This window comes from Martes martes (genome assembly GCF_963455335.1).
Source record: "Martes martes genome assembly, chromosome: 7".
Classification (NCBI taxonomy): Eukaryota; Metazoa; Chordata; class Mammalia; order Carnivora; family Mustelidae; genus Martes; species Martes martes.
The window spans coordinates 57,833,697-58,122,054 of NC_137894.1; the positions used below are offsets into that span (position 1 = coordinate 57,833,697).

General features: G+C 42.5%; 2 protein-coding genes across 2 annotated transcripts; one reads left to right on the top strand and one right to left on the bottom strand.

The window, feature by feature from the left end:
* Window positions 1-11,563: 11,563 nt before the first annotated feature.
* On the top strand, window positions 11,564-49,323 carry FAM98B (family with sequence similarity 98 member B). The gene is made up of 8 exons (XM_080809224.1): window positions 11,564-11,678; window positions 19,019-19,164; window positions 20,472-20,606; window positions 27,621-27,799; window positions 31,104-31,184; window positions 31,755-31,871; window positions 44,870-45,037; window positions 47,294-49,323. Exons 1-8 carry the CDS (start codon window positions 11,608-11,610, stop codon window positions 47,702-47,704), a joined length of 1,308 nt encoding a protein of 435 aa, XP_080665350.1. The 5' UTR covers window positions 11,564-11,607; the 3' UTR covers window positions 47,705-49,323.
* A 1,662-nt stretch (window positions 49,324-50,985) lies between these two features.
* On the bottom strand, window positions 50,986-132,268 carry RASGRP1 (RAS guanyl releasing protein 1). Its single transcript, XM_080809223.1, has 17 exons — window positions 132,144-132,268; window positions 127,525-127,709; window positions 85,667-85,772; window positions 79,875-79,937; window positions 78,772-78,903; window positions 76,772-76,925; window positions 73,312-73,485; window positions 72,090-72,206; window positions 69,600-69,875; window positions 67,982-68,062; window positions 66,558-66,662; window positions 65,624-65,733; window positions 64,827-64,971; window positions 64,055-64,091; window positions 62,995-63,147; window positions 61,244-61,629; window positions 50,986-53,495 (listed from the first exon to the last, which is right to left on the bottom strand). Exons 1-17 carry the CDS (start codon window positions 132,176-132,178, stop codon window positions 53,361-53,363), a joined length of 2,394 nt encoding a protein of 797 aa, XP_080665349.1. The 5' UTR covers window positions 132,179-132,268; the 3' UTR covers window positions 50,986-53,360.
* Window positions 132,269-288,358: the final 156,090 nt, after the last annotated feature.

Here is a 288,358-nt window from a genome sequence, read left to right on the forward strand (position 1 = left end):
TGGAAGGCAGACACTTAACCAAATGAGCCACCCATGTGCCCCTCCACCATATTTTATTGATTGAGGTAGCCACCAGGCCTGCCTTGATTCAATGGAGAAGTAAACCCTACCTCTTGATGGGGGAGTGGCAAAGTTACTTTGCCAAAGAGAATATGGTATTTATTGGTGACATTGTCATGACCATCCTTGGAAATGTAATATGCCATACCCTCCCACCAAATGCTTCACTGGACTATGACATGAAAAAGACATAAACTTATCTTAATTCACTGAGATTTTGAGGTTATTAGTTCACCCTATCATACATCACATTGAAAATGTTTTTTAGTATAATTGAGACATAATGTTACATTAGTTTCAGGTATACAACATAGTGATTCATCATCTCTGTACATTATGCTGACTACAAGCGTAGCTACAATTTGTCACCATACACTTCTACTATTGAATCATTGACTATATTCCCTATGCTGTATCTTTTATTCCCATAACTCACTCATTCCATAACTGGAAACCAGTAACAGACATAACATTGTGTTAACGGGGAACCACCTTTTTCCCCCTCTGGGATTCACAATAATACCTCTTCCCCACTTGGGCAAAGAACCTTCCACTACAAATGAAGATACTATAATTTAAAAGAGAATATTCAGTCCTAGGTGCAAGGAGGAACCTGCTACCTCCACTTGCAAAGCCATTGGTTGTACCAAGTTCCAGGTGCCACATTGAATGTCTGGCTTGAGTTGCACTGGAAAATAATCACCATTGATGTCATGGAACAAGCAGAACTTCCCACCTCTAGACATCCGGTTAGTTCAAGTCAGGCATCCATCTCAAATCCTAGGTTCTATCATGCAAATTCAAGATCTTATTTCAAATGTCAGTGTGTTTTCCAAATATGTTCCCCCCTCACCTAATTTCCAGGATAGCAAATGTCCAAATAAATTTTATATTTGCATTACTTTTAAATATCCCTCAAGAGATTCTTGGAGCCCCTGTGTAGAGCTCTTTATGTAGGTATACTTCAAATCCACCTCAAATTCTTTGCATGGTAGGTAGATACTGGTCAAGAGTATAGTCTCACATTTCTACTTTCTTAGAGTCTTCTTTCTGTAGTTTAGGAGCCTACAGAGCTGGTATCAAGGAGGGTTAATGGCTACTGTTGTTTTCTCTAGTTTGTATGATGCTCTGTAGAAACTCTCCTTGGATTTTCCATACATATAGTCTAGGAGAGCCCACCCATTCTTGACAACTAGTAAGGTAGAGGTAGTTTCCTTGGTCCAGAAGATAAGTTTGAACATAGATCATTTTTCTGAATATATCAGTCTGTATTAAGATCAGTCAGATAAGTTCCCTGGGTTGATGCAAAAAAAGGGAGGGGGTAGTTCTTGCTGTAAAGCCTTCAGTGTTTCAAGGTTGGAATTCATACACTACTTTTGGACTTTTGATGGGTACAAGGAGGCCAGCTTAAAGGGCATGACCTGTGCAGTTGCACTGAACCTGCTCTTACCAGAACTCCATGCTTGATTTAATAGTCTGCTGTTGGCTTTCTTGAAATTCTTAATAATTTTTTAGCTTTTTCATTTTGCACCGGGACTGGAACGTGATATAATCAGTCCTGAGTACAGGGACTTTCATTTCCTCTCTCTAATCAAACCCATCAGTAGCTGTCTAATCACATCCTAGGGTACTACTGATGTCTTTGGGATAAAATTCATCTGAATGTAATCTAGGAATTGCCAGAGAAGGTAATATCTTCTGATAATAGGTGATACCAAGGCCAGAACTTTTAGAATATTCACAGAATCAAAAACAGAGTATCTCTGGATACTGTGGTTCTATTCTATTCCATTCCATTCATTCCACAAATTGTTATTGAACCCTCTCTAGGAATGAGGACATAGTTCAACAGAGAAACTCATCAGGGACCAGTGTAGTGAATGCTGTGGAGACGAGTTTGGAGAGGTTTGCAAGTCAAATCCGGCATGTTGTATTAGGCCACGTGCTAGTTTTTCACAGATTTTATGTGCCTCATTGGATTTCTCTCTGGACCGTCAGCTGCTTGTTTCACCCAAAAACCCGAGTTTCCTTTCATTAAGTCTGATGAATTCCATACTCATTCACATATATGCTTTGTTTTCAATTCCTTTAAAAAATTTTACTTTAAAAATGAGTAAATCATGGGGTGCCTGGGGGGCTCAGTTGGTGAAGCATCTGTCTTCAGCTCAGGTCATAATCCCAGAGTCTCAGGATCGAGCCCCCATTGGGTTGTCCGCTCGCATGTGTGGGCGCTTGCGCGCGCGCTCTCTCTCTCTCCAATAAATAAATAAATGTTTAAAAAAATGAGTACATCAGGTGAAGTGTTTTAAAGTGTCAGTACATAGTAAACACTTAATGCTATCAATTCTCTGAGCTCGGATTCCTTAAAAAAAAGAGTTTGAGGCGAAAGCTTAAGTCCTAACATTTTATTGGTCCGTCTAATTCTAGGGAAGCGAGGATGATGGAAGACGGACATGGGGCAGGCCAGGAGAGCACACAGATGGCAGTGCATTACCGCACTACTGAAGGTGAACATGCTGCCAGCAGAGACCTGACTAGGGCTTTCTCCTAAGGGGTAATAGCTGGCTGCCTGGTAGAAGGTTGGTTATCTTCTATTTTGGAGAGGGTTGTGATTCTGGATTGGGGCTTGCCTTTTTTGCTCCGTTTCTCTGCTTGCATCGCCAACTGAAGGTTCACAGAAAGTCCCACCGATGACAAGACTGCCTTGATAAGAGGCATGTTTTATGGCAGAGATGGTGAGACAGTTGGTGAAACATGGAAGTATTTATAGGTGCTACCTACCCTGTACCTTACAAGAAGCAGATGTCCTGAGAGAATGGCAAAGTGGTCTACTGAGCACTCATGAGCTTAGGCTCAACATCCTGGAGGCTGAGGTGCTGATTTCCAGTAAAAGGTATATGGGGTTGAACCAACAGCTGATCTGTAGTGCTGTACCCATTAGTTAGAGTACATGGGCTCAGGAACTAAGGGGAGAAAGTAGGATTGGCTCCCTGCCCATCACTCCCAAAGACACTTTTGGCATTTTTACTTAGTGTTTTCTCAACTGTAGGCTCTTAGAGACCCTGGCTTCCAGGGTGGGAGGCTGTTGACTGAGTTAGTAGCAACTAACTCATTCAGATTTGGGCTCCTCATGCCTGTGAACTTGGAGGCAAAGAATAGTTATGTTAGGGCAACCCTGTTGGGACCTCTCTCACTCTTGAGACCTTTTTCTGTGTCTTCACTTAATTAACTTTTCTATCGCTTTACTCACATTCCGTTGTCTGCAAGATTCATTCTTCCACTAGAACCTAGCTCTCTTGCTTCATTTTGGTGCTGAGATCCAGGATCACTTCCACCAAAGGGTGAGTTAAAGTGAACTTTTTTCTTTTCTTTCCAGGGAGACATATCTCCCTTAGATGACCTCTTCTCATAAACAGCAAAACCAGGCACTTGTGGGTCAGTTAAAGGGGAATAGTGTAGTCGGTGGTTTTAAGTTTCAGGTGACAGGCTTCTGGACAAAGGTTTGGTCAAGCCCCCCTCCTCAAAAGAAGGGAATGTTGGCCTACACTTACCCAGTTCTGCTTTCTGTTAATTGGCTTTTCTTAAATGGCTTTCTGCTACCTCAGGGACTGCCTATAGTGGGGCCTTTGTAGTCTCCTGTGATCACTATGCCTGTTTAATCATAGACTCATTTCAGGAAGAGCTTTGTCTATGTAGATAGAAGGTTTTTTACATTTAAGATGTCTTTTGTGAGAACTTAGGTTAGGAGAATCTTTGCCTCATTTTTGCTTCCTGCTAAGACATATGTTTTCTGTTAGGTACAGTTTAGGTTCAGTCAGGGCCAGGGATCAAAACCCAAGTTATTGGCAAATAGGATTAGAGCTATCTCTTTATATGTAAAGTTGGAGGGAGCCGAAGATTTCCTGCGCATACTCCCCTTGGAATCTTTTGGGCATTAAGGAGGGAATTACAAACTCCCAGCCATTTCCTCGATTGGTTGCATTAGCAACTGGGACTTTAATGAGTCATATAATTGAGGCTTTCTTGTTCTAATGATAAAAATGTGCAATTATGACGATGCTAAATCTTGATGTCTGTACTCGTCAACAGGGCCGTGCTTGTAAATGGGACCTCAGGTATGTGTACAGAAAAAGCGCCCAGGGGTAAGGTGAGGCAATATAATTGAATCAAAGTTTAAGCTATCAGTCCTGCTTAGCCTTTATGATTGGGCGAGATTTGGGGGAGAGGGGATGGGGGGAGGGGTGTGAAATCTAGAGGAGAAAAGGAGGATCAAGTGACGCATGGGTAAGAGTGGCTACTCCCTCAGGGCCTGAGCCCTGCTCAACCTAAGATATTAGACCATTTTTTCACCTTGGATAGGAAACCACAGGATGCCTTGGTTCCCAGGGGAGAGCTGCTATGTAGGGATGCCTCCATAGTCCCCTCTCTATAACAGGTACAGGGTAACTCCTATCGGGATCGCAAGATGGGAAACAAACCATTCTCCGAGGGGACTCCTCTGGATTGTGTAATGCAAATTTGGATAATTTCCCCTTATAAAACGTTCTAGTGTTTTCCATGGGTTGGTTAAACACGACAGGGTCTTCAACGCAGGGTAAAAGAAGGTGTGGCCTTTGCAACAAGGCATGGTCTCTTTAGTTCCCAAGGACTCTCCTTTGGGGTGCCTTTTAACCCACTGGAAAAAAACTGGATTGCAAGTTGAGGAAAGGATTGAGCTCCTCTAACACTCACTGCATGGCCACAGTGGGATCAGGTCTCTCCTGCAGGAAACAGGGCAGATAGACCGACGTACCCTAGATCCATCCAGGCTCTCAGGGTTCTAAATCAGGACCCTGACATAAATGCCTCTTGCAGAATGCATTTGTCCAAATGTGTTGGCTAGTAAACTCCTTCCTGGCATATTGGATAATTGTCTACATAGGCCTCCTCCAAATAAACCCAGGTTGCTGGAGGAGACACAGGCCACCCCCAGCAAAGGGGATGCTGACTCTCTCTCTCACTGTTCCTCTTAATAGATGTGAAGGCTTGTCCCTCGTTCATTTCCCAGGTTAATGGCTGTAATTGGGGCCAATTGTGGTTAGTCTACCTCAGGACAGGGACTTTAAGGAATATACCCAAGCAGCTGTCAAAACTCCCTTTGTTTCAGGAAAACAACATCTCTGCATCTATGTTGAGATTAAGTATCTCTCCAGACACGAATCTGCTGTTTGATTCTTTATTACATTGCTCTTAAACTACTGCAGAGTTATTTTTCCTTCTCTATCCTAAAACTAGAAAAACTTACGTAGAACCACTACGTCAAATTTTTCCTCATCCTCTTATCCATTAATTTGTTCTTTGGTTACGTGCCGGTTTTAAAGTATGTCCACAAATTCTTTGACACAATCCCTTGGGAAAGTGGAGAGTCTAAGTCTCAGCCACTTACATGTGGGCCGCAACAGAATGTGGCAGAAGTCATAATTTGGGACTTCAAGGCTAGATCATGAAAAAAAAATATTACCATTTCCATTTGCTCTCTCTTGGGTGGTCCACTCTGGGGAGGTTAGTTGTCATGATGTGAGAATATCCAAGTAACCTTGCAAGAGGCCCCCATGGGGAAGGACAAAGCCCACCTATTCCCAGCCAGCATGAACTTGCCAGCCACGGGAGAGGTCCACCATGGAAGTGCATTCTCCTGCCCCACCCAAGCCTTCGGATAGCTGTGGCCCTGGCTGATGTCTTGACCGTGATCTCATGAGTGACCCCCAACCAGACCACTCAGCTAGGCCACTCCCAAATTCCTGACCCATAGAAATTGTGATAGATAATACATGAGTATTGTTGTCTTTAAGGCACCAAGTTCAGGGGCACTTTGTTAAGTAGCAGTGATACAGTTGTCTTGCCAAGACAAATGAGACTGAGCATTTTTGAAATTTAAAATCAATTAATTAACGTATAATGTATTATTTGTTTCAGAGGTAATGGGTCTGTGATTCAGCAGTCTTTTTTTTTTTTAAGATTTTATTTATTTATTTGAGAGACAGAGATTACAAGTAGGCAGAGAGGCAGGCAGAGAGAACGGAGGAAGCAGGCTGCCTGCTGAGCAGAGAGCACGATGCGGGGCTCGATCCCAAGACCCTGAGACCATGACCTGAGCTGAAGGCAGAGACTTTAACCCACTGAGCCACCCAGGTGCCCCAGTGTGATTCATCAGTCTTACACAATTCACAGCACTCACCATAGCACATACTCTCCCCAATGTCTCTCACCCAGCCACTACATCCCCCCCACCCCTTGCAACCCTCAGTTTGTTTCCTGAGATTAAGAGTCTGTTATGGTTTGTCTCCCTCTCTGGTTTGGTCTCATTTCATTTTTTCCTCTCTTCCCTTATGATCCTCTGTCTTTTTTTCTTAAATTCTACATATCAGTGAGAGCATATGATAATTGTCTTTCTCTGACTTATTTTGCTTAGCATAATATCCCTTAGTTCCATTCACATCTACATTTCATTTTCTGATGGCTGTGTAATATTCCATTGTATATACATACCACATCTTCTTTATCCATTCATCTGTTGATGGACATCTGGGCTCTTTCCATAGTTTGGCTATTGTGGACATTGCTGCTATAAACATTGGGGTGCGGGTGCCCCTTGGGATCACTACTTTTGTGTCTTTGGGGTAAATACCCAGTAGTGCAATTGCTGGGTCCTAGGGTAGTTCTATTTTCACCTTTTTGAGGAATCTTCAAACTGTTTTCCAGAGTGGCTGCACCAGCTTGCATTCCCACCAGCAGTGTAAGAGGGTTCCCCTTTCATATTCGTCCTTTTGCATCTGCTAAGCATGTATGTTTGCTGCCCATGATGATCCCGTGGAGCTTTACCACAAGCCCCTGGACTGACCCTTGGTTAGATTCTAACTGCCACACAGAGCGCCACCCTATTTCAGTAGGAAGCAGGCATAGCGGTCATCATTCCATTCCCTATTGGCAGTTAGGGTTACTATACCGGGGGGTGGGGGATGAGTGAGGGATGGGGGTGGGGGGTGCTAGATAGGGAGAGATAGATAGGGGGCTACGTGACCAGGCTCACAGCAATCCCCAAAATGTGGAGGTGTGTGGAAACCAGAAATCAGGGGACAAATCAGACCACCCTGCCCTAGGCCTTTGGGGTGGATTGTGTGAGTTGGGTTGTGTCGGGTAGGTGTCTTTATTGGTACTGTGACCAACAAAGAATAACCAGCCTCTACAAAGGAAGTAAGCCATTGAAGGTGTTAACAATAGAGATGTTAAAAGGATTTAAATTCCTAGTGAGGCCTCTGGGTGGCTCAGTCCCTCAGCTCAGGTCATGATCTCAGGGTCCTGGGACTGAGTCCCAGATGGGTATTGGCGTGGAGACTGCTTCTCTGTCTCCCACGCTCCCTGCTTGTGTTCCCTCTCTCACTGTCTCACTCTGTCAAATAAATAAATAAAATCTAAAAAAAAAAAACAACACATCAAGGATTTAAGTTCCCTAGTTAGCTGGTTGACCAACCATGAAGGCCCTCATTGGCAACCCTGTCACAACCCTACCAGGACCCCCTCACTTTTGAGAGCTTTTCTGTATCTTCACTTTATAAACTTCTATCATTTTACTAAAAAAAAAAAAAAAGAAAAAAGTTACTTTATTGCCAGATATTCACCATGAGCAGCTCAGGTTGCTGCTCCACAGCGGAGGCAGGAATTTATCTGAAACACAGGATCTTTACTGGACCGTCTCTTGTTGCTCTTTTCCCTTTTATGACTGCAGATGGTGAATTTCAGCAAACATGGCTGCCAACCTACATGAACAGAAATGCCCCCCCCAAGAGTGCAGGAAACCAGTATGGAGGAGCAGGATGGTGGGTATCCATCACAGCTTGACCAGCTGTACCATCAAGGACTCCAGCTTGGTTTCCTAACCATTTTAAAGTCTTTTGAGGAGGTTACAGTGTCCACCACCACAGTTATCTTATATCTCTCCTGTCAGAAAAGAAGGGAGAGATTTAGCCTCAGGTATAAGATGGTGCAAGTTGGCTCCAAATGAAGCAAGGGCTCAAGTGACAGGCTTTCGTTGATGCAGCATCTAGAGCTCCGGCACATGCATTGGGTTCTGGCCAGAGTGGCCCCTCGCCATAGCTTGTGCTTTTCAGTGGTTGGGGAGACCACAGTTGCTGCTGCTTTCATTGCTCCCCCAGACTGCGGGCTTGTGGGTATATTCCAAAGTTATGGCCGTGCCACATACCTGGTGTTTCCTGCCCTGGGGACTGCGTGGAGCTGCTGAGGTGTACAAGTAACCTGGAAGTGTGAGGGAGTCCTTCTCCACATGGAGGGACTTTGACAGATGGAGACAGGAGCTAGTTCTTAAATTCTTCCTTCCTCACCTAGAGAGATGTTTGAGAAATATGTTCACTTCGTAAGACATCAGTGCAGAGATAGCAAACCAATTATTGTTCTAAGCTGTGGCCACCTTGGTAATACACTTCATATATTGGCTTTCCTTTCCTGTCCCACTCCCTTCTCCCAGTGGTTCTTTCTAGGATTGAATTTTCTAGGATTGAATTTCTAGGTCTTAGTGCTTAAGTTTTTTGCCTCAAACTCAGCTTTTTATGAGACCCAGGCAAAGATTGTTGATACAATTTATGAAGACACTGTTGCAAGCACTTTACAGTAATTTTTTTTTTGCAAAATATATATAACATGAAATTTGCCATTTTAACCATTTTTAGGTATAGAACATTATTTTTAAAAGTAACTTAAAAGTTAAGGTGAAACATAAATAGAGACAAGTAAAGAATTATGTGTATAGCTCAATGGATTTCTGTAAATTAAACATCTGTTCAAAGATTTATTTACTTGAGAGAGAGCTCAAGTGAGCCCACAGGGTTGGGGGAAGGGCAGAAGGAAGGGGAGAAAAAGAGAATCTGATGCGGGGCTCAGTCTCATGACCTGAGCCCAAATCAAGGGTTGTGGGTTGCTTAATTGACAGAGCCACCCAGTCTCCTCAGATTTTCTTTTTAGTGATGTCCTTATGATGTCTGTGTTAAGGTAATTTTGTCCTCATAAAAAACATTGCAAAATGCTCTATGTTCTAGTCTCTGTAAAAGTTTGTGTAAGACGGATGTTCTTTCTTTCTTTCTTAAATGTTTGGAGACATTCATCAGGAAAGCAATCCTGGCTTGAAGTGTTCTTCACAGGTGAATTTTAATTAATAACTTGATTTCTTTGATATGAAATTATTCATATTTAAGTTTTCCTTATTTCTGTTAAATTGTCTCTCAAGGAATTTGTCAGTTTCATCTAAATTTTCAAATTTATTGTATAAGGTTTTTCCTAACATCCTCTTATTAACTGTCTAATGTCTCATGTCTAATGTCCTCTTTTTCATTTTGGATATTGATTATTTGTGTCATCTTTTATTTTCTTGATCAACTTGACTGAAGGTTTGTTATTATTAGTTTTTATAAAAAAGATGCAAATTTGACTTAATTTTCTCCCATTTCTTTTTATTTATTTATTTGTGAGAGACAGAGAGAAAGAGAGAGAGAGAGAGGCAGAGGGAGAGAGGCTGATGTGGGACTCAATCCCAGGACTCCAGGATCATGAGCTGAGCCAAAGGCAGATGTTTAACAGACTGAGCCACCCAGGTTCTCTTTTCTCCCATTTCAATGATGTCTGTTATTGATGTCTCTTTATTATTTCTATTTGTTTTTCTGGGATTTAATTTGCTTTTTTTTCAGCTTATCTGGATTCACATTTAGATAATTAATTTTCAGTCTTTTAAAAATTTCTAATATTTACATTTAATGCTATCTCTTTTCTTCAAAAAAAAAAAATCTAGAATCTCTTCTAGCATCTGGCCTTTTTTCTTTCCCACGTACCTGTCATGCTTTTTTTTTTCCTTGTATTTTTAGTTTTTCTTTTTTTCTGTGCTTCAGTTAGTAAAAATTGCCGAACACTCGAGATCAACATTAATAAAGAATAGTTACCTCATTTCTACTTGATATTTGTAGAGACTTTTTAAAAGATTTTATTTATTTATTTATTTATTTATTTATTTGTCAGAGAAAGAGAGAGAGAGAGAGCACACACAAAAGCAGGCAGAGTGGCAGGCAGGGGCCAAGAGAGAAGCAGGCTCCCTGCAGACCCTGGGATCATGGCCTGAGCTGAAGGCAGCAGCTTAACTGAGCCACCCAGGCGTCCCTTGTAGAGACTTTTTTGCCAAGATTACTAAAAATAGTGTTTTTTATGACTCTGCAACTGTTTGAAGGAGGCAACAACCATTCAAAACATACATTCTCTCTTTGGTTTGGGGATAAATTCAGATACATTAAACTGCAAATAATTTTATATTTAAAGCCTGGGTTATATGGTAGAGTAGTCATTACTGAAATGGATTCACATTTAGAGTTTTACAGTTTTATGGGTAAGCTTTTTATTTGTAGCAATAATAGAGATGCGAGGGCATTACTTTTAGTGAACTGGGTCAAAGGATGCTATCTTCCACAAGGGAGGGGACAGTACATTACAAGGGCCATTGGTTATGTGTCTGCACAACTCTCCGAAGACCCATTGGATGTTCATGTAGGTGATATAACTGGTTCTTGTTTTGTTTAGAGAGGGAGAGAGAGAGGGAAGAGGGGCAGAGAGACAGGTAGAGAGAATCTTAAGCAAGCTCCATGCCCAGCACACAGCCCCACACAAGTTCGGATTTCAGGACCCTGAGATCATGACCTGAGCCCAAATCAAGAGTCCCACCCCTCACTGACTGAGCCACCCAGGTGCCTGGTGATAAAACTGTTAGTAATGATTTTACCTTAAATCCGGACTCTTTTGCATATGAACGATTAAGTATTTTTTTTTTTTGCATGGCTTAGAGAGTCTGAATTCTCCATGACTAGTACACGGAAGGAATAGTGTTTTGTTTGGAACTTTATGAAGAGTTAGTCACAATTTTGGAAAATCACATCAACCACCCTACTCTGCCCATGGTATTTTTGTTTCCTATACCGCTCGCGTATACTGTGTCAGCAGTACAACACCTTGTCTGTGTGTTTAAGAGGATTCCACACAGACGGAAGCACCCCATCATCCCGCTGATCCACGTTTCACAGCCTAACAATATTGTCATACATTACTTTTCCTTTATTCTTTTAAGCTGGAGCATTGCTGTGCATACTGATTTAAAAATAAGTGTCTCTATACGGCATTATGTGCCAATTTTAGCCCAAGATAACGATTCCGTTTTGGGACTTTCGTTATTAAAAGAGAGATCCCGAGCCTGATAGGTTGAGAACAACTTGGGTAGAATCGCGGTGTTTGCTAGGATTGAGTTCAACACACAGAAGAGACCCAGCACAATAAACACGCCTCACTGCTCTCTCGGGCGGCTTTCCTCACGGCCAGCGGATCGCCGGCGGCCGGAACGGTTACGCCCCCAGTTGGAGGCGCTCCTCGGCAGTCCTGACTGAGACTCCACCCGGAACCTTGGCGCCGTGACGCAGGTTTCCGGCGGGCTTCTTAGGGCGCCGAACAGCTTTGGGCCGAAGGACCATGAGAGGGCCGGAGTTGGGTCCCGAACCTACGATGGAGGGGGACGTTCTGGACACCCTGGAGGCGCTGGGGTGAGTATTCCCGGGGATGCCCTTCCCCTGAAAACGTAAGCTCTCCCTCCACGTGGCTGCTGCGGTCTCCTGCCCGTGGGCCTCCGCTGGGCTCCGGCATCTTGGTGGAGGCCTCCTTCCCCGCCGTGCTCCCGCCGGCGCCGACGGAGTTAAGAGGGAGGCGGGAGAGAAATCCGTTTGGGGGGTGGAGCAGGGCTGGAGAGCTGGGGCGCGTGGCCCCCTCTTCCAAACTCTTGGCCCCGAAACTCCGTAGCCGCGAGCCACGGCGTTGGTGTGGAGCAGCAGGGCTCGCACCAGCCCGTCCGAGGAGCGCGTGTCCCTGCCCCACGGGTGCTGTTTGTGTTGACGTAGTTGTCCCGCCTGGGGCTGTGGGGTGCTGGAACCCCGACTGCGGCTGGGGGCTGTTGTCTCCTGCCAGGTACAACCTGTGGCTTAATTAGGGCTGGGGAGCGAATCTCTTGCTTCCTTGACCGGAGCAAGTGCCCAAGTTAATTGTGGGTCCATTCATTCAACCGTTTCATCCATTTGTTAATTGCATATTACTGTGGCGTTAATATGCGTTAACTAATGCATATTTATGTGCTAGGCAGAGGAAGGAGACAGTTTGCAGATTACCAGTAGCTCACATAGTTGTTGAGGGCTACAAAGAGTCTACCGGAATTTACAATTCAGAATACTAAGTGCGCTGAGAACTCCTGGAATGATGTTAAATACTTCGAAGCACTGGGATCAATGCATGCAAAGTAGTCTCCCTCCCTATGTTGTCATCCCAAACTATCTTGTCCTCTGTATTTATTTAGCCTCTCTGGTACTGCCACCTCCTTATCCCCCGCCCCCACGCTCCAGGAAATCAGGTGCCTTTACCTGTCTTGTTCCAGCTACCTCCTACAGTGTGGTCTGGGAGAATAAATAGTGGTTGAATAAATGGGTAAATGAAGAGAAGTTCAAAGAAGAGAGTGCATAGAGATAGACATAGGGACACATAGTTTAGGATCAAAAAATACACCTTACTTAAAGAGATTGGAGCCATCTGCACAATCGTTTGCCATGCCAAATGCTGGAATTTCTTGAATGGGAAAGGCTGTGCCTTTGCACTGTACGGTTCTGTATTGAAGTTTGAAAACCTCACCCCCACCCCCTTTATTTTTTCTAAAACTGCACTTGCCTGTTCTATCAGTTGCTTCTTGTAGACTGCAGGGATTATCTACTTTGTGATGTAACAAAGTCTTGCACTTAGTAGATAAGTCCAGGATAAATGTTTGTCAACTGAAAGAACTGAGACAGTGATCATTTAAGGGGCATTTTTATTCTGTGAAATCTCTTGGGAATTTTCACCTGACTTGGTTAAGGAAGTAAAGCAAAACAAGTTAAAATACTTACTAGAAGTGTGTAGCCCCCAAATAGTTTCAGATTCCAGGGCCTCCAGATAAAAATAGTATGATTCTGTAAGTAGTTTATGACAAAGAGAAAGTCAGTGCTTTTTTCTCTTATTTCATTCCTTGAATTTGTTTCTTTCCTTTTTTTTTTTTTTTTTTAAGATTTATTTATTTATTTTAGAGGGGCTGGGTGGAGAAGCAGAGGGAGAGGGAGACAGAACCTTAAGCAGACAATACCCTGAGCACAGATCCTCATGAGGGGCTCAATCTCATGACCCTGAGATCAGGACCTGAGCCAAAACCAAGAGTCAGATGCTTAACCAACTATGCCACCCAAGTGCCCCGAATTTGTTTCTTTTGTAAGCATTTTGAAAAATGAACTTTGCTATAATCTTGACTTTTACCAAGGAAAATTAGTTTCAGATTATTCCATATGGAAAGTAAAACAGTTTATATACTTTAGAATTGATTTTCCTGGAATAGCTGGGGACAAAATTTTGAAGTTGATTTTTCTTACAATGAAAATGAAATGTGGAAAGTGGTATTTACTTACAATATGTGTTGTATTTGAACACTGTTGTAAAATACCCATTTAGTTTGTGAATAATGCATTTTCTGTTGTAACTGGACATTTAGCCTATTAGTGAAAGTTCTTTAGTTTATAAGGTAAAATTGGAAATTAAAGGGAGGAGTTAAAAGGGAAAATGTATGTGAAAAAAGAGTTCAGTGATACACATGAAAACTGGGTGGAGATAACTTTGTTTCCTCATCTGAGAGGAGGAGGCTGAAGCACATGATTTCAAAAGTCTTTTTTTAGTTCTGACCATCTATGATTTTGTAGAGGGGATCTCAGCCCTGGTTGTGCATCAGAATCATGTATGGAGCTTGTGAAATAAAAGGTTCCAGTCTGTTCTGTACGATATTGACTGGATCATGATCTTAAGGGGTACAGTACGGCATGCGTATTTTAAAAAATCTTCACATCTTAGTTTGGAATCAGCATTATGGAAGGAAGTTTATTTCAGTTATTTATTGAACACAACTGTATGTTGAAAACTGTTCTGAGAAGTCATTTGTGTGCAGGACAGAATTGATCTCTGTCCCCGTGGAGCTTACAGTCCAGTGGAAAAACGGATGTGATCACACAAATACTATAAACCTTAATAAGCTCTTCAAAGGAAAAGAGCAGGGTGACATGACATGACAGGAGGTGGACAGGAGTAAACTAGGTGAGATTCATAGGAAAAGAGGACAAGGGTGTTCTTAAATTGGGAACAGAAGATGAAAGCTCTTGACGTGGAAAGGAATTTGCTGTATTAGAATAACTGGAAGGAGGCCCATGCACCTGGAGAGCAGAGAGCAGTGGCCAAGATGGTGGAAGATCTGATTGAAAAGTTAGGGGAGGATGAAGGCATGCAGCACTTTTTAGGCTGTGTTGTGGATTTTGTTCTTTGTTTTAACAGCAGTGGGGCATGTTTGAAGGATTTTAAATAAAAAGGGGAGAGATCAGATATCTAGTTTGAAAAGTTACTTCAGTAAGATGGAGGTGCTTAGAGAATTTAGTAGTCAGGGCAAGAAGTGATGACTGCTCAGTGGAGGTGGATATGGAAAAAAGTACGCACTGTAGAACTTAGTGATTGATTGGATATTAGAGCTGAAGGGGATGACGGTATCAAGGATTCATTTCTTCAGTGAGTATTGAGAACCAAAATGAAATGATACACCTTGGAATCTAATTTGGAAAGGGAAGAAAATGAAGATAGCAGGGAGGTAGGAAATACAGAGAATATGGAGTGATCAGTGGAATGGAGGTAGAAATGAGATCCAAGGAGAGTTGAGTGGTCAAAAGAGCAAGCTAAAAGAATAGGTAGTAGGTTGTGGTCAGGGAGTGACGGGTTTGATTTAGTGATTTCGGAGGTAGAGTAGTTCCTGGTGATGGCAAGGTCTAAGGGGTGCCTCACGACATCTCATGGCAAAGGTCTGAGAAGATGAATTTCAGGAATTGAGAGCTCAGGATATTGCATAGGGTATGCATACAGGCAAACAGCAGAAATGGGATTGGAGAGAAAAACAGCACAAGGAATTTGGGGGAGTGTCCAAGCTATTAATAGGTGAAAACCACAAAAGGGAGAGTGGCAAGTCTGACTGGCCTGCGCCTAAAGAGAGAAGGAGGTATTTATAAGATGGTGGGGGACCAATAATATGGATACTGTTTTGGGAATCAAGGAGGGCAAAAGCCCTACCATCTGTCCTTTAAGAACTTTCAGAGAGTAAAATCACCAAAGCTAGAGGTGGTAGGGATAATCTTTCTGACTATCAATCTAGAACAGTTGTTTGTAGATGAAACATAGTGGAAGAGTTTGGGTCAGTAAGTGGAGAGCTGGATCAGAGGCAAGCCAGTAGGGCATACAAATGACAGAGCAAAGGAAAGGGTCTCATATTTTATATGTTGGCTGATGGAAATGGGAAAGAGAAAGTAAATTAGTCATCGCCTGTGTCTTTGTGGGGGTTTGCCAGTGGCCCTAATGGATTGAAGATTGGATCACCAGAGCTCAAAGCAACTGTGTTTCCCATATAGGTGGCTCTGGGGGAGTCTAGGCCTAGGGGAGGTGTCCCCAGAGTAGCGCTTTCCTACTTAAATAAAAATACGTTGAATGAACTAAGAACATAATAGTAATCCCTATCTTATTAGATACGGCAGTTAAGTGAGGTGATATACATAAAGCACACAGCACTGGCCTAGTGTAAAAGCAGTTTTTGGTGTTAGTTGCCATATAATTGTGATTATTATCAGATGTTTGGTTTTGTTAAATGCATTTTTTCTTCTTTTTATTTTTACCTGATTTGGTGAGCTGAGGCATTAAGATTTGTAGGGGTTTTTCCCCTTCTAAATTCAGTATTTTTGGTGATTTGAAAAATTTTATTGAATTTTATAATCGGCATTTCAGTTAAAAATAACCTCACCAATGATAAGAATTAAATTTATTCAAGAGTTTATGATTATTTCTTTTTTTTTAAAGATTTTATTTATTTATTTTTATTTTTTTTTAAGATTTTATTTATTTATTTGACAGATCACAAGTAGGCAGAGAGGCAGGCAGAGAGAGAAGGGAGGAAGCAAGCTCCCTGCTGAGCAGAGAGCCCGATGCGGGGCTCGATCCCAGGACGCTGAGATCATGACCTGAGCCGAAGGCAGCGGCTTTAACCCACTGAGCCACCCAGGCGCCCTAGATTTTATTTATTTGACAGAGATCACAAGTAGGCAGAGAGGCAGGCAGAGAGAGAGGAAGGGAAGCAGGCTCCCCGCTGAGCAGAGAGCCCGATGTGGGGCTCGATCCCAGGACCCTGAGATCATGACCCGAGCCGAAGGCAGAGGCTTTACCCCCACTGAGCCACCCAGGCGTCCCTGATTATTTCTTTATTGTAGAGATGAAAGTAAGAGGGGGAAAGAAGATGTTTACTATTAAATCTCAGTAAGAGGCACTGTGAGATATGGAGGAAAGGTAACGTATAGAAGAACCAGTCTTGCCTGTAGGAGCAGAGACAGTGGTCTAGTCCCAGCTCTCTCTCTACCTGGCTGTGTCAACTGGCCAGGTTATTTCATTAACTTTCCTTATTAGCATAGACAGAAGTTTGAGTTCATAGGGAGTGTTTGGGTTCAACTCTGGATTTAAATCCTAGTGTCGTCACCTAGCTATTATCTTCTGATCCTACAGCATTAATATCATGCCGACTTCACAGCATTGCTCTGAAGACCAAGTGAATTATAAATAAATATAATTATCAGTATCTATGGCTTTATTTCTATTTGTGCATGCCTGTTACTGTGCCTAGCCTGCTACTTAAGGCAGGTATCTTAACCTTATTAAGCCTTAATTTCTTACCTGTCAAATGAGGATTTGAAAATACTCACCCTTCATGAACTATGACCAGAGATTCAGAGAAAAAGAAACGCAAATGGTCTTTAAACGTATGAAAAGATGTACGGCCTTGCTCTTAAGAGAAATGTAAATTAAAACTATACTGAGATACCAGATGGTCAAAAATCTAAATGTTTGGCAACTTTGGTGAGTTACAGAGGAATGAGTACTCTTACACCTGATGGTACAATCCCTGTAGAGGAGTATTTAATAATATCTAGCAAAGTTACATATTCATTTACCTTTTGACCTATCAGTCTCACCTCTAGAAATCTATCCCAGGTATAACCAGCCAAAAAGTTGCCAGTTTTTTTGTAAGAGCAAAACACTGCAAATAACCCAAATACTCCAGACATTGGAGTACTGTACACCTATAAAATAGTTGAGTAGTGGGGCGCCTGGGTGGCTCATTGGGTTAAGCCTCTGCCTTCAGCTCAGGTCATGATCTCAGAGTCCTGGGATCTAGCCCTGCATCTGCATCTGACTCTCTGCTTAGCAGGGAGTCTGCTTCCCCTTTTCTCTCTGCCTGCTGCTCTGCCTGCTTGTGATCTCTCTCGCTCTCTCTCTGTCTAATAAATTAAATAAATAAATAAATAAATAAATAAATAAATAAATAAAAAGGTAATTGAGTAGTGTCTCTGCTGTTCTCCAGTATAGTTGACAATATGAATTTGAACCATGTGAGTCCATTTGTATGTGGACTTTTTTCAGTAAGATATGTACACTGTGAAACTATTGATAATTTTCTTTACCGTACAAAGAAAATATATAGTATGTATGCAAAGTATGTGTTAATTGGCTGTTATACAAAGAAAGTATATAGCACGTATACAAAGTGTGTGTTAATTGGCTGTTTATATAATCAGTAAAGCTTCCAGTCAAATGTAGGGTAGTAGTAGGTAAGTGTTTTAGGAGTCAAAAGTTACTACATGGGGATTGACACCCCTAACCCCACTGTTGTTCAGGGATTGGCTGTATATGTAAATGTATGTGTGTGTATTGTTTAAAGCAAGGAATAGAAGAGTGTATAGTAGACTACCTTTACCTAAAAAAGAAGTATGTATATGTTTATATTTAAAAACATGGAATGACAAACCCAAACTAATAAACATAGTTACCTATAGGGGTGAGGGAGAACAGAGTAGAGGGAACAAGATTAAGATTGCAAGCTACTTATAAAAAAATAAAAAAATTAAGGAAAAAAAAGATTGCAAGCTTAATTTGAATGTACCTTGTTTTGTAAATTATACTTTGAAACAATGTAAATGTTTTACATAATTATAAAGCTAAATTAAATAAATGAAGTCAAAACAGAGAGACAGCAAATTGTTGAGTTGAAAGCAAAATGAAAGAAATGTTTATCAGTATATTGAGTAGGTAGTTTCATCACATGGAAAGGAATTTTTTTTTTTTTTTTTAAGATTTTCTTTATTTGTCAGAGAGGGAGCGCACACAAGTAGGGGGAGGAGCAGGCAGAGGGAGAAGCAGGCTCACTGCCGAGCAAGGAACCTGATGCTGTACTTGATCCCAGTACTCTGGGATCATGACCTGAGCCTAAGGTAGATGCTTAACTGACTGAGCCACCCAGGTGCCCCTCAGCTTTAATTTTTTAATTTAAAATTTGCATGTATTTTTTTTCACTAAATTTTCTTTTTTCTGGTTTTTGTTACTAGTATATGGTTATTAGACTCTGTTCTATTTGACTTTGTGTTAGTTGTAATATTTATGTTAAAATTGGTTGATAATTTTACTAAGCAATGATAAAATAAAGGGAAAAAAGCCAAATGTCAATTAAATAGGGCAGAAATTGGCAAACTATGTCTGTAACAGACCCAATAATAAAAATCATAGGCTTTGCTGACCATATTAACAACTCTGCAGTTGCATTGTGAAAGCAGCCAGAGACAGTCTGTGAATGGATATCTTTATTGGCTGTGTTCTGCTAAAACTTTATTTACAAAAATACGCAGCAGGCCTTGGTATAGATTACTATCAAGTTTTTTTGTTTTTTTGTTTTTTAAACCTTTTATGTCTTCCTTTCTAGGTATAAGGGACCACTGTTAGAAGAGCAAGCCCTTACCAAAGCAGCAGAGGGTGGACTGTCTTCACCTGAATTTTCAGAGCTCTGTGTTTGGTTAGGCTCTCAAATAAAATCATTGTGCAACTTGGAAGAAAGTATCACTTCAGCTGGTATTGTCATTGTGTTTTATTTACTTTTGTATAATAGTAAAGTGAAATGATAGCTTATGATTTATAGTTTTGCCTGTGGTTTGTCTACAAAGAAAAAGCATTAATATTATGAAGGACTACAGTATATAATATTAAATATACTTAGATTAAATTATATATTAATTCAAAGTTTGTTCTTAAATTTATATAAGATTATAAACAATAACTGTTTACAGTCTTTTTTTTTTTAAAGATTTTATTTATTTATTCGACAGACAGAGATCACAAGTAGGCAGAGAGACAGACAGAGAGAGGAGGAAGCAGGCTCCCTGCGGAGCAGAGAGCCCGATGCGGGGCTCGATCCCAGGACCCTGGGATCATGACCCGAGCTGAAAGCAGAGGCCTTAACCCACTGAGCCACCCAGGCGCCCCTAACTGTTTACAGTCTTACGTATTCTTTAGAAAAAGTAAAGTCTGAATTTGATTATTTAAACAGTTTAATTTTTGAATACTGCTTATTTTAAATTAAGGTTTTGTTTTTGTTTCGTTAAAGTAATTTGAGTTGCATTAGCAAGCCTATAACTCAGGACATGGATTTACATAGGAATACTATAAAAAAACTCCTGTGCTACCTCAGAAAAGTTTAATTCATTTACTGTCTTGGTAATTGGAGTCCTTGTGGGTCTTCAATTCGTAGAATTTCAGTGAGAGAACTAAAATGAAAAATTTTTTATGATTGAGCATTTGATGGGGTACAAAGTAGTCTTCCCTTCTGAAGCTATCCTTACTTTAAAATTTTCTTTTCTTGCCACATCCAATAGAATTCAAAGTAGCAAAGTAAAATTAGCTGAATTTAAAACATGTGGCACAAATTTCTACATAATTAGATTGTGAAAGAAAGATAAGCAATGAGGCTTAATTAGATGATTGCATTTGTTATCTGAATCTGTAGAAATACAGTAGAAGTCATTTGCTCTGAAGCCAATTAATAATTATAGCCATAGTAATGCTTTTAATATTTCAGTTACTGACATAAAATATTCCCAGTTTATCTGCTTTTGTGGAAAGTCTGTTGGAAAATACTCATCAGGGATTGAAATACAAAAATACATATCTCATGATTAGATACTTAAGTTCTTAAATTTAAGTATTACTTTCTGTAGAAGTTGTTTGATTACCTGAGCATTGGGGTCACATGTGTAAGGATTTAATTTCAGTTGAAAATTTATAATTGAATGTAAAATTGAAATCATTTAGAGGTAGATTTTATAGTTTCAGATTAGATTGTAAATATTTAGTAAGTGTTTTATGATTTTTCTTCTTTAAAGGAAGAGATGATCTAGAAAGCTTCCAGCTTGAGATAAGTGGGTTTTTAAAAGAAATGGCATGCCCATATTCTGTACTCATATCAGGAGATATTAAGGACCGTTTAAAAAAGAAGGATGACTGTTTGAAGCTTCTACGTAAGTTACCTTTCTTTGAACATTTCAACTCGTGTGTTTTTTGTGGTTTTGTTATTTTCAGTATTCATGAAATTTCATTAGTGAAGCTTTAGAAATTTTGTTAGAAAGGTTTTAATCTGAAGCTGACGTAGAGATACTTATATAAATGTGGTATAAATTCTAAAGTGCTAAGATTTCAACTACTTACGGTTGATTTGGCCAATATAGAATGCCCTGTGTTTGTGATTTATATATTATTTTAGTTATTTTTCTTTCATTAATTCATCTCTGAGCATGCATGACTAAATGACTAAAGTTGGTCGTTTAGAGTCCTATTTATTCTTAAAACTCTGAAACTAGGCAGCTAAGTAGATTATTAGATCTTGTTTGTAGTGATAGATGTTGAATGACAGTTCAAAAATATTTACTGATCACCAATTACTGTACTAGAAACTGCTCTAGGCACGAGGGTTTTTTAAAAAAATTGTGTTCTCTGGACATTTGAATTCTAGTGAGTGTGGCCTATTTTTTTCAGGGGTGAGTTTGGAGTATTGATTACCCTACATCCAGATAGTTACCATAAATAATATGTCTATTTGTATTGGGGTCCTTTAAATTTTTTTTTAATTCAGTTAAATTTCATGTTGTTTTGAAAGTTCTACAGTGGCCATTTGAGAGAATTTTTCTAGCGTCCTTATTACTGAAGATTTCTGTTATTTTGGGTTGCACCATTTATAAAGCGATCCATGCGCTATATTCCTAATAGACTCTAGTGTTAGTAATGTTTGTTTCATTGGTGCAGAAATGATAAATGTTGAGTGGTACTGATAGTAGTGTTGACATTTGAATTACTTTGTGTGTGTTGGGGGGATAAAAAATTATGTGCTCTCTGCCCCTATCTCTTGCACTGTTTTCCCATCTTCCATTTAGTATGAATCACTGATTTAATGAACCATTGTTAGTAATGATAGGTTGTATAGTAACCCTTAGATATATTGGGACAGAAAGGAAGCTAAGAAGCAATGGCCTAGAGGAACTTTTATGCCCTTTCAGTCAGTGAGAACTGTGTACTCAATTGTGTTTCCCTTTTTGCATTATCTGCTAAAAATCTGAGTAATAATAGCAATACAGATTTATGGTACAAGTAAAAGTGAAGAAGAGATGTAAGAGAAATTGGTATAGCTTTTTCTGATTATGAAAATGCATGCCTGCAAGGTGGGGCAAAACAGGGAATTAGTGCTAAATGGGTATAGTATTTGTTGGGGAAGATAAAAATGTTCTGGAGTTGGATGGTGGTGATGGTTGCACAACAGTGTGAATGTATTTGATGCTGCTATGTGCTTGAAAATAGAATGGAAAATTTTATATGTTAAAAAATTATATAATCATCCTAGAAATCTTAAAAAGTAGGAAGAATTGTAAGGAAAAAAATCATTGATAATCTCACTCCCCAGAGAGAATCATTAATAACTTCTTGGTATATTTTCTTTTCCAGCTCTTTTCCTTTACACACATACATTTAAATAAGATTGGAGTCTATCATAGATACAGTTCCTTCTCTTTCTTCTTTTCATTTAATGTGTTGTGAGCATTTTTTCATCACTTAAAATTTTTTTTGGAAAAAATAATTAAAATTGGCTACATAACATTCTATGCTATGGGCATAACATTTTTACATAATGGTATTTAGATTCTTTTCTGTTTTTAATTTGTTCATATTTTTTAATTTGCTCATTCATATTTGTTGTTACTTTTACTTAGATATATTGCCATATTTTGCTTCAGGGATATACCAGTTCACAGTCTTACCACCATCTCTTCCATCTTGAGTTTGAGTGTCTTTAGAACATACTGATTAATAAGCCTCTTCATATTTTTCTTGGGTGTGTTTGCAACATGTAAAAGATAAAAAGGTCCTTACTATGTGAAGAGCTTTTATAAATCAAGAAGAAAAAGATAAAAACTCCCTGGAAAAATGTGTAAATTACAAAAGACATGAACTGGCACTCTACAGAAAAAAGTTTTTAAAAAATTGCTTCTGAGGGGCGCCTGGGTGGCTCAGTGGGTTAAGCCTCTGCCTTTGGCTCAGGTCATGATCTCAGGGTCCTGGGATTGAGCCCCACATGGGGCTCTCTGCTCAGCAGGGAGCCTGCTTCCCCCTCTCTCTGCTTGCTGCTCTGCCTACTTCTGATTTCTCTCTCTGTCAAATAAATAAATAAAATCTTTAAAAAAAAGTTGCTTCTGAACGTAAAAAGATGCAACAGTATTTCTCAGAGTTAAAGAGTTACAAAAGTAAAATGACAGGATACCATTTTTCACTTAATAGGCGAGTAAATACCAAAAAAAAAAAAGTCGTTGTATTAGGCGGGACTAAGCATTCTTATATACGATAGGCATGAAAATGTGGGAGAATAATTGTATAACCTTTTAGAAGGGCAAATTCTCAGTATCACTGTTAAAATTCACCTGCCTTTTTTTTTTTCCACCTACCTTTTGACTTGGAAATTCCATGACTAGGAATACATACCTATTTCCCTAAGTGTACAAAGATATATAAAAATGATGTTTATTATGGCATTATTCATAGTAGTTAAATAGAAATGATATATCCTGGGTGCCTGGGTGGCTCAGTGGGTTGGGCCTCTGCCTTTGGCTCAGGTCGTGATCTTGGGGTCCTAGGATCGAGTCCCACGTTGGGCTCTCTTCTCGGCGGAGAGCCTGCTTCCCCCCCAACCCCGCTCTGCCTGCCTCTCTGCCTACTTGTGATATCTCTCTCTCTCTCTCTCTCTCTGTCAAATTAAAAAAAAAAAAAAAAGAAAGAAAAAAAAGAAATGGTATATCCTTCCAGTGATACCATCATATAGCCATTAGAATGAAAATAGATCAAATGTACTGATATGGACTGGTTTCTGCTGTATTGGTAAATTATAAAAAATATACAGAACATGTGCAGTATGCTCTTATTTGTATAAAAGAAAAGTGTGTAGATGGTAGATGTGCATTCTCCGTATACATACACATATGCCTAAAAAGATACCCAAGAAATTAATATTGATTGCCTCTAGGGACGGGAAATCTGAAGATCTGTGGTGGGAAGACTTTTTACTATATTGTTTGCCGTCTGAATGGATTAGCACTTTAAATATTAGACTGAACTCTTGTTTGTAGAATTACATGGAACACGTTTCCCAGAACAAAGGCAGACCAGCTTAGGTTCTGTCCAAAATACAGATTTTTGAAGAACTGGTGATCTGTTTAAATGAAGTTTTGAAATCAGAAGGATTTTGGCATAGTCCTCATAAACACGGCTTGATACATATTGGTCTTAGCTTTTTGTGGGGTCTTTTGACTGTCATGTGTAAACTTTGTGGAAAAGTCTTTAAGTCAGTGACTCTCAATCCTGCCTGCCCATGAGAATTACCTTAGGTCTAATAGCATATAGAAGCTCATCCTGCTTCAGATCTGCTGGTCCAGAATCTTTGAGGGTGGGACCCTGGCAACTCTACAGGCATATCTCAGAGAATACTGTTAGTTGATTTCCAGACTACTGCAATAAAGTGAATATCACAGTGAAGCAAGTCAAATGAATTTTTTGGTTTTCTAGTGCATAAAAAAGTCATATTTACAATATACTATAGTTTATTAAGTGTGTAATCATAGCATTATGTCTAAAAAATGTACACAGCTTAATTAAAAAATGCCTTATTGCTAAAAAATACTAGGTGTCATTGAGCTTTCATTTTTTTAATTATCTTTTATTATTTTTAAAGATTTTATTTATTTATTTGACAGAGAGGTCACAGGCAGGCAGAGAGAGAGGGGGAGGCAGGGTCTCTGCTGAGCAGAGAGCCCGACGCGGGGCTCGATCCCAGGATCCTGAGATCACGACCTGAGCCGAAGGCAGAGGCCCAACCCACTGAGCCACCCAGGTGCCCCTGTCATTGAGCTTTTAGTAGGTTGTAATCTTTTCTGGTAGAGGGTCCTGCCTCTGTCCTAACGGCCACTGGCTGTTCAGGGTGATGGTTGCTGAAGGTTAGTTGGCTGTGGCAGTTGCTTAAAATAAGGCAGCAGTGAAGTTTGCCACATCATTCGACTCTTTTATAAACAATTTCTCTGTAGCATCTGTGATGCTCTTTGATGGCATTTCACTTCTTTCAAAACTGCAGTTTATCTCCCCAAACCCTATTGCTGCTTTATCAACTAAGTTGATGGAATATTATAAATCCTTTGTTGTCATTTCAACAGTCTTCACAATATTTTACCATGAGTAGGTTCCATCTCAAGAAACTATTTTCTTATCCATAAGAAGCAACTCCTCATCTGTTAAGTTTGGCATGAGACTGTAGCAGTTCGGCCACATCTTCAGCTCTACTTCTAGTTCTCTTCCTATTCCCACCACATCTGCAGTTACTTCCTCTACTGAAGTCTTAGACCCCTCGAAGGCATCCACGAGGATGAGGCATCCCCGAGCTTCTTCCAAATTCCTGTTAGTATTTTGATCTCTAGCCATGAATCATGGATGTTCTTAATGGCATCTAGAATGGTGAATTCTCTTCAGAGGGATTTCAATTGACTTTGCCCAGATCCACCAGAGGATTCATGACCTATGGCAGTGATAGCCTTAGGGATTATATTTCTCAGATAATAAGACTTGAAAGTCAAAATTACTCCTTGATCCATGGGCTGCAGAATGGCTATTGTGTTGGCAGGCACGAAAGCAACATTAATCTCATTGTAGAGTTCTGTGAGAGCCCTTGGGTGCGTTGTCAGTGAGCAGTTCTGTTTTGAAAGGAATCTTTTTTTCTGAGTAGTGGGTCTCAGCAGTAGGTTTAAAATAGTCAATAAATCATGCTGTCACCCAGGCTTTGTTGTTCCATTTACAGAGCACATGCAGAGTAGATGTAGTGTAGCAGAATTTTTAAGGGCCCCAGGATTTTTACAATGGTGAATGAACACTGGCTTCAACTTAAAGTTCCCACCTGCATTAGCCCCTAACAAGAGGTCAGCCTGCCCTTTGAAGCTTGGAAGCTAGGCATTGGTTTGTCTCTGCGAGAAGTCCTAGATGGCCTCATCTTCCAATAGTAGGCTGTTTAATCTGCACTGGAAATCTGTTGTTCAGTATAGCCACCTTCATTACTTAGCTGGCTCTTCTGGATAACTTGCTACAACTTCTGTATCACACTTGTTGCTTCACCTTGTACTTTGATGCTATGGAGACAGCTTCTTCTTCTTCTTTTTTTTTTTTTTAAAGATTTTATTCATTTACTTGACAGACAGATCACAAGTAGGCAGAGGCAGGCAGAGAGAGAGAAGGGGAAGCAGGCTCCCTGCTGAGCAGAGAGCCCGATGTGGGGCTCGATCCCAGGACCCCGGGATCACGACCTGAGCCAGAGGCAGAGGCTTTAACCCACTGAGCCACCCAGGCGCCCCTGGAGACAGCTTCTTAAACCTCATGAACCAACCTCTGCTAGCTTCAAACTTTCCTTCTGCAGATTCCTCACCTTTGTCAGCCTTCATAGAATTGAAGAGAGGTAGAGCCTTGCTCTGGATTAGATTGGTTTAAGGAATGTGGCTGGTCTGGTCTTTTACTCAGACCACTCAGACTTTCTCCATATCCGCAGTAAGGCTGTTTCACTTTCTTATTTGTGTGTTCCCTGGAATAGCTCTTTTAATCCCCTTCAAGAATTACCAAAATGTGACACACAGACAGGATGTGAGCAAATGTTGGGGAAATGGCGCTGATAGACTTGCTCGACACAGACTTGCCACACTTTCCAATCTGTAAAAAATGGAATTGTCTGTGAAGTGTAGTTGAGTGAAGTGCAATTAAATCAGGTATGTCTGTACTTTAAACAGTTTTCTCAGATAGTTCTCAGCTGGAGTTGAAACTGCTGTGTTGTAGAGTGTGTTTGTAGTGTGTATATAATTTTAAACAAAAACACGATCCAGTATTTTAACTACTACAGTGAGAGTTAATTTAAAACAAAACTGTAGCCATATAAGAGTATTGAGTAATTTTCTTCTATATGGCTATTGAAAGGAGTAAATGAAAGGATGGTAAAGGGGCTTATGAACAGCCTGGGGTGGTCTGTCCTGAAGGCCATGGTTATTCAGATTGCTCTGTCAGCTTATAGATAGTTAAAGCTGTGCATTCTCCCCTAAGTTGAGCACTCTGCATATGAGAGAGCATGTTTTTAGTTTTACACATTCTACATTCTTACATTATTGATTTACTGGTGGGTCTCTCCTACTAGACTTTAAATTCTGCATGCCTACTTTTAAAAAAGTTTCCTCCTGCCCTCTTTATATTTGTTTTTGTGATAAGAACACTTAACATAATGATCTACCCCTTAGCAAATATTTTTTAAAGATTTAATTTATTTTCAGAGAGAGAGAAAGGGAACGCAGAAAGAGGGGTAGAGGGAGAGGAGGAGGGGGAGAAGCAGACTCCCTGCTAAGTGGGGAGCCTGACTCGGGGCTTGACCTCAAGACCCTGAGATCACTGACCAGAATGTATCAGACTTTGCTTATGAGTACTGTGCCACGGTCCCTCTGATTTTAAAACCTTATTAAAACAGATCACCTGTTTCGTAAAAATTTGTTTGATAACTTCTAGTTTCCCCCCTCCCCCAGCCCCTGGCAACCACCATTCTACTCTCTGCTTTATGAGTTGGACTGTGTTAGGTTCCTGATAAAAGTGATATCACATTATATTTGTCCTTCTGTGTTTGGCTTATTTCACTTCGCATACTGTCCTCCAGGTTCATCCATGTGGTCGCAAGTGGCTGGATTTCCTTTTTTTTAAGGCTGAATATTCCATTCTGTGTATTATACCTCATTTTCTTTATTCATCTACTGAAGGGCACTTAAGTTGTTTCTTTCTCTTGGCTATTGTGAACAGTACTGCAGGGGACATGGCAGTGTAAATCTCTTTGAGATGTTGATTTCAGTTCTTTTGTATATATACCTAGAAATGGGATTTTTAAGTGGCTCTTGTATATTTTAACATTATGTTTTTCCCTTTTTTTATTACAGTATTTCTAAGTACAGAGCTTCAAGCTTTACAGATACTGCAGAACAAGAAACATAAAAATTCTCAGTTAGATAAAAACAGTGAAATTTATCAGGAAGTTCAAGCTATCTGTGATACTCTTGGTGTACCCAAGTCAGCAACTTCTGACATTCCGCTTATGCTAAACCAAGTGGAATCAAAGGTACTGTATTTGTTTTATTTTTCATTTCCCAAAAATGGAATTAAATGCTTACATGTAAATGTTGCATTAAAAATGAAAATATTTCCTTTAAGATACATTCTATTTCTGGAGAAGTGTATCTTCCTGTAAACCAAATTTTGGATTTTGAATTAATATGCATGTGATTTAATTTACCTATAGCTAATATTCAGGAATCAGATTTTGTTTTTTAAAGATTTTATTTATTTATTTGACAGACAGAGATCGCAAGTAGGCAGAGAGAGAGAGAGAGGGGGAAATAGGCTCCCTGCTGAGCAGAGAGCCCGATGCGGGGCTCGATCCCAGGACCCTGAGATCATGACCTGAGCGGAAGGCAGAGGCTTTAACTCACTGAGCCACCCGGGTACCCCAGGAATCAGATCTTAATGAGTGAGGGACCTTAGGCCTTTCCAGAGTTTTCTGTGCTAGAAATCACTTTGCAAGTTAAAGGATCCCTTTCCTAAATAAAGTTGTGTCGTAGTATAATGAAAGAAATAGAGTAATCCTCCAAAGTCAAAGGCAAACTACATTTAAAAAAATATTGATGCAGAATTGTAACATGGTTGTCTTTGGCAGTGAGCAAGCAGTTTCTGGTGGATAGGTGTTTAGTAAGTGTTTGTTGTATAGAGAATGAGTGAATGAGTTACCTGATATAGTTAAAAACAACTACAAACTGTATACCTTAAACTTTTTGAAAATTTCTTTTCAGTTATTAAACTACCTGCCCTTCTTCCCTCTTGAGCCACATATTAGAGAGAATGCTACTCTTGCACACCCAATTCCAGCCTAGTTTCTAGGCGTCCTCTAGGGGAATAATACAGGATTTATTTTAAAGGAAAAGAACACTTGCACTCTCAAGAATAGGTACTAGGTAAACTCCATTTTTAGACACACTATGTTATACTAAATCCGTGAATAAAATAGCTTTGCTTTGATAACTTTTGAACTGAAAAATAGATTTGTCTTCATTGAACATAAGATAATTTTGGTATCATTAAGATGAAAACCCCATTTTAAAAACATTTTTTTCTTTTTTGTGAAACCTGCAGACCAAAGAATAACACTGTGAATCGTTCAAAAACATTTTAGAATTAACAAGTTACTCTTCAATGTTTATTTTCTCTTTTCATCTGGATTAAGAATGATATGGAATTGGCTAAAATGTCTAGGATAATTTCAGATTGAGACAGATTTCTAGGCTCTTTCTAATCTTCCCATGCCTCTACATGTTGATCCCAAAGAGGCTTTTCCCTTTTATGGGTCTCAGTATTAAAAATATCCCCAAACCTTTTGTTTCCCTACTTGAAGTAGGCTATAATACCTGTGTTCAGATGCTGGCAGGTTAATTATAAGGTAGTTGTTACTTGGCCATTGTGGCCGAATATTTACTTAAAAAGATTTTTTTCTCCATTCGGTTCCTATCAAAAGCAAAAATTTCCTTATTATACGTGTGATGTGTCCAGAATACTCTTTGTCACCATTGGGAAAGAAAATTATTATTTTCTAACTTGAAGCTGCTCAGATGTGAATCTAATGTAATTATAGTAATATAATGACAGACCTACAGCATTTACTGTTCTAAATGTTTATATATAATAACTCACTTATTTTTCACATTATAATGAGGTAGTTACTATTATTCTCTATAATAGTCATATGAGGAAAGATTTAATAAATGGGACAAGTGTGTTTCTGAGCGGTAGTGGTAGACCTGAGGTTTGAACACAGGCAACTTCCAGAGTCTGTGCTCTTAACTCCCTCTCTATTTGGGTTTAATTCTGAAACTTAACTAAAACAGTTGTCCAGTGTTCAAATCCTGAGAGTGGAGCTGAATGTGATTATGTGTAAGAAGTTGTAAGTATGCATTCAGAATCCTACATGAGTGAGGAGTTACAAATCATACTTTTAGTAATACATAGAATGATTAAAGTTGGAGTTATATACAATATTTGGGAAATCTACAGAAGTTGGCTATCTTAAGAAAATTCTTGGGGTGCCTGGCTGACTCAGTCATTAAGCATCTGCCTTTGGCTCAGGTCATGATCCCAGGATGCTGGGATCGAACCCCACATCAGGCTCCCTGCTCGGCGGGAAGCCTGTTTCTTCCTCTCCCACTACCCCGCTTGTATTCCTTCTCTCACTGTCTCTCTCTCTCTCCCCCCATTAATTAAATAAATAAATAAAATCTTTTTAAAAAAATAATTCTTAATGATATGTAAGAATTGAATCATTGTACAGGCATATTTGCTGTGAGGCTAAGAAAGCTTAAGCTTTGGGGCTCCTCATTTGCACAAGTTCTTTCTAAGCTAATTTTTAAAGAATAGCTTTCTGAAGATACAGTTTACATATCAAATCTACTTGTTTAAAGTAGGTCAATTTTAGTATTTTTAAGTTATGTTTAGTGTATTTAGAGGCACAACCATCATCCGAATAGAATTTTAGGACATTTCCATCACCCTCAAAAAAACCTTATGCCCATTTACAGTCACTCGCCATCACCACTATGTTTCTAAACTAATTTTGTGTTCAAAATTTTTAACTCTTTTTCTGAAGAGTGCCCCGGACATTAAATAAGCTTCATATTCCTCAAAATCTCTTGATTATTTTCCCTAGTTACCTTATAACTAAGAAACTGTAGATAGACCACTTGGTTTTGAAATTGTTTCTTTAGATAAAGTTACGTAAGATAGGAGCATGAGCCCAACTCAGGCTATTATTTTTCAGTCATTTTCTTAGGGATAAATTACTATTATTGGAATGGGTGATATTGCTAAAGTAAAAACAAATGTCTGATATTTTGTTCACTAAAATAAAAGTGTTTTTTGTAAAAGTAACCAAGTGTGTATGTGGTCACTATAATTTGGAGGGATTGCTCTCCTAGGTTGTCTTGCTGAACTGTGAAACCAGAATGCTTAGAATTGTACCTTGTATAAGAGTGTGCATAAGAATGTGCCATTTCAAGGAGAAATTCCGAAAATTATTTCACATAAGACCATACAGAGTCTCATAGTATAACCTTTCAGCAGCTACTTCTGTAGTCATCTGTGTATATTATTTCTTACTCTGGAGGAGAGCTGTGCTATAGTTTGAATTAGTATAATTAATGCATCTTTGAAAAAGATAATCTGCATTGTGGTGATATTCTTTCTTGGTATGTGAAGGGGAATTTCAGTTACTTCACTTTAACATTTCACTTATTTTTTGGCATTCAAAACATTTTAAGAAAGAATAAGATTGTTTTAAATTGGGGATATACATTTTCACAATCTTCTATATTTACTTTTAGGTGAAAGATATACTCTCAAAAGTCCAGAAAAATCATGTGGGAAAACCACTGCTGAAAATTGACTTAAATCTGCAACAAGCGGTAAATTCCCTCCCTTTAAAAGAGTAGTGAACATGGCTTAATTTTATTAGTGGACACCTAATTTTATAATGGGTAGCATGTGTTTATTATTTTGGAGAATTGATATCCTAGAGTAATAGGTCATAACATTTCTTTAGTCAGATTGTAAATTAGTTTTAATAATGCTTGGCCAAGAGTATATATAGTACCCAATATGTTAGCATAGTTGTGATTTGAAAAGGTTAGTAGCTCAGAGTCAACAAGGTAGAAATTTGGGGTATTTTCTTTCTTTATTGGTCGACCACTTTGCAAGTAGATATTTTACTTAACATGCTTGAAGGTGAGGTAAAATTTCCCAATGTAAGAGTTTAATTCTTATGTTTACTATCTTCTGAATATCATAAATGTTCTATCAGATACTCTTTATTATGTAAAAAATTTTACCATAAAGTCTCATGGGAACAGAAAATAGTCACCATGTACAATATCTTTTGAATCAGTAGGAAGTATTGAGTACAATTTTTCAATTTTCTTTCTGGGCTATGCCAGAAAGAGTGTAAAGTTTATGATTTTTGTTTCTGAATTCTTTAGGAACAACTGGAAAGAATCAATGATGCGCTTTCTTGTGAATATGAGTGTCGCCGGCGGATGCTAATGAAACGGTTAGATGTGACTGTGCAGTCCTTTGGTTGGTCTGATAGAGCAAAGGTAAGACTGTTTTCCCATTTGTGTCCTGTAGGTGGTACTCTGTGACAGCTCTTCAGGCTGTCTTGTCTCTTGTTGTATAACTTGCCACATTTGCACTGACCATTCTGTCTGAAGCACATGCCCAGGCCAACTGCTGGTCTTATATAATGATCCTAGTCTTTTGTGAATTCTCTCTGCAGATATCTTAATTTCTCTCCAAATCTCTCACATTTATTTTAAACTCCTAGATGTGATTTATGCGATGATATTCATAAAGAAAAGGACCTTATATGAGACAGTGACATAGAATGAGCAACTGGTCAAGAAAGCAGAATATTGGAATAAGTACAGGTAGTACAGATAACAGAACAAGTCTTCTTAAAAGTGTCTTAAGGCTGTGAACTGTGTTCTAGTTGAAGAGGACGTTGGAGGGCAGATAACGAATATATTCACATAGTCCTGGAATGCTGTTTCCCATCACTCCCATTTTATGCCTTTAATCTGTACCCAGGCTTCATCTGGGCACTCTGCTCCACGCTGCATCATAGTTTAAAAACTCTCCAAACAGTTAGCTGGGACATTTATAGGGCTTACCACATTTGCTTCTCCTGTTTCAGGGATTACTGTTCCGTGTTCCTCTATGTCTAGGGTCTGAAAACCACTGGTTTGTGTAGGTTGTCCACTTTGCTAGTTGTTTGAGGTAGGAGGGTAAATCTGGTGTCTCTTATAATCACATCATCATCATCATCATTATTACATTTTTTGTATTGACTTGGCTGTTCCTCTGCCCCACGTTGTATCAGCTGGGGTCACTTACGGAGCTTCGTTAAGCTGGTGCTTTGACTAGGCTGGAATGTTCAAGGTGGTTGTCTCATACATCTGGCTTCTGCTGAGTGCTAGGGTGCTTTTGTTATCTTCTTGGTTCTTATGTGGTCTCTGTCTCCATGTGGTGTCTTGTATTGGTTTCCTATGGCTGCTGTAACAAATCAGCATACACTTAGTGGCTTAAATAATAAACATTAATTCTCTTACAGTTCTGGAGATCAGAAGTCCTAAAATGAAGGTAATAACCAGGTTAACTTCAGCAAGATTAAATTAGCATTCCTCCCAGATGCTTCAGGGGCGAATCTGTTTACTTTGTATTACCTAGCTCCCAAATGCTACCTGGGTACCTTTCTCTTGACTTCATCCTCTTATCTTCAAAACCAGTAGTGTGAGATCTTCCATTCTCTCTCTCTCTGCTTCTTTTGTCACATCACCTTTTGTTTCTTTCTTATAAGTATTCCTATGATTATACTGGGCCCACCTGGATAATACAGGATAATCTCTCCATCTGGAAATCCTTGAGTTAATGACATCTATGTCTGCAAAGTAACATATTCACAGGTTCCAGGGATTAGGATATGGACATCTTTGGGTGTCATCTTCCTTCTACTGGATTTTGTTTTTTCTTGCATTGTATTTTTTTTTTTCTTAAAGATTCCACCCATTTATTTGACAAACAGAGATTACAAGTAGGCAGAAGCAGACAGAGAGAGAGAGGCGGGGGAAGCTGGCTCCCCTCTGAGCAGAGAGCCTGATGCAGGGCTCGATCCCAAAACCTCAGGATCATGACCGAGCTGAAGGCAGAGGCTTTAACCCACTGAGCCACCCAGGCGCCCCTGTGTTTCTTTATTATATGCTGCTGCTGCTTTTTTCTTTTTGAATATACTTTTAAAAATCAAGTATTCTAATGAGTTCTCCATTTTCTGTATACTTTCCCTCCCAAAAGATAGTATTATCCTGTTGCAATCATGGGCTTTTTGCATGGCTATCCTTGGTACTCCACTAATTCCTGGTTGCTGTGGCCACCTTTGTCATTGTTTATTCTCTCATTTTCCTATAGTAAGTCCATATATAACTTCCTAACAAAAGGTGCATAGGTGGTGATTTTTCTGAATCCTTGCGTTCTGAAAATGTTTATTCATCTGTCACATTTGATTGATAGTGTGAGTAAATATAAAAATCTAGGTTGAAATATTTTCCCCTAGGAATACTAAAGGCATTGCTTCATTGTTTCCTAGTGTTTGGTGCTGCTGGTGAGAAACCTGATGTCGTCCTATGTCCTTTTGGATGACTTTATTTTTCTTTGGAAGCTTTTGGGCTCTTTTCTCTAGACTTGGAGTTCTGAAATTTCATAGTAAGCATTCATATGGGTCTTTTTCCATATTATGCTAAACACTAAGTGGACCTTTGAACATGTAGACTCTTAGCCTTTATATTTTTCTTCATTAATTTCTTCCTTTTGTTTTCTTTGTTTTCTCTTTCTGAAAATCTTCTTAGTCAGATTTTGGACATCCAGGGTAGATCAGATTCACTTGAATTGCTTTATTTTTTCTCTCATTTTCCATCTCTTTTCCTTTTTTGATGCACTTTCTTAGAAATGTCCTCAATTTTATTTTGTTCTTAGCATTGAGTTTTCTTTTTTAAAGATTTTATTTATTTATTTGACAGACAGAGATCATAAGTAGGCAGAGAGGCAGGCAGAGAGAGAAGAATGGAAGCAGGCTCCCCGCTGAGCAGAGAGTACATGCGGGGCTCCATCACAGGACCCCAAGATCATGACCTGAGCCAAAGACAGAGGCTCAACCCACTGAGCCACCCAGGTGCCCCTTAGCATTGAATTTTTGTTTCTGCCATCTTTGTTTAATTTCCAGGGAGTCTTTTTGGCTTTTGAGTTTTCTTTTTTTCATATTTTTTATTCATTTTATGGATGTATTATCTTCTTAAAGATGAAAATGTTATTTATTTATTTATAGATTTTATTTATTTATTTGACAGAGAGATGGTGAGAGAGGGAACATAAGCAGGGGGAGTGGGAGAGGGGGAAGCAGGCTTTCTGATGAGCAGGGAGCCCCATGCAGGGCTCGATCCCAGGACCATGGGATCATGACCTGTGCCGAAGGGAGACGCTTAACGACTATGCCACCCAGGCACCCCAAGATGAAAAATTTAAAAAAAAGTTTTTGTCTCAAATTATCTCTGTTTCCTCCAGGGTAATTTTTTGTTGGTTTTTCTTAGTTTCTTTCTTTCTTCCTTTTTTTTTTTTTTTTAAAGATTTTATTTATTTATTTGACAGGCAGAGATCACAAGTAGGCAGAGAGGCAGGCAGAGAGAGAGGGGGAAGCAGGCTCCCTGTTGAGCAGAGAGCCTGGTGCGGGGCTTGATCCCAGGACCCTGGGACCATGACCTGAGCTGAAGGCAGAGGCTTTAACCCACTTAACCACCCAGGTGCCCCTCTTAGTTTCTTTCTTTCTTAAGAGCAAGGCACTGAAAAACTCTGTGTGTTTGCTTTTTAGATTTCATATATGTGAAATCACACATATATGTGATTTCACATTTATGTGATTTCACATATGTGTTATATATATTTCATATAAGTGAAATCATAGTGTGTTTCTCTTGGTGTGGCTTAATTCACTTAGCATTATACCCTCTAGATCCATCTAGGTTGTTACAAATGACAAGACTTTTTTCTTTTTTATAGCTGAATAATAATCCATTATTCGTGTATATGTGTATATATATATATACACAGATAGCCTCTGCACATCTTTTGTATCCATTCATCTGTCAGTGTCCACTGAGATGTTAGGTTGCTTCCATATCTTAGCTATTGTAAATAATGCTACAGTGAACATAGGAGTGCGTATATCTTTTCAAATTAGTGTTTTTTTTTTTCTTTGGGTAAGTACCCAGAAGTGGTATTGCTGGATCAGTCCTATTTTTAGTTTTTTAAGGACCCTGAATACTGTTTTCCACAGTGCCTACACAATTTATGTTTCAAACAATAGTGCATGGGGGTTCCCTCTTCTCCATATCCTTGCCAACACTTTTTGTTTCTTGTGTTTTTGATAATAGCCATTCTGACAGTTGTGAGGTGATATCTCATGGTGGTGATTTGTATTTCCCTGATGATGAGTGATGTTGAGCGTGTTTTCATGTGTCTCTTGGCTGTTTGTATGTCTTTCAGGTCCTCTGCCCATTTTTTAATCTAACTTTTTTTGATACTGAGTTGTATGAGTACTTTATATCTTTATATCTAACATTTTTTGGATGTTAAACCTTTATTGGTAACATCATTTGCATATTAACTTCTCATATTCAGTAGGTTGCGGTTTAGTTTTATTGTTTTTCTTTGCTGTGCATAAGCTTTCTTTTTTTTTTTTAAGCTTTCTTATTTGATGTTGTCTCATTTTATTTTTTTTGCTTTTACTGTCTCTGCCTGAGGAGACAGATTAAAAAACAAAAACAAAAAAACCCCCAAACCTGCTAAAACTGATCCCAAATAGCTTACTGTTTTCTTTTAGGAATTTTATAGGTTCAGTTCTTATTTTAGATCTTTAATCCATTTTGAGTTTATTTTTATGGATGATGTAGGAAGGTAGTCCAGGTTCATTCTTATGCATGTAGCTGTCCAGTTTTCCTAGCACCATTTATTGAAGAGACCATCCAGGCACCCCAGATAATACGATTTATATCCTTCATTTCACTAATGTGGTGTATCACGTTTGATTTGCAGATGTTAAACCATCTTGTATCTATAGAATAAATCCCACTTGATTATGTATTTTTAGTGTATTGCTGAATTCCTTTTGTGAATCGTCTGTTGAGAAGTCTTGATTCTATGTTTATCAGGGATATAGGCCTGTAATTTATTTTTGTTAGTGTCCTTGTCTGGTTTCAGGTTAACGGTGGCCTTTAAAAATGAGTATGGAAGCATTCTGTCCTCTTCAATTTTATGGGATAGTTGGAGAAGGATATTAATTCTTCTTTAAGTGTTTGGTAGAACTTAGCTGTGACATTCTCTGGTCCTGGACTTTTTTTTTTTTGTTGGGAGTTTTTTGATGACTGACTCAGTTTCATTGCTAATAATCAGTGTATTCATATTTTCTATTTCTTTATGGCTTAGTCTTGGAAGATTGTATGTTTCTAGGAATTTATTAGTTTCTTTAAGTTGTCCAATTTATTGGCATGTAATTGTTCAATAATAGTCTGTTATGACACTTTGTATTTTGGCACTATTGATTATAACTTCTGTTTCATTTCTAATTCCGTTTGGGCTCTATCTTTTTTCCTGGATGAGTCTGGCTAAAGGTTTGTCAATTTTGTTTATCTTCAGAGAATCAGTTCATTGTTTCATTGGTCTTTTCTTTCTTTCTTTCTTTTTTTTTTAAAGTCTGTAGTGCATTTATTTCTGTTCTGATCTATAGTATTTTCTTCTGCTAGCTTTGGGCTTTGCTGTTGTTCTTTTTCTAGTTCCTTTAGGTGTAGTATATTTGAGGTTTCTTTTGTTTTTTCAGGTAAGCCTGTATGCCATGGACTTCCCTCTCTGGACAGCTTTTTTGCATCTCATAGATTTTGGAATGTTCCATTTTCATCATCTCAGTACTTTTAAATTTTCTCTTTGATTTCTTCATTGACTCTTTGGTTGTTTAATACATGTTGCTTGGTTTCCACATGTTTGTTTTTTCTAGTTTACTTCTTGTAATTGATTTCTAGTTTGGTACAGTTGTGGCTGGAAGAGATGGATGGTATGATTTCAGTCTTAATTTTATTGATACTTGTTTTGTGGCTTAGTATCTGTTCTGTCCTGAGGAATGTTCCACAGACCTTTGAAAAGAATATGTATTCTGATTTTGTATGGAATGTTCTATGTATATTTTTTAAGACCATTTGGTCTAATGTGTTTTTTAAGGCCAATGTTTCCTTGTTGATTTTTCTGTTTGGATGATCTATCCATAGTTGTAAGTGGGGTGTTGAAGCCCCCACTATTACTGTATTGGTCTCAACTTCTCCTTTTATGTCTGTTAATTTGCTTTATATATCTAGGTGCTCCTGTGTTGGGTTCATAAATATTTACAAATGTTATGTCCTGTTGTTGGATATCCCCCCTTTTCATTATGTAATACCCCGGTTTATCTTTCATTATGGTCTTTGTTTTTGTTTTGTTTTTAAGATTTTTTATTTATGTATTTGAGAGAGAGAGAGCGGCAGAGGGAGAAGCAGGCTCCTTGCTGAGCAGGGAGCCCTATGTGGGACTCAGTCCCAGGATCCCGTGATCATGACCCGAGCTGAAGGCAGATGCTTACCTGGCTGAGCCAACCAGGTGTCCCTGTTCTTTGTTTTAAAGTCTGTTTTGTCTGATACAAGTATGGGTATCCAGCTTTCTTTCCTTTTCCATTTGAATGTAATACCTTTTTTTATTCTATTACTTTTAGTCCCTGTGTATCTTTAGATCTGAAGTAAGTCTCTTATAGGCAGCATATAAATGGATCTTGTTCTTTTATCTGTTCAGCCATCCTAGTGTGTTTTGACTGGAGTTTATTTTATTAACATTTTAAGTATTATTGATAGGTATGTACTTAATTGCCATTTTGTTAATTGTTTTCTGGTTATTTTTGTAGTTCTTCACTGTCTTTTCTTCTTGCCTTGCTCTCTTTCCTTGTAGTTTGATGCCCTTCTGTAGTCTTATGTTTGGCTTCTCTTTGCTTTATTTTTTGTGTATTGTAGGTTTTTGGTTTTGGATACCATGAGTTTTATATATAACAACCTGTGTGTATAATGGTCTGTTTTAAGTTGATGGTCACTTGGAATGAGTTGATGAATGCATACTAAAAGCATTACATTTTTTACTTCCCATCCCCACCAACATTGTATGTTTTTGGCATCGTACATTATATCATTTTATTTTATGTATCCTTAACTAATTACTGTAGTTATAGTTGATTTTACTACTTTCGTCTTTTAGCCTTCATGCTAGCTTTATAAATGGTTGATCCACTACCTTAATTATATAATTGCCTTTACCAGTGAGGTTTTTTTCTTTTATATATTATTTCTAGTCATGGCTTTTCATTTCTGCTTTAAGAATCCTTTTAACATTGGGGCACCTGGGTGGCTCAGTGGGTTAAAGCCGCTGCCTTCGGCTCAGGTCATGATCCCAGCGTCCTGGGATCGAGCCCCGCATCGGGCTCTCTGCTCAGCAGGGAGCCTGCTTCCTCCCTTCTCTCTCTGCCTGCCTCTCTGCCTACTTGTGATCTGTCTGTCAAATAAATAAAATCTTTAAAAAAAAAAAAAAAAGAATCCTTGTAACATTTCTTATAAGATCTGTGTAGTGTTGATGAACTCTGTTGGCTTTTGTTTGTCTGGGAAATTCTTACCTCCCTGCTAATTCTGAATGATAACCCTGCTGGATATTCTTGGTTTTAAGTTTTCCTTTCAACACATCGAATAGATCATGTCACTCCTTTTTGGCCTGCAAGAATTTTGCTGAAAAAAAATCAGCTAATATACTTATGAATATACTTATGGGAGTTTCCTTTTATATAACTAGTTGTTTTTTCTCTTGTCTTTAAAGTTCTCTCCTTGTCTTTAGCTTTTGATATTTTACTTACATGTCGTAGTATGGATCTCTTTGTTTGGGACTCTTATTGCTTCTTGGACCTGGATGTCCCTTTCATTCCCAGGTTAGGGAAGTTTACAGCCATTATTGTTTCAAATAAGTTTTTTGCCTCTCTTTTTTTTTCTTTTCTCCTTCTGGGACCCCTGTAATGCAAATATTGGTACTTTTGATGTCTTGGAGTTCCCTTAATCCTCATTTTTAAAAATTCTTTTTGCTTTTTGTGTTGTGAGCAGGTGATTTCCACTACCTTATCTTCCAGGTCACTCTCTGTTCTCATCATTAAATATGCTTTCCCTCCTATCTTCTTTATTTCATTTATTGAGTGTTTCAGCTGTGATTGGTACAGTCTTACACTGTTGAAATTCTCCCTTCACCCATTTTTCTCCTGAGTTTGATGAGCATCTTTATGCCCATTACTTTGAACTGTTTCAGATAGATAACTTCTGTTTCATTAAGATCTTTTACTGGGTTTTGTTTTTTATTTCATATGGACTGTATTTCTCTGTTTCCTCATTTTGTCTGACTCTCTCTGTATGTATTAGGCAAATCGGCTGCCTCTCCCAGTCTTAAAGGACTTTGTGGCTTTGTGTAGGGGATGTCCTGTGGGGTCCAGAAGTGCACTCCCTCCCGATCACCAGTGCCACCTGCTCAAGGGGGCTTTGTCTGTGTGAGCTGTGTATGGGACTCCATTATTTATGGGACTCTGCCCATGAATGAGGCTCTCAGTGGAGCACTGCCAGCATTAGCATGTTAGATTGAGAGTTCCAAGATGGCGCCTGCAAGCATCAACACTAGCAAAGTAGAATGTGATCTCAAAACTGTCACATAACAGTGTTTCCATCCCTAGAGTATATCTCAACAGTGCCTCCCAGGCACCCCCAGGACTAGAGAGTGGACACGTTTACCCATGGTCTGGGTTCTTTTCCAACCTGTATTTTATCTTTGGGTTCTGGGTTCAGTGAGCCCTTTAAGAACAAATTTTCTCTTCTGTGTAGCTCAGTGGTTTTCCTGGTTGTAATCTTTGTTTCCAAAGTCTGACTTTGGGGGGCTTATCTCTCTTGTGCAGGATATCATTCTTGGAGTGCCTCTGTTGAGCTCTAACCCTTCATTCCTCAGGGAGACATACCATGTTTTTGAGATTCTTTCCCAGCTGTGGATGGCTGTGCCTGGTGTGGGTTTTTTGTTTTTTTTTTCCCCCTTGGTGAAAGGAGGTCTCTGCCACTCCTACTTCTCTTGATGCTGCCTCTTAGTTCCTCTTTGTGGAGGCTCTTTTCATTCAGTTTTCAGAGCTTTTTCTGAGGGAATTATTCCTCATGTATCTGTGTATCTGTGTATTTGTTTTGACCAGGGGAGGAGGTGAGTTTCAGGATCCTCTTATGCCACTGTCTGAACCCTCCTCTGAGAAGAAAATTTTAGCATGGTAATCGAATAGCTATAAGGCAAAGTTGTAGACTGTCATTCATGTCTTTTCTCTCAATAAACATTTATTCAGCACCTCATATGTGTCAGGCATTATGATGTACCTGGTTCTGGATGAGCATTTCAGTATCCTATATGATCAGGTATAGAACATTTTTAGAAGATCTCTGTATCCACCATACCTAATCAGCTTCTCAGATGGGGTAAGCCTGTTTGTATTCTCCATGTGCACCAGGATAAACTCCAGAAATGTGTATGTGTGTGTGTCCATGTCACTGGAGTGACTGTTGTATGCAAGATACCCAGATACTCTAAGAGCTGTGAGTTAACAAAGAAGTAGATGACATGATTGGGGACCTCAAGAAATGGAATAAAGTTCAGATGTTTGGGAGATACCAATTTTATTGACCTCTGGTAACTTTAAATGGAGTTGCTTTATGTATTGGGTCTCCAGTTTAATATGATAGAATTTTCTTTTTTTAAAGATTATTTATTTGAGAGAGAGAAAAAGAAAGACAGTGTGCCCGTGCCTGAGTGTGGAGGGGGTGGAAGAGCAGAGGCAGAGGGAGAAGCAGACTCCTTGCTGAGCTGGGAGCCTGATGCAGGCCTTGATCCCAGGACCCTGAGACCATGACCTGAGCCAGAGGCAGGCACTTAAGTGGTTGAGCCACCCAGGTACCCCTTAACCTGATAGAATTTTAATGGGAAAAAGGAATTTGAGAACATAAGGAAAATTGTGAAATGTAGTGCATTAAAGGTGTCTTAACATGCTAATTTCGGATGTTTTCACTATTGTCCTTAAATTTACCCAGAAATCCAAAATGAGTTTTGGTATGTTGTTTTAACATTAGGAGGGACAATTCATTCCAACGCCATTTAAAACACTGTAGACATGTTGACTCTTTCCTAGCCTTAAACTTGGGGACTTTGAGAAAATATGCCTTTAGGCAATACCTTGATAATTATCTTCTCATCTTGGTCTTTTTTTCATCATGTTTAGGTCAAAAATTGTCTTTTTGTTCTTTATTCCTTAGTCTGGATGATTTCTCAAAATTCTTCTTCTTAGGCTATTTTAGGTCAGTTTTGTCCTTTCAGTTGATCCTTTCCAATTAATTATATGAATACATGCAATTGTACACGAGTTTTCTTGTTAAATTTAAAATATCGTTGTCATTTCACCCCATTTCATGTGTCTGAGATTGTTGAATGACTCATAAAATACTGTTCTACAGCATTTAAACTCTTTGTAGAATATTTTATCATATAAGTATACTGTATTGTTACTGAGGTTTTCTTTAATTTTGTCTGACCCTCTAATGATATGCTCAGCAGTTAAATTTTTGTTCATGTTCATGATGTATTCCTAAAATGGAATTTTTTGATGAAACAGTATGTATAAATAGATTTTAATGTTTTGATGCATACTCTAGAATTGCTCTTTGGAAAGATTATATATGTTTATTAGTCTGATTAATCTGATTTCTTCATTATTTTGCTAGTATTGAGATAAGACTGAGTATAATTATATAGTTTACTTTTTTCCCCACTGTATTATGATCATTGTCCCATACCTCTAAAGGTTTTAATACTCTTTTTAAAGTTAATTTTTAGGGAGCGCCTGGCAGGCTCAGTCAGTTAAGCATCTGATTTCAGCTCAGGCCATGATCCCGGGGTCCTGGGATCGAGTCCCATGTCCGGCTCCATGGTCAGCTGGGAGCCTGCTTCTCCCTCTTCCTCTGCCTGCCTCTCCTCCACTTGTGTGTGTGCTCTCTCGCTCTTTCTCTCTCTCAAATAAATAGAAAATCTTTTAAAAAATTAATTTTTAAATTTTTTTTGCAATAAAATTTGCCATCTTAAAGTGCACAGTTGGGTGGTTTTTGGTAAATTCACTGTATTTTTGTGACCATTACTATTGTCTAGTTCCAAAACATTTCCATCACCCTAGAAAGAAACATGTACTCATTAGCAGTGATTCCTAATACTCCCTATCTCCCTTCCCTGACAACAACCACTGTGATCTGCTTCTTTCTTTCTTTCTTTCTTTCTTTCTTTCTTTCTTTCTTTCTTTCTTCTTTCTTTCTGACAGTTCATGTAAGTGGAATTATATAGTATGTGGCATTTTATGTCTGATAGCTTAGCATAATGCTTTCAAGGTTTATCCATTGTTATTGAATGTAGCAGTACTTCCTTTCAGTATCCTGTTTATGACTGCATTATATTTTATCATATAATGATGCCATAATTTCTTATTTTAGACATTTTTCCTGTATTAACTACTACTAGGAATATTAATGCATGTAACTTTTATTTGTAAATTGTAAGCTATATTCTTTTTTTTTTTTTAAAGATTTTATTTATTTATTTGACAGAGATCACAAGTAGGCAGAGAGGCAGGCAGAGAGAGAGGAGGAAGCAGGCTCCCTGCTGAGCAGAGAGCCCGATGCGGGGCTCGATCCCAGAACCCTGGGATCATGACCTGAGCCGAAGGCAGAGGCTTTAACCCACTGAGCCACCCAGGTGCCCCTATAAGCTATATTCTTACAGTGGATTCCTAAGTGGAAATTTACTGTGTCAAAGGTTATGACTCTTAATGGTCTTGTTTCCCATGGCCAAATTGTTTTCTGGAAGTTTTTATAAATTTAAACTTCTACCAATAGGGTAAATAAAGTTTTGTCCTTACTTTAGCTTCTTTAATATTTAGAATATTAAACAGTTTGATTGCTAACTTGATGGTTAAAAAAAGACTAAATTGTTTTAATTAAAATTCAACCTTTTTTCATAAGATTATTAGTCATTTGAGTTTCCTCTTGTTTTGAAATTTCTTTTTGCGTCTTTTCTTTTTATTCCCTTAGGATCTTCCTATTTTCCTTTTGACTGAGCTTTTTATATATTAAGGAAGTTAGCTGGTTGCTTTATTTGTTTAAAATATTTTTACCAGTTTTTTTGTTTTATGTTTTTGATGTATAGAAATTTTAATCTTTGTAATGTAGTTAAGTGTTTCAATTTAAAATTAAACCTTAAACAATGAACTCTTTATTATATTTGGAATTCTCTTTGCTATATGGTGTGCCTCATTGTTCCTTTTTTTTTTTAAATAAATAGCAGCTCATTCCATCCAACACCACTTAAAAATTAGTCCATCCCTTTTCTCACTGATTTTTTTTTTTTTTTACATCCTACCCATTTCTCACTGATGTTTGATGTCTCTTGTGTCATTTATTGCATTCATATATTTATGAAGCTCTGGATTTTAATCGCCTGTTTTTTTTTCATCTGTTTATTTTTTCTGCCAAGTTCCATTTAATTAGACTGAGGTAGGATATTATATTGTTATCTATACCTTCGCCTGGGAGTCAGCTAGAACCTCTATTAGTAGACAAAACTGGGACTCTGTGTGTTTTGGGGAAATTGTTTAAGCTTTCCAGGTCTCATTTCTTTTTCTCTCTGCAAAAGGGGATAATAAAAGCAACCACTCTAAAAGGATGTTTTAAGGATTAAGAAAATGACTATTAAGTAGACAGTATCCTGGCATATTTAATAAGTACTCAAGGAATGTTAACTGTTAAGACAGTGATGATGATTTCATATTACATATTAGTATCTGGTAGAACTCTTCTTTTCCAAAATTCTTTTAGTTATAATTACATATTTAGCTTCTGATAACTTTAGATTCCTTTTTTTACCCCCTCCATCCTCTCAAAAAAAATTCCATTAGTATTACAGTAAATCTATAAGTTAATTTGGGGGGAAAATGACAATACTCAATGTCCCTATCCAGAAACTTGGCATTTCTCTCAATTCATTCAAGTTTTCTTTTTGTTTTTAAAAGCCTTACTAATGTTTCCTTCTTAAAGGTCCTATATGTGTTTTTGGTTAAAACTATTTTAAAGTATTTTTTTGTTAGCTAGTATTGATGGAATCTTTTTTTGTGTGTGTTATTTTTTAATGACTTGTTATGGTAATTATGTATTTTTTGGCATCTGTTGGTCTGTTTTTTTCATTCTGCGTACAAATGATGAGATTTAAATGTTTTACTCTTTTCTGTTTCTTCTTGCATTATCTCTTTATTCTTTCTTCTTTCTGAAGATGATGATTGCCATTGTTCTTTTATTGAAATGTTCTTTGGCTCTTTTTTCCTCTATCTTTGGTTATTTAGGTAAAAACAGATGACATAGCAAGAATTTACCAGCCTAAGCGTTATGCTTTATCACCTAAGACAACGATTACACTGGCACATCTGCTTGCTGCTCGTGAAGATCTGTCCAAGATCATTAGAACAAGTAGTGGCTCCAGCCGAGAGAAGACGGCATGTGCCATTAATAAGGTTGGTTTTTCTTTCAGTATGGTGGAGAATGAATTTATATCTTCATTTGATGTTTTTACCGATTTCAATCCATTTTTCTCTTACACCCTGGTAAACTTCTAGAACAGAAAGTGGCAAAATTATTTCAGTTCATCCAGGCTTAGTTATGTTTTGCTTGTGCATGTTCATTTGAATCTCCGTATTCATAAATCAAACCACAGTTTTATTTGAATTAGAGTAATTAAGAATTGATTTTATCAGTAACTTTAGCAGGAATTATTTGCCTTTTTTTCAAGAATGTATTTATTTTTTGTCAGTAAAAATCTGCAGTAGTTGTTTCAGGTAATGACAGGTTCCTTATATCCTTGGTGTAAAGGAAGAGTACATGCTTTGGAGACCTATAGGTCCGGATTCATATCCCAGTTCTGTTATTTACATAGACCTTGGGTAGGTTCCTGAATCTTTTGGAGTTTCCATTTTCTGAAGAAGAGTATAGATCCATTTCTCCAACATTGCTTTAAAACAAGCTCAAAGAGATTGAATCTTTTACAACAGCAGCGATGGCGATAATCTAGATATGTCAGTTTGACTGGCATGTACTCTGTATTTAGAGCACTTTATGTATTTAGAGCAAAAAGAAGGGATTTGGGTAATTTTGAAACATTGTTACTCAGCAAAAAAAGTGTTTTTGATACAGTATATCTTGCTATTGGGGTGGTTGTAATTAAAGTCAACTTGTTGATTATTGCTAAGTTAGTCACCAGTGTTTGTTCCTTCCTCTTCTATTTTAGATCAACCTCCTCTGCCTTTTGAAACTATTCTGTCTTTAAATATGTTACTTAGTATCTTATATCAGGTCATGATCTAGTCTGACGGGATTAAGAGTTCTACTTTAAGAGACATTGCCCATCTCTTTTACAAATTTATAATTTGTAGTCTATTTGAAGGCAATTTTATCAGTTCTTGGAGCAGTGTCCCCATGTGGTCACCAACATAGCACCTTTGTTTTGTGGAGACACCAATGAAAATAACCACCAACAAAAGCTGTTTTTTGCATTTAGTAATTAGGACATTATTGGTGATTTGAAGAGAATGTTTGCATTCTTCCAACATTGCCCCACAGTAAGGATGTTGTACTTTTTGTCTTTCATTTATGACACAAATTACTAAAACATGGTTTTGATTAGAGGATAAGTGGAAGTAGAACCAAACTGATTTGTAGGTCATTTTGGTTGAGGCAGTTAACCATTTTACCTTCTTTCCTGAAAGAGATGAGCAGGAAGTTAGTCTCCTAGCTTTCTTTGTTAGCACTGTCTGCCTGTATTTATGGGCATAATAAAGTAGCCCCTTTCTACAGAAGGCTGGGGACTTAAAATCAAACTCTTCCTGGCTTATCCTTCAAGTATTGTGAAGCATGGTTAAGAGAGCCTATCAAGACTTTATTTTCTCTATGATAATATAGTAACTAGTATCATCATTGAAAATTAGCTTAAGCTTCATAAGAAAGGAATAGTTCATTGAGAATCCCTGTATCTTTAGAGGGATACCTTGGATTATAGTCATATTCATCTCTAACATCTCATTAAATTCACATGTTACCATATATACTTAATACTTTTAAAATAACATGTGCTTGGGAATAGAGTTTTTTATTGGATATTCCATGACCAAATGAATGGCAGTGGAAAGTCCAGAGTTGTGTATAAATCGATACGAAGTTAATGAATATAGGGTATATAATTTATGTATATTGAAATTATTTTGCTAAAAATGTTTTAGTATGGTGGGTACTGCATTTGTTACAGAATTTGGAAACAAATTTGAACAAGAGAAAATTAACAAGCCCTTAAGTTTCAGCAATATTCCCCAGATTTTTTTTTTAAATTTAAAAAAAAATTTATTTGTCAGAGAAAGCACAAGAAGGGGAACAGCAGGCAGAGGGAGAAGCAGGCTCCCCACTGAGCAAGGAGGCCGATATCGGAATCAATCCCAGGACCCTGGGATCATGACCTGAGCCGAAGGCAGATGCTTAACTGACTTGAGCCACCCAGGCTTCCCTTCCCTGGCTTGTTTGAAAGTAGTCCACACTGTGAGGAATTTGTCAAACATTACATTTCTATTTTCAGTATTCATTCTGCATGTCAGATGCTTTCATGTCTTTAAATATTTGGCTTCTGTTTCTTTATTAGAACAGTAAGTTCAATATCACTTGAATCCTTTATATAAATTGTAAGTTCTAAAGTATTAGAAACTGAAAGACAGTGTTTCTTCACACAGGTGTTGATGGGAAGGGTGCCTGACAGAGGAGGACGGCCGAATGAAATTGAACCACCACCCCCTGAAATGCCCCCTTGGCAAAAGAGACAAGATGGCGGCGGAAGGGGTGGTTGGGGTGGCGGAGGTGGTGGGGGTGGTCGAGGAGGTGGTGGGGGTGGAAGAGGTGGTTGGGGAGGTGGGGGAGGTTGGGGAGGTGGTGGAGGAGGAGGTGGAGGAGGAGGAGGAGGAGGAGGGTGGGGAGGAAGTGGGGGAGGGGGTGGTAGAGGAGGAGGTTTCCAAGGCAGAGGAGATTATGGGGGGAGGGGAGATTATGGTGGAAGAGGAGGGGGCTATGGTGGAAGAGGTGGCTATGGTGGAAGAGGTTATGGAGATCCATATGGAGGAGGTGGCGGTGGATACAGAAGATATTAAAATCTACCAAAATTAGATAGCAGTGCTTACTTCTTGGCAGAGACATTAGCTGTAGTGTTCTAAATAACATACTTGAATGTCATTTTTGAAGTAAACACCATGTTAGATTCCCTATACCATTCTTGAATTGGGTTAATCTGTAAGAGCATTGTTTTATACTACCATTTGATCTCTTAGAGGATGATTTTTCCATATTCTGTGTACCCTTGAGCATGTCTTTTTAAAAAACAAAAAATGAGCAAAAATTATTTTTAAAAATGTAAATATTTATTACCATCAAACTTGGAAAATGGAAAGTATTTTATTGTCATGATTGAATTTAGATTGTTACCTGTATTTTATTCAGGTTTGAAACATAAATTACCCAACTTGTAATGGAAAGGAATATAGACTATTGCCTCATCTGTATTCCTGTGGCTGTGTTTTGTATTTGATTATTATACTTTATGAAATAGGGAAAGGGACTGATCTACTAGTTCAGTTCAATAGATAGTTGTCATGACTTGTTTGCTCTTTTATAGGCAGCAATTCCTCTGACCAGGGTTTCTGTTAAAGGTCCATTAACTGAAGCTCAAGACACTTTTTGCTATGCATATTTGATTTATTTTCCAAGTGGATTTGAAATCTGTGATTTTGTTTAAGAAAGCAAAGACTGAGGTCGGAATTACTCTAAAGGGATGAGGACAAGTAATAATTTTACATGGTGATGTAAAAAATACTCATCATATAAACCCATCTCTTCATCATTTGTGCCATCACCTTAGGTGTTTGAATATTAAAAGCAGGTGAGTTGCATTGCTCAGGATTAGGGCAGTAATTGCCAGTGTCAGTCCATCAGAGGTAGGTTCTCGGCATCCCTTGGAAATTCTGATTCATAGCTCAACTTGGGAAACAGAGTCAGGGAATGGTTACATGTGATTTGGTGGTTGGAGCAGGTTTGGAGATCAAGAGTTGTGAATTTGAATCATGGCACTAGCCCAGGGGGTATTGTGGGCTGAAATGACCATAGTTCTCAAGGATTGATTTGTCCTCATTTGTCAAATGAGGAATGGTGACACTTGCACTCTTCTCAGATCGTTTTATAAAGACCTAAGTAAGTACAAGTACCATTTATTGAAGGCGTGTTGTGAAGTGGGCCAAGGAACGCATTTTTCTCTTAGTATAGAGAGTTAGATAAGATAGTTACACACACTTTTTCATTCCTACTGTAAAATGTGTATCCCATGTGGGCTCTTGGTTGACCTGTGGGTAACAACTTTTTGTGATCTAGCAAACTCAACAAATAGAAAGCTGTTTACCAGTGGACACATGGTATTTGATATTTGGCAGTTTCATTGTTGTTGTTTTGTTTTGCTTTATAGTAAACCCTGTAGTGAAATCTAAAATAATGTTAAAACTTTAAATATTGTGTATATACTGCAGTCTTTGCCATGTATTTTTCAAGCTAACTCTTTAAAGGAATATGTTCAGGATAGGAAAACTAACTTTAGGTTATTTGTAAAGTAGATTTTAAAAATGTGTTTATATTTAATGAAGATACTTAATTTCATTTGTGATAGCTGGGGAAAAAAGATTCTCTTCAATAGCTACGAACTCTGAAAAATAAATAATTTTTAAAAGTATGTAATCAAAGACTACTGGAGTATAGTTGCTGATATAGAAGGGGTTTACAACTGCTTTCATCACTAAAGGTTTGTGGTAAACAATGGCAGAAACATTAATATATCCATTTCTGTAAGATTTCCTTATAACTTCATAGGAGTGCTGTTGAGTTACCCACTATACTCACTGTAAATCTTACCTGATTTTATCATCCCTGGAATCCAATTGGAGCTGGAATCACTCCTATTTGCATATTCTTATAAACTTCACTCAAATAAAAAACAGGGTGATCTAGACCCTAATATCTTATTCTTCCCTGGAAGGTAGGATTTTCATGATATTCTTTTTTAAGAAAAATTTGTTTTGTAGAAGAGTGTGCTGAGCAGTTATCTAGACTAGCAGTAGGCAGTTTGGGGCTTTGATATCAACAGCCATAATGTGAAAATGTTTTATAAATTGAGTGCAGTACAAATGCAGAGTATGATGAATGGTACTTTACTGTTTCCTACAATCTAAACCTTTTTATGGGCCTCCTCTTCATTCCTTTTTGCCTGGATCTCAGTTTCATTTTCCCCTATTACCTTATTTACCCCCCCCCCCCACTTTTTTTTCCTCCCTGCCTTAGTCTAGCCTTTGGTATCTTAATAGCACCTACAGACATGACTTTACTGAGAGATTCTGGATTAAAGTAAGTAACCTCTTACCTGCACCTTATAAAGAATATGTGTCCCCATCCATTTTACACATAGCTCTCAGTAGAAGAAGGGACCAGGTGTTTTCTTTGAACCTATGGCCTGTGTTCTGCAGATCAGGGAAAGCTTGCTTCACTAAAGAGAAAAAAACCTTTCAAACAAGAACACTTAATTACCTATATTTATGTCAAGAGAAGGTATAATGACCCAAAAAAGATTTGTGACCAGGGAATGTTCTGAGCAATGAGATAACTTATAAGGAGCACAGGACAGATTAATTTTGGGATGGAATCTGGGGATGGAAGAAAGGCAGTTTAATCTCTCCTTCAGTGTCAGGTTGTCAGTGTGACTTACTTTGTATGAAGTGTTAGGAATTGCCAAAATGATAAATACACCTACATCTGAATGTACCAGAATGCATTCCATAGTGGAATTTGAATGATTGAATTTACCCCCATTTGAATGATTGAATTTACCCACACTGGTCTGGTTAAACAAAAGTTGGCTGGGGATTAAGAGGAAGTCATAGCTCTCTTAATCACTCTAAATAGTCATGAATACAAATGAATTGCCCTGGGTGGTCTGCATTGGACTGAACTATATTTCAGTGAACCAATTTCACGTACAACTTCAAAGTTGTAAACTTGCTAGTTTTCTCAGAACTGTTGAATTAAAGACAAAAGCCACAGAAAGACAACCTTACATTTGTCTCCATTCTTAAGTATTTATAGGCTTAATATTTGGGGATTGCTGTAAGTCCTTATGCAGTAAGAAAGGAAAAGGTTGAATATTTCTGTACTATTACTTCATGTTCTAAAAAGATTTAGAATAACTTAAATGAATAATTAGTTGCTTTGCTTTTCCTTCCAGGAAAACCCAGTTTGGTTAATAGAAATAGGGAAGTGGTGTCAGCTTGGATTTTAGTAAAAATTCTAGAGAAGCTTCTATATATTCATGAACTAGAAGAAACACAAGACAGCTATGTGGTAGGGATCCTAATGTCTTTTATCATATAAATATTACACAAAGAAAGCTTACATTATGTATAAAAAAAAAACCCTTTACAATCTGTACACTTGTTTTTTCCTTGCATTTCTTTTACATTATAATCCTTAGACAGAAATTCACAAATGGTCAGTAAAAAGGCAAGTCAGTTACCAAAGAAAATGAGAAGTGATGTTGCTGTTGACAAAACAAGATTTATCCTTGTTTTGATGGATAAATATATGCACAAACTTATTTCAAGTCAAGTCCGTATAAGACAGAAAAAAGTGTATCCTAGGCTTGACAAACCAAAAATTTTTTCCAGATTATTTCTGTGGATACCACTAATCCCATGTAGCTCAGCGCAAATATTAACTTACATGCTATTCGTCTTTCGCCTTGCTGGACTGCAAAAAGTTGCGATAAAACTATTGCTTTCTATCCATTTCAGTGGTAAATTCTGGAGTGCTTGAGACCCTCTAGCCGTATTAATTTAACTGATTAAGGGAGCTCTGACCTTTGGAATTCTAGAATTATAGATTATGTGCACAGGAATTAACCTGGGGTCTGTATTTTGGATGGAAGATAAGGAGAATGAAAAAATTTGTGTCACATGTCTATGTTTATAAAGAAATTGTGCTGTACCACCTTTGGTCTGTATCAGAGGGAAAGAATAATAATGAAGAACATGAATTTTAATGATTATCATAAATTCACATTTGCTACTTATATGGACAAAGTACTTCTTATATACCAGGTGATGGACCTAAAGCAGTCTGCTATGGGGATTTCTGAGTTTGGAATTAGGAAAGGGTAAATTTGTGTGTAAAGTAATTCTTTAAAACACTAACTGAAAGCTACTCACTAGTTTTGTCACTAAAGCTCGGTACAAGGAAGTATGCAAATGGAAACTGGTCTTTCATCAAAGAAACTTCTCAAATGATCTGACTCCTCCAAGGAAGTTACACTGTATATATACTCTGTATTCTGAATAAGATTTGGTGTTGCTGGCGTTAGATTTCAACCTTTTAATTATTGAGATTATGTTCTTGGCAGTTGGTCAGCTTGCGTATGAATTTCAAGTCTGTTTGGTACCAAGTTTTCCAAGTATGGAAGGTAAGTTCCCCTTAAAAAGAAAATGATTATATGAACTTTTTAGAGAAATCAAGAGTGTGATAAATTTTATAGATCAGGAGTTTGTAAACAGTTGTCCAGACAACTAATTGAGCCCGTTTATCCTTAACCTTCATTAATAAAAAACTCCTAGGACTCTTAATTGTAATTTTGCTAAACAGTACATTTTACATTGTGAGCAATTTATGTATCCTGTAACAAACTAACTTTATATTTGTGGATTTGTGTAAATGACAAAGTTGTTTAATGCATTTCCATATTTTATAAAGGAAGAAACAAAATTCCAAGTCACATGCATGCTTGATATTGTATATACATAATATATACACATATACACGCTCTCAGGTCTTATTGAAGCCTCTCACCCAACTAGCTTATTTCTAAATAATATTAATAGTGAAGACAGTACAGCACAAAATCAGTTCAAAATAATTACTTCAAAGAAAAAAAGATAAAGATGGCACATGAAAAGTTAAACGGACTCTTTCAAAAAGCCATAAATTTCTAATTCTATCCAGTGTAGATATACAAGGACAAATACCATGTTGGCAGTAAAAATAGCTACCTGGCCAGTCATGTATTAGGTGGTATTAGCTATGTTTCCAGGTTTTTAGTTTGCCTACTTATGACTATGAGACTAAAACTGTGAGATATCCTCATGTGAGTATGAGCCTAGTGAGGAAGGAGTGGGAGAAGGCTAATTGATAAGATATCTGAGGTAGTGAAGTGGGAACCAGATTCGAAAAGAATGCTGGAATACAGAGGAAGTGAATCTGTTTTTGGAATGTGAGTATCTTCCCATTGTAAGCAAGCTTTGGATGGAACAAAATAAATCCCTCAGTTCAAAGAAAACCCACAGAAGGAAGCAAATTGATTTTCCAGGGATTTTAGTTCTGAGGAAGTAGTAGTAGCTGCACAGGCCACGTAGGAGAAGCAACCTTGTCAGAAATCTTGGTCATGTATTTATCAAGCTGTTGGTATTAGTCCCAGGGGAAAAAAAAGTTTATGGTGTGAATGGCAAAAATTCTGCATTCTTCAGCTTTCCTACCCATTGATTCACTGACTGAAGACAGTTCCACTTATTAGGAGTCTTCTAAGTAAAAAAAGATAACTTGCTTTATGTTTTAAAGTACCCTTTTTATATAACTGGTTGATCTAAGGTTCCCCAGGTGTTTGTGTTACTCATTTTACTTAAGAGATCTCTGATACATTCCTCTACACATTGTGATCCTTCAGTTTCCGGGCTAAGAACAGTCACTGTGATCCATTTGAGTTAAGACATGATTTTTGCTTGCAAGTTGGAGGGTTTCTATTTTCTTCTGTGCATATTTCAGTTGGATCTTTAGAGCATCATTATCTGCTTTCAGGGTATTTATTTCCTAAAGGGAAGGAGATGAGGTATGTTAATAAAGCAGCAATGAATAGCAAATCAGTTACAATATTGGAAGTACTACACTTGATTGGCATTTTCTGTTCACTGTGGCTGAGAATTAAAAACTATTTTCAAGACCTTTATTTTGCTCTGAATAGAAAATAACAAGTTAAATATCAAGTGAGCATGTGCAAACAGCAGTTAGGTTTTGTTATCATATCAAAGATGGCTAGCAGGCAGAATAAACCATAAGAGGGGGACATGAAACCTTTGAATGCTGTATAGCGAGAGACCTAAACTTGGCAGAAATGGAGTCTCTGGTCAGTTCTGAGGTTTGAAAACAGTGACTCAGAATACTGTCATATGAAATATTATAGTTCTTTTAGTCTTCAGCCTTCCCCCCACCCCCCGCCCAAATCACTGAAAACTAATGGACTCCTCTGATAAAGAATTTTATCCACCCCCTAAACTGGGATTTAATTATCTAATCTTCTTTTTTTTTTTTTTTAAAGATTTTATTTATTTATTTGACAGACAGAGATCACAAGTAGGCAGAGAGGCAGGCAGAGAGATAGGAGGAAGCAGGCACCCTGCTGAGCAGAGAGCCCGATGTGGGGCTCGATCCCAGGACCCTGAGATCATGACCTGAGCCGAAGGCAGAGGCTTCAACCCACTGAGCCACCCAGGCGCCCCTAATTATCTAATCTTCTGAGGCAGTTGACTTCCAGGCTATTGCGGTTTTTAAACTGAATTATGTCTGACCTATGACATAGTATAAATTTAAGATGTACAGCATGTTACTGTGATATGTTGTAATACTGCCATTGTAAAGACAATCAACACCTTTCATTGTTATATTATCCTTTTTAATAATTGGAATAATTTAAGTTCTGGACTCAGCAGGTTTAAGGATGATAATACAGTATTATCTACATTCATTGTACCATGCATCATATCTTTCAGGCTTATTTACCACTTGTAAGTTGGTACCGTTAAACAATGTCTGTACTTCCTGTCTTTCCCCTGGTAACCACCATTTTATTTTCTATTTTCATTTTTTAAAGATTTTTTTTTTTTTTTTGAGAGAAAGAGAATGAGTGAGAGAGAACACAAGCTGGGGGAAAGGGCAGAGAGAGAGAGGGAGAAGCAGCCTCCCTGCCAAGCAGGGAGCCTGATGCAGGACTCCATCCCAGGATTTGGGGATCATGACTTGAGCTGAAGGCAGAGGCTTAACCAACTGAGCCACCCAGGTGCCCTGTAACCACCATTTTAATCTGTTTTTGTAAGTTTGGCTTTTTAAATTCCATATATAAGTGATGTCATACAGTACCTGTCTTGCTCTGCGTTGTCTCACTTAGCATAATGTGTTTGAGGTCCATCCATGTTGTTGCAAATTCCCTTCTCATGGCTGAATGATACTCCATTGTGTGTATGTGTGTGTATATATACATTTTCGTTGTCCATTCATCGATGAGGTATGGACACTTGGGTTGTTCCCATATATTGGCTATTGTAAATAATGCAGTGAACATGGGAGTGTGTCTGTCTTTTTGACTATTTTTATGTTCTTCAGCTAACTACCCAGAAGTGGAACTGCTGGATAATATGATAGTTCTGCTTTTAATATTTGAGGAACCTCCATGCTGTGTCCCATAGTGGCTGCACCAGTTTGCATTTTCACCAACAGGGCACAGAGGTTCCCTTTTCAGCACATCCTAGCAAGCACTTGCTCTCTTGTTTTCTTGATGCTAACGATTCTGACACGTGTGAGTTGATAGCTCATTGCATTTTGATTTGCATTTCCTTGATTAGAGGTACCGAGCATCTTTTTTTTCTTTTTTCCAAGCATCTTTTTTATGTACCTGTTGGCCATTTGTATGTGTTCTTTAGAAAAATGTCTCTTTACTCTTATGTCCATTTTAAAATCAGATTTTGTTGCCATTGAGTTGTTATGAATTCTTTACATAATTTGGTTTTAACCCTTTATCCAGTTTATGGTTTGCAAAAATCTCCCATTCTATATATTTCTTAAAGCGTTGTGTTAATTCTTTTGCTGTGCAAAAACTTTTAAGTTTGATTTAGTCTCTATTGGTTGAAGAGACTATCCGTTCCGCCTTGGGTGCTCTTGGTGCCCTTATATTAGCTCACTGTATAAGCAAGGTGTGATTCTGGGCTCTCTTTATTCTTCCATTGGTCTTTGTGTTAGTTTTTGTGTGAGTACCATACCGATTTTATTACCATAGCTTTGAGTATACTTTGAAATCAGGAAGTATGATATCTTTAGCTGTGTTCTTGTGTGGTTCCACACAGATTTTAGGATTGCTTTTTTCCTATTTCCTAAAAGAATACCATTGGTATTTTAATAGAGATTGCATTAAATCTGTAGATGGCCTTGGGTAGTATGGACATTTTAACAATTCATCAGGTCATGAACACGAGACATCTTTTCATTTGTTTCTTTCACTTCCTTGGTCAAATATATTCCCAAGTATTTCATTGCTTTTGGTGCTATTGTGAATAGGATTGTTCTATTTCTTTTTCAGATATTTCATCCTTAGTGTGTAGAAATGCCACTGATTTCTGTATGTTGATTTGATAGCCTGCAACTATGCCTAAATTTTTGGTTGGTTCAAACAGTGTTTTGGTAATTTTATATATACAGACTCATATCATCTGTAGATACTTTTACTTCTTTCCTGATTTGGATGCTGTTTATTTCTTTGTCTTGCTTAATCGCTCTAGCTAAGATTTCTAGTAATGTGTTGAGTAAGACTGATGAGAGTAAGCCTCCTTATGTTTAGTTTCTGATCTTGAGAAAAAGTTTTAACTTTTTTCCCACTAAGTATATTAGCTATGGGTTTGTCGTTTCGGGCCCTTATTATGTGGAGGTATGTTCCTTCTATATCCAATCTGTTTTTTGTTTTTTTATTTTGAAAGGGTGTTGTATTTTGTCAAATGCCTTTTCTGCCTCTATTGAGATGATCATGTGATTTTTCTTTCATTTTACTAATGTGATGTATTACATTTATTGAGTTGTGTATATTTGTTTATGCTTGCATCCAAGGGATAAATCACACTCGGTCATGATATATAATGAGGTTCCCTCATTATATATTGTATATATTGGAAGTGTTCCCTCCTCAATTTTTTGGAAGAGTTTGAGAAGGATTGGTGTTAATTCTTCTTTGACTGTTTGGTAGATTGCACCAGTGAAGCCCAATGTTGGGTGCATATATGTTACAACTGTTATATCTTGCTGATGTAATATCTTGATGTATCGAGCCTTTTATTATTATATAATGACCTTGTCTCTTGTTAACATTTGTGGCTTTAAATCTGTTTGACATAAGTATGGCTATGCTCCATTTTCTTTGGACTTCTATTTGCATGGAATATCCTCTTCCATCCCTTTACTTTGAGCCAGTATGTGTCTTAAGAGTTGAAATGAGTTTCCTGTAGGCAGCAGAGAATTGGTCTTTTTTTAATCCATCCAGCCACTCTGTGCCTTTTGACTGGTGAAACCAATCCATTATTTTTTTTTTTTTTAGCATGATTATTGTTACGTAAGGACATACTACTGCCATGTTATTCATCTTATTTGCCTTCTGGTTGTTTTTATCTCCTTTTTCCCTCTGTTTCTGCTTACCCTTGTAAAGTGTGATTTTCTATAGTGACTTGAGGCTCCTAAAAATGTGTACTTCAATTTAACTAACATATATTGTATTATTAGTTTTAGAGGTAGAATTTAGTGATTCATCAGTTGCATACAAGACCCAGTGCTCCTTACATCCAGTGCTCTCCTTAAGGCCCATCACTCACTCACTTCAACCCTCCTCGCCTCCAGCAACTGTCAGTTTGTTCCCTATAGTTAAGGGTCTCTAATGGTTTGCCTCCCTCTCTGTTTTCCTTATTTTTCCTTCCCTTTCCCTATGCCCATGTGTTTTGTTTTTTAAATTCCATGTAGGAGTGAAATCATATGGTATTTGTCTTTTTCTGACTGACTTTGCTTAGCATAGTATCTTCTAGTTCCATCCACCTCATTGCAAATGGCAAGATTTCATTCTTTTTGCTTTGTGATTACCATGTGGTTACATGTAAAACATCTCATAATTAAAATAGTCCTTTGTCTGGAAACTATATAGGTGTCTTGAAACTTTATAGGTGACCAAAGATAAAGTGCTATCTCCACTCTTTTACTCCTTCCCTTTTATATTTTTGACATTACAATTTATCTTTTTATGCTGTGAATTCATTGAGAAATTATAGTAGCTATAGTTACCTTTTAAAGTTCCTTTCCCCTACAATTAAGAGGTTGAACACCTCATTCTAATATAGCTAGTTTTCTGATTCTGCTTATTTCTTACCATTGCTGGTGTATTGTGTACTTTCATTAGCTTTTATGTCACTATTTAGCATGCTTTTGTTTCAGCTTGAAGAACTACTTTCAGCATTTCGTGCAAGGCAGGTCTAGCAGTGGTGAGCACTTTCAGTTTTTGTCTGAGAAATCCTTTATTTCACATTCATATCTGAAAGGTGACTATCGGATGACGTACTCTGAGCTGGCAGTTTTAATACTTGGTCATTTCACTCTCTTATGGCCTGTAGAGTTTCTGCTGAGAAACCTGCTGAGAGCTAATGGGGTTCCTTCATAGTTTTCTTTTTTTCCCCCAATTTTTAAGATCCTTTCTCATTGGCTTTTGACAATTGCATTGTAATCAGGTGGCACCTGGGTGGCTCAGTCGGTTGAGCATCTGCCTTCAGCTCAGATCACAATCCCAGGGTCCCTGGGGTTGAACCCTGCTTTGGGATTCCTGCTCCTTAGGGAATCTGTTTCTCCCTCTGCCCTTCTGCACCATTCATGCTCTTTCTCATTCTCTCGCTCAAATAAAATCTTTAAAAAAGTAACAATAATTGGGGGGTCCATTAGCTTCTTGGACTTGTGTATGCTCCAATTTCTTCTCTAGGTTTGGGAAATTCTAAGCTATTATTTCTCTAAATATGCTTTCTGCTCCTTTTTCCTTCTATATTTTTTCTACCATAATAGCTCTTACAGGGTTTCTTCACTTTTTTAAAAAACCTTTGTTTTTTTGGCCTCTTCAGAGTCATTTCTAAGTTGCTAGTTCTTTCCTTGATCTGCCTTATTTCCTAAGCTTTCTAGTGCATTCTTTATCTCATTGAATTCTTTAGCTCTAGAATTTGGTTCTTTAAAAATTTCAGTCTTTTTTGACAAAGAACTCCTTCTCTTCATTAATTTTAGTCCTTAGTTCACTGAATTACCTGAGTGTTTCTTGTAGCTTGTTGAATCTCTTCATAACAGCTATTTTGAATTTATCAGTTAGACCCCAATATTCCATTCCTTTGAGTTTGGTTGCTGAAATTCTTTTCTGTGATACATGAGTTTCCATAGTGTCCCATGAAATGTGCCTCTGCCATTGTATTTGAAGTAGCATACACCTCTCTAAGTTGTTTACTTTGTTACCATTCAGCAGACTGGCAGTTAAAATCCTTTTGGTTTTCATAAGGTGGCCACATAATATAGCTAAGTTTTGGGTTTCTTTTTACCGTAGCTGGCTCTGTTGCTGCACTTGGGAGTGTGCGTTAAAAAAGCTGGTGTCTATAGTGCTGGCGGCAGAGGTGGAGGGCTGCCCATGGCATGATAGGGGGATCCTCAAGTGGGGGTACTCCCAGAGGTCCATGGGCAAACCTGAAACCCCGAGGTGGGGGGCGGTAGGGAGAGGAAGGATGTGTTCCTTTGGTGCCTTTTGTTATTCTTTTATCTGCTTCTTTCCCTTTCTTCTTCCTTCCCCCAGTCCTGGAGGTTCCTCCTCAGAAACCTGAGTGCTGTTGGAGAGAAATGGGTCCCTCCAGCTGTAGCCTGTGCTGTCGGGGGGGTCAGTCACTCTCCACTTTTGCTTTCCCTGTCCTCTGTGAGGGAGGAAGCCAGTGCATTGCAGTGTCATCCTGGGGAGGGAGGCTGAGTCCTAAGATTCTCCTCGGCGTCTGCCCCCAAACTCTATGTGGTCTGGCTCCACTCCCATGGTGCCCCAGCTGGTGGGACCTCCCCAGCTTGTGTATCTTTCCAGCATGTCTGACCTGGTTTACATTTTCCAGGGTTGCTCTTGCCTGATCATGACAAGATAGGGTGGAGCAAGCTCACCCCCTCGTTTCTGGAGCACAGGCAGGTACAAATCCCCTGGATATTCCGTGAGGTCACTTTTTTTGGTTATGAATAACCAGTCTGTTGTAAATAAAAGGGGAGAATAGAAAGGTACAACTCCCGCTGCCATGATGATGTCTCCAGTCTATGAATCCGGTGTTCTTACATTATACCATATTGATTACTCCCTCTCTGCAATGGTAAGCAGTTTCTGGGTAATATGAGTTGTTTCTTAATGGAAATTATCTGGATTGCTATGTGCTAGGTAAATGCGTTCCATGATAACAGAGTAATTATTCAAGATCTGGAGCAAACCATAGAGAGCATGGACTCCTGGCCTTGTATTTTACAGAGGACTAAGCCAGGCACAATATCTCTGAGATTAGAATCACAAATCTGTGTCCCCAAGACGAGTTCTTGTAAGTTGCCTTTGGCAGTTTCTACACCTAAAGAGAAAGGGCTTTGTGTAACCCACATTTTGTCACCTTCTGATTCACTTCTTAAAGCAGGTCTTAAAAAAAAAAACAAAAACCACTCTGAGCCAGAGAATACCTTTCATTGAGAAAATCTGTTCTTTTTTCCTATGTTCCTCCTACTATTATGTTCTTTGTTCCAGGCACCAAATCAAGAGTTTCACATGTATTATCTCACTTGTTTCTTCAACTATTTCTGTATTTCATTTTCTAGGAGTTTGACAGGGAAGGTACAACACTGAGAAAAATGCAGGGAATTCTGAGGCCACTTCGGGCAATTTCACTATGTAGTATGTTGAATTATTTAACGAATCCTAGCTTGGTGGTTGTTGGTTTTGTGTTTGTACTGCTAGGCCTCCAAAAACACATTGCTAACCTTGACATTTTAGAAAAATCTATGATGAAGTTGGATCTGAGCTTCCCTGTCATTGGTAGGAAACCATCTCTGAGCCAAGCCTCACCAAGAGCCCTGTACACCAAACAAAAAGTACATTAGTAATTTTCCCTACAGAATTGAGTATTTGGGCAACTGCCTGTTGTCCCCTTTCATGTCCTCCTCTTTCATTATGCCCTTTTCTCTAACCTTGGAACCATATTCCCACATTTGTGTTGTTCTTTTCTTGATAAACCTTTTTATAATGCCTTTATGGGGCCCCTTATAATTAGGACATTGTAAGCTGAACAGAAGAAAAAGCAGTTTCTTCTATGGTTGTTCATAGATTATATACAGCTGTTTATATGCACTTGCCAGATACTGTCTAATGCATACAGAAGATCTGCACATTCTCCGATGTGTTTGAGTTTCATTTAGAAAAAAGGGTGTGGTGTCAGCACCGTAAAGCTGATCAGTAGAAACTAGTTTATTCCTCAAAGCATCTACTTTGAACAGACTTTGCGTCCCGACACCAACACTTTGAAAGGGCAATAGGGAGCCTGGTATATCTTGTTCTACTCATGTAATATGAGACATGGCCTCCACTGGTTTGAAAGAAAGCCAGAATCCTTTTGTTTCCTTTTTTGGTCTTACCCTGTTATTAACCAACCTGGTTGGAATTTTTAGCTTACATATTCTTCCCTGGTTTAACCCCATTTCTCTGAGTCTGAAAGAAAAGAAAAGGAAGGTACCTGTTCCAGCTCTTGGTAGGTTGGAGGTCTGAGATGACGGAGATCCTCCTTTGACTTTATGAGGGATTCTTTGTTTTCCCACTTGACAAAAGCCCGCTTTCTGATCAAGACGGGGCTGGGGCACGGAGATGTGGGACTGGGAAGCACATACAGAGTATCCTGGGCTGTCTTCCTTGGAGAGGACAGCATAAAGGAACCGGAAGGGGCCTCAGTGCCAAGCCAAGGCAGTGATTCTGTCTGGGTGGCCTTGTGGGCGACAGTCCTCTTTAGCCGAACAGAAATCTTCTGTGAGGACACTCCCATGAGCATGATGGTCCGATCTTTACTTTCCTCACTGTGTTCCACAGTCTCCCCATTAGGGAATGTGAAAGGTCCTTCCTCAGGAGCTGTAGAAAGATAAATGACGTATTAGTACTGTATCTCAGAAAAGCAGAGACTCAGGATTGACCTATTAGTTTCAAATGAGACCCTTCTTGTTATAGGAGTTCCATGGGTCCAAAGTGGATTCCTTTTCAGGCACCCTCTTCAGGAGGTGAAGGGGCCTGAAGTCCAGGGGCTTTTGCTGGTGAAGCCACGGCCGCTGGTGCCAGGCTACATCTACCCTGAGGACAGGACATTTTTCTATTCGCACAAAGGTTGCCTAGAAGATTTCGGTTTCTGTAGATTAGCTGAAGTGAGGCCCTGCTTCAGTGCTCTAGAGAGAAATGGTCCATGCAGGTTTGCTGTGGACACCGGAATGTGGTAGCTCTCAGCATTCAAATTTTGGTCCTCATGCAGGTGGCCTCCAGGAGCTGGTACGAATTTTCTTTGGGACCTATTTGTACAGTCGACATGGCTTAGCTGTGAGAGTTAAAGTTCCAGCTTTGTGGAAATACGTCTCAAAATGTATTACCCTTAGTATGATACTAATTGGTAAAAGGAGAGAGGAATCATTCTGGTTTTCTTCTTTCAACCAACACCCTTGCCCAGGACCCAGCCGAATATTGACCATTAGGAGTAATTTATTGGAAAAGCAAAGAGTAGATATATTTGAGATGATTGGTAGGCTGTAAGGTAGACTACTGATCATCTAAATTTATTGTTTTACAAAGACTCAACAGTAATTCTGGGCTGTTTGAAACACATTTATAAATAGATTTTAGATTCTGTTTAGCCTTTTTCATTTAATAAGGATGAAAAGGTTACCTTCCAGGGGGAAAATGAAACAATTAAAATGTTTTTTAAGAAACATGCATTTCTATTAAAATGTGATAAATATTTCATTACTAAACTTTATAGCCAAGATACTTGATTGGTGTAGTCAAAATGGCTTCTGGACAACAAAAAGTTGTCCAAATGACAGTTATAATTTAAACCAGTAGTTCTAATACTAGAAACCTTATAAGGATTGTACTTAATTTTTCCCTAGGGGAACATAAGTTGACTTGAAGTATTTACCCAAATAAAGCTCAAAATTATAATTATACTGTTTCAAGTATCAGAATATTTAAATTACTTACCCTAAAATAACAACCCTATATTTTTTGGAGTGTTAGGGTGTTTTTTTTTTTTTAATTTCCCATTTTACAACCTGACCTTTATGCTGCTCTCTGCCACACTGTATTTTATGTGACAGAACTGTGGTCTCCAAAAGTGATATGTAATTCTTGAAATGTGTCTGCGGTGGTTTTTACTAAGAGGGAGAAGGACAAAGGTAATCTTTATCCTTCCCACTTCATTTTCCAAGAGAAATGTTCTCTGTGCCTACTTACCATGGAGCAGGTCTTTGGCTCCCAGTGAGTAAAGGCTGGATGTTGGCCCTCCACCGGGGCTGTTCTCTGTGGGAGCTGCTGGGTTCTTGGCTCGCTTCTTGCACTCAAACACCACAAGATCTTTGCATTGTTTGTGGCAGTTCATCCCGCAGTCTGTGGACAAGACACTCTGGTCAGGAAGTCTTTCGCTTTCTTCTCCAGAGTCTCAAAACCACGTTTGTGCAGTGCTGTCTTGTCACACATGCCTGTCCTAGTCTGGAGTTGCCACCTCCTATTCCTTATGCACCTAGTAGTCTTCTCATCATGAGTCTCAGAATCAGAAGCAGCATCCACTATCTTGGAGAGAATTGGTTTCTTAGTCATCCTACATATACTGCCTACTTTACAGAGACCCCCTGGAGGCTCACAGCTCTTACGTCTTAATCTTTCTTCCTCGCCATAAAAATCTCCTCTCCTTCACTCCTGAATTTTTCTAGTTATAAGGAAGGACAGTTAGGTCCAGAGGAATCTGCTGATAAAGAGAAAAGCTGAGGGGCACCTGTGTGGCTCAGTGGGTTAAAGCCTCTGCCTTCAGCTCAGGTCATGGTCCCAGGGTCCTGGGATTGAGCCCCGCATCGGGCTCTCTGCTCAGCGGGAAGCCTGCTTCCCTCTCTGTCTGTCTCTCTGCCTACTTGTGATCTCCCTCTTTCTGTCAAATAAATAAATAAAATCTTAAAAAAAAAAAAAAAGAAAAAAGAAAAGCTGACAAGGGCCTTTGGTAAATACTTCTCTTCCCAAAGTGCCTTTCTTTGGAGACCCACCATCCCTGTTTCCAGGACAGCCCATACAGAGAGAGGACCTTGCGGGGCGGGGACTTCATAACTGGTCGCTCAGGCATTCCTCTTCTCTGTGGTGGCAGTCACTTTGAGTGGGTGTTCTAGGGAAACCAGTTTGGGAATGAGGCTGGGAGCTGTGCTGAGAAGTTGTGGATTCAGTGGACAACTCCTCTGGTAAAAAATGCTTTATTAGGAGAGCCTCTGAGTCCAGGGAAAACAACACAGTAGACAAAGCTGAGCCTTACCTTTACATCGATATCCTTGTTTGATCACTCCCCAGAGCTATGAGACAGACAAGATATGGTTAGAGTGTACGAGTCATCATTCATCTGTCCAGTATGAGGCTACACAGTGGCATCCATTCTTTATTTCCCCTCATTGTGTTCTCTTCCTCAGGTGGGAAGGAAATCTCCTTTATCTTCCCCATCTTAACTCTCCTGACCTTAAATTGCAAATAGGAAGAGTTTGTGCTGATCAAAGTAAAAAATTCTCAAGAACTCACTAGCATGGACTTAGGAGGCCTTCCTGAGGCCTGAAGTAGATGAATCAAAGAACAAACCACTTTCTCAGGACTCCAAACTAAAGAACAAGCATATGGAATCCTGGGGTCATGGACAGGGAGAGCTGGGGTGGGAGGTCAGAGAGGAGCAGAGCCACATGACTTCTTAAAGCAGTTCCTTTTGAAGGGGAATGGGCAGGGATGTCTCATACTTCTTTTTCTCTTTCAATACCAACAGCATATGACTATAATTACTTAAAAAATATATCCGCAGTTCAACATTTCTTACCATTTGTCCCAGGCCTTGTGGACCAAAGGAAGAAATCAGTCTGGGAGAAATGGTAAAGAGGAGTTCAAGTAAAAGCCATGCATTTGAGAATAAGCTTATTGTAGGTATGTGCTTAGGCTCTAAGCTGGGATGGTTGATAAGGGTGGTGAGGTCTCTGCCTGGCTTAATCATTTAAATTGTCTCATACACCACCCCCAGTTCAGCCTCAAGCATTCAAACAACTACTTACAAATCCAGCACAGTTGTCACAGAAAGTAGGTTTCAGGTAGGTGGTCTCTTGAAAGTTGTGAGGAAAGCCCAGGCCCAGTTTGGAGTATATTGAGCTGGCCCTCATGAAGTAGGCTGTGATTTCATCTCTGCTGATGAGGCCTTCCCTGCCAGCAAGGGACAGACAAGGTATAAGTGGGGTCTGGGGTAATGAGAGTGGCTTCTAGCCTTAGAAACTCATCTCTGTTTTTACCCTTCTTTGGTAGGTATAGTACGTAGTACTGGGGACTGTCTCCATGAGCCCCGCTTTTCCGTAGGGATGCGTGGATAGTGCGTCATTAGGAGAGAAGATGGCAATAGTCATTTCAACAGAGGTGTTCCTTGGCTAAAGTAAGTTTTCCTAGCCAATTTGAACACTCAAAAAAGACATGGAAACTGTAAGGGAGAGAAGTGCCTTATGCTGTGGTTTCTGACTTTAGACCGTACCTGACACATAACTGGAGCCCACCAGCCATCCTTTGATCTTATACAGAGAACCAATATAGAGCTTGTGTAACCTTCCGAAAAGTAATGGGCAAAGTATTAAATAATTGTTTCTCATAATCTGCCGGATCAAGCAAGAAAGAACACTAAAGGTTTTCTTAATTTATAGTTGACTATTCCTTAACTGGCAGATTTACGAAACCTTCAATTCTGACGCATTTAAAACACTTGTATTTTTTATGGTCTGTGGTGGTCCGAACCAACAGCAGACAGCCATTCATGCGGCGCTCGCTCTTCAGCACCAGGAGCCTCCTATTCCTGTTCACAAACGCTCACCTATCTCTGTCCATCACACAGAAGGAAAAGGGAAAACTGGCAGCAATCTTTTCAAACTCTTCCTGAGAAATGTATCCATCCTGGTCATGATCATAGTTCTTGAAGACGGACTGTGGGGAAAAAAGGAGTTTCTCTGGTGATTACCAAAGCAAAACCAATCATCTCTCTCTGGGGCTGGAATATCTGACAAAAGCCTCTCCTCAGCCTGAATGAGAGAATGAGGAGACGTGCTCCCAAAGCCGCAGAGAAGCACTGGGGCACTTGGCAGGTCTGCCCCGGGCCCGTGTCTGCAGGGGCTGGGAGCTTGCAGGTCCAGCAGCCCCTCAACAGTGCCACCTTCCTGGCCGCTGGGTGTTCCCTGCTCATTGCACAGGGGCTGCTCTCCCTCTGCTCTGCCCCCCGTCCAGTGCTGCTGTCAACAGCCCAGGGAAAGTGCTCCTTCCCCCTTAGTCCTCCACTGCTCATGGTTCTGTCACATGCTGGCTCTCACTTTTCTATTACTACACTGGATTGGTCCACAAGGATGAATATAGAGACCCAAAAGGATGTACTCCCTCCTCGACAGAAATAGTGAAGACAATCAAGAGGCCCCAAATTTTCAGTATTAGATTCTCCTTATTATCCTTACTCAAACCTTTTCTAATGCCTCTCTGTCTCACAAATCAACTGCCAGCCTTTAAATATATGCTCTCCTAACTAGGTCTTCAAGAGACAGCACACCTCCCCCCAACGTGAGGCCTGAGTGTGTTTGCAAAACCTAACTTGTGAACTGTCCTGCAGGCCCAGTATGAGAAGCGGCTCCCCGTGCTCACGAGGAACGGGTTTCAAGTTTCCCACCTTTGTGTTTCTGCCATTGTGGGTGTGCCTCCCCTACCCCCATAAAGCTAAGCCAGGCTGTGCCTTGTTTTGTCTGCTGAAACATAGCTGTACTTACATCTACCATCCTCTGGACATGTTTGCTTATGGTCTTTGGGTCCGGTTTGGGAGATACTCCAGAGGCCCAGTCCACTACTACTGGTGGTTTTGAGGGTGTTAGTGGCTGAAATGAAATATTCAGAGAAATCCCCATGACTAGAATGCAGTACAACGTACAGCTCCTTCCTTTCCCACCACCTCATTGCCGCACTGCGGACAACCGCCCGTCTGTGCAGGGGCAAGGAGCTGAGAGCCCACGTGGAACTGAAATCTCCCAACTGTCATCGTGGCCAATGCAAGTGTGCTTCACAGCTGACAAAGTGCTCCTCATATATATTCAAATATGTATATGTCTATTTGACATTGACAATTTTGAGGTAACTCAAAATTCTCCATTCCCTCTGCATTAAACCTTTTGTCAGAGCTATCAGCAAAAGTACAGTGGCTTCTCTAAATTTTCTCTCTGTTCTCTACTTACTAAAGACATAGATGAGGAGAAAAATAGCTGAAACAAAGGCAGGATGACAGGGGAGGTCTAAGGCCTGGACAAGCTGCGATGGAATCCATTCCTAACATGAGACTTGGCCCCTATGAAAATCTTTTCCAAACATGGGAGAATGTACCCTTCCCACTGAAATGCCCTCTAATGCCCTGAAAGCAGAAACTGCCAACCGTTTTCAGTGAACAGCTTTCATTATAGTAGGAACTAGAATGTGATTTTTCTGTGTAGAGACAATGAAATCTAGCCATCTGAACAGAGAAATTGGATTACTCATGCACGGGTACCTCCCTGCTTGAGTACCACATGGTTGGGGGCTGAGAAGGTTCGCAGGAGACTGGAGGGTGGGGTGGTGGATACCCATCCTTCGGAAGGAAGGCTGAAATTCTCACCTGCCTAGAGGAGAGGCAGGCCAGACAACCTGTGAGGGTCCTACCAGGCAGCGCCTGGACTGCGGTTTTGAGGACTCCTCCGCACAAGAGGTCAAAGGCCCCAGCAGACTGCTCTTTCTGACCCAGATGAATATAGGATGATCGGTCTTTCCTAATTGGGATTCATATGCTTATCAACAAATCAGAAAAAAAAGAAACAACTGATACTGGGATACTCTATAATAAATAGGAAGGAGAGGTCACTACGGCCAACGACTCTCCCTTCTTTACTTGGTAAATCACCAGCCACTCACTGGGATGTGCTTAGGGCACATGCTCGTTTACTGTTCCTATATTGGTCTCATCCCTTCAGGCAGACTACAGTCTCGCTATGGTCAGGAACTACTGATACATATGTTGAAGCTCTGTTCCTAGCACAAGGTTGGGCATGTAGTGGAAACTTAATACTTATTAAACTGGATAAATATGTCCTTAAGATGATGGCCTCGATAAGCAGCTTGTAAAGTACATGTTACATGCAGTAATCTTAGCATAAAATTATGCACAACTCACTGGGGCTTTGTGGTTCCTTGGTTCCCGAGCATAGGAAAGCTCATAGATTTCATCTTCGGTATAGTAGAGATCTAAAGACAACTGTAGGTCAAAGCAGAACACAGTTATTTGCTGGGATGCCATTTGTCTGTCCCATGGCTGATGTGTTTCTTTACTCTTCTAGGCCATTCTAGTAGCTAGTTTTTACAAGTCACAAAGTTTGGGGGGTGTAACACTTACTACTGTAATTGGGCTAGCATTAGCTCCTTGTTAAAATGTTTTTAAATTGTGGGCAAATATCAAGATGTCCTCTTAAAATATGATATAATATCTAAGCCTTTAGAGCTTAGGCAAAAGGCTCTATCTGGTCAGATGGTCCACACCTCACTTGTTCTCTACAGCCAGACCCAGTTTAAGTAATAACAGGTATTATTAAATGATATTAAGAGTTAATCAGTTTCATATATCTTAACACCATAAAATCTAGAAGAGAGAGTTCTTAAAAATAATCTTATTCTTGGGCGCCTGGGTGGCTCAGTGGGTTAAAGCCTCTGCCTTCGGCTCAGGTCATGATCTTAGGGTCCTGGGATCGAGTCCCGCATCGGGCTCTCTGCTCAGCGGGGAGCCTGCTTCCTCCTCTCTCTCACTCTGCCTGCCTCTCTGCCTACTTGTGATCTCTGTCAAATAAATAAATAAATCTCAAAAAAAAAATGTTTAGAAAAATAATAATAATCTTAACCTAGAGCCTGTGGATGACTTCAAGAGGTCCAGAACTCATGTATATTTTTCTGGGAAGAATGTTCACAGTTTTCATCATGTGATTTTGTGATTCAAAAAAGTTAAGATTGGTATATCTTCACAGGTGACGTCTATGGCCGAGACTTGCCATGGTCACCTGGCCAACTGCCAAAAAGGCTAGGATGTGAACCGTGGAGCTCTTGGAATTATCCTGTAAGGGCAGAAGAGGTTCTAATAATTATGCCACTCTATGAAAGCGCAGATTAAGAACTGTGTAATTTTAGAACTGAAAGAAGTTAAAAGTTACCCCAGAGACTGATCTCTGATTTACAGAAACGGGAACAGATCTAGAGTTACATGCCCACAGTCACACAGCTGGTGAACTACAGAATTGTGGGTCTGGAAGGGAGCTCATCTGATCTCACTGTGGACCCAAAGTGCAAATCCTGGTCTCCTCTACCACCAGTGTTCACGTATTCTTGCCTTGAATGCCTCCTTTTTTCCCCCCTCACTGCCTTACTCTTTTTTAAATGAGAATACGTGGTCTCCATCTCTTACGAAGCTTAGGTCCTGATTTGCTATCGGCTCCTCCCAGAGAGTTAAGGATTGCTTTTGTAGAGGGATGGGAAACAGTTTTAGAAGTCCTAAGGGCATACTGTTTATAAGCACAGCCTCTGGAGTTCCACTACCTGGGTCTGAATCCAGGTTCTGCTGCTTAATCATGTGCGGTACCCTGACCAATTAAATCTTTGTGCCTCAGTATCCCTATCCATAAAATGGTGGCCATCATAGTATCTACTTCCGAGAGTTTTTATTAACTGAGCTAGTATCTGTGAGGCTGCAGGGAGTGGTAGGTGGCACACAGCTCGTCCTTAGTAACTGCCTCCTATGGGAACCTCACCGTCAGCAGGTGCACCAAGTCCTTGTTGGCCTCCAAGGGTGGGGCCACCTCTTGCAGCTGGACCAGTTCACTGATATGATTGTAAAGAGCCAGCAGCTTGTGGACGTTGACCTTCCCATCTTCCAGATAGTCGGGCATGGCTTCGTACAGGGAGATGAGATCCTTGAGGTGCACCCCCAGAATGGGGATCTTGAATTGGGTGCACTCCCCATAGGCTCGCCGGTAGTTGTCATAGTTTCTACAGGAGGACAGCAGCTCGGTCATCTCACCCAGAACCTACAAAATAGAAGACACCCAGTCAAGGTACCCACCAGGCAGTGTGTGTTGTCTGCAGTACTCTCAACTCCTCCCACGATTTCACCCCATCCCGAATGGGGCAGGAGCTGATTCACCTAGAAGTTGCAGACTGTGACTCCCAAGGTAAAACTCCGGTTTCTTTCAAATGTCAGAGTGAGTCTACAAACACAAGGTATGCTTTACTTGATTATACTATGTAACTGAAAAATTTTAAGTGCAGTCTTATCATTTTATGCTAGTTTTTTAAAAATACAAACCTGAGATGAAAACTAAAAAGGTACAAGAATATATAGTACATGGTAAATGTCCCTCTGACCTCTATCCCCGAGCCGTGTTGTTCCCTCCCCTCTGCACGCTTCCGGAGACACATGTGGAGTGTGCTGTTGGAAGCGCTGACTACCGCAGACATGGGAAGCTGTGAGGTTTCAGCGGTCCACGCATGCTCTGCGGGCTTTATCTCAGGGATTCTCAGATGGGCCTAAGTCAGAGGAAGCCCGTGCTACTCTCTTCACAGACTGAAATCCTGCACCAGACACTGATTCCCAGCAGAGGGCATGCAGGAGGACCAGGCAGAAGGCCTAGGGAGCTCTTCCCGAGAGCCCACGCCCTGCCCCAGCCCTGAAAGGGGCACGGCTGCTCGCCAGCATGAAAAGGGAGCAGCCAGCTCTGGGTGCTCCACAAACATGCCTGGTTCAAGCGGGCAAGCAGTTCACAGAACCCCAGTCCTCGCGCATGACGACCAGCTTCCTCAGACGCAACGATGGGGAGGCAAAGACTGTCCACCAATCATGTTAGAGCACAAAATAACTTTTAAATGCTGCTGGAAATTCTTGTGGCCTAACAAGGACCATTTCTTTCCAGTGAAGGATTTGAGGCTTGGAGTTAGCTCCCCTCAATCAATGTGAGTGGGCAAGAGCCTCCTTCCCCTTTACCTCTCAGCAAACAGTGCCCGTGAGCGTGAAGTATGGAAGGGGCTCACATGACGACAGGCTAGCAGCAAAAATGAGATAGTTCTGCTCCCCTTGGGAGGTGAAATAAAATACTAGAGAAGGGGGTTCTTGCTTTACTTCTGGCCTCACTAATGGGCTGTGCAGACCACCCTGAGGGTCAAGCAGCTCCAGACATGGAAGCACTGGTGTGGGGGCGCCACGCTGGAGAGGAGCAGGCTCGATCTTGCCAGTGAGGTGACACGAGGGCATGTTCATCTCCAGAACTGTCTCCCTCTGTCACTTCATGGGCAATATTTTTGAAGGTCCCACTATGTTTCACCAGAACTAGTAGGGACCTGGAAGGGGGATGGTGGGGAAGCATCCCCAGAATTCAGGATGGTGAGAGCAGGGGATGATGAATCCGAGACTTCCCAAGAGTAGGCTGAACAGCTGGGAATGACAGGACAATGGTACACAGACATGTCTCCGGAAGAAGAGCCTCTGTGCAGCTCGGGAGGACAGGTGGGGGACCTGGGGGATTGAGGTTAGTAAAGGAGGGCTGGTAGGTCCTCATGTGAGATGAAAATGCTCAAAGAGCAGTTGTTAGCTAATCCATACCATACACAACTGTATTTCTATCTTCAGTGTATTTTAGTGGTTTGTATTCATAATAACAGCCCTGTGTTATAAAGGACTAAAGCCTATTCTGTAAAATCTAAAGAATTGAGAAAAGTGCATAGGGCATTTAAGAAAAATATTCCTCAATAAAACACTATTACAAAATGGCACCTGAAAAGCTCATTTTCAACTCCCTGGGAAAACTCAACTGTCTGGAATGTCATTCTCCAAGAGATCTGGATAGGTGGGTTTCTCATGTGTCACATACAAACTGAACTACGGTCCACCCAATCACTCTTTTAGGAAACCATTTTGGAACAAGTTGCTGGATCAAGGGAGTTGATATTAAAGACCATGACTCTGAATATTCATGGGCGTACAGGAGAGAGGCACACATTATTTCAACTGACCCATTGGGACATGTGCAGTGACACTGAGGTCAGACTGAATTACAGTCACTCTCAGACCTGGGATATTCCCACCCTATGGGTTTTTGTGGGGGTTTGCCTCTCCAGTATTTTGCCTAGTTAGTTAACAAAGGGTGATATGGTTTGGAAATGCCTTCTGGATGCCTCTCAATAAGTGTTGAGGGTGGTCCTGGGAAGGCTGCTAAGAGGGCCTGGGGGAAGGAAGCAGTGACACTGACCTTATTGATTTCGTGCGGGACATGTGAACTTGTCTCCTTGAGCCTGGAGATTGAGCTGTGACAGAGTCCACCTATCACAGCCATCAGTGTATTGAAGTTCTGTAGCTGGTGGAGCTTCTGTGACATAGAAAAGAGATGAAAGTAGTTAATGCACATGTCAGTTACACGCCTCTCTGCTCTGCACCGCGAGTCTTCCTAATACTGGTCAAAGCCTAGCAGTCAGGTGTTGGGGTTTTCTATTTATCCCTGTAGGCTTAACTTCAGACCGTATCTAGCAAGGTGTCACATCTCCTTCCTTTGTTGCACTATTTCCGTGGGCCATTCTCTACATCAGTGTTTCTAAGAACCACCCAACATACTTGCTTAATGCAGATTTCTGGATCCAGGTGCAGCTATTCTGATTCCTGAGTTGTGGGGCTGAACTTAGGTTAAATCCTCAGTTAATATCAGAGCAAGTGGCTCATGTGCCAAACTTTGAGAAACACTGGTCTTGACCATTTAGAGGTAATATTTTATATTCTTCATCTCAAATAACCAGACTTTTATTTTTAAGGACAGAGACTTTGTCTTATTCTGTCATGCCAGTGCCTATGCAGGACAGTCACTGGGAGAGAGGAGCTAGAATTTCTGGGGAATTTTAATTATGTGTTCTTACTACCTGCTTTCCTCTCATCGGATGCTTAAACTCTGCCTTCGTATATTAAACGCAGCCATTCAACACAATATGGGCTCAAAGAGCTAAGAGAACTGAGGTGGTCCAGCCCCGTTAAAACCTGGGAGACTGCCCTTTGCCATGTGGGCCAGATTTGGGGAAACAATGTGGGCTGGGAAGCATCTTCTGAATATGTTAAAAGATCTAAACAGACCTTGGGACACCTGGCTGGCTCAGTCAGAAGAGTGTGTGACTCGATCTTGGGGTCGTGAGTTTGAGCCCCACATTGGGTGTAGAGATTACTTTAAATAAAAAAATAAGTAAAAATATTTTTTTAAAGATTGAAACAGATGTAAAAGTGTATCCTGACCCCTGAGATAATCAGCATGGTCCTTACCATATTGCTGTTATGTGGGAAACAGAAATGTCACCTTATCTAAATCTGGGACAGTTCACATCACACAAATTCCACTGTGGTTCGGGAGGGGAAAGCAGCTCTAATGGACAGACTGGCTGGGGGGGGGGGGTATTTTGCCTCATAGGGGTCAAATTCTTAATCTAATCACTGACCTGAGCCACCTGGATGAACTTGATGAAGACTTCTGCCCGGAGCTGCGGGGTGGGGCGGCTGAGAACCATCAGTTGTACCCACTGGGAGATGCCGTTACACAGGGCAATGGACCGCTCCATGGTGGGGTTCTCCTTCACACAGCTATTCACAAGGTAATTCTGATAGTCGGAGAACTAGGGAAAAAGAAACCCATCAGGACTGGCCCTTTGGTCATCTGGGAGATCCGAGAGGCACAACACTTCTGCTCTGCAGATGGTTCAGTTGATGCTATGGGGCTGAGGACCTTGTGGCCCCCTCTTGCAAGTCTTCCACTTGGCTGATGAGAATGGTGGGAAGGAAATCTTTCTTATGCTACCCAAAGCATGGTTTCTCTACATCAAAAGTCATCAGGCCCAAGTGGATGTGTCCACACACTAGTTAATCCAAAGACTGTATTCTGAGTAAATAATGATACTGGCCCTTCTACAGAATACCATAAAGAAGAGAAATCTCAGTATAGACAGTCCCTGACTAGAATGGTTTGACTTAGGATTTTTTTTTTCAGGATTTTTAAATTGTACAATGTTGCAAAAGCCATATGCATTTGCAAGAAACCATACTTTGAATTTTGAATCTGGATCTTTTCCCAGACTAGCCATATGCAGTGCAAAACTCGTGATGCCGGGCAGTGAGCTGTGGCTCCCAGGCAGCCATGTGATCACAAGGATAAACAACTGATATGCATACAACCATCCTGTACTCCTATAAACTTTTTCACTTTCAGTACAGTATTAGTAAATCATGGGAGATACTCAGCATTACAGATAGACTTTGCAACAGATGATTCTGCCCAACTGTAGGCTAATGTAAGTGTTTTTTTTTTTTTTTTAAAGATTTATTTATTTGACACACAAGATCACAAGTAGGCAGAGAGGCAGGCGCGGGGGTGGGGGGGGGAAGCAGGCTTCCCGCTGAGCAGAGAGCTCGACGTGGGGCTCGATCTGAGGACCTCGAGATCATGACCTGAGCCGAAGGCAGAGGCTTAACCCACTGAGCCACCCAGGCGCCCCTAATATAAGTGTTCTGAGCGCACTGAAGGTGGGCTAGGCTGGGCTGTGTATGATGCTGGCAGGTTAGAAGTGTTAAATGCGTCTTCAACTTGTGATATTTTCAACCTACAATGGGTTTATGGTCCAATAAATCCATCAGACATTGAGTAAGATCTATACTAGTTTGAGCTCTGTCGATGAAGTTAAAGGGAAAAAATCTCCCCTCTCTCATTCTCCCCCCACCCCGTGTACCCGCACCTGTTTTCTTGAAAGTGGGATCATAAACTCTGCCCTAAGTCACGGAACTGTTATGAACATAACAATGTCTGTAAAGCACTTTAACTTTTCAGAGTGCTGCACATGTGAGGTGGCACTGACAGGATAATCAACCTCAAGTGACAACAAACCTGTTCAGATTCCCTTTGACTCACCAGCTGGAGCAGAGGCCGTGTGGTTAGCTATTGTGTAGTGGCCAGAGTTTTCCAACTGGACAATGACATTGACTAGGGCTGACCGCGGTCAGCTCCTGTGAAAGGGGAGCTGTCTGGGCAGGTCACTGGCTAAGCAAGGATAGCAGCCCCCTCATCCCTCTCCCTGATGATCCCCCGTTCAAGTGGTACAACCAAGAGGGAGGAGCCATCTGCTCCGGGAAGCTTTTGGTGCCATTTCTCAGCTCTTTGGAGCTCTCCGCTTCTGAACCACCCGCCCCCTTTGAAATGAGACATGGGGGAGCCAGTGATTGCTGCTGGGTGGAAAAATATGAGCAGAAATGACTCAAGAGGGGCACATAAGCAATCTTCCTGGTTCCGAGAGAAAGCTCCTGTGACTTTCTCCAGTGGATACATGGATATCCCTTCCCACTGTAAATAAAACATCAAAACCACCTAGTTTTTAGAATAAGTACTATAATAAGGCCTATAATTAGCAGAAAATATCAAATGCCACTCTGTTCACAGCAGACAGAAATTTCCCTCCAACTACACTGAAGGAACATATTTGGGGAAACTGCTTAGAACTATGTAGGAAAATGAAAAAATCCCCACTCACCCACCCAAATCCTCTCCTAGAAGGGGATGATGCCACTCAAAAGAAAGTTCAAAGGGACGTTTTCATTGACAAATGGAGCACGGCCTCCACCTGGGGGGGGCACTAGTGGCTAGTCCTAGTGCTCCGGGATCCTCACTCCCGCTTCTGCGGAGCTGAGCCTCCTGGAGGCTGCAGGAGCCGCCCTGCCTGCTGGGCCCCACATGGCTCACACCGCTGTGTGCTCAAGGGCTCTTTTCAGTGTCCTTCCCTGTGACAGGAGCCACACTGCCAGATGGAAACTCCCCGGGTGGAGCTTCCTAATAGGGGCCTGTGGTTTTGTTTGGGGGTGCAGGGGCGGGGCGGGAGTGGGGGGGGGACCCTGGAGGGCTGGTGGGGATTAATGCTTGGTGGCTTGTTTCCACATGGGAGCTGGGGGTAGGGGGGTCACAGTCAAACAGCCCAACCACTGTGAGAAAACAGGACGACGTCAACATCACAGGAGAAAAGATAAACTCTGAAACCTGGTTTGTCCTTCTTCCAGATACAAATTGGAGCTGAGTGACCAGGAGGCATGTGACTCCAGCCCCAGCTCTGACTGTGATGAGCCAAGGGACTTTCTTTAGGCCCCTTTCTGAGTGGCACCCATCCCCTCAACTGGGGAACCCAGGTCATTCCAAGAAACACACCCAATAGCTAGCTACGCTCTATTTTTAGAGCAAAGCCGAAGCTTGTATGGACCTCTGGGAGGGGTGGGCCCTGAGTGGGCTAAGGGTGTCACTTCTCAGGTAAGCCCACTGGCCGGTGGGGGTCTGTTGATCTGACATGTTGACAAGTTCTCTTGGGTATCACATACAGAGTTTTAAGAGCAAGGTTTGGGGCAGTCTGCTTTAGATCTAGAATCATGGGTGACCGCTAGGCCCGGTCGGCACTACTTTAAGAACTTAGGTATATTCTGGGCTAGACCATTCGCATCGACTTTATTTTAGGATTTCCCCGAGCCATTCAAAGCCTCTTCCAATAAAACTCTGAGAAGTCATAGCCCTATTTTTTTTTTTTAAGGAAAATTTTAAAAAAATTCTGGAAGCTTAATGGTTATGAGGGTAAGGTGTGTTTGTGTGAGGGTGTGTATGCTGTATGCACGTGTGTGTGTGTCTGTGTGCAGGGTGTCCCGTGTGCCCACAGTACTGGCACTTGAGTGAGTGGTGGGGTGGCACGGAGGATGGGAGAAGGAGAGCACAGCCCAGCTACAAAGGAATTTCTAGTGTACTCATTTTCCAGACTACACTAAGTCTGATGGGAAAGTCGACCATCCCTGAGGGGAGATCCAGGGTAGATGGGCCATTGAATTTCTCTCATTTTCTGAAATAACCCAGGGAAGTTCTTCTCCTGCTTCTTAAATACATACGGATATCCTCCGGAAAGACTTGAACTCCAGGTAGGTGAGGTGCTCCGACAGCTCCTCTGGTTCCAGATGGTCAAAGAGCAGGGAAACTTTACGTTTCTTGCTGGTGTTTGATTTTATCCTTTGAGTCAGTTTCCGGGACCAGTCACGGGCATTGCTTTTGTGAGTAAACATGAAAGGGAGAAGATGAGGAAAAGTAAATCAAAATTACTTTTTTAATTCAAGTAAATTCATTCACATTTCCCCCAAGGAGATACAAAGCACCATTAATTAGCTAACTTTCCTCGGCCAAAACAGAGCATTAAATGGTTTCCCCAATCACTTTTTTTTTTTTGTCCTATGGCACCAAGTAGGAAAGCCTTGCTGGTTTTCAGTGAACCTTCTGAACACGTCATGAGACCTGGGTAAAATGTTTTTCCTTTAAGGCCGTGGGAAGGACAGTCTCAGGCATGGGTCACAGTTTCCTGGCCTTTGGTCCTTGCTCTCCTTTGTCTAGCCCCTGGCATCTCTGCTCTCTCCGTGCCTTCTGTGGGTTCCTTCTTCCTTAGGAGGGTGATGGGGACTCCATCTCAAGGTGGTAGGGCAGCTTTCATGCCAGGAGAGCACAGAGAACCACAGAGATGAGAAGCCATGATGCAGGGAATCATGTAGGAACATGTCATCACTTTGGGCAGACTTGGGGCATTTTCCTCAAATATTCCCAGCCGAGGAAATGACCAAGGAAGGCTAGCTAACTCTAGAGTGCCCTCTACCCCCACATTTTCTTAGAATTGACCCACGTGTTTCTTAGTTTCAATTTCCTTCACTAAGGAAACAAAAGGAAGCAGAATTTTGAGAGGTAGCAGGGTACAGCTCTGTTTCCCAAACTGGTATTGATGAGAAACTTGTCCCTTGACAAAGGGTTCTGTGGTCAAGTGAGTTTGGGAAAGGTTACAAGTTCTGTAGCCCTGTTATACACGTTATAACATGTTACAGAGTGAGATACCAAAGGGAAGATTAACTCATTATTTCTCAAGTATATTTGGTTGGACAATATCCCACTGACTGCTTCCTTAAGAATATACTATGGAAAATCTTGGGAGACGACAGTCAGCTAGGGACACCCTAGGACAAGGAGACCAGGGTCTGAGAACTGCCCCGTGCCCCAGGTTCTACAGCTTTAAAATAAGAACACTGTTACTTTGAAATTTTCTTTTATTTTTCAAGTTGTAAATTCTAAGCAGAGAAGTACAGGGAATCCAAACTGGCATCCACAAAGCGGTATCCAGGACGATTCAGTGTGATTCTGAAGTCATTTCTGTGGGGCTGTGGCTCCGTGCACGGAGGACTGCCCGAGTCCAGCTTCTGCTCTGCTGCTGTGTGACCCCAGACAACCTTGCCAAGCCTTTGGTTCCCCGGATGTTGCATGACATGATCTCTAGAATATGCTTCAATCCTAGAATTCTATGTCCTAGGGATTTCTATCATTGCAAAATAAAGTGGTCACATTGCAAAAAACTTTAGCTGTGACCATCCTCTCTCAAAATTAGGAAAGGCCCTCATTTTTCCAGAGGGCACCAATATCATAGATAAAAAATCCAAGGAATAATCTGAACTATTCCTGTGAGCCTTCCCATCTCTGCAAGTCTAAGTGTCTCTTGTAGACATCCCCACAGATTAGAAACCCACCACTCAATCCATTTTCTCAGCAGTCCCTTCCCCCAGGCTGTAGCTGCCGAGGAGGCTTCTAGCGGTGGTACTTTCAGTTTCTCATGATCTGGATACATTTTAGTCACTATCTTGTTACCTGATTTCTTCTTCACTGGGACTTTTTTTTACCCGCTCTTTGATATTAGTCACTCACAGTTTTATCACGGGGCAGGGTGGAGGGGGTAAGGGGAGCTTCTCTGCTTTTCTGTTAAACATCAGTCTTTTCCCTTTGGGGATACAATTTGAGCCTGTCTGAGCAGCCCAGGAGATATGTAAGGTGCTCTGGAAAGAACAGTCAAAACCTTGACACTCACATTTGAGTTGTGTCGATCAGGCGGCAGTGTAACTCCTCACCACTAGCCTTCACCAGTTCCTGAAACTCTTCCATAGTGTTTGTCAAGCTGGCATCCATTCTAAACATGATCCAGAATTCTGTTATCCAGTACCTACAGGAGGGAGTTAAAACAACAACAACAATCCAAAACTGAAGCCAAGGACTCGTGCTTTTCAGTGGGTTCTTCCCACGAAGAGGAATCAGAAAAAGACAGAGGCTGCTTTGTCCTTCTATGTGCCTGGGAATATAGAATGTAAATTCTATATACAGAATATAAGGGGGTGGGGTGATGGTGTGGGGGATGGAAAGAAAACCACCTGCTGAGAGTCCTCTGCCCCTCCACACACCATATGCTTTGACAGGATAGGCACAGCACAGCAGAAAAAGCCATGGCAAAGATTTAGGCACAATCATGTGTATCAGAGATAATTACAAGGAGTATGGTTACAGACAAACCAAATGTCAAAAGATGGGGGAGTGAATCTGTAAATCACACTTTCTCATATCTTACAATATATTACCATGAAAAATAATGTCCACAAAAAAGCTTTTAGTGACTAAAGAAGATTCCTAGGATATAAAATTAAGTGAAAAATACAGGATACAAAAATGTATTTTGATCTCAACTAGGTTAAAAAAGAAAAATAAAACTTCTTAGAAAACTGACAAAGGAAATATTCCAAAATAGGTAGTGGGATATGGGTAACTATTCCTATAGTTATACTCTTTACTGAATTTTCAAAATGCTCTAATATAAGCTGTATTATTTTAATAATTAGGAATAAAAACGAAATGACGAAGAGGTCCTTCATTATCTCTGTATCTCTCCCTATGCCATTTGATACAAAAATGCTTTAAGACTGAATAAAATGTTGGTATCAAATACTAAGCTCGAGTATACTAGCCAAAACCGTGTTCCAATAAGGAATCTCCAGTAGGCTGCACTGCCCTTTCCAGTCCACCCAGAGCTGTTCTATAGACGGTACAGGAAAGGTGGGGAGCATGAGGAAAGAACTAGAATCCCGTGCTTCAGGCTTCATTTCACCCTACTCCACAAGTTCCAACTGCACACAGAAACATTACCTTACAAAATAGCAGATCTTCAGGCAAAGCCCTGGGGAATTCTTCGCCAAGGCATCCTTATAGGTAGGGCTATAGTTAAGGGAAGTAAAAGCCTTTGTCATAAAAACTAAACAACATCTCATCTTTGGAAGTATTTGCTAAAACACTCCGCGCCAATATTTTCTTATTTTCTCTGACCATGGGATAAAATCACTTTGATACGTGCAGCTGTGTGTGAATTACCACCTGGAAGGGTGATGATGGTGACTTTCTGTGGAGCCCACACTTCCTTATGGAAAGAGGTCCCAAAATCATCTTTGCAGAAGGGGAAGTAGGAAGCCAACAGTGTGGGAAGGTCCTGGCATAAGGAGTCTATATGAACTGAAGACAGGGCACATGACCTCCTGCCAATGCCCAAGAGATTAGGAGTCCCACTGAAACAACCTCGACAGAGAAGCCCCTTCTTCTCTCTTAAAGTGTTTTGAAGAATGGATAAACAATTTGTGCAGTGAATTAGAAGAGGAATGAATAAATATTCAGCTCTACTGTCATGATAATTAAGAGCAGTAATGTGAAAAATGATAATCTATGCCTGGAGGAGGTGAGCAGATAGACCCTGGAAGTGATGGCAAGTGAGACAAAGCTATGTGAATAATCGAAAATGCAATCCAAGATCACGTTTAAGGGTCCATGGCACGCGGAATATTCCATGAGAATGCTGCCATCCTAAGAATATGAAAGAACAGTAAGATCCCATTGTGTTGAACTCTTTAGAGATCTGTAGAGAGAGTATTTCATTCATTTTACAAGCCAAAGAATTGCAAAATCCAATCCAGTGGTACCCTGGGTGGGTCTACCATCTCTGGTCACTAGACTGAGGAATCAGGCTATGTGCACCATGTGCCCTGTGAGGCTGTACCCGTTCTCCCTTCTAAACACTGTGCCATCATAACTGCGGTATGGGGTTCAGTGAATTCCTGCAGGGCCCCTTCCAGGAGTCCAGTGAGCAGGCGAGCAGAGAGCTCAAGGAACTGGGTGGAGTGGTCTTCCTTCAGGGGGGCATGTGTATTTTAAACCCGGGAAAATGTAGAGGTAAACATAGCAAAGTCAAAGTTCACATCTTAGGATCCGTGCTTTTGATTAGGAAGGAATCTGAGCATTTGGGGATTTTATATCCCTGTAATGTTTAGGAGCATACTAGAATGAGAGTCTCGAAACTTCCCTTTAGAATATATAATTAAGTGCTTTAGACTTGTGGTTTTAAATTGAAATTTTGGAGCTTCTAAGATGATGTTATCTGTCTATAACTTTAATAGTTATAAAAAACTATTTAGAATTCAGGAAGGCATCTGAAGTATTTAAAAATCATCCAAAATGTAAAATTCATAACTGTAGTTTACAACCATCGGAAGTATTTAGTTAATTAGCATTATTCAAATTAGCCAAACTTTTTTCAAGGCCCCTTAAAAACGCTTGGAGAAACACGCTAGATGTATAGAAATAATTGTATTTGCTAACTAAACTTGAAGCTGGCCTAAAGAAGAGCTAGGGTTGTAAAATTTGTACTTTCAATAAAAATCACTTTAATTTAAAAATTAAATTTTAATAGATTTAATGCCTATAATATCTATCCTCAAAAGCATCAAAACAAAAAAAAACCACAAAAACTCACATGCACAGCAACACAGAAAATAAAAAAAAAACAAGTCTAGGCAACTGGCAAACTGGATGAAATAAAAGGCTCTGTCTGACACCTGCCCTTCTTTGGGCATAAAAGCTAAAAATGAAAACAAGGACTTTACATGTCTTTAGTCCCTATCGCTGAGGAAGTACGTGCCTTCAATGCAAAGAGCTCCAAGCACAGGGCACATTCTAGATAAATATGGCCCAGATTCTGTGTTTTTATTATTTGATGCACTTGTTGACATTTTATTCTTCCTTTTTTAATGAAGAAGGGAACGAAAACGCACTTCTCTTTTACAACAGCCAAGTAGATCTATAAACAGCACAGTGCCTTTTACCGCAGAGCTTTAATCTGGTGGCTCCCTGCCAACGTCCATCCCTGCGGTGCTCGGTCGCAGAGGCAGCAGCTGCAGCTGAGTGCGGTTCGCAGCGGCTCAGGGCTCCTGGCCGAGCCTGTGGGCAGGGCCCGAGTGATTGGCTCAGTGTGCACGGGAGCACTCCCTGCGCAGGGCCCGGCAGGACGCTGGGCAGGAGGGCAGAGCACCCCCCTCACCAGAGCCCCTAAGCTACAACAAAGGGAGACCTGAAGTGAAGCCAGGCGCCCGCTTTCTCACTTGGGGCCCTGAAGTGAACGCCCAGCACTTGTAGGCCGCTATCAGAGGCTCCTGCATCCGCCTCACAGGGGTTCGTGTCACTGTTTGCTGGAAGATTCAGGCTCCACACATCTTCCTCTTCACAGCCAGTATTCTGACTGTATGGTTCTGACTGTACTTTTCAGGCATTTGAGCCATTCAAAGCATGTTTTAAAATCGTTTTAATTATGAAAAACCAGGAAGCATCAGGAAACCATGAGCTTACTTAACTAATAATTCTATTACTTCCAGGTCAGAAAACAGAGACCTGAAGCATGAAGAAAAAATTGTTCTGCTGTCAGGGTTTAACCCGGTTTCAGTGACAGGCAGTCTCACTTCATCTTCCCTTCTTAGAATCTCGCCCCCCGCCCTAGAACAAAGCCTAAATTTCTCACCTACAAGTCCCAATACAGAAAGCATATCCAATGTTTTGCTCCCATAGTCAGGCAACATTCATTACATACTATCGTGAGATGGCCTCTGAGCAAAGTTCTAGAGAAATAAATATAAAGAAGCCCTAGTTCCCGATGCAGGGACAGACAGACAGACTACTGTGGGAGACACGTAAACAGGTAAGTTACAGCATATGCATTCTTAAATCTATGTTAAAAATATATTTACATTTTTTTCTTAAGGTAACTTGTAATTAAATTTTTAGTACCTTTGTAACTTTCTACAAAACGAACACAACTCAAACTAGACACAAAGTTGCTGCGGCGTACTCTATAGATAGTCATCTATAGAGACCAGAGCACGTAAGCAGCACACTGCAAAACTTACAGACTGAAGTCTGGGTCGATCAATGTATTTAGCTAACAGAATAAAAATACTTGGCACTTTCTGCAATCGAAGATGAAAAGCTTTTCAAAGCAGATTACATCCAGACTAGAGATGTGAGAGACACTCACTTAGGCAACACAAAACGAAAGGCACAGGAATTAGATTTTCAAAGCACTGTCTAAGCTCACTACATGTGTTTTTAGAAGGGAGAGGTGTGTGGAAGGCTGACAATGTCAGAAAAGACTTCACAGAGGGGTCTGGAAAGAGTCGGCTAGGCAATGAGGGAGTTATTCCAGGCACAGGAATTGTAAGAGGACCCGTTCCATCTGGTGCACCAAGAAGTTCAATGTGGGGGAGACAGGCCCTCTGAGAGAGCTGCAGAGAGAGATGGGCATCCCCCTGCTGTCTGCAGAGGCTCTGAAGCAATGGCCTTCATGATCTGCTTCTCAGGAAAGTGGCTTCAGAGGTGGGTAATGAACTGGGCGGGAGGTGGGGAGGGCAGCACACTGGTGAGAACAGCAGTCCGGACTGAGAGGGGCCTGGGAGAGAAGACAGAAGCCCACACTAAGGCTGCGGCAGGGGGATGGAGAGAAGAGAGCAGCTAAGAGTCATTTCTGGGGTAGAAGCCCTGGAATTGAGTAATGGACTCTGTAGGAGGTGAAAGGGGGGAGGAGTCAAGGGCACCTCTGAGGTTTCTGGTTTGGCTAAGTAGATGGGCAGGGACACCACAAACTGAAATTGAAAATGAAAATGCAGGTGTCAAAGCAGAATTAATGGGTAGTAATCGGGGATGAAGATGAGAAAATGAATTAAGTTTTGGGCTTATTAAGATGGAAGTGTCTGCAGCACAAACTAGTCCAAGTATTTTTTATAAAACGTCTGGGCTAAAGAAATACAGACTTGAGACAAACTGAGGGTTGCAGAAGGGAGGGGGTGGGGGGGATGGGGTAACCAGGTAGATGGGCATTAAGGAGGGCACGTGATCTGATGAGCACTGGGTGTGATATGCAACTGATGAATCCCTGAACATGATACCAAAAACTAATCATGTACTATGTGTTGGCTAATTGAACTTAATTTAAAAAAACAATAACACAAGAAACACAGACTTGAAAGGCCACAGCACAGAGGGATAGAGGTGGAAATCCTGGTAGGAAATCACCCAGGGAAGGAGGTAGAGTGAGGACACCAGGATGCTGTCCCTCTGTTTGAGAGGTGCTCAGAGGAGGGGCTAGATGGGAGGCCAAACAGAGGACTGGCCGCCCAAGAAGGGGAGGCTCTGGAGAGGTGGAGGGGTGTCCACAAAGCCCAGAGTAAACAGGGACAGGAAAGAGCCAAGGGGCTGAGCCACCGGAAGGCCAGTGGTGACATCAAAGGAAAGTCTGAGTCTGAGTGCAGGGGCCCCAGCTGAGTGCAGGAGTGAGTGGGAGTCCAGAGACGGGAGACAGTGAGTGCAGACTATTTTAGGAGGTTTGTGCATCCAATTTCTAACCCTAACAGGGGAGGGAGGGCAGGGTGGAGAATTAGTTCTTAGGCTGGGGAGACCTGAATGTGTTTTAGATTGACTGGCAGGTATCATTGAAGGGGCAGAGGTCAAAGCGGAGGAGAGGGGACACAGGTGAAGGGTCAGACCCTGCGGGGCGCAGAAGGGAGTGGGGAGCGGGGTCTGCACAGGGTGGAGGCAGTCAGGGGGCACAATTCAGTCCTTAGAGCAACAAGTTTCTCACTGACGAGGTTTTAACCACTGACACTGTTTAGAACTGCTGGTACATGGAGTTAACAGAAGTCAACCACCTCTGAGTCAGCTTTATAACGGCTTGAAAATTCTCTGCAGACCAGACACCCACTTATTACCTGCAGCTCTTACTACACAGACCTCTGCCAACGCTCCACCCTTGGAATCCTTTGATACAAGAAGTGAAGATTTGTAAGTAGGTTTAGAGAAGGACTCAGTCTCTTCCGGTGACTTTTATTTTTCTGTGTGCCATGAGGTGAAAAGGAAGGGGCCAGGGGAGGGATAGAGAATGAGAAGAGCCACCAGGCGTGACCCAATGCCAAGGGCACGGGCTGCAGGTGCTCCACGGTCTCCTCCCACCTGCAGTCCTTCCTCCCGGGCCACGGCTTACAGCATCCCCCGGGGCGAGAAGGAGAGGGCAGGCTCCTTCTCCATCCCATTGGATTCACACCCCATAGGAAGGTTAAAATCCAGCAGGGTTTGCTTGGCCCACAGCCAGCGCCTCTGCCTGAAGTATAAAAGCACCTGCGGCCGCGTCAGATGCTGTGGTGTCACGGACCCTTCTTCAGAGCCCGGGGAAAGGGGGCGGAATGGGACAGGACAGCCGGCTCATCACTGCGGTCATGGCTGCACCCATGTCAACCTGCATAGGACGAACAGGAATTTTGACTAACCTACGGGAAAGGGACTTTTACTCGCCAGACATACTGAAGACCAGTGATTTCTTGGACGTCTTGCCCGAGCCATCAGCACGGACGATACTGCCCCGCCCAACCGCAGTGACACATATGTGTGTGCCTTGTGCTCACAGACACGCATGTCGACACCCCCACGCACAACCCCTGTACCTCCGAAAGGACATCTGAACCCACTGACCACTCTGAGTGGTTCCAAACCACTCAAAACGAAAGCAAGTTTCAAACTTCAAGGTACTTCTGAATGAATCCCACTGGGGAATCGGCCATCACGGTGCTAAAGGATATAGGGTGATGACTTTCTGGAGCAGTTCGGCAGAGGAAATGATAATTCGGTGCATAGTCAGCATGACTTGCAACAGCTGGTTACTCCGACACAGGTTTCCATCCGCATCTGAAAACACAAAAAGCAGCATCTGAGCGCGGCCCCCTGAGAGAAAGGAGTCCCCTGCTGACAACCTCCATTACCCGAAGGTAGAGGGCTGGAGTGGGGGGCCTCGCCACTCGCTTTACTGCCCCCTCCCCCTGCCTTGAGCACCATGAAACCACCTTCTTTGTTTCTTACCCTCCTGCTGCATTAACCACCCTGCCAGAAAGATGGTAGGATCTTGGGAAAGGGATAAACCTTGCACCATACACTCGAGTCTCTGTTGAAAGCAGAAACACATTCAAGTTTTATGCAGCCCAAAGCGCATATAAGGTGGGGGTGGGGGAGTCCTTTCCAGGGTCAGAGTGAAAACTATATATAGCCTTAAGAGATTACAGTTAAACACCTGAACTTTGAAAAATTTACATGGGCTCTCTCATGGCCTTGGAAGGAATTCCTGCCACTGAGGGAAATCCTAGTTTCATGGGCGAAATGCCTCCGGATGAAAATAAAGGAGGAAGACTAGAGGCAAACGTGACATTTGGAGATGATGGCTGGGTTACAAGTATCCATGACAGTTTACTTCAAAGATCATGCTTAGCTAGGTTTTCCAAATCCCAGCAGGTACCAAATGGTCAGATGCATTCTATGGGCATTGGGTATACAGATTCCCTTTGCAGTGATTTCCAAATCTTTTTAACACTCACACCATGAAGTGTTAGGGGCTGTGTTGCACGGATTGCTTCACCCTTGCCAGCCAGCTTCCAGGTGGGTTCAGCCACGGGGACGCATCAGCAAGGGGCAGGAGGGGAGAGGCGTCACAGTACTTCTCTCTTGTGCCCTCTCTGCTTTGGTGCCACTTCCCTGAGAGCAGCTCTAGGTCTCTTCAGTGAACGGCCTATCCTTCATGACCCCAGCTCTTACCGAGATCTAACCCTGCTGATCCCCACTGACCCCTCGCCCATGGGGGAGGGACAATGACATCTGGTTGGTGACAGTCTGGGTACAGCATCCCTTAATTCCACCCCCATCTCTGTAAGCGGTTACTTCACTCCAGTGTTCTCCATCAACCAAGCCGTGTGAACTCGATCCTCTGAGGGGAACTTGGATGATTCAGGGCAAAGCATCAAAGGAGAGAATGGACATGACTTGCTGTAGCACTTCAAAGCTCTTTAAAACACATTATGCAAAAGAGATTGTCATTTTCACTCTTTCCAAGGGCACTGGATGATAAACGAAGGGCACTGTGCACTTGGGCTCCGGATTCGGAAGTCCTGGCTCACCGTTGATGATGACCTAAAGTCACAGTTCATTGAGAAATTGCGTGTCGATGGGCCAGATCGCTCACCTTCCCTTCACCAAATCCACGGATTTCTGTGTGTGCTGTTCCTCCCCCTGCTTGCCCTCCCCTGTCTCCCTGGGAGGCCTTTCTGAGGCCGTGGCTTCCACTGGGCACATAGTCTCCTTCTTTCTCGAGGATGCCGATACTGCCTCTGTCCACATTCTCTCCTGTGCCATCCACTTCCCTCTCTCTCTCTTGCTTTCCTCACCCATGCCATTAAACACAGTGTAACATGGGGTGCCTGGGTGGCTTAGTGGGTTAAGGCTCTGCCTTCAGCTCAGGTCATGATCTCAGGGTCACGGGATCGAGCCCCACACCAGGCTCTCTGCTCATCAGGGAGCCTGCTTCCCCCTCTTTCTCTGCCTGCCTCTCTGTCTACTTGTGATCTCTCTCTCTTTCTCTCTGATAAATAAAATCTTTAAAAAAATAAGAAAAATTTAAAAAGAATCATTAAAAAAAATAAAAAACACAGTGGCACAAAGCCTTAGGCTCTCACCAGCTCTAGGACTTCATTTCTCCATTCCCCTTTTCAGCAAAGCTTTGTTCTCATCAATTTTCCACCTTCTATTCCATTTTCAACCATACCATTTTAACTTCTACCTCTGTTATCCCAGTGAACAGTTTATTTTCAAAGCCACCAACCAGCTCCATGTTGCCAAATCTAATAAGTTTGTTTCACTGGCTTCGTCTGACTTCATGATTCAGGTTGCATTCAACCCAACCCAACCCAAGTTGACAATCCTCTTTCCTGGAACACTTTCTTCTCTTGGCTTCCATAACATCACACTGTCTCAGCTTCTCTCTCACACTCTTCTTCTGTCTCCTCTTCCTCTGCTGAGCATTTAAATGTCACCATGCTCTGTGGCTTAGCCCTCCTACTTCCTTTTAAAAACAGTTTTAAAAATTTGAAACTTCTTAAATTTTAAATTAAAAAATTTAACTTTCTTTTCTAGGGTGAACTCATCTAGTTCTTTGGCGAAAACGCCATCTATTTGCTGATGACTGCCCAACTTCCATCTTTAGCCTGAGTACCAAATTAACATGTCCAACATCCTCCTTGGCAAAGCAACACAGAGGTCTGATTTCAAAGTTAACTCATCCCATCAAAGCTCCTGACCTCCCTCTCCCCCCAGTCCAGCGTTCCTCCATTCTTCCTCATCTCAGGAAATGACACCACCAACCATCCTCAGTTACCCAAACAGAAAACCTAGAAGTCATCCTTCATTTCTCAGTTGCCCTCCCTTCCAGTCCATCAGCGGGTCTTGATTCTACTTCCAAAATGAGCCTCAGACCAGCCCATTTCTCCCCATCCTTGCCATTGCACAGACTCCAGCACCATGAGGCACGAACCCAAATGACCCCCTGCTTCCTCTCTTGTCCATCCTCCACACAGAAGCCAAGAGGCAGCCCGTAAGTCAGGTCGTGGGGTTCATACCCTTTAACAGATTCCATTCCACTTGTAATGAAACACAAACTCCTTGCTGTGGCCAGTGGAACTCCACATGTTCCACTGGCCACAGTGTTCTGGCCCCTTCTAACCTCTCCCATGTTTCATACCACGTCGCTCCTCTTCAGAGGGGAAATACCTCTGTTTCTACCTCAGAGCCTCCACGTTTCCTCCTAACTCACAGACTCGCATTTGATATTTCCTGCAGTGTGGCCCTTCTTCCCTTGGCCTTTCACGTCATTCCGGTCTCAGCCTCAATGTCACATCCTCCGAGAGGTCTTTGTTAAACTGCTGACGTAGCCATTACCCTGCCTGAGAGTCTTCGTAGCACTTACCAGGATTAGAAGTTATCTTTTTAATTTTTATTTTCTGAGTCTCCCCTAGAATACAAGCTGTGTGATACCCCAGCCCTGTTCCTCTCACAACCTTGTTTCCAGGGCCTAGAACAGTGAGCACACAGGGCAGGTACTCAATAAACATTTGTTCAGTAAATGAGTGAACTATATCAACTAGGACATCCCTTTTCTTAGGTCTTTGGATATTGGATTTGCTTTTGCTTTTGTCATTACCTATTTCACTGATGATATACATAATATATGTATTTCTTTTCTTCTTGGCTGAAGTTTACCAAAAAACCCTCAAGGTTACAACTTGATGTATCATTTTTATGAAGTATTCAGTTAGGCTGGTTATAGTTTTGTTCATTTTCTTTTTTTAAAAAGATTTTTTAAGATTTTTTAAAAAGATTTTTTAAGACAAGATTTTTTAAAAAATTGTATTTGGGGGAGGGGGAGAGAGAGTTGTGAGCACATAAGCAACAGGGAGGGACAGAGGGAGAGGGAGAAGACGACTCCCTGCTGAGCAGAGAGCCTGATGCAACGCTGGACCCCGGGACCATGACCTGAGTTGAAGACAGACGCTTAACTGACTGAGCCACCCAGGTGCCCTTATTTCGTTAATCTTTCATGAATTCTTCTCAGCTTAGTGAGGCACAGTGGATATCATGTCAGGTATTTCTCATCATAAGCATCTTTGCCACAAGCTTTTTCATCACATAAGTAACAGGCAAAACTAAGGCAATTTTGCTGTAAAAGATAAAAAACAAAAACAAAAAAAACCCAGTTGACAGTTTGGCTTCATCTTTCCATGCTGCTGTGCTCCCCATTTTTATAGGAGATGAAGCTCAGCCCTCACAATGGTCTATACAGTGGCACCGAGTTTTGAACCCATGTTTCCCACAGAACTTGGAATGTCCGTCTGAGGACACAGGACAATATGCCAAGAACAAACAGGAGTGGAGAAGGGCTTCACAATGTGGTCTGGAGCTCAGGTACAAATACGCATTCTGGTATTTGGAAACTGATACCTGTCTTAATGACGGAGGATATTTTATTTTATTATTTTTTTAAAGATTATTTTATTTATTTGACAGAGACAGAGAGGGGGAACACAAGCAGGGGGAGTGGGAGAGGGAGAAGCAGGCTCCCCGCTGAGCAGCGAGCCAAATGCGGGACTTGAGCCCACGACCCCAAGATCATGACCTGAGCAGAAGGCAGACGCTTAACCAACTAAGCCACCCCGGCACCGCTGATGGAGGATGTTTTAGCAAGGAGACAAATCCATAAGAAAAAAAAAAGCTATAGTATGAAAGACTTTGAAGACTGTGCTTTGCTACAGCACACAGAAACACTCAAGTTATCTGCACAGTACTGCCATAGCACATGTTAAAGGCACTCAAATGTTTTGTATTATGCAATAAAGTCGTTTTGTTATTCAGTTTTCATGTTTTCTCATGTCCTTTTAAATGAATATCCCTGTGTGTGTGTGTGTGTGTGTGTGTGTGTGTGATTTTTATCTTTCATGGCCAAATTGTTTTTCACCTGATTAGTTATGCAGCAAAAATGCTTGTGGGGAAAATGCTCCCTGCACAGGTGTCGGTGCAGAAATTGCCTGGAACTGGTTAGCGTTGCGCTCTGTTTTCTGGCCCAATTTCTGTAACAGTGATATCTTGCCACGGAAATTCCACATAACAAACCACCCCAAACCCCAGTGACTTAAAACAGCACTCAATTATTTTTTCTTGAGTGAACTGGCTGGCAGGTCAGCTGAGAAAGGCTGGGCTTTGCTGGGGACCTCTGTTACACGACCCCCCCCGCCCCCGACCAGGACCAGCTGGCTGGTTGAGCTCGTTCTTTCATGGTGATGGTGGGGCATGAAAGGACGACTGGAAATACGAAGGCCTCCTAAGCCTAGGCTTGGCAGTGGCATGCTGTCACTTCTGCCTCGTTCTGCTGGCCAAAGCAAGTCATACTGCTGAATCTCCAGCAAAACAGTGGGAACTTTAAAGTCACATGAAGAATATCACTGACACACAGAAGGTGAAAAATGGGGGACAGGTGTAACAACGTCGTCAAATCTATCACAATTATGAGGAAGCTAACTTTTCATTTTTTAAGATCTCATTTATTTATTTGAGAGAGAGAGGATGAGAGAGTACAAGAAAGCAAGGTGAGGGGGGGAAACGTGTGAGGGGCAGAGGGAGAAGCAGACTCCCCGCTAAGCAGGGAGCCTGATGTGGGGCTTGATCCCAGAACCCCGGGATCACGATGTGAGCTGAAGGCAGATGCTTAACTGAGCCACCCAGGTGCCCCATGGGGGGTGGCTAACTTTTCCAATTCAGCATCTGACAATATGGTTTCTATAATGCTCCTTTCCTCACCGAGGTAGTAGGGTCATATTCCAGGATACCATGGTAAAAAGCAGGGAAAATGAAGTATCTTTGTGGGGTATGCATTAGACCATTCAGGGGAGCCATAGACACAGTGACGGGCTTTTTCAGTATGGGCAGGCTTGCTATCTCCACCATTCTCTGTGGCCGCCTCGCATCTTTCCATGGATGCTCATGTATTAGGAAAAAGGGCTTAGAAGTGTCCTGGGTGAGATCAAAACCAGTGACATGTGGAAGGATTCGAGGAACTAAATAGGTTTATTCCAGAGTAAACTGAGGAGAGCTCTTAGGACTATCTTCACATGTCTGCAGTACCATCTGTGGGAGAGGGTTTAGATTTGATCTGTGGGAGAGGCTGAGAGGAACCAGGGAGCAGAACCAGGGAGGCTGAGGAGAGAGGACTGAGCACCACACGGGGCAGAAACTTCTAACCACCAGGACTGCCAACAACGGGAGCACTCTCACCACAGAGGTGCTCACAGGGAGGCTGCACCCACAACAGCAGAGCCGCCATTACCCACTGAAGTCCTACTAATCCCAGGGGCTGCACTAAGTTCCTTAATGTGTCATCTCTCATTCTTAAAATAATTCAGCAATGTTGGTGTGGCCCCACACTGAGAGCTGAGGAAATCAAAGTATAGAAAGATGAGGTAATGTGTTCTAGGTCAAAGAGACAAAGAGCGAGGATCCGGATCTGGCTCCAGATCTGTCTGATTCCAGAACTCCAGCTCTCTCCACTAGATGCAGCTGCCTGTCACGCGGCCATCAGTTAGGAGAGGGAATTCAAGTGCGAAGTGGGGCTGAAGGAGACCAGCTTCAAGATCTCCTCCAGTGCTCGGGGCTGAGTCTAAGACATGCTGCTGGGCTGCTGGATTGGAAGCAATGCACGTTTGGAAGAAGAGTTTTTATACTCTTGATGATTTCTGAAAAACTTCTGGATGCCTTGGCTGATACACACTGATCATTAAAGTTGCCCTTAAGATAAGAAGGGTGTTGTGCCTAAGGTGCCAAACCATATTTGCTCGCCGCTGTTACCCTGCACCCCCTCTTCCAGAGTTCCACAATGTTCCCCCACTGTGGCGTGGTAATCGTCACATGCTCTCTGTGGGCGTGAAGGCTGGCAAATGGTAAGGCCAGGAGTGGGTGACTCACTCAGCAAAGGGAGGCAGGAATGGGGTGAGGGAAGAAGCATGTCTGCACCTACACTCAGAACTCCCTTCTTGGCTCTCCTTTCCAACCAGGAGGAATTCAGCACGTTCCCTGGCCCTCACTCCTGCCGCCATCTCTCCCCAGTGCGATGTTCAGCCTCCATGGGACCTCATCAAGGGTGCCTTTCCTTCCTGAGTTCATTTCACGAACAAGCACTTCTTTTTTGAGAAGAGCCTCCCTTTGAAAGTCAGATTTCTAAGTGGGTGGTCAAGGGGAATTTACCTTCCAGACTGCAGGATTTAATTTTGATATTTCGATATAATTGCTGTGAGCGGATTTAAATATTTCAATGAATAATTTCATTTTGTTTGCATCTTTAGGCTTTTCAAAATGCAGGGTATCATACTAAAAATTCTAATAAGTAAAATGTGCAATGCATAATAAAATGTGCATATTTTCTCAGTACCATCTGCTTCTCACACTTCAGGGGAGACTTCTTTAAGGGGTTGAAACCTCAGCGGGTTACAAAATGTCAATCTTCTATACTCTATCACTAGACCTGGGGAGTAATATATGCTGTTGGAGAAGTATATTAGTTAAGGATCCATCCAACCTGTGGACCATTTGGTCCATAAAGCAAAAAGAAAAGCCACGTGGCTTCTAGATAGTCGTTTAGTTATGAACAAAAAAAAAAAAAAAAAGAAAAAAAGAAAAAAGAAAGAAAGAAAACAAAACCATTTTCCATCATTAGGCTCAGTGGCAGCAATAGTTACACTTTATGGAATCACAAAATCTCGGGGTGGAAAAGACATTTGACATTTTCTACCTCAACCTTCTAACTCAGGAAAGCAAGTGGCTATCTAGCATCTACTTGTACCTTTCCAGGGAAAGGATATGGCTCCCCAACTATTCTATGTAGTGACTTTTCATTCCATTTCAACTAAAAACATTTTTTGATGCAATTAACCTCTACTGGTGACTAATCTACTCTGTGCGAGGCACTGTCTTAGGTTCTAAAGGAGAGCTGAGGAGCGCTACAGAAGCCCCTTGTCATTAAGGAGCCCACGATCTACTTAGGGAGTAAGACGCACACCCAAGACATAATCTATCAGGCAGTAAATGTTAAGAGTGAGCACCCAGAAGAATGGCAGAAGAATGGCAAAGTTTGGAGGAGGGAGAGACCCTATCGAGTCATGATGGTTCAGGAAGCATCTTGGTGTCTGTGGAGAAGTGACTCAGAAGTTGGAGATTCAAGAGGTCATCTGGTTCAGCCCTTTGCCCCTCAACTGGTCTGCACACTCTCTTCTTTCTTTCTGTGGTTTTATCTCAAATAAGTTATTTGCCTCTGACAGCAATGAACTACTCCCTAATGATTAGAACCCCATGAGAGTAAACTAGCAATCCGCTGCATTCCAGGTACCGCTTCTTGCTGACAAGAGGTGGGGATGACTTTCCTACAGCGAATGTCTGTCCGGGTATGAGGCATGAATGACTTGCAGCAGAATGGACATAAAACATGACCAACACCAGAGAAACTGCAGAACACAGTCTTTGCTTCCTCTTTGTTTTGGTTTCCATGGACATCTCTTGATATGTGGAGAATTTTGAGTGTACAGAGGCAGAAGATCAGAAATTGGCATACTGCAAGCAGGCAAGCTGTCGGTCTTGGGGGCACAGCACCAAACAGTAGTTGTGTCAAAACCAGGGACCAGAAAAAATGGTAATGGGAACTCTAGGGTCAAAAGCATGGGGGGCAGAGGTGGATCTAGAGCCTCGAGCAGAGCAGAAACCGTGAGTGGAGGTCAGTGTCTCTAGAAATGAGAAGACAGGATCCAGGGAGAACTTGACAGACACACAGAGAATGCGTGAATGCGTAACACCGGATAAATGTTCTGAAAAACAAAATCTACTTGACAGCGACACTAGAAATCCCGTTTGGAGAGGATACAAAAATCGGCAAGCTGAAGAATACGTCAAGAGTTTGTTACCGTTCCTTGTTTTGCTTTTTAGCACTAACAGCTGCCACCAGGGCAGGACGTCCATGGGAAGTGAGAGGGGGGTGCTCCGTACCCTGAACTCCCACAACTCCCAACCACCTACACAGCTGAGAACACGTGTCAGGTACCACCTTGGTCTTGCTTTTGGTCCTCGGTCCCCTGAGCCAGCACGCCGGGGCGCAGGGCTCAGCAGCCCCCCCGAGGTCGAAAAGGTTGGTCTTGTCCAGCAGCCTGTGGTGTTCCTTCCTACCAGCTGCTCCTGAACCCACGTTCACCCCCCTTCTCGTCTCCCTCTGGACCTTGGCTAGTGATGGAAGGAACAGTTAATCCAGACCCAGAAGCTCCGCTGGTGGAGAAGGATGTCAGGGGTGAAGCCGCTCCGGAGGTACAACGGTGGTTCGCGTTCTAACCCAGAGACAAAAATTTTAATGTAAGGTGAGAATTTGGGAAGAGGGCAGCTCCCAGTTTCCTGTAAATCCAGCCTCGGCCTGATTCCCTTTGGGATAACCTGGCCCATCACAGCCGGGCCAAAGGTGCGGGGCTGGCCACGGGAGCGTGAAGATGTAGGCAGAGCATCTGCTAACCCGTGGCCCAGCAGGGCGTCCAGGGGCTCTGAGGATCTCGGTGACAATTGGCTTTATTTATTTGCAGTGGTCGGGGGACACCATGACTGGGACAACACATAAGCCTCAATTTAACCATGACCTGCACCTGCAAACTTGACCAACAGGCCTCTAGAGGCAGAGTCCTCCCCAAGTGGGGAAGGGGCCGGCCAGGCTCACCTCTTCTCCCTACTCCCACCCAACCGCTGGGCCAGGGACCGAGAGAAGGTGAAAACCTGGCTCATCAGCCTCTACCATAAAGGGGATTTGGTGCCATCAGGCCTCCCTCGTCTCCTGTCCCAGAGAGGCCAACCAGGAAGACACTTGGTGGGGAAAAGCCCCTGTGCCTCCTCCCTTCATTCTACCTACTCTCCATCCTGTTGGGGCAGGTGGGGGTGCGAGGAGGGGCAGGCATTTCAAGTGGCACAGCACCTAGACACTTCATGCGCTCACACACAGACAGACAGACAGACAGACACACACACACACACACACACACACAATGTGCACGTGAGCAAACCATCCCTGAAGCCAGCGGACAGAGAACCGCGCTGGTCTCTGCAGATGACAACACCCGAGAGCAATACTTGGTTTTTACTGCACTTAGTTTCCACGAACAGAATCACCCGTATTGAACGTGGGAGTTTCACAACTCCGTGCTGTGGCAGGGGCCGTGGGCTCAATGTTAAAGATGAAGAAACAAGGTGTCATGCCTTGGCCATGGTCACAGGGCTGGTGAGTGGAGGCTCCTGGGCAGGAATGGCCTTCTGACCCCTGCTCAGGGCTCTTCCTTGGCACGACTGTCTCCTCAGGGAGTAGGCAAATGGGGTGAAGACTGGCTATACTGGGAAGAGCCCTGCCTTTCAGCCATCCACGGTACAAGGCGAACCCCCTTACCCACAGCCCTATTTCTCTTTCTCTCCCCAAGAAGCCCTGCCCCCGTACGGACCAGCTTTCTCACTGCAGTTAGGGTACATTCTCTAAAAATCACCCCGGAGATCCTAACACTTAAACCTACCACTTTTCATGACATCCACACAAGGCAGCTATTACTGGCACCATTTAGCTAGGACAGCCAGAACCCAGAATGCCTGCGGAGCCAGTGGCTGTGTGGGTGGAAATGCCAAGGCCCCCAGGAGCTCCCAGCCCTCCCGTTGTTGGCCCACCTCCCCACTTTGGCGCAGCAGGTGCTCTCTCCGCTCCCTTGGCCCAGCCAGCAGCAGGAACATTCCTCCCTGGGTACGGCTGTTCTTCCAACGCGTGAAGCTCTATGTAAAAGATGACCCAGATTTTTTGGATGAGTGACTGCAATCTATAAATGTCTAACCAAGTGCACGGACTGCCTAACGTGAAAAAGAGCTTTTAGCTGTGTTGTCTCTGCTGAGCAAGACAGCCGGCCTTCCTCGGGGACCGCTGCCTCAGTCTGGGCCTGTCACGTCTGAAGAATCAGGGGGCTGACAAGTCGTGAGGGAAGCTGTCCTCTTCAGTTCCGCAAATGAGACACAGTTGAGGCGGGAGTTGGGCTGGCACTAACAGGCCGGGGAAGGGAAAGCTGTGACCAGTGCCAGGCAGGCCCAGTGATCTGACTCTGGGATAACACCATGACCTCAGACTCTCTGGGCGGCCGTCAGAAGGTAGCACCCACTGAACACTGTGCGCGGCTGCTTCTCTGGGGCTCCATTCCCCGGGGAACAATGGGATTGTCTGCTTGGGTAGTTGGGCCACCACTTGATTCTTGGGTGAGCTGCCGTCAGCAGAGACTACTTGGCTCCCACAGAGATCATTTCCCAGCACAGCACCACAGGAATGCGCCCAGCAGAGGCCTGTCCCAGCTCCCTAGAGGACACACACACGGCTGCCAGCAGGTGGCCGAGACAGAGGCCATCAAGGGGGGGTGGACCCAAAGAAAAAGAGACAGTGCCAACACAACAGGCAGGAAAATCTGGGGCAGCACTCTTACTTTGCTCACTGGAGTGCCTTCCTATCGCTTCATTCTTGTCTGTTAAATTTGGGGCCTCTTTTGCATGTTCGTTGACAGGCTGAAGAGGTACTGAGGAGCAACTTGGGGAACTTCCCAAATACCACACGGTGAACTAACACAAGGCCTCCCTGAGATGGACTGGGCAGCCTCACGATCAACCTTCTTCAAAAAGTTTTTCTCAATGTGTGACTCGATCCTAACAGACCTACATGCCTCATTCCGGGGCACGATGGGGCTGAAGCAATTGGTCTGTGTTGACACGAACAGCAGTACACTGAGTGTGGTCATTCTCCAAAGACACAGTTCCCAGCTTATAATTCCCTGCCATGAACAGTCCTGTACAAAACCATGGTCACCTCACCATGTATGGCAAAGGTAACTCGGCGAAGTCTTTTGTCGTCAGATAGAAGTTACTCTGAAAGTCACCCGTCACCTTCCTTGGTTGTAGTTAGGATTAGATTATGTTTCATAAAGGACAAAAAAGGGTCTAGGGGCCCGTGAGGCATTACAACGGTTGGTGAACTGTTCTTATTTCTCTGGCTGGATCTGGAACACCACTTTTTCTTTTTGCTTCTGCTGGTCTTCAGCTACTCCAGCTGGAACTATGATTCTTCATGAAATGCTGTAATCACGACTCTGAGGGGCTGTCCATGGCGGTATGTCACACTGCCCAGGACAATGACGCTGGACTTAGCTTCCCCTCAAGGGTGGTCCTATTCCATGGCAGAGTTAACTGGGAGGCTTTCCAAACTTCCTCACCATCCTAGGTTTGAAGTGCCCCTGCCCCTCAGACCCTCAAGAAAGGAGGACAGCTTAGAGTTTGGTGAGGTGCTAGAGAGAGGTCTGCATGAGGACCTGGGAAACAGTTCTGGTTCTAATAGACCCACACACCTAGATGACCTTGCTATCCAGACAGGACTCTCTTCCAGTCTGAAGGAGAGCAGCAGCTTCCCTCTACTCAGGAGCCAAGAGCAAAACAAGAATGTTCCAACACACCCCAACTCACAAACCGGTGCTTGTCAGCATCTCACAGAAATAGCCCAGATCCAACACTGAAACTCACAATGTTGGTACCAACTGGAAGCTGGGTGAGCCAGGAGGGCTATTTGGTGCTGCTGGAGTAAAGGCAGCATCTGATTAGAAGAAATAAAGTATATTCAAAAGTTAGCCTGACGCTGTCTCTTTCTACCTTCTCGTTAACATACATGAAATGCTCCCTGTGTACGAGAGAAGCCTTACGTATATTAACGCTACGCAAAAGGTGGTATTATTGTCATCTGACAGATAAAGACACTGAGGCAGAAAGGGTCTAACTTCCCCGAGTCCAGGTAGGAAGTGGCAGACCTGGAGTTTGAACCCAGGCTGCAGGGGGCTGAGGTAGCTCATTTCTGAGCCTCAACTTGCTCATTTGCATAATGAGAGCTTGGCAGTATCTTGCCCCCAGCAGCCCAGCAGAGAGCGATAATCAGGAGATCGGTTGAGATAAGGAAAGAGCTTTGATGTCTTTTTAGGGAGAACGAGGTCCTGAACTGAGTCCAAACCATGTGACATCTGGTTGACTTGTGGGTCCTGAATACCTGGGCTGCCTGACGGTTGTCACGTAGGCACATGAAACCCTCGCTCTGTTGCTGAGGTACCATGCACGCGCATTTACCGGTGCCCTCTTGCCAACTACGGCCTCCTTGCACGCTAGCTCATTTGAGCCTCACCACAAATCTGGGGGACGGGTATTAGTTTAATTATTTTATAGGTGCGGAAATGGAGAGTAAGGCGATGGGATCAACCTGAAATCACACAGCTGACAGGTGACAGTATTGGGACTTGAGTTCTGGTCTTTTGACTTAAGTTCTGCCCTTTCCTCCACAGCCATGGCTGTTCATCCCGAGAGCTGGGAAGATCACTTCCCCTCAGCTCCTGAGGGCTGTGGGAGCCAGCTTCCCTGGTAAACAAGAACCCTGACATCAACAACCACCGCCAGGGACTGAACCTCTGCGTGCCAGATGCAGGCGATGCCGTGTGACATCTCTATCGCCATGGCTCTGTATGCTACACATGTCTCTGCTTCACACATGGAGAAACACTCAAGAGGTGTAAAACCACTCAGTTGTGGTCCCCAAGCAAGGACGTGGGATGAGGGGGAACTACTGTTCTGGTTATCCTTTTGACTCCAGGGTTTTCAGTCTATGATGGGCCTGCATTATCTTTTAAATGGGAATCCTCTAAAGGATAAGGAAAAGGGTTGGTTTCCTTTCTATCAGTTTCCTACAGTCTCTAGTGCCCTGCTGTACCTGTTACACTGGGGCCATTTCCTCCCCCAAAATCGCAGTATAGAAGAACAGTCATTGACTAGCACTGATGACACGAAACTGTACGTGCACACTTACTATGAGGAAAGAGTAAAATGCCTTTCAAAGGAAGAAACAGCTTGGGATTTCTAGTCCCAGGACTTGGAAACATGAGAGGATGTAGGGAGGTGATGCTGAGGAAATTAACATAGTTTTAAAAAAAGAAAGAGTAAGAAGAGTCAAGAAACTTAAGGACAAAGCACAAACTAAGATTTAGACTGCTCTTTCAATCTGTGTTAATGTCGCTGGTGTTTAATTTCATTTACAGAGCTAGACAGAGCAGCCCCTTGACACAGTGACAAGAAGAGCTTCTCAGATAGCTTTAAGAATCCTTAATTTTTAAGGTCATTGTGCAAGAGAACAATATGTCCTCCAGTGAGAAACCCAATCAAGATGGCAGAGTAGGAGGATCCTGAGCTCACCTCCTCCCAGATATACCAAGGCTACAATTACATGTAGAACAACTCTCTCTGAAAATGACCTGGAGCAGAACAGCTCTTTTACAACTAACAATATCAAGAAAAAGTCATATCAAGAAAGGTAGGTAGGGCAGAGATGCAGTCTGGGTAGGACCTATACCCCCAGTGTGGCAGGGGTGCACAGTGAGAGGGCTATCACAGGCACTGATGTCCTCCCTGAGGAGTGAGGGGCTCAAGCCACATCGGATGCACCTCACCCTGGGGACCAGCACTAGGAAGAATAACCACTAGAAAGTTTGGCTTTGAAAATCACCAGGGCTTACCACTGAAAAAACTTGAGAGCTATAGGAAATCAAGACTCCACTCTTAAAGGGCCACATACAATCTTACTTGCTCCAAGACCCAGCACAGAGATGGCAGATAAGAAAGTGTCTGGGTCATATGTAAAGGAGATTTACTGGTTTTCAGGCATGTGCTGGAGGGGCAGGGATCTACAGGAAGTTTCTCTGGGAATGACATGCTTGCAGGCACCACATTTTCCCCCCTGCTTCTGCCTAACTGGCCCAACGCTGGTGGGTACTAGTTCGGACACTGTCTACTTTGTTAGCACTGCTCACCTAACCCCAGTGTTCCCCTGCAGACCTGCGCCACTCAACTCGCCTCCAAAGGGGCTCTTGCCCTACTACACCTGGCAGGCAGCGTTGGCTGAGACAGTGCCCTCTCAAAATGGCTCCCGTCACATCACACCCAGCAATTGGCCTTACCCAGGACTGGCCCCTTCTACATAAGCCCAGTCCTTCAAGACTAGGAGACAGAGCTAACCTATCTAATACATAGAAACAAACACAGAGAGTTCAATAAAATGAGGAGACAGATATGTTCCAAATGAAAGAACAAGACAAAAACTCAGAAAAATAACTAAAAGAATGGAGTAAAGCAATACTTCTGATCAAGTGTTCAAAGTAATAGTCATTGGGCACTTGGGTGGCTCAGTTGCTTGAGCACCTGCCTTCAGCTTGGATCATGATCTTGGAGTCCCGGGATTCGAGTCCCGCATTGGGCTCCCTCCTCAGCAGGGGTCTGCTTATTCTGCTGACCTTCCCCTTCTCATGCTCACTCTCTCTCATTCTCTCTCTCTCTCTCAAATGAGTAAAATCTGGGGAAAAAAAAAAAAAGGCAGGACTTCCATTAAAAAAAAAAAGTAATGGTCATAAAGATGCTTACTGAACTCCTCTGAGAAGAATGGATGGATATGGTAAGAACTTCAAAAAAGAGAAAATATAAGATGGAACCAATAATACCCTAGAGGAAATCAAAAGCAGATTAGAGGATGCAGAAGAACAGATCAGTGATCTGGAAGACAGAGCAGTGGAAATCACCCAAACTGAAAGAAAAAAGAATTTTAAAAATGAGGATAGGTTATGGGACCTTTGGGACATCAAGTGTACTAACATTTGTATTATAGGGGTCCCAGAAAGAAAAGAGAGAAAGAAAGAGGCAAAAAACTTATTTGAAAAAAATAATAGGTGAAAACTTCTTTAACTTAGAAAAGTAAATAGAGATACAGGCTAGGAACTTCAGAGAGCCCCAAACAAGATGAACCCAAGGAGGTTCACATCAACACACATAATTAAAATGTCAAAAGTTAAATATAGAGAGAATCTTAAAAGCAGCAAAAGAAAGGCAACTAGTTACATACAAGGGAAGAACACCCATAAGACTATCAGCTGATTTTTTTTTTCCTTTTTAGCAGAAATTTTGCAGTGCAGAAGGGAGTCTCATGAAATATTCAAAGTGCTAGGGAAAAAAAACTACAACCAAGAATACTATACCCAGCAAGCCTATCTATTAAAAACTATAGGAGACATAATTTTCCAGACAAACAAAAGCTAAAGTAGCTCATCACCACTAAACTGGTTTTATAAGTAATGTTAAAGAAAGCTCTTTAAGAAGAAAAGTAAGGCCATAAACAAGATAATTATGAAAGAAAAAATATCACTGGTAAAAGCAAACATACTAAAGGTAGTGGATCAACCACTTATAAAGCTAAATGAAGGTTAAAAAACAAGATTGGTAAAAACAATATCTACAATAATCGGTCATGTGATACACAAAATAAAAATGCAAAATATGATGTCAAATACATACAACATTTGGGGAAGGAGAGATAAAAATATAGTGCTTTTAGAATGTGTTTGAACTATGTGCTATGCACATAGGGTGTTTGTTATATATGAACTTCAGGGTAACCACAAACCAAAAACCCAAAATATATATACCAAAAATAAAAAAGAAAGAAAGATAATATGGAATCTAAAAATAACATTAAAGGAGTCATCAAACTATAAGGGAAGAGACCAAGAAGAAAGGAATGGAGATGAGTTACAAAAACAACCAGAAAAATAATTAACAAAATACCAGTAAGTTCATATATATCAATAGTTACTTTAAATGCACTTGGTCTAAATGTTTCAACCAAAAGATACAGGGTAACTAAATGGATTAGAAAAATAAGACTCATCTACATGCTGCCCACAAAAGACTCACTGCAGATCTAAAGACACACAGAAACTGAAAATGAGGGGATGGAAAAGATATTCCACAAAAATGGGAACAAATAAAAGCTGGTGTAGCGATAATTAGATAAGACAAAAGAGACTTTAAAGCAAACGCTATAGCAAGAGACCAAAAAGGGGCATTCCATAAAGATAAAGGGATCAATCCAACAACAGGACATAACAACTGTAAGTACCTATGCATCCAACATGGGGACCCTAGGTATATAATGCGTATTTTAATAGATGTAAAGGGAGAAAATGACACCCCATTTACATCAATGACAGATCATCCAGACAGAAAAACCAATAAGGAAACAGAGGACTTAGATGATACATTTGACCATATGGACTTAATAGACAGACACAGAACATCTCATCCGAAGACAGCAGAACACACATTCTTTTTCACCTGGACACAGAACATGCTCCAGGAAGATCACGTTAGGCCACAAAACAAGTCTCAATAAATACAAGAAGACTGAAATCATACCATGAATCTATTCCCAACCACAACAGCATGAAACTAGAAATCAAGAAGAAAATGAAGAAGAAAACAGGAAAAAATTAACACGGGACAAACAACATGCTATAAAACAACCAAGCATCAGTGAAGAACAAAACAAAACAAAACAAAACAAAAACCACCTTGAGACAAATAAAAATGGAAACACAATGTTCCAAAATCCGTGAGACAGAGAAAAAGCAGTTCTAAGAGGGAAGTTTATAATGATACAGCCTACCTCAAGAAATAAGAAAAGTCTCAAACAATCTAACCTTACACTTAAAGGCAAGAGAAAAAGAAGAACAAGGACCAAAGTTATTTAGAAAAGGAAATAACAAAAAATCACAGCAGAAATAAATGAAACAGAGAATGAAAACAAAACAATATAAAAGATTAGTGAAACTAAGAGCTGGTTCATCAAAAAGGTAACATTGATAAACCTTTAGCTAGATTGAAGAGAGAGAGAGAAGGAGGAGGAGAAAAGCAAGCGGCAGCGGCAGGGTTAGGAAGGAGGGAGGGCTCAAATTAAAAAATGAGAAGTTATAATTGACACCACAGAAATTCGAAAGATCATAAAACATTACTATCAATGATTATATGTCAAATAATTGGACAACCTAGAAGGTATAAATTCCCAGGAACATATAATCTTCCAATATTGAATCAAGAAGAAATAAAAAACCTGAATCAAGTGATTATTAGTAATGAAATGAAGCCAGTATCAAAAAACGCCCAACAAAAAAAGAGTCAGGACTAGATGACTTCATAGGGGATTCTACCAAACACTCAAAGAAGAGCTAATACCTATCCTTCTCAAATTACTATAAAAAACTGAAGGAGGAAGGAATACTTGCAAACTCATTCTATGAGACCAGCATCACCCTGATGCCAAACCTAAACAAAGACAATACAAAAAAGAACATTATAGGCCAATACTTCTGATGAAGATATGTGCAAAAATACTCAACAAAATATTAACTAAATTTAACAATACATTAAAAAGACCCTACACCACAATCAAGTGTGATCTACTCCAGTTTTCAAGGATGGTTCAATATCTACAAATCAATGTGCGGTTTCATATTAGCAAAATAAATGATAAAAACCTTATCTCAATATATGCAGAAAAAACATTTCACAAAATTCAATATCTATTTGTGATTAAAAACTCTGAACAACATGCGTATAGAGGGAACATACTCCAACATAATAAAGGCCATATACGACAAACCCACAGCAAACATCAAAACAACAGTGAAAAGCTGAAAGCCTTTTTCTAAGACCAGAAGTAAGAGAAGGATGCGCCCCCTCACAACTTTTATTCAACATAGTACTAGAAGTCCTTGCTGCAGCAATCAAAGAAAAGGCATCCAAATTGGTAAAGAGAAATAAAACTGTCATTATATGCAAATAACATGATACCATATATAGAAAACCCTAAACTCTCAACTAAAAAGCTATTACAATTACGTGAATTAATTAAAAACTATTAATTAGGTTTAGAAAACCCTAAACTCTCAACTAAAACCTATTACAATTAATTATTTGAGTTAATTAAAAACTATTACAATTAATACATGAATTCAGTAAAGATTCAGGTCACAAAATTAATATTCAGAAATTATGTTTCTATACACTAATAACAAACTATCAGAAAGAAATTAAGAAAACAATCTCCTTTACAACTGCATCAAAAAAGAAATATCAGGAATAAATTTAATGAAGGAGATGAAAGAGCTGTAGTCTGAAAACTGTAAGACAATGATGAAAGAAAGTGAGGATGACACAAATAAATGGAAAGAATACACCATGTTCAAGGATTGGAAGAACCAGTATCATTCAAATGTCCACATGACCCAAAGGAATCCACAGATTCAATGCAATCCCTATAAAAACACCAATGACATTTTTCAAAGAACTAGAACAAATCATTCTAAATTTTGCATGGAACCACAGAAGACCCCAAACAGTCAAGAAATCTTGAGAAAGAAGAACAAAGTTGGAGGTATCACAACCCCGGATTTCAAGATACACTACAAAGCTATTGTTACCAAAACATTATGAGAGTGGCACAGAAACAGACACCTAGAGCTAAGAAACAGAATAGAGAACCCAGAAATAAACCATGCATATATGGTAAATTAATTTATGACAAAGGAGGCAAGAATTTACACTGGAGAAAAGATAGACTCTTCAATAAATGGTGTTGGGAAAACTGGACAGCTATATGCATGAGAATGAACCTGGACCACTTTCTGACACCGTACATAAAAATAAACTCAAAATGGATTGAAGATCTAAATGTAAGATCCAAAACCCTACAACTCCCAAAAGAAAACAGAGGCAGTAAGCTCTTGGACATCAGTTTTAGCAATATTTTTTTTTTTTTTGAATTGGGCAACAATCCAAAAAAGGCAAGGGCCACAAAAGCAAAAATAAATATTTGGGACTATATCAGACCAAAAAACTTTTGCACAGCAAAGGAAACCATCCACAAAACAAAAAGGCAACCTAATGAATAGAAGAAAATATTTGAAAATGAAATACCTGACAAGGTGTTAATATCCAAAATATATAAAATACTCATACAATTTAACACCTCCCAAAAAATCTGATTAAAACAGGGGCAGAGGGCATGAATAGATATTTTTCCAAAGAAGACATACAGATGGCCTACGGACACATGAGAAGATGCTAACATCACTCTTCATCAGGGAAACGTTAATCAAAATCATGACTCACCCCTGTCAGAATGGACATTGTCAGAAAGATAAGAAGGGGTGCCTGGGTGGCTCAGTTGGTTTAGCATGCAACTCCTCGTGGAGTCTGCAGAGAAAAGGGAACACTCATGCACTGTTGGTGGGAACTCAAACTGGTGCAGCCACTGTACAAAACAGTATGGAGGCTCCTTGAAAAATTAAAAATAGAAATACCATATGATCTAGCAATTCCACTTCTGGGTATTTATCTGAAGGAAAAAAAAACAGTACTTCAAAAAGATATATTCAACCCTATGTTCACTGCAGCGTTATTTACAGTAGCCAATGTATGGAAGCAACCTACTTGTCCACTTATCGATAGATGAATAGATAAAGAAGACGTGGTGTACATACACAGTGGAATATTTCTCAGCCAGGAAAAAGAATGCATCTTAGGGCACCTGGGTGGCTCAGTGGGTTAAGCCTCTGCCTTCAGCTTGGGTGGTGATCCCAAGGTCCTGGGATGGAGCCCCGCATCGGGCTCTCTGCTCAGCAGGGAGCCTGCTTCCCTTCCTCTCTCTCTTCCTGCCTCTCTGCCTACTTGTGATCTGTCAAATAAATAAATAAAATCTTAAAAAAAAAAAAAGAATGTATCTTGCCATTTGCCACAATATAGATAGAACTAGAGGGTATTATGCTAAGTGGAATAAGCCAGAGAAAAACAAATACATTATGACTTTACTTATATGTGGAAACTAAAACAAAAAACCCCCAAAGCAAAGGAACAAGCAAAAGAAAACAGAAATAGACTCATAAATACTGAGAACAAACTCGGGGCTGCAGATGAGGGGGGTGAGGGGGATGAGTGAAACAGGTAAAAGGGGTTAAGAGGTATAATCTTCCAGTTATAAAATAAATAAATCACAGGGATGTAAAGTACAGCATAGAGAATATAGTTAATCATACTGTCATCACTTTTATGATGACAGATGGTAACTGGACTTGTGATCATTTTGAATTGTATATAGATGTCAAATCACTATGTAGTACACCTAAAACTAATGTAATATTGTATGTCAACTACACTCCAATAAAAAATAATTATAATGAAAGCTTCAGTGAGAAAAGCTTTAGATTAATGTTCGAAAAGCATTTTCGTTTGATTTTGATTAGGTCACCCAAAACTTATTTACTGAAAATTTAAATTTTCAGAGCTGAAAGTTAAAGGGAGATGCTTCAAAGAGTTGATATCCTGAGTTTCTAGAGGCTCCAAAAGGTGGATTCCAAGATTTCTCTAATTTCTGTGTCCTATTCAACTGACCAACAACTCCCCAGTCAGCTCCTGAGATCCTGCTCTGAGCAAAGCAGAAGGAAATGCTAAGGGCAGAGTAACCAACCCCACACACACAGCCCAGAAATCCCACTCAAGAGCCCTGACTTACATTTGCGTAACACTTCTCACTTTACAACATACTTTCAGGTGCATAATCTCATTTGACCATCACCATCCCCTTGGGAGGTGGGGAGGGGCTGTATCCATCTTAGAGACAAGAATGGCAGAAGAGGGCGGATGTTCAGTCTGACCAACTGGCATCTGCTTCAAGCTCATGAGTGCCTGTGTCACAGCGGCTAAGTATTTCGGGTATCACTCCCGGATAGACAACCGGCCCATGGATAACACCATCACCGAAGAGCACAGGTGGAGTTTCAGATTCAGTCAGGGGTTTTCTGTTTCAAGAGTGCTGGGCTAGGTACTGGTGGAGGGGACGGGGGTGGGGGGTAGGGGAGCTTGCAGAGATAACCAGGACCTTGTCCCAGGAAGTATCCAAGAACGACCAGCTATAATACAGTACAGAATACAGGAAGAGCCGGGGGAGAGGTATGAACAAAACAGTAAGACAGTGTGGAGAGGGAAAGCCAGGTTCGGCTAGAAGCAACCTCTTCATCTTCATGAAGATCTGGCCTCTGAGATGGGCCTTGAGATTGGGCCTCCGAGAGGGCTGAGATTTTGACAGATGAAGAATGAAGGTGAGCATACTCTGGGTTGCGGACGAAACATGGGAGACGAGAGAGGTCCAAGTATATCTGGGAAAAGATGTGAAGTCCAGTTTGGTTGAAGCAGAAAGCACTGGTGAGGCAGGGAGAGAAATGTGGAAAAGTCCCTCAGGGTTGCACACACTGAGTTGGGGAGCTGCCCTTACCCTGACCTTTATCTTGAGATTCTGCCAGGGTAGATGGTCTACAGAAGGAGGAAAGCAGTGTCCTCTCACCCCACATTCTGTCCCAACTGCCGGGCTGTTGCACCTTACAACCTGGGCCCTAAAGGCTCTTTCCAAGGTAGATCATTTCTAAAGTACCTTGAACTTATTTTCATCTCCACTCGCAGAGTCTCCCCTAACCGCAAAGCCCCCAAGGAGGAGACACAGCTATCCAGGGAAGCCTAGGAAGTGTGTGAGTGTGTGTGTGTGTGCCCTTTCTGTTACAGCAAGTGACGTCGGCGTAGTATGAAACCCTGTTTTTTGCTGAGCCCCGCTGATTTTGCTATTGGAGCAGCATGGTCCTGTGTAGTCACTATGCCTCCTAGCTCACTTTGCCGGCATCAGCATGGTGACTCCCAACCTCCTTCCCTGTCCATGTGCTTCCCTGCCTGCTTAGAAGCTGAGGAACCAGATGGAAGCCAACCATGATCACAAGGGAGCAAAGACTTTAGGGGTCCCCAGAACGGCCACCGGGATGCTGCCAAACAAATTCAGACACCCCAACCCACCTCCAATGTATAAGAAGTCGGCAAGGAGGGGGCTCACGGTTGGCTTTCGCTTCACCTGCTTGGCTGAGTTTTATCACAGGAAGGTAGACATCATCACTTCATCTTTGCTCCCTCCTAATGACCGCCTGGCACAGCTGCCCAAGCCACGCTCGTGACTTAGGGAACATGACACCCTTTCGCCAGTCCAGACAGGTCTAGGGCTGAGCACGAAGGAGGTAAGCACTTCGATGCTTTCCCCACTTGGTGTGTTTTCTCCCTTTCGTTTCCATCTCTCTGCACACCGAGTGACTTATGGGAACCATAGGAAAGATGTACCTATGTTAGAAGGTGCTGGAGACTTCAATATTCTTCAACTCATATTTGCATAATAACAGTCATCCTGAGGGGAGATAACATAATGAAGAAAAGTTTGCAATTTAGGGTAAAATTTGGGGCTTTGGTGGGCGAATCCCTTTTTTTAGTGAGGAGGCCTTAATGTTAATAGAGAGTTTCAGGCAAGAGGTGGGGAAATCAGTGGTTTTCTCTATTACAATGAGGACCTTCAGCCTTCTCCAGAGCAAATGAATATATGAAACCTGATGGGCTTTTCGAAACCTCCTGGGTAGCTTAAACATGAACCAGAATAAAACGGATAATCTCCCCCCAGATAGGCTCCTCATCTCAGGTCTGCGGGCATCAAGATAACCATGGATGGGGCACAGAATTTGTACTTTTAAAAATTTCTTTGTGGTGCCTGAGTGGCTCAGTTGGTAAGCATCTGACTCTTGGTTTTGGCTCAGGTCATCTCAGGGTGGTAAGATCAAGCCCCACACTGGGCTCTGTGCTGAGGGTGGAGCCCACTTAGGATTCTCTCGCCCCTCCCTGCTTGCACTCACTCCCCCCCCCCCCCCACATCCACCCCACCAATCTCTTCAGAGATCTGATGACCAATCAAGTTTGAGAAGACTAATCGAAACCATTTAGCTCATTCCCTGCCCTGGGGTAGGTCTATAAGCTACTGAGGGACCCCGTGAGGACACCTGCGGTTTCAGAAATCAGTGGCCCTTCAGGGCTAGACACAAGGGAAGTACTTAAAGAGGTGTCTTGGTACCAACATTACCCATTCCCGGTGGGGCTGAATTAGTGCTCATTTATAAAGCACAATCAGTAGCACACTAGAAATCAATCTGGGGTGAGCCGGAGGCCCACCATCAAAGGTAACAGATCTGGGCCACAGAGTTTCCTACTGTAACTAGCAAAGCTCATCTCTGGATAAGGCCTGCACAGCCATATGCTGAGGTGACATTTTATCCCTGAGGCCAGAGAGGAGGGCCCTTCACACTCTCCAAAACAAAGATGTCCGTTCTCCCGGGGCCTTCACGGGACCTTCTCTTCAGTGGTGTCTATGGTGGTGTGTGGGCAGTCTTCTTCCCCTCCACTCCTGGTGTCCTAGGAAGTGTTCACTGGGGGTCTATCACCTTCCAGGCGTTAATGAAGGGACACCAAAATCTCAATCCCAGGGATGATGCTGGTCTCTTTTGTTTAAACTGGGGAATTTTATCCCAGATATTAAAATATTTCTCTTTTTCACCACCCAACTCTTGGGCCTCTTACCACTAATAACACTTCTGCCTGAGAGGACTCACAGGGGGACTGAACCCTAGTTATAATATTTCAGCAACTCTGGCAAAATAATTGGAACAAACTCAAAAGAATGATTAAAACAAAATGTGTGGAGTTCCTGGTAAATTTCAGGGAACCCCTCCTGTAGACTGGTGTGGTCTCCTGAATCCACTTTCAAGAAATCTGGCATTTCACCTCCTTAGTCCCTAGGTTTTCTGAAGGGTATTTTGTTAGCAGCCAGTCAGCAGATTAAACAGAGATGTCCTCTCCCACAGGGTCTTATTTATCTCCCCACCCCTGCCCAGCGAGTCCTCGCAAAGGACCTCTGGTTTCTGAGTTACTAGATATTTCATCCTCAGATCTGGGCCCTCAGATATCAGATCACACAAGACCACAGAGGAACCTGAAGGATTAAACCAGAGGTGAACCGGAGGTTAGTCATATTCACTGGTCTTCTACTGCGGCCTTGAAAGGTCTCGGTTTACCTTCTAACAAGTTCTACTACAGGCGCATGGATTGTTAAAAGGACCTCTCCCCTCAAAGTTCCTATAGAAGGAAATTCTACAGTTTTCTCATAGCCTGTTTGGGTGTTGCTTTTTTTTTTTTTTTTTTTTCAGTAACTTTCTACTTTAACTGAAGTACAGTGAAAGGCACGTATCTCACTGTATAGTTCAATGTCTTCTGACAGATACACCCATGTAACCCAGACTTCTCTCAAGATCTAGCATATTTCTATGACCCAGCAAATTCCCTAATCTTCCCAGTCAGCTCCTCTGACCCCAGCCACCATGAAGGCACCACCCTCATTTTTTCATATCCCAGATTAGTTTTGCCTGTTTTGGAACTTCGTATGATTGGAATCCTACAGTATGTATTTTTTGTGCATAATGAAGCAAAATGTTTTAGAGGTTAACCCATGTCAACTCTATCGGTGGTCCATTCCTTTTTATTGATGGGTAGGTATTTTGTTGAATAAGTAACATATTTTTCTTATTCTTTTTGATGTTGAACAATAATCTGGGTTGCTTCCAAGTGTGGGATTTTTAGGTCTAAAGCTGCTGTGGACATTGTTGTATAGGTCAGATTGGAGATACAGGTTTTCCTTCCTTTTGCATCAATACCGAGGAGTAGACTTGATGGGCCATAGGGTAGATGCACCTTTAACTTTATAAAAAACTGCTAAACAGTTTTTCAAGGTGACTCTGTCATTTTATGGCCCTTCCAGATGCCCTACCACCTCAGTTGCTCTTGGTGGTCTCCAGGTGTCATTAGCCTTTCCAGTGGGTGTAGCGTGATAACTCGGGGTTATAATTCATATTTTCTAGTGATGCTGAGGATGTTTTATGTGTTTATTTGCATTTATAGGTCTTCCTTTGTGTAGCGGGAGTTCAACTATTTCTTCCATGTCATTATAGTTGTCTTTATTATTCGGTTGCAATGGTTCTTTATATATTTAGTATATAAAATTATATACCAGATATATAAAAGTATATATAAACATATATATTTAATAAATAGAAATATATATGATATATAATTATATATATTTTATATTTTTATATGATATATACAAATAAAAATATATGAAATATATATTTATAAATATATATAAATACATTAAAGTATATAAAATGATATACTTTTATATAATAAAAGTTCTTGTAAGACATGTATTGCCAAGCATTTTTCTCCAGTTTTGAGGTTTAGTCATTTCTTTCTTTCCTGGTATCCTTCAATGAGCCTAAGTCTTTTATTTTTATGAAGTCCAACTTACTACATATATCGTTTAGAGTAAGTCCTTTGCATTTTGTCTAAAAATACCTATCCCAAGTTTACAAAAGTATTCTTTTAGATTTCCTTTTAGAAGCCTTATTGTTTTAACTTTATATTCAAGTCCCAGGCTCATGTCAAATTATTTTTCATGTATGGTACCAAATGTAGGTATCAGTTTGGTTTTTTTTTTTTTTCATGGATATCAGTTTGTTGTTCCCATTTGTTGAAGGGACATGCCTTTTCCACGGACATGCTTTGGTGCTTTTGCTGATGATCAGTTGCCCATATATGTGGATTTCTGAATTCACTCTTTTTTTTTTTTTTAGATTTTATTTATTTGTCAGAGAGCAAGAGAGAGCACAAGCAGCAGGAGTGGCAGGCAGAGGGAGAAGCAGGCTCCCTGCTGAGCAAGGAGCCCGATGCAAGACTCGTTCCCAGGATCTTGGGGATCATGACTTGAGCTGAAGGCAGAGGCTTAACTGACTGAGCCACCCAGGTGCCCTGAATTCACTCTCCTGTTCCATGGTTATGTTTGTCTGTCCTTATGCAGTCTTGATTTTTATAGCTTTAAAGTTAACCTTGAAATCAGGCACTGTAAAATTTCCATCTTTATTCTTTTTCAGGTTGTTTTCGCGGTCCCAGGTCCTTTCATCCCCATATCAGCTCCAGCTGTGTCACCTGAAACTCTAGTTTTTGTTTTTTTTAACTTTCACTCTTTTCTCTCTGAGATACTGACTTGCTTTCAAATTCAGATCTTTGTTTTTTCGGTGTCCAATACAGTATTAAGCTCATCCAGTGGATTTTTCCTTTTGGTATTTTTTTTCACTTCTAGAATTTCCATTTGGTTCTTTTAATTGTTTCTATTTCTCCGTTAAGGTTACCCATCTGTTCACATTATTTTAAATCCTTCAACATATTTCTAATAGTGTCTGTAATTCCTTAAATACTAGTTCCAACATTTGCATCAACTTAGAGTTCATTTCTATTAAACTTTTTCTTCTGATTACGGGTCACATTTTCCTGCTTATTAAAAGGTCTGATAATTTTGTATTACACGCTGGGCACGGTGGATACAATACTGAGGATTTGGATCATGTTTCTTTACAGAGGCATGTAATTGATGGGAGCCTTAAATCGATCCTGTCAAGGCTTAGATTTAGGCTTTGTTAGAATCAGTAGCTCTTACTCTAGGGCTAGAGTACCTCAGTGCCTACGTTGCACTTATTTTTTATTTTTAAAGTTTTCATTTATTTATTTGGGGGGGGGGCAAGAACAAGTGGCAGGGAGGGGGAGAGGGAGAAGCAGATTCCCTGCTGAGCAGGGAGCCCGACAAGGGACTCAATGCCACGACTCTGGGATCATGACCTGGGCCGAAGGCAGACCCTTAGCCAACTGAGCAACCCAGGGGCCCCTGTTAAAATATTTTTTATGTTTCAGAGCGCCTGGGTGGCTCAGTGGGTTAAGCCTCTGCCTTTGGCTCAGGTCATGATCCCAGGGTCCTGGGATCGAGCCCCGCATCAGGCTCTCTGCTCAGCAGGGAGCCTGCTTTCCCCTCCCCCTCTGCCTACCTCTCTGCCTACTTGTGATCTCTCTCTGTCAAATAAAAAAATAAATAAATAAATAAAAATTTTTATGTTTCAACTGATTGTCCAAGGTGCTCTATCTTTTCGTTTTGGTTGGTTGGAACTGTAATATTTCCCAACCATGAAACTTCCTCTGACTCACAGATTTCCATAACTATTTGGTATCATGGATTTCCATCATATTCGTACACAGTTTAGTATTGAGCCAAAGACTAAAGGAGATGTCTCCTCTCCAGGGCCCAACTCCTCCAATGCCAGCCACCCCGGAACCATAAAGTCTGTTCCCTGCATCAGGCGAGACGCTCCTCTCTGGGCTCTGGTTCCCTGTACCACAATTTGTAAAGTGCCCCCAGGCAGAGAGCCAAGATGAATTTTGAGTTTACCTCTTATCTTTTGATTTTATTCACCATCACAAGTCTGTCCTGTTCTCTAATACCTCAAAGTACTTGCTTCACATCTCTTATCCAGTTTTTATAGAAAAAAGAGAATTCTAGTACCCAATATTTCATTATGGCCCAAACTAGAAGTTCTTATTTTGATGTTTAATACTTTAGAAATGGGAAGCTGCAGTTCTTTGCTGAAACATAAATCCAATGTACTCTTTATCTGTCCTCTTGGAAGTAAATAACTCATTCTCACTCTTCTATGCTTAACAGTATTGGGACAAACATGTGCTTAACACTGTGAAGACAAAGAAAAGAGAAACAGCCGCTTATCTGTCCTCTTTCCAGCTGCTGCCATCTTTTATCCTCACAGGTTCTACTTCTACATTTCTGTATCATGTCTTCACTGTTTATCTCCTCTGTCCTCTCTTAGCATTCCATTCCTATGCCGAGACTCAGGGAGCAAGCCTGAATTTAATAACATTCTCTAGTCTAGTGTTTGATCAGATCTTGGCGCAATAGGCAGATATTGTTGTGTGCTCAGAATATCAGCCTTCCTTTGGGAAACATTACTTCCCCAACTTCACTCATGTGATTTTATCAGGAACACTCCTGATCCATGTGATTTTATCAGGAACGCTCCTGATCCTTGTGGCCACGGTTAATTGGTTCAAACGGTAGCCACCCACCTCAATTTCAACCACTCAAAGGTCTTCCCTGGCAATTTTTTTCACTGAACTTGAGGGGGAAAAAAACTAAATCTTTATTGATAAGAGATCCAAGATTTGTAGCCGTTAGTACCGTATTTCCTGCCCATGAAGGAAAACAAATCTTCAGTGAAAGAGAATGATTAACTGACAAGCAGAAAGAAGCAAGTCTGAGACAGAAGAGGGGGAGGAACGAAGGGAGAGAGACAGAGAAGTGCTAGTGTCTCCTGATGCTGTTCTAGGCTCTGATTTCAGATGTTCCCAAGGCCTGCACAGGCATCCTATACCCGTCCTGTGCTCTAGTTACAGGAAATGTCTGTATTCCTTCTAATAAATTCCATAAGATAGCTCATGTTGGATTTCTGTCATTGACCTAGTATTTTGAAAGATAAGAGAATTACTTTTTGGGGTCTTATTTACTCAATACATGTTAATATAGCTTAAATTCATGTAAAATTTTAAGATATATATAGCGATATCTACTAGACTCATCCCTGCTTATCTGTTATGACAACATTCTGGTCATTTCTTTGACACAGTCATTCCAGCCAGGTTATCTCCAACTTATATCTCTATAATGTGGTTTTGGATCCCTAGGCAGTTTGCATTACTCTGAGGGAATGATACACTAACATTCAAATCTACAGTAATAATGATTGCTACTATTTTTGAGTATCCGCTATGTAATGGCACTTTGATAATATTTTATGTAAATGCATTCTACTAAGGCAACCATATTTATTTTCCAACCAAACCAAAAAGTCACAATTTTTCACCATTATCATCCATTTTATAGATGAAAAAAACTATAGTAAAATAACTTGCCAAATAATTTGGTAAATGGTTGAGTCAGGAGTAGATTCCAAAGACCATGAATGCCATGTGGTCTCCTGTGGCCCCCTCTGTAATCTGTTCACTGCCCACAGGCTATGCCACAAGCATGGCATTTTCCAGATCAAACCTGGGTGTGTGTGAGGTGAGGTGGGGTGGGGAAGAGAGTATTACATTCTCTCACTTACTTAACTCCAACTCCCACCTCTGATGGTGAGATTGAAGATTAAGGATTTCAGTTGTATTTGTTTGTCTTTCTGGATACCAGATATTCAACATCTCTATGTTGAATAGGGAATAGGCTGAATGTGAGGGAAAATCAAGTGTAGGACATGAATAAATTATTTCTTTGGTATGGAACCAAAGTATCCCATTCTTTTTTTTTTTTTTTTTTTTTTTTTAAGATTTTATTTATCTGACAGAGGGAGAGATCGCCAGAGAAGGAACACAAGCAGGGGGAGTGGGAGAGGGAGAAACGGGCTTCCCGCAGAGTAGGGAGTCGGACGCAGGGCTCCATCCCAGGATGCTGGGATCATGACCCCACGACCTGAGCCAAAGGCAGATGTCTAATGACTGAGCCATCCAGGCATCCCTCCCATTCTTATTCTTTACTCTTTGCCTCCCTCTTTAATATATGCATAATATTCTATTTCATCATCCAAGAAAATTAGAATAAAACATTCCTTTGAATTTTCTGTAGTTCTTAATAATCTATTTTTCTTAGGTTTGAGGACACTTTTTAAGATCTTATGGAAAATTACTATTTTTGATTTTTTTAAAAGATTTTTATTTATTTGACAGACAGAGATCACAAGTAGGCAGAGAGGCAGGCAGAGAGAGGAGGAAGCAGGCTCCCCGCGGAGTAGAGAGCCCGATGCGGGGCTCGATCCCAGAACCCCGGGATCATGACCTGAGCCGAAGGCAGAGGCTTTAAACCACTGAGCCAACCAGGCGCCCCACTATTTTTGATTTTTAAAAAAGATTTTATTTAAGTAATCTCTGCACCTAGTGTGGGGCTCAAACTCACAACCCTGAGATCAAGAGTCGTGTGTTCTTTGGACCGAGCCAGTCGGGCGCCCTAAGATCTTACGAAAACCTATAAGCATATACCCCAGTGTGCAAAGCAATGTAGAGAGCATTTATGGACTTAACCCAGCTTCAACAATGGTCAGCACATGGCCAATTTTGGTCCCTGTGTACCACACTCACTTCTCTGTCTCATATTATTTTAAAACAAATCCCAAACATAGAATGTCATCAGTAAGTACTTCAGTATATACTTTTAAAAATAAGGATTCTTAAGAAAAATATACATTAAAATGCCTAAAACAAAATGAATATTAATTCCTTAATATCATGGAATACCCAGTCAGCATACCAATTTCCAAATACAAATAATTATATACTAATGTAATATGAGTCTATGTGTACACATAATTATATACTAATGTAATATGAGCCTATATATGTATACATATACACACAGTTTTTAGAAAAAATATTCACTATTTTTTCTTTTAAAAATAGTGAATATTTATTTATTTATTTGAAAATATTCACTGTGACTGAAGTGCCCCTTAAGTCTCTTTAATCGAGAGGGTCCTCCTCCACCTTTCCTGGGATTTTGAGGGCACACTTTCTTAGTTAACTAAAGCTAAGTCCATCTCAAGTAGACATTGGTGGTTGCTGGGCAGGTAACAGGACTCAAAGCCACTGGGGACAGAGAGGGTTGGGGAACCACAGGCATAGTAAGTGTGGGGAGCTCTTTCTTTGGGGCTTAAAGCAGAACCAGACAGTTGAACCCCAGGGTCACTCTCTGAGACCAAGCACCCTGCTTCTCCTTGGCAGTAACAGAAGAGCCGGGCAGCTGGCAGCATGGGTACTCCAGCCAGGTTCTGGGAAGCAACACATCAGAAGCTGGAGTGACTCACTGTGCGACCTCAACTACCTGGAAGTAGAAGTAAATGGTGAACCCACCAGAGCAGGTTTGGATGGAGTAAATCTGGAGCCCATGATGCTGATGAACTGAAAAAAGCCCTGGCATTGAATAACTGGATGCCAAATTCACCAGAATGATTAACTGCTCATCAGTTTTAAGGATGCTCTGTAGGCTGTACCCCATTCTAACACAATGGACCCATAAATGCTAAAACTAGGACATTTCTTGGCCTCTTTAATGCCCTTGGTGCCCTCTTAAAATGGGGTTGTTCACAAGATGACAAAAACAAGTCCTGGAAGGGGGTTCAGAGAGATCAGTGAAGGGAAGCCAGACCTGGCTGTCTTTGCTCCTCCACCCCAGAAATTCCCAGATGACTTCATCTCTGAGCACCTGCCTACTTTGGTTAGTCCATTCTCTCCTCCACTGTAAAACCGGTCATCTCTGCTTCTCCCTCCCCTGCCAAGAACAGTGCCTCTGGTTTCTAGTTCTTTTGTCCAGTTCAGTGAATCACTGGTGTCCCTCAGTCCAAGCTCCGTCCCGGCAGCTTGAAGATTTTGGAAATACCTCCGCAATCTCCCCAAGGCCTTTGACTGTTCTCTGGAAAAACCCAAAGTACTCAACATGGCCTGCCATACCACCACCCACCACCTCTTTCACTCTGCAGAACAATCAGAGATGAACCAAATTGTAGCATCTTTGTTTCTTCTATGTATCTTTCCCAGTTTCTATGTCTTAAGATTCCTTCAGAAAGTTTATTAATAAAGACAGATCTTCTCATTGTTTCTGAAAGTAAAGCTTCTTTTCAACAAAAGCCACCTGACTTTCTCTACGGATTAAAATAAAACAAACACATCTTGAATTTTGAGTTAATGGAAGTATTTTTGTTTGTTTCCTTGTTTTTGTTTTTTTTTTTTTTAAGATTTTACTTATTTGACAGAGAGAGAGATCACAAGCAGGCAGAGAGAGAGGGGGAAGCGGGCTCTCTGCTCAGCAGGGCTCGATCCCAGGACTCTGAGACCATGACCTGAGCCTAAGGCAGAGGCTTAACCCACTGAGCCACCTAGGTGCCCCTGTTTCCTTGTTTTATTACAACTATGGTCAGCCATGGTTATCATAATTAGCACTCAGCAGTAAAAAGAAATGAGTAGCTACTCTTCTTGTAATGCCGTTCATTCCTCATTAGACCCATTTTAGTTGCCAGACAACCCTCACTTTTGTGTCCCACATTTGAAGAGACTGTGCTGAAATCATTCCTTAAAAATCCATTTTAGGTTTGAATAGCAACTCTGTGTGTGAGCACAGCTCTACAAATACTAATACTGACTATAAGATCGTAATCGTTTAAAATGCGAATGGTGGAAAACAAAGAGTTTGTTACAGTGACTCTACCACGGAAAAGTTACCATGATTATCGCACATGTGAAAAACACGTATTCAAGAGAATCCAGATACACCGAACAATGTCAGTACGGCTTATCTTGCCGTACTAACATTGGATGACTACGATTTTCTTCTTTTTGCTACACTATGTTTTCTAAATTGGCGTAAATAAGCGTAAATAAGTTTTAAAGTTATTAAAATTTAAAAAGTAAACATGAGGGCTGAGTTACAGTAAGATCTTTGTAAATGTAAGAACTGGTCATATGGTACAGATTAAGTGACAATATATGTCTAAGGTGTATTAATACGAACACCATGTTGTTCACAGTAAATACTCAGGAGTTAACTATTACTAAGTAATATTGTAAAAGTCTATGTAAGTGGTAAATTGGATGCTGTGTATTTTGTTTATTGCAGAAAAAAATAAGAACAGACTCACTCTATACTAATAATTTAGAAGAAATGGATTTAGATTTGGTTGGTTATGTACGTCTCCACGGTGAGGGTACTTCAAAGAGATCAAAAGTACGTTCTTTAAATACATAAATAGGTAAAGGACTTTCTTCAAATTTACAGTCAATATAATGATCAAGAACACATGACAACTTCCCCCAGACACTGTCAATACCAGAAATCACTTCAATACCGTCATAGTAAGGGGAAACTGAGGCTCTGAGTACAAAGTGACTGTCCAAGCTCCCTAGTTTTAAGCCAATGACAGTCTCAGAAACAAAACTGGAGGCTTTTTTTTTTTTTTCTCAGCAAAAACCTACTGACAAACTTTCACTGATCACCTGTAAGACTAGTATATGGAACTATCATCATATAATGGATTTATTTTGTTTGAAACTTTGATTAAAATGACAATGCGACATTCACTAAAACTTTGTAATAAGGATTTTTTTTAAGTTTAGAGTATATAAAGGAAAAGATTTAAAAAATGAGGAACAACAAAAAAATGTAAAATTTCTAAACATTAAAATCCTAAAACTGGCATAAAAAATGGAAATGGGATGCAGGTGCAGGAAATGTCCATAGCAAATGGTATTCAAAGAGTTAATAGCTTTATCATATAAAAAGCTTTCGCAAACCTCTAATAATAAGAACATTAAACAACGAGTGATAAATAGGTAAAGGATATGAACAGTCCACACAGTTGGAAATACAGTTAGCAAACAAACTTATGAAAACATACTCAAGAGAAGCTTGGATAGAGATATACATATATATCTCAGTAGTACCTGTTACCATATAATGGGAAATGGAGGCAAATGATTACATAGATGCAATCAGAAAGAGAGACAGCATATAACGCATTTAGAACAGAGGTCACAAAACTGAGACTGGGTTGGCCAAAAATAAGGGACAGTTTAATGATGGAGAATTTTTAGAGGATATAAAGTTAAAAACAAAACAAAACAAAATCCAGATAGCTTCAACTCCAGAATGAGACTCCCTGAGTTTTTAAGTTCCACTGTGGCTTTAAGACAAATTTGCAACTTCACTGATGTTTCATTTCCTTATCTCAAAGGTAAATTGTTCCTTTGTGAAGTTGTTATATAAGATACTTACAGGAAAGAAGACAAAAGATGACAAATAATTACTTCTCCTATTTAGGTGATACAAAGTAACCTTTCCAGTTTTCTGCCCTGCTTCCCACAGACACTTTGCTAAGAACCCTCTGCAGCTGGGAGGAGGTGGTGGGCTGGGAAAGGGTTAACAATGCCTCTTGGTTGGGGGGGTGATTCATCAGGAGTAGCATTTGTCTATTTCCATGGTGTGAACAGAGGCCAGAGGAGAGGCACACACCACAGAAAGCCCCCCCCACATGGCATCCACACTGTGCGGATACAATAGGCAAAACCTTGAGAGCACAGAGAAGAGTAAAATGTGGTCGTACATTAGGAAATGGTGAGTCTAGGGACTTCTTGCCTTCATTTTTAATATCATTGTAAGCCGACACGCTTTAATTTTTAATGGAGGTTGTGCCTAACGACTGGCTTAAAAACTCCAGAAAATGCAGCACTGATTTTGCAGGTTAAGACTTTCGGGACTATTCCAGTGCGGAATCGACTGTGGTGCCTGTGAGGCTGGCTGGCCCTGCTCCCCCTTGTGGTCTTTCCCTAACTGGGAGGTGGCCCAAACTACCTGCAGACCAAGGCTCACAGTCCAGCAGCTGGAACTGCTCCAGGCAGAAGAGGGCCTGGGGGTGGGTCCTCCAGAGGCCTCTGCCATCAGGACTGTTTCAGCCAACCATTGAGGACAGTGCGTTTGCTTTCACACCATTTCCTACTGTGTTTCTACCATGGACTTAATAATCTTTTTTTTTTTTTTAAGATTTTATTTATTAATTTGACAGATGGATAGCACAAGTAGGCAGAGAGAGGCAGGCAGAGAGAGAGAGAGAGAAGAGGAAGCAGGCTCCCTGCGGAGCAGACAGCCTGATGCGGGGCTCGAACCCAGGACCCTGGGATCATGACCTGAGCCGAAGGCAGAGGCTTTAACCCACTGAGCCACCCAGACGCCCCTGGACTTAATAATCTTCATGTCAACAAGTGGCCTTAAAAAAATCTGTTGGAAAAGTGGCACTTTTTAAAAAATATTATTTATTTATTTATTTATTTGTCAGAGAGAGAGAGAGAGAGAGAGAGAGTATAAGCAGGAGGAGCTGCAGGTAGAGGGAGAAGCAGGCTCTCCACTGAGCAGGGAGCCCAATGAGGGACTTGATCCCAGGACCCTGGGATCATGAGCTGAGCTGAAGGCAGATGCTTACCCGACTGAGCCACCCAGATGCCTCAGAAAAGTAGTACTTTGGGGAAGTACTTAGACGAAGCACCTCTCCTGCTTGCCAGCATTGCCACTACCTCCAGGCCTCCGACCTCTGGGGAACACGCACACAACAAGAAGCAAAGCCCTAAAGCACCCCAGTTAACTGGTCTGAGTGTGGCTGACAGGTGGAAATGAAGGCAAGGAATACTGCCTTGGAGTGCAAAGAATGAAAGTGTAGTTATAACAGACACCCATGTTGTTAATTTCCACGGTCAAACGACTAACGGGCGGAAGTTTTGAAGGGAGTCTGCACACCTGAGAAGGGCCAGCAAGTGTGCTAGAAAACAAGATTTCTCCAAATCAATTCATGGGTCGCCTCCCTGAAAACCACAGTGACTGGGGCTGAGTGGGTTAAGCCTCTGCCTTTGGCTCAGGTCATGGTCTCAGGGTCCTGGGATCGAGCCCCTCATCGGGCTCTCTGCTCAGCGGGGAGCCTTCTTACACCTATCTCTCTGCCTGCCTCTCTGCCTACTTGTGATCTCTCTCTCTCTGTCAAATAAATAAATAAAATCTTAAAAAAAAAACAAACACCACAGTGACTGCGGTGAATGAAAAATCTCTGGAGGTGACCTTTAAGAATCTGAATGAAACCCTCCCTCCCCTGAACAATTACTGCTCAAGTTCAAGTTGGAGAACCTCTAGTAGAGTAGAAAGAACAAGAACCTCAGAGATAAGTCAACCAGAGTTCAGATGCCAGCAGCTCTCCCACTAATGAGGTGGGCCACTTTCCACAGGCTATGTAACATCCCCAAGCTTCAACACCCTAGTAATTAATAAAGCAAAATAATACCCACCTCATAGGGTCGCTGTGAAGATTCACGGGCCCAGCTCAGGTAAAGGCCCAGCACCCCACACAGCCCACAGTTAGTGTTCGGCTACTGTCTGTCAGTCTCTCAGCAGCAACCCTTATCTCTCTGGATGGACTCACCGATTTAATGTGCTCAGGATTCCTGAGACACTGTCAACCTTATGCACTGACATTTTTCTATCACAGAGGGAGGGCTGCCATGGACACCACCACAGAGAAGAGCACAGATGAGAGTGAAGGGGACCTCCCACCTCCTTCTTTCTCGAGCCTCGCAATCACTGTACCTCATACCCAAGAGAGGGCAGATGCGTCAGGCTGGGGCACTGGGTGCTGCCAGCCCGTCGAAGACGCAGCAGAGGCACTCCTGGGAATCAATAGCATCTTGGTCACAGAATGCTAATGTGCTCCAAAGGGTTAACAACAGTCATGACTGGCAGCTTCTCTGAGGCCTTGACGCCTTACAACATGGGTGTCCCAAGGACCATTCTTACAAGTGACACCCCAGCAACTGGGGGTCCCACTGAGGAGACTACTGAGTCAGCTCTGGTCTTCCTCACAAAGGACCTGTCATCCACAACAGACAGGGCTTTGAGTCCCTTCTTAACACTTGGCTTTGTTCCTTGGAGCTGCCCGTTCTAGGGTCAAGTGACCTTCAAGATCATGGCCCTGGGCTTCTGGTCATGTGTCCTTGCTGCCTCTGGGCAGCTCGCTTTGGTGCGCAGACTGTGAGTTGCAGAGTGGTGAGGAAGACCTCGCCCTCCCTTTGCCACAGAGGGAACTGTGTGTGGTCCCAACACATGTGTGTCTGCCTTCTTTGGCTCCGATTTTTAACAGTTTTTGCCCTTACTAAGTTGAGGTCTATAAAATGTTTTCAACACCTAAGTGTTCCATGGTGCCGAAAATATCCCTATTAGCTTGGGAGGTCTTTGTATAGCACTAGTACAATGCGTATGGTGATTTTAATTAACACTTTGTTCAAGATAGAGTTTCAGGGGGACATATTCACAGGGGGTCCAATGAATATTTCTCATATTGAATGGAGTTTAATTTCTCACCTGGAGGACTCCAGACCTGCAGAATGTGGGTACAGGGTTCAGGACTATTCTGTGTCCCCTGCACGAAGGGAGGCCTCCCTAGGAGAAAGGTCTGAGCGCACCCCAGCTCAGGTCGCAAGTGGCTAGTGGGGACAGAGGAAAAAGCACACAAGCAGCATGTTTTCTTTCTAGACCTGGGGGCATGAGGCAAATTGCCACAATCCTCAGAGACTCAATTTATTTTCTCATTTGTCCAATGGAGAAATACCACCTGACCTGTCAATTTCAGAGTGGTTTTGAGTTTAAAAGAAAACCAATACATATGGAACTCCAAGAAAAATTAAACAACACTCTATAAATATAAGATATTAGCTAAGCTGCATTTCCCTTCACACTGACAGGTACGACAAAGACGCTGAATATCCTCCCACACCCCACCTGGGAGCAGGAGGGCTCCTTGCCGGGGGTCCCTTTCTGGGACATGTTTGCAGTTTTCTTTCTGATGCAGTTGAAAGCTGTCTTGCATTCAGAAGGCAGCAAGGGAAGAGTTCTGTGAATTTGGACATGTGAAGCCTTCCGTTTGGCCCCAAATGTTGGCAGCCCTCTTAAAAAGTGAAAACATTAAAAACCAGATGATCTCATAGGTCTTTCCTACCCCTGAAACAGATGGTGTGATTCACATATGTTTGACATAAATGTACCAGGTTGTGATGATTTGCCTCATTATGCTCAGCTGAAGAGTAGATTAACGAGCAATAATACGCCGAGAAGGTAAAGCATGACCATCTGATTACTACCAAAGGTGGGAGTGGCTTGTTTCATGGCTGAAGCAGCGAACTATGACTCAAGGTTCTGAGTTTCTCATCACAGGTCTGTGACCTTGTCTGTGACAATGAGAGGCTCGCTGGAGACCTTCAAGAATACCCTTAGTTTGGATGTGCTGGTCAGCCACCCTTTAAAGCACTGTAGCAAGTTCCTCCTCTGAGAACAGTGTGGGTGGTAATTAATGGTTAAGAGTACTAGAGAGGCGTCAGTAAAGATGCTAGATCCAAATGTCCATGACGCCTTAAACAGTATTCAGACTATTATCTAGAGATGCTAGGAAAATGCAGATCCCACAGTTTCCAGGAGGTCTCTCTGCTGCTTTTCCCCTCCAAGTCCACCATCTACCCTGCGTAACACTGTCCAGCAGACCTTCTGCCGTGATGGAAATAGTTTCCATTTACTCGGTCCAGCAGTAGTTACCACTCCTGGCTATTGAGCACTTGAACTATGGCTAGTGAGGCTTACTGGGAAATGTTGGGAGGAACTACATTTTACATGTGATTTAGATTTAATTAACTGAAGTGTATATGTGAATAGCCTCATCTGGCTAGTGGCTACCATACTGGATAGCACAGACCTAGTTAATCCCATTCTCAAAGCACCTGCATGAAGGTGAGGTTGAGAAAGCAGGACAAAGTAAATTAACTAATTACTCTTTATGTTCAAAACAGGCTTTTTTTCCCCAAGTTGGTGGGAGTGGCCAAAGCCAGAGTCTGAAGTGCGAGATTACCAAAAAACAAAAGTTTCGCCTCATTTCTGTACTATTTCCCTCTCTTTTCACTGGTTTTAAAATGAGAAGTCATCTAAACTCATTAACAAAAAGCTAGGCTAGATTTGCTTTATGCTGCAGCAAAACTTTTCGGTACAAACCTGAGAAAATAACCAGTAAGATAAGGTTCAAGAGAAACACGAGGCCGGCCCTGCACTATTTTCGGATCACCTCTGAGGAGCCCTGCAGAAGCACAAGCAGGCTTTTTGCCCTGGATTGTTCTTTGTCAAGGGCCGCTAGCCATCCATCCCCAGCTAGGCTCACCTCTGTAGTTCAGGATCCGCTCCCCTCCCCCACTACACAGGGCCGGACAACCCAGCACTCAAAAATCACTCTGCGTCTCCCGCTCCCTCCAGACAAGCTGTGGCTTTTCTTTTTCACTTATTTCATATAAATTTCTGCGGCATGAAACTGTGTAGTACGTCTGCAAAACCTTGAGATCAGACTTTCCCGCTGCAGTCCCATGGCCAGGGAGCTGTGAGAACAGTGCTGTTCTCCCTACTGTGTCCTCACCCATGAAGAGAATTTTCTCAAACTCTGTGTATGAAGAATTTATTCTTCCTGCATTCCTTAGCTGATCGTTGTCTTGCCTCATGTATCTATTTTTCCTGAACAGTGTATCCCCCAGGTCTTCTAAGCTCTATTAAAAGAACAGGGGTCTGTCTGGTCCCTGTAATTCCCCTCATGCACTGCACAGCCTATGTCAGATGCAAGGGGTGGGGGGCGGTGGCTTAATCAATGCTTCCTGAGTGTGGATGAAAGACTATTGGATTCAATGGGATTTTTACAGCTTTTGGATGTAAAGATATTTTCTCAGTTTAACATATTCCAGAAAACAATGTATCTTTCGCCCTTGTAGGATTTGTTGTGGGGTGGGGGGTGGATTAAGCTTGATTCTTTAGGGGAAGGACTTCAGAATTGGTCCCGGATTTCTCAGGCTGATGTCATGATTATTGGAAGGTTAGGAAAACAGCCTTGACCTCAGCAAGCAGTTGCCAAATTGGCACACGAGGAAGAAAGTTAGCATGATAAATACCATTTCTCCGTCCCCGGTCCCCATTTTCTCAACAACGAAATGGAGAAAGAAGAAAAATCCTTATTCCTGAAACAGTTCACAGTGCCCTGCAAGAGACAGACCTATGACTCCCAAGACCCTGTAAGGAACTTTGCAGTTCATTCCACGGGGGAGTTGAAAGTAAAGTACAGGATGAACAAGGCTGCTCACAGCCATGTGTCCACCAGTCTCCTGACTGCTAGCTCCCTGCCTTGCCTGTGTATTTTCTAAAGCTATTTAAGAAGAGAAAACCACTCACCCTGCTCCCAAAGTCATTCCTTACCAAAAGATTAGAGCATAAATAGAAATTTAATTAAAACTTAAGACTAACCCAGTTATAATAAAAATGTTCCCTCTTTTCCCAGTTTAAAAAAAAGAAAACTCTACAACAATAAAGCAGCGATTCTCAAAGTGGGTTCTTGGATCAGCTGTACCAGCATCACCTGGGAACTTGTTAAAAATGTAAATTCTTCGGTGCCGCCCCAGACCCACCAGAGCAGAAACTTTGGGGGGTAGGCCCCAGCAATTTATTAAAAAAAAAAAAAAAACACCTCCATGTGATTCTGCATGAACATTTGAGAAGCAGTGCTTTAAATCAAGGTTGAAATCATCAAAACTACTCAATGTTGTAGTAGAGTATACTAAGAGTATCCCTAGAATGTTGTATCTTCCCTAATTCTATAAATAAGGTTTGATCAAGCAGTCAACACGTCCAGCCAATAACCCCTAGCTCTGAATTCTAACCCACATGTGCTCTCCATGTCATGCCGCCTGGGATCTGGTCACACCTCCCCTGCACCCCCAGGAGGCTCCATGAGGGCCTGGGCTGGGAAGGCACTTGGGAGCTGAGCCACATGTCCATGTCCCCTTCACAGTGGGAGAGACAGACTCAAAGGGGGCACTGAGAGGGGACAGTGATGCTAGAAATCTATGAATTTCCCATCAATTTCAAGCATACCTTTTTTGGAGCGGAGCCCATACTTAGTTCTTTCCCGTCACTATTTCACAAATAACAATCCCAAAAGAGACAGTGCTTATAAATTTTTTTTAAAAATGGGCATCTTTGCAGATAATTGCTCGTGAGCTACACGAAGTGGTGCATCCTTCATGCTGAGGATGGTGATGACGGCATGCAGTGTTCTAGACAAATTCAGAGTCAGTGTGGGTCTGTCTGCTTCTTCCCCAGATCCTTGACCTCCAGTCACAATACCTACTGACCAGAATCTTGCAGCCACACCATCCTGGCTTGACCCCGTCCTTCCCTAGCCCATCACAACCACCCTCCGATTGCAAGGGAAATTATGAAACTTGACTGTCCCCATGACCCAAAGGCTTTCAAATTTCTGTTTGCTGACAGTGTTTGCTCATGGAACCGAGGCTTTGTGCGCCCTAAGAACACCAGGGCAGAAAAATGTCCCAGCACCAGAGACACAGTAGCATTTTATGAGATTTCTCATCACGAGAAAAACCTCCATCCTAAGAGAAATGGAAATGCAAACTCTCCTCAGTAACTTTTCTCACTTGAAATCACACCTCTCATCACGACCTATTACACCCACACAGTCACGTGCCAGCAGCACTGCGCACGGTCTCCACCATTTCAAAGGCTCAGAGGATATTTTTAAAGCCCAAATACAATCTAGGTTGCTCTTCTACAAAGCAACTTTTTAGGGAAGGACAAAGTAATACAGAGATTTTTATGCATGTGGGCAGTTAGCCAACTCACCGAATGACTGAATGCAGCTGTCGATGAGCTCGTCCAGGCTGGCTCCTTTGGCTAAATGTCCCAGAGACACCATCATTCGGAACTGGGTGATCTGGGCCGGGATGGGATGGGAGGGGACGGGGCTGCCCGCTGGCTTCGCCTCTAGTCTGGCTTTTGTGGCAGCTCTGCAGCCATGAGAAGGTTTCCTGGGGAAAAAGAGGAGGCAGTGAGAGCGAGTAGAGCAGCGGGAGACAGACAAACCTGCAGCTCCAAGAACTGAAGGCAGATAGGACAGGAAAGGAGTCGAGATAAGACAATTAATCCTGAGAGCTGGGCTGATAGAAGACATACCCCTCCCACTTGGCAAAAGCACCCAATGGACTGGTTGGCTGTTAAAGAGATAACTCCCCAGTGAGTAAGGAGGTGAGATTTCAGGGCTGCAACCGGGGCTCTTCATCGTGGGCTGCAACTGCTTTGGCCTGCTGGCTGCAGCTCCCAGAGGGGAGATGCTGAGGCAAGACCGTCTTGACAATCCTTTGTGCCTAGCCATAATTGATTTTAGCGGGGAGTCCGCCGACTTGGTTCTGAAGAATTGCTTAATTCAGTCTCGTCTTCGGCTAAATTAATTCAACTTTAGAAATACCAGAGATGCTGCGGAAAGGCCAGGGACCCCCAGAAATACCTCTGGCCTTTGGGGGAGAAGTCAAAGACTAAGGACCCGCTTGCAGAGGATTATGGTGGTGGTGGTTAGATTTGAAGCTAATCCTGCCTTTCTTACAAATCTTGGCTTTAAGGTTCTGTTTTTCATTGCTGATAATACAGGCAGTCATTGAGTCATTTCTTACCACTAAATATTCTATTAAGTCCTTACTGATTAAAAAAAAAAAAAAACCCACAGAGCTAAAGAGAGCTTTACTCCAGAACTCCCTTTAGGGAGAAGTCTGGATCTGGAAATGGCTTAGGAGTCCAACAGGGTACCCTCACCCACTCTCACTTAGCTTTATCTTTGGTCATGACCTCATGAGTACATGTCAAGTTGTTTGAAAAAGGATATATGAAAGTTAACTAAGCATTTTACTTTCCTCCCATTTAGACACACTCGCAGATACATATCTATAATCTTTTGAAGTTTAATAGTGATGGGTGTTGTTGGTAGTAACTTCTTCGAACATATAATTAATTCTATGGTTTTGGTTATTTCATAGTTTACTGATAAATAGGAGACAAAAAAATATGTACCTCAGATCCATAACTTCAACTACTCACTCTATATTTTGATAAACACATAATGGCATCAACTAATAAGTGCTTATTCTGTAAGTGAGACACTGTGATAGGCCAGAGGGGCAGGGGACCGCAGTGGGAGAGTCTCTGGGAGGGGTCTCTGTAAACTGGAAAACGTACTCATTATGTTAGTTGTTGCTGTTGTCATATAAAGGTGAACGAGGAGTTCCTTAATTCAAAAATCTAGTTGGAGAACCAGACCTAGTCCATGAAAAGACAACCCTATAAATCTTAAGTGTCCTGTGGGTGTCAAGCCTGAGAAGTGTGATGTTCTTAGAGGAGAGAACCAGTTCCAGGTGGAGTGGTGGGGGGAGCAGCTCCAAGAAGACTGAATCTCATCCAGAAGGAGCCGAAACGCTTGGATCAAAATAAAATGCTGGGGCACACGTGGATTTCGGGAATCCAGCTAAGAGACTGTGTACTAAACTCTGGGCCATTCTCAGTCCACAGCCAGACTAGTGGAAGGAAGACCATGCCCTTTGAGCTCTGTTTCAAACTAGTTCCAGGATGCTGCCTAGCAGTGGCCACTGGACTCTGCTTCTGACCTGGGGTGAGGCCACGGAAATTGCTTCAGCTACTGGCTTCTGAGAATATACTAACCCAAGGAAGTGATTTCTGAAAGATCAAGTTGGTGCTACCAGATCTGATCAAGTGTCTGACCATTACTGATTTTGATCTAGGCCCTGTGATAACCCCAGGATCAGTATCTGAAAACAAGAGAAAATAATGAACATAATCAATTGAGTACCTATGATATGGCAAGCATTGTACTGGGGATTTAAATGATTTTCAAAGCTGATACCCCAGAAAGATCTTATCTCCATTTCATGAAGTTGAAACTGATTCTCAAAGCCAGTAAAGGACATAGCCAAGGTTGTACAACTCACCCGTGCTACATCTGGGCTTTGTACCTGGTGCCTCTCTGGTTTTATTTAATAAATATGTACTGTGCTTGGAACCATGAGCCCTTCACTACACAAGAATCTGCAAGTAGACGGTCACAGAAGGGCTGGAAAATTCAAGACAAAAAAAAATCCTCCAAAAGCAATGCTGCTACTCTAAAGGCTGAATCTCAGGTCTTATTCTTCCTGCAGGCCTCTGGAACAGTCCTCAGACACCAGAGCTAGGCAGACTCTTCATGGTCATTTCTATATGGGGAGGTCCAGGCTCTGAAAGCCAGTGCCACTGGCTGCTGGTGCGGAAGCCGGTAGAAGCCAGGCCTCCTGTGCCCCCAGGCCTTGCTCCCCACTCAGGCTCCCTTCCCTTCCTGAAAGTACTGACGACTCTCTAAACCTGGAGCTGAGTGTCCAAAGGAAATGGTTAGCTTCTGCCTTCACTGCTGCCTGTTCACCATGAAGACCTCCACCCAAGGCAAAGCGGGGAAAGATGAGAGTCCTTCTCAAGAGGAGTCCTTTTCTCTTAGGCCACCCCCATTACTTCTCTTCAGCCCCCCAAGAGGAGGCAACTGCTACTGGAGGCTGAGTCTCCACATCCGGCTTTTGCCCCTGGGGCTCACAGGTGTTAACTCTGGTCTCTCAACTGTCGGATCCAGGGAAAATTCCATTTTGTCTCTCGGTTGGTGGTATCGACCACCACCAAGGACTCTGAAAACTGCCCCTGGCTCTAATTCTAGTCACGTCTCCTAATGTCAGCAGGAGGGGAAACCACTTTGGTTCCCAAGGTAATTCTCAGAGGTAGATGCATTTACCAGAACATAAGAGGGACCAGGGGAGATTCAAGCAGAAAGAAGGAGCATGAAGGGAGTATTCAGGGTGGGGGGAAGGGAAAGTGAGAGACCTAGTCTAGGAGTATTGAGGCCAGACAGACTCAGAGGCTCTGGGCCGAGACACGACAGAGAAGAGAGGCTACTAAAAACCAAACTGCAACCCGAGAGGTCTGGGAAAATGGGGTTATCTGTGCCATAAACTAGGAAACTCTGCTCTTTTTGCTGGCAGTCTCCTGACCAGCTGCTTCCTGTCAAACCTGCAAACCCCTCTCTCTTCTGGTGAAATGGCTGTAGGTAAGGATGCATAAAATGTTCCATTACAGGCATATCTAAGGGTATCAAACAATCCACAGAAAGAACAGTCTAAATCTCCAAAGGCATATTTTTAAAGGACTGTAGCCAAATGTTCCCATGTAAATTAAAAAAAAAAAAGGCCGAGAGAGAAGCAGATAAACTTGAAAGTGTTTTCTGGGACCAGGAGCGGCCAAGGACCAGTGGGGTTTGCCACAAGAGGCTGTCAAAACTCCGAAATGGTTCAGGTCAGATCCTCTCCAGGCACAGGTGCCTCCCTGGAGGGCACACACACTTTAGGGTTGAACTTTTTATGAAATCTAGCCAAGATGAGGAAGGGACGAAATGGAGGAAGAGAACACAGATTTCCCCAACTTTCTCTGCAGTGGAAGGTGGCTTTAATTGGCTTCTGGTGAGGATTCTTTCCAGTCCTGTCCTCTCCCTCAGCCCCTACAGTACAGACGCAATGTAATTTACCAAGGCCCATCCCCCTCCCCCAAACTAGCTGAAGGTGCCCTGCTGTACCCTTGGGGCAACAAGCCCCCTACCCGCCCCCCCCCCCGTAGGGGGAGTGCAGAGAGGGCCAAGAGCCTTTGGCTGCATAAAGTCCAGCAGGTTAACCCTTCCTGCCGCTCCAGGGCCTGTCTGTACGGGCTGGGCATAGCGCAGTCACACCGGAGTCCACGTGGAGGGAGCTGGGCAGAGCACCACTTGTATGCTGCGGCCAGGCCCTCCCTGCTCTAGGGGGACACGCTCCAAGTTGCCTGTCCCCTCCAGGCCGCTTTCTCCTGCCAAGAGACTCTGCACTATCACCCTTCCTTCATCTTCAAGATCCTCATAAGACATCTCTCTTGAATAGCAGTTGGGGACAGGGGGATAAAGTTTCCACCCATCAAGCTGTGTGTTTAGGGGGGGCCGCCGCCGGCCTTTCCGGGCCCTGCCCGGGGTCCCCTGGGAGCCGGAAGAGGCCGCCAGGTGGCGCTGCCCAAGCCCCGTGCCCCGCGCCCGTAGCAGGTGCGGATTTTGCGTAAAGTCCGCAAGCGAGAGACCCAGGGGCCGGACGCCGGGGAGCCGGGGGAGGCGGGGGGGATCAGTGCAACTCCGGAGCTCGCGGCGCGCACAACCCAGCTCCCTGCCCCACTTGCCCCGCGCGCCGCTCCGCTCGAACTTGAGCCGAGCCCCCGGCCAGCCACCGCTCGCACCTCGGCTCAGCAACTTCCCGTAGAAGGAGGCGCCCTCGTCGTCCTCCCACTTCCCACCCACTCCCCGAGAGGGCTCAGGGGGCCGCCCGCCCCAAAAAAGGAAGCTGGCGCCGCCGAGGGCCCGGACCCCTACTCACCGCGGGGCCTCTCTCGCCTTGCCCAGGGTGCCCATGGCCACGGCCGGCGCTCCCGCGGCCGCCTCACCTAGCGCGCCGGGACGGGCTCGGCGGGGCGCGGCGCATCGCCGCCACCGCCGTCGCCGCCGCCCGCGGGGCCCCTCCGCCCCGGCCGCCCACCTGCCGCGCTCGGAGCCGGAGAGCCCGCCCGAGGCGCACCCGCAGGCACAAAGTTTCTGGGAGCGCGCCCTCTCGCCCTCCCGCGCGCGCGCACTCTCGCCCGCACCAACCACCTGACACGCGCTGATGCTATCGGCGGAGGAGCCGTGTGGCGCTCTTCGGCTGCTCTCCGAAACCCGCCCCCATCACTCGCGAGCGCCCCACCGCGCCGCCCGCCGCTCCCGGCCCCAGGCTGAAGTCCGAAGGGGAGCGGACTGCTGGGGAGGCTGCGGGGGGCGCCGCGGGGGAGGCGCGAGCCCGAGGGCTAGGGCTTCGCGGAGCGGTTCTGGGGAGGAGATCCCCCCGCACTTCAGTCCCGCTTCGCCGGGACCCCTGGCCCCTTCGCAGGGCCCCCTGTATCTATCGGAGCGCCGCCAGGGGCGGGGTAGGGAGCTAACTCCCAGGTGTGGCTGTGCCTCGGCCCGCGCCTTCCGTGCCTTCGTAGTAGCAATTTGCAGGACTTTGGCTGGAGATTGGCGCCCTGAACCCTGCGGGAGGCGGCGGGTGTGGAGGTGCGCGCCGGAGGTGTGATCCGTATCTGGCGGGAGACAGCTGCCTGGCGTCTGTGGGTGTGGGAGATGCGGGGAGCGGTGGGAAGAACTTTCTGACAGCAGGCAGGGCCAGGAATGGTGCCCTAGCTCTGCTTGGCCCAAACACAGCGATGATAGCAGTAGCTGACTGACGGAGTGCATTGTGCTGAAGGGCCTTCTACAAGTTGCTTCACTGAAGCCAATCCCCCAAATCCGGAGAGGTCACTATTTTCGAGATGGGAAAATGACGGTTTAGAGACTAACATGCCTCCTGTCACACAACCAGTAAACAGCAGAGAGAAATGTGACCTGGGCTGAGATCTGTCTGACTCCCTGTAATCGCTGCTGGGCTGTCCTAATAACACCTAATAACACACCCATTATCACTGTCACATGCCTTAATTCTGGCCACAATAATAGGTGTCTTCCCAGCCATAATGTTCTGGACCTTAAAGTCTCTCTCTGTGATTTCATTTCTATATGTCTTCATGTTTATATGCCACCTCCTAGAAAAAGAAACTTGCAAAGGTAAGTTACAAAGGTACACAACTTACAAAAAAAAGTGTGTGAAATAAAAAGTGAAAAATAAGTCATATAAAATGGAGCCAGAAGTGAGTCATTTTTTTTAAAATGCACCTAGAGTCCAATGCACTTGGCTACAAGTGGGACCAAAATTTATCTCCCAGATTTCTAGCAGTCATGTTCAAAAGGGAGCTTTGTATAAAATTCAATTTCTGTCACATGCAAGATCCAAAAAAAAAAAAAAAAATTGTTCAAGAGAACATCAACTCTTTTTAATAGTAAGACCACTAAGAAATTTCTCCAGAGAATCCTCATGAACATTGGGTAATTGAACCAAGTTCTAGTCACAGCCATATATATAGAAGGAGCACGTAGATATTTAATAGACATTAAGTTATAACACTTCTAGACTATACTGTAGATGCATATGTATATATGTGAAATGGAAGAACATACCCTTATGTAAATGCAAAGTTATTGAAAGTATATGTTCATATCTACATATACAGATAACTAGGCTATTTGGTGCATATGCACAATACTGAACACACATGTAAGCAGTTGCAGACACCTGTACATCTGAGTCCATTGTGTATATAAGTATAGAAATTATTAGTTATTCATTCAGTAATTGAGTTTTGTTGAGTTTTTCTAAAGAAAGAGGCCTACTTCTGCCTGGAAAGCATCTTTCTCTTTGGGTTCCTGAGAGCCCTGCATTCTGCATGCATCTAACTCTGTGTCTGAGCCCACCCTGAGCTCTTTGATGAGGCTTTCTAACTATTCCTACTTAAGCGATTTGTCTTTTCCAAACATCTAAAAAAATCAGAAGTCGGCTCTATCTCTTTCTTCATCTTCTGCCATGTGGTTAGTCTTCCTGGTGTTGTCTGAGGCACCTCTGACCTCAAGAACAAAGTTCTCCTTTTCTCTTGTTCTCTCTTCTGCTTCTCCTACCTCTCTGATGGGCAGTAGTCAGCATCTCTGTAGTAGTTGAGAAGGTTTGGGGACCACTGTCTTCCTCTGCCTGTTTCTTGGGTGAGCTCATTCCTTGGGACTCCGTCATTCTTCCTCTTTTCAATCAGGACATCTTACCTGATGTCCATGGACCTTTTACTTGGCATTTTGGTGGGTATCTGTGAAGCTTCTGAAACATAAAACACCCACTTTCATCAGATTTTCTGAATGATACATTACTCAGATTAGGTGTTTTTATTTTTTTCCATGACTTCGACAGGACCCATACGACTCTCCGTCTGAATATTTGACTTCAATATCTAATATCCACACCCACGTTTCCAACTGGTCACCTCCTTTGATTGTCCCAAAGGGCTTCCTCGCCATCTCCCTGGCCACATGGTGGTCTTGGCCCCCATTATCTCTGAATCTGGACACGTGTCATAGACTTATAATTGGCTTCCCTAATTACAGGACATCCTCTTCTCTGATCCTGCTTTCATTTCACTTTCAGAATTACCTGATCATGTCATTTCTCTGCTCCCAAACTGCCAAGGAATCCCCGTTGCCTACAGAATAAAGTGCGAACTTGTCAACATTGTGCCCCTTCAAAATCGGACCTCATCTGTGCAGCCTAGCCTCTGGCTGTGCCCTCCCAGGCACCTGACCTCTTAGGTTGCACCACAACACTCTTGCTATAGCCGTGCCCAGTGCCCTCGCAAGACTCTGCTTTTGCTTCTGCACTTCCTTCCTTTCACCTGGTAAACACACAAAGGCACAGTTTTACCCAAAGCATGTCAAACTGACAAATCACCCCAGAGGACACATACAGGGCTACCTCCCAGGTGCGGAGGGGTGCAAACCCAACTGCCTGCTTGTGCTTGGAGAACCTATCAGAGGCCACAGCTTCTACTCTGCTGCTTAACATCTATTCTTCCATTTAAGATATATATTCACTGGTTGCCTGCTTAGTGTCAGATGCCATCCTTGGCATTGAGCATCGGGTAGAGAACAAGACAGACAAGATCCCAGTTCACAGAAGCTTACATATCTAACAGGCAGACAGGAATCAAGTCAAAAAACGAACAAAGACACCACGGTTTTACACTCTCCGTTTCCAGGAGCTGCCACTTCAGAGTCGGGTTAGCCCTCCGTGATGAAGACACCATGAGGTGTCCCAGTTGAGGGCCCCACATGGACCTGTGAGGAGGCAGCTGCTACATTCAGGGGCACAGAGTTCCAGAGGAGAGTGACGAGAGATGGAGAAGGAAAGGAAGGAGCCAACGTGGAACCATCCTTTGCTCTCCTGCTGAGTGCTGCTCCTGTTTCTGAGACACGGAGAACTGGCCTCATTATTTTGCTGCCATGTTGGCTGTCCCAAGCAACAGCACACTGAACACTGTAACTTCCTGCTGCTGCTCACTTTGGACCAAGGCTAGAGGGCTTGTCCACATAAGAAGCAGCGCCATTTTGCTTCGTGCCTGTAAGCTGGGGGCTTATGGTGGAAATCCTGCTGGTTTCTTTCTCCTTGTGTGTCCTCTCATGGATGCAGCAGCATGCCTCCCTGGGAGCCTCTCTGGTTATGGGCCAGCTCTTCTGGACAGTGTTCTGTCCCCTTAAGGCACCCCCAGAAGTCTCCTAGGGAGACTTTATGAATGTCCTAGAATTATATTTTAAGATGGCTCATCCCAAATACAGAGCTTAATTGCAAATATCCATTCTTAATTTCAGCTGCTTTGAAGGATGCTGCCCGGCTCTGTGAAGCCCTTCCCCCACAGTCAGATTTATTTATATCACACAACCGATATTTTTTATTTTGGATTTTTTTTTTTTTTTGGCTTCTAACACAACAAACAAACAGAAATCCCCATTGTCTCATGGCTTTTACTCTCCTCAGATGGGCACCCCTTGAAGGGGGCTTTGAACAGAGGAGGAACGGGATGGGACTTCTGCTGCAATGGGGTCACTCAGGTTGCTGAGTTCCAAAGTGACTCATGAGAGGGAAGGATGGAAGGCTCTCTGTGGAAGTGGCCTTCATAGTTTCTGACTCCTAGGTCACCCAGGCCGGTGGCTTTCCAACTGCTTTGAACATTACCTCACGATGAAAAGTACGAAATTACACGTTTTACACTCTGTGACTCAGATGTACATTGACACTACACGTGAGACTGAAACACAAGCTCTGTGAAACACAATCCTTCAAATATATATTTTTTGAATGACATTAAGAAATGAATTCTGGTCAGGACCCACGAGATTGATCCAGGACTGTGTTGGGATCATAGTTTATGAACTATAGCTTCCAAGCCTACCTGTCGTGATAACAATAGATCTTGATGAATACCTCTGGAAAAGGGAACTGGTTGGCTCTGTGTATGGGGGGGCTGGCATCTTCAAGTTCATTGTTTCTCCTTTTGTAACTTTTATTTTTGTATTATGTGCAAGCATCTACTCAATAAATAGATCCTATTTTGAATCATTCTGTCAGAGAGCTTACTTTCTGATTCTGACCCGCATGGCTTTGAAAAACCAGAGGCTGGGGCCAGTAAAGGTGAGTTACCAGTGAATCTATTTTGTTTAAATTCATGAAAAAAGAAAGAAAGAAAGAAAGAAAGAAAGAAAGAAAGAAAGAAAGAGGGGCGTCTGGGTGGCTCAGTGGGTTAAGCCTCTGCCTTCGGCTCAGGTCACGATCTCAGGGTCCTGGGATTGAGCCCCACATCAGGCTCTCTGCTCAGCAGGGGGCCTGCTTCCTCCTCTCTCTCTGCCTGCCTCTCTGCCTACTTGTGATCTCTCTGTCAAATAAATAAATAAAATCTTAAAAAAAAAAAGAAAGAAAGAAAGGGAGAGAGAGAGAAAGAAAGTCAAACAATATGTTTTCCACAAGTATTTGGGAGGCAGAATGGCACAGTAGTTAAAAGCAGGAGCTCTGGAGTTCAACTGATTTTGGATTTCAGCCCTCATGCTTCCTGGTAATGTGACCCCGAGCAAGGTAACTTTTCTAAGCCTCAGTTTTCATGTCTGTAAAAATGGATGCAAGCAAAGCCTACCTCATGGGACCTTGCTAAGGATGATATGGCACGGTCTACGCCTAGCATGCAGTAACCGCTGAGGACACACTGTTTGGAGTGATGATTCTGTGCCAAGTTGTGGGCATTCAAAGTGATTGCTTTGAGAACCTAGTTAAGGGCTAAGAGATCACACTGAAGGGACAGTACCAAAGCTCTTGATTGATGGGGAGCCAACTTCTCAGAGGAAGTGAGGTCTGGGTTAATATGCAAAAGGTAAGATGAACAGTGAGCAGAACAGAGAGCAAAGGGGAGGATGGGGGAGGAGACAGAAGAGGACGGGTGGGGAGGGGAGGGGTGGAGACTGAGGAGGGGAAAGTCTTTCAGAGAAAAGGAAGGTGGGGAAGTAAGGAGAAGGAACAAGGCTTTGCTGAACTACAATACTCAGGGACTGACTCTGATCCCCCCCCCCCACCCCGCCCCTGCCAATGTATAAATAAGGTTTTCAAGTCTGACTTAATCTTATTACCTTGGCAGAATCTGAGAGGCTTCACACCTTGAAGAGTTCCCCATGAGCTCTTTAAATCCCCTCCACTTTAGATGTGATTCAATTAACACCACTCCTCAAGTCTGCCTTTGGGTGCTTGAAATGAACTGTTGAAAAAGGACCCAGTTAATTAAAATCCAACACTGGGCTCCTTTTCAAGTGGCTGGCATTGCAAACCCAAGGGCAATAACTTAAATGCTAAAACTAGTTTTGTAATGCAACCACTATCTTAAAACTCCAATTGTGCACCCAGCACCATACCCACATTAACGCTACTCAAATATTAAACATGTACAAAGACACATGGGTAAAAGCTGGGAAAAAAACCGTTCATAGAAAGATTCAAATAGCCTGGACCCGTCAAAGGATGTGGTTTTCTGGGTACAAAAATTGTTTAATGTGCACTCAAAAAGGTACTGTAATAAGTATGGTATAGAGACAAAAACTCCTGAATATTAATAGATGTATTTGCATATGAGCAGTGGAGAAAATCATTTTAAACTAATGGGGTGAGTGCTTTACAAACTGGGATCATCTGCAGACACATAGTTAAGAATCTAAAAGAAAAATTTTTTTCCCTTTAAAAAGGGATCACTCTTCCCTCCTATTTAGGAAATACTAAAGTGACTTATTTCACACCCAATTTATGAGCAATAGGTGGGGTTTGAACACCCAATCCCACTGCTCTGTGCCAAAGCTCAGTCTCTCCCTACCCCACCATGTGGGGAGTATCTTTTCATTCAGTCTGATCCTTTGTAATCCTGTAACAGGCTTCTGTATTCCTCTGGTTTTGGAAGTAGGAAGTGAGGCTCTGCGGGCCCCACTAAGAAGGGTGTTTCTTTGACCTTGTGGGTAACTGTGTTGTGTTTCATGAATAACAGAGTCACACCCAAGAGAACATCATGCCAATTAGAAATGCATTGACTGAAAAACAAAGCCCAAAGCTTCAATTTGCTGCAAGTATTGATTGACATTGATCAGCCTCCAAGCCTAATTGGCAACTGACTCAAACCTTTTGGTCAAAGTAATTTCTCAGCATGCATCTGAACGATCGCCAAAATTTACTGTAAAAGAAAACTGTCTTTTTTGTTTTATATTGCCTTTTTCCCCCTGTACCTTGCATCAAACTGGGGATCTTTTGAACAAAGCCTGTAGCCTGAGAAGTGTGTGTTGTGGCTTCATAAGTATGGATAGAGACCTCACTGCCAACCAAGAAAGTCAACTGGCTGTTCAGCTGAATTGATTTTAAATTAATCAGTGAAAAGCACTGCCATATGTTGTGATAAATCCAGTCAGTGCCCATTTAGGTGTGATTTTTCAAGTGTTCCAGAAGTGAGGCTTTGCTCCCTGAGAAAGGTTACCACATGCTGGACCTTAATTTGGCCCAGGCAGGTGTGATCCTGCTGGAGTGTTACTGCTTTGACGTCATAAGTTTGTATTTGGGTGGGGGCCGGTAGGGTGAAGAATTTGGGTTAGACTTATGATAGTAGGGACAAGTTGTATGTAATCAATGTTGGCAGTTGTCTAGAAAGTTCTCCTAAAAATCTGAGTTGTTGTGACTTTGGCCTGTTCCAGCCAGAGGGAGGTAATGGGTTGAGGAGGAGGTGGGGATGGATGGTAATTGAGTTTGCCTCAGGGCTCCCCCAGAGTACGGGCCATATTTTGATATCTGTGGGCCCCTTCCTCCACAAAAATGTATTTTATGGGGACTCCTGGGTGGCTCAGTCAGTTAAGCGTCTGCTTTCAGCTCAGGTCATGATCCCAGGGTCCTGGGATGGAGTCCCACATCAGGCTCCCCACTCAGCGGGAAGTCTGTTCTCCTTCTCCTTCTGCCTCTCCCCCTGTTTGTGCTCTCTCTGTCTCTCTCTCTTAGATGAATAAATAAAATCTTTAAAAATATATTTTATGATTGTATTAGCATAAAGATGAATATCGTCCAGGATGAATTTATTATTATATATTCACTCATCAATTTTTTCCCTTCTAATTTTGAAAGAAATTAAATTAAAACAATTTCATGAGCCTAAACAGTGGGCTCTAGGCACTGTACCTCCTGGATTTGCCGGCCCTGGGAGTTAGGCTGTCTTCATGAAAGACAGATTGTTCTTTCTTGGGTCCAGGCAAGTCAGTGGCTTCTAGATGTTGAAAAATGTTGGTATAAAATAAGGGACAAAGTGAGCTTTAGGAGGAGCTCCCTCTGTCCTTTTTGAACATGCAGGAGGGAGGCACAGGAAAGATTACCTGGAGAACAGTAAGATGAGAGATGGGATGGAAAACCAAGGCTTGCCTGGAGAGGAGAGGTTAAACTAGGGGCTCTGAAGGGTCATTCAAGGTCAGAGGGTCCAGCCTAGAGGGACCAAAACAGTAGTACTTACTGACCAGCTGCCTTAGGGATTAAGCAATGCTTGTCCTATACCTATAAGTACCTATTGCTTCCATGTGAGACTTGAACTTGGGGCTAATGTACCTGAGGCCCAGCCAGAAAGGGCCTGCCAGCCCCCAAGGTACTGCAGAAAGTAGGCTCTACCCTTGGGCACAATTGGTAGGTGGCAAAACAACAAGCAGACAGAAAAGGGCCAACTTCCATGTCAAGCTATACTGATCTAGATCCTAGGATCATGTAGAATGCTTTTTACTTTTTTCTCTGTATTTTCAGTTTACCCTGAATCCCTAATGATGATTATATGAGTCAACACAGTGAGTACTTCCCACACGTCAAGAAATAAATAAACATTATTTATGCCAAGAAATAAATGACATTATTTATTTCAATCTCACACCCAAAAAATCTTTATGATTTACCTTTGTTGTCCCCACTTTATAAATGGGGATTTAAGGCTCAGAAAGGTGGTGTGATTTACCCAGGGATGCATTGCTAGTGGAAGGTGAACCTGGGTTTCAAGTCAATATGATTCTGGAGTTTATCACCATGTGCTACATTGCCCACTCGCAATTAGATTTTGTACCCCAAAACAGTAGAGTTTGTTGGCAATTACTCATTATGAAATTCTGGGTAGGCAACTAGTGCTAACCATATTGTTGAGGATCCCAGCATTGGGATGTTGATGCTATCTTTCATCTGTCTTATCAACCACAAGTTATAAACCCGAGTATCACAGGGATCAAAATTTTGGTCTGTTACAGCTGCTCCCTGACCCAGCTCAGGCTAGAACTCTCCCTAAAAAGATTTGGCCATTGGTGTGGGGACAGAGAGCCACTTTTGGGCCCTACCCCAAGGTTTCAATGTAAGTTATTTGAAAAAGGAAAGTCTAAGTTTGTCAATGTGCTACAAATATGGTGGTTACCTTTATATATCACTGTGACAGGTTACAGTGTTGTGACAGGTATCATAGCCTTAGAGTGTGTGTGTCTATACATGTGAATAGTTCCCAGACTGAGCCATCACATGGTTCCCACTACAGTCTCTTCTCCATGATTCTTTTTTTTTTTTTTTTCGGGGCTTTGATCTTCTCTTTAAGAAATGAGAGATTATTAGATCAAGTGATTCAAGCATTATTCCTTAGGGCTTTCTTGCTACAACCCCAGAGATTTGATTTGTTTATTTATGTGAAAAGAGTTTTAGCTGTCATCACACTTTCTTTTTTAAGTTCTCCCAACTGAGCTATTAATGGAATTGCATTCCAACATTAAAACCTACTCTCAACCAGTGTGCAATATAAATACAGATATTTGTCCTAGCCTGGTAAATTAGGAGTGAAGACTGATTTTGACTTTTCTGGGTTTTGGATTATTTTGGCCAGTTCCTCAAGTGCCCAGTCCAGACCATCCTTTCCTGGAACGTCCCAGAAACCCAGTATTCTCAGCATTTTCCTACTTTGTTGCCATACCCAGCCCACTCACAGCTTCTGATACAGACCTGGTCCTGAACAAGAAGAGTCCCTCACTCGCCTTGCTCTCAACTCAAAGCAAATCGCGTGCCAGAAATGTCCTGTCTCAGCGGCGCTGCTTTTCTTCCTCATCCTCGGCTTCTCTAGAAGACTCAAGAGGTTACACACAAACTGCTTTTTCTTGCTATTATTCTACTAGTGCCTTGCTTTTCCTTTCACTCTTTGAGGACCTTTGAGGACTACTTTTCATTTTATGTTCTACTTAATGCGATGTCTGGCATCTCTGCCAGCCCCGAGAGCACATACCAAATCCTGTTCTTGCAAACACTGGAGAACAAGAAGGAAGACGCAGGTGATCAGCTGCTCAGGACGCCTATAACACAGAACCTACAACAGGGGCTAGACGTAAGGAAGGATTGAGGTGCAGCCAGTTGGATGGCCCACCTACTTTCTAGCTTTTGCTACAAAGAATCGTGTTCCCATTCTCAACTATGCCCCCTGCTACTTCATCCTCTGGGGAAAGGTTTTTCCTCTACTCAGACTTAGGTTCTTGCCCTTGTCACTTGGAGACAGGGGGTTGAACTGCCTGAGACGGACAATAGTCTTCCTATTTTTTATGTTAAATCTTTACTAAGGTCCTATGCCCCAAACCTCCAAAAGGCTTCTGAGAGTCGAGGGTGACTTCTGACTGACAGGGTCAAGGCCCAGGGTGTTAGGCAGGTGCAGCTTTACCTCACCGGTAAGTCTTTGTTGCGTGACATGAATAGGGCAAAAGCTAAAGAAAATGAGGCTTTCAAGAGATGGTCCGAAACAATCCTTGGGTCCCTGGTATTCAGGGTTTCATCCCTCACTGAACCAGGCTGCTCATTTTGTAGGAAGAAAGTTCATGGAACTGTGCTCGCTGGAAGCCAAGCGGACTTGGATTGGCAGACCAGCTGTCACTTGAGTGCTCATTGAGCAAGTGCTCATTGCCTTGCATAAATTTGATCTGGAAGGGGAAGAAATAGATAACCCTTTCCTGTATTTTCTGCATTTATTCTCATCTGGTGTTTCATGAGGGCCATGGCTATACTTACAAGCACGTATCAAACCAAACAGAATCATTCCAAAAGAGAACAGAACTCAGGGAAATTGTTGCCAGTTTACCAGGCTCCTTCTTCCCTTTATTTATTTTTTTATTTTTTTACTCCTTTTGAAAGCTATTGAAGTCTAGTTGTTGCTTAGGGAGCTCTAACTCAGATCCGGAGCCAGTGCTGATCTGGAGGACTCAGGAGGGTCTTACCAACTGTAACACTGACCTTAGGAGGTGAATCCTGTTCTTGGCATGGCGGGGCCCAGCACTTTTAGACCTCCAAAGACCCTATGGACATTTAAAGACGCACTGGTCTGTTGGGAGAGATTTAGGGTTGTAGGAGTCCTCTGGAAACATGCTAGACTCAGTCTTCATGACTGGAGACTGTCTAACACAGAGCAGTTCTAGACTTTCAGGGCTGAGGTGTGGGGAAGCCCAAACCTTCCTGAATTTTTCCTGGGATTTCAGTAGATGGGTGGTGCCTCTTGGTCCACAGAGTACTTTCCCTTTTGTGTCTTTATTACTCACATGAGTCCTCCCCAAGGCACAGAGATAAGTGACTTGTCTTGGGCTGCAGGGGGACTCATTAACAAATTGAGAATTGCACCCTGCCTTCAAAGTCTAACTTGGCCTCCTGACCAAAACAGTATTGAGTCTTTCTTCAAAAGATCAAGTCACATGGTAAAGCATTGGTCTTTGCCTTCATTGATCTCATTTCTGGTTTCTAGCAGGTACTATTAGAAAAGTTTGATTAGCCTTCATAATTAATCTGCATCACACAATTTTGTTTTTATATGCTCCTCCTCTGCTGCTTTTTTGTTTCGTGTAAAAAGACAGAAATCCATGTAATAAAAAAATAAAATGGCATATCAAGATTGTGTATATCCTGGAAACCATCCCTGCTGTAGCCCTTGCTATGGGCTGCACCTGCTCTCACAGTTTAGGGAAGCAAGCACTCCGCTCAAAGACTAAGAGCAATTTTAGTATTGACTGACCTTGAATGTGTCATTTTTGTTTTCTCATGGGGACTTGTATGTATAAACTGGAAGCACACATTCATACCATGGACATAAATGTCAAAAGTCCATGGAATTTCATAGCTTGTTTTGCTGAGCAAAAAAAAAATCCCTAAGAACATTGATCAGAAATCTGATGAATTTCCAGAGGGGCTAGATGGCCTCAGATGTTTACTCCTCTTCCCTGTCCTCTAAAGCTGCACCAGCCAAGACACCGTTAAACTAGTTCCCAAAGAGGTTAGGGGCCATCAGACATTGAGTTTTATAGAGTTTCCCTCAGCTTTTAAGTAAATGGTGTTAGGTTGCTAGTGCAATTCTTTGTTTCTTTGCTTTGTACACAGGTACCTGTAGACAGGTCACTCCTGAAATCTTGGTCTTCCCAGCAATGCTGTAGTTAGCAGCACCTGTGATAACATCATCTCACGTAATCTTGACTGAACTCCATGCTCTTCAGTTAGTGACATGGTATAGTTAAACATCACTAGTCCAGACTCAATCTTTTTTGAGATTAGTCATTCCAGGGTAGGAGATGAAGCTTACTATTTAAAAAAAAAATTCATATGAAGAAACTGTTTATTAAGCCTAAGTATATGATTGTAGGAACAAAGGGCTCAACCGCTAAGAAGAAAACTCTTTGAAGATCCAAATACTTTTTTAAAGGTTGTGGCTACTAATTAGAGAAATTGAACAAAGTACACTGAGCAACATTCTAAAAGCATTTTCAATTATTATGTCCTGTGAAGTTAAAAAATAAAAATAATACAAACTCCATATCCTTAAAGATGTTCTATAGATGAGACTTAAAAAAAAATACATATATGGCATTGGTCTTTTTCACATCATTTGGTCCAAACTTGAGAAGTTTAACTAGGTGTCATAATGTTGTAAGGTTTGGAGGGACTGATTGAATCATGATTTCTGAGGGCAGTCTCAAGCTCTGGGTTTTGAGTGTGGTCTTCAAATGCATGAGTCTGTTCAGGGATGTGTGTGTGTGTGTGTGTGTGTGTGTGTGTGTCTGAGGGTGGGCACCCATGCAGGTGTGTGTGCTGTGATGACAAATGTTTAGTGCTGAAGGAGCATAAGGGAGCAGACCCAGGGAAGAGAGTAAGGGCATTTGAGGTTACCTACAGAAAAGAGGAAAGAAATCATCTTGGAATTAGTTAAGTAAAAGAGAGACTTTGCAGCATCAAAAAACAGAAATACTTCAACAGAAGTATTAAGATCTTTGACAGAATAAAATTGGAACCCACCAGAAAAGAACTTCTGAGATAGATAGTTATTTCTACATTTGCATAGGGTTTATGTTTGGGGATAATAAATGAGTTTTGAGGTTTGTGGCTTAGAATAAGAGGCCTGTATTATATTCCCGACTCTAGCAATGAGGAAGAAAATCCAATTCGACCAGTTTTTAGGGAGAACAAGGACATGCAAAACTCCTTCAGGAGCTTTTTTTCTAGTTAGTAGAATCTTTCTTATTTTTCCTTCTTTCTTTGATGCTGGCAAATTGCCTCATTCCTCTGAGGCTGATTTTTTAAAAATTTATTTTTTTCATTATGTTCAGTTAGCCACTGTATAGTACATCATTAGTTTTTAAAGTAGTGTTCAATGATTCATTAGTTATGTATAACACCCAGTGATCATCACAGCATGTGCCCTCCTTAACACCTATCACCCTGTTATCCCCTCCTCCCACCTCCTTCTCATCTGAAACCTCCCTCCTTCTCTTCTTTGTTTCCTGCAGTCCATAGTTTGTCATGGTTCCTCTTCCTCTCTGATTTCTCCCCCTTCAGATTTCCCTCCCTTCCCCTAGGGTCCTCCCTGCTATTGCTTATGTTCCACATATGCATGAAACCATCTGATAATTGTTTTTTTCTGCCTGACTTACTTCACTTAGCATAATCCCCTCCAGTTCCATCCATGTTGATGCAAATGATGGGTATTCATCCTTTCTGATGGCTGAGGAATATTCCATTGTATATATGGACCACATCTTCTTTATCTATTCTTCTGCTGAAGGGCATCTTGGCTCTTTACACAGTTTGGAGATTGTGGACATTGCTGCTATGCACATTGGGGTACATATGGCCCTTCTTTTCACTATATCTGTATCTTTGGGGTAAATACGTAGTAGTGCAATTTCTGGGTTGTAGGGTAGCTCTATTCTTAACATCTTGAGGAACCTCCATACTGTTTTCCAGAGTGGCTGTACCAGCTTGCAGTCCCGCCAACAGTGTAAGAGGGTTCCTTTCTCCACAATCTCGCCAACATTTATTGGTAGTGCAAGAGGGTTCCTCTTACACTACCAAAAAATGTTGTATAGTGTAAGAGGGTTCCTTTCTCCACAATCTTGCGGACATTTATTGGTTCCTATTTTGTTAATTTTTGCCATTCTGACTGGTATAAGGTGGTATCTCATTGTGGTTTCGATTTGTATTTCCCTGAGGGCTAGTGATGTTGAGCATTTTTTCATGTGTCTGTTAGTGACTTGTATGTCTTCTTTGGAGAAGTGTCTGTTCATGTCTTCTGCCCATTTTTTGACTGGGTTATTTGCTTTTTGAGTGTTGAGTTTGAGAAGTTCTTTATAGAACTTGGATATCAGTCCTTTATTTATAATGTCACTTGCAAATATCTTCTCCCATTTCGTGGGTTGCCTCAACAGTTTTGTTGACTGTTTTCTTTGCTGTGCAAAAACTTTTTATCTTGATGAAGTCCCAAAAGTTCATTTGTTTCACTTGCTTTTGGAGGCGTGTCTTGAAAGAAGTTACTGTGGCCAGTGTCAGAGGTTAGTGCCTATGTTCTCCTCTAGGATTTTTTTTTTTAAGATTTATTTATTTATTTATTTGTCAGAGAGAGAGTGAGTACAGGCAGACAGAGTGGCAGGCAGAGGCAGAGGGAAAAGCAGGCTCCCTGCTGAGCAAGGAGCCCGATGTGGGACTCAACCCCAGGATGCTGGGATCATGACCTGAGCTGAAGGCAGCTGCTTAACCAACTGAGCCACCCAGGCGTCCCTCTTCTCTAGGATTTTGATGGATTCCTTTCTCACATTGAGGTTTTTCACCCATTCTGAGTTTATCTTTGTGTTTGGTATAAAGGAATGGTCCAGTTTCATTCTTCTGTATGTAGCTGTCCAATTTTCCCAGCACCACTTACTGAAGACACTGTCTTTTTTCTATTGGATATTTTTTCCGATTTGTCAAATATTAGTTGGCCATAGAGTTGAGGGTCCATATTTGGAGTCTCTATTCTGTTCCATTGGTCTCTGTATCTGTTTTTGTGCCAATACCACGCTGTCTTGGTGATCACAGTTCTAAGGTTGATTTAAAATGACAGATGTGGACACCACATACCTGTCTTTATCTTATATCCACTACAGTGCTCTGAGCATGAATGGATACTATGCCAAAACAGATTATTTTTGTGGCTGTCTGGGGTTCTTTGTCCATAGGGATGACCCCTTCCCACATTATTTGGATAGTTCTACTTCCAGATGTTATTTGGCATTTCATAGTTTCATAGCCCCTTCCAGCTCTCGGTTAAGCCAGCCTGCCCACCCATCTCCTGCTGGTGGAGCAAAGGTGAGCCACCTGGGCAAGGCAGGGCTCTGTTGCCATAGCTCTGGAGCATGTGGCTGGGGACAGAGGTTTCAGAGAACTCTTCTCTTTCCAGGATGCCAGCATTTTGAGCCAAGATAACACACAACAAAGTGATATCATTGGGGTTCCTCCAAAAAAAAGTAGCTTCCTCACGCATTGGCTCCAGGGCCTGGAATTCCTATCAAAAGAGCTAAATACATATGGCTACGTGTATGAATTGAAGCCTTCTAAAATATGGCTACTCAAGTTAGAGAGTAAATGGTAAACCTAGTACTGGCATCTTGATCTTTGGTCTTTACCTTTAGTGTTTTTTACTACTAACCAGGTTGCTTCCTCCATGAAATATTCTACCTTTAAAAATATTTTAGCACAATTAGTTCAGTGGACTAATGGCCTTCACCAGATAAACTGTCTCTGTTTAGAATGCGGTCTAGAGCAGATAAGTGTGGACGTGTTTTCTCCAAGTTTCTATTATGAATTTCAGACATAGAAGTTGAAAGAAGAGTGTGTGGAACATCCATCTACCTTCTATCTAGTCTTGACATCTATTAACAGTTTGCCCTATTTGCTTGCTTTCTTTCAAAAAATAATTTGTAGTGGCGCCTGGGTGGCTCAGTCAGTTAAGCGTCTCCCTTGGGCTCAGGTGGTGATCACAGCGTCCTGGAATCGAGCCCCACATCAGGCTCCCTGCTCAGTGGGGAGTCTGCTTCTCCCTCTGCCTCTGGCTCTGCACCCCGCCCATTGTGCTTTCTTTCTCTGCTCTCTCTCTTAAATAAATAAATAAAATCTTTAAAAATAAACAAATAAAAACTAAAAATAATTTGTAGATATCATGATACTTTACCCCTAAATACATCAGCTTAAATCCCATAAGTATAAGAAGATTCTCCACATACCCATAATTTTCATTTATAACAACAATAATTCTATAATAACAACAACTAATAACTATAGTCTCTTTTCTCCCCAGTTGTCCAGTTCCTATTCAAATGTTCTCAGTTCCCCTAAGAATGTCTTTTATAGCTCTTTTCTCTAGAACTAGGATCCAGATTAGAATCACTTACTGACTTTGGTCATTATGTCACTTTAATTTCTTTTAATCGAGAACCATATTTATAATACAGTAGGTATTAGCCAGATATAACTAGTAAGCACTTAAAATGTGGCTAGTCCAAATTGAGGAGTACTTTATCTAAAAAAAGTTTTTTCATGTCATCTCTACACCCAATATGGGGCCTGAACTCACAACTCTCAGATCAAGAGTTGCTGTACCAACTGAGCCAGCTAGGTGCCCCTGAGACGTACTTTAAGTCCAAAACATACATCAAATTCTGAAGGCTTAGTATAAAATACAGAACGTAAAATATCTCATTAGTATGATTTTAATGTTGTTAATGTGTTGCAATAATATTTTGGCTATACTGAGTTAAATAAAATATGTTATAAAAATTGGTTTCAGCTATTTATTTCTCAAATGTGACCACCAGCAGATTAAAAATGACTTATATGGTTTGCATTGCATTTCTATTGGACAGAACCAGTTCTAGAATACACCTTGTTCCTTTCTGCTCTATGACATTGACTTAAATGTTTGACAGTTGTCTTTAGACTATAACAGATATATTTTGGTGAGAAAGAAAAGGCTAGAAAAAACCTGCAGGAAGGGTTATATCTTGGGAGGGCCTGGATGGATGTCTTGATGAGAGGAACCCCAAAGAATCTGCTGAAAGAAGGTCCTGCAAACCTCCCTCCATGTCACGCATTTGCTCGGCCTGGCTGGTGGGTTGACTTTTGCTCTGTCTGTCTCCTTCACATAGATTTGTAAAGTGTCTGAGAATTCACTTTCGTGTCATGTATTAATTTTTCTTTTTTTCCCTAGTGGGCTTTTTTTCCTCAGTCTTTTTCCTTCTCCTTCCTGTGCTTGCTCACTTCTAAATTCATCCTCTCAGTTCATTTTGAGGGAAGCCAGATGCCCTGTAGTGCCATTTCAGCCATCTCTCAAGAGTTCCTGGATATTGTTGTCTGGGTAGGTCAAGAGGTGTTAGAAATGGTCCAGACCGTATGGGGGATCATCCTTTAAGTCTTCCCTTTCCCTTCCTGCAGGGCTGACGCCTGACCCCAGGGCCAGCTCCCTGCCAAGACGGTCAGGCAATGAGTCCTCAGACGTCTGTTTTGAAGACAACTTTTCATTTTTTTATTACAAAAATTATGTGTGGTCATTTTAGTAAAGATATGAAATATAGATAAGGAGAAAAATTTCTTACTCTGCCCTGACCACATACAATAGGATAGTTTGGCTGTTCCTGGCATGACAGCCATCTTCTTGAAGGTCCGCTATTCATTTCCTATCGCTGCTGTAACAGTCACTCCAAATTTAGTGACGTAAATTGACACAAATTTACAACCGCACCATTGAGCAGGTCATGGTCTGAATTGAGTCTTTTGGGCTAAAATCACATGTTGACATGTTCCTTCTGGAGGATCCAGGGGCAAATCCTTCCCAGCTTCTGGAAGCTGCTTGCGCTCCTTGGCTTGTGGTCATTTCCTCCACCTTCACAGCTCAGCACCCTGATCTTACTTCCATGGCCACATCACCTTTTTCTCACTTTGTCCCTCTTGCCTCATTTTATGAGGACACTTGTGACCATACTGCACTTACCAGGATAATCTCCCCATCTCGAGATCTCTCATGTCTACCTGCAAAATCCCCTTTGCCATGTAAGGTAGCAGATTGATGGGATTAGGTAACAGATTCCAGGGATTAGTTCATGGACAATTTGGGGAATCCACCATTCTATCTAGTCTATCACCTTCCCAACCTCAAAACACATTCTGATGAGGATGCTTGGGTGGCTCAGTTGGTTAAGCGTCTGGCTTCAGCTCAGGTCATGATCCCAGGGTCCTGGGATCGAGTCCCATATCGGGCTCCTTGCTCAGCAGGGAGCCTGCTTCTCCCTCTGCCTGCCACTGTCTCTCTCTCTGTCTCTGACAAATAAATAAATATACAACCCCCCCCATTCTGTTGTTTGTCTGCACTTACGTACACGCAAATGGTTATTGTTATAGAAGGAGGAATAGTGAGATTTTAATTTGTTTTGTGGTAAGAGAGAAAAGAAAAACCAGAAGGGGAGAATGGAAGGTTCTGGAGGTCTATTCTAGGTCTGGCTGAGGTACTGGGCTTGAGACCTGCTGAGAGGCAACCATAACGAGATACGGATTCGAAAAAGTCTCTATGCCTCTGGGCACATGCAGGCCTGCTCTGGGATCAGGAGAAAATGTGGCTCAGAGTTACCTCTTTTATTGAGGACCCAACAGATGTCCCATGCACTGGGGATGGAAGAATGGGGGCCGCTGGATAGGACAGTGTAGTATGGACATGCTCATGCTTTTGGTGCCAGTGGTAGAGGTCGGGCATGAGAGAGAGCTGGTAGGTGAGAGAAGGGACAGGTGCATGCCACATGTCAACTAGACGATCATGGGCACAATGATGCCCCATTTAGAGGCTTCCAGAAAGTTCTCCTATGACACAAATGGAGATATCAGAGGCTGAACATGTGTGCATGTATGTGTTCCAGTTAGGAGTATATCATGAATACCTTTTCCATGTAAGTAATGTTTGGAGATGTACCAATATTTGTTCAACAACTACTTTCTTGCTGGGGTTCCCAATTTTCCATTTTAAACCATAGTAGGATGAATATTCTTGAAGCTTTCACAAACCCACGGTTACTTCCACGGGATAACTTAGCTGAAAGCAGACTTGCTGGATGTATAGGAATCATTCTGAGGCTTTTGAAGTATGAAGTAGTTTCCTTACCTGCCAAGGGAAAGGGTGAGATGAAATTGGTGGCTTTCAAGCTCTTTTCTTTTCTTTCCAGCCGATAGACTCTGCCAGCAGAAACTTCTGCAGCAACTGGGAAGTAAATCAATCAGAGGTGAGCGCACTGGCACTGTGGCAGAGTGAGGCTCGGCCCATCTGTTCCTGCCTCTCCACCAAAACTTCAGGTCTCTGAGACACACAGTCTGCAAACCACAGGGCAAGGTGACCTCACATTCCTTTCCACTGACATCTCTGCTATCAAGTGCTTTGATTGAACTGCCAGCAGTCTAGACCATGCTGAGATCACTGTCACTGGTTCCCCGCCAGACCCCTCCCCCCACTAAGAGGTGGTCCGTAGGTACTTGTTCATCATAGATGGCAGCCGATTCACAACGGGCCAGAAGCCGGAGGGGTCCCGCAGGCCACACCTGCTGGAGGGAGATGACTGGGGAGCCTGGATGTGACAGACAAATTGGGGAAATTCCTGTGACTCAGAACTCGGGGAATGTAGACCGTATAGAATAGAAATAGAATTTGAGATATAGGGGTGACCTCAGGAATATCAAATCCAACCTCCTATTTTTGCAGATGAGAGACATGGAACTGAAGAAGGTAAAGGTTTTGTCCCAAGGCACACGGCAACTCAGTAGCACAATCCAGCATCCTGCAAACTACCTGAGCCCTCTTCTGCTTTTACTACATTTGAACATCCCTCCCTCTCCCTGAAGGGAAAAGGAGAGAAGGGAGGAAGAAACAAACATTCAAAACACCAACTATGTGCCAAACAACCACCGATGCCTCCCTTAACTTGGTTCACCCTGCCTGGAGGGAGCACTGTGCCATCTTGCAGGGGTCAGGGTGGGGTCTTTTCTTCACAACTTCGGTCCTGGCCCCAGAGGCACCCAGTGGTGAGCGATAATGCTGCAAATCCGAACTTCATCTCTGACATCAAAGACCATCCTTCTCCAACTTGGATCTATTTTTGCTAACCTAGAGAGGTACCTATTGCCTAAATATCAGATTGCAGAGGAATTTGGGAAGTAATTTTAAGAACAAATAAAGTGGGCGCCTGGGTGGCTCAGTGGGTAATTAAGCCTCTGCCTTGGCTCAGGTCATGGTCTCAGGGTCCTGGGATTGAGCCCCACATCAGGCTCTCTGCTCAGCAGGGAGCCTGCTTCCCCCTCTCTCTCTGCCTGTCTCTCTGCCTACTTGTGATCTCTCTCTCTGTCAAATAAATAACTAAAATCTTATTTAAAAAAGAACAAATAAAGCAAAAGATGATAAACAAGACCCGGTAATAGACAAAACTCGAAACAGGGTCTAGACATAGCGATTTGATTCAAACACATCACCTTGAGAACGGAATATGACCTGAAACCCTGCCCAGAACATGTCCTTGGAGATGCTTTTTTGGCATGAAAGTTGGTGCTACAGGGAAAGGTGTAACATCAAGAAAAATCCTTTGGCTTGAATCAGATCCCTCTGGGAAATAGCGTCTAGTGTTTGACACTGTAGAGCCCTCTCTGAGGGGGAAACCTAAGGTACTCTTCATAAGAATGTGAGGCCTGGGTCCAAATCTCCAGTCATTCAGAACACTCGGGCCCCCAAATGGCAGGCATGGGATATAATCCCTGGGGAGATGAGGATATGTGCATATTTACCTTGAGTTTGAACTTGAACACCTGTTTTCATCCAACTCACATCTATAGGAGATCTTGCCACGATGGGGCATGGGGGTAGGGGACATTCCAGGTCTTGTCCACCAATGCCAAACTTGTCTTGGAAGTTTACAACGCTATATACACAGACATGAGTTATGAGAACATTGGGAAAACTCTTGAGTTTACTGATGGGATTTGGTTTCCCTTGCACAAAAGCTGTAAGGTTCAGGAAGTCCACTGTAATGTAATTCATGAGCCCAGGGTTTCGTGAATAAAACGGCCTTCAAAGTTTCTCCTAAAGTCAAATGTAGCTGGAGCTTTACTCTGCTTCCCCACTCCTTCGAGTGGATTCCAAAGCCACTTCCCTTGGCCCAAGTCATATAACAGTAGTTGTTTTTTCTTTTTCTTTTTTTTTTTTTTTAAGATTTTATTTATGTATTTGAGAGAGAGCGGGGGAGGGAGAGTGAAAGGGAGAAGCAGGCTCCCCGCTGAGCAGGGAGCCCGATACAGGGCTTGATCCCAGGACCCCATGACCTGAGCCAAAGGCCGATGCTTAACATACTGAGCCACCCAGGTGCCCCAAGAGTAGCTTTTTACTACTGAGAACTACAAGCTGCTACACCAGTCTGGCATGCTCTCCACTGCATCCCCTCCTCCACTGCCACCGAGGCCCAGACCCTGTTGCTTTCCCGACTGATGGCATCACCCTCTACTGTCTTCCCTGTGCTCAGCACGTCGGTTGGTTACTTCTTTCCTCTATTATACCACCGAGATTCTTTCCTCTATTATACCACCGAGATTGTCATTAGCTGCTGTACTGTATCTAAGTTTTTCATGTGTGTGAATCCCATTGATTTCAAAATTTACATGGTTCTTGAGCTTAGGGAGGAGACGGGGTGATGAATTTGACTACCATTCCAGTGCAGGAAATCTTAGAGAATGCAGGCACGAGAGCAGGACTTTGAAGTCAGACTCCTGAGTCTAAATGCAGAATCTGTTGGGTCAAGTCAGTTAACTCACCTGTGCCCCAGTCTTCTCATCTGTAAAATGGGCATACTAGGGGTCCCTACCTCACCCGACAGGGAATTCACGTAAAGTGCTGGCACATTTTTAGTCCTCAAAAATATCAGCTGCTATTTCATTATTCTCACTTTCCAGGCACTGAGTGGCCATTTTCATCCACAATCTCATCTACTCACGGTAAGAATTTAATAGGGTGTCGTGGCAAACATGGTCCGTTATCAACGGCCCCAGCTGGCTCCTGCTTCCTCCTTGCCTGGGAAGTCCGGCTGTTGTTTAGGTTTGTCTTCCTACCACCGTGTCCTTGGAAAAGGTGGTTCAGCCCTCCGGCCAGGGGTAGTGCTGAGGGAACCAGTCGTGGCACCCGTCACCAGTGCCTGGTTCAGAGGTGGTCATGTGACCCTGTTCCAGCCCGTGAGGTGCCAGTAAAGCTCGGGCTGTCCTCGTTGACGAAAGAGAGGTACTTAGAAAGAGACATCCCTCTTCTTGGCTGTGGACCTTGTGGTATCTTGGCATTTGCCTGGAATTTCTAGAGCTGGAACGGAAGCCAGAGCAGAGGGAAGAGGCCAGAGCCGAGTAAAGCTGAGGCAGGCCCCGGCCCCTGCCACAGCTGCGCACTTGCAGTGACATGAGATGGGGCTTCCCTCGTTATCAAAGCGCTCAGGTCATGCTTCTTGGGGGAACTGATGCCCAAAGAAAGCATCCTAACCAATATACGCAAGTATTTGGCTCCCAGTGCTCCGGATGAGGAAATGGAACTTCAGTGAGATCTGCAGTATTTGCTCCCAGCCAGGCAGACAGCAGGTGACCGTGCAGAGCGGCGCTCACACGTGCCCCGTGGCCTCCAGTGCCTGGGGCGTCGCGGGACAAAGCCGACTGTTTACTGAGCAGGCTGCACGTCGGGAGACTCGTGCACGGCGAGACAGACGATGCAGTCTGTGCTGCCTCTGGGTCGTCAAGGGGTTCTGCGACACAGAACACGGTGACACTCCATGCTCCTGCGGTTTTCATGGCTTTCCAACCCCGGGTGCGTGCTGAGTCTCCTGGGTTCTCCTGAAAGCAAGAGGAACACCAGTCTGAAGTGATTCTCCTTTCTAGGGCATACTGCAACACACTCAGCTCTATCATAGTCATGCTTGCTCTTTATTTCCACGACAAACTTGGGTTTGGTAATTGCCACTTCCTGATGTCGTCTTTTTTTTTTTTTTTTAAAGGACAAGTTTCATGCTGTAAGTGCCCAAGGAGAGGCCCATTTTTTTTTCTGCAGCAGCTGTGCAGAATTGATCTCAACATTCATCTCTGCCCTGAGAAAGTCCTCTTTCCCAGGTTCTGGAAGGAGAGCTTTTGGGGTGAGGTATGTAAGAACAAGGATCAGTCCCCTTGGGAGGTGGATGTCTCAAATTGTTCTTATCCGAGGTGCTCTGCCCTGTCTTAATAGATGCTCTCTGACTTTTGTCAGGGGGTGGGATATTAAAGCATGCCTTTAATCCTACTGGAAGCCAACCAAGGGAAAAGTCACCAACAAGGACATAGCTCACAGTCACAGAGAAATGATTGGGCCCCCTTTATGTCCCTACCTCATTCAGTCTGTGCCAGCCAATCCCAGTCCTCACTGAAGCTGCACCTGGGCAGACTTCAAGGTCAGTGACCTCGACTCCAAACTAAGGAGTTTAAGCCAGTGGGCTCAGAATATAGCTGGATTGTTGCCTCTCCGTATCAACCCATGATAGCCAAATTAATTGTTCAACCCTCCTTCTATCTTAATTGTAGGAGAGAAACAAATAATCATAAAAGGGGCGATTATTACTCACTGAGCACTTATTACATACCAGGCTTTCTTGAAGCTCTTTGTCTGCATTCTTATTTGAATTCACACAACCTGTGTTACTTCAACTGTCACAACTTGTATTAATTAGTATACTTCTCACAATAACAGTAGGAGAAATACTATAATTATGCATGAGAAAACCGAGGCATAGGTAGGTTAAATGACTTACCCAGGGTTTCAAAGCTCAAAAGTGGCAAAGTCAGCACTTTTTTTTTTTTTTAAGACTTATTTATTTATTAGAGAGAGAGAGAGCACACAGGTGGGAGGTGCAGGCAGGGGCAGAGAGAATCTCAAGCAGACTCCATGCTCTGTGTGGAGCTCACCGTGGGGCTTGATCTCACAACCTGGAGATCAGGACCTGAGCCAAAACCAACAGTCAAGATGCTTAACAGACTGTATGACCCAGGCGCCCCATTGGCAAAGTCAAAGTTTAAATCTTGGTATTCTAACCTACCACCTATTGACATGGATGAAACTGGAGGGTATTATGCTAAGTGAAATAAGTCAATCAGAGAAAGACAGTTATCATATGGTTTCGGTCACATGTGGAATATAAGAAACAGCCCAGAGGATCGTTAAGGGAAGGGAGGGAAAACTGAATGGGAAGTAATCAGAGAGGGAGACAAACCATGAGAGACTCTTGGCCTCAGGAAACAAACTGAGGCAGGGGGATAGGGTAACCTGGTGATGGGTATTAAGAAGGCACGTGTTGTGATGAGTACTGGGTGTTATAGACAACTAATGTATCATTGAACATTATACCAAAAACTAATGATGTACTATTATATGTTGGCTAATTGAATTTAAATAAAAAAGAATAAATCTTGGTATTCTAGGTCCAGAATGCAGCTCTAATCACCACTCCCTAGTGCCTTAATAGCCAAAATAATTCACAGGAAGGAACAGATGGTTTGAAAATGGTAAACAGATGGTGAACAGCAAAACACTTTTATCAAGCTAGTTTCATTTCTCCACCTTCACTGTGCCCGAGAGGCAGCCGGGCATGGTTGGGAAAAGCCTGTATGGCGTGTTAGCTGGAGCCCAGTTCTGACTCTGTTCTGGCTGGTTTTTAAGGTACACAGAGGGTCAGCAACACATTTCCCTCTTTTTGATGTTTGCTGTCTGAACTAAACTTTCAGTACAGGGGCGCCTGGGTGGCTCAGTTGTTAAGCATCTGCCTTCAGCTCAGGTCATGATCCCAGGGTCCTGGGATCGAGTCCTGCATCTGGCTCCCTGCTTTGCAGAGAGCCTGCTTCTCCCTCTCCCTCTGCCTGCTGCTCCCCCTCTTGTGCTTTTTCTCTCTCTGTCAAATAAATAAATAAAATCTTTTAAAAATTTTTAAAAAATAAACTTTCAAGTACATAGAAATCATCAACGGGTTCAGCACATTTAGGAATGGAGAATGGGATTCTGCATTTCTAATGCACTTTCCAGATCATTCTAAGGCAGGTAAGTCTTTGGACCATGACTGGAAACAGCTGATTCTTCGGCCTCCTTTCTGCTCATTGTTTAATGATAGCAGGCTCCTTGTGGTGGTGGTGGTGGTGGTGGTTCTGGTCTGCTTTTGTCGTGGGAGTTGGGCAATGGTGGTGGATTACTCACAGTTCACTACCTCTGACCCTTTTTCCTCAGGTAAAAGGAGCTCAAAACTTGGGGGCATGGAATGGATGTTGGTGCCTACCCTGATTATTATATCATTATAGCCATTGCAGAGAAAAGTTGAAATTTTAAAGATCCCCCCAATTCTTTTCTTTTTTAAGTTTCTTATCTGTTTTTTTTCTTCCTTCCTCTCTCCCTCCTTCTCTCCTTCCTTTCTGCGTTCCTTCTTTCCCTCCTTCCTTCCTCGTTTCTTTGTTGTGGTAACATGACATTGTAAGGGCTGAGGGCAGGTTACCCCCAAAATGGCCACTGTGGCATGTAGATTATTCTGGGCTGAAGGCAATCAAGACCCTGCAGCTCCAGAGAAATTTTGGCCCTTCCTTAACAATATATATAACAATATATATAACAATATATATAACATATAAATTGGAGGTCTTTTCCAGAATCATGATTGTTACCACAGATAAATTTTATCTGAGTGACCCATCTGTATGGTCAGATGACACCTAATTACCCAACCTCTGCTCTTTTCATTGCCTTGTGAACTGTAGACCCCTCCCCCCTTCTCCTTAGTTCAGGATGACATATGTATCTTATTTTACCTGACTGGAATTTCCATGTCCATGTGGATTCCCCATACACACGGTAATAAATTTGATTTTCTCCTATGAATCTATCTCATGTTAATTTGAGTCTTAGTCCAGCTATAAGGACCTTGAAGGGGACAAGACATTCTTGCTCCCCAACGAGATCTACCCTCTCAACAAAACAAAATTTTAAAAATCTACCAAATGATATTGCTATTTATGGACAATGTTGTACAAAATCCATCTCAGGAACTTCTTCATCTTGTGTAACTGAAACTTTATACCCATTGAACGGCAACCCCATTTCCCCTCCCCTCCCCCTGCCCCTGGCAACCAGCGTTTTACTCTCAGTTTCTGTGAGTCTGACTATTTTAAATACCTCATTTAAGTGGAGTCATGCAGCGTCTGTCCTTCTAAACACTGACTTCCTCTACTTTGCCCAGAGTCCTCCAGGCTCATCAGAGTTGTTGCATATGGCTGGACTTCCTCCTGAGGCTGAATAATATCCCGCCGCTCTTGGCACTGATTCCGTGGATGTGATACCAAAAGAACAAGCCACAAAAGCAAAAATAGACAAGTGAGACTCGATCAGCTAACGAATCGCCAATTTTCAAATCACTTCAGTGATGTGAGTTAGAACTCTCTCCCACTCTCTGCACCCCTGCTTTGGCCACCCCCCTCTTTAAGACGATTTTGCCCAAGCTCCTCTGGTGTGGGGCTAGCATACATGAGGCATTCTTGCAGACACACCCTTCCCGTCCTTTCTCTGGCCAGATGCTTCTCCTTGGTACTTTCCTGCCAGCCTGGGGGCCACCCCCAGTGAGCCAGATCATCTTCACCCACGAATTAAACACGGCTGCAGAGGTCCTAGTCCCCTTGCAAGGAACCTTTGAAATCTTCACTTACTTTTAAAGCTGAGTCCTTTGGAGAAGCAACGCGATCTGGCATCTAGTCTAATTTTAGGGTCACGGCTGAGAACAGAGGAGTGAGAAAGGATTTTATGGTTGGCTATCCCATTGTGGACTCTCTCCTGCTAGAGAGTAATTTTTTTTTTTTTTAAGATTTTATTTATTTATTTGACAGAAAGATAGAGAGCACAGGTAGGCAGAGCGGCAGGCAGAAGGGGAAGGAGAAGCAGGCTCTCCTCTGAGCAGGGAGGCCCATGCGGGGCTCGATCCCAGGCTCTGAGATCATGACCTGAGCCGAAGTCAGACGCTTATTCGACTGAGCCACCCAGGTGCCCCAGGGGGAAATTGTTTTAAAAGTACAAGCATGACACTCCCACACAAATATAGAATGAACACATGTCAAAGGTTTTATTTAACTCACGGATATTGAGAGACTGAGAAGATGTTACAGTTACGTCAAAGGCAAAGCTCAAGACCGTCATTTACATGGGCAACCAGAAATGCTGATTTTCACTTGCTCATAGATGCAAAAACAGCCTGCACCACAGGGTGGAAATCAATCGTAATTTCACGGGGCCCAATTCGTTTGCTTTTTCATGGACAGAAATCATTTTCATCAAATCTCAGTTCTCCACAAGTTAAAAAGGGAGAGTTGTACAATCATTGAAGACCAAGAAAGGCAGAGACCTCCAATGAACCTGACCACCCTGGAAGGGTCCTCCAGACAGTATGTAGCATTCCATTGGAAGTAGAGACACTCATCTGGGCCGTTTCCAAGTTTTTTTCTCTTTTTTTTTTCTTGACCGGACTGTGTGCTTCAATCTGCTTGGGGCTAGATGGTCTTTGTCTGAGATCATGACAGGAAATACTTCACAGCACTACTATCCCCTCCGGCAACATTGTTATGTAGCTGAAAATCAGCTCCAAGGAGCATTAGGTTCTCCTGAAAACCTGCGCAGGGCAACAGACTTGCTTTACCTTCTTGCCTCCTGCCGCTCCCGAGGACTCTGCCTGACTGGGCCTGGTCAGACCTTGTGCTGATGGCGGGGACCCCAGATGACCTCTCTCTTGCCTTTCTCCACCACCCAGGAAGTACGTTCTCTGGGAGTCCTGTGAAGAGGCGAATGCTTGCTCCGTGTATCCTTACGTATCCTGAGGGTTCACAGGTAAAGAAGGAAAGCAAGGGGAGGCCATGTTTAGAACTCAAGTTTTCTGATTACTCATGTGACCCCAAGTTTTCGAAGAGGAAGAACACTAGTGGAACTGCCAGAGGGCAAACCTTGTGTGTGTGTGTGTGTGTGTGTGTGTGTGTGTGTGTGTATACATATATTGATAAAAATTATCTCCTTAACCAAACTTTAGTCAGGTTCCTCTCAACTAGGCCTCCCCGTCAGCCCTTGTCCTGCCTTGGGCCTGTGAGCCAGTTTAGCAAGAATCCCCCTAGCCCTGGGGCGCCTGGGTGGCTCAGTGGGTTAAGCCTCTGCCTTCGGCTCAGGTCATGATCCCGAGGTTCTGGGATCAAGCCCCGCATCGGGTCTCTGCTCAGCAGGGAGCCTGCTTCCCTTCCTCTCTCTCTGCCTGCCTCTCTGCCTACCTGTGATCTCTGTCTGTCAAATAAATAAATAAACTCTTTAAAAAAAAAAAAAAAAAGAATCCCCCTAGCCTTGATGTCTCCTCTTAGTAACGTTTCACCCTCTGACCCCTCACTCTGCTCTTTGGCTCTCAATTTCCACATGTCCTTGTTGTATCTGGAGTTGAGGATCCTGCCCCACGGCAATACTCCTATTACAATAGTCTTGAATAAGCCAGAATGAATTTTTCTTTAATTTTGTGTGTGTGTGTGTGTGTGTGTGTGTGTGTGTGTGTGTGTACGTGTGTGTGTGTGAGAAAGAGAGAGAGAATGAAAGAGAGAGAAAGAAGGACAGAGAGAAAACCTTTTCTAGAGGGACTAACACCTTGCAGTAAGGATACCATGACAGAGAGTCTGGGAGGGAAAAAGTAAGCACCAGCTCTCCCACTCACTGTACTGGCTGGACAGGGGATTTAACTTTCTCTTCCTCGGTTTTCCAATCTGTAAAATGGATATAACAGTAACTATCTCAAAGCATTGTTCTGTGAGTTTATTAATATGGATTTTATTTATACAGTGTAAACAGGAACATTTATCAAGTACTTATGTGCATTTCACACGTGTTTGATTTTATTATTTAAGGGTGTTGTTCCTCACCTTTAAGAAAAGCACCACTTCTCACCTAGGTAGAGTGATATAAATAGCACAAAAGACCTCACAAGCTGTTAAGAAGGGGAATCGTGAGTAGGCGTGCTTTCTTCTGCCCTGCGTGGTTAAAATCCTCTAGGAAGAATGCTTTGCTCTGTAACGCCTAGAGAGTTAATTTGCTCTTGCTCGGAGCAAGAGAGAAAGCAGAGATAGCACACTGGCCTTTCCAGGAGCGGGACTCTGAAGTGCTCGGCGTTGGCCATCCAGTTCTGACCAAATGATGGAGCAGGATGGTCTCTGCTCCAGGGCCCCTGCTCCCAGAGGGGAGCTATGAGGAAGCACACAGTCTCACTGGGAAAGCTCTCCTTCGGGGTGCTGGGAGATAGTGGAGGTGGGGCAGATGGAGGTGGTAGCTGTGGGCCCCCACCTGTCTCCCAGAGAGCACTTGGGAAGGTGCTAACCCATCACCACTCTTGAGAAACCCACTGTTTGTGGAGAGAGACCTGAGGCCACGAAGGAAGTGATGCCCACAGCCTGCAGGAGGAGGAGGGCCTGACCTCTGGGGCATGTGGTCCTAAGCCTCAAGACTGTCTCCTGAGAGAACTGTCCTGATGGTGAAGAAGAAACCTTAGACACGAGAAAGTCTTGGGTCAGCTGAATTTGGACTTTATTCCTTTCATCGGTCCTTGCCTGAAACAATAGTGTGATTAATCTACCGTTGGTTTGGAGGGTTATTTCTTTCCTGGCTTATTAAAAGACGTCCTGTACGTGGTGAGTTTACAAAGTGTCCACAGGGAAGCTGTGTTAAATCAACGGCTGGAAAGACAAATCTGGTCTCGGAGCATTAATTATGAAGAAGAAAACATGCGGCCACTGACGAGAAGGTCATGGAAAATAGTTTGATAATGAAAGGGCTCGCTCTGTTTGTGCGGTGGATCTCAGTTGGTTGGTTCATTGACTCTCAAGAAAGGTTTTTGAAAGGCACATAAGTTTCAGTCCCCTTTTCCTTAATGCTGCCAGTCATCGTTCGCGTCCACCACAGGGTGACCTTTCTACTTTACGTATACGAGGCTAGTCTCCAAGAAGCCAAAGTTTTCTCCCTCCAAATTAGAGAAAGTTCTCTTTGTGGAGAAAGCCACAAGATGAGAAAGAGAAGGGGAAATACCTTACTCCCCACACCACTGACACAGCTGTAGATACATGAAAAACTATGCAGGTAGAGAAGAAAAATGAAGAAACTCCTGGACTTTCTGTAGACCACCAGGAGGTTGGAGATGGAAACTCTATTTTTATATTAATTTCCCTCTTAAAGCTTACTTCAATTTTTTTTTATTTTTATTTATTTATTTGACAGACAGAGATCACAAGTAGGCAGAGAGGCAGGCAGAGAGAGAGGAGGAAGCAGGCTCCCTGTGGAGCAAGGAGCCCGATGTGGGACTCGATCCCAGGACGCTGGGATCATGACCTGAGCCGAAGGCAGCCGCTTAACCAACTGAGCCACCCAGGCGTCCCAAGCTTACTTCAATTTTTGAAAGTTTCGTTCTCCTTATATACTTCCTAACATGTCCAGAAATGTTCCTTGCAATTAGTATTACTTCTAGAAATTAGTTAGGGCCTAAGAAACTAGGGATTAGATGAAATGGAATGAGGCATAACTTTTAGTTAATTTACTTATATCCCCGAATCATTGTTTTTTTTTAAAGATTTTATTTGTTTATTTGACACAGAGAGAGATCACTAGTAGGCAGAGAGGCAGGCAGAGAGAGAGAGAAGGAAGCAGTCTCCCTGCTGAGCAAAGAGTCTGATGCGGGACTCGATCCCAGGACCCTGAGATCATGACCTGAACCAAAGGCAGAGGCTTTAACCCACTGAGCCAACCAGGCGCCCCCCTGAATAATTGTTTTTAACATAATCTAAAATATCTTCCAAAGAATATTCTTCCGTGAGATATTAACACACACACACACACACACACACACACACACACACACAGAATTTTATGGTCAAAGGAATTTGAGGAATACAGGGTTAATATGTTGTACATGTTTCTTTGGGGTAGGATGCTTGCTTGGGGTCTCAGAGGTGGTATATATATCAAGGGAGATTATCTGGTGAGCAGTAATTCCCAAAGCTTAACCTCGAAGTGTCATGGCGCATTAGTGATTTAAGGAGCACACTTTAAGAGACGCTGACTATTTTTCAATCAGTTAGTTGACTTCACCATCTGGAAGTTTCCTTCCACCGTTTTCACCAGGGCACACCATAGAGCCACCGTGGGGCAGAGAATCAATACGAGTCAGGGACTGGGGTTCTGTCTTATATTCTTCTTACTAGCAGTGGCAAGTAGTAGTGAGTTGCTGGGCCTCAATTCTATCATCTGTAAAACAGAGTAATAGTGGCCTTTGCTTGCAAAGCAATAGTTGGGAATATCAAAGGAGGAATCTGCAATAGCATCAATGTAACTTGGTAATTGTTCTGCTATCTGGGCTGGGAAATCCCTAATCTTCTTTCTTTGGATGAGACTTTATGGCAGCTCCGCTTCTCTTTGTTCCTTATTTACTCTACCAAGTGAACAAGAGTCTGAATGCCTATTTTGTGTAAAGCACTGCTTGAGTTGATTCTAGAAGAACTCTGCTAAGATTCATAGCAATCATCGGGAAATACTTAAATTCCCAAAATTGCTGGGGTGGCATTGTTAGGGATATTGTGCAAATGTATACATCACTTTAGTTGTCTGGACAAGCTCAGTCTGATCACCCTCTTCCCCTGTTACTCACAGTCATTAATGAATCCTTTCCTTGTTAAATGGACCAGTGGAAGGAAACGTGACTTTCGGGGGCAGGTTTTGCTGCAGGGCATTACTGCCTATCACTTCTGTGAGCTGAGTTTTCTTCCTATAAGACCTCGTTTCGTGGGGCGCCTGGGTGGCTCAGTTGGTCAAGCATGCACTCCTGATATCAGCTCTCCTCTCGATCTCAAGGTCATGAGTTTGGGCCCTGTGTTGGGCTCCATGCTGGGCATGGAGCCTACTTTAAAACAAAACAAAACAAACGGACCTGGTTTTTTAACTACCTTTCCAAAGAAAAAGGCTAGCATTGATTAAGATCATTTTAGAGTAATAGCCCTGGACATCTTCAGACTGCAAATCACCTAACTTTGTTGTGTGGGAGAAGAAACAATGGGTCCAAAATGGAGTTATTTGCCTCACTACAGCAAACCAAGACTTCTCCCAGCAATGTGATCTTTAAATCATCAATTTGAAATTTCCTGATCTGCGCTTGTTTGGTAATCTGTATAAGAAGACCCCTGCCATTCCCTTCCCCCACAAGATGAACTGGTCTGAAACAATCTTTCTTCTTTTTCTTTTGCTAATAACTTCCTTGCCCCATCTTCTTCTGCTTATATAAACCTTTCACTTTGTACAACTCCTCAGAGGGCCTTTCTAACCACTAGAAGGTATGCATGCTGCTGAAGTCAACCATTTAATAAAGCATAGATCTTCAAATGTACTCGGTTGAATTTTTGGTTTCTTTTTTTTTTTAACCATTGTTTAAGGGTATTATCAAACCCGCACTAGAAAAGGATTTGTTTCCGGGGAACCTTAAGTTTGGCAACTGTTGACACAAATGTTCTTGAAAGGGGTGGGTCTGGCAAACAAACTACTTTGCAAGTCAAGAGCATAGCATGCTGGAAGACCAGCACAGAAGTACCTGTAGTAGGGCTTGAATAATAATGCCGTTCATAGCATCTACTGTGTGTTATGCAGTGTTCTCTGCAGCTGGCATAGATTGTTTTCTTTAAATCTCAGAAGACCATGGGGGTGTACCATTGTTAACTTGATTCTACATGTGAGGAAAGGACCAGGTTTACAATGTGCACTCCAGGGTTCTGGTTTCAAGGATAGTAAGAGATGTCCTAATATGGTGGACACATCAGGCAAATTGCCTGGACAACCTGAAGCTCTGGTGTGAGCCAACAGTTATCCATCCAAGAGCCAATCAGCCTTAGCTGATTGGACTAGCCATAGCTGATTGGACCTTTGAAGGATACCTGTCTCAAAGCCCACCAATTCATTGGTCAGTCATACTTTTTCAAATGAATGAGGAGTCCTAGAAATAAGAGTCTCTTTAAAAGCTCTGGGGAAGAGGCAGCCATTTTGGGTCATATGTAAGTAGATGAGGAAGTAGAGGGAACTCTTGAACTGAGAAAGGCAGAGAAAAGAAAGAGCCATAGGATACTAAGAAATGGAGAAAAAAACCAAAAACAAACACTTCAACTCTGGGGTCCGATGGACTGGGGTTTGAATCTAGACTCTGTTAATTATGAAAGTGGGCCAATTACCTAACTTGTCTAGGACTCAGTTTCCCTATCTGTAAAGTTGGAATATTGCTATCAGGTGAACTGCTTAGCATAATGCCTGGCACAGGATAAGCACTCACTACATGGTAGCTATTATCATTATTAATATTTCTGGTGGCTTTTCTGTTCTCCGAGGTCTGACTTTCCTTCATTTCCATTCCCATAAGATTCCAGCATTGTATCCTTATCATAACCCTCCTTTTACTAGAGTGAGACTTGATGGGAATGCATGGGCTGTCATATGGTACAGAGATAACTTACCCTCTCCCCCGCTTTTTAAAAATAGACTTTATTTTTTAGAGCAGTTTTAGGTTCACAGCAAAATTGAGCAGAAGGCACAAGGATTTCTCATGTATTCCCTCCCCGCACACATGCAGAGCCTCCTCTTTTATCAACACCCCCCCAAAATGGTACGTTTGTTACCACATTTGTTAAAGCTTGCTGAACATATAGCGACCTACCACCCAAAGTCCATAGTTTACATTAGGGTTCAGTCTTGGTGATGTATATTCTGTCGGTTTGGACAAATTAATAGTGACATTTATCCACCATTATCATATCATATAGAGTGATTTCACTGCCCTAAATATCCTCTGCTCCATACATTCATCCCTCCCTCTCCACCAGCCCTGGCAACCACTGATCTTTTTATGGTCTCCGTGGTTTTGCCTTTTCCAGAATGTCATAAGTTATACTCATATGGTAGGTAGCCTTTTTGGATTGGCTTCTTTCACTTAGTAATATGCATTTAAGTGTCCTCTGTCTTTTCATGGCTTCATAGCTCATTTTTTAGCATGACATAATACTCCATTGTCCGGATGTTGATTTATCCATTCACCTACTGAAAGATATTTTGGTTGCTTTTAAGTTTGGGTGATTATGAATAAAGCTGATATAAAAATCCATGCTCAGATTTTTGTATGGACATAAATTTTCAACTTACTCGAGTAAATACCAGGACATGTCATTATTGGATTGTATGCTAAGAGAATGTTTGGTTTTGTAAGAAACTGCCAAAGTGTCTTCCAAAGTGGCTGCACCATTTTGTATTCCCACCAGCAATGAATGAAAATTCCTGCTAATTTCCATCCTCACCAGCATTCAGTGGTATCACTGCCCTGGATTTTGGCCACAACCGGCCCCTTTTAAGACTAGTTCTTGAGAGAATGGTCTAAGGGCACATGCAGGATTTGTTCTTCATAGAATCACAGCACAAGGAAGACAATATAAATAATTTACTCTCCCACCATTCCATTTCCTTCTTTCCTCATCAAGGGTGGCAGTCCAGCAAGAATGATTTATTTTCTTTTCACCATGTACTTAATACCACACTGGTGTGTGTGTGTGTGTGTGTGTGTATGTGTGTGTGGCCCTGTCTCTGGCCAGAAGAGCTGATGGGTTGGTAGAAAAAACAAAATAGCAAACTCAAAACAGTTGAAAGATTATATGGTAGTATGTGTGAAGTATGACATGTTTCTTTACAGACCAATGGTTCTTAAATGAGGGCCTATAGGAACATTAAAAAAACAACAACCAAAACCAAAACCAAAACCAAAAGACAGATTTTTCTAGCCTAGCTTCCCAAATTTCAAATTCAGACAGCCTGAGGAGGGCAATAGTAAATATTTAAAAATCTCCTTAGAAACTTTTTTTTGATTTGTTTTTTTTGTTTGTTTGTTTTGTCCCTTTGTCTTGTCCCTTTGGAATTGCCCCTAGAGGTCACAAGTATAGTTAGAATTTCTGGAGTCTGGGGTTCTCAACAATACTTGGATAGAATGTTGAAAATTAGACTGGATCACAGAGGCTGTGAGAGAGAGAGACAAAAGGGGGAAACATTCCAGACTAGGGGGACAGGAGGAGCAAATGCAGGGAATTTGGGCTCTCTGTGACCTCTGGGAGGGTAGAGGATGGAGGATGAAATAAGGAGACCTATGACACAGGAGGAGCACATCCAAAAGGGAGAGCCACAAGGGCCGAGTGTCAGGCTAAAAATTTGCATGGACATTTGCAGATTCAGCATTGTCTTGGCCTAATTTTTTTAACTTTTTTATGTTTTTTTAAGCAATCTCTTCTAAAGTAGGTGGAGCAGTGCTCCTGCCGCTCCTGGTAGCAAAGCGAGGTAACCTCTAGTTAGTTCTGAGGATGTCTCATTTCTATTCTTAGCCTCCGCTGTCACTGCTATAAAGCAAAACCCAGCTCCAAATGCAAGGAGAAGACCCATGGTTGTTGCTGAAGAGACACCTCATCTTTGCAAGGAAGTTCTGGATCTGTTGGTTGAGTTGAGACGCCTGGAAAAGCCAGTTCTGTCCAATCAGAGCCAGCCTCATGCTCCGTGATGGCCTCCAGGAAGTTGGCAGCTCAGCTGACTCACAACTTGGTTTTGTGGTACCGACACTATCTTTTACAAGAAAGATTTATACAGGACAGAGGAGTCCTAGCTAGGAAGACTTCTAAGAAACTAGAAAGATTTTAAAAGAAAAAGTTGCCATGTGCCTTTGCTATATGTTACTCTATGTTGAACCCAGCACTATGCCTCCCTTCCTCCCGGCAACAAACAGCTTGGGCATGGATCTGATGTGGAATTTGTCTTTCTGAGGGATTCCCTTCTTCCACAGCCTGGTCTCCAACAGCGTTGCCTCCCTGGGACTACTCTTCTCTGTGTCTACCCCAAGTCTGGACATAGTCTGTCAACTTTTCCCTTGTAGGTCTCCCCAGTCCTGTATCCTTTGAGATAAAACACGGGCATTTGACAAATGGAACCTATGCAGAGTAAATTCTATAACAAATATAGAAAGAGTGACAGAAAATCCTATAGTGTTTTGGGCTCTGACAGCTCTGTGAATCAAAATATTTAGGGCTCAGGAAAACTATTGTCAATCACTGTCATTGGAGTTTCTGATGTCCACTCCCCTTCATGGCTATCTAAACATGGAGCTTCTAGAAACATCTTACCTCAGGCAGAGTTCCATGGTGGGAATTTCTTGCTTTGTGGTGAAGAGTGAGGGTAGAAATGTGTTTTGGATGGAAGGTCCTTTCCATGCCCTATTGTCCTTAGGGCATCCTCTAGGAGAAGACTGTTGCCGTCAGTGAGTTTGCTGCACAGAATTTCCTAGCTCTATAGATTCAGACTCAGATATTCTTTACTCCTGTGATCTGCCATATTGTTATTGTCCTCCCCCCATCTCACATAAAGAAATACAACAAAACAGTAGTCCCATAACCTAGGACCTCAATAAGCCATATGTTCTTATGAGAAGTGAGGGCAAGGACATTGGCTATGGGAGCATATTTTTTCCTCCCTTTCTGCATGCACAGACTGGTGTCATTTGCTGGGGAAGCCTGGGTGTGGTGTGTGCTCAGGTGACTCATGGGGAGGGCCACACCCCTCTGGGGAGCATAAGCTCTCTCATGAAGTGTAAAAAAAGTCCCCAATATTAGACTTTCAGGTCACTCACAGGCCTTGTTTTGAATAAATTATGTCATCGAATGGGTTGAATCCACATCAGGGAAATAGGTCAGACCTCTCCAGCAGTTTTTGTGGCCGCTGTTTAGAAGTGTGCTGGGCTTCCATGTTCGGTAGTTGAGAATCTCACTGTGCCTATTTTCTGGGCTGCACCGGCAAGCGGCCCAGCACAGACCAGGACCTCATTGGGGGAGATTCTATGGGATGCCGCCATTGTTCCTGGTTTCCTTCAAGTGCCATGAAAGCAAAGATTCACCTGTCTTGTTCACCATGGTGTCCTCAGTGTTGGCTCAATAAGCCCATGTTGGATGCATAAATTGAATGCTTTCAATGGACGAAGTATGGTGCTAGAGGTATGAGCTAAGTAGGGTATGATATGAGTTGACTTAGAGGTATGAATTGGCTAAGACATGGGTGCTGTCCTGCAGAGTTCTTAGGCTACTATGTAAGGCAAAGAGTTGGGGGAGAAAGCAACACAAAATATGATAATTGGTTGATGTAAGGGTCCTAAGGGAGCTCTAAGGAGGGAGTTAATTGTGTTGGGGGGGCATGCTGTGGATCAGGACTTCACGGAGGAGGCAAACACAGAGGGGACATGTGAAAGCTTGAGAAATGTGAAAGACTGAGAAACATTAGCCAGTTAGAAAGATATAAAAAGAATTCATGTTTCACCAAAGGAGTAAAGAATGAGCTGGATCTTGAAGGATGTGAAGGGGATGGATAGTAATGGGGGAGAATGACACAAGCACAATTCCTATCGCTGAGGAACTCGCTGTCTAAAGGGAGGGTCAGGGACCCTCTGTGAAGGGGTTTGGCCAGCCGGCATTACAGAATGTTGCAGTGGGACCACTCCTGCCTCTGTTTTGACTGAGGCACCAACACAAGAGTTATTACCTGCCAACGACCATGTAAAACAAAGACCACCACCTCCATACCCTCTGCAGAAGAAGTAACTCTGAGGACATGCTTCCTGTCTGCCAGTCCCTCGGTCAGATCAAGATCAGTGCAGGGCAGGGAGGCATTTCCTGCAGACTAGACAAAGGCTACTTGGGAAAGATGTGAGGTGGAGCCAGCTTAGGTTGCATCCAGCAAGAACTGTCCTATCTCAAGAGACAGGAGAAACCCTATAGCAAAGAGCCAGAGGCACACTGCACAATGCTCAGGGGATGAGGAAGGTGCAAGAGGCCACCAAGAGTGGAAGTGCATTGCCCAGGTCAAAAGGGCCTGCAGGACAGATGGGACCCAAGAAGAACTAGAAAAGCACTTCATAAGAGAAAGAGTTCTCCTACCGAGGGACACCAGCCTGAGCCATGTGCCGGGCTCAGGGAGCACAGAGCCATGGTCAAGTAAGTATGGTCCTAGCCCCTCACCTCTCCCCTCTCCCTTCCTCCTTTAGGTCTGACAGTGAGGGAGTGGACAAGATTGTGGTAGGAAGAGGAGAGCGGAAGTGTCAAGCCTCCTTCCTCACTGTAGGTGTCCAGCCTGAGGCTGGCCCTTGGTGAGAGGATTCAATACTAGGTTGAGTTCAGCCTCTTGATCGTTACATGGGGCTAGACATCACTGGGACCAAAATGGGAATGGCTTTGTGACTTAAAGTGACCCCAGTACTATGCTATTATCTAGAAGTGAACCAAAAAGCCCAAATACCTGCCAGGGTTTTTACCCAAGAGATTAACCCACTGAAAAAAAAAACCATTATGGGACATTGGGAGACAAAAACAGTTCTGAGTACATCACGAGTCATACTTATTCAACACACCTGTTACACATATAAACAGCATTTGACATGCAGTAGGTGTTTTTACCGAGTAATGACAACAAGGTTATGACGATGATACCAGAACTCCCTATGTGGAGATACAGAAGTTATACAAGCACCGAAAGTCAAACCTAGAAGTTGTGGTTTGGGGTTGCTATGAGGTATTTAGGATTGTTAACTATTTGGCCTCACAAAAGTTACCATTACACGGTGACATCAGGGTCCACATGATATTCTGAATGGGGTAGAGGGTCCAGGGAGCCAAAGCCCATAGATGATGTCCCTTTGAAGACAACAGCTAACAATCAATGATTCCTGCTCTTCTGTCTCCTTACAAAATGGGGTGAGTTGTTTTCAATCTTTCCACAAGTGAGGATGCAACCCTACCTTCAGATTGGCCCCCAGGCACCCAGGATGTAACTGATAGAAGGTAGAGAATGAACCCTTCTTTGGGGTTTCCTCATGGGGGGCTATCATGGAATGGCTCATCCATTCGTTCTGCTCCACTTGGAGAGTGCTTGCCTTTCTCCCACAGAGGCTGGAACTAAACAAACAAAACCATGACATTCTCTCAAGTCCCTGGAAGCCTGGCTTCCTGAGGTGATTCAAGTTTGACCCACCAGTGGCGCTCACGTGCCCTTTGCTGCTTCTGAGGACCAACAAGCACATGGAGGCATGTGGTCTTTCCGGCATCTGTTGTTACTTTCATGGGTGGTGAGAGGCAGTGTGGGACGTTCCCCGGTATCCCGGCAGGTGTGGTGTGATCGAGAGCTGGTGGCCCTGGAAGATTCCAGACCCCAGCAGCTTCCTTACTGTTGCAGCCTCAGTGTCGTGCTGGCAGAGGTAGCTTCCCAGTTGTAGAAGAGGGAAGCAGTGCCCAGGCTGGGCTGGGTCGGATCTGTAGTGTGCCTTGGGAGTGTGTCCTCATAGCTCGACCTACAGTCTGTTTCTTTGGCCCGACCAACGAGTCTACGAGCCACTTAATACTTGGAGTAAAGCCCTTCCTGCCTAAATGAGTTAGAAAGGATTCTGTCCTCTACTGCTTAACCCCAATGGATGTAGTGTGGTAGGTTAAAAAAAACACACACACACACAGAAAACAAAATGAGTATTCTGAGAAGCTCAACACAGGGAAGGATAAATGCGAGAGAGAACTGTCTTATCTGGAAGTGGTGGGTGACGTTCACCGGTCATTCATTCCTTTACCCCATATTGAGTAAGGGCATCCCTGTGCCAGATGCCAGGAGCAGGAGTCAATCCCTGGGGGGAAAAGACTGATGGGATCCTGTATTCATGGTGCTTAAGGTCTAGTAGCTCATTCCTCTTTTCCTCTCTCTGGCTGACAGCGTTGTCTTGCCCTTCCTTCCATTTAGTGATCAGACAGCTGAGTGGCTTGCTCAAGCGAAGAATGTGGTTCCTAGGGAGCTAAGAACGAACTCCAGGACCAAAGCTTTACCCTCAACCCAGGTCAGTCACAAATGCTAGGGATTGAGTGTTCCCTGCCAGACACTGGTAATTAACCAACAAAAACAACCTATGATTAATGTTAAGATCAGAACAAGTTCCAAACTACCAGCATAGTCAATTCCCCTCTAACTTCTTTTTTTTCCAGGATGACGCATGTGTGCAGCAGCCCTGGGGATGTGTTGCCGAGATCTTTCTTGCCGCAAGAGCCGGCGGTGAGGCCGGCTGTCAGCAGCAGGGTCCCTGGGGATCCGGCCCGGTTTTGGGACTGATCGAGCACTGCCCAGGCCGCCCTAGTCAAGACCGAGCTTACCGAGGCCCAGGAGCCCAGTGTTTCATCTCTCCCACCAGTCTTGGCACCTGGACTTCTTACCCTACCCTCTTTTCTGCCCTTTACCGTTCACAGGGGTCAGGCCTCTGTCACAGTCGGAGGCCTTTCCCTGCCCACTCCTGCTTCCTCTCCTCTTTCCCTTTCACAGGGCTTATCTCCGGCAAATCTCTCAGATCCCTAACTTGATCTTGGTGTTTGCTTCCTGGAGGACCCAACCAGTTCGTTGTGCACCAATACTTTTTCTTTTGAGAAGTTACCCACTTACTTCTCACTTAAGAGACTTCCCATTTGCTTTTGGCTTTCTTTCTCTTTTCTTTTCTTTTTTTTTTTCTTGGATAAAAACTCCCAAATCTGAGGTTCTAGTTTATTTGATCGAGGCCCACTTCAGTTTCAGTAATAAAGGAGGTGATGAAGGACCGTGGGAAGTAATCTGTGTAAAACAAACAAATCAGGAATGATATCGGTAACTGGCATTTGGCTCACGAATGTCCCTGAGCCTGGCACAGCCTGGGACAACCCTTGGCTGCCTTTCATGGAGCTGGATCGTCCCGGCACAAACAGGTGTGCAGGTGCCCCTGCCACACATGCTACCATAATTTTCGGCACCGTGAAATCAGTGACTGCATGAGAATGCCCATCCCAACCCCTGTACCCTTCACCTGCTTCTTCTCCAAGGCCTAACTCATCTCTCTTCTTTGTAAAGATTTTTCTGCTCTGCCTGGGAGCTTCTCTCAGTAACTTCAGTGTGCCTGTGGCGGGGTGGACACAGTTGCCACAGTACATGGCAATTACTGAACACGGGACTCCTCCCTCGCTGGGGTGTGAGTCGGGGCGGGATGATGTCCACCTCAGATATTTTATAATTCTCCTTGTAGGTGTGGAACTAACATTTTGCAGGAGCCCAGTAAGTGCCGAGTGAGTAGTAGGTGCGGGCCTGTCTGGAAAAAGGCAATGAACTAGACACTTCTGAGGAGGCTCTTCAGCCCGTGAGTCCAGTTCTGGCTTTGGCCCGAGGCATTCCTGGGCATCTGGTCGGTTCAGTGAATTTTGGCTGTTTTTCCCAGCAGGGTGAAAAGCAAGGAGCAGAAGGGAGGAGTCTAGCCCTGGTTCCTCATTAGACTTTGGTTTTCTTATCTCTGAAAGAGGAGATTGGCCAGATAATCTGCTGGGGTTTTCTAGCTCCACGTTCTTGCGTGTGAGGACACGTGGCTGTGTCATCCGCTGGCCACCTCCTTCCTTGTGGCTAACTGAAGACAGAACCCCCTCACTGTTGCCTGAACATCTCCCAGAACTACTTGCTTAGGTTCGGTGCAGAGAGAGGCTCTTCTGCCTACGGACATGGGCTCAAACTTGAAGGAACCCAAAGAGGAGAGATAAACATCTGTCAGGCACCTACAACAACTGATGCTTTCACAGATGTGACCCGATTTTTTATTTCTCTCTACGACAACTCTGCGAGGTTAATATTATGATCTCTAATTTTAAAGATGAGGAAATGAGACTGGCTCAGTTGGTTAAGTGGCTGCTTTCAGCTCAGGTCATGATCTTGGGGTCCTGGAATGGAACCCTGTGTCTGGCTCTCTGCTCAGCGGGGAATCTGCTTCTCCTTCTCCCTCTGCTCCTCTGCCTGCTTGTGCTCTCTGTCAAATAAATAAATAAAATCTCACAAAAAGAAAAAGAAGAAAATGAGACTCACCAGGCAAAAATAAAAAACAAAAAAAAAACAAAAAAAGTGCCATAGGTCACATAGCTAATGAACTAATAGAGGTGAGATTTAAAGCCAAGTGTCCAGATCTCTCCTGCAGAAGGAAGGCATGAGTAAAGGGACAGAACTCAAGAACATCGAGAGTGTTTGGGAATCAGGAAACAGTGCAGACAGAGGGTGGAAAGCAGGGAGCATTTAAAGGGGAAGGGGTGAGACATGGCTGGCACGGTAGGCTGGGCGTGCCCATCCGCCACTGATCATGGACTTGATAAAGTGTGTGCTCTAGGGAACCATGGACAGTTTTGAGTACAGATAGACATACTCAGAATCATGTATCACGAAGGTTAATCTGGCTGTGGAGTAAAATACGGAGTGCATGGGGAAAGTCTATGGGAACAGCCTTCCTCCATGTTAAGCCGACCGACAGTTAGTGCCTTCTCTCTGCAGAGCACTGTGGTCCGCACTGAAACATACAGAGATGAAATAGACCTGAGTCCTGCCTTCAAGGAACTTACTATCTCAGAAGAGATGACATGAAGATGGTGAGACCAGAGGGTCTTAGAGATGGAAGTGCTAAGAGGTACATTTGCATCCCTGCCTCATAAAGTTCTCCCTTGGATAAAACCCACTGGTTTTAAAGGGGTCCGAAATGAGTTTTTGGATATCTCATGTACTGCAAATTGGGTCTGAATGTTTGCCTCTCAATATAAAAACAAATTGTCACTCCCCACCTTTTCTCCTTCTGTCTTAAGCCTCCAGTCTCCTTCACACGGGTGAGTCAAGGTGTTAGAGACCGCCGCAGGGCTTCACCTGCTCAGGTCCGGGTCAGGACCATAGTCCCGAGGCAGGGAGGCCAGAGCTTCCTTTGCTCCCAACTCCACCTGGAATTAAGGATCCTCTTATTAGTTCCTCCTCTTCTCCACCAAGTCCAGGACTTCCATTAGCTCACCGGGGTCCTCAGATCTCTTTGCCTTGGGAGATGTGGAGCAGCTCCTGCTTCTGTTGTCTTTGGCTTAATGTGTTACCTGTGTGTTACTTCGCAGGTGCCCTGCACATTACAGACTGATCTGCACCTTCCGCTGCCCACTGAGTGCTTATGTATCAGTTCTTGGATATTTTAATTACAGTTTCGGGAGGGACATTCCTAGCTTTTAAAGCTTTTAAGGCTAGGAATGTCCCTCCCGAAACTGTAATTGAAATATCCAAGAACTGATACGTAACTTGAAATGAACATGCAGACAAGAGAGGAACCAACACATTATTATTCCCCCCCCCCTTTTTTTTGGCTTCTCCTTTTGTGTGTTCAAGCCTTTCCTCTGTGCCCAAGACTGTGTTGCAAGAGACGGAGCAAGGGGAAATGTTATTTGTGTATTTTTCAAAAATTCATAGAATGCTCTATGCCAGGTGTTTTCCGGAGACCCTCATCTTTTGGATTCCTGCTCCTCAACAAAGAGCTGCCACTAGTTAGGCTTGTGCCTGTCTTGTTGATCCTGAGTGCTTGAAGATCATGCTTCCATTTGTTTTTAGATGTTTCTCTCTCTTCCTGACAACCACCTGCACCCCACACGGCAGCCACCAGGGAGAAAAGCCCATGGAAAGAGAGCACAGAAAGTGAGAGGAATCCTAAACTAGAACCAAACCACAGCTCTTTACAAGGCTCCCCACCCTTGTCATCGACTTTCCCTTTTTGCAAACTACTCAGGGACCTTCAGAAACCTTCATGCTAATACTGATAGTAGGAGCTTATCATCACTACCTAGGTTTGTGCCATTAAATATTTAGAGAGTTCCACCCAGCACAAGGTGCTATGTCACACTTACACCTGGAGGCAGAGTTTCTCCAGAGCCACAAGATCACAATGTAATAAGGTCAACGTGGAGGAAAAAAGCTTTGAGAATCCGAAGAGCCCCGTTCTCGTCCCACCTCTGCTACTTGGCCTTAGTCGCTTGATGATTTAAGAGATAAATGAGTTGGATAAATGGATAAATGGATAAATGAGTTTGTGCTTCCAATCTCAGCACTCCTAATCTTCTCTCATCACTGTTTCCTTATTTTCTTTCCTTCCTTCCTTATTAATTAATTAATTAATTAATTAAAACTTATTTATTTATTTATTTGACAGAGAGAGAGAGATCACAGGTAGGCAGAGAGGCAGGCAGAGGAGTGCGGGGAGGGGAGCAGGCTCCCTGCTGAGCAGAGAGCCCAATGCAGGGCTCGATCCCAGGACCCTGAGATCACGACCTGAGCCGAAGGCAGAGGTTTAACCTACACTGAGCCACCCAGGCGCCCCCTCCTTCCTTGTTTAACCATCCTCCTCCCTCCCTTCTTTCTCTCTTCCTTCCCCTTCTCAGCCCAGCTGATCATCAACTCCATCACCTTTGTTTGTAAGTAATAGCTTCTAAAACATAATGCACAAAAAAAGCATGATTGTTATTCCAAGCTCCCAGAGGAATAAGGAAGAGAAAGCCACTCTTTGCCTTTATTGATGAACTCCTGGGGAAACTGAGTCCCTTGTCTCAGCAATTTGTAGAAAAGTGGTCATTAGGGTTGAGACCCCAAACTGCTTGTTCTCCTTAGCTGCAAACTTTAAAAGAGGTTTTGGGGAAACCAACGAAGGCAGGAATAAATTATGTTGCTAAATCTTCTGTTCTCCTGGCCTCTCTCCTTGTCATGCAGTTTACCTAGGCTATTTGTTATAACTTCTACCCAACAGAGCTGAAAGAAATTAGCTCATGATGACCAAAGGTTATTTACTAAATTCTTATTGGATTGGCAGGTAACAAGTATACAAGGAGTGCTTTCTTTTGAAGGGGAAAATGATGTACAAAGTTACACTTCTTGCAACTTTCTCAGGGGCAGAGGTTACTGATGATGATGGCATTTTAGAAACAAGATTTGGAGAGAGGGCTTGACAAGTAGTTGTTTCCTTCCTATTTTGAGACTTACATGAAAATACAACCACACACACACACACACACACACACACACACACACACAGTTTTGTAATGTATTGAATGAGTCACCTTTATTGCAGAGAATAATATATAAAAATTGGGGTGATCTCAGAAAAGTAAACATGTAAGGTCATGCTCGTGGCTTGAAAAATCAGAAGTTGCAAACTGTAAAGGATTTAAAAGTATGATCTTAGAAACAGTAAATGCGAACTTTGTCCCTTAGTGCTGTCACAACCCAGGAGTAGCTATGGGATTGGGGTGGGTATTAGCTAAGGCATCTGTGGACATTCTGGATTCAAACTCGAAGACAGGAATCACCTAGCAGCTTCTTTCTGTTTAATCTCAGAAGGCTAGAGGAGATGCTCTTGCTAAAATATACAAAACATGAGTGAAGATAAATATATCAGTCAGCTGGTGTCATCAACTGCTACCCAAATTCACTGTAGTATGACACTCGCCTTCTGCTCATTCTGATCAATTTGGGTTTAGGTCAAGACCCTGGAAAATTAAGGAAGGAAATGAAGTACGCCACAGTCACCACATTTCTAGGTGCAAAAGGATATGTAGGAAAATTTTTATCCTAATCCTCATTACTTTAACCCAATAAAAGGGAAAAAAGACATGCAGGACAATATTCTACTCTGTGAAGGCCTAAATTAAGATGTATTTCTTTGCCGCCCCTCACAGGGGCTGTGAGGATATTTGACTGCTTTTCCCCCTTGGTAGCAGGATAGAGAGGCCAAGAATATTCCACATGGTCCTTTAGTACTCCAGTCTTCTCATGAAAATGCAAATCAAATTGTGTCACCTTCTGTATTAACTTGTCCAGTGGTTTTCCATTTTCTTGTTATTCTTGCCCTGGTCCAGTCATTGGATTCCTACTTTGGTCTACACAGCCCTGTAAAGCCCTATGAAGCCCTGGCTCCCACCCAGCTCCCCAACCTCATCTCAGGCTACCTCCCCCTGATAGACTGCAGTCCAGGCACAATGACTTTCTTTCTGTCCCTTGAGCATGTAGAGCATGCCCCTGCCTCAGGGCCTTTGTACTTGCATCCTTAGTCATTCTGACCTCAGCTTTTTGAATGGCTCCTTCATCTCATCCTTTGGATCTTAGTTCACTGACATCTCCTCCATGACCTTGTTTAACCTCTTAAGTTAACTTAGGAAACCCTCACAATTACTTAACCCTCTTTTATTCTTTTCATAGTCCTTATCACTTTCTAAAATTACTATGCTTATTTAACAGTTTACTAGTTTATTGACTGTTTCCCAGAGATAGGTTCCTGGCATGTAGTAGGTCCAGAATAGTTTGGGTAGGTTGATGAATGATGACAACCTGCACACTACCCCATCCCCATGGCACTGCTTCATGGATGGGACATAGCTTTTCTTTTGTAAAATGGGTCCAAGTGTCTGGTTACCACAGAGAAAGAGCTAGCTTAGGACCTACACCAGAGCACTTTTCAAGCTCTTAGAGTTTAGGGACAGCTCATGTATGGCATCTGGTATTACCCAAGAGGAGCGGTATGATAGTCTCCAAAGATGGCCACCACCAATGTCTTCCCTCCCTGTGTAGGCATGCCACTTGATCCCTCAAGAGGTGTAAACCATTTCCTCTTCCCTTGAATCTAACTGCACTTGTGATTTGTTTTGACTAACAAATAAAAGGCAGCAGAAGTGATGTTCTAGATCCTCTGAGCCTAATTCTTAATAGAATCGGGAACATCTCTTTCCTCCTCTCTGGAAGCCAGCTGCCATGTAAGAAGTCCCAAACCCTGAGAACACTGTGCTTTGAGGAAGCCCATGCTATCCATGTAGAGAAACCCAGGGAGGAGCACTGGGGCATGGGATATATGAGTGAAACCTTGAATCTTCCAGTCCAGCCCATTAATGCAGCCTAGTGACTGAACCTAGCCCATGTCCCCTGAAGCAGAAGAACCTACCAACTGAGCCAAGTCAGCCTACAGCATCATGAGAAATAAATCATTAGTATTTCAAGACAGCACATTTATTGTGCCACAGGCAGCTGATGTCAGGCTGTTGTTGCTATGAAATTTTATATAACCAAATCCTGAGGCCTGAAGACACTTTGAGCTTCTCAAGCTTTAATCTGCCCAAAAAAAAAAAAAAAAAAAAAAAAAAATCATCAGGGCATGCTGTTAAAAGGCAGTTTCTGATTCTGTAGGTCAAGAATGGGGTTGAGATTCTCTATTTCTCAGCAGCTCCTAAATCGTGTGTATACTGATGACACAGCACACAGAGTGCTCTCAGAAGGGCAGGCTAGTCCCCAGGCTCCAGAAAGTTCCAAATGAAATCATCGTAGAAAACCCATGTGTATTTGAGGAAAGACTAGTTTGCCGAAACGTTCTGGTCAAGTACATTTGGGAGACACTCCCTGCTAGATTCTACTACTAGAGATTCACAATGTAGATTTGCTGATGGAAAGCTCCTAGAGTTCCTCCAGCCAGGAAACTTGTTTGGCTCTGATTAGTGCAGTGGTTCCTGGATCTGTTTGGTTATACCTATTAACATCTTCAAGATCTGATGTTCTGTGGATCGTTCCTGGAGAACCACAAAACCACCATGCATGTGTGTTTGTAATTAACTTAGTAGACTTCTCGCTGTCCCTCAATAATGAATCCTATGCCACAGATTTTCATAACCCAGATGTTTGGTTTTTTTCTGGATCTAACCTAACACCCCGCCTCTTGCTGAAGTGTAAGAAGTCCTTCTTCATTTCTCACAGAGCCAGAGGACTAGCATCTCCCCATTGTCCAGCCCTCTTTGTACTTGAACGTCTGCCCTCCTTCTCCAGGTCTTTGATCTTCCACTTCTTCCCATTTTTCTTCCTGTTTCCCAGAACTCTGTTTTCTTTTTCCAGCTCTGTCACTTAACCAGCTCTGTGACCTTGGAGGACTGTCTGGATATCTCTAAGTGACAACCCCGGGGTGCAAGGTGGTGATACTCTTAGTACTTGGGTGAGTTTTAAATGCATCAATCTATGTGGAATGCTTAGCGTAAGGCCTGCAGTCCTAATCGCTCAGATGTCAGCTTTTGTTGTCACCCTTCTGGGTCTCAGCTCTGTCCCAGAACTCCAGCTCTCCGGCGCTAGGGAGGGTTGTGTCCCACTGAGCTGGGGGTGGGGGGCGTGCGGCCGATCGAGACTCCTCTAATTCCACTGCCTGATTTGAGCTGCTATTCTTAGCCACCTTCACACCAAATCTTTCCCCCCACCCCGGTACTGCTGAGCAGCTTCAGAAAGTCCAGGCTAAAGTTAGAATCCAAATCTGTGTCTCTGGAAGTCCACCCACTCCTCATCTCTGGGAGCTGTTCTTTGAGGCCGCCACGGCACTTTAAGGGTTATCTGCTATTTTTACATTTTTGTTGTCTCTTTGTCGAAACAAATCAGGGATTGTCTCCCAGAAGCCAGACTCAACACTGGTAGGTTTCCCACTGCAACGTGGCTCTGAACAACGTCACCTCTACCGTCTGCCCTTTATTCCAGAGGCTACCTGCAAATGTGGCTGAATTCCTTGCCACTCTTGTTCCCCAGGAGCTTAGGAGAGAGCAGGCAGCTTCTCATCCATATTAAAAAGCTGTGGCACTTTTCTTTTCACTGGCTCCTCTTCCCTGCCATTTGCAGACCCCACTAATAGCATCACACTGTGAGGCTCTGCTCCTATAAAGGGCGCACAGAGTAATGCAAGCTGTCCCCGCTTCTCTCTTCCGTGGCCTTAAAAGGAAGGAGCCCTGGTCACAAGACCAGCTTCCTTTTCCATGCAGTGGGAGAAAAACCTGCTGGATTTTGTTTGCTTTCAAGCGTCATATGGTTTCTTCGTGTTGTGTTGATCTGATGGCGTTGTTATCGTGTTTCTTTGTGGGCACCCACAGATGTCCTTCACCCGGGCTACAACCGAAAGCCAGAGCAGAGGGCTGAGGGCAGCAGGACTTCGGCGCGCATGGTACTCGAATGCAACGTCCCTTGCTTCTCCGTGCAAGGGACGTCAAAGCTCCCATTTCCATCTAACTCCTAAATAGAGGGGGACCCATGCCAATAGCTAGCGAAGATTTAACGTGACAGATTAGCCAGGCACCGGGCTAACAAAACATCGGAGCTGTAATCTCATCTGTGGGCCCATCTGTATTCCCTTTTGCCGAGAGCTACCTGAGGGATCTCAGGAGAAGGGAGGGGACATAACTTGCCTGGGGAGCACCTGCGTCTCACCCCTGTCCACTCCACACGGCAAGGAGGGTGCTGTCGCTCCTACTTGAAAATGCTTGGGAGGGAAGTCATTCCACAGCTAAGTCTGACCAATCTTATGGGGGTTTCATGACCCCGAGACAGGAAGCTTTAGCCTGAGGTTTCTGACTATTTGCGTCTGAGAGAAATCTGTGCTGGAACTCGAACCAGTGTTCTTCTCTCATTAGCTTCCCACAGATAGGAAATGCATCCAGAGAAGTTGCGACTTGAAACCGCAGCACACATATGGTGCCCGTCTTAGGACCGTTGTGGATCCAAAGAAAGTTTTCTTTTCTTTTCTTTTCTTTTTTAAGGATTTTATTTATTTATTTGAGAGAGAGCGAGAGAGAGAGAGAGAGAGAGAGAGCGAGCGAGCACGAGCAGGGGTGAAGACCAGAAGGAGAAGCAGACTCCCTGGGAGGCAGATGGTTAACTGACTGAGCCACCAAGACGCCCCTACAGAGAAAGGTTTTATTACCATTCTCATTACAATATTTATTCTGCTTCTGATACGAATTATAAAGGATAAAGTGGCCATGCCTTTGGTTTCAAGGTGTTTTTGTCCTGCATTTTTTTAAGGGCCTTGCTCCTCAGAGTGTGTCCCAAGGACCAGTAGCAGCGGCACCTGATAGCTTGTTATAAATGCAGACTCTTGGGGCTTTGGGGTGGCTCAGTCCTTAAGCGTCTGCCTTCCACTCAGGTCATGGTCCCAGGGTCCTGGGATCGAGCCCCCACATCGGGCTCCCTGCTCAGCGGGAAGCCTGCTTCTCTTTCTCCCGCTCCTCCCACTTCCCTCTCTCGCCGTCTGTCAAATAAATAATTAAAATCTTTTAAAAAAAATAAAAAAAATAAAAAATAAATACAGACTCTCAGGCCTCATCCCAGAATTATGGAATCAGAGGTTGTATTTTAACAGCATCCCAAGCTTCTCTGTGTGCACCAGACATTTGCGAGGCGCTGTCTTCTGGAACTAAAAGCTTGAGGGTGGGGCACAGAGGGCCTATGGCTAAGACAATTGCTCACCAGGCTGGTTGCACCTTAGAATCACCGGGAACTCTAGAACGTATTAAAGACTGGGTCCCATTGCTTTCAATGCTGCATTTACTTATCTAGGGCAGGAATATGGGAAAAAGTTTCTTGGGTGCCATCAGGGCTTAGCTCCATGGCCCAAAGGAAAGCCCAGTCCTGGCTATGGAGGGTTGGACGAGCCGTCATGAGGATGCGGATCTGTACAAGGACAAGGACTCTCTAAATCAGCATGGACGTAGACCAGGCTCAAGGAAGGATATTAGAATAAACACTACAGCACACAATGAAGCCCTAGCCTATGTAGACTGATTGATTTTTTTTTTTTTCCTGAGAAAGCAATGAAAAGGGAGCCATGGGGACTAGGTTCAGAGAGAGTCAAGATTTAGAAAAAATGCACCACTGTTCTTCGGACTCAGTGGAGGGAGTGCTTACGGACAACATCTAATGTCCTTCATTCAATGTTTGAGCATCTTTTGTTTAGGGCATGTGCCTGTTTTAGGGCTGCTGGAGTTAGCAAATAAAAAATACAGGATACTCTCTCGAGTTTGAATTTCAGACGAACAAAGAATAATTGTTCAGTGTACCTTTCTAGTATGCAATATTTGGGATATACCTTTAAAAAATCATTCACTGTTTATCTTAAATTACCTTAACTGGGGGGTCCTGTGTTTTATCTGGCAACCCTCACCTGTTTAAAATAGTGAATCTCAATCAATGCTTCCAGACACAATGGTATATTCAAAAAAGAGGCCCTTGTTGCACCGTGAGAGTGAATGGCTGTGTGTGGGTGTGAAAGGTATTGAAGGGGCAGGGATGCTCGCTGTTGGGAGTGAGGAGGGAGGGAAAAAACATCATTAATGGTAAAGAGAATGAGAAGAATTTTTCCCAGTATGTCAGGAAAAAATTCACTTATAAGTTAAAGACTGAAAACACCGAAGAAGGCTTCATGAAGGAAAATTTTTTTTCCATGATAAATTGATTTTTTTGTGTGTGTACAATTATAGAAGGGATATATGCTTATAAAAATTTCTAACTGTGCATACAGGTATAAAATAGAAAATACATGTATCACAACCTTTCATTATCACCCCTAGAAGTTATTGCTCTTAACTCTCACTTGTGTATCCTTCTAGAAATTTTGTAAATTTAACATGTATATGTAAGTTTTTTGGAATTTCTTTTTTTTTTTTTAAGATTTATTTATTAGAGAGAGAGAGAGAGCGCGTGCACGCAGGCAAGGGAGAGGGAGAGAAGCAGACTCCCCTTTGAGCAGGGAGTCCAATGCGGGACTCGATTTCAGGACCCCGGAATCAGCTCATGATCTGAGCTGAAGGCAGACACTTAACGGACTGAGCCACCGAGGTGCCTTCAATTTCAATTTTTACAAGCTTTTACATACTTCTACAAGTTGCTCTTACGTTTACTTAACAGTATTCTTAGGTATCTTTTCCTACATACACATGTAGATGTACTGACCTAATTTTTTAACAACTGTATTATAATTTATTTACTTGTTGGTCTATTTTCATTGATGATGTATTTAAGGGACACTGAAAGGTACTTTCTCTGTGCAGAGCTTCCTCTGTGTGGAGCCATAAATGGTTGTTTCTCATCATTCATATTCAATTTATCTTTGATACCCGAACTCAGTATCAGTCCAAAGAGCATCTCCTCCAGGGAGCCTTCCTGTTCCCTGCAGCAGAAGAAGCTTTGTGCGTACCCAAACTTTCAGTCTTCCTAAACAGTTACCCTGCGTGGTTTCTTCAGTGGTGATTATTTCCATCCGAAACGATCTTACATGTTGGTTTCTTTCATGCTTGATTGCTTCCTATCTGTCCTCCCCTACTGCCATTTAAGCCTGTGGGCAGGAACACTGTCCAGTTGATGGCTGTCTCCCCAGCACTGAGAATATCACCAAACACAGAGTGGGTATGCAAAACATATCTGTTAATGGGTGAATGATCACATGATGGACTTGAACATATGGTGGTATATATCAAGATAGACAAGGCATGACCAGGGAGCCCATGATTTCTTGAATGGGGCCAGCAAGTGGAAATCACTTTAATTTAAGGCATGCTGTTTTAAGAAAGGGATACTGTCCATGCTATGGGACCCCATGCAAGCACAATTCACTCAGAGGGGGCAGAAAGCAAAGGTGTCCCTGACTGGTGGAGACTGTGGCCATGGTTGCCCAAGGCAGAGAACCTGTCTAGATGGAGTCTGGAGATGGTGGCTGCCCAGCATGTTTGGGGAGTGGTACCTTGGCCACCACCGAAGGAGCTCAGAATGCATTTGCGAAGGCACCACGGGTTGTGGAGGGATTTGAAGGCTGTACTGAAGAACTTTGATATTTTTTTTCCCCTCTAAGCCTTGAGATACTATGAGAAGTTTTTAAGGTAGAGAGTGGTGGGTTATTTACCCATCCTGAAAAGACACTATTGTCAGCAATGGAAATAATTGTTGGAGGAAGGGGACATAGGGGTCCGGAAGAGGTATTAACAGATGAGAGAGATCTGCAGGCTTGGCCTTTCCAGATGGAGAATTAGTTACTTTGATGTTTTCCAACAAGATCAGGAATTTGCAAAGGAGGGCCTGAGGGCCAAATCTGGCCCACCCCTATTTTTGTCAGTAAAGTTTTATTTGGAAACAGCCACACCCGTTCTTTTACATATTGTCTGTGGTGGCTTCTGGCGTAGTAGTAGTAGTGGAGACCCAATGACCTGAAAAGCCAAACAGATTTCCTTCCTTACTTTTTCCAGACAGATTTTGCTGGTACCCGGTCAAGATTAACAACATCTATATATCCTAGGACTTGGGCGCTCAGATCAGTGGTATCGTAAAAGATAGCAAGCTCTGTCCCAATCCTCCGGCAACCGAGAGTCACACTTTCCCCATCAACCAGCAGCAGCTGTTTGCCCTGAGCTTTGTCCTAAATTCCAGCGGAGTTAGGAGCCATGAATGGCCGAAGCCAGGATACACAGCTCTGGAAGGCTAATTGGGAAGGAGATTGTCATCCCTGGGCAGCTACCACATAGCTCAACTTCCTTAAGAACTGACCTCTGCCTTTGCAGAGCCCACACAGGACGGCTGCGCTCAGGGCCCTATCTCCTTGCTTTCGGAGCTGCTTGCCACCCTGTCTCCAGTCTCCAATTGGACTTCCTCCAAGCACAAGTCAGAGTTTCCTGATCTTCCTTAGCATAAAGTAGAGCGGCCATGCCACGACCCCCTTTCAGAATGCTGAGGGACTTCACATTCGCGCGCACATGGAGACTTATCTCAAAGAGCCTGAGTGGGGAACCTCACACTTGGCAGACAGCATGTTACCAGCAGCCCTGTTGCTAGGATACTTGTCATCTGATTGATGTTTCCAAGATCCTGGTTGAAATCCCTTTGTTTCCTGAGTCTTAAGGCTAAGTCTTCAGGTTTGTATGTTTTAAATGGAGTCTGCGGTTGTGTCAAAAGAAATGAGTTGACATTTTCAACAAGCTGAAAATGCCCCAAAACATCATCTCTCTGTTAGTAATAGTGACGCAGACTTTCCATTTTGGTGAATGGCTCTACCGTTCCTCACTTCAAGATGTTGGGTGAAGGGGGAGTTTCCTTGCTGACTTTTCTCAGCTTGCTTTTTCTTTTGACCTACCCACTTAACAATCAGTTTTTGCATATAAATAGCTCCTATTTCTTTCTAGAGTGGAGAGTTTGTTTGGAGGTTGTTCACTGGTATCTCACCAGCTGCTCAGGGGAAGGCTAATTTCCTTTTGAAAATTGCCATTCTGAAGGCTGCACATATTTGATTGCATCGTCAATAGGAACTGAAGGACATGTATCTTCATGCTGAGTGATGTACCAGCAAACTAAATAAAAGTGATCCTACTCTTGCAACCAAAAATAGATAACATTGATGGGAACTGACCCCACTGTGACATGCACAAAATTAACTTTCAGGCTCTCTGAGCCATCATCCTTCAACCAGAGGCCTGGAAGACTGCCAGTCAAGAGAAGCAAGCCATATGTATTAAGGCTCTTTGAATAGAAGAAAGAAGCGGTAGTTTCATATAAGTTTCACATTGAAAGTGACAAGGGCAGATGCTTCAGTTTATAGGCAATGATTTGCAAATGAGCTATTTCATACACTGGCAACTCTAGGTAGTGTGCTTCAGGCCATGGAGCTTAGGGCGGTGATTCTCAACTGGGATGATTTTCCATACCCTCCCCCCAACAAGGGAATGTGTGGCAATGTTTAGAGATATTTTTGATTGTCACTACTGGAAATGGGGATGTTACTGCCATTTAAAGAGGCCGGGGATGCTGCTAAACATGGTACAGTACACAGGATAGCACCACATAACAAAGAATACCAATAGAGCCAAGGTTGAGAAACCCTGTCCTAGGAATTCAGTTCTTTTACCATGGTTGATGATCGGCCTGGGCAGACAGATAACGGTACACGTGTGTTTGTAGTGAAGTGTCTGCAGTGAGACCCATGAAGCCCACTCTCAGTAGGTCTCACTGGGAAGCAGAGGTGGGACTAGGGAGTCTACAGTGAGCTGGGGTTGGTTGTGGGGGGGGGGGGGGAGGTTGGTTTCCGTGCCCGGGTTTGTGGAATGAAAAGTTCGGTCTGGGACAAGCGGAAAGAGAGTTTGATAGAAGGTGAGCGATGATCCTATAAATGGGGGCAGGTGAAGAATTTCTTGCGAGTACACACATGGCTTTGTGCGCTCTGGCCTCTGTGCCCACTTTTGCTCCAAGTGTGATGCTCCATGAAGCACCCCCTCCTCCATGGAGGGAGAAGGATTTCCACCACTGCTGGTGCTTCCCCTGCTCACCTCTTCTTCCAAGTCTCCCTTCTAGATGGACCTATAGGAAAGCAGTAACAAACTGTCTCCTGGGAGATCCCTGGGCAGCTCTCAGCAAGTGAAGAGTATTTAGGGAGTGAGCTCCTGGAGAGGGACAAAGTCATTCTCCAAAATGATCCAACCTTGCTAAAACCGTTCCGGTAAAAATCAGGAGCCAGATGGGATTGCTTATTATCAATATTATTACTTAATATTGGCTTAGGGATTCTAGTGGGTGCAATGGTGTTTTAAAAAATGAAATAGTTTGTATAAACTTCGGAAAATAAGAAAAAATAACCCCTTTTGCTGGATCTGCAGTTGTATTCTTGGAAAATTAGTGTCTAGAAAAAAAATACTAGGAGGAATAAAAGGATTGTGTAGGTGGCTATGTATAAGATAAGCGCATACAAATCATGAGATTTTCCCCATATTACCATAAGCACCTAAAATAAACACGCAGAAAACAATCCATTCTCAGTAGCAGTAACAATTATAAGAGATTTACAAAGGCATACTTTGCTCTTGGAGAAGAAGATGTAGAATTATAAATACATTTTCCTAAGCCTAATATAAAAATCGAATCAAGCTTTAATGAGAATCTCAATAGATTTTCCCTTGGAATCAGATAAAATAATCTTAAATATCACATTGCAAAGTGAATATCCAAAAATAGCTTAAAAATGAGACTAAAAAGGAGGATTTTCTAGAGTTGGATTTGCACTCCAAGATATCAGAACAATTTGTAATTGTATAAATATGATGTTGTCTTAGGCATAGAGAAAGAGACAAGCCTAACCAAATAAGGAAACCAGAAAACAATTGAAATATACGTGAGGAATTAATATGCTTCAAAGGTGACGCAGAGGGGAAATGATGGATTTTTATGTAAATGGTGCTGGTACAACTGTTTCTTCATCTGGATAGAGATAAAATTAAACTCAATCTTATACCGTGTTCAAAAATCAAATAAATTTCAGATGGATTAAAGATGCACATGCAAAAAAAAAAAAAACCCACAAAAATGCAATAAAATCTAAGAAACCTCATGAATAATCGAGCCTACAGGATACTTTCTTAACTAAAAGCAGATGCTATGAAAGAATATATAAATGTATACATATGTATACAAAAATACCAGTGAATTCAGAGACCGTGAGTGATGTCCAGAAACAAATGATAACTATAGAAAAACAGCTCCAACGTAGAAGACAGAGCAAGATTTTCTCTGTGATATTTGAAGAGCTCTTATAAATAAATCCATAAGACACAAATCATCCAACAGCAACAACAACAACTACAAAATGGCAAAGGAAATGGAAAAGCAATTTACTACAGAAAAATAAAAATGGTGACAAACGTGGGAAGAGGTGCTCACTCTCACTCAGAGAAATGCACCAGTAACAAAAAGCCATCTCTTCAATCCCATCGGACTGGGAACAGTCTCTCAGAGCCAAAATATCTGTTCCCTCCGAGCCAGCAATCCCCTCTCTGGGTATATATTCCACAGAAGTAAACACTGAATGTGAAGCTCTACCTGTAGCTCTTACTGCAGCCTTGTTTGTATGGCTAGAATAATCGGGAGACGAGTAAGGGCCAGTTCAGAAGGAAAGGATACAAAAAGCTGGGCCCATCACACCATCACAGATTGTGCAACTTTAAAAAGAAAAATTTAGGGACTCCTGGGTGGCTCAGTTGGGTAAGCTGCTGGGCTGCCTTTGGCTCAGGTCATCATTTCAGGGTCCTGGGATTGAGTCCCGTCCTTTGGGGCTTCCTGCTCGGGGATTCTGCTTCTCCCTCTCTCTCTGCGATCTCTCAGGCTCTTGCTCTTTTCCAAACAAATAAGTGAAACCTTTAAAAAAATAGATAAAAATTTTCAAAAAAAGAATTTGACTGGGGGGGATTTTTGTGACACATTGTTGACTGAGAAATGCATGATGTTAGAAGGTTTGTGTAATCCATTATTGTCCAATAAGTCATGATCCATTCTCAGTAGATGTACTAGTGTGCATGTCAGCGTGGAGAAAAAGACACAGAAGGATTCCTATTAGGTTTAGCACCTCATGGGGAGGATGTGGGGAAGAGAAGGCCAGAAAAAGGGGGAAAAAAAAGGAAGAAAGGACTGCAACACACCCTCACTCCCATATCTGTGACATGATTTAATTTATAATTTAAAAAATATAATATTATATTTATGTGCATATTTGTTTTTGTATGTGTTCCCAGTGTAACTGGTAAAAGAAGAAGTTAACACAACCTGTGTTTTTCAAAGACATGCTAATGCTACCTTGAGTTTATATAGCTGTTTTCTCTCAAGGAATTCTTAATGCTTTTATGTATACCATTATTTTTCAACCTCATGACATCCTGGGAGGTGTGACCTTTAAATGTCGAAGCCCATAGGGCTCTCTGCCCAGCTCCTCCCTCCCCCCCCATGAAAGATATCTACAGGGAGACACTGGGAGCAGCCAGATGCCATTCTTCTTTGTGGGGGAGCTGGGCTCTGTTGCTGGGCTCTGCTGCCCTGCGGGGGTTTCTCTAGGCTGCTCTGTAATGTGCCTTCTCCTCGAGATACAGCTCACTCTCTTAGGGGAAAAGGAAACTTCAAGGTTTTACCTGGGTTTGGAACACAATCAAGGCACCAGGGAAGAGAGAAAAAGCAATCAGTCAAGGAAAAGCCTAACACATGATTACCAGGGACTGTCATAGCTAGATCACTAAGTGAGAGAACTGGTTCTAGTAGGTAGTGAACTCACTGTTCAATACAGCAAAAGCATGGGGCTCTTCCCTCAGAGGCTGCGGGGATGGGCGGGGAGGGTGGGGGGATGCGGATGGGGGGAGATGTGGGGGATGTGTGAAGACCATGGGTTTGGAATGCAAGAGTCAAGAATAAAATCTTGGTTTTACCACTTCCGTGGAAAATTATTTAACTTTTCTGAGTTTGAATACCAAGTCCTCCCCCAAATAACTCTTAGACGTGCTAGATTATTGCAAGGTCATAATGAGGGCTGACTATAAAAGCATCCAACGCTGTCTGGCACCTAGGAGGAGATCAACCAGCAGATGGTAGGAAACCCGTGGCTGGAAAGCCTGTCGGGATTTGGCCCTGTGTTCTCTCCGTTTCTCCTCCCCTCCCTCTCAAGCTTTCTCCAAACTTTTCCTGAGTTGCTGTCACACCAAATACCGGGCCTTGGCACTCTCACAGTCTAATGAAGGAGACGGAGAGGAATGAGAGGAATACAAATACTCTGCCGTGAGCTAAGGGCTTTTATTTTATTTATTTATTTTATTTTTATTTATTTATTTATTTTGGCTAAGGGCTCTTAATCTAGAGACGACGTACCAAGTGCTGTGGGGACATAGGAGGGTGATGGCGCAGGTGTGCAGGAGACAGGAAAGGTTTACAGACAGTGCTGTTTGAGAGCTCAGCTGCTTGCTGAGGGTGGGGGGAGGGAGAAGAGTGGTAATGGGTATGATGCACCAGCGTGAAATAAGCTTATGGACAGGAAGACAGATATGTAAGAAAAAAAAAAAGGCCAAAAGCTGAAAAACATTGCTATTTATGGCTTCCATTTTTGGTAAAAACCAACAGGATTTGACAAAAAATTTTGTGCAACTGCTTTTTACCCTGACTTGCTACAATGATTTAGACCCTGTAGAAGAGTGCAGAAAGTGTAGAAAGTAGAAAGTGTAGAAAGTGTAGAAAGAGTTTGGCAGCTTATGGGGACAACTAAATAAGATCTTTTAAGTCAGAACTAGGACAGGCAACCTTCCGGATGGCCCCCAGTGATCCCTGCCTTCTGGTTTCCAAGCCTTTATGTAGACCCCCTCTCATACTCTGCCAGGGTTGGTCTGGGGGACCACTACTGAGTGGAGGTGATCACATTCAGTGGCTCCGTCTTGAGCTCTCTCCTTCTTGGGTCGCTTACTCTGCGGGGACACTCAGGCAGCCTTGGGAGTCCACATGGAGGAGATCAGGTCTGCCTACAAGCATGGGGTGAGCTTGAGAGTGCCTCTGTCAGCCATCAAACCTCAGACAACCGCAGCTCTGGCTGACAGCTTGATTGGAACCTCATAAGAGACAACGAGCCAGGACCACTCAGCTAAGCTACTTTTGGATTCCTGATCTACAGAAGCTTCCAGATAATAAATATTTGCTGTTTTAAGAAAATTTATTATGCAGCAATAGATCTATTATATTAATATATAATTAATATAGATTTATTATGCAGCAAAAAGATCTTCACTCCTTATTCTTTGCCCCCCACTTTTTTTCTTGCATCAATGCCCTTTGCTATATAATAATGCAGTTTCTCCCGCTAGAGGTAGAATATATTTCCCTGCTCCACTGACATTAAACTGGGTCATGTAACTTGCTCTGGCTAAGGAAATGTGGGCAAATACGACAGTATGTCTGTTCTTAGCCATCTAGGCCTTAACATGTAGCATATGTTTCTGCCCAACTTTCTGGGAGCTTCCATATTCCTCCATAAAGAGGAGCTGGCAGCTACTGCTATGGTAGCCTATGCCCTTTGAGCCTGGGCCCTATAAAGGGCACACATTAACAGAGCCACTCCTGCCAATTTGCAAACCCGGGAGCCTGAGAACAAATTATTATTGTTTCAAGCCATGAAGTTTAGGGAGATTATGACGCAGAATTAATGTGGCAATAAATGATTGGTGCTGTCTCCTTAGACATGTCAGCAGAAAAGGCACGTGAAGATTGGGAATGATGGTTGAGTTTGGAAATTCAGGTCATGGCTACCTTTAGAAGAGCCTCGAGAGCCAAGTTACGGAGTTCAGATTTTATTCTGTGGGTCCTCCAGAACAATTCATTTTTGGAAGAACACTTTGGTGACTGTGCTGAGCATGGATTAAGGAAGGCAATACTACAGATCAAAGTCCAGGCAGGAAACTTTGTAAGAGCCCATATGAGAGGTGACAAGGGCCTGCATTAGGGCACCGGTAGTGACAGTGAAAGGAGAAGATCAATTTAAACTTGAGCTTATCTCCTGAAACAGCTTCTCTGTTTACCAAGGGAATGTATAAAGAGAGAAAGTCTCCCACTGCAGACTTATACCTGCCTTAAGCCAGGAAACCCACTGATTGGAAGAGTTGGATTAACTTGATTAAATTTCCAGGCAGCTCTCATTCTTCACTCCTCTTGGATCTTTGGAAAAAGTTCAAGTTACTCTATACGATGTTGGGCAAATCCATTGTCCAAATGCCTACCAACCTAAAGTGGGTGTCCCACCCTGCTTTCAAGAGAACATTCCCTTTGCATAGGCGTGGAAATTTCTCTTTCTCTCTTTGACCCCATTCCAGCTGTTTTCTCCAAAGTTAGGGGAATATGGATTAGCTGTGTGTTTCTTTGCTAAAAGAACTCTCAGATGAAGTTCAGACATTGCCCATAGAAAACTTGGTTGAAGTAAAGCAAAGGCTTCTTGAGAAATCTTTTCAGTTTCTACCACGAGGTATGAATTAAAATGAGTATTACAAGTAGGACAGGTTTGGAAGGCTTTCCTCCTCACTCTGAAGTCACAAGTTGGGCCAGCAAAGTTTGGATCCATCTGGCCTTGTCTCTACTTTAACGTATTAGCTGGGAGGAGTCATGTTATTGCCAAAGGGTGATTACCATGCCTACATGTTGGAACAGAGGTGTGTTTTTTGCACGTGGGAGTATGCTCAACAAAGCCCAATAGATACTTATTAATGTGAAGTAGTCATAGAATGAGATTGGTGTAGTCCACATCTGTCTGGCAGAATTACAAAGTCCATATTCTTAACAGTGAAGATGGAATTTGAGAAACCTATAAATGGATCAGGGATTTCCAAGTGTGAGAGACTTAGAGCCAGGAGAGACAGGATCATATCACTTTGGTCAACTTGTGATGTAGTGAAGGGCAGTTCATGCTCTCCCAGTCTCAGTTTTGTCATATTTCATTATAGAAATTTCCCTCTTGGTCTGTTGAGAGAATTAATCAGCATTTGCAAAGGATTTACGAAGACCTTTGATAACTGGACAAGCAGCTAGCGGGTATAACATAATAGCCCTTTGCTCCAAGGGAGGGGAGTATGGATTGCTGTGGGCTTCTTTGATAAATGAACTCTGAAGCTGGGCACTAAGGAGATCAGGAACAGTATTTTTGGTATGATCTGCAGTAGCAGCTTTTACAGCTGGTAGTAAGATTCAGAGCTTCTAGCATCCAGGAGACTGATATGACTTGAAGAGAAGTTTGAGTTAAGCGTGAGGTTGAGTACAAAGACCCATTCTGAAACCACAACCACCTGTTACCTTGAATATCACAGCGAAGATGGCTTCACAGTAATCTTTTTTGGAAACAGTGCCGTTAAGTCAACAAGGGCCACAGATACCAGTGATGGCAATGACCCCATGAGTCCCGGGCACATTGGCCTCAAAGATAAGGAATCAGGGTCTGCCAGTACCGAATGTGGTTGTTCTTAGAACTAAACACAAAACTTGTCCTCACAAACTGCAGTTAGACTTTGGGACTTGTGTGGATTAAAAAAGAAAAAAACAACAAACCAAAAAACACAGGTGCCTGGCTGGTTTGGTTGGCGTGACTCTTGATCTCGGGGTTGTGAGTTCAAGCACCACATGGGGTATGGAGTCTACTTGAAAAAAAAAATTCTGTTGTGTTTTTGTCTAGCTCCAGGGACTCTATCAGGGGACTTTTTATGGTATGTGAAAACAGGAAAGGTTCCCTGAGGATTCTCACTTTGGGGAAGAGAATGGGGGCAAAGAGGTGAAGTGACTCCCCCAGGTCATACAGCTATTTGGTTGGGATCAAGGTGGAGCCTGGCACCAGTTAGGTCTCCTAATTTCCAATCTATTAATTATTCTTACATTTTGCCACTTTTGTTCCTGCTTCTTGAAATTGATCATATCCCACTCCAAATCCCAGAAGCAAGCACCTGCCTCTTTCAAGTGAAGTAGTAAATTAACCTGCTTCTGACTTCCCTGCTCCAGCCTGAGGAGCTTCTTGGAGTTCTGCCTGCCTCCAAGCATAGTGGTTGCCCATCAGCTTGGGCTTCTCCTCTACCAACCTCACTGGACCTGACCTTTCTCCTCCACATAGGTTCCCTTCCCCCCAACCTACCTGAGCAGCAGAAAAATCTTTCATACCTACATTTTATGTTACACTTCTCAAGGAATATTTGAATTTTACTAGCTCCTTTTAATATAAGAACCCAAGGGGTGATTCATGGTAGCAAGTACGCACTTAGGGAATCCAATTGGGGAATTCAGTTAGGACAAATTGATTTCCTGTGCTCCTACAAATCGTACCTTGTAGTTGGCCCCTTACCCTGCCAAAGCAGACAGCTACACTTGGACCTACTACTTTGTCTTAAACAAAAAAGGTGACTCAGTTTGGGGGATGTTTTCATATAAAGTAAATTAGTAGTATTATAGGGGTGCCTGGGTGGCTCAGTGGGTTGAGCCTCTGCCTTCGGCTCGGGTCATGATCCCAGGGTCCTGGGACCAAGCCACAAACTGGGCTTTCTGCTCAGCGGGGAGACTGCTTCCTCCTCTCTCTCTGCCCGCCTCTCTGCCTAGTTGTGATCTGTCTGTCAAATAAATAAACTCTTAAAAAAAATTAGTAGTATTATAGTTGTAACCCATTCTGTGAGATACTAAGCAAAGAAGTTGAGATAGGGATGGGCAACCATTAACATGATGGCCAAATGGTAGTTAGCCTATTGCAAAATGTAAAGGAATTTTAAAAATCCCACCACCTACTTTGCAAATGTCTGTTAGTTAAATGGGGTATGATAACCTCTCTGCAATATAATTACACCTTACTTTTACATGTCATCACATCAGAGAATAACAATGGACACTTTCTAATATTATCCTTTGTGACCTTCCACAAATAAATTGCCTTCCCTTATCCCTCAGTCTCTTTATTTGTAAATAGGGCTAATGCCACTTTATCACATCTAAAAAATCAGGCCCTTTGAACTTAACCACCCTACATTTCCTTAAATCAATTGTATCAGTTACCTGCTGCCACACTAAGGTTGTGTAACAAACAACCACAAAAATTTCAAGGACATATAATGTTGATTTTGTCGAAGGTTAGGGTAACGAGTATGACTGCTGTGAGACAGACTTGAGTCAAACTCCGTTTGTTCATCACTCAGTCTCCCATAAAATCTTACTCTGACTAGTGGACACAGTGGTGCTCTGGATCTCCAGGAAATTAGGGAATGTCCACTAATTCCTAAAAAGTATGATTAGTTTTTCTTCTCCAGTGTATAGTTGCACTGATAAATGGCCATAGGTACCTTTGGGGAAAGTTAGGAAGATTTACAATATAAATTGTGCATGTGGCAGGGTTCTTATTCAAGGGGACCCCTCTTTATTCAAGGGATTCTGGGTCTGTGAGCTGGCTTAAGTCTAGGAGTTGGTTGTTAGATTTCTGTTGATGTAATCTGACAAAAACATTCACTTCTTTTGTTATTTATTCTACCTCCTCATGACTCATGCTTTGTACCTTGCTCTCTTGAATCTTTCGGAACTTGAGTCTAATTATAAGAGCAGTAAGAGGTGGTAGGATTTGGTTTGAAGGAAGATCAGCAACTCCCTGCAAAGCAAAATATCTCTGGGGTTCTTCACGCAAAAGGACCCTAACCTCCATAGACAGGGAATGATGGGCTGCTTCTCCTGACAAAGGAGGCTTAGAAGAGTTCAAGGGTTCAAGTTGCCCATCTTCATTGGAATATACCCATAAAACCCCATCCTGATATTCAAGGTCCCACTCTTTGCCAAATAATACTCTAATATGGGAATCTGTGTGACAGGAAGTCAATTTGCATCACAATTCAGCCACCTGCAAGAGTGGCTTTTGGAAATCTTGGCCCTAGGGCTGTAAGAGATAAAGGATTCTATTAGGGAAGTCACATATTTTTGGGCCCCTTATGCAGGTCTTGAGCTGGGAATTTGCCCTGATTTCATCATTTTCTTTCTCTAAGTCTTCCAGAGCATTTAGAAACAACCAACCAAACCACTCCCAGAAACAAATTTGATATTAGTCAAGGTTCAATCAGAGAAGCAAAAACCACTATGAGCAATTCTAGATCATGATATCATAATAAGAAGTTTTTTAAAGAAATCTGACCTTCTGCAATTGTGGGAGTTTATGTGTCATTGTTGCAGTTGTATTGGTATGTTGTATACATGTTATTTATATATGTGTTTTACATATACACATATATACATGCATGTATATATACATATGTAAGTGTATAGAGGATGTAGAAAATACATAAGATGTAAATGCATAGAAAACATGTACAAATATGTGGATGTATACATATATATACACACACACAACTACGTAGAAAATCTGTGGCTTCTGAAAAAAGAGCAGACCAAGAGAACCCAAAACTCTCCCACTATAAATTCTGAGGAAAGCTAAATAAAATGTTTAAAAATTCTTTGAGGGACGCCAGTGTGGCTCAGTGAGTTAAGCCTCTGCCTTCGGCTCAAGTCATGATCTCAGGGTCCTGGGATTGAGCCCCGCATCAGGCTCTCTGTTCAGCAGGGAGCCTGCTTCCCCCAATCTCTGCCTGCCTCTGCCTACTTGTGATCTCTCTGTCAAATAAATAAATCTTAAAGAAAATAAAAGTAAAAAAATAAAAATTCTTTGAAATTTATATCTGAGCCTATAAGAAAAAAAAAAAAAAAGAGGTGGGGGGAATCCCTAGATTCCAGAAATAAAGAGGGAACTGAAAACCAGATCAGTAAGCTTAGAAATGGACATTGGCTGCCCTTGGGGGGCAGATTATGGGTTCCTGCAACCAGGGCCTTGGGCTTGTAGGACTAGTGCATGTGAAATGAGCTAGAGTTTACATGGTGTAGAGAGTGAACTTGATCTATCTGAAAAAGCCAAGACATTCAGAGGCTGATGCTGTAATCTCAGTGAAAGGACAAAAAGGAAAAAAAATCTACTCTAAAAGGAAACTTTTCTGCTTCTATATGGTTCTTGGTGAAAAAAAAACTCTGACCTGAGAAAATGAAACTACAGACATATGCCTTGCATGGGCTTGATATCCAAATTTATATTGCCCACATGGCCCAGGAATTCAAAATGCATAATAAATGATGTAAAACTTAGTGATAAATTGTCAAGCAGTGATATAAATAATAACAGCACCAAAAAAATGATGACTACTGTAAGGATGTAATTTCAAGGTGGAATTAAAGTAGAAGGTAATGATGATATGTAGGAGAGTTTACTGACTTAAACATTCTAGTGTTTTTCTATCATGTTTGGGGAAGTTAGAAATATTGGTTAAATTCAGATTTTGTTGATTAATCATGTATGTAGAATTTTAAGAGTAATTCTCAAAATATAGAAATTAAAAAAAAAACAAAACTTCAAACACAGTAGAAAGCAAAGAGGAAGTAGAAAATATGGTAAGTCCAGAAGAATTTAGGAAAAGCAAAAGTAGCAATGAAATGGGTCATTAGGAAGCACAATATAAAATTATAGAAATAGACCCAGCCAAATAGATCAGGAATCGTGATAAATGTAAATGGGCTAAATTCATAAGTTCAAATACAGAGGCTCAGATTACATTTAAAACCCCCCATGATTCAGAGGCGCCTGGGTGGCTCAGTGGGTTAAGCCTCTGCCTTCAGCTCAGGTCATGACCCCAGAGTCCTGGGATCCCGCCCCGCATCCGGCTCTCTGCTCAGCATGGAGTCTGCTTCCCCCTCTCTCTGCCTGCCTCTCTGCCTACTTGTGATCTCTCTCTGTCAAATAAATAAATAAAATCTTTAAAGAAAACAACAACTACAAGAAAAACAAACCCCACGATTCTATAACATAGATATATGATGGCTTAAAAGTACATAAATACAGTGTCACAAAAATTTGAAAATAAAATATCAGTGAAAGTGACACCATGAAAACACGAATACCAAGGAAGCCTAATATCAAATAAAGCAGACTTTAAAACACCCCCCTCAACACACACACATTATTACAAATGATGGTTATTAAAAGCAATTTCTAAAAAGGAACAATTTTTGAGAAAGGTATTACAACACAGTGTCAAAGTATATAAACCCCAAATTGAAGAATTCCAAAGAGTAACTGATAAATCAGCAATCACACAGTAGGAAATTTTGTCATATATATTGCTTAGAATTTGATAGCTCAAGAAGATAAAAAACAAGTTAGGACATAGGAATTCTGACTAATACAGTTAGTATAGTAGATCTGATAGACTTTTATAAAACCCTATATCCATCAATTAGAAAATATATGTTGATTTTAAGGAAAATTGTAGCATTTACAAAAGTTGATTATTTGGAGTGCATTGATTAGGGGTGGATCTTGGGGATCAGTTGTTTTAAAGTTCCCTAAGAGATTCTAATGTGAGTTGGGGTTGAGAAACACTATAAAACAACAATTAAAAATGAATGCACCAAGTGCTCATCATAGTAAGTGTACTCTTACTCCCCTTCACCTATTTTACCCATCCCCCACCCGCCTCCTCTCTGGCAATCACCAGTTTGTTCTTTATATTTAAGAGTGTTTTTTGTCTCTTTTTTTCTTTGTTCGTTTGTTTTGATTCTTAAATTCCAGATATGAGTGAAATTATATGGTATTTATCTTTCTCTGAGTATTTCACTTAGCATTATACCCTCTAGATCCATCTATGTTGTTACAAATGGCAAGATTTCATTCTTTTCTTATGACTGAATAATACCACATTGTGTATATATACACTGCATCTTTATCCATTCTTCTGTTGTTGAACACTTGGGTTGTTTCCATATTTTGATTATAGTAAATAATGCTGCAATAAAAATAGGGGTAAATATATCTTTTCAAATTAGTTTCAAAATAGTTTCTGTTCACTATATTCTGCATCTGAAACTAAGATACCACTGTACGTTAATTATATTGGAATTTTAAAAATAAACGAATGAAAATTCTGAAAAAAAAAATGAATGCATTAGGGGTGCCTGGGTGGCTCAGTTGGTTAAACAAATGACTTCAGCTCAGGTGATGATCTCAGGGTCCTGGGATTGAGCCCCATGTTGGGCTCTCTGTTCAGTGGAGAGTCTGGCTATCCCTCTGCCCCTCTCACCACTCATGCTCTCTCTCTCTTTCTCAAACAAATGAATAAAGTCTGGAAAAAAAAAAAAGGAATGCACTATTTTTTCATATATTGATAATGGATACATCTTGTGAAGCTCATGTTAAGGAAAAAATCCAGTTATAACAGGATCACATACTATGTTTATGTCATTTGAAAACACAGAACAATGGTTCTGTTATTTCTAAAAAATAAATATAACACATATAGCAAAGTATCAAGATGTTTAAATCTGATCATAGGTGTGTGGATAACTGTTACATGATTTTCGTACTTTTGTATATTTGAAATGTTTCATATTTTAAAAATTGAACAAAAAATAAATTTATAGATGAATTAGATTCATGTCCATGGGTAACTCAAAGTCAGTTTATTGACCAAGGAAGAAGAGGTAACAGGCCTTTTTTTTATAGTATTTTATAGAATGACATTATCTTGGTGATTCTACAATGAACCTAGATCTTTCAGACTCAAAATTTTGATTTGATAGCAAATCAATTCACAGTGAAAAAAGCATTCAGCGACCTTAGTATTCCTGGTGTTGGACACCTTCTCAGGCTTATACAATGTTGGAATAAAAGTCCTAAGGGGAAGTTTGTTCAATGCATACCGGATCGGACTAAGTGGAATTGTTTAAACAATGATTTTGTTTAAAGCATCAGGCTCTGATAACACCCGAGGCAGCCGTCTCATAACTGGGTTGACCTTGGCAATGTGACTGGAAATTCTCTAAGTCCATTTGCAAAGTTTGTCTCTCCTCTGGAGAGAGCTGGATGGGCAGAGTCTACATTTGACTTTGTGAATGTCACTTTTAAGGTATTTAAGACTGAACAATACTTCCCCATTCCTTCCACTTCCAAGTATCTTTAGATTGATTGATAGAGGTTCTAGTCTGCAAAGACTTGAGACATTCTGTCTCCTTATGGTAACTTTCCATTTCTTAGCTTTAATCACATTTGGGTTGGTTTCATAATTTTGCTCCAAGTATCATCTTGTTCTTTTATTTTCAAAGAACGTCAGGGATAACGTTGGACTGTATGTCCCAAGGGATGACGCAATGACCATAGCACTTTCCTGCTTAAAATATTTCTATGCCTCCCTCTTTCGGGTTAAGGCTCAGGCTCCCTACAATGACAGGACCTGGTTCCTGCCTATAGCTAGTCTTCTCCACTGTCCTTTCTGGTCTAGCACAATACACTCAGCAATGTTGAACCAATGCCCTGCTTCCTGTTTCCCATACACTGAGTTATTTCTCTCCTCTGCCTTGGCTCCCCCTGCCTAGAGCGCTAACCCATTCCCGGCTCTCTTCACTTGCTAGAGGCTGCCTATTGTGCACTACTCACTTGAGTGTTACCTTCACTAGGGAGCCTCTGCTACCCTCCACACCTCCCATCTTGAACTCAGCACCCTCCCCCTGAACCCCAGAGCCTCTTTTGCAGACTTCAGTCTTGGCACTCAGCACATAGTGTTTGAAAATTTCTGTTTATGTCTGTCTACCCAACTGGATGGTTGCTCCAACAAATGCAAGAACCATGTCATTTTAGTTGTCTGTCTTATAAAGTCTTTTAGTGCTGGTCACTGACTGTTTCTAGCTCTCTGCTTCATGGTAGGATCATACTTATGCTCCCTCTAGAGCCATGTGACCGGTTCTGGCCGGTGTGCAAGTGATTTGTGTAAGTCCTGGGCCAGAAAAGTGAATTGTCAGTGGGAAACCTTCTAGAACACTCTGGCTTCTCTTAGCTGACTGGCAATATACTGGTACTGACTGCTCTGTCAACCTAGTCGCAGAGTGAGGATGATGAAGATGGTGAACAGATAGATCCCCAGACAACCTATGGGGCACATTTATTATGAATATAAAATAAACTTTCTCTGTTTTAAACCATTATGAGGGGGCTTGTGTGATATCACAATATGAGCAAGTCCATCCTGACTGATACATATCCCCAGTGTTTGGCATGGCACTGGCACCTGTAGGTGCTTAATAAATGTTTACTGAAAAAAAAACTCGACTGCTCTAGGAGAAAATTTAATCAGCGTGTTTGTGAAAGTACCAGGCATCTGGTAGGCACTTATTAAATATTAACTGGATCTAAGGAAGACATCTATATTTTGGGTTTCTTTTTAAATAGTTACTTCAATTGTGTGTGAGAATAAGTGTCTGCTGGAATAAAAATTAATTACTAAGTTAGAAACAGTCATCAGGAAGAAAAAGAATATCATTTATAGCCAAAGATGAAAAGTGCTTAGGGAACACATTTTGCAAGTAGAATATGTAACATCCCAAATTAAATAAGCATCCTACTAAAAAAGAGTCAGCATTTGATATTCTGTCCTAGGTCTCTTGTACTCTTGGCAGGCTGTATAATTTGTTTTATAATTATTCGTTTAGCTTTTCACTGCCCTTTCCAGATTCTACAGGTTTTTCTCAGGTAGAAAAAGACTCATTTATAATCAGCAGTGGGGGATGGGAGAGATAAGGGGGTAAAGCACGGGAAATGTTTATTTTGAATCATTTTCTTGGCTTCTCTCATTGTTGTTGCCGCTTGCAAGAGCAGTATGGCAGCTGAAACTGGATTCTTGATAGCCGAACAAGTAAAATTAATAAATAAGCAGCCACTAATGTTTACTGAGAATGTGATAATGTTCTAAGAATTCACAGAGTGCAAAAGAGAAATAAAACTCCCACAAGAAACTTAGAAAGTGCCTAGATAAACTTTGCACAAGAAGCCACTTGCAAAGGTACAAGGGATCTTTATTGATTTGTGCTGGTCAAAGACCAGGTGTCCGTGTTAGCAGGTGTGAACATGTATTTTCCTTCTGTGCAAAGGAGAGTGCTTGTATATGTTAACTAGTAATTTTCACACTGCTTTTCTCTTCCAGGAAGAAGGGCTGCAAGTTCCTGGGAATATAAGAGTGGTGCTCCAAATCTCAGACAGTTTGCGGAAAAAGAAAGGAAGATGGTTTTTGAGCATATGAAAATGTTTAAGGCCTTACTTTTAATAACAGAAATACACACAAAACTTCACTGGGATACAATATTCTTACCTATCAGATTGACAAAAACGTAAAAGATTGACAATATATTTTATTGGTGAGGCTGTGGTGAAAGAGGCAATCTAATACATTGCGAGGGGAACGCAAGATAGTACAGATCCCATGGATGGGGATTGGACATATTCAGTAAAATTACATACGCATTTGCCCTTTGACCCAGTAATTCAACTTTTGGGAACTTATCCAATAATATGTTGGAAAAGTACAAAAAAGCCTTTTATATATGACTATACACTGTAGAATTTTTTGTAATAGTAAAAGATTGGAAACGAATTGAATAAACAATGGAAAGCTCTCCCAGTGGAATACTATGCAGTTATAAACAGGAAGTTAAGCTCTATATACTGCTACGAGTTATCAGCTCAGTAAGATATTTAGTAAAAAAAAAAAAAAAATTAGATGGCAAGGTATAATAGTATTCTAACATTTATCTAAGAAAGTGTGATATGAGTATATGTGCATATACTTGCTGATAATTAAAGAGCCATAAATAAAAGAATTACTTAAAGGAATAAGGAGGAGGAGGATAAAGAGGATAGAGACAAAGTTAGACTTTTCTGAATGTACTTTGTTTTGTAGATATAACATTGGTAAATGTAAATGTCTTAAATAATGGTAAAAAATTAAATCAAAATTAAAGAAGCAATTCCTTGAAATAAAAAACAAGTTATTTAAACTTGTTATGTGACTATATTATAGCCCTAGTGTGATAAACTGTGAGGATAAAAAGAACTGCAAAAAACCCCCAAAACAACAAATGAACAACTTAATGATGGCATGGTCTGTCATGAAATGGCAGTTTCCTGAAATGGTTACATATATTATAGTATAAAGCAAATAAATGATTATGTTAGATTAGAAACTAAGATTTGCCACGTAAGAGGAGAAAGGATACACAATCACAGAAGCAAAGACTTCTAAGCCTAAAGTTGAATTCAAAATAAGAGTATGAATTTACGATATATTAAAAAAAAAAAACTTTTTGCCTGGTTCTGTCAACCCAATAGCAGTCAACACCCCTTGTGTCCAGACTATAGCATCTAAAGGACATTTTCCAGTAAAAAGAACCAGGGCTTTTTGGAGAAGTGTTTGTTCCAGATCTGAAGGCAGAAAATGGGCAAGAGGAACCTGGATATCTTGTCATATTAGATCGCAGGGAAGTTATCAAAGACTATTAGGCTTGTGTCAAACTTTCTCAGGAGCCAACTAAAGCTAATCGGTCATCTTTGGGGGATGCCGAAGGACCAACGCAGTGCCCTGAATTATTCACGGTAGAAGGAGAAAGTCAAGCATTTATCTTTCCTTTCACATGACAACTCCTCTCAGGGTAAGCAAGTAGTTAATGAGAAGAATTTTTCTCTTTACAGGAGTATTACAGCTAATAAGGAAGAACGACAGAATCGGGATAGCACTATTTTACAACTCCTAATTGAAATAATAGATCTAGGTATCAACCATCAATAGTTCCTAATAGCACTAAGAGAGAGACAACCAATGGATGCACACAAGTGAAGTATTCTCGTAAAAAGATTAAATCTGAATCGAACTCAGCTTCTAGATTGATAATCAATTTACATAGGAAGTTGAATAGACAAAACTGAAACAAAACAGTGAGAATACAGTCAGCCAAATCCAGAAGGTGAGACTCCAAGGTCAAACAAACCAGTTTATTCAACAAATACATTTTTTTTAAAAAGGCCATATAGAGATGAAAATAGCCCTAAGGTCACTATCAAACAGATGGTACTGTACTCTGTTTAGGGCCTAATTTGGATGAATCAAAATGAACAACAGTAAAAATTATGTGCAAATCTAGTCTTCAAATTTCCCTGGTCATCTTATGAAAGTGAACATGGTCTGGATATTTGGTGATTTTAAAGAACTGTTCATTTTTGGAGGTAAAACACCGACTTTATGGTTAATTTTAAACCTTAGTCCCTAAGGTTTCGGAAGTTTATACTGAAGTCTTTGTGGATAAAGTGGTATGATGTCTGTGATTTCCTTCAGAATAATCCTAAGTATGAGTATGTTGGAGGGGCGGGGGGAAGACTGGCAGCGGGTGGAGTTATGGATAAAATAAGAGAGACAATGAGTTCATGCTGTTGTTGCTGAGTGTTTCTGTGTGGTTTGTTATGTTGAGTATTTCTGGATTGTATTTGCTCAAGACAAGGCCTGGCAGATTGTAAGCACTCGGAGGATGGGTCTCTGAGGGGATCTGGGGCTTGGACATTCTGGAGTTCTGGGGGACAGTGTAGAGTAAGTTCTTTTGTGGATCGTAGATAGTCCATGTGTGGAAAAACGAGAGGAGACATTTTTTTTTTTTTCCTAAATCATAGCAGCAGACTATCCTCATTATTCTGTACCTTACTTTTTATCACTTAATAACATCTCTTGGTAATTGTTCCATATCAGTGCCCAGAGAGCTTCCTCATTCTGGTTTATTTTTTTTTTTCTTGTAACTGTTCTGTTTTCCACTAATGGTTATGCCATATTATATTTAACCCACTCTTTACTGATATCTGTTCCCATTTGTTTTTTCATTTCGAGTGCAGTATTTAAGAACTCATTCCCTTAGGACGCAGGAAGGGTTTTATTTCCCACAAGGGGCTCCGTGGCTCCAGTAACTTGCTCAGCTGTCAGAAACAAATCAAGACACTCTTGTGACAGTTGCAAACCACCCCACCCCCACCCCACCATCACAGGAGTGCACACCAGGACTCTCACACAATAACAATTAAATCAACTTATTTTTGAGTAAGCACCTTAGGGGACACACCCCTCGAGTGTGGGTTTAGTTTGGTTTGCCTGGGGTGTGTGTCGGGTGGGTGGGGCAGGATGGTGAGTTCTTTTTTATTGTTGTTTGTTATGTTTGAATTTAGGCCTTCTTCACTAGCTGGGGCCAGAGTCTTCGAGCTCCCAACAGGAGTTTCTAGAGCCCCTGAACCTTCAGAGAATGATAGCAAAGCTCTTGGCAGGTGTAAGAGAGTCAAAGGAAGTGCCTTTACATGGGGCTGCTTGGAAATGGGGCAAGTAGCTAGGTTAAAAAAAAAGTGCAAAAGCAGAAAATGGCCCCGGGTATTTTTAAACCTCTTACAAATAGGAGCAAAGCCCAAATATAACACTGGCTTGTTGTTTAATGTGGCTTTCTCTTTCACCCACCTTCTCTTCAAAGGGATAGATTTTTCCTCTCTCTGCTGCAATATATATGGGCTCAGGTAGTAACTACTGAACTCCAAGAGGCAGAACAAGCGAACACTTGTGAGAACCGCGCTCAGCCAGCAAAGGAAGCTGAAGTTAAAACCACACCTCCTTCCCCTCCAGGTGACAGAGATAACCTTCCCCGGTCTGGCCTCAACGCTCTGGCAGTAAGCACGCTGAAGCGAAGGGCAAGAAAGAGAAAGCAGAACTGGGGGGCCTGCCCACCTGCCCAGTTCGCTTACTCCTCTGTCTCCAGGCCTCTCCAATTCTCTACCCGCCCCAGAGCTGGCCCAGCACAGAGAACTGCCGGGGGAACTTGCCGCACCAGCTGTCTCTGTCTGAAATACTTCTCCAAGTCCCTTGAACATGTCTTTTCTTCTTTCAAAGTAGCTCTCAGAAAGGGTGTGATAAAAATGCATTCGCAGGGGTGCCTGGGTGGCTCAGTGGGTTGAAGCCTCTGCCTTCAGCTCAGGTCATGATCCCGGGGTTCTGGGATCGAGCCCCGCATCGGGCTCTCTGCTTAGCAGGGAGCCTGCTTCTTCCTCTCTCTCTTTCTCTCTCTCTGCCTGCTTGTGATCTCTGTCTGTCAAATGAATACATAAAATCTTAAAAAAAATGCATTCATATTACGGTATAGAAAGACACTGTAGAGGCATCTGTGCTATAGACAATTAATGAGCTTTTTTGTGCCATTCCTTCTGGGGATACTCTTAACCTTAAGACAAATGACTCTGTGGGGCACGGCAGGCATCTGAGATTCGTGAATGGGAGACGGTGTGGGAGAGGATGTTCTGCCTCTAAAATCATACGAATGGCTACCTACACGCGTACGCAGAAACACAGCAGTCTACAGCCCTAAACACATTTAAAACATGCATAAACCCTCCCTGTTAAGTGACCTGTATTCCTACACTCCTGTGCAGAAAGGCAAAGGACCCTTGATCCAAGTGAAACTGACGCAGAGATGCCAGGACCAGGGCCCAGGCCATCGAGCCCATCCAGCTGCGGCCGGCTGGCTCGCTGTAGCCTCTAGGTCTTGAGGTTTGTATAGTATGAAGTTCCGTCAAGGAGCTTAGGTCAGAAGCTTGGTGATACTCTCAACATAAAAACATTCATCCATTTCATTATTCACTTATTCACATTCAACATTTTAGGTGTCCCAAAGCATAGGATCTGAAACTCCGCCCTGCGTCGGCCTCTGTGTTCTGGGACCCTCCGTCTGGAACAGAAGCTGTGCAGGGTATACTCAGACTTGTCCTGCTGATTAATTCATAAAATTGATAACTCCCTGGCTTTAATCCCTGAAACGAAGTAACTTCAAGGGCTGGAGCGAGAAGGTACTCAGACTGAAAATATATGCAAAGCAGCATGCAGATGAGAAGGGCCAGCAGATTTCAAGTAAGTAAGTAACCCTCCTGTGCGTTCTCCTCTGCCCTTGTCTGGGAGCCACTTTCTTGCAGCCTGGTGTTCTGTGCTGTCAAAACCCCAACCTTAAAACTATTGGCTTGGTGATTAGACTCTGGGTTTTGGGGTCAGGAAGTGAGGTCGGGGAGGGGGGTGGAGTTTTTCTGTGGCTGTCTGAGCAACCTTAGAAGAACTCTTTGATCTTTGCAGGCTTCAGAAATGATAACCACCTCCAGTGGGCCTTTGGTAGGTGATAGGCCATGGTGGGGGTAACTTTCTACCTATCTTTGAAGAATGTGGGACTGGGTCAGCGAATTGACATTCAGAGGGGCTGCTCTGAAAGGGGACCAAGCACCAAAGGCCAGATAAGTATCTGATGCGAAGGAGGGTAACAAAAGAGGGGCAGGGTTCACGCCTTCACAAGCTAGCTCCTCCCTAGGTTCTGACAGATTCTGGAAGCGTGCTCTAGTGACCTGACTTTAATCCATGCAGGATCCTTGAAACGCTCACTGTGAAGATCAAGAGACCGTGAAATCTTCAGGAGAAATCTGTGGACAGATGTTAGAATCATGTCACTGAATGTCAAGGTTGTCCAACAGGAGTTTTTTACTCTCTAGCCATTCTGACAGAGGGAAATGCATCCAAGAGAATCCTATTTTCTGAGACCCATCTAAGGAAAACAGTAGATCAAGTCAAATCTCTTCATTAAGAAGGTGAGAATAAAAGCCCCTCTTTATGTCCAATGTCCAATGGAAAAAAGACAACCTCTTCAACAAATGGTGCGGGGAAAATTGGACAGCCACATGCAGAAAAATGAAATTGGACTATTTCCTTACACCACACACGAAAATAGACTCAAAATGGATGAAGGACCTCAATGTGAGAAAGGAATCCATCAAAATCCTTGAGGAGAACGCAGGCAGCCACCTCTTTGACCTCAACCACAGCAACGTCTTCCTAGGAACATCACCAAAGGCAACGGAAGCAAGGGCAAAAATGAACTATTGGGATTGCATCAAGATCAAAAGCTTTTGCACAGCAAAGGAAACAGTTAACAAAACCAAAAGACAACTGACGGAATGGGAGAAGATATTTGCAAACGACATATCAGATAAAGGGCTAGTATCCAAAATCTATAAAGAGCTTAGCAAACTCAACACCCAAAGAACAAATAATCCAATCAAGAAATGGGTAGAGGACATGAACAGACATTTCTGCAAAGAAGACATCCAGATGGCCAACAGACACATGAAAAAGTGCTCCACATCACTCGGCATCAGGGAAATACAAATCAAAACCACAATGAGATACCACCTCACACCAGTCAGAATGGCTAAAATTAACAAGTCAAGAAATGACAGATGCTGGCGAGGATGCGGAGAGGGGGGAACCCTCCTACACTGCTGGTGGGAATGCAAGCTGGTGCAACCACTCTGGAAAACAGTGTGGAGGTTCCTCAAAAAACTGAAAATAGAGCTACCCTATGACCCAGCAATTGCACTACTGGGGATATATCCTAAAGGTACAAACATGGTGCTCCGAAGGGGCACGTGCACCCCAATGTTTATAGCAGCAATGTCCACAATAGCCAAACTGTGGAAAGAACCTAGATGTCCATCAACAGATGAATGGATAAAGAAGATGTGGTGTATATATATACAATGGAATACTATGCAGCCATCAAAAGAAATGAAATCTTGCCATTTGCGACGACATGGATGGAACTAGAGGGTATTATGCTTAGCGAAATAAGTCAATCGGAGAAAGACAACTATCATATGATCTCTTTGATATGAGGAAGTGGAGATGCAATGTGGGGGGCTTGGGGGGAGGTAGGAAAAGAAAAAATGAAAAGATGGGATTGGGAGGGAGACAAACCATAAAAGACTCAATCTCAAAAAACAGACTGAGGGTTGCTGGGGGGAGGGGGGACGGGAGAGGGTGGTGGGGATATGGACATTGGGGAGGGTATGTGCTATGATGAGTGCTATGAAATGTGTAAACCTGGCGATTCACAGACCTGTACCCCTGGGGATAAAAATACATTATATGTTTATTAAAATAAAAAAATAAAATAAAATAAAAAATTAAAAAAAAAAAGCCCCTCTTTCCTAAAACCCGATGGTGAGCTGACAGGTACTCTCCCCACCCACGTTACACAAGAAGCCCATCGTTAAAACGCAAATAAACACAAGGGCCTGTAATTTCCTTGTTTCAGGAGAAGATTATGGCGATGTCTCCGATGTCTCCTAGTGATAGAGTCAGCATGCAAATAGGAATAATGTCTAAGCAGGATAATCTGGGAGGTACTTCTGAGAAAAGGACACACAGGGAACAGAAAACCTTCCTTCCAAGGAGGAAGAGCTGGGGAAAGGCCCATCAGCAGGACTGAGAGGGCCTCTGAGCCTCAGAGAGGAGACCCATGCAGTAGAATTCCTAGAGAGGAGCTCTTCAGGACTTGGTGAAGCGGGGGAAACACTCCTTTCAATCCCTAGCCAAGGAGGGTTTTCTAAGGAAAAAACTTGCTCCTCTAGACACTAAAGGGAGTTGACAGCATAGTCCAATTGGGACTGGAAGATAGATCAGGATTTGAATAAAGAAACTGCAACCCTAAAGATAAGGTTCCAGACAGCTCCATTCAACAGAAATACAATGTGAGCTACGTATATAAGTTTAAATCGTCTAGGGGCCACATTTAAAAAAGGAAGATGTAGGTGAAATTAATTTTATGAATGTATTTTTACTTAGCTCAATATATCCAAAATATTACCATTAACACATAACCAATATAAGTAATGTTTGAGATATTTTACACTAATTTTAATGTTGAGTTAATTAAAATTAGTTCAAATAGAAAATTTGGCTCCTCATACATTTCAAGTACTCAACAGCACGTGTGACTAGTGGCTACTATGTTGGACAGTGCAAGTCTAGAACAAGGGCCCTCAAATTATGGAACCTTGTAGCACTTTAAATTTGGATCCAGAAAATGGAATTAGATGAAAATCTATGTTTTTCCTGAACTTCAGAGTTTCTTTTCTCTTGTGAAATTTAGTTGTGTATGGTTGAACAACCATAGGTGGGACTGTGGTGTCCACGGTGGAGAGACTATCCTTCAAGTGACTCCAAGAATGTAGGAAAGGGTCAGAAACGTAGTTGTCTTTACTAGTCAGGATAGACTAAATGCGGTGGATTTACCCAACAAAAGCTAGGTATGCATCCAACCTGGGCTGGTAAAAGAGGGATTTGGAGGGATGTGGAGACTGCTCTGCAGGCTTGCTCCTGATCCAATCCGGCAGAGCGTTTGCTGTCTGGAACGCTGGTGGTCACCACAGTTGAGGAGAAAAGCGCTCTGAACAGGCTCACAACTAAATGATGGACCCAGAAGTGACATGAGTCATTTCCCCTTATTGGCTAGAACCAGTATCATGGTTACACCCAATCCCAAAGAATTCTGCCATGTACCCAAAAGTCAAGCAGAGAGGTGGACAACTTGGTGACCACGACTTGTGACTATCTTTTTGACCTCGGCTTGTTGTCGTGAAGTAAACTCTGATTATATCCAGGGATAGGAGCTCGATGTTGAGCTTTGTGGAGGGGAAGTTCCAGAAAGACACATTTTCAGGTAGAGGAGTTTCAAATAGGAGACAGGGGAGCAGTTATTTTTTTTCTTTTTCTTACCTCTGACAAGAAATCAGAGATTCAGCTTCTTAATTGCTCTGGGACAAGAGCAATAGTTTCTGCTCAGATACCAGATATGGTCAAGAAGCAAAAGTAAACACAAAGGCATTGTCTGTGTTTGGAGAGCAAATTCATCCCAAGCACTAAACAATAAAAAAATAACCAAGCTCAGATATATTTTCAAAGGTAGTGTGCTGACATTAATTAGGGGAAAAGAGATTGTTTAAAATGGAAAATTTTGCTTTATTTTTGAATCACAGAATCATCATCTTTGCAGCAGGAAGTCTTTTTTAAAAAATTATTTTTATTAACATATAATGTATTATTTGCCCCAGGGGTACAGGTCTGTGAATTGCCAGACTTACACATTTCACAGCACTCACCATAGCACATACCCTCCCCAGTGTCCATAACCCAACCACCCTCTCCCTACCCCTCACCTCCCAGCAACCCTCAGTTTGTTTTGTGAGATTAAGAGTCTCTTATGGTTTGTCTCCCTCCCGATCCCATCTCGTTTCATTTTTAACTTCCCTACTCCTCAAACCCCCTGCCCTGCCTCTCAAATTCCTCATATGAGAGAGATCATATGATAATTGTCTTTCTCTGATAGACTTATTTCACTCAGCATAATACCCTCTAGTTCCATCCATGTCGGTGCAAATGGCAAGATTTCATTTCTTTTGATGGTGCAGCAGGAAGGCTTAACCTCACTTTACAGATTAGAAAATCAGGTAAAAGAAGTTAGATGCATTGCATGAGATTGGTACATTTTAAGTCATTGCCCTGGTTGGCATTTAGTGCTGAACTCCTAATTCCCTGATTAATAATTTTTTTTAATCTTGGTGACATAATTTACATATTGGCGTAATTGGTAAGTCCTCATTATTTCCTTCCTTTCTCTTCATTTCTAGCTCTGTCTTCACGTCTCAGTAGATGGAGATAGATGTGAGCTTCATGAGCTCAAGGACAAAAAAAATCTCCTATTTAATTAACATTTCTCTTTGTGGACCAAAAAAAAAAAAAAAGCTTGGGAGCAGTTTTGGACCTGATTTTATGGTCTCTCTCTACCACCACTCCCATCCCCCATTCATATGTCAAAGCCCTAACACCCAATGTAGCTATAACTGGAGATGGGGCCTTTAAAGAGATAAATAAGGTCAAATGGGGTCATAAGGGTGGGACCCTAATCCTGTAGGACTAGCGTCCTTTTAAGAGGAAGAACTCTCTGTGCACACAGAGGAACAGCCATATTTAAGTCTCTAGTGTTTTGTTATGACAACCCATGCTGACTAATACAGATCCCATCCCATAATTCTCTCCTCTCGTGATACAGAATGTCTTACTAGGGTAGAGTGAACAGGATATTTCACTGATGTGTTCAGTTGCTACCTGAATTCAACCAGGCCTACATTTGTGGTTGGCACCCTACTGGGTGCTAAAGGGAACAGGAAGCATCAGACACTGTCTTCCAGAAGTTCCCTATAAAGTAAAAGATGTTGCTGCCACATATGCCATAAATATTTCTCAAAGATCAGTTAATTGGTGGACTTGACATTTCATTTTACCTATAGGTTTATTTATCTTCTTAAATTTAGATGTTCTTGCCACTGTTCTTTTCCACTGATGTATCCCAGGTGCCTTTATTAGTGCCTGGCACATAGTACTAAACACTTGCTGAATAAATAATTGTTTTTGGTTCTTTAAAAAAAGATGCAAAATGTAGCTTTTGGAACCATAAATAGATACTGGTTCAACTGATCCCTTTACTTGATTGAAATGTAAGGAGGTAGGATTTTTGAAGATCGAGTTTGGTGAAGAGGTTCTTTCAGGCTGATGAAAGTGTTTGAACTTTTGGGATTTGGGGAGCCAGAGATTTGAGGCGATAACCAACAGGCACTCGGCAAAGCTAGCCTGGAGATCAAGACCGATCTCTGGGGCTATTTTTTTTTTTCCTTTAAGATTTATTTATTTATTTATTTTAGACAGAGAGGGCACAGGGAGAGGGGCAGAGAGAGTCTTAGGTAGACTCTGTGCTGAGCTAGAGCCCCAAGCGAGGCTGAATCTCACCACACTGAGATCATGACCTGAGCCAAAATCAAGAGCCCCCCACCTAACTGAATGAGCCACCCAGCCGCCCCTGTGGGGCTATCTTTATAGGAGACAGTTGAGGTTATGGAAGGACAGAGTTGAGGGAGAATCGTAGGGCGAGGCTGGAATTCAAAGCCTAGTTATTCTGACTTCCTGTTACTAGGTGGCAGGTATGTTCTAAACTAAACTATTGTGCTTTCATTTCTCCTCAGTGTCAGCCCCTGATTAGTCACATCTTCTACCTCACATTCTTTTCTTTACGCCCCTGTTGACACTTTTTTCCCTTTTCTGGACTTAACTTCTATATGTGGCCCCATTCTTCAAATCCGCTTTCTGTGAAACTCTCCCGGACTTTGGCTCCAGATGATTTATCCCCTGAGTTTCCACCACTTCACTATTTTTTTTTTAAGATTTTATTTATTTATTTGTCAGAGCGAGCACAAGCAGGCAGAGTAGCAGGCAGAGGCAGAGAGAGAAGCAGGCTCCCCACTGGACAAGGAGCCCAGTGTGGGACTCCATCCCAGAATCCTGGGATCGTGACCTGAGCTGAAGGCAGCGAGAGGCTTAACCGACTGAGCCACGCAGACATCCCTCTACCACTTTGCTATTAATCCAGTGATCTCTGTTTTTCTGATTGCACATCCCTACCAACAGAGTGTTTCTGAACGTATCTCCTGATAACATCCACTTACTGATTCTTTAAACTATATACATGCAACTGCTCTAAAACATTTTACAGAAATGAAAGAAATTTTAAAAGATGAGCTAAAAATGAAATAAACAATATTTTAAAATATTATGCTCATTGTTATGTCTTCATGTTCTCATCAGCTTATATCTCCAGGGGAAATATTCCTTTAGGGGTAGGGCTCATAATTAACAATACTGGATGTAAATTGACACTTCAAATACTTTTTTGATAATTTCAAAAATTTGTTGACACCTGGCCAGATCTGAAAAGATCATCCTTAAGTTTATCTCCTATTGAAGCTGATGAAGAGCTTGTACCAGAAGAGGTGCGTGTCAGCCCTGCCATTTTCTTGTAGTTAATTTGTGCCAAAGTTATTTTCAACCGATGGAAATTAACAAAAAGAAAATTTCATGGCATTTGTTCACTTCGTGGGAATTCTATTATCCAGTCTTTACTAACCAGTTGATAAATCCATTCAAGTAGGGACACCGAAGTCCTTTTGTCACAATTATTGGAAAGCATAGCAGCCACTGTCAACTCTTCCTCCTTGTGAGAATTCCATTCTTCCTTATTACCATGACTGTCTGGCATAGGGTCTAGGCAAAGATCCTAGGGTCACCCCTCCCTTGCAGTATATGCGCCCCCTATTGGGGAACCGTGGCCCTCTCTACATTCCAAAGCACTTGACTACTCTTGGCTTGAATTCCTCTGTTCCTGTGTCCTGCCTCTCTTTAACTTCTCAGATTGTTAGTAACTGCTTGGAGGTTGTGATGACCATGTTGTCCATCTCTGCTGATGGATTGGTGACCCTGCACTAACTCTTTCCTTCTTTATCTGTGTCACCTTTTTCATGAAGCTTGAGTCAAGGGGAAACTAGGGTCCTAAGATTACTCAAGTGGCTAGCATTTCTACTGTGATATATGTGAACAAACCATAAGAACCAAGTCAAGTCCCTACAACAACGTCTATTGTTTCTCTCTGAATTCTTCAATTTATATCTTTTTTCAAGGAAGGTACTCCCCCTTAAAAGCCTTGCAAGATCTTCACTTTATAGCTTTTAATTAGAATGTTCTATTCTTATACTCTGTCAATCTCCCCTTCTCCCTTCTCCCCCACTACTTCTTGCTTTTTCTGGAGTACAGAATTATCTTACCTGATGAAGTTTATGAAAAAGAAAAAAAAAAACGCAAAACAACCTGGGAAATTACATTTTGTTTAACTTCCCTCCCCAAAATAGTGAGTCAGAAATCACATTTTCTATGTAATCTATTTATAAGTAGCTCTTCTTGGCCTGAGTCTCAGCATTGATGCCTAACTGAGCGTTTTCATATCTGGTGTGGTGACTGAGGGCAGACTCACCTAACCTTATCGCTATGTGCAATAAAAGTCATAGACAGTGACTGACAGCAGCTAAAAGACCCCTCACCATGGTGACATGGGGGTCTTCTCTTGGCTCTTTCTACTCATCATGGTAGGTAAGAAACTTCATATTTCAACATAGACAAAATTCCTAGTTACTTCATTAGCTTGTTTGGAGGATTGTTCAGAAATGGTATAGTAAACATACTTTGACAAAGTGTAAGATATACATTTGTATACAAGTATACATTGGTTCAGAACCATAAAATGTAATATACCAAGACTGAACCTTAATGGAAACCATGGTCTTTGGGTGAGAATCATCCATTGTAACACCTGTATCAGTCAGGTGGGGGATGCCAAAAATGGGGAGACTCTGCATGTGTGGAGGGAGGGATTTGTGGGATATCTCTGTACTTTCCTTTCAATTTTGTGGTGAACCTAAAACTGTTCTCAAAAAGCAAGTCTATTTTTAAAAAAGTATAAGGTATGATACAAATGCAGGACGTCATAACACATTTTTTTATCTTCTGCAAATATTCTCCATTCTTCTGCTCTTATAACCCTGGGCAATAGGCAGTACTTAAGCTTCTTCCCAGGAAGAAGCGAGATGAAGGGGAAATTGTTTCTTTTTAAATCAGTGCTTAGAAATGATTTAATGCACAGGAATATCAGTGGTGGCAGAGAGTGGCATTTTAGACTGGATTGAGGATGATATGAGTAAGAGTGGAGATGGGAGCTCCCTTGATCTTTGTTTTCTTATTTATTCTTTATCCATCAGGCCACTCTTTCACCATTCCCATGTGCTCACTCACACAGCATACTGGCAGCTTGGGCTAAGGAAATGGCTCTATATCATACTGTGTATGTACATGATTCTTTATTCAATGGTTAGTTCGGAAGCATTTATTTAAAAATACTGAGATAAATGAGAAATATTCCCTGTCTACACGGAGTCCCAGTTCATGACTTTTGTAGCCCTTTAAATATAATACATACACTAGATTATTTTCTCCTCAATGCTAGATTTCTGCAGAAGTCAAGTTATCAGGTTGAATGGCATAGCCCAGGTGTGGCCTGTAGCATGTATAAAGGAGTTAACTGTATCCAGAGATCTTGGGAAATAAAGCTTCTTGTAAATTTCCCCAGTTGTCATTCACTCTTCTCCTTTCATTGTGCCCACATCAACCTAGCTAAGCACCTTCCCCAAGAAATCCCCATTGCCTCACTAAGTTAGGAAGCTATCAGCATGTACACTCTCCTAAGACAGGCGATGTCTCTCTGGGTTGAGACTATGAAGTGGGTGGGAGGGCTGCTTGAGGATCTTCGATTTGTACTTTTTAGTAGGAAATCATTTATATCCACAGAGTTGTAAAGTATGGCATGTGTATTTTCAAAAAACTTGCCTAGTACTGAAACAAGGGTCATTTTATCAAGAAGGGGAGAGCTTCTTTTATCATGGAGAAATTAAGGCGTAGATGGAGTAAATGATTATCCATTGTCTGAAACTCCTAAATTGTAGAGGTAAGACTAACATTCTCCCACAGAGATTACTCTGTAATAACAGTCTGCTTCTCATCATGTGTTGCCTGTATATTTTATGCTACGTCATCCATGTCATCTCATATCATGCCATGTCAGGCTAGTTAATTTCTTGTCATTTTTAATATTCACAAGTATTTATAGAGCACCATTTTATGCAAGGCAGTGTTTTAAGGGAGAGATGGATGTAGTATGTTCCTTTTGTCCAAAGAACTTACAATCTGTTGTTTATGTTTCTATTAATGCTCCCAACTCTGATGTGCCTTCAGCAAAGGCACCCACTCCTGATGGCACAACTGGGGATACTGACACGCTGGAGAACCCAAAGCTCAGCAGCAAACATATGGTGAGTGTCTCATGGCAATGGGGCCAGCGGTGACAGCAAGTGTCTGGAAATGATAGCATCAGCAAAGAACCATAGACAGCATGCCTTCCTTGTATTATCTGAGCCTGGGTCTCATCCTTTCTCTCAGTTCTCTGATGTACACAATATCTTTCCAAAAATTTATTATTCTAAGTTAGCACTAGTTTCTGTTGAGTGTACCCAAGAACCCTGATATATTTTTCCAAGAAATTATATATATGTATACATATATACAATATTTGTACATATATAATTGTATGTAACACACATGTACTCATGTGTTTAGAAATATATATGTAAAAATATGATACTCCAAAGAATGATTCTAATATAACTATGTAAAGTCCAGATTTCCATGGCCACTCACACAGAATGCTATCCAAGGGCCACCATTCCATGTTGCTGCCCCTAGTCTTTAGCACTGACCTCCTTGTCCTCTGTCCCCACCTGATCTCAGAGTCTTACATCCCCACACTCAGTGTAGACTCAGTTTACAGGGTCAAAATGGAGTGAGAAATGCTACTGAAGGCAGCAACTCATACTAAATGAGCTCTGTCCCTCTTCTGGAAGCAAAGCATTGCTGATTTAAATTGTTCTAAAACCGAGCCAGTGGGTAGAGATCCATTATAGCTATTATCAGATATATCTACCTAGAACACGTCTATTTTGCAAAGAGTTCCAGGGCCATTGTGAAAGGAAAGAGTTTTTAGTCAGTTGGGAAAAGATTTTGACAAGAGACTGTCTTAGAAAACCACATAATGGGGTAGAAAGGTAGTGCTTGCTAATGCCTCAGAGTGCATTATCCATAACAGAAAATGGCTCCAGACTTGAAGTCCGAAAATTCTGGAATTTTCTATGAACCTTAGATTCCTCCACTGACATCTACAGGTCTTGGAATAAGCACCCTTAATTTCATGTTCCACACAAAACCTGTTTATACATCTAGAACTTTTGACTAAATCAATAGGAAAACTGATTTTAGCTGAAGTTTCTACAGAATCTTGTTACACTTTATAATAGGAGGGGTTCTCACTCATGGCTGCTCATCAGAAACACTGAAGGAGCTTTTCTTTTCTTTTTTTTTTTTTTAAGATTTTATTTATTTGACAGAGAGAGAGACAGCAAGAGAGGGGACACAGCAGGGGGAGTGGGAGAGGGAGAAGCAGCCTTCCCACTGAGATGGGAGCCGGATGCGGGCTCGATCCCAAGACCCTGGGATCCTGAGCTGAGTCAAAGGCAGATGCTTAATGACTGAGCTACCCAGGTGCCCCTGAAGGAGCTTTTCTAAATACTGATGCCAGCCTTAGAGATTCTGATATAATTGGTATTAGTTGGGTGGAGGGAGACTTTTTTTTTTTTTTTTTTTTTTAAGATTTCCCTAGGAAACTCTAATGTGAGGCCAGATTGGGTACCATTGATATATAAGAATGAAAACATTAACAACAACAAATGGTTGATTCGGTCAAACCTTAAGGCAAGGAGGAAGAAAAGAGGAGATCTTAGGGAAGGAATTTAAAACTCAGAACAACCTTTCAAAGTAGTGTCTTCATAAATCATGACTCTCTTATAATGGGCATGGCAAGAGCCAGTAGTTAAAATCACCGATCTCCTCCATTCTACAGATAAGAAAAATCTTTGCTTTCTTGTACTTCCCAAAGTGTCCAGTATGGAGCTGTGCTCAGAGAGCTACTTAGCTAACATCAATACTTTTCATTTTCTCATTCATAGATCCCTTTGCTTCTAGCATTCTTTTCCATTCACTTACAGAACCCACTCACCTGCTTGTTCCTCAGTGGGCTTTATCTGTGGGTGGACAGACAGCTTAGGGCAAATAAATTGAAATCAGATAGCTTTGGGAAACCCTGGAGATCTTCAGATGTGTTGAATTTAGAGCTATAGTTCTCCTCCCTCAAGGAACCCACCATAACAGCAACCGTCCGCCGGTACATCTAGACAGCTGGGTTTTTTTGTTTGTTTCTTTTTTTTTTTTTTTTTTTTTGGTTTCGGTTTCGGTTTTGGTTTGGTTTTTTGTTTTGTTTTGGTTTTTGCTTTTTCTGTTCTATTTTTAGTGAGGGGTGGGCGGTGAGATGGATGCCAGAGCTCTGGACAAATGCTTATAGCCCCATGGTTTGCCTGAATATGTATGCACACATGTGAACGTTTCAAATGTTCGTGAATTCCCATCAAGAACGAAACTATTTAAAAATTGCAACGCTCTCCATTGACACCTCCAGCTGAAGAGCAATTTTATGGCATAATTATAATGCATTGCATAATTTGGAAAAGCTTTTGTTCTCATTGTGATTATCTTCGGAGAGCTCCTTTTTCACCTCCCCCTTTCCACACTGACTGAAGTAAGAATATCCGACCCTTAAAGGCTGTTTTTCCTTCACAGAATAAAAGTGACGCTTTAAGATGAAGTGCACAAGAAGTGATGGGTGGGAGAGAAATTTTGGTACGTGACTCACCTCTTTCTTGCGAAGGCAGTTATGACTGTTCTTAGCAACTTTTTCTCCTAGGATTTCACTGGGGTAGAGGGGAAAGGGGCCTGTGGAAAAGAATCGTAGGTATCAAAAACCCCTGAAAGAGGTTAAGGTTTACTAGTTTGTTCAATTTTCTCACCTTTAAAATGAGGAAACTAGTCCAGATGACCCTTGAGATTAACTCCTAAATGCTAGGATTCTATTTATTCTGTTCTACTCTGATTCTGTTTATTTAATTCTGTTCTGTTCTGTATTCTGGGAATATAATATGGGAGGGAGCTAAGGAGAAGACTAGAAACCAAACATCAGATCAGCTCTTTATAGACATCCAGAAAATGGAACGTTCTGGTTCACTTTGGATTTGCTGTTTTCATGGGATAAAGGATTTTATAATGGTAATATTTCCAAGTCCCCCAGAAATGCTGCTGATTTTGCTCTAGAGGAGAGTGCGCGATTTTACTGTTGGGCCATAACCAAGACCCCTTCAAAGGGAAATGAGAGTAAATAAGAGTAAAGGCTTCAAAATACACGGTCAAGCATGAGGCACCCTGTGTTGGGACTTGTTTAGTAGGAATAATATCAAAAGAACACCCGAAGCTTCTCTCTTTCTTACTAAGTGCGGATTTTTGAAGGAGTTAGTTTGTTGTTGTTTTTCCTCTGCCAGCTGTACCTAGCGTACCGAGAAGGTCATCACAGGGATGGTAAAAACATGAAAGGTACTTGGAACCTCTGGGCCTACCACTGCCTGTTATAAATCATCAAGGCAATACCCCCACGCAGCGAAACATCAGCTGCTCCGGCCAAATTAAAAAATGACAACCACCAATTTTTATTTGATTCCTTTCTTCTCCTAGTCCCCTTCTTATAATGATTGATAACTTTAGCTGTCCTGGTAGTTACCTCTATAACTAAATCATATGCTAGTGGTTTTATTTCCTGATTTTTTCACTTTGGACAATATTTGTTTCTTCCTTCTATGAACGGTAAGGATCAGATGGTTCCTACCGCCTCCCCACTCCCTATGCCTTTTCCAATATTGGTTACTAATGCTATTGATTTTTATGTTCTTCTCTTTTTTACCTTTGGGACTTAAATCCTGTGACTTTTCCTCTTATTTCATGTTCTATAAAGCCATGGACTTCTTAAATGTTCCCACTCTATCAAATTGTCTGGCCAATCCCTCCATGGAATCTACTGGTTCACTCTTCTGCTGTTAATCCTCACCCACCATTTTCTCCAACACACTGTTTAAAATGTTCTCATCCTCGACCTTAATTAACTGAAATATAAGTGATGGTCATTCTTTAATCGTTCTTAGTCCATGCATGCACAACACTAATATTACTTGTTATGTATGGACTTGCCTATATCCTTTACGATGTATGCTGGTCCTAACTTCCTACCTATCCTGATCAACTAACTGAGGGCAGACATGGTCGTCATTTCTTGTCTGTCCACAGAAGCCCACGCAGACAGAGCTTTGCACCAAAGTGTGCTCAGTACATGCTGCTTGATTAAAATAACTAAAGAGACACATTCCCATCCCCCAAATCACTGTTGACAATTTCGAGTGCCAGTCCTAAGTCACAGTTTGGGAAGAAAATGAGATTCTTTCCAGCCTAGGAGAGCACTTCTGTTCACCTTGAGGGAGTGTTAATTAACCGATTTCTAGTGTCTCTACCATCCCTTGAGAGTTAACACCTTCCTCCGCAGTCAACAAAATAGGCTGGCGTTAAGCCTTGCAAAGATTAAATAAAGGTCAGGTATTTTCCACACATTGCTTTTTGGATGTGGACTTGTTTTTTTGTGCTGTCCGTCCATTACAAGTTTGGATGGTTCTTTTTTTTTTTTTAAATAAATTTTTTTAAAGATTTTATTTATTTATTTGACAGACAGAGATCACAAGTAGGCAGAGAGGCAGGCAGAGAGAGAGGGGAGGAAGCAGGTTCCCTGCAGAGCAGACAGCCTGATGCGGGGCTCCAATCCAGGACCCTGAGATCATGACCCGAGCTGAAGGCAGAGGTTTAACCCACTGAGCCACCCAGGCGCCCCCAGATGGTTCTTGATTCCTGATCCATTTTTCATTCTGGGTAGGTGAACGTGAGGGGCACAGATTGGAGGGGATGTGGTCAAAGGAGAGGGCAAACGACTGTCTAATCCTGCTGTGGTTCTCCCCTTGCCATGGTGAGATGGGGGGCGGGGGGCTGGAGACACTGGAAGATTAGGATCTCCTGGGATGTAGGGTAGGCATACAAAGGCTTTTAATCTCTCTATTAATTAGCTCTTACCTTTCGATAAGGTTTGTTATGAAGAGTTGAAAGTACTACAGAGTCTCTAATGCCTTTTTAAAATCATCAAATCCAGATTAAATTAAATTCTATATAATCCCAAATCTTTGAACAGTGGCAATCTCTGTGGTTAACGGAAAGCATCCCATTTCCTGACTGTGGTGGATCATAAACTTTACTTATAAACTCTGAAAGGTGTTTCTCTTCCGCCTTATTCTTGTGACCTGCTCCTTGCAGGTTAGCCGTGGGACGAAGGCCCACCACTGCTCTATGGTGACCCCAGCTCAGCACACTTACAAATGAGGCCTTGCTCCGGTGCACCCTTGGATCATGTCCGCAGTTTAAATGGGGGGGGTGGTGAGCATGGGCAAGCTGCTCACAGAGAAGTTGACCCTTCATGGTAATACAGGAGCCCCTTGCTTGCCCTCCCCACCTTACCTGAAGGCAGTTACCAAGCACTGAATGGAATTTTATGGGGCGAATAGATATGGGCTCTATGTACTATTTTAAAGTTTCTAGGGGGCGGTAGTCAAAGCAGGGGCCTGTCTAGGGCTCAGCCGGTGTGACCACAACTATGGGAAGGGCCCCAGGTGGTTCTCTCCATCCAAGAGGGGCTTCCAAAAACATCCGCAGTATTTTTCCAGAGTCCACGATCGTCTATTCAAGAACATTTTCTGGTAAGTGTCAGAGAAAGCGTTACGTGGGAGGCAACATGGTACAGCCTTACTAATGCCTCAGGAAAGCCAAGCACAATCTCCCTTAATGATGAAGAGCCTGTCCCCAGCTATGGCTGAGGAAGAGTTTCTAACACATTGTAATACAGAATCACAGAGATGGAAATTGGTATTCATTGGCTTCTAATTTGCTGTCTGTCTGTCTTAGTATTTATCTGAAACACAAACACGACAGAGGAAGAGCACCGTAGCCCTCACAAGGATGAGGCCATTTTCCTCAGAGCAGGCTGTCTTTCCTCCGGGCTGCTGTGAAAGGGGTCACAGGGAGGGCGTTAAGAGATCAATGCCTTTGGCTCTGTACTTTCTTTTCCCACAGTGATTGCCCAGAACGCCTTAAAAATAATCCCATCTTTTCACATGGAGTGGATTTGCAGGTCTGGAGTCCTTAAAGCCAATTTTCATTTTTAATCCGGTTTGAGCCCATCTCATTAATCAGTCAAGGCCTCCTTTTCACACTTGCCTTGGGACACAAAGGGAACCCAGTTATGAGCTGTTAATTAGCTATTAGGGGACTGGGAAACTTCCAATGGGTCATTATTCACACTGTTTGAGGCTAATACTTATTTAATTAGAACTATTCCTTTCCTGTCATAAATCCCTAGTTAAAATAAATTTAGCTCAAAATGTCAGCTCGGCTTAAAAAGAAACTGGTGGCTAATTCAAATTCTGACTTTTTATGGGACAAACGCTCGAACAATTGCTGTCCTGCCAAGCCAAGCACAGCGACTAGGAATCAATCAGAACTCACACTTAGGGGACGTAATGTGTACATGTGAAGATGGAGAATGCTTGGTGAGGCCAAGAACGTGGGCTCCCCTTGGTTGTGGAACACTCCCCTGTATGTTTTCTTCAGTGTTTTGAAAACTTTGATAAGAACCCAAGATCTGCTTATGGTAGAGAAGGAGGGAGAGGGAGGGGGTTGAATGGCACCATCCTTACTCACAGACATTCATATGCTATGCAAATACAGCTTCCTATAAAGTCACACATTCTGAGAACCAGGATTAGTTGAGGCACTTGAGGAGTAGTGTCCCAACTAATGAAGTTTCTAGATAAACAGGGGTTCAGAAGAAAGTCTTCCGTTTCCATTACTGAAGCTTGTGAAAAAAGAGCTTCTCTATTTTCCTCCCGTTTCGGTCATCTATGGCTGTGTAGCAAACCACCACACAACTCAGCAGCTTAAAACAACAACCCTTTTATTTGTGAGTCATGAATTTGGTAGGGCTCCGCTGAGGGTTTCTTTAGATCTATATGGTGTCTGATGGGATTCACTTGGCTGTATTTGAAAAGGCTTTCCCTCATGTCTGGCACCTCAGTGCTGCTCCAGAGGGTCTCTCTCTCTCTCTCATTCACTCTCATTATGGTGGGCTCAGGCTTCTTCATAGCATGGTAGTGGCGGGGGAGGGGGGTGTGCTGGGCTCTGAGAGACAGTATCCCACATGGCATGCTGGGAGCTGCAAATCTCTTAAGGTCCAGGATGGAAGTCACCCAGTACGACTCCACTGTGTTTTATTGTTCAAAAGTCCCCATGGGCAGCCCAGATTCAAGAGAAGGGGGAACTGACCCAGTCTCTCAATGACCTCCCAATGACAAAGAATGTGGAGCCTCTTTAATGCACCACACGAAACCTGCCACCTTCAAAACCCAACTCTTGTTTGTTGACTGAGGACTATGTGGGGTCTCTTGACCATCATTCAGGATGCAAATGGTGAGTACAGTCATGTGGTGCAGGAGATGTGACAGACCCCAGCCTCAGTTAAAGTTGCTTTCAACTGTGAAGAACCAAAAACTTTCAATCTGTTAAGGCAGCATGAAAACGTGTTTGCTTCTTAGGTAGGAAGTCCTGAGATGGGGGCTCTCTGTCGGGTTGGTTGATCCAGTACCTTACTGAGGTCATGACTCTCGTCCCTCTTCTGTGACATTTGCAGTACTGGCTTTGTTCTAACTCCTCTTTTTTTTTTTTAAGATTTTATTTATTTATTTGACAGGCAGAGATCACAAGTAGGCAGAGAGGTGGGCAGAGAGAGAGAGAGGAAGGGAAGCAGGCTCCCTGCTGAGCAGAGAGCCCGATGTGGGGCTCGATCCCAGTACCCTGGGATCATGACCTGAGCCGAAGGCAGAGGCCCCAACCCACTGAGCCACCCAGGCGCCCCTCTAACTCCTCTTCTTACGGCAGGAAGGCTGCCCGTAGTAATTGTGGCTGCTTGGTTCCTTGTTCACATTCAGTGGGTGAGACAGTCACTATCTGTGGTTCTTTCTTAAGAGAAAGACAGTTTTCAGAAGATCCCTGTCACAGCTCTTCTCGTGTCTTATTAGCCAGAGTGGTCACATGCCCACTTGTGAACCAATCACTAACGAGAGGAATTGGGTTATTCCTTCCAGTCTGTCCCATCGCTGACCTGAGGGTGGGGGCTGCTTCCGCAAGAGACGTGAGCTAACATGGAATGGAAAGTGAAGTTGGGGTTTTATTAGGAAGAAGGAAGGTGTCAAGAGATTTTTGGATAGGCAGCCAAGAATGTCACTGCATTGCTTTAAAAATAAATCCATGGCATATTTATTTTTTAAGATAGAAAATGCTTTTTTTTTTTTAATTGTGGATTGAGTTTAGGGAGAAATTATTGTAGGATGGGCAATGTTGGGAGACACACTTAGTTAGAATTCTGTCTCTGTATTGAGGGATCTAAGTCTTGGTTTTCTCTCCCTAAAGTCTAGATAAGAGGACATGCTTCTCAGGGCTGGGATTTCAAAGTGATAATGTATGCAGGATGCCAGCAGACAGAGTAAATAGCCCTATGCTGGAGAGCGGTGGCATGGTGCATCCCTCTGAGGGGAGAGTGGGCATTTCTGGAGGGCTAAGGATAGAGGGAATGTGGAGCAAAGCAGCTCTTCAAGGCAGAATATCAACATACCTGAAAGCTCAAAATGTGCGCTTTTGCAGCTAGAACCTCCTGGAGAGGGGAGAGATGGCGGCACAGAGCTGGGGCAGATTTTCTTTTGGGCGCTTCATCTCCCACAGCATGTTTTTTAGAAGTGAAATCAGGTTACAAAGAGCACCAAGGCAGCTTGAAAGGGAAAGTCATAAAAGAACAGGCTACAGCTTGGGGACATGAGGTGTACTGCATGCTTATTGGGGAAGGGGATATGGGAGAGTGGGCGCACCTCCTTGGCCTTAACAGATGGCTGGTTGGGTCATTAGCTGATGGCCTCACCTCCTTCATGCTTCCTGCCTGGGTCACAGCTCAGCTAAGGACCCAGTGGGATATCCCAGGCCAGGCCAGGCTCTGGGCCCACTCACCCCACCCAAAGGATGACTGTAGAGCCCTCTGGCTCCCCTACCAATAAAATGTGGTGGTTGTTTCCCACTCTCTTTTTTTTTTTAAAGATTTTATTTATTTATTTGACAGACAGAGATCACAAGTAGGCAGAGAGGCAGGCAGAGAGAGAGAGGAGGAAGCAGGCTCCCTGCTGAGCAGAGAGCCTGATGCAGGGCTCAATCCCAGGACCCTGGGATCATGACCTGAGCTGAAGGCAGAGGCTCCAACCCACTGAGCCACCCAGGCGCCCCTGTTTCCCACTCTCTTGACTACGCCCCTCTCAGTGCTGGCAGGGCCTTTCTGCTCTACAAATGCATTTCAAAATTAAAGGAAGAGATTCTCAGGGAGGAGAAGTTTCCATCTCGGTATCGTTCAATCGAGATGGTTTTTTTCATGCTTGTTATCTCCAGCCAACATGTCAATGTATTTGATGCCTGAAGATGTAAAATTACAAGGTAAGATCATCTTCAAAGGTGAAAAACAAGCCCCAGATGTTTCCAACAGCAGTTAAGAGCCACAAAGTGCTTTCAGAAATCTCCTCTAACTTTGTTTGATTCTATCCCAGGCAATCTAGCAAAATAACGTAAAATAAACATTCGCTTTAAAAAGTAGATTTTGAAGTGGTACAAGGCTTCAGGTTTCCAATATCTGAGACAATTTTTGTTGTATTTGGGGTGATGTTAAACCTGGAAAGAATGCCAGACGCATGTAGTCACAGACCAAGTCAATTCCAGCCCTTCGTGTCTTATACGAGCTTCCTGCCGATACAGTTCCATTTCCGGATCCTGTTTGGCTCCTTGCCAAAGGTAGGTTATGCACCCATTGGGAAATGTGGGCTCTGGCCCTAGCTCTCATTAACAGGGAGGCCCTGGAGAAGCCCCTTGCCCTGGGTGTCCGTCGGATGGTCTCTGATTCTGCTCTCAGAGACCTTCTGAAAAGCCCTGGGAAAGCCCAGGTTGCTTTAGCTATTTTGCATGCCCATCTGAACCCTCATTTAGCCCTTTCCTGCCTCTTAGCTCCCCTGAGGGGTGTGGCTGGGGCAGAGTCTCATGCAAATGTCGTGGGAGGAAGGAGTCAGTATAAGAATCTAATCTGTCTTGGCTGAGAGAGCCACCTTTGACCCAGCCTCCTTGGAATGAGGCACTGGAAGTGAGTTGTCTCAGGGAATAGCTTGGGGCTGCAACGTAGGAGGCCTTTCTGCTTTGCCCCTAAAGATCACATTTGTCAACCGTCCAGACTGAAAAGTAAATGAGGTTTTTGTCGAGTCAGTATCACGGATCTCTGAAAGAGATTTTGGCATGCTTACAAGGCAATATATAAAATGAGGTCACAGGGACACACCTGGCCATTGACAAACCGCAGGAGGTGGGGTCAGGGAGGGAAGGGGTGAGATTCACTGGCTGGCTTCTCTGAGACCATGGTTTTGGAAAAGCGGGAGGCAGTTCCAGGCATGGTAGAGATCCTGATGGACCGGAGCTTCAAAGTAGGTGGGAGAGGGAGCACGCAAAGAACAAGATACAGGGACAGAGAAGGTGCTCATTGAAAGAGATTGTAGACAGGGATAAGAGGTCAGCTCTGGGTCTGCTGGATGATGGCCCAGTTATTTCCTCTGCTTATTTTTTTCTTCTGAGGACAGTTGCCTGGGATAGAGACTGCATCCAGGTCTCCAAGGCAGGTGGTGAGACTTCCTGTAACTTCGCACTGGAAGATGGGAGGAGGACAGGTGTGTGCAGATGTAGACAGATTCAGGAGACGTTTGGCTACCTGAAGGACAGTCACCTTTTCTTATAAATGATGCCTCTCTTCTCATTACTTCCTCTTCTCTATTTATCCAATTCACAGCTCACAAAAGAGTTGCAGAGCTCTGGTTTTTATTTTTAGTTTCAAGTGGGACCTTGAAGGAGGCTCAGGCAAACCCTTTGGTGGCCTTGGCCCTCGTGGATGATACGTTCCTGTTTGTGAGGGGTGAAGACCTCCTACTGCTTGGAGCTAGCCAGCAGGATCTTTGGGGGCCAAGGCAGGGAAGGACTCTTTCTTGTGGAGAATGCTTTGAAAATAAGAACACAAAATCCACCCTGGGTCCTGAATATTTGGGCTTAGTTTTCATGGCTGCAGCTTGTTCTGAGATACTCTGAGTGAAACCCACATGAACTTGTTGTCAATGTACCATACACACTATACCAAACCACACAGACCAACTAGAATATAGTGCAGGGAGATCCCAGCTTTGTCTGAATAAAAAACCACAAGTCATGGGAAGATGTCCTCTCCCACCTCATGGGGGATTTCCTTTAATAGCGTCCATGATATATGGCTAGTAGTTTCCTTTTGAACAGTCTCTGTGATGAGAAACTCAAGGAAAGGACACTTCAGGGTACCCCAATGACCTGTTGTTGAACGATGTTCCTCTTTATACAGAGCTGAAGAGTGCCTCCCAGTAATTTCCACCCACAGGTTCTAATTCCGGAACCACAGGCACAAAATCTATTTCCTCTTTCAGATGACAGCCCTCTAATATTGTGTGACCGTTTTCTTGCCCCTCATTCTCTTCTCTGTTCTTTCTCGGGTCTGAATGTCTAGGTCTGGGTTCTCTCAGCTGTTCCTTGCTGACTTCCAGACCCTTCTTCTGGAAACACCCTGGGCTGTCACTGTCCCTTGTCCTGGACAAATAAGTATTACAGATGGACTTGCCCTAGCGTAGAGGCTGAGGGGCTGTGATCTCACCTGAGCCGGGCACTGAGCTGCTGTTCCAGCTCACTGACCCCAGAAGATGACGTTCAGTGAAAGAAGATGGGCACAAATGATTACAGATGGTAGGATTCCTTGGACGTGGAGTCCAAGAATAAGCCAAAGAGATCCACGGCGAACGTCAGAAAGTGTTTCCTCTGGCCAGGGGGGAAAGGGTGACTTCACTGAAAAGGGGCACAAAGGAACTCTCTGGGGTGTTGGCAAGGTTCCTTGTTTTGTTTGGGTTAGTGGTTCGTGGGTGTACAGTTGTCAAAACTATTTAAACTCATCACGGATCAGTGTGCTTTACAGTAAGTTGTACCTCAGAATAAAGAAAACACGTCTTTCTCATATGGGAAAACCACCTTTCTTTCCCCTTGAATTCGCTTGTCACTTGTGCAGCTTGAGGTATTGATAAGGTAAGGAAAGTGCCACGAATGTGTGTCAAGAGCAGCTGCTGGCTTTTCTATTGTGAGTCCATTAAATGTGCGTAAATTTGCCTTCTCCACCATGTGATTCTGCTCTTGTGTATTGAAAGAGGAAAAAAAAAAAAAAAACAACACAACAACCTCAAGCACAGGTAATATTTTAATGCCATTTACCTTCATGAAAACTAATTGCTCATTGGTATTTTCTTAAAATGTAAGTGATTCACACAATATCTCTATGGAGCTGAAATAAGACATGTGCTCTTGCATGGGGCAAACAGTACCCTCAAACAAATGGGAATTAAATAAAAGCTAATGGAAATTGCCAGTATTTTTTTTTTTTATAGGTACTACAGGGCAAAGAGTAGGTCTTTTTAAAAAGCAGATATTCTGAGACTTTTCCTTCTACGATTTCCAATGCTCAGAATTTGCACATTAGCTTAACCCACCAAAGCAGTAGAAAGAATGCTCTCTTCAGTGAGTAATTGGGAATGTTTTCAAAGTTATCCAAAATTGGATACAAAGAAGCCAAGAAAGCCCCATAACCCCAGTCTTACCTTGAAGAAAGTGTCAAACAAATTTCTACAGAGAAGCATCCTAGGATATATCTGCCCAGTACTCCTCAAAACTGTCAAGGTCGGGGTGCCTGGGTGGCTCAGTGGGTTAAAGCCTCTGCCTTCAGCTCAAGTCATGATCCCAGGGTCCTGGGATCGAGCCCCACACCGGGCTCTCTGCTCCATGGAGAGCCTGCTTTCTCCTCTCTCTCTCTGCCTGCCTCTCTGCCTACTTGTGATCTCTGTCTGTCAAATAAATAAATAAAAAATAAAAATCTAAAAAAACCCCAAAAAAACAAAAAAAACCCCAAAACTGTCAAGGTCATCAAAGCCAAGGGAAGTCTAAGAAATGGCCACAGTCAAGACATGACAACTGAATGTAGGGTGGTACACTGGATGGGATTCTGGAACCGAGCAAAGCCATTAGGGAAAAACTAAGAAGACCTGAATAAAACATGAACTTCAGTTAATAATAATGTACAAATATTACTTCATTAATTATAACAAACGCGCCATGCTAATGTTAGAGGTTAATAATAGGGGACACTGAATGAGAGGTATATGGGAATGCTTCGGTGCTATTTTCTCAAGTTTTCTGTAAATCTAAAATAAAGTCTAGGGGCGCCTGGGTGGCTCAGTTGGTTAAGCATCTGTCTTTGGCTCAGGTCCTGATCTCCCAGTCCTGGAATCAAGCCTACTCAATGGGGAACCTGCTTCTCCATCTCCTTTGTGCTCTCTCTCAAATAAAAAAATAAAATCTTAAAAAAAATCAAGGCTAGGGGCGCCTGGGTGGCTCAGTGGGTTAAAGCCTCTGCCTTCAGCTCAGGTCATGGTCTCAGGGTCCTGGGATCGAGCCCCGCATCGGGCTCCCTGCTCAGTGGGGAACCTGCTTCCCTTCCTCTCTCTGCCTGCCTCTCTGTCTACTTGTGATCTCTGTCTGTCAAATAAATAAATTAATAAAAAAAAAATTAAGGCTAAAAAAATAGGTTACTGATTGGTTTGCATAGCATGGAAAGAAGTCCAGAAGGTTACATACCAAAATATTTTCAGAAAAATGAAATGTTCAGAGGTTACGTATCTTCATGATTAGAGTAAAGACTTTTTAAATAAATGGAAAAAAGAAGCCATAGAAGAAAGTACCCACAGCCTGAACACTTTGCATAACTTTGGGTCTGGGGGTGGGCAGTGTTAGCCCCAATCATGTGCTCTGACTACACTAGGTCTACTGTCTGAGGACTATGAGACTGACTTTTGATCCCCAAATCAAATGGTCCACATTATGGCCAACATTTGGTAATATCAGTCTTTTTTGTAATAGCTATGTTAGTGGGTCAGAAATGGTTTCTCACTGTGATCTTAATTTGTATTTTTCTTTTTAAAGATTTTATTTATTCTTTGCCAGAAAGAGAGAGAGCGAGCACACACAAGCAGGGGGAGTGGCAGGCAGAAAGAGAAGCAGGCTCCCTGTTCAATAGGGAGCCCAATGTGGGACTTAATCCCACATTGAAGGTAGATGCTTAACTGACTGAGCCACCCAGGCATCCCTTAATTTGTATTTTTCTGAGATGACAACTAACATCAGCAGTTTTTCTCGTATTACTGCCATTTGAAGTTTGGTCAAAAAGGGGTGCCATCACTGTACTTCTTAGTGATGCTGACCTGCCTTCCGCTCGTGTACTTATGGCTTTCCTGTGGAATATAATCCCTGGGTGGGGATTGTAGCCTAGAAAAGAATATCTACTCAGCACACCCACCTGTCTGAATCTTTCAATCCTTCCTTCCAGCATCTGCTATGTAATTCTGACCTGTCGCTGTCCCTTGTAAGGAGCCATTGCTTTGTTCATCCTTCTAGGAAACAGCCTAGTAGCAAGTATGTCCCATTTCTTGGGGGGGGGGGTCTTGCCAGGATGTTAAAATCTATACTTCAATAAACGTCCCTCTGTTCAGTGCTATGTCCTAGCCTCCCTGATCAAGTACCCTCAGGATCCAGTCCCGCCCGGGTACCTGCTAGGAGGTCTAGCGCAGCGCATTTGCTGCTGCTGTAAGCTGCAACTCCATCCCAGGATCAGGAGGGGAGGGAGAGGCCTCTGCATGGGCTCTAAACAAGGGAGTGGTCCTAGTTCTTAATGGGAGAGGTGGAGCATTTCTTTAGGCAATGAGGGTTTAAAGGAATCTGGAAATTAATTTGAGAGCTTGGAGGAAATCCACCCAGACAATTCATCTCAGGAGTCAGGATTCAATTTCCCCAACCGAATTTCTGACTTTGGCACAACAACCAGCTTTGATTGGGGTTTTCACCTTCCCTGAAGTTTGGGCTCCCCTTACTGTGCAGGCCTGGGTCTCCACATTCTGTACATGTTTCGTAATCTACGTTTCTCATTGATATTTTATGAGCATTTTTCTCTGACAGTGACTATAAATCTATTTTGTCATTTTCGTGGCTGCAGAGAAAGGCTCCCTTGAATGAGAGGCTGGATGGGGTTTGTCCGAGAAGGAAGACTCTGGAACCACACTGCCTGGTGGCCACGTTAGCTCTGTATGCACCGGCTTGCAGGGGTGGGATGAGCTGGGGAGGCCCTGAGTCCTTCAGTCTGATGCTGATGGTATTGTAGTACCTGTCTTTTGGGAAGAGCAGAAGAGCTACCGTGTGTAGAGTGTTAAGATAAGAGCCTGGCATTTAGGAAGTGCTAGGTAGATGGTGTTAGTGCTTTGTATGAAACACCACCATTTATTTAACCTAAGTCTCCACTTTTTGGTATTTTCTCTGATAAATAATGTTGTGATGAATACCCTTCTACCTGGGGGACAATCTAGGATATTTATTTGCCTATTTCCCTCAGATAAATTCCTAGAATTGAAGTTGCTGTGTAAAAGGGCAAGTGCATTTCAAAATCTTTTGATATGTTGTTGCCAGAAAGACCCATCAGAATGCTGCTCCAAGGGGCGCCTGGGTGGCTCAGTGGGTTAAAGTCTCTACTTTCGGCTCAGGGCATGATCCCAGGGCCCTGGGATTGAGCCCCGCGTCGGGCTCTCTGCTCAGTCGGGAGCCTGCTTCCTCCTCTCTCTCTGCCTGCCTCTCTGCCTACTTGTGATCTCTGTCTGTCAAATAAATAAATAAAATCTTAAAAAAAAAAATGCTGCTCCAATTTTTCAGAACCAGCACTACGGTATGAGAATGCCCGTTTCCCCCAACACAGATCTGATCACTCATGTGAAGCTTTGCCAGTCTGCTAGGTGGAAATAAGGCTTTGACTTTGTATTATTTAATAACTAGAAATGTTGACTTTTTTCAGAGCTTCATTTGTCAATTCTACTTCTTTTGACCAACTGGCTACTTAGGGCCTTTGCCTATTTTTCTAGGAGGGGTTACTTTTTCCTTATGGATTTGAAACAACTCTTTGTATATGAAGGCTATATCCTGTATATTTTACAAGTCTTAAATATAAAACCGGCTTATGAAGCTTCAATTAAATGTTGAAGTCTGAACTAAGCATGAAATCTATGTTTGATATGAAAGAGATAACTGCTTTCCAGAAACCCTATTTTAAGTGAATCTAGGTAAAGGGTAAGTTGGTGTTCTTTCTACTGTTCTTTCATTTTTGTGTGTTAGTGTGAAGTCATATCAAAATAGAAGTTCCAAAAATATATATAACCCAAAAGGAAGCTGCCTTGTGGGTGACTGGGGCCTGGCCAGCCCAGCCAGAAAACACCTGACTATTCTCTTCGACTATGCATGTGTGCTGCAGCTAGAGATTTTGTGGCCGCCTCTGCGGCTAGCCCGAGACAAGTCTATGAGCTACCTCTGCCCAGACGAGCCGCCTAGCACTCTGCCTATCCCTGGTCCAAACCCAGGCCTGCTGGAACAATCGTACCATCCTGGTCTGTTACCATGTGCTCAATATCCTGCTGGAAATGGTTACCTTAGCTAGCCTCTTTGGTTATGGAGACTCCCTGTCCTCCCATTGGTCTTAGGAGGCCTGGCGGGGACCATGGAGCTTGCTTTTCTGTTCTCCATTCTCCCAAGTCCTTGCTTCTTGTGCAAAGACCCACTCCCTCCGAGCTAAAAGACTCATTCCTAGTCTAACTCTGTAACTAAAAAGTTAAGCCTTAGACTAGCATACTTATGAGGTTATGCCACAGAAACAAATTAAGGCCCAAATCCCTGTGGCTTAATTCAATAAAGATTTCTGCTACCTAGCCTCCATGAGCCGTGGAGGTCATGGAGCATGAGGATTAGTGATGGCTCTGCTCCACATAGTCACTCAGGGATATGGGCTAACGGGGATCTGTCACAACACTAGCTGTTACAGCAAAGGAAGAGAGAAGCGTGGAGAAATTATACTCACTTTTCTCTGCTTTGGCTCTGAAGTGTCACATGGGATTCCCGCTCACAGCCCATTGCCCCGCACTAGTCACAGGGTCCCACCTAACGGTCAGGTGGCTGGAGCATGTGGAGAAGCCCACAGATCGTGGGGTAAGCTTTGCTGTCTCTGCCTGCTCCCAGTCCGAGTCTGAACACTGCCTCCCAGTATTGTAATTTAATTATTTATAATATTTTGGTTAGTGTCCGTCTTCTTGCTAGACGTGGACCTTTTGAAGGCGTGGGACTCTCTTTTTTGGTCCACTACTGGATTCTTAATGCCTTAGTAAGGCTTCAGGCATGACGTACACCAACAGAACTGTGACCTTTGATGCCATCTGGTGGTCGTATCCATGTATTGCAGAGCACTGTCTCAAATTCTACAGCGACTAAGCTCTCAAACTTCCATTGTTTTGGGGGTAGGCGAGTGGGTTTCTGGGGAGGTGGAACAGAATGTTTGAAAATGAGAGATGCTTCAAGATTTCAGTAGACAAACACCCTAGAGTGAGAATGTCTGCATGTCATAGGGTAATTGTCCTCTTATTTCTGCCTCCCACCCCTCCCCCAAGTCTTCCCCCTTTCCCAGTGTGACTTGTGTCAGAGCTTCTGAGGTAGCCTGGGTTTTCATAGTTGTCAGGAGACAAAAGGACTTTCAATTTTATACCAAATAGAATTTAAAAATCTCCCCGTAACTGATTTATTGGTCTACTTGAACTCTGGCCTGCCCACCTTCAGCACCGGGGACAGAAAACAGATGACATTAGCGACCTTCCGCTTCCCACCCCCCCTCCACTGCCAGTCCATCACTCTTTCAGAATCCACGTTCAAGTGGGTGCTGTCAAAGCTGAAAACATTCAAGGTAAAGAACACGTTCGGGAGGTTTCCAAACAATGATCTGGCTCCAAACTTGGAGATTTCTGAGAAGTGCCAGGGCCAGCTCTGCTGTGTCAGATGAAAGCTAATAACCCCAGGGGCAGACAGAGGATTTTAAAGAGCAAAGCTTAATTGGAGGTAAGAGTGGGAGGCAGGGCAAATTGGAGAACAGTAATGGAAGGAGTGCATTAGCGAGGTTTCTGCGCTGTCATCTTGCACCCAGAGACTCTGGGCTCTTCCATGTAAGTGGCCCCTTGCTCTCCAGAATCCATTATCTCCCCGGGATGCCCCGGGAGGCACTCAGTGAGATGGAAACTGCGGTGCCCTGTTACTGGCCCCGGGGAGGAGGAACCTAAGGCAAACACCATTTCCCAGAATATAAGAAATGAAACAAAACGTAGTTAAACAACGAAGAAAGCAGGAGAGGGAACCTCAGCCCTCTGCACAACAGGCTGAGAAGTTTGCTTTGCTTTGGGAAGAACTTATGCACCAAAGGGCAATAAGCTGGTGAACAGAGAATTACAAATGTGTATTCCTTGCCAATACCATTTCTGGAAGCAATCAAGAAAAATTGATGAGAGAAAGCTCACTGAGGCAGCAGCCTTTTTGGAACCGAGGACAACCTGGAATTTTTAATCAATAAAAACTCACATTTCTGGGGCAGTTGGTAGGGCCATGCAGTAGGAGAAGTGCTAAGCGATGGTTTATTCCTCAACTCTCACAGGCACTCTGTGTTGCTATGATGTTGCTGTGACCCCCATTTCAGAGGGGAGTAGTGGGCTCAGAAAGGTTCTATCAATTGCCTGAAGTCATGTAGCTAGGAGGACTGGGACCAGGACTCCACTCTAGGCCTGCTGTCCCCAGAGTCCTGGCCTTCACAATGGGCCCATACAGTGGTCACTCTGTCCTTCCTGCACCCTGAATCCTAGCTCCTAGATCTTGGCATCATTAGAGTTCCTAGCGACTCATTTTGTCCCTTGATGCAACCTTTCCTGCACCCCTCCACTCTTCCTTGCCCAGTTAGTGATAAAGAGCCACAATCAACATCATCAAAACCTATTTATTCCGCAGTGCCTGGGACTAGAGACATAGCCACGTGTGAAGGAGGGACCCCACTGTTCCCAGAAGTGATATATTTGGCCAACCTAGGTTTTGCATGGCTGGTTCTTCTGTCTCTTCATTGCCAGTCCTCCCACTCTTTCCCCTCCCCCACCAACCACTTTTATTGGCCTTATTCACACTTCAAAACTCAGAGCTCAAAGGCACCCAGAGAGATCTGCCAGAGGCCCCAGAGCCGCCCTTTCCTGTAAGAAGGTTCTTAGAATTCTTCAAAGGATAAACCCAGCATTGCAGGGTTACAGGGTATTGCTCAAACACCAAATCAGAGTTTGGTATCTTCTTCAGCAAAATGCTTTAAACTTGTTCAAAGTCAGTTTTCTGAAGGTCAGTTCATGTTTGCTCTGACCTGGGCAGGGAAAGTGCAAAAGGTAATTCAGGTGAGAAAGGTCCGCTGGGCTCAGAGCTTGCTTTCTTGCTATGTGAGTGAATGTTTGCACCAACACACACGAAAAGATGGAGGGTGGTAGAAACCTCTCTGCAGAACGATGGGAGGGTGTGCACAGAGCCCAGGCTGCAGAAGCAGGCGCAGAACAAGGCCGCAGGGTGGTGGATGGGGCTCGGGGGTGGTTGTATTTTTTAGCACAGGGTAAGTGTGCCCGGGGATGGCAGTGATCTTAGAGTCAGCATAGGGTCACTGTAAGGGACAGGGTTTAGGACCAGGAATTGGAAGATGAGGGCATAAGCTTTTGCTTTGTCGGCGACAGTCCAGGATTCTAAGTGTATATCTGCCTTGGTTTCTCTATTGGTACAATGGTAGGAGGGGGGAGCATGGTGCTGCTGTCCTGTCTCATGGGTTCTGTTAATGGAATCAGTCAAAAGTAGTAAATTATCTGGAAATATTCTGGTCAAACATCTTTTTTTTTTTTTTAATTTTATTTATTTGAGAGATAGAAAGAGAGAGAGCACAGAGAGAGAGAGTGAGAAGGAGAAGCAGATTCCCCGTTGAGCAGGGGAGCCCAACATGGGGCTCGATCCCAGGACCCTGAGATCATGACCTGAGCTGAAGGCAGACACTTAATCGATTGAGCCATCCAGGCACCCCTGTCAATGGCCTTAATACTAAGTAGATCTGATCACATTAAAACCTTGCTTAAAAATCTCTGGCTCACAGAATAGAGTCACATTTCAGCATGACATACAAGTTTCTTCACCAGGTAACTGCAAGGCCATATTTCTTCACCCCTCTCCCCTGCCCTATGTGCCCATCACACCCACCTGTCTGCAGGTCATGACCAAAGACGCTTCCTCACACTCCTGTCCAGGCTGTTTCTTCTGCCTCTGACGCCCTCACTTCCCTTGTTTGCTCTGGAGCTGGACATTGGCCTTATGCCCCTTCTCTCCCCAAGGCCCCAAATCCTCCCTTTGTAAGCCAAATGCCTCTCTACAAGTTATTTAGCTCATCTGAGCAGTGGTTTACTCATCTCCCAGATGGGGGTAATAACAATTCCCAGGGACACACCTAGAGATTCTGGGGGGAATGTGAGGGAGCACAGTTGTTATCCTAGACATGACCACTGTTATGACCCAGATGAGGGGCCTGAGAGGAAGGAGTGGGGGTGCTGGGTTTGTTCAAAGTGCATCGAAACTTCACTGGTCAGAACAAAAGACGACAGAGGAGATGGTCAAAAGACAGGGCCTTTCAAAAAACGCATTCACTCTCCTTGATGGTAGAAGCTGCCCGTGTTTCTGAGGTTATTTCCAGACTAGCTGAGGTGAGGCCCAAGGGTAGAAAGTTTCTATGGTATTTGGCACAGGACTAGACACACGGAGCTCCGTGAACAGGAGTTATGACTTCTCTTTTGGTTTAATTGTTCTTTTGTCATGCTCCCCTGGTCCACTACACATAACTTACTATGTCACTTACTTTTGAGATGTTGAGAACCTTCTTTGCACCTCAGGGTCTCAGCAGTCAGTCAGGAAGGAGGACAGTGCTGACGTGTGGTGGTGACCCCAGGTGATATATAAAAGCCCACTGAGCGCTCAGCACCTGGAGTGGAGGGCTGTTAATGGTCATTTGCTGGGAGGAAATCCAGCAATGCGGTCAGAGGGACTGGGCCTGATAAACATCAGGTCAACGCAAGGACATTTGGGAAGAACAAATACGTTGAGACTTCCTCGAGTGAGGATCTCAGGAACCCTAGCCAGTGATTCTTGCACACCCATGGACGCGGATTTAGGGCATTTGCTTACCTCCTGGGTTTGGCTAGATTTACGGAGAAACCGGAGGCCTTCAAATAGAAGGACAATTGAACATTTTAAATGTCATAAGCTCTAGCACAGGTGAGAGGTCGTGCTAGCCTTCCCTCTGGCTGTGAAATTGCTTATGGATGAGACTTTGGAAAGATGCCTTTTCCAAAGACCTACAGTTAGTCTGGACGACAAGTATTGGTCATAATGAAGAGATATTAGGGGTTGTGTTGGCACCTCTCTAATCAAAGCATGCATGTGGAGTAGGGGAATGCACTGAGGCATGGGGGGGAAAAGGCATTCCTCAGCCAAGGCCACCTGGGTTCTCAGGCCCCTGGCCGTTCACCACCACTCCCCAAGTCTGCCTTTCTAGTTCTCTCATTTTCAACCACTTCCCTCGAGAGACAACCCTGGGAAGATGATTGACCTGGGAGGATGAAAGAAGCCAAGGGGGCAGGAGAGAGAAAGTTGGGCCAGGCCAACAGGCCGGGAAGATGGAGAGAAGACAGGGGAAGGTCTTCCTTCTTACAGGAAGTTGCAGCTTTAGGAGTTATGGGGGGTGACGTTGGAGCAATGCCAACGGGCAGTCCAGTTCTATTGGTCTCCATCTTGTCTACCTTTCTACCTTTCATAGTTCAGTCCAGTTCAGCATCCCTAAAGATATAAGGAATCAGAAAGAGTTCTTCAACTCAATTTCTTCCCCCAAAAAGCTCTCCTCGGTAGGATCAGACCTGATCTTTAAGGGATGAAGTGAAGAACTAGAGCAACCCTAGTTAAGAGTTTGGGACCTTCTAAAGAGTTTGGAACCTTCTAAAAGTAGGGCAATGTGCCATGACACCACGCTGGCCTTAGCCCAAGGTGGGAAAGTACTAGGGTGTGGGATGGTGGTGATGCAGAACCAACAAGGGAGGTAGGAGGTCCGTTATTGCCAAAGTCATACAAGAGAAAGTGTTAGTTAGCATTTCCTGTTCTAGAAGCAGAATACTCTTCATGGAAGCAAGGACACACTTTTACAGGGCTTCCGTGGGGAGAACATGACTGGGATACACATGAGGATTCAGGCTTGGGAAATAGGGCAGAAAATGCAAACTCAGTGGCCTTATAGTATGGTATCATCTAGATGACCCTGTGTTTTGAACTTTGAAGCTCACAACCCCAGTGCTAGGAAGAGACACCGCAAGGTGAGGATCTGAGTCCTTCCATCAGGCAGTGACTTTAACACCCAGCAAAGTGTAAAAAGCATCTTTTACTCATGTGAATGTGCATGTGATTCTGTCAGGGGAGAAGTTCGGAGCCTGAGAAAATAGCAGGCATCAAGTCGATGTGTTCTAAAGTAGAGAATAGCAGATTAGTAATTGCAGACCAAAAAGCTCTTCTCTCTGGAGCCTGAAGGCGAATGCAGGCATTGTTCTTCCCTCAGGCACCCTTGTCACCGAGCGCTAGTGCTTCAGAGCGTTTATACCTATTACGGTATGATCATCACAGCTTGTGACAAAGCCTCAAAATTATACCTTTTATAATCTTGTTATTCTTTTTGTGCCACAAAGTCTTATGCCGCGTGTTAACTTAAGGCAATTAACTTTATCAGGAAGAAAAGACAGACCAGCCTTGACTTTTTTCTTTCCAGATGCTCAAAGTGCTGGATGAGATGGTCTGGTAGCATCGCCCACAAGCGCCCCCTTCAGGCAGCTCCTCTGTACTGCTGCAGCAGAAATTCTGTTGCCGTAAGTGGAAATACAGCCAGCCGTTTGTGGGATCTGGTACAAGACCTTTCAAGAAACACTTGTGTTTCTGGTGACTGCTTTTTACTGCAGATTTGATTATTTTATTATGACCAAATAGTAAGGGGATCTTGTCTGGAGCTTATAATTTCTGACAGGTTTCCTCCTTGCTATCAACTTGTTTTGTGTCACTCGCGGTGGCTGACAATGACTTAGTCCTAAAGAGGGGGTACAGGAAGGCTAGACCAAGGGATGTTATGTTCATGATGGTATACTCCCCCCACCCTCCAAGGTGTCTCCTGCCAGCACATTTTAGGCGGTAGAAAAAGAAAGTGACAACTACCACTGGCATTTGGGGTTGTTTAGTGTGAGTGGCCAAGAGCCATTTAAACGAGGGGGCATTGAGCACCCCCTTCTTGGTAGCTGTTCCTGCCACCAGAAGTCTGGTTGGCCAGAATGAGGTGGTATGATGTGGGCGGAGCTGAAGGATATTAGTTATCAGGGCGTGGCTTCCAGATGTAGGATTCTAGAGCCGAGGACAGTCAAATGCCCTCCCTACTTCCTCCCATCTCAAGTCGGCCTCCAGCACAGAGCCTGAGATGCTCCTGGCCAAACGCTAGCCTGTGCTTGTTAGACTGGGCTGATGATTTCTGTGTGATCTGTCACTTTCACCCTCTGTGCCCTGGCTTTGGAAGCACACACCCAGCCAGAGGGGTTGCTGCTCAGCTTTGGGGGGTGCCTGTCAGCTCAGGGAGGCCCAGGACTGGAAGGAACAGTGGGGACAGGCCCATCGGGAGGCGGCTCCCCCTGGAGCTCTGCTGGGTCTGCAAGCCTCCAGGCTGAGAGTGGACACCGTGCTGACTCACTGTGATTGTGGTTGAGAAAAACCCAGCGGACTGGTGGCTTCCATGAGCTTGGGAGCTGCAAAATATAGGTCAGGGAGCTTCAGCCAGAAAGGTCTTTAGTTGAGTGAGAAAAATCAACATTTCTCTGACCATCTCTCTTTTATAATGTGAAGTTACAAGGGGCTCAAGAGGACACTGAGCATTTCCATCTCTGGTCTCCTTGGGCAGGGGGAGCGGCCTGAAGCCAGGTCAGAAAACAGGGTAAAAGGGGGAGAAGCATCTGCCTCAGTCCTCTCTGGAATGTTGCTTTTGTTGTCTCTCTGCTGTGGATGAACCTTGGATTCAGCAGAACTGGATGGACCCTCTCCAGAGATCTCCAGCAACTTCTAGACCAGGCTGTAGTCTGCATAACTCAGGGATGAGGGTAGAGCAGTCAAGTAGAATGTGTGGGGCATGGGGACAATCCACACTGCATTTTATATAAATGGTGCCCCCCTGGAGAACTACGAAGGAGCCCGAAGACACAAGTTTCCATGTGCAGTCTCACTCCAGCTTCTACCCTGGCCTAACTTCCCTAGAATTAGCACCTATCACTTAAGTCAGCACCTGGCACTCTCCCTGGCCCCTTAAGGCACTAGATAAATACTTGTTGAATAGATAATGGTGTGGTCAACAGAATAATGCCCACCGCTCCAGGATGTTCATGTCCCAAATCCCAGAACCTATGAATAGTGACTTCACATGGCAAAAGGGATTTGGGACGTAGGATTAACATTATGGACCTTGAAATGAAGAGGTTATCCTGGGTTGTCTGGGCAGGCCCATTCTAATCACATGTCTTTAAAAGTAGACCACCTTGCCCAGGGGGCAGTTGGAGAGATGAATATGACTACAGAAGAAGAGTCAGAGAGCTAGGAGTATGAGAAGGATTTCATGCCCTGCTGCTGGTTCCGAGATGTGAGGGGCTACACACAAAGACCAGAGAGAGCCCTTACGAGCTAAGGTCATGTCCAGTCAACAGCGAGCAAGGAAATGGGGACCTCGGCCCTACAACCTCACAGAACTGCCGACAGCTGAGTGAGCAAAGAAATGGCTTCCCCCTTAGAGTCTCTACAAAGGAACAGAGCCCTGCTGATGCCTTGATGTTAGTCCGGGGAGTCTCCTGACCCTACAGCATGAAGACGGAGACATAACATATTTGGGGTAAGTATGGTCATTTGTTATGGGAGCCACAGAATACTAATACACATGGCTACAAAGTGGAATGTATTTTATAACTGAATGTAATTTTCTTGCCTCCAATACACCTCATTTCTGTGGTGGCTGCTGGTGGTAAAGTCCTTTTTCCTAGTTGGCCATGTCCTGGGGGCAGGGAGGGCATCCTTCCTTCTGGTGCTCTATGCTTCCTGGTACATCTGGGTTTACTTCTTTGCTGCTATCTGCTACTGGCATCCCCACCCACGTGGCCCCTGGGCCAGATGTCGCCAAAGGCTGCCCTCTTCATGAAGCACATAGGGCCCTCTACTGCTTCCCATCATCTCTGCTGCTTGGGGAGGCCCCTCACCCCAGGCAGGTGGTCCACTTCCACCCCTCATACCCTTCTTCTCTCCTCCAAGGGGCTGGCAAGCATCCTTATGGGGCTGGCAAGTTGTGTCACATTCCAGCTAATGTCTTCAGACCACACTGGGTCCAAGGAAATGTGTGGACTTCCTCCATGACGACACATGATGTTGGGGAAGCCCAGAAGTGGTTTCCAGCCCCTCCCACCTGACTGTGCCTTGCCCACTCCCCACCTTCTTCCTCTCCAGGACCCAGTGGCAGAGGCATCTATGAAGGCTGCTACTTAGGGAATGCCATCTGAGTGACGGCATACACTGTCCCCTCTCCTTGGATCTCCGGGAGTACTTGCCTATTTTCTTCCTCCCCAACACTCCATGTGGGAAAGGCCTGAGGGTTGGTATCAGTGGTGGTGATGGGGATGGCAGTGCAGAAGCTACCTGCCCCTTCTTATGAGCTCTCCTTCTAAACTTCTCTCTCCTTCTTCTCCTTAGTCTCTTTGCCAGCTCACACCGAGCAAGGGGGGTGGGGGGGGGACACAAAGAAGCCAGTCCTGTTCCCTGAGACTGTAATCCCTAGTGGTGATTAACTTGCAGTGAGTACAGTGCTCTCTGAAGCTCCAGTGTGGCCTAGACTCGAGTGTCTCTGTTCTGAGCAGTCTTTGGAGGGTTGGTAGCAAAGAGAGAATAAAGAAGAATTCCTTTGAGTCCCCAGATTCTCTGTGCGCAACAATTAAAACCCCACCACAGGCTTAAGAGTGGATGTTGTGTTTTAAGAACCAAGTCATCAGGGACTTCAGGACAGCTGGGCCCTTGGCTTCAGTCTCCTTGGGCCCATCCAAGGTCTCAGTGACCTTCTTGGTCACACAGGTTCCATTTACCCCAGCACTTGCTTCCTGCAGGCCTCAGGGGCCTTATTCTAGGTCAGAAGGAATTTGTGGTATCAGAAGATCCAGTTCTGATAGAAGATAGTTGATGCTTTCAGCCCCTGCTCCCTGGCGCAGTCCCTGCCGCAAGGACCTCGGAGAAATTCTCCTTTGGCTGGTGGAGTTGTCACTCTTAGGAGAGATCAACATGGACAAAATAGGGAGGCTTGTCCCCAGGCTGCTGTCTTTTCTCAGGGTTCAACAAAGGAGGGCATTTGGTGGGGAGGGACCCTGAGCCTCGGAAGCACCGTATAACAAGTACAGACTGCATCCCCGACACTGTACCAAGGCTCCCCATGAGCATGATCTCTATTCCCACAGCAAGCCAAGGAGGGAGATGCTCTCCTTATTCCTAGGGTTCCTCAGGAATCAGCCTGCGGTCATGGCGAAAGTCAGAGTACTGGGTTTCAACCCCTAACCTCTTACTTTGTGGGTTTAGAGAACATACTTACCTTGAACCTCAGGTATCTTATCTATAAAATGGAGATAAGGCTATCTAATCATAAAGTTGTGAGGATTAAGTGAAATAAAATCCATAAAGTTCCTTGTATGGAAAAAGTGATTAATACATGTCCTCTGACCCCACCTCTCAAAGGCAGAGCAAAACTTTGGCCCAGTACTCCTATAACCCTGTGGGCCAAGGGCAGTTTCAACCAAAAACATTTGGGCAGGCCCCATCCAGTGTTGCCCAAAGCCTGGAAACCTCCTTCCTCCCAGGAGAATTCAAGAATGTTACCAGGGACTCTATTCTACCAGTAACACCACCTCCTCTGTTGTCCCCCGGCCCTGCCCCAAGGGGCTGGGCTTCAGTTGTCGGGGGCCAACAGGAGAATCTGTTGTCCTCCAACACCATCTGTCTCCGGTCCTACATACCTTTTTTTTTTTTTTTTTTAAGATTTTATTTATTTATTTGACAGTCAGAAATCACAAGTAGGCAGAGAAGCAGGCAGAGAGAGAGAGAGGAGGAAGCAGGCTCCCTGCTGAGCAGAGAGCCCGACATGGGGCTCGATCCCAAGACCCTGGGATCATGACCTGAGCCGAAGGCAGAGGCTTTAACCCGCTGAGCCACCCAGGCGCCCCCCTACATACCTTTTTTACTGATTTGTTGGATATGGTTAATTTATCTTTTTGCTAACTTTCAGTGAAATAGTATCTGCTAGCATTCCTTTCCATAATTCCATTTTCTTCAGGGCTGATTTTGGACCTTCATTTTGCCTCTGAGAGGCCTACTTAGCTTCACCCCAGGGTTCATCCTGCCTACCCCAGACTTCTTAAATGACAGCACCTGCCATTGTCAAGCTGATCGTACTGAGAGTGTATCTGCCACCTAGTGGTCATTGGAGGTATGACCGCCTTTTCAGGAGAGTGCTCGCGCGCGCGCGCGCTCTCTCTCTCTCTCATTAAATATTTTTTATTTATTTGTTTGACCGAGATCACAAGTAGGTAGAAAAGCAGGCAGAGAGAGGGAGAAGCAGGCTCCCTGCTGAGCAGACAGCCCAATTCGAGGCTTGATCCCAGGACGCTGGGATCATGACCTGAGCCGAAGGCAGAGGCTTTAACCCTCTGAACCACCCAGGCACCCCTTCGGGAGCTCTTTTGTTAATGGTACCTGAAAACAATTCAGTGATGGTTTTCTTTTCATCTAACTTAGAAGCTGTGAAATGAATCAGATCAAACCATGTACGTGCATCAAAACCTCATTGGGAGGAGACTGAGTGTGTAAGGATATTTTCAATTCAGGATGAATAGTGAAGCAAAAACCAGATTGACACGTACCAGAGTGCCAAAGTAGGACACTACAGTTTTCCTTTGACAACTCTTAAACCCAAATGAAGTCCTACACAGACAAAACAAGCAAACCAACCGACAAACCACTGAAACCAAACAAATGAACAAAAAATGGAACGGCTGGTTTCATTATCCAACACATATGGGTGGGCTGTGGTTAGCATTCAAAAGTTTAATGGAGCAGTTCATCACAATACACTGTGGTGATGTAAATTCGGTTAAAGGAGAATGCGGTAGGGACCACAGGAGGATCTGCTAATGTTGTACAGCAATTTGAGTTGAAATTTGAGTTGAGTCATCAAGGAAGATTAGATTTGGTCAGGCAGTAGGGATAGAGGTTAGCAAGGGAATCCCAGAGCACATGCAAGACCCAGAAGGGTGGAAGAAAAGGACAAGGTCAGGTGTCAGCAAACGAGTAGTGTGTCTGACAAATATAATTCAGTCTGAAGTCTTATACCCACAATGCATCTAGTGACCACCTATTTTAGGTACTTACTGGTTACCTATTTTATTCAAAGTAGATACAAAAAGGTATGAGACATTGAGAGAAATTTAAGAAGATACGGAGGGCATGTTGTAAAGATGACAGTTTCCTTTCAGGTACGTCTGGAGATGCCAAGGGCATCCAATAAAAATCCTACCAGGTTTATTTTTCTTTTGTAGAAACAGACAAGATACTTCTAAGATTCATTTAGAAATAGAAAGGGCCGAGGACAGCCAAGACCATCTTGAAAAAGAAGAAAAAAAATGTAGAAGATTTCTACCACCAGATATCAAGACCTATATATTTATTTATATTTTTATTTTTAATCTTTTATTTATTTATTATTTTAAAAATTTCAAAAAATTTTTTATTTTTAAAAATTTAAAAATTAATCACTCAATTTATAGTTTTTAAATTTGACAGACAGATCACAAGTGGGCAGACAAGATTTTTTTTTAAAGATTTTATTTATTTAATTGACAGAGGTCGCAAGTAGGCAGAGAGGCAGGCAGAAAGAGAGAGGGGGAAGCAGGCTCCTGACTGAGCAGAGAGCCCCATGCGGGGCTCGATCCCAGGACCCTGGAATCATGACCTGAGCCGAAGGCAGAGGCTTAACCCACTGAGCCACCCAGGTGCCCCAGCAGATAAGACTTTTAATAAAGCTGAAGGAGGGTGCACCTGGGAGGTTCAGTCGGTTAAACGCATGCTTTTGGCTCAGCTCATGATCCCAGGATCCTAGGATCAAGCCCCACAGCAGGCTCCCTTCTTGTGTGGATCCTGTTTTTACCTCTCCTCCTCACTCTTCCTCTTTCTTTCTCTCTCTCAAATAAATAAATAAATAAATAAATGAATAAATGAATTCCTTAAAAAAAAATAAAGCTGAAAGAATTAATTGCTGGAAAACTGTTAGTATCTACTTAAAGTTAATATATAACACACCCTCTGACCCAGCAATTCGGCTCTCCTGTATGTGTCCAACCAAAATGAATACGTATTTAACAGAAATTAATATTACACCGTTCAAAGCAAAACGATTCATAATAGCTCTAAACTGTGACCATTCAAATGCCCATCAACATTGTGGTGTCTTTGTGCAATAGAAGTCTATATAGCAATGAGAATGAATGAGACACAATTACATATGACAGTATGGATGCACGTCATAAGCATGTTACAGAAAGAAGCCAGACTCGAAGGAATACATATTGTACCACCCACATTAATACAAAAATGGCGCAAACCAATGGTAATTCACTGCATTACTAGCCCCCTAGATGACACAAGTAAGGCATTTATCCTGGCACAAAATTTAAGGGGTTGCCAAAAACCTCGGTAGTTGAGGAAAATAAGATTTTAATGTAATTTTTTAAAATCAAAATTAATGCAAAAAAATCATAGCGAACAAATGATCAGTTTTCAGTAAAGACAGGAGCTGACCCTGCACTTGCACAACTGACTGTATTAGCCCCATGTTCATCCTGGCTCCATCAGATCCTATCTGACACAAATAGGAAGTTTGCATATTGCTACCCATTCTTTTTTTTTTTTTTTTTCAAGATTTTATTTATTTATTTGACAGACAGAGATCACAAGTAGACAGAGAGGCAGGCAGAGAGAGAGAGAGGAAGCAGGCTCCCCGCCCAGCAGAGAGCCCAATGCGGGGCTTGATCCCAGGACCCTGAGATCATGACTTGAGCCAAAGGCAGAGGCTTAACCCACTAAAACACCCAGGCGCCCCTGCTGTCCATTCTTTTATCCTCTGCCAGCACCATGGCTGTGCCTTGGCTAGCTGCCTGGAGGAGAGCTGTCCCCCACCCTGACACATGGGGGAGAGCCCAGCCACAACGATCAGAATTGCCTCTACAATTCAAGTGAATGTGTCATGAAGTCTTGATTTTGTATGCCACTGAAGTTGTGTGGTTGCTTGTTATATAGCAATAACCAATGAATATGCTAAACTATGTAGTTAAGTGTCAGAGTAGAGGTTACTCTTGGAAAGTGCTTAATGACCTGAAGGAGGCAGGAAATGAGTTTCTTAGTTGTGGGCAAGTTCTGTTTCTTGATCTGGGTGCTAATTACACAGCTGTGTTCCCTTTGTGAAAATTCATTGCATTGTGTGTTCATAGTCTGCATGTTTCCCTATATTTTTATTATACTCAAATACAAAATTTTATAAAGATAGAACACTTTGCCCCTACCCATTTTTCAAGGACAACTTGGCTGGAGTAAGACACACACACACACACACACAGTTACATCAGGAACTGAAATAAAAATCCAGAATAAATTGGGTTGAACCAATATCCAGAAAATCTATGAAATTATTATATTTTAAACTCTACTCAACTGTTCTGAGAAACCACTTAGTCTTAATTGGACCAGGAATTTTGAACTATAGAAGGCCCAGACAAAATCAAAACACAAGAATATTCTTTAAATCAGTATTTCTTTCTTTCCTTCCTTTTTTTTTTTTTTTTAAGATTTTATTTATTTATTTGACAGAGATCACAAGTAGGCAGACAAGCAGGCAGAGAGAAAGAGGGGGATGCAGGGTCCCTGCCGAGTAGAAAGCCTGATTCGGGGCTTGATTCCCAGGACTTTGGGATCATGACCTGAGCTGAAGGCAGAGGCTTAACCCACTGAGCCACCCAGGCGCCCCTAAACCAGTACTTCATTTGCCATGAGTTTTTGCTAAATTTATCTTTACATTTAGTTTTAAGTTGGCCTCATTTCAGTGAAAAGAATGTATTATTATGGTCATTTTTTTCTCCAAACAAATGTTTACTGCTTACATGTAGAAGATAAAAAACATGGCTTCTCTATGTATAGAAATTATATATACTTATCATCCAGCATCAATGCTTTAAGGAACAATTTATTATCTACCAGCCACCTATCTGTCTTTCTGATAGGAAGATTGTCTGTCATTCCTGATGGAAAGTAGTTCAGCATCTAATTAGAAATGTGATTTCTATGGTTTCCCTGGAAATTTCTCTCCCTTTCTAGCTGGTTAGGATAGACTCTGAAGTGGGGGGCATGATCCTGTCTTCAATTCGATGTCAAAGAGGAAGTACCTCTGCTTTAAGATCTAGATAAAAGGGGTGGGGCACCTGGGTGTCTCAGTCAGTTGAGCATCTGCCTTTGGCCTAGGTCATGATCTCCGAGTCCTGGGATCGAGCCCCGCTTCGGGCTTCCTGCTCAGGGGAGAGCCTGCTTTTCTCTCTGCCTGCTGCTCCCCCTACGTGTGCTCTCTCTCTCGCTCTTGCTCTGTCTCAAAAAAAATAAACAAAATCTTTTTTTAAAAAAAAAGACTGAGATAAAAGGGGGGAAGTATGTAAGTAATAGCACTTGGGATTTCTTCTTGCATCTCTCAAAGGAATAATTTCAATTTGCTTTTAAAGAAGAGATATAAACATCAATGTTCTGATTCTGGAGAAAATAAATGTCTACCTGGTGCCAACTTTACTACCTGGTCCAGATGCTTCCCACGCACCTGGTCCTGACAGCCCTGTGCCCCACTTTCTGCGGCAGTCATGTGTGAGACACGCTGCCAAGAACTTTCACTTACATGAACTAATTCAATCTTTGAAACTCCCCTATGGGGACACACTTCTATTATTATTATTATTATTATTATTATTATTATTTTACAAATGAAGACACTCAAGTACAGAGATGTGGCATCCCTTGCTTAAAGCCACATGGCAAGAAACCAGCCGAGCTCACAATCCAACCCAGCTGTCTTGCTCTGGAGACTGGGCTCTTAATCACCAAAACTTGCTTTCAAATGGTCCCAGGAGCTCACAGTTTCTTTTTTCTTTTTTCTTTTCTTTTGAGCTCACAATTTTAAAGGAGCCATAAAAAAATCCTTTAAAATGCATATTGATTTTGTAAACTGAGCTACCTCTCCATGTTTTAGATCTGGTATAAATCTACAATTATATATACATCAACTTTACTTGATGGGGGGGCATGTACTTATATGATGGATTCATAATAAATGAGAGCATTCTGCAGTAGTCACTTAAAATGATCTTTGACAAGTAAGGACTTTAGAAGTCTGTTGTATTGTATATTGTCCGGTTCTGACGAGCTCACACATGAAACCTGTGTGGTGGTGTTTACTCACTGAGAGTTTTATAAACCTGGGTCTCATTAGTTAGTTACAAATGCAGGCCCTCTGGGACAGGAATCAGCTGACCGTGTCTAGAGCTGTGGTTCCCAGCATATAGGGTAAAAACAGTAGGTGCTCAGGGTACGTGTTTGTCAGTTGATTACACAACATTATGTTACATTACAAAAGTAAATGTCTTCTAGCTTGGCAGAGATTTCATACAGAAACAGTAAAATAAATGAAAACGGTATTCTGTGAAACTGCCTAGTGGTATACAGGTGGGTTACTCCGATGTTTTCACTGACAAGAAGACAACTACAGGATTTATGGTCATAACAACTCATGATCTGTTTTGCCCCTCTGGATTTCCCAGGAGTAGAAGACGTCCCTCTCTTCCCATCCTCCCCAACAGCATGAGGAAATGCAGAATCTAGATGGTTTTAGTAGATGATTCAACAGAACCCACAGAGCTCCTGTGACTGTCACAACACGTCGGCTTTCAAAGCCCATGATTTCCACTCTCTCATTTAACATCTCTTCCACGGCCGCCCCCGGGACCTCCCTGACCTTCTATGTACACATCTTCCTTTTTCATTGTCAGTATGTTGAGCTGTGAGATTTCAGATGGATGGTGGGGAAGCTAGAGGTTTCCCCAAGTCTCATAATCCCTGCTCTGCTTCGTGCCCAGATGAGACGGTGTTTCTGAGGAGACTGTCCTGGGTTCACGCTCCTCACTGCCATGGCTAATGACGCACAGCCTGAAAGATTCTTGAGGGTACTATCACAGGTGACAGCTTCTGCTAAGGCTACTGTTGGGGTCCGTTATCAAAGGAACGAGACTGAGACAAAGTGAAAGTTATGCAAAGCCTTATTCTATGCCAAGCATTAGAAGTCAGACTGACAGGCCAGGGCCGCCTCCTAAGAGAACCACCCCCTCCCGATCTCACAGGCTGGTTTGATAGGGCATAACCGCAGACCCAAGGTACGTGGCTTCTATTGTTACGGCGTTTACTCCTGGAATCGATACCCGGAACCATACCAGGAACTACTGGGGCATTTATTCCCGGAATGAAGTCCGTGGATATAAACAACAATATGGCTACCTAGGCAATATGGAGTTGCTCTGGCTAAGCAGGCCCTAAGAGTTAAACAGGTTTTAACATTAAATTGGCCCTAACAGCCACCTGTTATCTCCCTAGGAATCTGTACCATTAGGAACTGATTCCTGTCATTTAAAACAAAGTGCCTGTTCTCATCAACACCGCCAGGGGCAACACATTCTTGCCCCTTAACTAAATGAGTCATCGACCTCTTTGCAACATTCAACCAACATTGATGAGCTTTCCAAAGTCCTGTTCTACATGTGTCTGGGAGCGCAAAGGTGAGAGAGCAGACCTGTCCTCTGAGGCATCAGACTGTTGGACTGGGAGCTGGGACATACATCACCCAGTCAATTCTAATACTGTGACACGTGGGCTCTGATCGGGACATGAGAATGGGTGAAACGGGAAGTGTGGCATAGAGTAATTTCAACAAGGGGATAGAGGTGGACCTTTCTTGGGAAGGGGCTTCATGGACTTTGAAGGAAACGTGCCTCCTTCCTCTCACCCTCCTAGCTCTGGCATTCACTCATTCATTCCAGATTTGCTATGAGGAATTTGCCGCAATTACATCAGATGAATCCTCCGGGTCCTGGCCTTGCCTTCTAGCCCAGCACCACCATTAATGCTCCAGTCATCCACACAGTGTTTGGGCCAGAAGGGGTCTCGCCTTTGGAGACTCTGTAAATTTCCGACAGGCCTTTGTGCACTCCCCTTGTCATCCTCCAAGACATCTTTCTTCCTGAATTCAGACTTTTATCAACATTACAATGATACGGACTCATAATTCATATGGAAAGGTTATGGGAAGAACGTAGCCATGGATTATGTACAGACTGGGTTAGTTCTTCACTCAAAAATGGTCTACCTGAAAGAAAATCTGTTAACTATAAGCAAGCATTTGTAGTAAAAAATTGTTTACTTTTGATGATCTGGAGCTGAAACCACGTCTCTTGTAAGCCCCGCAGTACTGACAATGCAAGGATTTGGGGTCTGTTTTCCATCTTCAATAAGATACAGCTGTGATCCCCACGTGGGCTCCAGTCGTGAGTTCGTGGACTGGTAACACTTAGAATCACCTGGGAAGCATTTTGAACCTGCAGTTTCTTGGGTTCCAGCCCTAGAGATTCTGTTAGAGCCGATCTGGGAGTGGGGCCTGGAAATCTGTTTTTAATTAAGTTCTCCAAGGGATTCCTTATAAGCCAGTTTTAGAAATGCCTGCTTCAGAGACTATCGGATTGGCAGGTGACATTTCCTGGGGATTTGTGACATGTACTAAAGCTCTTGGTTACAGGGACGTCCTTACCCACACGATCTGCTCTGATTTAGGGGAGAAAAGAAATGGTTTGTTGTGCAGGATCGAGAGTGGTCGCCATGTGTCAGCTGGGTGGGCTTGCTTTGTTTCCATTTGAGAGGATGTTTCCTGTATTATACACCGTCATGAAGAAAAATTAGGATCCATCCTTCTTGTCTGTTTCATTCAGTTTCACGCAGACGACTCGCTGATTACCCATGTGTCCTCATTTACTGCACATACGATGTGCACTATTCAGTGATACTAGAAAAAGATCCACCTTGTTGCCATCGTCACACATTGCACTTTTCACTAGTCCTTATTCCTTTTTTTGAAGCTTGGGATCATAATCAGTGCTGCAGCCTCCTACCAGTATCCTCCTGGAAGTTTTCTCAAGTTGTTACAGAGGCTTTGTTTTCACTTCCCCTTTTAACACCTGTATGTTCTTGCCAGTTTTTAGTGTCCCTGGTTTTACACCACATTGGTGGATTTTAATATTAGCACTAATCAATGTCCTGGGCATTTCTGGGAAGGCCACACTCACACGTTCATATCTGAGGGATGGGTCACTGACAGCATGGCTGGCTCGGCACACTCTAAGGGCACTTTAAGGGCCTGAAGTTCAGCTGTTCCCAGTTGCTTTTCTCTCTCAGTGCAATACACCGGATGCGACCAGGAGATGGTGCTGTGGGTCAACTTTTACTACACATCCTGCAATCCTGGTGGTTTTCCAAGAAGCCAGGTGAAATGTCAAGAGCTAAAGCTTTCTTCTTCTTTTTTTTTTTATTTAAAAATAATTTTTTTAACTACTTTATTGAGGTATGATTGACATACAAAAAAACCAATATGTAGTTAATGCATATAACTGGATGAGTTTGGGGGTAAGTATATGCCTGTGAAAGCATCACCACCATCTATGCCATAAACGTACCCATCACCACCAAAACTTTCCTTATATATATTTTAATTTTACATTAGCCCATTTAATTCTCATACCAACCCTAAACAAGCAGTAGGTATTGGTGTCCTTTCACCACTTTACAAATGGAGAAAATGTGCCCTGAAAGGAGTAATTTGCCTGAGGTCTGATTGAATGTTGTAGAACTAGGAATGAAGAACAGGTTTTTAATACTTCAAAGCTTATTTGTTTAACTATTATTGTTGTTATTTGCGTCTCAAGTTCTAGAATATATCTAAAGGAAATAGTGAAAAAGAGTAAAATAATCATGGATATGTATCTGTATATTGCAGCATTATTTATAATAGGGAAATTTTGGATTAAAATCTCTGAAGCATGCATCAATAAGTAAAAATGCTTATAGTAGGATGGTAAACAAAGGCCTATTGTACAAAAGATAGCTGATCTGTACCAATAACTAATAATTCTACTTCTCTGGACAGAGATTTAGAGATACATAAATAAAAGAAAAAATATTTATGGGGGCAAGGTGTTTACAAGATTGGAGCATTTTAAGCTATCATAACACTGCTTTCAGTGTCTTGTTTGTGGACATTGGAGCAAAAATAGAGGCTAATTGTCTTCTTTTTGAAAATAGAGTAGTAGGAACTTTCATTCATAAATTCAGATTAAAGTAAAAGTTACAGAACAAAACAATCCCCTCTCCCTTCACACTCTCCCTAGTGTCATGTTCTTTGTGGATTATCTTCTAAATTCCTAATGGTGGGAGGCTCACAAATATAAATTATCAGTTGCAATTTTAGAACAGTGTTTTGGAAAGGGGCACTCTAAAATGGGGTGGATTACCCAAGTAACAAACTGAAGTGAGCAAGCAAAGCATCTACTAACAGAAACATCAACGTGGGATAGAGGACTACAGACAACTTCAGAAAAATAGAAGAGCCTTTGAAGGAACCAAATAAATAGCAAGAAAATCAGTGCCAAATCTTGGAAAGAAGAGAGAACAGATATATTCAGGGATACTTTGCTAATTCAGAAGTAGCAATAGAGAGGCAAGATATCCAGCAAGAGCTAAAGCTTTCATTCCTTTTCTTTCTTTCTTTCTTTCTTTCTTTCTTTCTTTCTTTCTTTCTTTCTTTTTTTTAAGATTATTTATTTATTTATTTGACAGACAGAGATCACAAGTAGGCAGAGAAGCAGGCAGAGAGAGAGGGGGAAGCAGGCGCCCCACCGAGCAGAAAGCCTAATGCAGGGCTTGATTCCAGGACCCTGGGATCATGACCTGAGCCGAAGACAGAGGCTTTGACCCACTGAACCACCCCAGGCGCCCCATTCCGTTTCTGTTGGGGCTAATAAACTGCTCAAATCTGCAAGCGAGACGAAATCTTTAAAACTGAAAAAAAAAAATTATTAGCTAGGGATGAAAAATGACGAAGGACTGACTTTGAATTCCACTTTTAAAGTCACCAGATCTGAACTTCATACTGAACTTGAACTTGGAGGAGGTCATGAGAGGAGTGTTTACTGATAACTTCTGGCTGTTAAGAAAGAGGTCAGAAAAAATTTCTGAGGAAGCCTGGAGACCAGTCTGGGACTTCCTGCTGCTCCAGGACCAGCAGAGATAAATGAATACAATATAAATGGAGTTCTGAAGAATACATGTATGCTGTCCTTGGTTTAACCATGGAAATGTAAGGCAAAAGTTGCTATGTACAAAATTAGCATAAGGAAAACCTCTGATGCCAAGGGCCATAGGATTTTGCCCAAGCCCTTTGTAACCACTGATGCAGCTGGCTCACTTTCCTAGGCATTCTGAAATAATGCTAACAGCCTGCTTGGTTTTCCTCTTGTATGTTTATAACTTCTTCTGGTATTTGTAGTTAGAGTGTGGACTGCTGGAATGGATTTTCTTTTCCTATTTGCATATAAATAACATGGCCATGACCCTGTAAATTTCCCACAGGCCCTTTTAGAAATGGGGTGTTGTTATCCCAGAGTGTGTGTGGGGGGGTCCCCTGCCTCATCCCCAAGAATGTCTAAGCCAATTAGCTCAGATGGTTTGAGCATGGCTCTGAGACATCCAAGGTCACAGTAACAATCTGTGGCAAGATCAGTCAAGTCCGAGAAGAGAGAGCCTGTGTATTCCAGGCACCAAGAGGATTGCGCTTTCACCCAGGCAAAACGGGAGTTATTGGTAACATGGAAAATATAATGAGCGTAACTCAATGCTCCTTGATGCTGAACAGAACAGGCACTCCATGATGTCAGCCCCAACAGCAGCGCCAGTTTTGTCTTTACAGAGCAACCACCTTCCCGAGCATAACATTGTATGAACCTATGGTTCCTGACTCAGAGTTTTTTCTACGGGACTCCTAATTTTTTTTTTTTTTTTTTTTAACCATCACACACAACGATTAGGAAGAAATGAGAAGGTAACTAGGCTTGCTGAGAAAATGGGAAGAGTTTAATCCTGAATGGATGATTCTCCCACTGGAGGGCCCCCATTAGCTGCAAAATGTTAGGGAAATCATGCAAAACAGGTTTTTCATATTTTTTTGGCCTGCTTTCTACTGGGTCTCCCTATTAGCTTCTGCGATCCAGATGTGTACTTGAGATTTATAGTTGTTTACTTGGGAAGCAAAATCTCATATGAAACAGGAAAGGGCTTTTTCATTTAAAGAATAAATATTTTTGTTCTAGATGAAGAAGAGAGTGCCTTCCTGAGCTGAATTTCTGCTGCTGGCTAGTTGACTCTCTGGTACATAATAATACCATACATTCACTGACCAAGGGATGGGCTCTGTGCTAACACAGTGTAAGCATCACTTCTTTTTTTTTTTTTTTTTTAAGATTTATTTATTTATTTATTTGACAGGCAGAGATCACAAGTAGGCAGAGAGGTGGGCAGAGAGAGAGAGAGAGAGGAAGGGAAGCAGGCTCCCCGCTGAGCAGAGAGCCTGATGTGGGGCTCGATCCCAGGACCCTGAGATCATGACTGGAGCGGAAGACACAGGCTTTAGCTCACTGAGTCAACCAGGAGCCCCAGCATCACTTCTTTTAAGCCTCACAAACCTTGTGAATTAAGTGCTGTTCAAAGCTGCATTTTTGAAGATGAGAAAATAGGCTCAAAAGATGAAGTAAGTTCACTGGGATTCTCTGGGTAGTAAAAGGCAGAGCCATGATCTGAGCCCAGGCTATATAATTCCAAGGTCAGGTTTAAACACCATCCTATCCTATTCTACCTATATCTTATCCAAAACAACCTAATTTCAATCTGATTTACTTATTTTTTCCTAAACAAGACTACATACTTATAATTCTGTCCATGGGAAGTAATTCTGTCCATCTGAACAGTTTCTGTGTTCAGATATGCCTCCATGCTTCTCTTCAACAGCCAACTGGTAGGTAGTGAGGTCAGGAATCACAGGGTCAGTGGCCCGGCTTTTTAGTCAGTCCTGTGTGTGCATTGAACATCTCTTCTTGGAATATGAAGCTATCTTTCCTCTATTTTTTTTCTCTATTGAGAAAATTCTCTATTCCTCTACTTTTTCCTCTCTTGGAGGAAAGATAGCCTCATTTGTTCCTCTATTGTTCTCAACTTGGGACTGTGTCAAAAATTCTAGACAACAGGAAAAGACCCACTCAATATCCTGTTACAGGGAATACTACACTCCTCTTAGTGCTGAGCAAAACGAAAACCCTATAGTTCATGGGAAATACCCTCCTGAAAGGGCATTTAGGGATTTATTGTTACTTGAGCATGTTCTCTGGGGTTTCATCCTTTCCGAGTCTCCCCCTTATCTCTTGAAACACATTCACTATTCTTGCAAAGGAAAATTCTTCTACATTAATTACCAAGAGGATAATTTTTTCTCCATATCATTATGCACGTAGCTTCAAAGCACAACATAAATAAACACAAAATTCGTTTTAAATGTTTAACTTGGGAATGTAGTCTGAGAACGTAGTCTCCACTCCCTTTCATTTAGAAATTCATGGAAATTTCCTTGCAGAGAACTTCTTGTCCTGGAGTATTTGCCTTGGGGAGACAATGTGATGATTTGCTATAGGGACTTGGATAAAGGGAATGTCAGTGTAGACTGGTGACTTCGGGAAGGTTCCATAGAGGTTGCACTTGAGTTGGACCTTGAAGGAAGTGCAGGTTTGAGGGAAGGACTTGTCAGGAAGGGGGAGGGGTGGGATGAGGTATATCATGTGGAGAAAAACAAAGTCAGATGAGCCAAGATTAAGTGCTGGAATCGAGCCTCTTGGTATAGACCAGGAAGCCTGATAGAAATACAAGGTAACTGGCCTGTATGCAGTAGGGGTAGGGACATAGTTTAAATGTATAAGGAATGCAAAATTAATGGAGGATATTATGGAATTGGCAGGATACCAATGACAGTATTTTAGTGTGGGCTTCTCTTTACAAACCGTCTATGGCAAACCTCACATCTCACAGGTGAAGCAATGGAGATTCAGGGCAGTGAGGCAACTTTCCCAGGGTCTCAGAGGGTATCAGTGGCAGATGAGCCATCAGTGCCTGCTCCCCCATACATTCCTGCCCCCGTGCTTGGTCCGGTCATGAACATGAAGCCATTGTAGGAAGTAAAGCAGCTCTGCCGTGATAAAGTGCCACTCCGCTGGATGTACCGAACGGGGAGAAACTAGGAAGTAGGAAGGGAAACCGTTACTATATTAAAAGCTTGAGCGGTATGGTGTGCCCTTGGTTGCTGAGAGGGGGACAAAGGAGATAATCAGATACGTTAAAGGAGAAGTTGGTAGGACTCTGTATAGGGCCCAGAGAAGGAGAACATAGGCTGACTGCTAGCTGCAAATTTGGGGTTCTTGTGGAATAGGGAGGGGGGTTAAATGGGAACATTGTGAGTTTGAATTGGGAAACGTCTGGTGAGCAGACTGGTGGAGAGACAACTAGAAATAGTCACTCATTTATTCATCCACTGGATATTGACTGAATACCCGCTATGAGCTACGATGGTTGGTGCTGGGGATACACTGGTGAGTGGGCAAGACGCACATGGGTGGGGACCTTCTAGAGTTTTGTTCATGTTTCCTACTGGAGGAACACGGTCCTAGGTGGGAGGCACACTTGTGGAGCCATCAACAGCTGTGGTATTTGGCGGGTTTCCCCTCATAGGCAGTGAGGACAGAGTGATGTGCACAGGGTGGAGGACAGAGCCTGAGGACCCCTGACTGTAGCAGGAAAGATGTCATCATTACCACTAGGTTATGAGTTTTAAACAAATTGTCCTAAGAGTTTAAAAACCATTTTTTTCTCTCATTTCTTTTTATTGAAATCAAGAATTTGAGTTCATCTCCACCAAATACTTCTCTAACATTCAAGTGAATAGAGTGAATGATTAAACGGGCTGTCAGTGGGGCAAATGTGTCCACTGACCCAAGATAAAAGGTGACGGACTCTAATTATATTTTAAAAATTCCCCTGGTCCACTGAGCTGGCGCCAGCACCTTTTGTTGGTTTAATTTGCTAGGATTCTTCAAGCTGGGCCCTTCCTCACTCTGCGAGGTGGTGTTAAGTGCTAAATAAACCCTCTCCCTCTTTTTGTTTTTTTTCTTCCTACTTTTAACCCAAGCTTGGACTGGCCTTTGCGTACTTTAAGAAGTTCTAACCAATGGGATCCTAAAGGACTTAAACTGTTAAGGGCAGGCCTGGGAACATCCCACCGTCTCCAGGTTAAATAGCAGAGAGAGCTGTCAGAGGTAAGAGAAAATCTTATTTAATGTTCATAAATGCTAAAATTAGCATTGACTTACATTTCAAAGCCCAATTTATTACTTCATTATAACAATTAATTTGGTTAAATTTAAAACTTTGAAGAAACTCATAGAAGCAATCACAATATGTATCTTAGACATGAAATTTCAATGGTTAAAAGTCAATCTTTAATGAAAGAACATAGAGAAATTGTCTTAATGACCAAAATTCTTAGTAGTCTTTTCCAGAAATGTCTTCTTAGGGTATACCGTGTATTGAGGAGAACCATAGAAGTTTGCCCTTGGATGACTCATGAGCTGAAGAAATTTTTAAGTTCTTCAAGGGCAGGAGGGAGCTGTTCTCTGTACCCTAACTTGTTCTGCAACTTTCCATCCTTCTCTCTCCTGTGTGATTATACGCATGTACTATCTTTTCCTTCTGTCTGGGAAATGTTTGGAACATTGGCATCCCCTTCTTCTCTCTCTTTCATTGTATATTTCTCTATTTTTTTCCTTACTTCTCTTTCCCAGAACATAGAGTGCCTCAGAATTTTGCTTCTATCTGCTCTGGTCCATTACGATTTTACCTTAAAGTGTAACTCTTGAGACGGCATCACTTCCTTTATATTGTAGTTCTTGTTGGAAATGGAAAAAAAGTGTCTCATTCTGTCCCCTGTGTCTACACAACAATAATCTTGGCGCTTCGAACATCTAGGATCGTCCACTCCACAAACTATGGGTTTTAAGTCAGAGCTGCATGTCTCAATCTTTTCTGAGGTGCGCTGCAAGTAATTCACCAATGAATAATCTTAACACCCAGGTGTGTGAATTCTTGAAAAGTGAAATCAGAGAGGATTGCAAGTTATCCCTGTAATCAATAATCCTCACCCTTTGCATTCCCATGTTTTCTTGAATAGAAGAGAAAGCCACAAAATAGCAGAAGTAATCAGAAATGAGGATACCCCACAGTCGGTCTGGGTACCTACAAGGCAGTGTGTTCAGATGTGTGTTTATTTATTATTTTTAGACGTGGGAGGTAGGAAATGCATCGTGGAGCTATTTGGAAAAAATATCCGTATTTTGTTCAATAACGAATTTAAGCACCTTGAGCTCCACAGCCCTTCCCCTCATGAATATTGAAGTTATTTTGAGTGACACAGAATTTAAGGGAATTTCTATTGAAGTATAGTTAAGTCAAAACGCATTGACTGAACATGATTCATAATTAACTAGACAACTCTAACTTCATTACACACACTTTGCTGTTCAGAGGCTTGCTCAGACATTGGGCTTTGCCCATCCATGGCCAACACAAACTGCTTTCCTTTCTGTCTTTTCTGTCCTTTCTTGCTCCCCTTTTTTCTTAAACCTCCTCATGTACTTCCTCACCAGACCCTATCTTTCCTCTTCTCTGAACAGAAAGTCTGTCTTCCGATGGTGTGGCTCTGTGCCAGAAATAATGGAAGTCATGGAAAATTTTCTTATGGTTAGAGGTGAAGCCAATTGCAAGGGAGCTTGTCCCTTGCTCTCCCCCCCTCCAGACACCCTTCTCCATAGGTATGCATTCAGGCTGGGGTCAGGGAGCACAGGAGTTGTGGCCAGAAAAGTCAAGACAGTCTTACTGCCTCTTGCTGCCTGCTGTGTCCTCAGAAATAGCAACTAAAAACACTTTCTGGAGATCCTGGAAGAATGGGAGAGCAGCAAGCAAACACAGGTCTTCCTTAGAGAGAGCTACTGAACACAAAGGAGAGGCCCCCAAACTGGATGAGGTCCCCCCTCCTGGAACCCCCGAACACACAGGAGCCCAAGAAAGTAAATACCTCCATGCCTTCTGGGTCAATCTGGCTGTGTTAAAATCCTGCCCCTGTGTGTGTTTGGGTTAGTCTGTTAGAGAATTTCCAGGACCCTTGAAATGTCTGTGGGTAACCTGGAATTTCCTGAGACCTGGCTGCCGAGATCACTGGCCAGCTTCAGGGATGCATGCCTTTGGTGAGCGACAAAGACATTTGTGTAAAAGTGGGTCACTGGAAATCCTTGGGAATTCTTGAGTCCCAAATTCCCTATAATGCACAAAAATAATGACTATAAAATTTTTAGGGTATGGCAGAGAAAGCGTAAATCTCAAACAAGACAGAGATATGTGGGCAGATACCATTTGTTTTTTGCTCAGTCTAAAAGCCAGCTTTTTAGAATTCACTGGTACAGAAGCCCACGTGACTTACAAGATCAACTATCATTTTTTTTTTTTTAATTTCTCTTTGAGGTTGAAAGGTAAAGGTCTTCTGTGGTTCACTGGAGTTCTCAGGGTCTCCTGGGCTAAGATAAAAACTATGGTTGAACATTTGATGTTCTGAATAGAGACTTAATTGACCTAGCAAATGCTAGACCCGAATTTCCCCAAGGGAAACCTTGAAATAGTCACCCAGGCTCTTCTTCTGGGATGGATCAGAAAAGTCACTCTTACTTAAGCCACAATTCAGGAGTACACTTTCATACACAGAGACGCCTTGAGGGTTACCACCTTTCCTTTACTTAGTATTAGCACATTCCTTTCTCACAGATCATTCTGTCATTTTTGATTCACTTAAGAAATATTTATTCACTAAATATGTGCCAGGCCCTTAATTAGCTATGGGGGAAATAACGGCAAGCGAGGTTGTCCCAGGTCCCTGCCCCTTACAAATATAAAGTCACTATAAAGCAGAGAGTCCCTCTGATGCCACAGCTTTGGGCACAGGCTCCAGAGCCTGGGTGGTATTGCTGTTCTTACCCATCACTCCCTCTAGACACTGTGATTTAGTCTTGGTGAATTATCCCCAACCTTGGTTCCAGACCCTCCATTTTTGGCTTTTCTAAGAGAGATGTTTAGGCAGGGCAAAGAACCTGGTTCCGAAACTAGGATGTGTTGCTACAGGCAACACTCCTTTGATAACCATTTGGTGATGTTCTCCTAATGGTAATAGTTTCTGGAAAGTCTGCATGACTTATGTTTCTTCCTAGAAGAAAAATAAAAATGTAAATGCTATCACTGCACTCTTACAAGTCCCGAATTTTCATTTTCTTTCCGATCTCAGCAATTCAGTCCATCAGAGATCCTGTGCCAGGGATGGTCAATGAAGCAACAAAAACAAACATGGGAGCTTCTGGGGGTGGGGCCATGTGAGGATGCAGGAGTCAGATGGGAGGCATTCCTGGGGGCTGAGATAACCAGTGACCGTTTATGAAAGGGAAGGCCTGGGATTCAGAGAATGAAAGAGAGATGACATGTGACTGAGGGAGGGTATTTTCATTAGAGGAAAAGTACGTGTACAGGTACAGAAGAGGAAGTATTCATGGCATGTGATTTGGTAAGGAGACTGATTCACCTGGAGCACTGACTTTTGCCTGGATGGCAATCCAGATACTCTGTCCAGAGATACCACCTAGAGATCTCTAGGGCTCAGAGAACTTTTTTTGGGGAGAAAGTAACTCATGTGGCCTTTTGCCCATCCCTGTCACCACCATAAAGCAATCAAGGATGGAAATTAGGAGAAAATAGCTCATTTCCCCATCCTTTGCTTAAAGCATCAATTTTCCATGGGCAATTTTGTAAATTAAGAATTTTCCTGTGCTAAAGGATTGGTGAGTTTCTTTGGTAAACAACAGATCTCTAACTTGAGGGAAATATTCACAAACTCATGTGCTTAGAGAAGTCATACTCAATCTCCCCAGTGTTCCATGGCATCTTTCCTGGATCGGAATGGAAAAGCAGAGGTCCCCTCATGGCCACAGCCACATGTGACATGTCTCCAAGGGAAAAGGCCCCAAACTGCCAAGAACTTAGGTCAAGAAAGGCCATAAAATTACATTTCTCTTTCAAGGTGAGGCAGTAGGTACAAAGCTGTTCTGTCTGGACTTTTGAAGCTGCTTGTGCACAGGGTGGATTGTGGATCTGACTTGTAAGCGAGCATCGCTGAAAACCTGTTCTATGTATCCACAGCAATATGTACGCATCATGGTATCACTGTGGATGAAGCTGCTCAGTGAGAGCATCCTGTATGAGGACAAGTGCATCATGGAGTAAATACTGGGCTCAAATACCACCACAGTCTAAGAGTTTTCCAGAGAAAGCTTGCAACGTATGTCATCATGAACATTAGACAGTGCTGTATTTGTGCTGCCTGAGGTTTTCCTCTTTCCCATACATGCAGAAGTAGTCTTCTCTAGTAAAATGCAGTTAATCCTAAGGTTCTGGAAGCCCTAGATTCATTTTTCCTCCAGGCAGAGAAAGAGAAGAGCAAACTAATGGAGTGAACCCCATAGAGCATTTTCAATCGAGTTCCAATCTCCAAAAGAAGTCACAGAACCTTCACCTCACCATGACCTCCTCTTTCTTCCCCTTCCATGTCTTCCCAAACCTCTATGTCATTACTTCCCAAAGCAAATATTCCTTTCAAACTGCCAGATCACACTCCCTAGGACATCTTGTGAACATTCTGGTTTCCACACATTCATGCCTGCCATTCCCCCAACCTAGAGATCTGTTCTATTCTCTTTGCTTATCTAAATCAAATCCAGCCTTCCAGACACGTCTCGAATATCTCTTCCTCAGAGGAACTTCCCTTGGCACCATGGTCCAGTCGAAACCCTCCTATTAGGAGCGCCTGGGTGGCTCAGTGGGTTAAAGCCTCTGCCTTCAGCTCAGGTCATGATCCTGGGGTCCTGGGATCGAGCCCCGCATCGGGCTCTCTGCTCAGTGCGGAGCCTGCTTCCCCCTCTCTCTGCCTGCCTCTCTGCCAACTTGTGATCTCTGTCAAATAAATAAATAAAATCTTAAAAAAAAGAAAACTTCCTATTAGCTGTCATAGTTTCACTGAGTAACATTAATAACTGTAGAACTGTGTGCAATATGCTTCTTTGTGTAATTGTTATCTGTGAGCTACCTCCTGAACTAACCCGAAAGCTGATAGAGAGGATAGACCATGGATCATTCACTTTTTATGCCCTAATATCCAAATTCCCTTGTGTTTAATTTTTAGATACCCATTGGTTCTCCAAATCAATGTGGAGTGTTGAACTCAAGACATATTTCATTTGTGATTCAGAGCTCATGCAGAGAACACCTGAAGCCTAAACCGATCCTGCCATTGATTGATGTGGTGATGAATGCAAACAAGGGAAGCGAAGGAGGAAACATATCCCCAGGTGGGGGTGAGGGATAGAGGCCATCACAGGCTGCTGTGGGCATGGCCAGTCAGCACTGATTGGAGGTCTGTCCAGTTCTGGCTTGTTAAGTTTTGGGAACAAACATTGGGTCAGGATGACCAAATCTGTTTCAATGTAAACTTCTTGCAGCCTCTGCAAATACTCCTCTGGGTATCTCTCACTGTTCACACTCCATGCCATCCATAATGGACTTGATCACTTCCTTGTTTGGAGTGTCTTATGATGTAGTAACTCAAAACTTACTTATTGTATTGAGATATAATTAACACGCTATGAAGTTCGTCTTTCTCATATGTACAATTCAGTGATGTTTTAGCATATTCACAAAGTTGTGCAGCCACTACTGCTAATTATAAGACAATTTTCATTACCCACAAAGGAAACTTCATATCCATTACCAATCATGCCTTATCCTTCCCTTCTCTCAATTTCTGCAAGCCGCTAATGTACTTTCTGTCCCTACTGAGTTGCCTTTTCTGGACATTTCATTCATTCATTTATTATTTAAGATTTTTATTTATTAGAGAGAGAGCATATAAGTGGGGGAGGGGGTAGAGGTTAGGGGGATAGGCATAGGGAGAGGGAGAAACAGACTCTGTGCTGAGCAGGCAGCCTGACCTGGGGCTCAATCCTAGGACTCTGAGTTTGGGACCTGAGCCAAAGTCAGATGCTTAACTGACAGCCACCCAGGCGCCCTTGGACATTTCATTTAAATAGAATCCTATACACATGCACCCCAATGTTTATAGCAGCAATGTCCATGATAGCTAAACTATGGAAAGGGCCCAGATGTCCACTGACAGATGAATGGATAAAGAAAATGTGGTGTGTACACACACACACACACACACACACACACACACACACACACGAATATTATGCAGCCATCAAAAATGAAAAATGAAATCTTGCCATTTGCAATGCCGTGGATGGAACTAGAGGGTATTATGGTAAGTGAAATAAGCCAATAAGAGAAACATAATTATCATGTGATCTCATTGACATGTGGAATTTAAGAAATAAGGCGGAGGATCACAAGGGAAGAGAGGGAAAAAATGAAACAAGGAGAAACCAGAGAGGGAGACAGACCATAAGAGACTCTTAATCTTTGGAAACAAACAGGGTTGTTGGAGGGGAGAGGGTATGTGTTGTGGTGAGTGCTGTGTATTGTGTAAGACTGATGAATCACAGACCTATACCCCTGAAACAAATAATACATTATATGTTAATTATAAATAAATAAATAAATAAATAAATAAATAAAATCTTACAATCTATAGCCTTATACGTCTCAAGGTTTATCATATTGTAACATGAACCAGGACTTCATTCCTCTTCATAATTATTATTTTTTAGAGAGAAAGCAAGTGAGAGAGTGCATGCACAAGTTGGGGAGGAGGGGCAAAGAGAGAGGGAAAGAATGAATCCTAGGCAGGCTCCACACCCATTGCAGAGCCCAGTGAAGGGCTGATCTCACCACCCTGAGATCATGACCTGTGCTGAAATCAAGAATCGGACGCTTAACCGGCTGAGCCAACCAGGCGACCCTCCTCTTCATAACTGAATAATATTCCATTGATGAATATCTCACATTTTTAATCCATCTAGTAGTTGATGGACACGTGAACTGTTTCTATTTTTTTTTTTTTGGCTATTAGGAATAATGCTGCTACAAAAGCCATACAAGTTATTTTGTGGACACATATTTTAAATTCTTTTGGCTGTATATGCGAGAGTGGAGTTGCTGAGCCAGGAGTTAAGGCTATGTTCGCTCTTTGAGGATGTGTCAGACTGTTTCCCAAGGTGACCGGACCATTTCACATTCCCAAAAGCCATGTAGAAGGGTTTCTAGTTCTCCATATTCTCTCCTGTACTTCTTATTGTCCGTCTTTGTTTATGACAGCTATCCTATGGTATGTGTGGAGTCGTGTTTCACTGCGGTTCTGATCGGCATTTTCCCAATACGTTGAGGGTTTCTTTGTATGATTGTTGATCATCTGTATATTTTCTTTGGGGAGATATTTATTTAAAATATTTCTATAATTGAGTTGCAAGAGTTGTCTCTCTGCATTCTCAAAACTCACTTTTCATTGTATATTTATCACCACACTGGTCTCTTATTGCAGTACAATCCTCAGCACGCTTTCTGTACTGCTTTTTAACGTAATGGTTTTTTTAAATAAAGATTTTATTTATTTATTTGACACAGAGAGAGAGAGATCACAAGTAGGCAGAGCGGCAGGCAGAGAGAGAGAGGGGGAAGCAGGCTCCCGACTGAGCGGAAAGCCTGATGTGGGGCTCGATCCCAGGATCCTGGAAACATGACCTGAGCCAAAGGCAGATGCTTAATGACTGAGCCACCCAGGCACCCCAACTTAATGGTTTTTGTCTTGTTTGACAATAACAGTTTCCTCTCAGCATTTTCTCCTATAATAGTGCTCTTGCCTGGGTATGATCTCTCTATCTGTGTAACAAAAAGAAGGATGCAGGCCACTGTAGGGGGAGAAAAGAGTCATTTCCTAATTGAAGCTATGTTAGTTTCTTTTGGTGCATAACAAATTTCTTCAAGTGTAGGGGCTTAACACAGCACACTCTTATTATGGCAGCTTCCAGGGATGAGGAGCTCGGGCATGACTAAGCTGTGTCCTCTGCCCAGAGCGGCAGACTGTAATCAGCTGTGCTACACTTTCATCAGAGGCTCACTCAACTAGAGCAAGATCCACTTCTACATTTCTTAGCCTGGAATGAGATATGGCAGAATTTATTTCTTTGCAGCTGGAGAATTTGTAGCCTTCAAGGCCAGAGTCTTGTAATGAGCTACAAGGAAGTCCCACGTCACATCCACATTCATTTCTATCAGACAGGCCATACTTAGTGGGACATGGAGAAGCAGAAGTAGGCTTTCAGCCAAGATGTAGTCAGCTGCAGTTGTCCTAACACTGAACTTCTACATCAGACGTGCCAGTCCAAGCTCTCCAGGGTCAATGGCTGTCCCTACCCACTCCCTTGAAAACACAAACCGAGCTTTAAGCTTTAGGCTTTCCTTCACTATTGAGAGCAATTCCCTCTCTATTTCTCTTCATTCCCACATCATCTGCTGTGTTTTTCCTAGTTCAGACCCTGTTGTTTCTTGGCCCCTCAGAATTGACAACAGATTTTGACTTCCTGGAGATAAACCCTTACCTTCTCTCCCCCACTCCAGACTCAACTCAACCCAGCTCAGACCAGCCAGGCTGCTGCCCGAAAATGGGTTTTCCAGGATTATCATGAGAAGGTGGGGATGAGAGGCAGGAAGCTGAGCTGCCTGACTCCACACTCCTCTGGCCTCTGAACCCAGAGTCACCTACTGATGCTGTGCCTTAGAAGCAAGTCCTACATCCAGGCTCCCCAAACCACACAAAAACTCTGCCTCCATCTCTCTTCACCGCATCCTGGACCACCAGGCCCCACCCACTCCCCATGACCCCTCTCTGGGGGATGCCAAGTCCCAGTCATTAACGAGCACCTCAGGTGATTCTGATCTGCTGCCCTGCTGGGAATTACTGTGATTAAAGGAAGATGGAAAGAGATCTGAAAACCAAACCCCAACATTGTATTAAGTGGTTTCCTGTCACAATGAGAGGTGTGTTCTTCGATTACGTAGGGTTAAATATGCCATTTCAGTTTATATTTTTGGACTAATTCCTCTGGGTAATATCACCGGGAGAACAGAAGTTCCCAGGAATCCGCACTTTCTTTAGTGATTTTGGTCAGCAGTCATGAGACCTTCATTGCTGGTCTTACTTTTCAAACTGATGAGCTGCTCTGAACAAGATGACAAACTTTCAGGGAAAGGAGGCCAGTGCCAGGGACCTCCGACTCTGCTATAATAGGAAAGGAGTAGAGGGCTCTGGTTTTCTTCAGAATTCCTTAGGCTGAAGGCCCCATCAATAGAGAGCACTTCAGTGGGGTCTCAGGCAGGACTTTCCAAAACAGAGCAATTTCCAAAGTTATAAACATGCTGGCTGTTTTGGAAAATGTGAGGATCTCTGGTCATCATCAGTTTGTAATTGTTGAAGTTTTACAAGTGGGGGTAAAAGGGAGAATTTTGGTAACAAATTTCTCAAAGCAAAATAACAAAGACAAAATTATCCCAAATTTATTATTCTGCATGACATAAATAGGACATGTTTGTTCTATGATGGAAATATTTTTTCACTCCTTTTCTTTTAAAGAACCGTCTGAAGAAAACATAGGCAGTAACTCCTTGACATCACTCTTGGATTTTTTTTTTTTTTTTGATCTGACTCCAAAGACAATGGCAATGAAAGCAAAAATAAACACATGGTACTACATCAAACTAAAACACTTCTGCACACGGTGAAAGAAATCCATAAAATACAAAGGCAACTTTCTGAATGGGAGAAGATATTTGCAAATCATATATCTGATAAGGGGCTAATATCTAAAATATATAAAGAACTCATAACCTAATAGCAAAAGCCAAACAATCTGGTTAAAAAATGGGCAGAGGATCTGAGCAGACATTTTTCCAAAAAAGACAGACAGATGGCCAACAGACATATGAAAGGATGCTCAACATCACTCATCATGAAGGAAATGCCAACAAAACCACGAGTTATCTCACACCTGTCAGAGTAGCTATTTTAAATTTTTTTAAAAGATTTTATTTATTTATTTGACAAAGAGAGATCACAAGTAGGCAGAGAGGCAAGCAGAGAGAGAGGAGGAAGCAGGCTCCCTGCCGAGCAGAGAGCCCGAATCGGGGCTTGATCCCAGGACCCTGAGATCATGACCTGAGCCGAAGGCAGAGGCTTAACCCACTGAGCCACCCAGGGGCCCCCAGAGTAGCTATTTTAAAAAGACAAGAAATAAGTGTTGGAGAGATTGTAGAGAAAAGGGAATACTTTTGCACTGTTGGAGGGAATGTTAATTGGTGCAACCACTGTGGAAAACAGGATGGACCTTCTTCAGAAAATCAAAAATAGAACTACCATTCGATGCCATAATTCCACTTATGGATACTCACCCAGAGAACGTAAAAACCCTAATTTGAAAAGATATATGCATCCCTATGTTCTTTGCAGCATTATTTACAATTGGCAAGATATGGAAACGGCATATGTGTCCATCAATGGAAGGATGGATAAAGAAGATGTGGTGTATATAAACATGGAATATTTGGTGATAAAAAGGAGAAAATCTGGTCATTTGTGACAACATAGATAGACCTCGAGGTCATTAGGCTAAGTGAAATAAGTCAGAGAAAGTAAATATTGTTTGACTTCACTCATATGTGGAATCTAATAAAAACCTCAAAGAAACAAACAAGCAAGCAAACCAAACAAAACTTACAGATACAGAGAACTCATTGGTGGTTATCCAAGGGGAAGGGGTTGGGGGGGGGAAGGATAAAGAGGGTTAGTTGTATGGTGAAGGACGGTAACCAGACTTATTGTGGTGATTACTTTTAGTGTATGCAAATATCGAATCACTATGTTGTACACCTGAAACTAACACAATGATATATGCCAATTTTACCTCAAGTAAAAAAAAAAAAAAAAGAATAGATGTTCTTTGATAGAGGAAATCTATTTTATAAAAAGAAGAAAAAGATAATAAAAATAAAAGTGAAAAAAAGAATAAAGTCTGGAAAAGTCACTCCAAAGCTGATGCCTGGAGGTTGGAGTGCTACCTGCTTACACTTCTGACACACATCTCACACCAACAAGACGTGCACTTCCCTCCCGCTGACCCCAAGGGGGATCGGAATGGGCCATGCAGGTGTTAGGTGAGGAGGTCACTTCGCACCTGTATGTAGGCCTCCTGTAAGGGCCCCCCACCTTACCAGCCCCCTCTCTCCCTCTGGGTGCACCCCACCTTGGTCTTTGCAACTGTCAGAGCAACCATTTCATAGCCAGGTGTTTCTATTCTTAATGTGCTTCAAAATTTTTCTGCCCAATGAATATCTGGTTTGTGGATCATTTTGCCTCAGACGTATCCATTTGCACTTTCCTGGGATGATCTGTATTTTGTCCCTGGCCTTTCCCATTTTTCTCATTCCTTTAGGTTATCCTTTTGCTTACACGGAGGTTTGTCACATTTCTCCATTCCGCCTCATCTGCGAAGTTCATCTTCAAGCCCTTGCTCGCTCCCCGAGGTCGTTAATAAAGACAGGTCTGGTGAGACGGGGGGAAAGGCCGGCTTCCCAAGCCGCCCTGGAGACCACCCTCCCGGGCCAGCCCAGTGTCCGGCAGGCTGTTTACTTCTACCCAGCACATTTTTCCATCCACATGACAGGATGGGCAGCCAAGATGATCTGCCTTCATTTATGCCGTGTCTCAGGACCCTTTATTAGCTGCCAAACTTTGGATTTCATGGATGGAACATCTGTTCCTGTCAGTTTTTATGCTGGGGTTACACACAAAAGAAAAGTGCTGGCCTTCGCCTCAAGCACCACACGAGAGGAACTGTTGTCAATTTAGTGTGTGTGTGGAAACACAACCCTCCTTCTCCGCAGGCTGTGGGAAATTACTCTCCCTTCTATACCCTCAAATTGTTCTGAGGCCTCACTTCACTCTTCTCTTTATTGTTGTACACAGGACAAGCAACCTGCCCCCAGGAGCGTCAGCAGGGGCCCGAGCCATTCAATGCTTCCAAAATTATTTGGAAATTGGTCTGCAGCATTTTCCTCTGCCCCTGAGAGCCTGAATTCTCACTTGGTGCAAATTTGAGCTCTGCTGATCAAGGCAGGACTTTGCCAACTGGCAAAGCCTAATTCCGTGGAGGTCTTGGAAAGCAGGAAAGGGGTTGAAATCAGGATACTCAAAAAAGGGATGCAAATTAGATTTTACAATGATATTTGAGGACAGGAGGAGCCCGAGGGAGAGTTCTTTACCTGAACTGGCTCCTGACGCTAACCAGCTCTGTGGGCTTGGCTGGTTGTTCGGTCCGCCTGAGCCAGTTTTCTCAGATCTAGGATGAGAGACTGGAACTAGACAGTGCAAGGCCACTTGCAGCTACAGATCTATGATTCTATCTGCAGAGTGCAGAAAAGAGCGTGCCCTTTCCAAGCTGCTCTCACTGACAGAACAGGGAATGACTGCAGGGCTGAGAGCCAGGGCCCCCTAAGAACTGTAGAACTCCCTTTAAGATCTCAAAGGACTGTTTGAATCATCTTTACTCTGACCTTTTTTTTTTCTTCCTTTTAGCATCATGAGGAAGATAGGCTCAAAGTCAGAAATGACGCCAAACCGAGAAGCATACAGAATTTGGCTTTGATCTTACACATCAGCTTTTTAAAGTACTTCCTCACGTAGTTCCCACACTCCTCTTGGGCAAGGGGTTGGGAGGTCCACCCTCTGATCCAGTCCTAAGCACTTCATTCAGGAGCTCATAAAGGACACACAATGTCACCTCCCAAAGGTACTCTCATTAATTCAAATACCTACAGAAGGACTCCTTAAAGTAGCATCGTATCCATTCATTGTTGAAATACAAAGCACCTACTAAGCGTCAGGCACAGGGATAAAAACTGGGCACACGGAGATGAGTGACATATAGCCTCTAGCCTGATAGAGGTCACACTTCAGCAGGGAGTCAGGGAACTGACAGATCACTGAAAAAGATCTACAAAAGAGATTTGGGGGAGTGCTCCATGTGATGCACATGTCGCTAAGAGTACAACCAGGACTACTGTTTAGAGTGAAGAGTTATAATGCTAGCTAATATGTCCTCAGAAATGCATGAGCTGGGGCACCTGGGTGGCTCAGTGGGTTAAGCCTCTGCCTTCGGCTCAGGTCATGATCTCAGGGTCCTGGGATCGAGCCCTTCGTCGGGCTCTCTGCTCATCAGGGAGCCTGCTTCCTGCTCTCTCTCTCTCTGCCTACTTGTGATCTCTCTCGAATAAATAAATAAAATCTTTAAAAAAAAAAAAAAAGAAAGAAATGCATGAGTTAAGTCCATCACAGGCAACCCAGCACATAGGATCATTCTAGCTAAAGAGAAAGTATGGCTATTAAGCCTCCTTATGTCATCACTGAGACTGGCCACACATTACTTAGGTAAGATGTTCACCCCAAAGAATTAAGTGATTCCTAATACAAAATCAACAACAGTTGTGTTTCTTTTTTAGATAACTAGTGATGATTTTTTTTTTTTTTTGCAAACCATGCTATTTTTTTTGCAAACCATGCTTTTTCCTTCCTTCCCTCCTTCCTCTGTAAGTGGCTCTCCAGTAGAAATAGTTATTAGGAGGATCTTAACATAATAAAAGTATTAGCATTCTAGGTATTTATTCTATGGGGAAACCACTTGCCCCATCCCTTATAAGACTTTTGCCCTTGGGAATCCATTGGCCCAAGCTTTTTTCAGGTAATTTCAGTGCACTTCACTGTAAAGTCCATAAAACATCATCCATGGAGCCAATCTCAGAAGAATGGATAACAGGTGAGATTGTTCTATAATAAACTTCTTTTTCCCTCCAGGTCTGCCATGGTGGCTCTGCATCCTACTGACTTTAGATCTACACCATGTTATGATTGATGAGTTTCTACTGTAGAAAATTACTTGGCTATACCACTAGCTCCAGTCCAAAGTTCTGCCAGGAAATTAGGTTCAGGAAATAAACACATGTTGGATTTATGTTTATTTGTAATCAAGATGTTCTCTTTCCTGCACTCATTGCTAAAGGTGCTGGATCTCTCATAATTTGAGTTCACTCCCTAGCTCTATCATTTAACATATATTACAAAAATAATCATAATCTAAAACTCCCTGAAATTTTTCCTCCAAAATAACTGAAGTCTGGTGGCCTGAGTGGGCCCAAGAAGCCAGTCCTCTACCAGGCTGTGCCCTCCACTCTACAACCACCTTCATGTTCCATCTAGAGGTGTAGTCAGACCTTTGAGACAAACCGAGCACTTGGCTCATGACCTACATTCTTCCACAGCTACATCATCCAGAAAAATGACTTCTATTTTGTAAGGAAATTCACCATTGTGGGTTTCATCTGGCCCAATATTTATTATCCCAAGTCACAAATGGAAAAGCCAAATCAACTGATTGCTTAGCTAATCAGTAATTCCACAACTTGAAGTGTTAAATGCATGTGTGATCAGTGCTCACCCACTACCAGGAATAACTGTTGAGAGAGAAGAGGAAAAGGGACTCTCATAGATTTACACTGTTTTAAAGAGAATCCCAATCAAGAACCTGGCCTGAATCGCATACTTAAGGATGAAACAATACAAGAGGGTCCTCTAGAACCAAGAAAATGACAAGTATCCCCCCCTCACCCCCTCCACTCAATGTTGAATTTGAAATCCCAGCTAGCATAAGTCAAGGAAAAAAAGGAAAAAGGAAAAGATATGGAAAGGAAAAAGCAGTGCTTCATTATCAGCAGATATGATTTCCTACATAGAAAATTCATGAGATTCTGCAGACAAAAATATTTACATGAACAGAGAACAAGTTTGCAAGCTAAGAATCAATAAAAAAAAAAATCATTGACACTTTTCTACTCTAGGGACCAAAAAAGGGATATTTTAGTTTTTGAAAAAAATTAGAAAGTATAATTTCAGATAAAGATCCTGTACACAACAGCAACAAAAATTATAAGGTAAACAGGAATATATTAACAAAAGATGGACAAAACTTTTTGGAAAGTATTATAAAACATTTTACAAATAAGAAAAAAAGATCTGAATAAAGAGATATGCTGGACACATGGTAGGGAAGTTTTGATACCATTATAATAATTCTGCTCAAATATACGTATAAATTCAGTGCCATTCCAAATACCATCTTGATACTTTTTTTGTGTAGGAGTGAACAAAAAGATTGTAAAACTCATATGAGTGAGTGAAGTGTCAAGTATAGTCCAGACAATTTTGAAGAAAAGGAATAAAAACAGTTCTTACCATACTAGCTATTAAGAACTGCCCTAAAGCTACAAAAATTAAGGTAGGGCTAACCCAGCATACCAATGGAATGGACCCACATCTATACAGAAACTTTGTGAATGAGGGTAGTGGCAATACCAGTCAAAGGAGAAAGGATAAGATAGTTAACGAATGACCCAATGACAGTTAGATCTTCATGTAGAATAAGTAAATTAAAATCAGTTTTCTAGGCAAAACTAAATCCCAAATGGATTAAAAGCCTGGCTATTGAAACAAATCAATGCTGTAAAACTTTTGTGAGAATATATGGCATATGTTTATAATATTGGCATAAGGAAGGTTTTCTTGGACAAGACACAAAAGGTACCAAACACTAAAAAAAATTATAAATTTAGGTACAAAAAACTGAAAAACTTTTGGGTGAAAAAACCAAACATAACAATTAGAAGATAAGCAATAAATTAAGAGAAGATATTTGTAACTCTTAAAATAATTAAAAAAAGAATTAGTATCCAGAATATACAAAGATATCTTTCAGATCAATAACAAACACACACACATACACACAAAATATGGGCAAAGGTTAGGAACAGGAAATTTACAAAGAAATCTGAATAGCCAATAAATATATGAAAACATCAAGAAAATATTATTTCATACCCATTGATTGGAAAAAATTTAAAAGTCTTATAACACACATGCTGGCAAGGATATGGGAAAACAATATGTCATTTAGTACTGCTGAGAGTGTAAATATCTACAAGCATTTTGGAGAGCAATTGCACATTATCTAGAAAAATTGAAAATAAACATACCTAGCCACCAAGTAATTTTGTTTCTAAGTAATTACCCTAGGGAAACTCTCACACATGTGCTCAGGGAGAGTTCTACACAGTTGGTTGTTGCAATGTTATTTTTAATAGCAAAATGTTGGAAACCATCTAAAAGGCCATCAATAGGGAATGGATAAACTGTGGTATATTCATACACTGGAATACTAAGTCACTGTTAAAATGAATGAATGAATAATTCCATAGGTGGTAATGTGACTAAATTTGGAAAATATAAAGTTCAGCAAAAATTAGGAAATTTATAGTATAATATGTATGTATACTTTAAAAATTAAAAATAATACTATATATTGAGAATATATACTAATTTAAAGATAGTGGAAATGGGGCTTTATTATCTGTAGTGTTTCTTTTTAAAAAACCAATCTGAATCAAATATAGCAAAATGCTAGCATCTATTAGGTCTAGATGGTAGATGTATGAAAATTTGTAGTTTTTTGTGTTTTATGTGTGATGAACTTAAAAATATTGAAAAGGAAAATATTAAATATTAAATCAAGGGATAAATCAATAGATGGAATAAATTAATAATGACTGGACACCCCAGACATTGGGGCATTTTACACAAAGAGTGGGTAGAATATTATAGCTGAGAGCACCATTAGCAAGTATCTAACCTTACTCTATACTGGACACATGTGAAAATTGAGACCTAGAGAAAATGAGTGATTTCAAAACGATAAAAGTAGCCAGAATGGAACCTAGGCCTCCTAACTTGCAGACCAGGACTCCCTTCTACTGCCCCATGTACACCTCATTGCCACCTTCATTAGAAGCTACAAAGAATCAGGTCTCAGGAATAGTATAGAGAACCAATAGTGGGACCATACTCAATAACCCAAGGGTCATCCCCAAAAGGTCTCTCAATGTAAAGAGTAACATTTATAAACTCTCTGAGAAAACCAAACAGCTGCTCATTTATGTCATGGCCTCACCTCAAACCCTTGGACAACCTCTGCCAATTGTCAATTACTGGCAAACACCATGAAAGAAAAATACCCAAGGAAGAAAGTTGACTAGGGCTGCAAGAAACCTGCTTATTATCTTGTTGGTAGAAGATGGTGTCACTCATCTAATTTATCTTTCTAAAGTTGAGGTCGCCCCAGGACCTTAACATGTCAATAACACCCAATATCTCTCCTCAAACTCCATACATTCTGGTTTCTTGATTAACCTTTGAATGCCCTGATGCAGATAACTGGTAGAGTCTGAAGAGAGTTAGTTTCCCCATTTATTCTTTTTTTTCTTTTTCTTTTTTATTATGTTCAGTTAGCCACTGTATGGTACATCACTAGTTTTTGATGTAGCATTCAATGATTCATTGAAAACCCAAAGGACCTCACCCTAAAATTACTAGAACTCACAGCAATTCAGCAATGTGGCAGGATACAAAATCAGTGCACAGAAATCAGTTGCTTTTCTATACACTAACAATGTAACTGTAGAAAGAGAAATGAAGGAATTGATTCCATTCATAATAGTAAGAAAAGCCATAAGACACCAAGGAATAAACCTAACCAAAGAGGTAAAGGATCTATACTCTAGGAACTATAGAAAACTTATGAAAGAAACTGAGGAAGACACAAAAAGATTAGAAGAATAAACATTGTTAAAATGTCTATCCTGCCCAGAACAATTGACATTTTCAAAGCCATCCCTATTAAAATATCATTGGCATTTTTCAAAGAGCTGGAACAAACAATCCTAAAATTTGTATGGAACCAGAGAAGACCCTGAATTGCCAAAGGAATAATGAAAAAGAAAAACAAAGCTGGGGGCGTCATGTTGCCTGACTTCAAGCTATATACAAAGCTGTGATCACCAAGACAGCATGGTATTGGCATAAAAACAGATACATAGAGCAATGAGACAGAATAGAGACTCCAGAAATGAATCCTCAAATCTATGGTCAACTAATCTTTGACAAATCAGGAAAAAATACCCAATGGAAAAAAGACAATCTCTTCAATAAGTGGTGCTGGGAAAATAGGACAGCTCCTATATGGGAGAATGAAACTGGACCATTCCCTTATAACCATACACAAAGATAAACTCAAAATGGATAAAGGACCTCAATGTGAGACAAGAATCCATGAAAATCCTAGAGGAGAATGTAGGCAATGACCTCTTCAACATCAGCCACAGTAACTTCTTTCAAGACACATCTCTAAAGGCAAGTGAAACAAAAGCAAAAATGACCTCATCAAGATAAAAAGCTTTGCAGAGCAAAGGAAACAGTCAACAAAACTAAGAGGCAGCCCACAGAAAGGGAGAAGATATTTTCAAATGACATTACAGATAAAAGGCTGGTATCCAAGATTTATAAAGAACTTCTCAAACTCAATATTCAAAAAACAAATAACCCAGTCAAAAAATGGGCAGAAGACATGAACAGACACTTCTCCAAAGAAGACATACAAATGGCTAACAGACACATGAAAAAATGCTCAACATCACTAGCCATCAGGGAATTACAAATCAAAACCACAATGAGATACCACCTCATACCAGTTAAAATGGCAAAAATTAACAAAACAGGAAACAATGAATGTGGGCAAGGATGTGGAGAAAGGGGAACCCTCTTACATTGTTGGTGGGAATGCAAGTTGGTATAGCCACTATGGAAAACAGTAAGGATCTTCCTCAAGATGTTAAGAATAGAGCTACCCTACAACCCAGGAATTGCACTACTAAGTATTTACCCCGAAGATACAGATGTAGTGAAAAAAGGGGCACATACACTCCAAGGTACCCCATTTCGTCTTAATTTTAAAGTTCATTTGTTCATTCTCCTTTAACAATTAATGGCCATTTTCTAATATATTTGATTAACCTGTTATATAGATATAATATGGGAGTGATTGGAAACTTCATGATTTGGATGTTAGTTGAAGTAAGTGCTATACATTCCCTTTCTTGTTAATTATGGGTATGTCATAATTAATGACCCATACATAATTAATAATGGGTATGTCAAAACTATGTTGAGTATGTCGAATAATAGAATCAAAACTTAAAAAAAGATAAGCTATGTTGATAGACTAAAACTGGTAGAATGAATAGAATATGGATAAATGGAATTCTACATTTAGACACCCCCCCCCAACAACAACAAAAAAAAATTGGTTAAGGACAAGATAGAGGCATATGGCTTAAAAGCAGACTTTGGTGTTTATTTATCATAAACTGTGAATGAACTCTAAGTGCAATGCAGCTGCTAAAACCAAGGTATTTTAGGCTCTTTTAATACTAGTGTGGTATCAAGGTTAGTTCTAGTTGCTCACACCACATCTAAATTATTCCAGTTTGGGTCTTTTTAAAGTGGATATGGATAAACAAGGACTCATGTAAGGATAGTGAAGCACTTAAATGGAAATTTTAGACAGGAGAAAAGATTAACTCTTCAATAGCTTAATTTAAATACTGAAAGCATTGTCATGTAGACTTGCTTTGTATTTGTATATGCCTAGAAGGCAAAATGACCCAAATCATACAGAGGTATAATTTGGAACCATATTAACTGGAGGCATTTTAATGATTAGAGCTGTTGAATAAGGTGGGCTGCTCTCATGGGAGAATTACCCATCCTTAGAGGTGTCCAAACACAGGCTGGTTGTCTTGCTGTGAAAAACACTGTGACAAAGTGGAAGATTATAGGCGATGCCCATAGCATTGCTTCAACTCAGAGATGCTCAGCTTGTGAGTAATTTTGCAACTCCACCTCTGTGCTGTAAGAGGCACTGAAATAAGGAAAAAATGGATCATGAGCCTGTTCTTAGCCCTTAGGAACTAGCAAACCCAAAGAGACTGCAAAAGAGAAGAGAGGAGCAATGATTCTCACTTTTTTTTTCCTTTTTTAAGTAGCAGACTCCTCCTTCCCTCCCAACTTTACAAAATGAAATGCTATATAGAACCCGATTTTGAAAATAAAAAAAGAACTAATTTGAGTGGTCAGCACTGGGGGCAGCCACTGACTTAGAGTCCCACCTACTGAGATGCCTTACCCTCAAAGAGGTTTCTGTGGTATCTTTCTAGAATCAGAGCTCCCTGGAAGTCAGTCTGAAACCACTAAAGGGAGGCTTGAGAGCAATCTCTTGGGTTTGAGAAGAAGGAGGAAACTGGAAAATTCTGGGAAAACAATGTCCAGTCTCTTTAGCCCCATTAAATATACTATGTCCACATAATAAATCTGGGAATAATAGAAAAAAAATGCCAAGGAACTTTCCCAGCTCAATTCTGTTCTACCTATTGGAATGTGCCTCATTTATTGAGTCCCCTTATTTCTGTGTTTTGGCTCTATGTCTTAGATCCTCTCCGCTGCCCCTGCTTCTTCAGATCTAGTGACCTGGTTTTTGATTTGCCAGTTATATGCAGTTGGGTTCACTCTTCATCCAGTCCCCATTTGGCAGGGAGAGGAACAGTGGCAAATTGTAGAATCTGCATGAGCAGAAGACCTAAGTGTTGGTTGGGGTCTGTTAGCTAAAACGGGAGGTCTGGCTACCCCATAGTAACCTGCCTGTGTAATCCCCAAGTAGGGGATTCTCAAGGAAACATGCCAGAAGCTGTGGCAGGAAACTATTATGTCTCCTCCTTTCTGGTCCTCTCTACCCAGGCATAGGAAATAGGTTTGGTCATCGGGGATGGGGAGATAGAGACTGAAAGGTGCATCAGCATACACTCTCTATAGCAGTCAGGTCCAATGCATTCAATTTGGATTTAAAGAGTTTAATAAAAGTGTGAGCAGGATTTAGGGAAAGCAACCAGGGATGGCGGTAGTAATACCCCTGGATCTGAAGGAGCAAGGAAAGGACTAGTTGTTGGAATCAAGACAAAAAGAACTCTAGGTATAAAAGGCTGCCCAGCAGGAGCTGTGGCCTTCAGGAGTGGGAGCAGCCAAATGACAGCAACCAAGCTCCATCAAAAGGGGAGCTGGAGAATTAACACTCTGACTTCACTTTCCTCCTGCCTCCTACCCTCTTGCTAGAGCCTTCCATTGTCTCTGAACCAACAGGAAGTCAGATATCAGTGGAACACCTTGATGGAATTCCCCTGGGTCTGTACTAGAGTAGAAAGCCTGCTGGATTTATAGCAGTGTAGGAAGTGAATCTGAAGGGGCAAAAGGAAGAAGATATTTAGCACACCAAACTTCAAAATCCTGGCAAGCTTTGTGTTTCAGCTATGTGGAGAACATCACATCCATACCACCTCAACTTCATTCACAGCCCACTGCAATTATGTGTTTTACTGATGATCCTACAATGTTGGTAGATACAGAACTTTCTACAAACCATTTGCCTTTATGGTGGGCATGCTCATTCTTACTGAAGTTAATACTGAGCATTTTCCAATTTTTTTTTTTTTTTTTTTTTTTTGGAAAGTAAAGCCAAAAGAACTATTTAAGGATATCTCCTTCTATCTCCAGTTTGCCATTTGCCTCCTCTGGCCTTCTAAGCAGATACTTCAGGATATGATGTATAAGACAACTGGGACCCCAACACTGGGAAGAAACCTTCTGCTTTAGAATTGACCATGAAAAGCGATAAGCAAATAACAATAGGCTCAGACTTCAATTGTCTCACATATGGAAAAAATCCATTTAATTTTTCAATTTGGGAAGCAGAGGTATATGATTTTCACATGGTTTCTAGCTTAGCATCCTCAAGGAGTGTGATGCATCCAAGGAATCACTGAAAAATAAATTGTCCATTTATTTGTAAACATTCTCACAAACATGGAGTTTGTGAATGAATTACCTTCTCTAGAGGTAGACTGCATTACAAGAAACTAAAAAATGTAAGCTACCCCAGTGGATGTATATGAGGCATCAGTTTCCTTTTCAACAGAACCACTAATTATTGAGTGTCTATTTCAGGAGATTGCTCTGGTTATCAATTGTTAAATAACAAATCTCTTTAAAACTCACTGGCTAATATAGCAATTATTATTATATTTCACGTTACCATACGTTTATTTGGCTCACCTGGGAAGTCCTATTGTGGGGTGGGGGTGTCTCTTATGTGATTGCAGTCAGATGGTGGCCAGCAGTGGAATCATCTTCAAGCTCAACAGGACTGGTTATCCAAGATGGCTCATGGCTGGCAGTTGATCTTGGTCAGTATCTAGGAGCTCAGGTAGGACTGTTAACTTGATTTTTCTACAATTAGTCTTTCCATATCCTTGGGCTTCTCACAATATGGAGCCTGGATACTCCAGTGAGTGAGTATCTCAAAAGATGCAGATGAATCTCCAAAGCTTCTTATAATTAGTCTCAGAATTCATGTAGTGTTAGGAAGATTGAGTTATTCAGTGTTTTAAAAAATAGGAAGGGTGTTGCAAGACACTAAGTACAATGTACTCCCATGAACAATGTCTCAAAGGTATGTTATAGCATGAAATATGTAGGGAACTACAAGTATTTAGGTATTATTAGAGTCTAAAATTTGCAGGAGGATCTGGCAGGAGATGGGTTGGAAAGCCAAGAATAGTCAGGCACCTAAGAATTTTGTACATTTTTGAATACTTTGCTAGGAAGTCTGATCTTATGGATTTGGGGAGCCTTTGAGGTTTTTTTTTTTTTTAATTTATTCATGTGACAGACAGAGATCACAAGCAGGCAGAGAGGTAGGCAGAGAGAGAGTGAGAGGGGGAAGCAGGCTCCCCGCTGAGCAGAGAGCCCGATGTGGGGCTCGATCTCAGGACCCTGGGATCATGACCTGAGCCGAAGGCAGAGGCTTTAACCCACTGAGCCACCCAGGCGCCCCGAGCCTTTGAGTTTTAAAGCAGAGGAGTGACTGGTCATAGCAGACTTTCAGACATATACCTTTATGCATGCAATGTGGTGAGTGGATTTAGAAGAGGCAACGCCCCAAGACTTGAGATAGGGAGACCTGTTAGGACTTTACTGTACTCCAGGTCAGAGGCTGATGGTGTAAACAAAGACGGTAATTGAGAGGATGCAAGAAAGGGGATAGAATTAGAAATATCTAAAGCAAAATTGGAAGCATTGGAAGCACTGAGTGACTATTTGAATTTTGGGAGCTAAGTTTTAAGTTGTATATTGTATGTTTTAATTCCCAGATTTCTATGCAGGGCCTGAGGGCCTTAATTTCTCAATGAAGTAGTTGGTGAGACTATTGGAGATATTCTGAGATTTTTCCTGATTTTATGAAATGTTTAATCTTCAGAGAGTAGAATCACATTGAATCTTGAACAGAAGACTGTGTGTGTTCGGGGTGGGGGTGTGGCTTCTAAGAATAATAACAGTAAAACGACAGAAGAAAACATGATTATCCAATTAAGTCAGAAAAGGAGTATAAAGAAGCAAAGAAAAAAAACCCCTGTAACAAAAAGACGAAATACAATCATATGAACAAGTGTAAATAAATTAGTTTTCACCAATATGAATGGCTTAAAGACATTTTTTAAAAGGCAGAGGGGCACCTGAGTGACTCAGTCAGTTAAGCGTCTCCTGATTTTAGCTCAGGTCATGATCTCAGGGTTGTGACATTGAGCCCCATGTTGGGCTCCACACTGGGTGTGGAGGCTGCTTGGGATTCTCTCTCCCTTTGTCCCTCCCACCACCTTCTGCCACTCAAAAAAAAAAAAAAAGACAGAGATTCTGATTGGGTGAAAATATATTCCAACTATATAAATATATGTGAATATGTTCACATATATTTGTGTGTGTGTACATACACACACGTATATATATTAGGAAAGGAGGTAGTAGGCAAATATTAATTAAAATAGGTTTAACTATATTAATATCAATATTGTATCAATGTCGGAATAGATGCAAGATAAAAACTGCTATTAGATACAATGTCATTATATGATGATATAGAAACAATTCATTAAGAATATTTTATTATTATTATTATTTAAAGATTTATTTATTTATTTGAGACAGGGAGAGAGAGAGCATGTGTGTGCACATGAGTATGAGAGGGTGGGGTAGAGGGAGAGAGAAACTCAAGTGGACTACATGCTGGGCACAGAGCCATGGAGGGCTCCATCCCAAGGACCCTGAGACCACGACCTGAGCCAAAACCAAGAGTCAGACATTTAACCCACTATGCCACTTAGACATCCCCATTAGGAAGATTTTATATTTTGAATTTGCCCACATCAAACATATATAAATCCCATAATGACAAAATTAGAGACAGAAATTTACAAATATATAATCAAAGTAGTTTTAACATGTTTCTCTGAAATTAATACACTAGTTAAATGGTAAGTTCTTAAGAAATAGAAAAATTTGAACAACATAATCAACAAGCTGTATTTGTGAGGTTAGGAGAGGGGATGCCTCAGTATCATTTTAAGCACAAGATTTTAATGACTCAATAGTCACCATTTATTTCTCACTCAAACTTCCGTCCAAAAGAGTCTGGGACTATGTCTCTCTATAGTGGCTAATGGAGGCTTATGATCTTTTAGCTCTACCCTCTGTGACAAGTAGCTACTTCTTTCACTGCAGAAGGGGTAAAAAAGCCCAGAAAATTACTCATGGCTTTTCACTGCTTCAGCCTGAAAGAGAGACATGGAGCTTCCATTCACTAGACCTAGCTCTATGACTCTTATAAATTAATGGATGCCGATTTTAAAAACTGTATATGTATATAATACATACACATATACATAATATATAATATATTTATATAGAGATATAGACATAATATATAAAATATACATATATTTTAAAAACATCCCATTTGAAATAGCAATAAAACCTAAGCTTGTACTATGGAAATTTTGGAAGCCAATTAAATGTGAATCAATAGACAATAATTACAGATTTGTATAGTCACATACCTGACAATACAACAGTTAAAATGAAAGAATTGACTCTCGGGGAGGAGTCAAGATGGCGGAGAAGTAGCAGGCTGAGACTACATCAGGTAGGAGGAGATCAGCTAGATAGCTTTTCAAACCATTGCAAACACCTACAAATCCAACAGGAGATCTAAAAGAAGAAAAACAGCAATTCTAGAAACAGAAAATCAACCACTTTCTGAAAGGTAGAACTGGCGGAGAAGTGAATCCAAAGCAACAGGAAGACAGACCGCGGGGGGAGGGGCCAGCTCCCAGCAAGTGGCGGAGCAACGGAGCACTAAATCAGGACTTTTAAAAGTCTGCTCCACTGAGGGACATCGCTCCAGAGGCTAAACCGGGGTGAAGCCCACGCGGGGCCAGAGGGGCCCTAGGTCCTGCAGGGTCACAGAAGGACCAGGAGTGTCTGAGTGTCGCAGAGCTCCCAGGTATTAGACAGGGGAAGCTGACTAACAGAGACAGAGCCGAGGAGTGAGCTCTCAGCTCGGGGTTACCTTGAACCGGTCGGAGGCTGGGTGAGCTCAGAGCGTGGCCAGAGGCCAGGGAGACGGGAGTGATGGGGCTCTTTTCTCTGAGGGTGCACTGAGGAGTGGGGCCCCGAGCTCTCGGCTCCTCCGGGCCGGAGACTGGGAGGCCGCCATTTTCATTCCCGTCCTCCGGAACTCTACGGAAAGCGTTCAGGGGACAAAAGCTCTCGAAACTGAACCCGAGCAGATTACTTAGCCTGGCCCCTGGTAAGGGCGGTGCAATTCCACCTGGGGCATAGACACTTGAGAATCACTACAAGAAGCCACTCCCTCAGAAGATCAACAAGAAATCCAGCCAAGACCAAGTTCACCTACCAAGGACAGCAGCAGAATTCCAGAGGAAGAGAAAGCAAAGCATGGAACTCATGGCTTTCTCCCCATGATTCTTTAGTCTTGCGGTTAGTTTAAATTTTTTTTTAATTTAATTTTTTTTTCTTCTGCTAAATTTTTTTTAACTTTTACCCTTTTCTTTTTTAACGTTTTAAAACTAGTTTATCATATATATATATATATATATATATATATATATATTCTTTTTTATACTTTTTCTTTATTTGTTTTCTTTTTTACTTTTTTTTTTCTGAACTTCTTTTTATCCCCTTTATCCCCCCCCCCCCCACGATTTTGGGTCTCTTCTTATTTGGTTAAAGTGCATTTTCCTGGGGTCTTTGCCACCCTTTCGGTATTTTATTTGCTCCTTCATATACTCTTATCTGGACAAAATGACAAGGTGGAAAAACTCACCACAAAAGAAAGAACAAGAGGCAGTACTGAAGGCTAGGGACCTAATCAATACAGACATTGGTAATATGTCAGATCTAGAGTTCAGAATGATGATTCTCAAGGTTCTAGCCGGGCTCAAAAAAGGCATGGAAGATATTAGAGAAACCCTCTCCGGAGAGATAAAAGCCCTTTCTGGAGGAATAAAAGAACTAAAATCTAACCAAGTTGAAATAAAAAAAGCTATTAATGAGGTGCAATAAAAAATGGAGGCTCTTACTGCTAGGATAAATGAGGCAGAAGAAAGAATTAGTGATACAGAAGACCAAATGACAGAGAATAAAGAAGCTTATCAAAAGAGGGACAAACAGCTACTGGACCATGAGGGGAGAATTCGAGAGATAAGTGATACCATAAGACGAAACAACATTAGAATAATTGGGATTCCAGAAGAAGAATAAAGAGAGAGGGGAGCACGAGGTATATTGGAGATAATTTATGGAGAAAATTTCCCTAAGATGGCAAAGGGAACAAGCATCAGAATCCAGGAGGTGCAGAGAAGCCCCCTCAAAATCAACAAGAATAGGTCCACACCCTGTCACCTAATAGTAAAATTTACAAGTCTTAGCGACAAAGAGAAAATCCTGAAAGCAGCCCAGGAAAAGAAGTCTGTAAAAATGGTAAAAATATTAGATTGGCAGCAGACCTATCCACAGAGACCTGGCAGACCAGAAAGAACTGGCATGATATATTCAGAGCACTAAACAAGAAAAACATGCAGCCAAGAATACTATATCCAGCTAGGCTATCATTGAAAATAGAAGGAGAGATAAAAAGCTTCCAGGACAGACAAAAACTGAAAGAATTTGCAAACACCAAACCAGCTCTACAGGAAATATTGAAAGGGGTCCTCTAAGCAAAGAGAGAGCCTAAAAGTAGTAGATCAGAAAGAACAGAGACAATATACAGTAATAGTCACCTTACAGGCAATACAATGGCACTAAATTCATATCTCCCAATAGTTACCCTGAATGTTAATGGGCTCAATGCCCCAATCAAAAGACACAGGGTATCAGAATGGATAAAAAAACAAAACCCATCCATATGTTGCCTACAAGAAACTCATTTTAGACCTGAAGACACCTCCAGTTTAAAGTGAGGGGGTGGAAAACAATGTACCATGCTAATGGACATCAGAAGAAAGCTGGGGTGGCAATCCTTATATCTGATCAATTAGATTTTAAGCCAAAGACTATAATAAGAGATGAGGAAGGACACTATATCATACTCAAAGGGTCTGTCCAACAAGAAGACCTAACAATCTTAAATATCTATGCCCCTAACATGGGAGCAGCCCACTATATAAACCAATTAATAACAAAATCAAAGAAACACATCGAGAGTAATACAATAATAGTAGGGGACTTTAACACTCTCCTCACTGACATAGACAGATCATCCAAGCAAAAGATCAACAAGGAAGTAAAGGCCTTAAATGACACACTGGACCAGATGGACATCACAGATATATTCAGAACATTTCATCCCAAAGCAACAGAATACACATTCTTCTCTAGTGCACATGGAACATTCTCCAGAATAGATCACATCCTGGGTTTTAAATCAGGTCTCAACCGGTATCAAAAGATTGGGATCATTCCCTGCATATTTTCAGACCACAATGCTCTGAAGTTAGAACTCAATCGCAAGAGGAAATTTGGAAAGAACACAAATACATGGAGGCTAAACAGCATCCTTCTAAAGAATGAATGGGTCAACCAGGAAATTAAAGAAGAATTGAAAAAATTCATGGAAACAAATGATGATGAAAACACAACTGTTCAAAATCTGTGGGACACAGCAAAGGCAGTCCTGAGAGGAAAATATATAGCGGTACAAGCCTTTCTCAAGAAACAAGAAAGGTCTCAAATACACAACCTAGCCCTACACCTAAAGGAGCTGGAGAGAGAACAACAAAGAAAGCCTAAACCCAGCAGGAGAAGAGAAATCATAAAGATCAGAGCAAAAATCAATGAAATAGAAACCAAAAAAACAATAGAACAAATCAATGAAACTAGGAGCTGGTTCTTTGAAAGAATTAATAAGATTGATAAACACCTGGCCAGACTTATCAAAAAGAAAAGAGAAAGGACCCAAATAAATAAAATCATGAATGAAAGAGGAGAGATCACATCCAACACCAAAGAAATACAAACAATTATAAGAACATACTATGAGCAACTCTACACCAACAAATTTGACAACCTGGAAGAAATGGATGCATTCCTAGAGACATATAAACTACCACAACTGAACCAGGAAGAAATAGAAAGCCTGAACAGACCCATAAACAGTAAGGAGATTGAAACAGTCATCAAAAATCTCCAAACAAACAAAAGCCCAGGGCCAGACGGCTTCCCAGGGGAATTCTACCAAACATTTAAAGAAGAACTAATTCCTATTCTCCTGAAACTGTTCCAAAAAACAGAAATGGAAGGAAAACTTCCAAACTCATTTTATGAGGCCAGCATCACCTTGATCCCAAAACCAGACAAGGATCCCATCAAAAAAGAGAATTACAGACCAATATCCTTAATGAACACAGATGCAAAAATTCTCACCAAAATACTAGCCAATAGGATTCAACAGTCCATTAAAAGGATTATTCACCACGACCAAGTGGGATTTATTCCAGGGCTGCAAGGTTGGTTCAACATCTGTAAATCTATCAATGTGATACAACACATTAATAAAAGAAAGAACAAGAACTATATGATACTCTCCATAGATGCTGAAAAAGCATTTGACAAAGTACAGCATCCCTTCCTGATCAAAACTCTTCAAAGTATAGGAATAGAAGGCACATACCTCAATATTATCAAAGCCATCTATGAAAAACCCACTGCAAATATCATTCTCAATGGAGAAAAACTGAAAGCCTTTCCGCTAAGGTCAGGAACACAGCAGGGATGTCCATTATCACCACTGCTATTCAACATAGTACTAGAAGTCGTAGCCTCAGCAATCAGACAACAAAAAGAAATTAAAGGCATCCAAATTGGCAAAGAAGAAGTCAAACTATCACTCTTTGCAGATGATATGATACTATATGTGGAAAACCCAAAAGACTCCACTCCAAAACTGCTAGAACTTGTACAGGAATTTAGTAAAGTGTCAGGATATAAAATCAATGCACAGAAATCAGTTGCATTTCTCTACACCAACAACAAGACAGAAGAAAGAGAAATTAAGGAGCCAATCCCATTTACAATTGCACCCAAAACTATAAGATACCTAGGAATAAACCTAAGCAAAGAGGCTAAGAATCTATACTCAGAAAACTATAAAGTACTCATGAAAGAAATTGAGGAAGACACAAAGAAATGGAAAAATATTCCACGCTCCTGGATTGGAAGAATAAATGTTGTGAAAATGTCTATGCTACCTAAAGCAATCTACACATTTAATGCAATCCCTATAAAATCCCACCCATTTTTTTCAAAGAAAAGGAACAAATAACTCTAAAATTTATATGGAACCCAGAAAAGACCTCGAATAGCCAAAGGAGTATTGAAAAAGCAAGCCAAAGTTGGTGGCATCACAATTCCGGACTTCAAGCTCTATTACAAAGCTGTCATCATCAAGACAGCATGGTACTGGCACAAAAACAGACACATAGATCAATGGAACAGAATAGAGAGCCCAGAAATAGACCCTCAACTCTATGGTCAACTAATCTTCGACAAAGCAGGAACGAATATCCAATGGAAAAAAGACAGCCTCTTCAATAAATGGTGTTGGGAAAATTGGATGGCCACATGCAGAAAAATGAAATTGGACCATTTCCTTACACCACACATGAAAATAGACTCAAAATGGATGAAGGACCTCAATGTGAGAAAGGAATCCATCAAAATCCTTGAGGAGAACACAGGCAGCAACCTCTTTGACCTCAGCCGCAGCAACTTCTTCCTAGGAACATCGCCAAAGGCAACAGAAACAACGGCAAAAATGAACTATTGGGATTTCATCAAGATC

Coding starts and splice junctions, on each gene's coding strand:
- FAM98B (XM_080809224.1), top strand. CDS start 11,608: ATGAGAGGGCCGGAGTTGGGTCCCGAACCTACGATGGAGGGGGACGTT. Junction 11,679..19,018: donor GACACCCTGGAGGCGCTGGG/GTGAGTATTCCC, acceptor CTTCCTTTCTAG/GTATAAGGGACCACTGTTAG. Junction 20,607..27,620: donor TGACTGTTTGAAGCTTCTAC/GTAAGTTACCTT, acceptor TTTTTATTACAG/TATTTCTAAGTACAGAGCTT.
- RASGRP1 (XM_080809223.1), bottom strand. CDS start 132,178: ATGGGCACCCTGGGCAAGGCGAGAGAGGCCCCGCG. Junction 127,710..132,143: donor AAGGCGAGAGAGGCCCCGCG/GTGAGTAGGGGT, acceptor CTTTTTCCCCAG/GAAACCTTCTCATGGCTGCA. Junction 68,063..69,599: donor ACTTGGTGCACCTGCTGACG/GTGAGGTTCCCA, acceptor TTTGACCTACAG/TTGTCTTTAGATCTCTACTA.